This window comes from Hemibagrus wyckioides, linkage group LG07, assembly GCF_019097595.1.
Source record: "Hemibagrus wyckioides isolate EC202008001 linkage group LG07, SWU_Hwy_1.0, whole genome shotgun sequence".
NCBI lineage: Eukaryota > Metazoa > Chordata > Actinopteri > Siluriformes > Bagridae > Hemibagrus > Hemibagrus wyckioides.
In genome coordinates this window covers 7,472,135-7,760,492 of record NC_080716.1, presented here as the reverse complement: position 1 = coordinate 7,760,492, position 288,358 = coordinate 7,472,135, and the positions used below count along the sequence as shown (strand labels likewise).

Genomic DNA, 288,358 nt, shown 5'->3' with positions numbered 1-288,358 from the left:
AACCCCTCCTCTGTCTCCTCCACCTCCACACCCCCCCTTTCCCCTTTCTCCTGGTTGCCTGGGTGATGCCTAACAAAGCCATCATTTTACCAATTTCCACAGAAACAGGTGCTGGCACAATGGCCGCTTCCTTCGGCGCTGAAAGGAGAAGGTTAGAGAGGTTCATGGGAACCCGCGAGGACAATCTCGGGCCTGTCCAAGTGTCGTCCTTGGTCCGTGACATAAAAGAAGGCTAATTTGTTGTCGCTGTTTTCCCAGGAGGGGGGGAGGGAGGGAGATTTGGATGGGGGAAGGGGTTTGGTGTGTGTGTGTGTGTGTGTGAGTGCGGGGGATAAAGTTTACAAAAAACACATACACACACACAGAGCTTGTGATATGAACCTGAGCAGACCTACCAACAAGTGCGGCGTGTGTAGTGACGTGGGTTTGCGTGGGTGGTGTTTATGTGGGCGCGTCGTCGTGGGTCAGCATGAGATCAAAGCAGAGGCTATGTGGCCGTGTTGACATGTTTCGGCTCAGCTGCCCTCAAATGTGTACACACACGCCTCTGTGTTTGCATGCATGCATGTGGCCGTGAGGGAATATTTCAGCCTGGAGTTTACAGTCTAACCCCCACCACGTGCCCCCTCTCCAAAACAACACAAGACTGGTGCGCTGGCAGCACTACAAAGCCAGAGTGGGCATTGAGGAGGAGGCTTTCCACGCTCCCTGCCCGCTCGTGCTCGTTCAGTGGAGCACAAACCATTTTAAGGTTTTTGAAACTGTACAGTGACTCAAGCTCTTTTATATTTATATACAGTAAACTTAAATAAAGTTTTGCTTCTAAATGGGTCATCATCTCTTAAATAGTTTGCGTGCGGATTTATTTCTATAAATTACAGCACATATGGTTATCATCTGTCATTTATTTGATCCACTAAGTTTAATATAAACTAAAATGCTCTTACAGTTATTGAAACGAGTCTAGGGTTAGGGTTAGAGCATAAACCCAGGCAAGTCACAATAAAGTGGAAAATGTTTATTCCTGTGTGGAAATGAAATACTGATTGCTACTGAGGGTTCAGAGGCGATTTGAGCCGCAGGCATGGCGAGTTTGTTTCTCTCAATGGTGTGCTGCTGTTTCCCTTATGACTGCGTCTGAAATGGCTCCTATAGTGCAGCACGGGGGCCACCAACCGCAAACACACTCACACACTCCAACATTCCACAAAAGGGCTGAATAAGATATCTTTACAAGAGGCCCAGGAGCCAAGAGAGAGAGAGCGAGAGAGAGAGAGAGAGAGAGAGAGAGAAAGAGAGAACAGGCATGGCTGAGCTCGTAAACCGCTCTGTAAACATTCCATTGAAGGATGGAAGAATACAGGCCCATAAGAGTGTTATTCACATTCACACAGGCACGCCTGCACACACAGACACAACCACAAAGAAATGATACAGAGTACAACGAAAACAGAAAAGCCAGGCGAAATACGTGTCAGCAGTAATGTGTTTCATGCAGAGCAAACAACCAAGTATTAAAATACTCACTGCCAAGCTCTTTGCCCTCCTTTTCCATGGCTTGCTATAAAAATAGCTGATATTATTCCTGAAAATTGGTTTTAAAGGAACAAAGTTCCATGTATCACTCTAGTGTTCTTGGTTTGTCTCTTTTTCTGGGAGAACCCTGAAAGGTTCTATGTTGAATGTATTTATAATTCACATGGCATACAGTATGTTAACACGTCCTGTGAGTGATATTTACACTGCAATAAAATTAAGAGCATTAAGAAAATGACTTCACTGATGTTAGACAAGAGTGGTACTAAAGGTCAGGGTTGCTGAAAAACTGGGTGAGCCCTAGCATTCATGTAATTGATTATTAAATGAAATAACAATTAATAAAAGGGATAATTATTTCATATTTATTTATTTATTTGTATGCACCGATCAGGCATAACATTATGGCCTCTGACAGGTGAATTGAATAACACTGATAATCTCCTTATCATGGCACCTGTTAGTGGGTGGGATATATTAGGCAGCAAGTGACCTCAAAGTTGATGTGTTAGAAGAAGCATAAGGATTTGAGTGAGTTTGATGAAGGGCCAAATTGTGATGGCTAGACGACTGGATCACAGCATCTCCAAAACTGCAGCTCTTGTGGGGTGTTCCCGATCTGCAGTGGTCAGCATCTATCAAAAGTGGTCCAAGGAAGGAACAGTGGTGAACCGGTGACAGGGTCAAGGGCGGTCAAGGCTCACTGATGCACGCGGGGAGTGAAGGCTGGACCGTGTGATCCGATCCAACAGACGAGCTACTGTTGTTCAAATTGCTGAAGAAGTTAATGCTGGTTCTGATAGAAAGGTGTCAGAATACACAGTGCATGATGGGTCAGGGCTGTTTTAGCAGTAAAAGGAGGACCAACACAATATTAGGCGGGTGGTCATAATGTTATGCCTGGTCAGTGTATATATAAACTTATAAACCAAAAGAAGAACTGTTCTGATTATTAAGTTAAGAAGAATACTACCAAGACTATATATAAATATAATGTTACTTTGAATGATATCCATAATAAGCACATAATATGTCTATGAATTTTACTACCAGTAAAGTAACTGTTGGGTCACATGGTGGTGCAACAGGTACCAGAGTCCCTAGTTCAATCCAGAGCTTAGGTCTATGTCTATGTGTCTGTGAGGAGAGTCACATGTTCTCTCTGTGTCCGTGTGTCAGCCATGACATTAAAACCACTGACAGGTGAAGTGAATAACATTCATTATCTTGTTACAGTGGCAAAGCAGGAAACATGGGTAAGCATGAGGATCTTTTCTACTCTGACTAAAGCCAAAACAATAGCTAGACAGCTGGGTCAGACGATCTCCAAAACAGCAGGTCTTGTGGGGTGTTCCCGGTATGCAGCGGTTAGAGCCAAACAAAGGTGCTCTAAGCAAGGATAATGTGACAGAGCCATAGGGTCATATGCCTTAGTGGCTGGTGAATTTGCCTTGCACCTTTTGGTGGTTGATTCCTGACTCTGACCTGTGTGCATATTCTCCCTGTGCTTCGGGGGTCTATATATTATATTGCTGTATAATATTCATTTAATATTCATCACTTTTTCATGGTTAAAAGCCCTATACAAATAAAAATGAATTGGACTATGTGGTATATGACTATACCTCCCTCCGATCCACTAGCACTGCCCGACTGGTCCCACCATCTCTCAGGGCAAAAGGTAGGTATTCATCTAGACTCTTCTCTGTTCTGGCACCGAGGTGGTGGAATGAACTTCCCCTAGATGTCCGTACAGCAGAGTCTCTGACTGTCTTCAAATGACGTCTTAAGACCTACTTTTTCCTGAAGCACTTAAACTAGCTCTTATCGTTCCCTGTTTATGTATTAAATAAATAAAAACATCCAATTTTAGGCTAATGGTATCCTAAGTCTGTAACCTATTGAACCATTGTTAATGTTTTCAATGATAGAGACTTAAAGCACTTTTGTATGTTGCTCTGGATAAGAGAGTCTGCCAAATGCCAGAAATGTAAATGTAGATGTAAATGTGGTGGTGACTTGGCCAATGAAGTCTACAAACTGGTCTATGCACATTAATAATGGTCTCTGACTATGGGGAAACTTCATTAACATTCTGATGATATAAAATGCACTGATTAACAGTTATTGACAGTGATTAACCATTGCCTCTTGTTTTTACAGGTTTATAGCAGATACTTACATTTACATTTTACATTTCTGGCATTTGGCAGATGCTCTTATCCATAGTACAAGTGCACTTTGATGTCTCTATTAATAAATCCATTAACACCGGTTCAATAGGCCACAGACATAGAACAGCATCAGCCGAAAACCTGTGTTGGGAGTTGAGAACACTAAAGATAGTGTTCTTTTTCTATCAATATACAACAATACATAAGAGCTAGGTTAAGTGCTTCAGGACTAGGTAGGTCTTAAGGTAAGACAGTCAGTGGCTCGGCTGTTCGGACATCTAGGGGAAGTTCATTCCACCACCTTGGTGCCAGAACAGAGAAGAGTCTAGATGTATACCTACCTGAGAGATGGTGGGACCAGTTAAGCAGTGCTAGTAGGGAGCAAGGTGAAGTGTGGGGAGTAGTAAGAGGTAAGAGGGTGCTGGTCCATTCTTGACTTTGTAGGCAAGCGTCAGTGTTTTGAATTTGTTGAAATTGGTCACGCAGCTGCAGCTGCAAAAGACTTCATTTATACCAGAATGCTGCTGGATAATCCTACATGTTCACTTAATCATTACTGTCACAGCACTGTTTTAGTTTTACATCACTTTCCATCAATTGGTTTAACTCTGGTAGGCATCATCACAGTGTTCTACTGACCAGCATTTAAAATGGGACTAAGTATCATAATCATTTTTCAATAAAAGAGGTGCATTCATCAGCCACTTCCAAACGAACACTTGTACAAACACTCATTTAATTAATGATGCAATTAGTTGATCATGTGAAAGTAACACAATGTTTAAAGAACATCCACTGAGTGGCAGTTTAGCTGGCAGAAAACCCTTGAGAGCTGTCAGAGGCCAGAGTGGTTAGAGCGGACAGGAAAGCTACGGTACTGTAATTCAAGTAGCTACTTTTTATAACCACTGTAAACAGAAAAGCATCTCAGTAATGAGAACACGTAGAACCTTCAACTACAGATGACCAGGGGCAAATTGCACCAGTTTAATTATGAAAGATCATCACAGCAATCACAATGAGGGTAAAAGGTGCCACTGAAAGTTCTCAGGGACATTATTACAGCCAACAAATAGCTGTGGTATAGATTTGAAGCCTCTCCGCAACCACACAAGAAGAGTGAGAAGAGGCTAAGGAGGAGCTTCTTACCCCAAGCCATCAGAACCCTGATCATTACTCTAGCTCCTCAGATTAACACACAGCCACACAGAGCACCAGAAGATACCTATATGTCACATATGGGATATTTGCACATGCACTGGACACTTAGTGTATGAACATGTGTACATACTTATACACAGATATATATATATGCATATACAATTTATATACACAAATATATACAGATATGCTAATGCATGTGTCGTCTTGTATGCGTCCTTAACCTCTTTTATACCAGAGGTGTATGATTTTATCTGGAAAGGGCGTGTGTGTGGCGCAGGTTTTCATTCCAACTAAGCAGAAGCCACACCCGAGTCTATTGAAAGCCAAGATGAAGTGATTAAATAGGTGGAATCAGCCATGACTCCTGCTTAATTGGAATGAAAAGATTTTGTATAAGATTGACCATCCCTGCTTTATACATGCCTTATATGGTATATTGCCTGTACAGACTAGTTATTGTTGGAACCACCAAGAACCACCAAGCTCTGGATTACTGATTTCAGAACGTTCACTCAGATGATAAGGAACGTATAAAAAAGCCAGCAGTCACTCAAAAAGAATTGCAGGACAACCTGAAAGCAGCAGAGAACAATAATCAAGAACCATGCCACAATCATATCCATTCCTACACACTGAATCAAAAAGCTTTTGGAATAAAAGTCAAATCTATTTGGCAATCAGTCATGTCATGTTTGGAGAAAGAAGGGTTGCTGATATGATCTCAAGAACACCATACCTGCCATGAAGTACAGAGGTAGGGGTATAATTTGTGGCTGCTTTCCTGTAGAAAGTTCTAGGTCATCACACATCATTGAAGGAAACATGAATGTGAGCAACATACAGGCGGAATTTAATCTCATTGACCAAGAGAAAAATCTGGCATCTGAATTCTCCCACTGTGTGTCCAGTGATCTTAAGGCTGTGGCTTCGCCAGGACCACCATAAAGAGATTATTGAATGCGAGTGAGTAAATGTTTACCTTAGGAACATGTAAACAAATGACCAAATCCACATCTAAGACATTCAGTTCCAGTCAGTTACACAACCCCGCAGATGACACTTGTACACAGTATTGCACTGTAAATTTGCTAAATTAGCTCACAGGCATATACTTGCAGAGCTTTTCAATAGGGAAAGTGTGGGAAATGGTAGCTTAGTGGTTAAGGTTTTGGACTTCTATCCAATTGTGATTAATTATTTTTAAATTCTAGACACTTTAGACATCCTCTAAAGGTAATTTGCCTATTACCAAAACTGGCACATTGAAGATGATGTCAATGCTGACACACAGCTCTCTTACATCTTAAGAGCAAGGATGCTTGTATGTGACAATGCTATGTACTGAGTAATTCTCAGCATTCAACCCAAATTTAGAACTCCTGACTTTTATATTGGCACCCACCCTTGTCTTGTGTTTTGGAATTTCTAACAAGCAGACCTCACTCAGTCAGAATAAACAACCACACTGCCAGCATACAGACTAGGGACCCAACCCAAATGAGATTATTTATTTACATTTCTGCCATTAGACAGACCCCCTGGTCCAGAGCAACTTACATTTTTATCTCTCTCTTTTTTAATACAACTGAGCAACTGGGGGTTAAGGGCCTGGCTCAAAGGCCCAGCAGTGGCAGCTTGGTGGACCGGGGATTGTGGATTGTAAGGTTGTGGATTCGAATGCAAGTGGTCAATAGATTAAGGCAAGTTGCTGTAGTCCTCTTTAGGAGGGTGTGATGGTAGTTGTCTTGAGAAAGGTGGTCACTGAAAGTTGTTGTTCTAGGGACAGGTTGTGTATGTCTACAAAGACATCAGCCAGCTCAGAGGACACTGAAGTTTAGAGTATTATGAATATTATATCCATTAAAGAAGATTGAAAGCTTCTTGGGGAATAAAGGCTGTAGTGCTGGCTGATCTACAAAATAAATTGAGTAAAATGTGGTCTACAAATTAAAAGCAGAGCAGGCTCCAAAAAAAAAAAAAAAAAAGTTGGAAAAACATTGACACCAATTTCCTTTGGAAACAATAGCATAAATTTACAAGCATATGGCAAGTGAATAGAAATATATCAAATTGCAGAAGAGCCTAGAACAATACAACAAAACACTGATTTATGATGCATTACTGGATTTAATGTGAAACTATTTTTTTAAAAAAAGAACAAAAACAAGCAACATTAACAGAATATTATATCTTAATTCTTATCTAGAACGACTTATTATTCAATGTGTTTATTCCCAGCATTGCGGTGACTTGTTTATCTCGTTTATCAGCTATATAGCGGAAATATTTAACATTTTTAGTCACCCTTATTTTGAAATATAATATTTCCGGTGGCCATTTTGGAAATCCAGCGAATGAAGTGCAATTCACAAATTGAATCCCAAATTGCTAACAGCTCCCTACCTAGGTACACTACAACGAGTAGCAATTTAGCAACGTCTGTCTGCTACGTAGTGCACTATTTATCCTTTAATGGGCCGTTTGGCATGCTGTCGCACGCTTGTCGTCATTACGGTATTACTCGCTTCAGGTTTTGATCTAAATTCTCTCTCGAGAGACGACTTAAAGAGCACTCTGGACCGCTTGAATGGACAGATAAGGTAAAATAGATATATTTATTTCTAGAACATATCTGTGTACACCTCGCACTTTAGTTACAGTGGCCGCATAGGTGGTTGGTAATAGCCAGCTAGCAGTTAGCTGTACTGGCTACCTGGCATTAGCTTGCAACAAGCTCAGTAACTCAAACTCGTTGCAGTGTAAAAGACTAACACGTCTAAACATTCCGGTTATTTTATTTTACTGTTTATATATGTATCATGTGTGAAACACGTTTAGAGTTATTATTTCCATCCCTCAGTCTGACCAGCAGTGTTGTCAGATTTGAACTTGCCACCATTACTACCTTTTATAAACAGATCATTTGACTGCTAATTTATTTAACATCGATAAACGTTTTTGTCAAACGCATTGGAGCAGAAATTGTTCTACAGTTTGCTTTCCCCCCCCCCCTCCTGGACATTCCGACACAGATTGGTTCAGACCCCACACACACTAGCGCACTCCTCAGTGTGTAAGTATAGTGAAATGCCCGCAGCCTTCACACACACTGTGTAGTACACTAGGGTGGAAAAAGTCTCGCGCTGGGAGTTTTAGGTCTCGCGGAATTTCCTTGCTATTTTTAAGCGCGTGCACGATGACAGCTGTGATTGTGCTCGCGCAGCAGCTCCAATTAGACGCCTTTTAAATATAGTCCCTCATATTACATGCGTGTTAAATCTCCTGGTGCGACAAATGGATACTGGATACTGTCTGTGTAATGCAATTTAACATAAAATAATAATAGGCGTTTCTTTATCTGTTACAAGCTCTCCAGGTGGTATTGTAAAAAAAGAAAGAAAGAAAAGACACGCACAGGAAGTAGATGCATGCCCACAGATTTGGGGACTTGTTCATCTACAGCAGAGGTGTTAAATCTTATCGGCAGGTAAGGGCTGGTATGGGTGCAGGTTTTCATTCCAATCCAGCAGGAGCCACACCTGATAATCAACTGATCTTGGGTTTCAGTAGACTCACTCAGGTGTGGCTTCTGCTCGGTTGGAATGAAAACCTGCACCCACACCGACACCCCTGATCTACAGAGTTCATCCAACGACATGAGGAGCAGAGACACCACAAGTCTCAGTTGTCATGTTAGGTGTCGAGTGGTGGAAAAGGAAAAGAATCATCAGCATGGAGGGAAAACAGGCAAGGGACCAAATATGTCTGTACTCTCAGGGTGGGAGTGATGTTGGCTGGCCTCAAGTGGCTCAGAGCAAGCCCATGCCTGGCCTTCACCCTTCATGGTTAAGGCTCTGGGTTGCTGACCAGAAGATCGGGGTTCAAGCCCCAGCACCGGCAAGCTGCCATTGCTGGGCCCTTGAGCAAGGCCCCCAACCTACCCTGCTCCAGGGGTGCTGTATCATGGCTAACCCTGCTCTCTGACCCCAATCCCCAAGGTCAGGATGAGCGAAGAAAGAATTTCACTGTGCAGTATATGTGACAAATAAATACAACTTAACTTCATGAGTTACTAGGTGTTGTATAATATTATAGAAGTGACTGAAATGGATGGGTGGAAATTGTCTGTTGAAGCCGTTGTAATGTCTGCGTGATGTATGCCGAGGTCGTAATACTCACTGGATACATGCATCCTCCAAGCCAACTATCTGCATCCTTCTGTCCAGTTTTACAGGATGTGCGTGACTTTGGGCTGCTTTCCGATCATCCCGGTCTGGTCCTGTGCAAATTCTATTGGATCACCAGCCTCTGATCATATTACCCAGTATCAGAATCAGTACATGAGCTGTAATCAGATCATCCTGTCAGTTACAGATTGGCTTTTGTATACGATCTTTAACGATCCTTCCGGGAAATGCAGCTCATTGTTTGTCAATTGTGTAAAATCACATTCGGGGTTCGTCAAAACAGCCGTGCCGTAAATCAGGAGACCTGACACTTGCTCAGATGCTTTAGTTGATGCTTGCGCTGAAGTACGTGTTGACATTTTGTAATTGAAGCAGCTGTGCAGTGCATTTGGACCACACACACTCGCCTGTTGTTGGCTCCAGTCATGTTTGTACTCTCTGGAGAGATGATCTATGCAGTGAGTGTCATGACTCATACTTCTCAAAGTGTGCAGAGTGTGAGTAGAGTAGAATAAAACTAAAGACGGTGGGAGTTATCGGAATACAATCCTGATGCAAAGAAGTGACAAAGATGTAGAGAATAATAGTCCAGGACATGTACACAGTGATAATACAGGATATAATGTACTGATGGTATTTAAGGGAAACCTCCACATTAAATATGTTTGTATCAGTGCTATGAAAACAGGTTCACTGTCTCCTGAAAACAAAACAGCTTCAGTGAGGTGTATAGTTCTATGAATGACCTCAAACATTATGCTCAAAGACGCAGAAAACAACTCGGGTATTTGCCATACGAGATGCTGAGCCTGATGGTTTTATTGGTGCAGGAAAGTTCTGTTTGAGCAGAGTTTACAGCTCAGGACGTGAGCGAGCTGGACAGACCAAAGAGCTAAACACTGCTGTGTTTAAAGAGAAGAAGCGAGGGCTAAATCCCACTGGCATGTTAACCGTAAACCGCCGCCAGGAAGTTTGGCTCATTTCACCCAAAACCTATTCCGTAAATAGACTGACAAATCTTCATGCAAATGGCATTAAACAACATATAATCTCATTTAAAAATCATTTCAAAAATAAAGCAAGGGTTGTGAAACTTCCAGTTTTCTGGTAAAACTCAACCGTGTCTGTCTTTTGTCAGTTTTGGACAGAATTAAAAAATTTTTAGGGTTGTGCTGCACTGAAGTTTTGCTTATTTTCTGGATTACAGTAAGTCATACTATGTTCTAAACCACATCGGAAATTCTGCATGACTTAAGTGCTGGATTTGGTTTAAGGCAGATATTTCTGGAAATGATTCAGTTTGTGGGAGACTTCCTTTACGTCTTACTTATAGCACAAAGACTGAAGATGCAGGCAGACAGCGAACGCGTGTCAGTGTCTTGTACTGAAACTCGACACACACACAGGGAGCTCTGTGGATGAGCTGAACCCTTATGTCAGTCTTATATATAGGCTCTTATTAGCAAAGTAGTTTAGTGTTGTTCCTGGTCCGTATGCAGCGTATAAGATCAGAATAGTTCTGATTTTATGTGAGCGTTCTCATAAAGTTTAATCTGCCTTGCTGTTTATGCCTGTGTCTGGTTTTCTGAAGCGCTGTGTGAGATGTTGGGCTTCAAAGAGATGCTTCAAAGGTGTGTGTGTGTGTGTGAACTGTTTTGTAAAGCTTTTATGATTCTATTTTCCAGTCGTGAAGCTGCTGTTTTTTTCCCCCCTTGAGGTTTTACTCTCTGTTCATCCTCGACTCTTTATTCTGTCACCACTTGATATTTTTCTATCCAGAATCTCTGGTAAAATAAAATGCGGTTCGTGTTTTCTTTTTAAACCCATCGAAGCCAATTCATACTGAAAGTGTCTCAGAGAACCGCTATTCTTCTGCATAAATGAATACTGAAAGCAGCATGACTTTGTGAGACCCTAGTGCACATGAGTAAAGCAGAAAATCCAGAGGCACATTCTTATACATTATGAAACAAATTTAAACTCATGCTCGACATCGTTGCTGTAAGTGTAGCCTGTAGCTACAGAAACAAAAGACTTCATTCTAATGATATTATTCCCTCACCCTGTGTTTCCTGTAATGCTTTTAAGTGACCCTTCATCATTACATCCGGTTAACGGTGGGCTAACGGTGCATTAAACCTAACTCAGAATTAGGCTATGTAGTTTTGAGCTGTGATTAGCAATGATACGTTTATGACTTTCAAAACAGACTGTGTGCTTATTGATATCTCCAACTCGCATGTCTGTGTTGCCTTCTCTAAGGTAAATATTACTGTAATTGCATTTAACATACTGAAGTGACGTTTCATTTACTGCTAGCGGTGTGAGCAGCTGAAAGCTGAACTGATTGGCATGCCTGCATTTCGTGTGTCATGGAGAAAAGAACTAAATGACACTCTTCAGTACATTTCACTCCATATCCACAAGGAACTCGCATCCTCTCGTGCGGACTCGCCTCTTCAGCTCAGGGTTTAGGACCGGGGACAGAGATGACCATGTCTGGAGCTTTTCTGAGGATTTGGATATTTGTTTTGGAGCTTTGTCCTACTGAAAGATCCTGCTATGACCTAGTAGAGGTTTTAATACAAGTCCCCTGGTCATTCATAGAGTCCATGTATTCTGACGAGGTTCCCAGGCCTGTATTTCTGGGAAGTTTAAAAAACTTCTACCAATCTCAGCTCTTGTCACTGTCTTTGGGGGAAACTGGGGGCTTGTGCAGGGCTCTGAACTCTGAACAATGTAAAGTGTCGGCTGCTTGCAGCTTCTCAGACTCCTCTTCACCACCACCACTGCCAGTTCATCATCTGTGATGCTATCATCAGCTCTCCAAGGTCCTCATGGCTTAGCATACCCACCTGCCCATAACCAAAAAAATTATAATCTAAATTGGTGTAATACAACCTGAACTGCATAAACTGTTTTTAATAGTTGTGTTTGCACTTCAAGAGAAATGTGGGAGAGACCTTTTAATCTCTGATTCATCTCACACTGTTATGGGTGTGACATTTTTATCAAACTACTCAGGCTTCATTCCTGGCTACAATTACAGTGTATGTCTCTGTGTTTTGGGTTTTTTATTGAACTGATTGGTTGCGGAAACACCCTGCACCCTTGTTAGAAGAGACGGCTTCCAGCCAAATAAATTACGATCTCAAATGCCGTCAGCAAATATAATTAAGAGTTATAGAGTCAAAACCAGTTCACGTGCATGACTGGTTAGACATACAAACCATTAACTCTTCACTTCTTCTCCTTCCACCAAGCACATCTTTCAATGTACTTATACTAGCTCCGTCTGCAGGTCCAGATGTCTGGTGTTAGTGTTACAGCTTGATTGTCAGGATTCTTATTCTCCTTTTTTTGTTTTCAGTCAGCAGGTAGAAAACCTGTTGATTAATACAAATAATGTGCAAAGTCTGAAAGTCTTTGGAACCAAATTATGATGCCTGTGAGACCTGACTTGACCAGATAGGAAACAATTGAAGGTCAAGCAGCTTTTTACATTGCACAGGAGATAACAGTGAATTTGTGAAAATCATGTCTGAATCTTCTATTGATAATTCTGATATGTCTCTTTGTTTGTTAGAAGAATTTGGACGTTCTCAGCATGTTACCCAGACTTCTCATAAAAAGGCAGTACAGTAATCCCCCGTTTTATAAATGAAAATCTGTGATACCCGGTTTTATTGTTTAAGCCATAAATGACCCACCCACACTCTTTAAACACACACAGAAAACATTTGCAGCATATAGCGAGATGAATTTTGGGCAAATTCGTAGAAATATTACATTTACAGTGAGTACTTTATGTATGTATGTTCCTTGCCAGAAACCTTAGAAGGTGCAGAGACGTACTAGGGCTTGCAGAAAAACTGTAAAAATACAGCGTACACAGAACAAAACCAAACACTCGGGACAGTGACACGCGAAAGACTGGGATGCTGGAGTATTCTGCTTCCCTTTTCCTTTTTCCAATCGCACACACAGCCAGCAGCAGCCAATCAAACCATGATTAAATGAATGGGGCATTCTGATTGGCCGGACCCGTTCCTCCAGCTGTACTGTATTTTGATTTTCAGCATCCCCACACCGCGCTTTCCTAAACAACGCTACGCTGTACAGTATTTGATATATTATTAACATTTTACTTTATTTTAATTAATGTTATATTAATGTAATTAATGTAATATTTGTAACTATTTATGTAATAATGTAATATTTTGTAATTAATAATGATATTTTTATTAATAAATTACCTTATTTCAACATAAAAATAATTCACTATAAGGTTTGTGGATACCGCGTTATTCCCGGGAAAATCCGCAAAAAAAAAAAAAAGAGTTATGTTCCAAATATAAATCTGCGCTATACCGGGACCGCGATATATAGAGGGGGATTACTGTATCCTCAATCTCAGCCCTAAAACAGCATTATTACAGTCACTGATGGGGCTGTGTGACATGGTGATGCATATCAGAGGACGATAGGAAAATCTTTACATTGTCACAAGTCGCTAAAGCCACTACTAGCGGTGTGCTGTAACAAAAACAAGCATTGAGGAAGACAAAACACCTAGACCAGGAAGTTGTGCTTCTGCTGTTTGCGCGGGGTTTGGGTGTAACACTTTCAGACAGAAAACAGTCGTTTGTAAGCAATGCCACAAGTCAGTCACAGTTCTTTCATCAATTTTTAGAGAAAATGGATCTGAAATGTGAAATAGAAGTCCATATTGTGATGGAAGTCCTCCCACACACATTTTGTTTGCTCACGCATTGTTTTTAGATGTTGAAATGTCAAAGTTGTGTAGTCTTTAATATGGCGTGGATCCTCGGATCCACTATGAGTTATATTGTCTTTCAAGCTCTCGTGGAAACAACCTTGGGTGCCTATTTATTGTATTTTTGTTTTACTTATTAACGCTAATGAAGTGGATGTCACAGCAGCTAAAACTGTCTCTATATGCTATAATCACATCACCGCTACTGTGTAAGAGCAACGCTGATCCATTCGCAACTATAGGCCGATATCAACTGCTCTGCTTCTCAACTTACTTCAGACATCTGCAAAACACAGCTAATTACATGAAGTATTACATACTGTGGCTAGCTCTTACTACGACATGTACCAGTTTAATGTCAGAATTAATCACAGCAGTGAAGCAGCTCTTGTCAAAGGCATTACTGTGTACAGATTCTGTTTTAACGCCTTTATATGGGAGTGCTTAATGAACCATCAAGAGTGATGAGATCAGAAGCTGCAGTGGTTGATATTGTCACACGAGGTGGCAAGAGTTTGATTTTAATTGACTTGAAAAGACAGAATTGTCCTTTTGTGCATTAACAATTATAGAATTAGCCCCAAAGTGGACACAGTGGCTTATTGTTTAACATGTTTGCCCTGCACCTCTGGGGTAAGGGGCCCTGTATGAATGGGCGAGTGTGTGTGTGTGTGTGTGTGTGTGTGTGATCCACAAGTTTCTGTTTTACGTCTTGTGTTATTTAGTCTTTACGTGCCTCTGTTTGGCATTATCCTATGAAAGCATAAGTCTTTCATATACTGATGATACTCAGCTGTATCTGTCTGTAGTTGTCTGTCTTTCTCTTTCACACACTCTCATTTTCTCTCTTGCTTGTTGAGTGGCTTGAGAAAACACAACTGTTGGGAGAAGTCAGCATGTCTCAGCTTACCCAGCTCTGTTGTGTCTCCAATGGAGTGAACAGGTCTGAAACATGGGTGTAATTACCTAAAGTAGGTCAAATAAAGTTGGTTCTTATTATTAACAATAATTGATCACATATTTTGTCCAAAGCCATTTTGTAACCCATCTTTACCCAGGCTGCAAGTAATTCTGGCATTGACGAAGCATTATGCATTGGCATGAGAGTCATGTAAAACATCAGCTGATGAATGACAAGCAAGAAAAATGATTCCTTCCAGACATGTGATTATAATCTTTATTTATTCTGCAGTTCAGGCTTTTTAACTCAGGCTGCCTGTGACAAAAGTCTTCCATTCATTCAGCATTGCATTTCAATTCTGTACTTTTTTTGCCAGGAGTGTTTTTTTCCCTTTAAAGCGTACAGGCTTTCTATTTTGGACTGTCAGATTTTTATAACTGTATCACAATCCTGTGTTTTCTCTGCCTGGGCTTTTAACATCACAGGCTGTGATTGTAGTTTAAGGCACAAACCCAATAGGTCATCCCTAGAAATTTGTAAGTGTTTGCTCAATAAAAAAACCTAAAATGCAGGTCTCTGTCATCTGCTGGCAAGTAACAGCATGTCTCATTGTCTTGTCCTGACAATGATTACATTGGAGAGTCCAGTGGCTGGTGAGGCAAAAGCAGTTTGAGTGACAGGGGCATGGCAGCAGGAACAAAGGCAGAAGGAGTTGCGCTATAACTTTAGCCTGTTTTTTTCTGTTACTTGTTACTGATTTGTGTTTTGACTTTCAGGGGCACCGGCGGGATGGACATCACGAGCCGCTGCACCCTGGGCGACCCCAACAAGCTGCCGGAGGGCGTGCCGCAGCCAGCCCGCATGCCCTATGTGTCGGACAAGCACCCACGGCAGACTCTGGAGGTGATCAACTTGCTGCGTAAGCACCGTGAGCTGTGTGACGTCGTGCTGGTGGTCGGTGCCAAGAAGATCTATGCACACCGCGTCATTCTCTCAGCCTGCAGCCCCTACTTTAGGGCCATGTTTACTGGTGAGCTGGCCGAGAGTCGCCAGACCGAGGTGGTGATCCGTGACATCGACGAGCGCGCCATGGAGCTGCTTATCGACTTCGCCTACACCTCACAGGTCTGACATTTAGGTTGTAAAACATGAAAGTCTGGGGAATTAATATGAACGTGTCATTGCTTTTGAATCTTATTTCTTATGAATGATGAATTCAGTAGATAGGATTGATTTTCTTTTATTTGTCTGTGCTACATGTTGGCACTGATCATGTGTGAGAAACTAACTGCAGGTGTATTTGTGGCACTCAGGTGACCGTGGAGGAGGGGAATGTGCAGACGCTGCTGCCCGCTGCCTGCCTGCTGCAGCTGGCTGAAATCCAGGAGGCTTGCTGCGAGTTTCTCAAGCGCCAACTCGACCCGTCTAACTGCCTGGGCATCCGTGCTTTTGCTGACACGCATTCATGCCGAGAGTTGTTGAGAATTGCTGACAAGTTCACCCAGCACAACTTTCAGGAGGTAAAGGGCTTCCTTACAGCTCAGCGTATGAGTCCGTGAGAGAAAGTAGTGGAAGTAGTGATATAATAATAATAATAATAATAATATATGACATACCACAATAATTAGCATGGGTAGTGTGATTCTTTTTCTTATAATAATAATAATTATTATTATTATTATTATTATTATTATTAATGGTTCACAAAGGCACAACTAGTAGTCTAGCTGACTCACAACTCCAGGGTCTACAGTTCGAACCCGAGCTCAGGTTACTGTCTGTACAATTTCTGTGCTTCCCATGTTCATGTGGGTTTCCTCCCAAAACATTGCAGTATGAGGACTGGCTACTCATGACTAAATGACGGTGTGAATGTGTCTGTACATGGAACTGTGTGATAGATTACGGTCCCATTCTGGGTGCATTCCCACCTCACACCTAGTATTCTCATGATCCACTCTGGAGCCACCACAACCCTGAGCCATTACTGAAGGTGAATGAAGTGTTTTGAGAAAGTTGAGACATTTATGAAAGATTAGAATAAAACAAGAATGCCTGTCTCTTGGCCAAAGGTTTGTTAACTGTGTCACTAATCGTACCATTTTGATTAACAGTGGAGTGAAGGGAAAAGCCTAACTGAATCTGAGCTCAGGTTCGAACTGTATACCCTGGAGTTGTAAGTGACCAAGAGAGAAAGAAGCTAACAAGCCTGTTAATCATTACAGTGTCCAACTGCAGGAGATTCTGTAATGTTCTCAGTAATACTGATGCTGGAGAATTAAACCTGTGAAGAAAGTCTTTGTTACTTCAGGGTTGCGATTGTTGCTCAGTCTCAGGTTGAGTAAGATTGAGGGCGACATCCCTGTGCTAAATTTAGCGATGCTCCCTGGGAATAAACTATATTATGTGTCTCCCTTTTTTCCACGAGCGTCATGTTTAATAGACGAAGAATCAGACCCCTGTTTTATTTTTACTCCAAAGTTTTGATCCAAGCATTTGTTAAATCTATCAAGTAATAATTATCATTTAACTCTGAATAGCCTTTTAAACACACAAATTACCATTCCACTGCTCCTTTTCTGTTTTTCTTTCTCCATAATCAGCCTTTTTGTTATACTCTTCACTATAATCACCTAATAACTTGAGACTATGTGAATAAGACATTTCTTTCGGGTTGTTTTGCAATGTTTCATTGTTTGGTTAGCTAACTGAAACTCTTAAATAAGTTTAACGTAGATGTTAGCGTGCATCCAGCTGTGTTGAGGTTCTCATTTTGTTTTTGGATTTCTCCCTATAAACTGTTTTAGGTTCATGCAACAGCTCTGTTATAACAGGGTGTAGTCTACTTGCACTTGTAGTGCATGAGTTTTGGCTACGTGTTACTTGTTGGCTTACAAGTTGCACTGCAAACGAAACATTGGCATCTGTATATCCTCAGTGTTTATACTGAATTTATTGACATGATTATGGCAGAACTGGCGACCTACAGTGTTTACAATCACTGTCTCACTGTCATGCAGATTGCCCTGTTTTCAACGCCCTCCATTAGGTCTCGTTTCATTTTTTGCCTCAACAATATGGCCGTGAGTTTGTGAATTCAGTCCATTTGATTGGTTGTCAGTGGGTGGACAGAAATTGTCCACAAACAACAGAACTAAAACAAAACTGATTTATCCACATATTCGCTGGCTGACATGATGAGAGATTGTGATACATGTGGTTAATGTGTATACACACCTGAAGACTTGCTATGGCAAAAAACTTGATTACGACTTTTACCGCTGACTGATACAGAGCATTGATGCTACGTTCAAACAACTGCTACAAAACATTATGGAGGGAGAGCGTGTGTAAAATTCAGCATTGTGTTCTCTACTGATCATGTTCACTTTACTGTCTTGAATCTAAAGCGATTTGGTGCAGCGATGACCAATATGAAGTTACACTTTTATCAATTTTGTCACATCCACTTGTCGCTTATGCCTCTGGACGTCGTCAGCTCTCATTGAAAATGAATGATCTCCTGTCGTGTTGTGGCTGTGTTTGTGAACGGAGCAGTTTAAATCTGTTTATATACAGTGTAAGCCGTGTGTGTTACTATAGAAATGATAACACGTTGAAACCAGCATATTATTTATAAGCCTTGCAGTCTAAACGGCTGTTATTGAAATTAAGAGCTTCAGACCAGTCAGAACCAAGCATTTAACAAAGCTGTGGTGTTTTATCATTGCTTAGTTTAAGCGTATTGATCATGCCATAGAATGTTCTCCTCTATGTGATTCTCCTCCTTCTATTTCTATTACAGTGAAGCTGAATTATTGATCCCTCGATCATTCATCCCCTTTCTCAGCCTAGTGTTTTTGTTTTTTGATGCAGCAGAAATAAATTTCATATCACTTTGGCAGTTACTCACAGTTACTCAACAGGGTGATATGTTATTGTGGCATGATGGATTGATTCTCGGTCTGTTTTTCTTCAGGTCATGGAGAGTGAAGAGTTCATGCTGCTCCCAGCCAATCAGCTGATCGACATCATTTCGAGTGACGAGTTGAACGTGCGCAGCGAGGAGCAGGTGTTTAACGCCGTCATGGCCTGGGTTAAATACAGCATCCAAGAGCGGCGGCTTCAGCTGCCTCAGGTCAGCTGTTACACACATCTTACCCCTAGGCTGGATGTAGTACTGCTTAACACTGTACTTCAACACTCATATTTTCTTTCATAGTAAAGGTTATGCTGCTCTACTTTTTTTTTAATTCCATGTGGTGTAGTCTTAGCTATTTAGATAACCAATAAAAAAATGATAGTGCTTGCTAAAATTTTAACTAGCTAGCTGTTGAGTCTGAGGGTTAACTGTAACTCCCCCCCCCCCCCCAGGTCCTTCAGCATGTCCGCCTTCCTCTGCTGAGCCCCAAATTCCTCGTAGGAACGGTGGGCTCGGATCCACTAATTAAGAGTGATGAGGAGTGTAGGTGTGTATGTGCTCCATCAATCGTTCTGTTTACTGAAATGTTACATAGTCAAACTGCAATAATCAAAACCAGATAAAACCTATCTAGTAATCTGGATGGATGACCTTTTGCTTTTACATTGTAGTTTTGAAGCAACTCAGAGTAACTTTATTTCTTCTCAGGGACCTGGTGGATGAAGCGAAGAACTATCTTCTGCTTCCTCAGGAACGGCCGCTCATGCAAGGACCCCGGACCCGACCTCGCAAGCCCATTCGCTGTGGAGAGGTTTTGTTTGCCGGTAGGTGGATTGTAAATTAATGAGTGAAAAAGAATATTTCAGTTCTTAATACAGAGTGTAATTTGCAGCTGTGGGTGTATATGTGTGCTCAGTAGGGGGATGGTGCAGTGGCGATGCTATCTCAAGTGTCGAACGCTACGACCCTCAGACTAACGAGTGGCGCATGGTGGCGTCTATGAGCAAGCGGCGCTGCGGAGTCGGCGTCAGCGTCCTGGACGATCTGTTGTATGCTGTCGGTGGCCATGATGGCTCTTCTTACCTGAACAGTGTAGAGAGGTGAGCATTACATGTTTATTTACACAGATTATATGCATTGCAAAAGGTTCCTGCATTAACAGTTAAACGTACATAAAGACTTAGAGCAGTGCTTGTCCAAAACACATTCTCATGCTGGTGTGATAGCTCAGAAACACACAGACACATGAATAGCACAGAAATGAAAAGTACTGAAGTGATTTGAAGGAGATGTGAATACTTAACAGAGTTGGGAGTCTTTAACAGGGCTGTGAATATTTAAGCTCAACTTAACTTTGAAAGCTCAAAATTAAAGTTATCCTATCCCCAGCATGGGACACATTACATGATTATTGAAAGAGAAATGTAATAATCTGGCTGCTTGTGATTTTGGTGTTGTCTCTTTACACTTTTATTGTATTGTTGAATCGATAGTAAGTGTAATGTAAAGAGATTAATGTATTTGTAATGTAAAGCTCAGACGGCTGCAGCTTTAGTTATACTGCATGTCATAAAGAAACTATAACAATGCTGCCCTCTGGTGTTTCTTTTGAGGTATGACCCTAAGACTAACCAGTGGAGCAGTGATGTGGCGCCCACCAGCACATGCAGGACCAGTGTGGGAGTCGCTGTGTTAGGTGGTTACTTGTATGCGGTTGGTGGACAGGATGGAGTCTCGTGTCTCAACATAGTTGAAAGGTGATTAAAGCTAAAAAAATAATCACGGTGATTTGGACAAATATGCACGAATATAGTGTCTGACCTCTATCAGGAAAAGAAAATTCCAATATCATTTTTATTTTTGTCCTAATTGGGGTTTAGCTCTTATCAACTGCATGATGGGTATGAACAAAAGAACATATTCGTTATGAGACAACTTATGTGTGACTGAATAACATATAATGTCACAACAACTTGGAACAAGAAAACTGAAGGATAATCGAATGTTAGATTACATATGACTGCATTATTTAGGCTGCTGTGTTCTTTAGTTGCAGTATGTTTGTTGCATATGAGATGACTATTAATATGTTGTTTTTCTTTAAAGATATGACCCTAAAGAGAATAAGTGGACACGGGTAGCATCCATGAGTACACGGCGCTTGGGGGTAGCAGTAGCCGTTCTAGGAGGGTTCCTCTATGCAGTGGGAGGCTCAGACGGCACCTCCCCTTTAAATACAGGTAAGGATTTGTATTTCCAAGACTAGCATGTAATGATTATGTACCAGTCTCAAAATGACTTTGAGAACGGTAGTTATGTTACACATTTACTTCAGACCCAGAAGTCTACTTAGTGTTTGATTTAAATGCACTGTGACTAATTAACCTCTCCTCAGACTCTCATGGCATTTGATTGACACAAGCCTCATTGTGCCTTTTGACTCGTCTGATCACTCTGCTTTTACATCAGTGCTGAGATAATCTCTGAGGGTTTTCTTCTGGGCAGTATTTCTTACTTTTTTTGGATTATCCTTAAAAAAATACAACCATGTCTGCTGCCATTTCTACAGTGTCAGCCATAGTGAGTGTGTGTTCAGATGATCTGCAGCTGGCATTTATACTGTTTACAAACCGAATTTATTAGGCTTATGCATATTTCCCTATGTCAAGTAACTAAACTAACAACTTGATCAATGTACATCATTCACTGCTCAAGGAAAGCAGACTTGGCCAGTTAAAACCTTTTTACAGCCATGGATCTTAAACTGATGCCTTATTTACTTAACATGACCTCAGCATAGGCAATGCTATAAAGTAAATAAAACTTTTCACCATTGTCAAAGCTCATTACTTTTCTTCATTTTGGCTGCCAAATTCAACCACAGTGACAGCAGACTAATTGTACAGTATATGTTTGTTTTGCACACATATAACCAAATACAGGCAAGTCCCCAAGGTGCAGTTCTCTAGTACTCTCCCATTGGTGGATTTTTAATCCAGTGTTACAGCTTCAGGAAAAAAAAATGTAGGTTTAAAAGAAAATAAATAAAAATCCTGGTATGTTTTCTGTCATCTGCAGTAGAGAGGTATAACCCTCAGGAAAACCGCTGGCACACAGTATCACCAATGGGCACGCGGCGGAAACATCTGGGCTGCGCCGTCTACCAGGATATGATCTACTCAGTCGGAGGCCGGGACGACACCACAGAACTGAGCAGCGCTGAGAGATACAACCCGAGAACCAATCAGTGGTCTCCTGTGGTCGCCATGACGTCCAGACGGAGCGGGGTGAGCACTTCGTTGTTAATTCGCCTCAAGCTTAGGAACATAAATCTCCAGGGTTGATGTCAGATGTGTTTTTTGGCTTTCAGGTGGGTTTAGCTGTGGTGAATGGCCAGTTGATGGCAGTCGGTGGATTTGATGGCACTACTTACTTGAAGACGATAGAGGTCTATGATCCTGACGCTAACACATGGAGGTAATTAAATACACAGTGAATGTGGGTTCATGAAACTTTGTACCTTTTGCCATCAGAACCAGGCAGACCAGCACTTGATTATTGTGGCTTTTGACTAATCTGCACTTTTCCTCCTCTTTAGGCTATACGGTGGAATGAACTACAGGAGATTAGGAGGGGGGGTCGGCGTCATTAAAATGACTCACTGTGAATCCCATATATGGTAATAGCCTCATCCACCTCCTTATAAGATGCCTCACTTATAGCTTGTGTGCCTCTCATTGAGACATTAAGGAAAAAGAAAAGACTCCATTATTTAAGACTATTGCTTTACATCAGAAGCCAATGAGATCACGAAGGAGAGGATGAACATCTGTCGCTCTCATGAGCTGATCTGTGAAGACTTTCACATTCAGGACGGGATTTCATCGCTCCTTTCATAGGACCTGCTCATAGCCAAAGGCTAGCTTCCATCTGAGAGAGAGATAGAGAGAGCTGACTCTCACTTCAGCATTGCTCCTGTCAGACACAGGATAAAAAAAGAGTCACATTTAAAGATACACTTTCTGGAAGGATCTGTACTGCCGAGTATTTGTGTTTTTGGTTCTTTGGTAAGCTGATGCTGCATGAGGTGGTGTCACAGCTTCATGCTCATATGGACAGTAGCTTGTCTGAATGGTGTTTTAATCTTGATGAACTGGATGCACTGTGATTTTTTTTTTTTCCCCTTTTTTTTGTGCAGTTTCTTTCGTTTTTGTTTTTCTTCCACGGATTCAGCCAAGCATGTGTTTTTTTTTGTTTTGTTTTTTTCTCTTTGGTATAGTGGTGCTTTCTAAACCAGTAGAATATGGAATATGCTGCGAGCCTTTTTTGAAGTTGCAAATGAATGAAGGCGCATGCAAGTCATTTCTCATAAGCGGTTTCTACCATTTCAACACTTTTTTTTTTCTTGTTTATTTTATTATATGATGGATCAGTCTGTGCACTTTAATCAAAGACAAGTTCAGTTTGGTCACTGATCTGTTTTAAACACAGTGAGAATTATGCTGTTTTTTTTGTTTTGTTTTTTTTAAAGAATGTTGTTGGATTTATTATGCATTTACATTTTGAGTTTGTTACAGATGCTGGGTGATTTTTGTTTAGTTTTTTCAGAGATTATGAAAACAAACGGTTCCCAGTGTTGGTCTGCGCACATTGCATCAAAATGTTGATTTACTAAATAAAAGGGATGCATTTTGAGCTGTTACACAGTTTACATGAGTCTTGGCTGTTGGTCAAGATTATGTTAAAGGTTTTATCATGATGATTTAACATGTTTTTACCTCAAAGTGCTAGTTCCCACCCACAGCAGCTACCAAGCATTGAGGGTGAAGGACAATCCCATCTTCAAACCGTTAGCCAAGCTGCTTCACAGGTCATTGTAACACACTTGGAGAAAATGCTAAGTGACTTCTCCCATATACACGAGTTCACAGATGCCCACGCTTAGCTAGGGTCAGGGATTGACAGGAGCGAGATCAACACCACCACTTCTCCAGACTGCACCATGAATATTATTTACCCATTGCTTAGTTTTAAAACTCTTTTGGTAAAATACAGGACAATATAATACAAATCAACAAGACATTTTCATACAATATAAACAAATGAATTATTTTATCTTCAGAAGTCTGATATAAAATGAGTCAGGACAGTGTTGGATTGCAGTGAGATGTTTTTCCGTGTTGGGATAAACTTACACAGAATGTTAAAAGTTGAAGAGATAAAGCCTTTGGATTTTAGCTGCTTATCAACATGCACTTGAGAGAGTGGCAATGGGTTTGATATCAGCATTTATTTGGAAAATCTATTTACTTCGAATACAAATTTCTCAAATTCTATTTTTAGGCATCTATTAAAAAGAGTTAAGGAATGATTCGAGCTGGTGTGTATATATATATATATATTCCATTTATTTCAGGAAAAGAGCAGATGACAATAACAAAAGTAGACACAATGACTTAAGGTATCCATTAAAAGACATTTATAAAATAGTCTGCAATTTAGATTTCCTACAAATGATAGAATGAAATCGTGTCACTTTCTCTCACTGCAAATGGATTAAAGAGGAGTCGTCGTTTTGCCGGAGCCAGATGTGAGCAGGACGGAGATATTTACACACTATGATATGGACAGGGTACATTATACTACAAGTAATTTACACAAGGTGCAGATGTAAAAAGCAGAAAGTGGTAAATATCGCATAAAAAAAAAAAAAAAGCCTGGGCTATTTACAGACACGCTGTAAATTCATTTTGGAGAAATTTGATGTGCATGGACTGAAAAAAAAAAAATCACTAGGTAAAAACCAAAATCCATGTAAAGGCACACCTTTATGTCTGAAAGACATGTAAATAAATACAGCTTCAATATTTGTGCAAGATGGGAGAGACTGCTACACACGTATTTAGTAGAAAAAAACGCAGATATTTACAAATGAAACAGAAAGGGAGGAATTAAACCGGTGTTCTGTGGAGGGCGCACTCCGTCAGCAGGGTCAGTAAGGTGTCGATGTAGTCGCTGCTGCCGATCTGAAACAGAAACAGTGTCGGCATTCGTCACTCATAGGAAATCTTTCATTAGAAAGGGCTTTGAGGAAAGGGGATATTGCCTCGCAAATATGAACATAGAAATTCTTATAGCATTTGTTTGAGGATCACAAAGTTATCACATTTTAATGTTCCCTTCAGCATTTATTGCATTAGAAACAATACCAGTGATAAATACATTAAAAATGTTTCAAAGATATTTCTCAGCTTGAACCTAAACTATTTGGTTGAAAAATGACTATTTACTTTCTATTGTAAAATCCAATTAGATTTAAATTCCTATATAAATGTCCTCTTTAAGAATGATAGTTATTCAGGCAATAAAAAAAAACCCAAATACCATTAGAAAGAATCATCTAAAGATGAAACCATAAAGCTACACAGTAGTTTAATATGAAATAGTTTTGCTATCTATCCGCTGGCTTAGGCTAACCCTGATCCTGAACATTTGAGATTTCCTAAAATAACCCCCCCCCTTACTTCTGGCATGAAAATGCACACAAAACAAGTCACCATTGTCCACCATCATCAGTGGATTTCACTGGCCTTTCCAGTGGTAGATGTGATGAGGGCAGATTTGCATCATGACCATGCACCTGACAGATCTGCAGCAACTGAACATTATCTAAGTATTAGTATGGTAGATACCAGTCCATCAAATTTAACCTCTGTAGATGAAAGGTGCTTTAAAGCACATTGTGAATGGTTAGATCAATTGAAAACAATAGAACATCATTCATTTTCAATGAGAGCTGGTGACCTCCAGTGAGATGAGCAATATTAACTGTTGCCAATAGATGTAGGCGTGTCCAGCGATGTGACAAAGTTGAGAAAGGTTTAACTTTTATGCAAATAAGGAGTGATTGGCGTAGCATCTACCAATGAGAGTGAGGACTGTATATGTTTGATGCATATATTTTTATACACAAATCAGAATGTTTCATTTTAGCAGCAAGGAAGGTTATTTGTGGTCAAGTGGAAAGCCATTTGCATCACCCACTGAAAACATTATTGCTATGGCAATAAGTACAGTACAGTAGTCGCCTACAGGTGACTTGATAGTATAACGAGAAACTCAGTGCATGTGTGAACACTTTCAGAATCACTTTCATTCAGCACTGCTAAAGTAGTCACAAGATAACAGAATGAACATTTAGCAAATACACAATATAACCTGTAACAAAACCTGGTATGTAGAAACAAAACTGGTAACAGCAAAAGCATATTTATACCACAGTTCTTTTGATTTGTTTTCTATTACAGCAGCTCTGCCAACTATACACTAATCAGGCATAACATTATGACCACCTGCCTAATATTGTTTTGGTCCCCTTTTGCTGCCACAACTCCACTAGATCCCTGAAGGTGTGCTGTGGTATCTGGCACCAAGATGTTAGTAGATCCTTCAAGTCTTCCAAACTGCGAGGTGGGGCCTCCGTGGATCGGACTTGTTTGTTCAGCACATCCCACAAATACTAGATTGGATTGAGATTTGGAGGCCAAGTCAACACCTCAAACTCGTTGTTGTGGTCATCAAACCATTCCTGAATAATGTTTTTGCTTTGTGGCACGGTGCATTATCCTGCTGAAAGAGGCCACAGCCATCAGGGAATAACGTTTCCATTAAAAGGGTGTACATCTTCCCATAGTGCATCCTGGTGCCATATGTTTCCCTGGTAAGCGACGCACATGCACCCAGCCATCCGTGTGATGTGTATTCACTGTGCACTGTGTATTCGGACACCTTTCTATCAGAACCAGCATTAACTTCTTCAGAAATTCAAGCAACAGTAGCTCGTCTGTTGGATCGGATCACACGGGCCAGCCTTCACTCCCCATGTGCATCAATGAGCCTTGGACGCCCTGTCACCGGTTCACCACTGTTCCTTCCTCGGACCACTTTTGACCGGGAACACCCCACAAGAGCTACAGTTTTGGAGATGCTCTGATCCAGTCGTCTAGCCATCACAATTTGGCCCTTGTCAAACTCGCTCAAATCCTTACGCCTGCCCATTTTTCCTGCTTCTAACATCAACTTTGAGGACAAAATGTTCACGTGCCATTTAATAAATCCCACCCACTAACAGGTGCCATGATGAGGAGATCAGTGCTATTCACTTCACCTGTCACTGCTCATAAGGTTATGGATGATCGGTGTACAGTATAACAGTATATAAAGTAGCTGTTAATTAACAACAAAAGCATTTTGCAATGAGACTATTAACTTTTAGAGAAGGAGTCTCTAGTTTCAGTGAGATTTCTGAAACTGGAGTCTTCAGGATAAAGAGCGTTGTGGCTTCTCTGCAATATGCCAAGCTATTTATTTTTTCAGCTGTGTGTATATCTACTATAAAAAATGACAAGAGTCTAACACTATAAGGACAAATATAAATAGATTAAACGTATGTTTTTCTTAACATACTTTATATATAAATAAACTGGACTGTCAAATATATCGTGGTATAAAACATGTACTGGGATGTCTTCATGCAGAATTGCATCACATTACTACATCATTAATGAACACTGAGTATTTTATTCCTTATCTATTCATGTCCTTTCATGATCATCCTGATACCAAAGAGTTTTCTTGTTATTATCAGTAGGACTTATAATGACTTAGCTCACTGCTTTACCTATTACCTATACCACTTCATGTGCACATAAAGGAAGATATAACAGAAATAATATATTAACAGGATGTAAAGATGAAAAAGAATCAGATCAGATATAAGAATTCAGCTCTGTAGTATAAGAGTAAACAACATGGTGCCTACCTTGATTTTGCCCTCATGATGCGCTGAACCGAGGGAAGTGGCGACCTTCGTGAGTGTCCCAGCTGACAAGTAGATCTTAAAATGTCTGAAAAAGTGAGTCTCGAGTCCGTTCATAAACCGCTGCACCTCGTCAATGTGGATTCTGCCTTCTGCACTGTCCTCGGTGTGAATGCTATTCCACAGCTCCCAGGCATCCTGCGGGTTCACCGTGTACATGATATCCAGCGAGGGCTGCGTGGGCATGGTCCAGCTCAGCTTCAGAAACCTGATGTTGCTGGTGGGATGGCAGCCGGTCCACAGGGCAGCCAGCCAGTTCAGAGTGGTGGAGTTCAGAAACAGAGAGCCGAAATTACAGTCAAAGGTGCGCTCGAACCAGACCCTGACGAGAGACGTGAGGGATTCAGAGCCACTGCTGCAGAACAGAGGAAGGCTGACAAAATCAGGGGGCAGTGACCTCAGGTACTCGCCATCTCCGTTCACGCAGGTCAACCAGCCGCGCCACACTGGTTTTAGAGCGTCTGCCCCAAATGTTGGTTTGGAGTGAATCTGCAAAATAGAGATCAGCAGAACTAAAATTGAAATTTCATTAAAAATTTAAATACTTTTTCTATACTGACCCATTTCAGCCAACAGTTTGTAGACACCTGATCATCACATCCATAGCAGTATATTTCATATATGATATATTGATATGATTTATGATACAATTTCGTATGAATGTTGTAAGTCAGAAGTGATCCAAAGTGCTTTGTCCTCGTCTAAAACCACACTAAAATCATTGATCATATGGTCCATCACAAGCATCCAAACAGGATGAATGCAGCAAGTCAGAGCCATAGAGTGATGATTGGTATAGTGGGTGGAGCCATAGAGTGATGATTGGTATAGTGGGTGGAGCCATAGAGTGATGATTGGTATAGTGGGTGGAGCCATAGAGTGATGATTGGTATAGTGGGTGGAGCCATAGAGTGATGATTGGTATAGTGGGTGGAGCCATAGAGTGATGATTGGTATAGTGGGTGGAGCCATAGAGTGATGATTGGTATAGTGGGTGGAGCCATAGAGTGATGATTGGTATAGTGGGTGGAGCCATAGAGTGATGATTGGTATAGTGGGTGGAGCCATAGAGTGATGATTGGTATAGTGGGTGGAGCCATAGAGTGATGATTGGTATAGTGGGTGGAGCCATAGAGTGATGATTGGTATAGTGGGTGGAGCCATAGAGTGATGATTGGTATAGTGGGTGGAGCCATAGAGTGATGATTGGTATAGTGGGTGGAGCCATAGAGTGATGATTGGTATAGTGGGTGGAGCCATAGAGTGATGATTGGTATAGTGGGTGGAGCCATAGAGTGATGATTGGTATAGTGGGTGGAGCCATAGAGTGATGATTGGTATAGTGGGTGGAGCCATAGAGTGATGATTGGTATAGTGGGTGGAGCCATAGAGTGATGATTGGTATAGTGGGTGGAGCCATAGAGTGATGATTGGTATAGTGGGTGGAGCCATAGAGTGATGATTGGTATAGTGGGTGGAGCCATAGAGTGATGATTGGTATAGTGGGTGGAGCCATAGAGTGATGATTGGTATAGTGGGTGGAGCCATAGAGTGATGATTGGTATAGTGGGTGGAGCCATAGAGTGATGATTGGTATAGTGGGTGGAGCCATAGAGTGATGATTGGTATAGTGGGTGGAGCCATAGAGTGATGATTGGTATAGTGGGTGGAGCCATAGAGTGATGATTGGTATAGTGGGTGGAGCCATAGAGTGATGATTGGTATAGTGGGTGGAGCCATAGAGTGATGATTGGTATAGTGGGTGGAGCCATAGAGTGATGATTGGTATAGTGGGTGGAGCCATAGAGTGATGATTGGTATAGTGGGTGGAGCCATAGAGTGATGATTGGTATAGTGGGTGGAGCCATAGAGTGATGATTGGTATAGTGGGTGGAGCCATAGAGTGATGATTGGTATAGTGGGTGGAGCCATAGAGTGATGATTGGTATAGTGGGTGGAGCCATAGAGTGATGATTGGTATAGTGGGTGGAGCCATAGAGTGATGATTGGTATAGTGGGTGGAGCCATAGAGTGATGATTGTTATAGTGGGTGGAGCCATAGAGTGATGATTGTTATAGTGGGTCGAGCTATAGAGTGATGATTGTTATAGTGGGTGGAGCTATAGAGTGATGATCGTTATAGTGGGTAGAGCTATAGAGTGATGACAAAGTGGGTAGAGCTATAGAGTGATGATCGGTATAGTGGGTAGAGCTATAGAGTGATGATTGTTATAGTGGGTAGAGCTATAGAGTGATGATTGTTATAGTGGGTAGAGCTATAGAGTGATGATTGTTATAGTGGGTCGAGCTATAGAGTGATGATTGGTATAGTGGGTGGAGCTATAGAGTGATGATTGTTATAGTGGGTCGAGCTATAGAGTGATGATTGGTATAGTGGGTGGAGCTATAGAGTGATGATCGTTATAGTGGGTAGAGCTATAGAGTGATGACAAAGTGGGTAGAGCTATAGAGTGATGATCGGTATAGTGGGTAGAGCTATAGAGTGATTGTTATAGTGGGTAGAGCTATAGAGTGATTGTTATAGTGGGTAGAGCTATAGAGTGATTGTTATAGTGGGTAGAGCTATAGAGTGATTGTTATAGTGGGTAGAGCTATAGAGTGATGATTGTTATAGTGGGTAGAGCTATAGAGTGATTGTTATAGTGGGTAGAGCTATAGAGTGATGACAGTGGGTAGAGCTATAGAGTGATGATTGGTATAGTGGGTGGAGCTATAGAGTGATTGTTATAGTGGGTAGAGCTATAGAGTGATGACATAGTGGGTAGAGCTATAGAGTGATGATTGGTATAGTGGGTGGAGCTATAGAGTGATGATTGTTATAGTGGGTAGAGCTATAGAGTGATGATTGTTATAGTGGGTAGAGCTATAGAGTGATGACATAGTGGGTAGAGCTATAGAGTGATGATTGGTATAGTGGGTGGAGCTATAGAGTGATGATTGTTATAGTGGGTGGAGCTATAGAGTGATGATTGGTATAGTGGGTGGAGCTATAGAGTGATTGTTATAGTGGGTAGAGCTATAGAGTGATGACATAGTGGGTAGAGCTATAGAGTGATGATTGGTATAGTGGGTGGAGCTATAGAGTGATTGTTATAGTGGGTAGAGCTATAGAGTGATGACATAGTGGGTAGAGCTATAGAGTGATGATTGTTATAGTGGGTAGAGCTATAGAGTGATGATTGTTATAGTGGGTAGAGCTATAGAGTGATGATTGTTATAGTGGGTAGAGCTATAGAGTGATGATTGTTATAGTGGGTAGAGCTATAGAGTGATGATTGTTATAGTGGGTAGAGCTATAGAGTGATGATTGTTATAGTGGGTAGAGCTATAGAGTGATGACATAGTGGGTAGAGCTATAGAGTGATGATTGGTATAGTGGGTGGAGCTATAGAGTGATTGTTATAGTGGGTAGAGCTATAGAGTGATGACATAGTGGGTAGAGCTATAGAGTGATGATTGTTATAGTGGGTAGAGCTATAGAGTGATTGTTATAGTGGGTAGAGCTATAGAGTGATGATTGTTATAGTGGGTGGAGCTACAGAGTGATGACATAGTGGGTAGAGCTATAGAGTGATGATTGGTATAGTGGGTGGAGCTATAGAGTGATTGTTATAGTGGGTAGAGCTATAGAGTGATGACAGTGGGTAGAGCTATAGAGTGATGATTGTTATAGTGGGTAGAGCTATAGAGTGATTGGTATAGTGGGTGGAGCTATAGAGTGATTGTTATAGTGGGTAGAGCTATAGAGTGATGATTGTTATAGTGGGTGGAGCTATAGAGTGATGATTGTTATAGTGGGTGGAGCTATAGAGTGATGATTGTTATAGTGGGTGGAGCTATAGAGTGATGATTGTTATAGTGGGTGGAGCTATAGAGTGATGATTGTTATAGTGGGTGGAGCTATAGAGTGATGATTGTTATAGTGGGTGGAGCTATAGAGTGATTGTTATAGTGGGTAGAGCTATAGAGTGATTGTTATAGTGGGTAGAGCTATAGAGTGATGACAGTGGGTGGAGCTATAGAGTGATTGTTATAGTGGGTAGAGCTATAGAGTGATTGTTATAGTGGGTGGAGCTATAGAGTGATGATTGTTATAGTGGGTAGAGCTATAGAGTGATTGTTATAGTGGGTGGAGCTATAGAGTGATGATTGTTATAGTGGGTAGAGCTATAGAGTGATTGTTATAGTGGGTAGAGCTATAGAGTGATGACATAGTGGGTAGAGCTATAGAGTGATGATTGGTATAGTGGGTGGAGCTATAGAGTGATGATTGTTATAGTGGGTAGAGCTATAGAGTGATGATTGTTATAGTGGGTGGAGCTATAGAGTGATGATTGTTATAGTGGGTAGAGCTATAGAGTGATTGTTATAGTGGGTGGAGCTATAGAGTGATGACTTATAGTGGGTAGAGCTATAGAGTGATTGTTATAGTGGGTAGAGCTATAGAGTGATGATTGTTATAGTGGGTAGAGCTATAGAGTGATTGTTATAGTGGGTAGAGCTATAGAGTGATGACATAGTGGGTAGAGCTATAGAGTGATGACATAGTGGGTAGAGCTATAGAGTGATGATTGGTATAGTGGGTGGAGCTATAGAGTGATGATTGTTATAGTGGGTAGAGCTATAGAGTGATGATTGTTATAGTGGGTGGAGCTATAGAGTGATGATTGTTATAGTGGGTAGAGCTATAGAGTGATTGTTATAGTGGGTGGAGCTATAGAGTGATGATTGGTATAGTGGGTAGAGCTATAGAGTGATGACATAGTGGGTAGAGCTATAGAGTGATGATTGGTATAGTGGGTGGAGCTATAGAGTGATGATTGTTATAGTGGGTAGAGCTATAGAGTGATGATTGTTATAGTGGGTGGAGCTATAGAGTGATGATTGTTATAGTGGGTAGAGCTATAGAGTGATTGTTATAGTGGGTGGAGCTATAGAGTGATTGTTATAGTGGGTAGAGCTATAGAGTGATGATTGTTATAGTGGGTAGAGCTATAGAGTGATGATTGGTATAGTGGTTAGAGCTATAGAGTGATGACATAGTGGGTAGAGCTATAGAGTGATGACTTATAGTGGGTAGAGCTATAGAGTGATTGTTATAGTGGGTAGAGCTATAGAGTGATGATTGTTATAGTGGGTAGAGCTATAGAGTGATGATTGGTATAGTGGGTAGAGCTATAGAGTGATGACATAGTGGGTAGAGCTATAGAGTGATGATTGTTATAGTGGGTAGAGCTATAGAGTGATTGTTATAGTGGGTAGAGCTATAGAGTGATGACATAGTGGGTAGAGCTATAGAGTGATGATTGGTATAGTGGGTGGAGCTATAGAGTGATGATTGTTATAGTGGGTAGAGCTATAGAGTGATGATTGTTATAGTGGGTGGAGCTATAGAGTGATGATTGTTATAGTGGGTAGAGCTATAGAGTGATTGTTATAGTGGGTGGAGCTATAGAGTGATGACTTATAGTGGGTAGAGCTATAGAGTGATTGTTATAGTGGGTAGAGCTATAGAGTGATGATTGTTATAGTGGGTAGAGCTATAGAGTGATGATTGGTATAGTGGGTAGAGCTATAGAGTGATGACATAGTGGGTAGAGCTATAGAGTGATGATTGTTATAGTGGGTAGAGCTATAGAGTGATTGTTATAGTGGGTAGAGCTATAGAGTGATGACATAGTGGGTAGAGCTATAGAGTGATGATTGGTATAGTGGGTGGAGCTATAGAGTGATGATTGTTATAGTGGGTAGAGCTATAGAGTGATGACATAGTGGGTAGAGCTATAGAGTGATGATTGTTATAGTGGGTAGAGCTATAGAGTGATGACTTATAGTGGGTAGAGCTATAGAGTGATGATTGTTATAGTGGGTAGAGCTATAGAGTGATGATTGTTATAGTGGGTCGAGCTATAGAGTGATGACTTATAGTGGGTAGAGCTATAGAGTGATGACTTATAGTGGGTAGAGCTATAGAGTGATGACTTATAGTGGGTAGAGCTATAGAGTGATGACTTATAGTGGGTAGAGCTATAGAGTGATGACTTATAGTGGGTAGAGCTATAGAGTGATGACTTATAGTGGGTAGAGCTATAGAGTGATGATTGTTATAGTGGGTAGAGCTATAGAGTGATGACATAGTGGGTAGAGCTATAGAGTGATGATTGGTATAGTGGGTGGAGCTATAGAGTGATGATTGGTATAGTGGGTAGAGCTATAGAGTGATGACTTATAGTGGGTAGAGCTATAGAGTGATGACATAGTGGGTAGAGCTATAGAGTGATGATTGTTATAGTGGGTAGAGCTATAGAGTGATTGTTATAGTGGGTAGAGCTATAGAGTGATGACATAGTGGGTAGAGCTATAGAGTGATGATTGGTATAGTGGGTGGAGCTATAGAGTGATGATTGTTATAGTGGGTAGAGCTATAGAGTGATTGTTATAGTGGGTAGAGCTATAGAGTGATTGTTATAGTGGGTAGAGCTATAGAGTGATGACATAGTGGGTAGAGCTATAGAGTGATGACATAGTGGGTAGAGCTATAGAGTGATGACTTATAGTGGGTAGAGCTATAGAGTGATTGTTATAGTGGGTAGAGCTATAGAGTGATGATTGTTATAGTGGGTAGAGCTATAGAGTGATGATTGGTATAGTGGGTAGAGCTATAGAGTGATGACATAGTGGGTAGAGCTATAGAGTGATTGTTATAGTGGGTAGAGCTATAGAGTGATTGTTATAGTGGGTAGAGCTATAGAGTGATGACATAGTGGGTAGAGCTATAGAGTGATGATTGGTATAGTGGGTGGAGCTATAGAGTGATGACTTATAGTGGGTAGAGCTATAGAGTGATGATTGTTATAGTGGGTCGAGCTATAGAGTGATGACATAGTGGGTAGAGCGATGACATAGTGGGTAGAGCTATAGAGTGATGACATAGTGGGTAGAGCTATAGAGTGATGATTGGTATAGTGGGTGGAGCTATAGAGTGATGATTGTTATAGTGGGTAGAGCTATAGAGTGATGATTGTTATAGTGGGTAGAGCTATAGAGTGATTGTTATAGTGGGTAGAGCTATAGAGTGATGACATAGTGGGTAGAGCTATAGAGTGATGACTTATAGTGGGTAGAGCTATAGAGTGATTGTTATAGTGGGTAGAGCTATAGAGTGATGATTGTTATAGTGGGTAGAGCTATAGAGTGATGATTGGTATAGTGGGTAGAGCTATAGAGTGATTGTTATAGTGGGTAGAGCTATAGAGTGATGACATAGTGGGTAGAGCTATAGAGTGATGATTGGTATAGTGGGTGGAGCTATAGAGTGATGATTGTTATAGTGGGTAGAGCTATAGAGTGATGACTTATAGTGGGTAGAGCTATAGAGTGATTGTTATAGTGGGTAGAGCTATAGAGTGATGACTTATAGTGGGTAGAGCTATAGAGTGATGATTGTTATAGTGGGTAGAGCTATAGAGTGATGATTGTTATAGTGGGTCGAGCTATAGAGTGATGACATAGTGGGTAGAGCGATGACATAGTGGGTAGAGCTATAGAGTGATGATTGTTATAGTGGGTAGAGCTATAGAGTGATGATTGGTATAGTGGGTGGAGCTATAGAGTGATGATTGGTATAGTGGGTAGAGCTATAGAGTGATGACTTATAGTGGGTAGAGCTATAGAGTGATGACTTATAGTGGGTAGAGCTATAGAGTGATGACTTATAGTGGGTAGAGCTATAGAGTGATGACTTATAGTGGGTAGAGCTATAGAGTGATGACTTATAGTGGGTAGAGCTATAGAGTGATGACTTATAGTGGGTAGAGCTATAGAGTGATGATTGTTATAGTGGGTAGAGCTATAGAGTGATGACATAGTGGGTAGAGCTATAGAGTGATGACATAGTGGGTAGAGCTATAGAGTGATGATTGGTATAGTGGGTGGAGCTATAGAGTGATGATTGGTATAGTGGGTAGAGCTATAGAGTGATGACTTATAGTGGGTAGAGCTATAGAGTGATGACATAGTGGGTAGAGCTATAGAGTGATGATTGTTATAGTGGGTAGAGCTATAGAGTGATTGTTATAGTGGGTAGAGCTATAGAGTGATGACATAGTGGGTAGAGCTATAGAGTGATGACTTATAGTGGGTAGAGCTATAGAGTGATTGTTATAGTGGGTAGAGCTATAGAGTGATGATTGTTATAGTGGGTAGAGCTATAGAGTGATGATTGGTATAGTGGGTAGAGCTATAGAGTGATGACATAGTGGGTAGAGCTATAGAGTGATGATTGTTATAGTGGGTAGAGCTATAGAGTGATTGTTATAGTGGGTAGAGCTATAGAGTGATGACATAGTGGGTAGAGCTATAGAGTGATGATTGGTATAGTGGGTGGAGCTATAGAGTGATGATTGTTATAGTGGGTAGAGCTATAGAGTGATGACTTATAGTGGGTAGAGCTATAGAGTGATGATTGTTATAGTGGGTAGAGCTATAGAGTGATGACTTATAGTGGGTAGAGCTATAGAGTGATGATTGTTATAGTGGGTAGAGCTATAGAGTGATGATTGTTATAGTGGGTCGAGCTATAGAGTGATGACATAGTGGGTAGAGCGATGACATAGTGGGTAGAGCTATAGAGTGATGATTGTTATAGTGGGTAGAGCTATAGAGTGATGATTGGTATAGTGGGTGGAGCTATAGAGTGATGATTGGTATAGTGGGTAGAGCTATAGAGTGATGACATAGTGGGTAGAGCTATAGAGTGATGACTTATAGTGGGTAGAGCTATAGAGTGATGACATAGTGGGTAGAGCTATAGAGTGATGATTGTTATAGTGGGTAGAGCTATAGAGTGATGACATAGTGGGTAGAGCTATAGAGTGATGACAGTGGGTAGAGCTATAGAGTGATGATTGTTATAGTGGGTAGAGCTATAGAGTGATTGTTATAGTGGGTAGAGCTATAGAGTGATGACATAGTGGGTAGAGCTATAGAGTGATGATTGGTATAGTGGGTGGAGCTATAGAGTGATGATTGTTATAGTGGGTAGAGCTATAGAGTGATGACTTATAGTGGGTAGAGCTATAGAGTGATGATTGTTATAGTGGGTAGAGCTATAGAGTGATGACTTATAGTGGGTAGAGCTATAGAGTGATGATTGTTATAGTGGGTAGAGCTATAGAGTGATGACTTATAGTGGGTAGAGCTATAGAGTGATGACTTATAGTGGGTCGAGCTATAGAGTGATGACATAGTGGGTAGAGCGATGACATAGTGGGTAGAGCTATAGAGTGATGATTGGTATAGTGGGTAGAGCTATAGAGTGATGACTTATAGTGGGTAGAGCTATAGAGTGATGACATAGTGGGTAGAGCTATAGAGTGATGATTGTTATAGTGGGTAGAGCTATAGAGTGATGATTGGTATAGTGGGTGGAGCTATAGAGTGATGATTGTTATAGTGGGTAGAGCTATAGAGTGATGATTGGTATAGTGGGTAGAGCTATAGAGTGATGATTGGTATAGGGGTAGAGCTATAGAGTGATGATTGGTATAGGGGTAGAGCTATAGAGTGATGATTGGTATAGGGGTAGAGCTATAGAGTGATGACTTATAGTGGGTAGAGCTATAGAGTGATGACTTATAGTGGGTGGAGCTATAGAGTGATTGTTATAGTGGGTGGAGCTATAGAGTGATTGTTATAGTGGGTAGAGCTATAGAGTGATTGTTATAGTGGGTAGAGCTATAGAGTGATGACATAGTGGGTAGAGCTATAGAGTGATGACATAGTGGGTAGAGCTATAGAGTGATTGTTATAGTGGGTGGAGCTATAGAGTGATGATTGTTATAGTGGGTGGAGCTATAGAGTGATTGTTATAGTGGGTGGAGCTATAGAGTGATGATTGTTATAGTGGGTGGAGCTATAGAGTGATTGTTATAGTGGGTGGAGCTATAGAGTGATGATTGTTATAGTGGGTGGAGCTATAGAGTGATTGTTATAGTGGGTAGAGCTATAGAGTGATGACATAGTGGGTAGAGCTATAGAGTGATGATTGGTATAGTGGGTAGAGCTATAGAGTGATTGGTATAGTGGGTAGAGCTATAGAGTGATTGTTATAGTGGGTAGAGCTATAGAGTGATGATTGTTATAGTGGGTAGAGCTATAGAGTGATGATTGTTATAGTGGGTAGAGCTATAGAGTGATGATTGTTATAGTGGGTAGAGCTATAGAGTGATGATTGTTATAGTGGGTAGAGCTATAGAGTGATGACTTATAGTGGGTAGAGCTATAGAGTGATTGTTATAGTGGGTAGAGCTATAGAGTGATGATTGTTATAGTGGGTAGAGCTATAGAGTGATGATTGTTATAGTGGGTAGAGCTATAGAGTGATTGTTATAGTGGGTAGAGCTATAGAGTGATGATTGGTATAGTGGGTAGAGCTATAGAGTGATGATTGTTATAGTGGGTAGAGCTATAGAGTGATGATTGGTATAGTGGGTGGAGCCATAGAGTGATGATTGGTATAGTGGGTGGAGCCATAGAGTGATGATTGGTATAGTGGGTGGAGCCATAGAGTGATGATTGGTATAGTGGGTGGAGCCATAGAGTGATGATTGGTATAGTGGGTGGAGCCATAGAGTGATGATTGGTATAGTGGGTGGAGCCATAGAGTGATGATTGGTATAGTGGGTGGAGCCATAGAGTGATGATTGGTATAGTGGGTGGAGCCATAGAGTGATGATTGGTATAGTCGGTCGAGCTATAGAGTGATGACATAGTGGGTAGAGCTATAGAGTGATGATCGGTATAGTGGGTGGAGCTATAGAGTGATGATCGTTATAGTGGGTAGAGCTATAGAGTGATTGTTATAGTGGGTAGAGCTATAGAGTGATGATTGTTATAGTGGGTAGAGCTATAGAGTGATGATTGTTATAGTGGGTAGAGCTATAGAGTGATTGTTATAGTGGGTAGAGCTATAGAGTGATGATTGTTATAGTGGGTAGAGCTATAGAGTGATGATTGTTATAGTGGGTAGAGCTATAGAGTGATGATTGTTATAGTGGGTAGAGCTATAGAGTGATTGTTATAGTGGGTAGAGCTATAGAGTGATGATTGTTATAGTGGGTAGAGCTATAGAGTGATGATTGTTATAGTGGGTAGAGCTATAGAGTGATGATTGTTATAGTGGGTAGAGCTATAGAGTGATGATTGTTATAGTGGGTAGAGCTATAGAGTGATGATTGGTATAGTGGGTGGAGCTATAGAGTGATGATTGTTATAGTGGGTAGAGCTATAGAGTGATGATTGGTATAGTGGGTGGAGCTATAGAGTGATTGTTATAGTGGGTAGAGCTATAGAGTGATGACATAGTGGGTAGAGCTATAGAGTGATGATTGGTATAGTGGGTAGAGCTATAGAGTGATTGTTATAGTGGGTAGAGCTATAGAGTGATGATTGTTATAGTGGGTAGAGCTATAGAGTGATTGTTATAGTGGGTAGAGCTATAGAGTGATGATTGGTATAGTGGGTAGAGCTATAGAGTGATGATTGTTATAGTGGGTAGAGCTATAGAGTGATGATTGTTATAGTGGGTAGAGCTATAGAGTGATGATTGTTATAGTGGGTAGAGCTATAGAGTGATGACATAGTGGGTAGAGCTATAGAGTGATGATTGTTATAGTGGGTAGAGCTATAGAGTGATGATTGTTATAGTGGGTAGAGCTATAGAGTGATGATTGTTATAGTGGGTAGAGCTATAGAGTGATGACATAGTGGGTAGAGCTATAGAGTGATGATTGTTATAGTGGGTAGAGCTATAGAGTGATGATTGTTATAGTGGGTAGAGCTATAGAGTGATGATTGTTATAGTGGGTAGAGCTATAGAGTGATTGTTATAGTGGGTAGAGCTATAGAGTGATGATTGTTATAGTGGGTAGAGCTATAGAGTGATGATTGTTATAGTGGGTAGAGCTATAGAGTGATGATTGTTATAGTGGGTAGAGCTATAGAGTGATGATTGTTATAGTGGGTAGAGCTATAGAGTGATTGTTATAGTGGGTAGAGCTATAGAGTGATTGTTATAGTGGGTAGAGCTATAGAGTGATGATTGGTATAGTGGGTAGAGCTATAGAGTGATGATTGTTATAGTGGGTGGAGCTATAGAGTGATGATTGGTATAGTGGGTAGAGCTATAGAGTGATGATTGTTATAGTGGGTAGAGCTATAGAGTGATGACAAAGTGGGTAGAGCTATAGAGTGATGATTGTTATAGTGGGTAGAGCTATAGAGTGATTGTTATAGTGGGTAGAGCTATAGAGTGATGATTGTTATAGTGGGTAGAGCTATAGAGTGATGATTGTTATAGTGGGTAGAGCTATAGAGTGATGATTGGTATAGTGGGTAGAGCTATAGAGTGATGATTGTTATAGTGGGTAGAGCTATAGAGTGATGATTGTTATAGTGGGTAGAGCTATAGAGTGATGATTGTTATAGTGGGTAGAGCTATAGAGTGATGATTGTTATAGTGGGTAGAGCTATAGAGTGATGATTGGTATAGTGGGTAGAGCTATAGAGTGATGATTGTTATAGTGGGTAGAGCTATAGAGTGATGATTGTTATAGTGGGTAGAGCTATAGAGTGATGATTGTTATAGTGGGTAGAGCTATAGAGTGATGATTGTTATAGTGGGTAGAGCTATAGAGTGATGATTGTTATAGTGGGTAGAGCTATAGAGTGATGATTGGTATAGTGGGTGGAGCTATAGAGTGATGATTGGTATAGTGGGTGGAGCTATAGAGTGATGATTGGTATAGGGGTAGAGCTATAGAGTGATGATTGGTATAGTGGGTAGAGCTATAGAGTGATGATTGGTATAGTGGGTAGAGCTATAGAGTGATGATTGGTATAGTGGGTAGAGCTATAGAGTGATGATTGTTATAGTGGGTAGAGCTATAGAGTGATGATTGGTATAGTGGGTAGAGCTATAGAGTGATGATTGGTATAGTGGGTAGAGCTATAGAGTGATGATTGTTATAGTGGGTAGAGCTATAGAGTGATGATTGTTATAGTGGGTAGAGCTATAGAGTGATGATTGTTATAGTGGGTAGAGCTATAGAGTGATTGTTATAGTGGGTAGAGCTATAGAGTGATGATTGTTATAGTGGGTAGAGCTATAGAGTGATTGTTATAGTGGGTAGAGCTATAGAGTGATGATTGGTATAGTGGGTAGAGCTATAGAGTGATGATTGTTATAGTGGGTAGAGCTATAGAGTGATGACAAAGTGGGTAGAGCTATAGAGTGATGATTGTTATAGTGGGTAGAGCTATAGAGTGATTGTTATAGTGGGTAGAGCTATAGAGTGATGATTGGTATAGTGGGTAGAGCTATAGAGTGATGACAAAGTGGGTAGAGCTATAGAGTGATGATTGTTATAGTGGGTAGAGCTATAGAGTGATGATTGTTATAGTGGGTAGAGCTATAGAGTGATGACATAGTGGGTAGAGCTATAGAGTGATGATTGTTATAGTGGGTAGAGCTATAGAGTGATGATTGTTATAGTGGGTAGAGCTATAGAGTGATGACATAGTGGGTAGAGCTATAGAGTGATGATTGTTATAGTGGGTAGAGCTATAGAGTGATGATTGTTATAGTGGGTAGAGCTATAGAGTGATGATTGTTATAGTGGGTAGAGCTATAGAGTGATGACAGTGGGTAGAGCTATAGAGTGATGATTGGTATAGTGGGTAGAGCTATAGAGTGATGATTGTTATAGTGGGTAGAGCTATAGAGTGATGATTGTTATAGTGGGTAGAGCTATAGAGTGATGATTGTTATAGTGGGTAGAGCTATAGAGTGATGATTGTTATAGTGGGTGGAGCTATAGAGTGATGATTGTTATAGTGGGTAGAGCTATAGAGTGATGATTGTTATAGTGGGTGGAGCTATAGAGTGATGACATAGTGGGTAGAGCTATAGAGTGATGATTGTTATAGTGGGTGGAGCTATAGAGTGATGATTGGTATAGTGGGTGGAGCTATAGAGTGATGATTGGTATAGTGGGTGGAGCTATAGAGTGATGATTGTTATAGTGGGTGGAGCTATAGAGTGATGATTGTTATAGTGGGTGGAGCTATAGAGTGATGATTGTTATAGTGGGTGGAGCTATAGAGTGATGATTGTTATAGTGGGTGGAGCTATAGAGTGATGATTGTTATAGTGGGTAGAGCTATAGAGTGATGATTGTTATAGTGGGTGGAGCTATAGAGTGATGATTGGTATAGGGGTAGAGCTATAGAGTGATGACATAGTGGGTAGAGCTATAGAGTGATGATTGTTATAGTGGGTGGAGCTATAGAGTGATGATTGGTATAGTGGGTAGAGCTATAGAGTGATGATTGTTATAGTGGGTGGAGCTATAGAGTGATGATTGTTATAGTGGGTAGAGCTATAGAGTGATGATTGTTATAGTGGGTGGAGCTATAGAGTGATGATTGTTATAGTGGGTAGAGCTATAGAGTGATGATTGGTATAGGGGTAGAGCTATAGAGTGATGACATAGTGGGTAGAGCTATAGAGTGATGATTGTTATAGTGGGTGGAGCTATAGAGTGATGATTGGTATAGTGGGTAGAGCTATAGAGTGATGATTGTTATAGTGGGTAGAGCTATAGAGTGATGATTGGTATAGTGGGTAGAGCTATAGAGTGATGATTGGTATAGTGGGTAGAGCTATAGAGTGATGATTGTTATAGTGGGTAGAGCTATAGTGATATGGTGTTGTTAACCTAAACCTGTGGTTTGAATGACAGCTAGCAGTACTGTTATAGAAACAATCACATCATTCAGACCAATCAGTTACGAGAATTCAGCAGTGCTCTATGTATACAACACACACTGCATGAGTCAGAAAGGCACTGATATGGTGATGAGACCATGAGTACACAAACGTTTCATTAACATCCCTGTTTTTAATTCACCTGAATGAAAACGGTTTCTGCATCCTCCTCGGTTTCTGCCATTCCGTGGATGGTGGAGAGAGTCACCTTAAAGCCTGCCTCCAGCCCCACCTCAATGGCGACCCCTTGCTGCTTCTCAGCTAAGATGAAAGCTGTGAGGTGTTTAGAGTACAGTTTGAGCTGCGTGTGCTGGAATCGGTACAGCGGGGTGACGTACGCCAACTTCCACTCATGCTTCACCAGGAGGGCCAATTGCTCTGGGTCCACTTTACTCTGCAGAAAATGGAGGTTGAGACTTTGTTTTTATGATTCTATTTTATGATCAACACAAATGCTCATGATAATAAAAGCATAAAACAGGGGAGTAATTCCGCTTCACTTTGAGTTTATCATCAGGTAAACCATGCTCTTGTACTATTTAATTAACCAGGAAGGGTAAAGCATGAACACAAGCCAGGTATGAAACCATGGAATAAGTACAATCTACAAGGATGAGACAGATCATGTCTGAACAGAAGACAGTAGATTACTGGGAAAGACCCACAGATATCATGGAGGCAAGTGACTGTAAATATTATTACAGGCAAGTGACAAGTGTCACCATCAGGAAAAGCTTAAAGGAATAATAACATAAGCTGTGTAGAAATTAGCTTGAAATGGTACCAAAGCTCAAATGCTTCATTAGATGAGCAGCACAGTCACTATGGGGTGCAACAGTGATTAGAGAATGATCATGATTATTATTACGCTTGTGTTGTGCCTGGTGCACTGTATGCAAACCCTGTATGTGCCATTAGGAAGATAGATGAATAAATGCACACATGCATTGTTACAGTGTCATGGTTACTTCACCTTAGACTAGAAAGCACTACCAAGAACCCATTACACCTTTTACCCATTTTATATGTTTTGAATTCAGCAGGTATCAAGAACATGGCATTACTCACCAGTACTAAACAAATCAACTCTCGGATTTGGGACAGTGGTAGCTCAGTGGTTAAAAGGTTGGATTGGAAGGTTGCGCCTTTAAATCTCAGCACTGCCAAACTACTGCTGCTGGGCCCTTGAGCACAGCCCTTAAGCCCCAACTGCTCAGTTATGTAAATGAAAGAAATGTAATTTGCTCTGGACAAGTACTTGCCAAATACCAGAAATGTAAAATGGATAAACAGCGTAGTGTACTGTGCAGCACTGGATACCTACCTTCCTCACCTTTATAAAGGCACTGTGAACAATATTGCCAATACAAGACATTCTACAGTAAAACAATTCCATACATTTCTCTTTATATCTACAAAAGAATGACTAGGCTGGGTGATCTTTTTTTGAACAAAGATTTTGTAAAGATTTTGTAATAAATGATACCTTTGTCAACCTCATATATTGCACTAAAATCACACATCTACATTGCTGCTACTTTTGCATACTTCATACAGTGTTGCTATCTATCTATCTATCTATCTATCTATCTATCTATCTATCTATCTATCTATCTATCTATCTATCTATCTATCTATCTATCTATCCACTTGTTATAAGATACCACTGGTTTTACAGTTTCTCAAGTTTGTCAATCAAGTTTTGTATTGTCCATTTCTGCACAGTCTTCTGTCTTGCACTGTTTGCACTTTATGTAGTTAGGACAAACCCTCTCTCCCTAGCTCTGTGTTGCTTGTATGTTGTCTGTGTAGCACCAGGGTCCCGGAGCAACGTTGTCTCATTTCACTATGTACGGCGTCAGCTATATGTGGTAGAAATTACAATAAAGCTTCTTGATTTGACATATTTCCTATCTGTATGGTTCTGTATGCTGTCATCTTTTTATTACAATTATGTTATTAGCCTATTCATATACCTATTTGTTATTCTATAAATAATTGAACAGAACTGATTAGATTGTACTAAAAACTGTACACTACGCACCGTATACTCCGGTTTGCATAGGACTCTTCAATACACTCAGATTTGCAAAGGACTCAAACACAAAGTTTTTGCACATTACCTTATTATCTCTTATACCTTTAAATTTCTAGTATTTATTGCGCTAGGAAAACTAATCTGTACCCTAAAATTGTAGTATTTAGTATTTTTGCCATATTTTTATTTTATCTTTTTTAAATTATTATTATTACCTCTGCTTGTGGATAATACTGAAAGTTGTACATTTCCCAGTGGGATGAATGAATGAATAAACTATCCATCCATTTATATATCTATCCATCCATCCATCCATCGCTATCCATCCATCCCTCCATCTATATATCTATCCATCAATCCATCCATCTATATAATCTATATATCCATCCATCTATCTATGCATTTATCCATCCATCCATCCATCTAATGTGACATCATTTCTAAACCTTAACAGTCCTGAAGCACACAGATCCAAAGATGGGTTAGAAGAGGACATTAAGATTTCAGTGGCTCACAGTGATATTGCGGGATCTGGCAGCTCCTCTGCTGGTGGGGATCCTGGTACCGAGAGTGGTTAAATGACCTGGGGTTTGCCAGAACACAACCGGACTCTCCATACAGTTGCGTCCATAACTCTTCCGCCGTGTTAAGCGCGTGTGAGCGGGGGTGTTTACAGCACTGCAACAAAAACAAACATGTAGTCATGAACATGTTATTAACACGACACTGGGCGTGCTGCATATCCTCAACACAGTCCTCAAAACAAACACAACTGTTTACTGACAAAGAAAAGGACCTGATGCAACCTTCAAACCAGGGCCAAGTCCCAAACGTACTACGTTAGTGCACTTCGTAGACTGTAAACTCAGACCGTGTACACTCTCCCTAGTGCACTACTCTTATATATTCAGAGTATTTAGGATAAAGCCTTCACCGCTTAAACACCAGAGGAGAATCAGAACAAAACTAACACAAAGCTATAGTGTTAGCTCACAACACGAAGTCAAACGGCAATCTTATTCTAAAAGAAAATTAAATTCTTCGCGGTGTTTATAATCTCGTCTAACACAACTCTTCAAGACCGAAAACAAACCCTACCTGACTCGCCCCTCCATGGCTAACAGGCGCCAGTCAAGGCGGAAACGGATTTGAAAATCCCGCTATCCCTTCATGCAACGCGCTAGGAAAACTAATCGATCGCGGTTAATGTCTTCCGAATCAAGTTCCCTCAACGATAAGGAATTAAATAAAGCCTTAACCGATTAATAAATTTGACGTAAAACGATGCAATGCGTTACTATAAGTTTCCGAAATATCGGTGTCTCAGTCGTCTATCACAAGGATGAAAGATCGATTAGAAAGTTTGACTAGTCGGGTCTGAACCACATGACGCGCGTCCAAGTCTACGTATACTAGCGTACTAAGCAGTGTGCAGGAACAGTGTGCTAGAGGCAGTGGAGTATCCGTTTAGCATACTGTTTAGTAGGGTAGTATGCTGCCTCGGACGGCGCACCAGTACACACGCGTGTTTAGTGTAATGAACGTGAAGTGGGGTTTATTTTGAGTTTCTTTTGGCGCAGAATGACTCTTTTGAGAATCCATGACGGTTGGATATAAAAGTCCACAAATATGAATAAATCCAGATAAAGGATCACGTGAAATGGGGGAAAGGTGACCGTCACTGAGCTGGCACGCGCTGTATGAAACCTACAGGACATATTTAGTCATTTATTTAACTTATTTATTTCTTGACCAGATTAAACAGCGTATGGTTTTGCTCTGTAGGGAAGTAGGAGCTAAATGTTCCATTGACAAACAGGAATTGTAATATAATGGCACATAAACGCGCATCATTGTTATTTCTAAGGGCGGCTCGTCATGTTTCTCGCTGTTCACGGTACATGGTGTTCCCTGTAAACACACGCCACGTTAATGCTTCAAACTCCATCTTCACACACCTCCCGGCTACTTCCGGTCATTTCTTCAGCAGCACCACTTCAGGTAACATTCACAAAATATCAACGAACTTAACCCCAAGTTTGTTATTTCATAACTGACCAACGGAGTGAGGCCGAATCTTAAATGACCTCTTACTTTCAGTACGCGTGCACTCCGTAGGGTGCGAGATGATGGAGTGTATAAACTGTTCAGTACACTTTGTAGCAAATAACGCGCGATTTGGGATTGAACCTTAGTCACAATCACTGCTGTGTTTGTTGAAGGTCAGAGCAGTCTGTCCATCCGAAGTCACACCTGTGGAGAGCTGACCTGCAGTCACGTGGGACAGGAAGTTACGTTATGTGGCTGGGTTCAGTATTTGAGGTTTGATGTCTTGTTTATATTCATGTCCATATAACGTTTAGTAATGTCCAGCTAAATGGCCTTGTTTTTGAAATTCCAGACAGGATCTGTTTGTGATCTTGAGGGACTTCAGTGGTTTGGTTCAGGTTCTGATCCCACATGATGAGGTAGAGAAAGAAATAAACCTCTTTATTTAAGATCGAATGAATTGCATTGATGTCCTCATCATGAGCGCTAATTTGTGCTCTTGTCTTTAGTCTCACCGAGAACTGAAGGATGCCTTCAGTGGTTTAATGGTCGAGTCGGTGGTCAAGGTGACAGGAAGGGTCCGGCTTCGTCCAGAGGGCCAGAAGAATTTGGTATGTGTCATGGCTGAAAGGTGACGACTGAAAAGATAATCATGAGCAATTTGTTGAGCGTTGCCTTTACAATGAATTGTAACAATTATTCTGCAGAAGTGAAGAGTTTTATTGTACAGGACCTTTTTGTTCACATTGTGCATTGTTTCTCCTGAGTAATCAGCCCAAATTTCAGGAAATGAGGCTTACACTATAGATCCACCAGAACACATGTCTGAAAATAACTGAGAGTTGCATTTTAGGATGCAGGACAGTCAGTAAACACCATTATACAACACTTAGTTTCAGTCCACTAATTTAATTGGATGAGCAGCGTTCCAATAGTGCGTATATATTTAGTATAAGTGCACTGGGACTTGTTTCTAGCGGAAGGTTGTTACACTGAAAGAGTTGCTACAGTAGTGTTAGTGGCATCGTCAGTGGACGGAGCTAATAATACATTTTTCATGAATATAACCTTTCACTCATGCTTGGTTGCAGAAAAATAGTGGGAGTCTACAGTGATTTTAAGTGCATACCAGAATTTCTTTTCTAAAACAACTCAATCGGAAAAGTGCTCATAAACATTTTTATTGAATCTCTTTATTAATCACATACGTTAAACTTATTATACAACATTCTCCATCATCAGATTTTTCTGAGGTGGTCAACTTGACTTTACTACTGACTTACAGATAGGTTACTCCTTCCAAAAATGCAAAAATACTCCCTCTCAGAAATATTTGACGTTGTCTTTGTTAAACAAAAGCATGTTTTTAAGCACATTTTATTGTTATTATAGAAAAGAAAAAACAGGTTAGGACAACTATACATATTGGAACTTCTATCAGAGTTGCTGTTATGTAAGGAATAACACACAGCAGACGATGCCACTGTAATTCACCATTGATTACTATCGAACAACATAACGCTTATTAATACAATATAAAAGCAGTTTATACCTGAGAGAGCTGTCTCACTCACTGACTTACTCACTCACTCGCACGCAAATGATTTTATGGAGAAAACAGGAACCACGCCTGAGAGCACCTAAAACTGAGACGTCTTCCATAAATATGAAATAAATATCCTCTAAAAAAATAAATAAATAAAAAATCACCACATCAGTAATTTCTCAGAATGACAAAGGTAATAAAGGTAAAAAACAAATCCATTTATTATTAGTCTATTATTGGTTTCTATAGTAACAGCTCATACATATAGACGTGTATGTGCTGTTACTCTAGAAACAAAAACATATTAGAACGCGCGCAATAAAATGAACCTATCATTCAAGTTCCAGCCGAAACAACCCGTGAAATAATGCAGAGCTTGTGACCAGTCAGATTCGAGCATTGAGCCATGCTGTGGTGTAAAGGAAAATGAATCAGCACCTTCTGGTGTTCTGTTTCCCATTGTATGGCTTTATAAGGTGTTACTCTTCTCCTCTCTTTACACAGGGTCAGGATTTGATGTTGACGAAAATATTTTCAAGAATTACGCAGCACTATAGAGCTAATGAGCTATCCTAAAAAAAAAACCACCAGAAAGATTTGTTCAACATGACCTTAGCGCATTGAAGACCATGGGATAAAATGTTTGGGCGCTTCGCAAGTTGCTTCTGTCTAACGAATCGTGTTTCTGACAGAATCCACTTACTGTGGATTGAATCATTACTAATTTGAAGTAAAATGCTATGAATATTCATTCACAAATTGCAGTATCTGTCAGGAATTACCACATAATTGCACACTTATAGTACAGGAAAATATTTTCATAACAAATTAGCATAAAAGTCTCATTCGAGAACGCTTGTGTTGTTTGTGGTGTTGCCGCTTTCAGAACATGTCCACTGGAGAAATTGAAGTGTGTGCCGAGAGCCTGGAAGTGTTGAACACCTGCCGCAGACTGCCTTTCGAGATTAAAGACTTTGTCAAGGCAAGTTGTTTACTGCAAGGAAGCTCATTTCATGCATCATTTCTAAAAGCGTTCCATTATATTGTTTTGCGGTCACGGGGAGTTAGCATTTTGAGTTTTCCCATTAGGTTACCGTGGGCCTTTACTGCAGCGCATTCATTTCTGTCATTACATGTTATTTAAAGACAAACATTTTTAGCTTGTTCTCAGAGTTCCACACGGTATTTCTAACTAAATTTCTGGAGACAGATCGGCTTAAAGTCTCTCACTAAGCAAGTCATTTTTGCTACTGTGGCATTTAGCCTGGGGCTGGGAATCTGAGCAATGTTATCATGCTGTGGCTTTGTTACTGGTACATATCTCTGGTACGTAACAGCAGTGTATGTTTTGTTGTGGCAGAAATCAGAAGCTCTCCGGATGCAGTATCGCTATCTCGATCTTCGCTCATCTCAAATGCAGTACAACCTGAGACTGCGATCACGACTTGTGATGAAAATGAGAGAGTACCTGTGCAATTTGCATGGTAAAGCTATAACAAGAACTATATTCTCTTCAGCTCTGTTTGCGTCATAACAATTTATAATAGAATTGTCATTTCTTCAGGATTTGTGGACGTAGAGACCCCAACGCTGTTTAAACGGACCCCTGGGGTAGGTTTTCTTTCTTACTTTTGAAAAAGTAGAGCTACAGAACAAGACTTGCAGCATTCATTGCAGAGAACTGAACAATATTTCTCATTTGCTTGCACAAACAGCTATACTTTACCTCACTATTCAGCAAAAACAATGGGTCTTATTGTCACAATAATGTAATTTTACCTGCATTTCATGCAGAAGTAGGCATCAGTAGGCAGCAGATAAAGTCTGTCCAATTTGGACAATAGTGATGTGTCTCCTCTTCAGTTCATGTTCACATCAAACATCAGTATGAGAAAAAGGGGTGATCTATGAGACTTAGTAGCATAACAGCAGCAGAAGACTACATCAGGTTCCTCTCCTCTCAGCCGAGAACAAGAATCTGATGCTATCATGAGCAACTGTTGCTCACTCAATGTTTTTTGCAGCAGGCTGTGTAAACATTAGAGAGTGCTGTGTGTGAATATCTCTGGAGATCAGCCCAACCATGACAGCACCAAAGTCACAGAGATCAGACTGATGTTTGGTGTAAATATTAACTAAAACTCTTGACCTGTATCTGCATAATCTTATGCATTGTGATGCTGTGGTCATGACTGAGGCAAATTGGATAACTGCAAAAATAAATAATAAGTGTATAAATGTATAAAATAATAAAATGGATCATTTAAAAAAAATATTAATGATGAATGGAGGGAGTCTAAAGCATAACCACATGGATAATATCTAGTGAAAAGTATATAGCAGTGCACAGGTGAAGAGATGAGGTGCAGGACACCTTCATGACCAAAAAGTGTTTTATTAGGAGTGTTCTTCAGAATAAAAAAGCATGATAGCGGTCAAAACAGACAGGGCTACAAAGTACATGTACATGATTGTAATGCTTACAAGGAGGTAGAAGTTAAAATCAGGGCTCAGATACGTATAAACCCTGTATCTGAGCTGGTGAAAACCACAGACAGCACATTAGAGTGAAACGTACATAAAAACTGACCACATAAAAACCCACATATTAAGGTAAATATCAGTGTTGGATTTTGCCACGTGCAGAGTAGGACTGGTTGGTTGGGATTGCTCACTTTGTGATTGTGAGGCCTCTCCATTAAAAGCTGTAATATGTACACAGACAGTCTTGGACTTAGCATGTGTGAAAGTGCCAATAATTCAGTGGTTAAATTGAATTAAATGAAACAGATGTGATTAAACTCAAAGTATTTGGTTTAAGACCTGAAGCACTTTAATTGAAAACTGTGTTCATTTGTTTTTGTATTTACAATCCACTAATTACATTACATAGAGATGAGAGGAAAAGAACCAGCCAGATGACCATATGCAGTGCGTGCTTTAATCAGGCAGGTTTGCTTTGTTTGTGATTACTAATTAACTCTGATTAACAACAGGATAACCTTGGGAATGACATCATTAATCAGTTGCAGTACATCACCCAAGTGCTGCCACCTTTCACTGCTCAGATCAGCTTCATTATACTGCTGGAGCACTCCTACAGCTTCACCCTACCTTTTGGGTCGCTTCACTTATTAGTAGGCTTAAGGAATTCATCTGTAAATACAAAATTTACAAAAACCAAAATTTCACACAGAGTGGCTTTATATATTCTGCCCCCAAAAAGAAATGACTTAACACCTGACTCAAAAGCAAGGAACTAGGAAATAAAAGCACCCAAAAACAAACCACAGGTCAGAATGAAAACTTTACTTTTATATACACTACCAGTCAAAAGTTTGGACACACCTTCTAATTCAGTGTTTTTTGTTTAGGGATTTATTTTCTACATTCTAGAACAATACTGGAGATTTCAAAACTATGAAATAACGCACATGGACTTAAGTAATCCATATGTAATGACAACAAAACAGTCAGTAATATAGTAACAGTAACAGTCAGCCAAATAATCAGTTGTTATTTTAAGACACGAAGGTCAGATGTTCTGGAATAGTTCTTGCAAGAACAGTATTGTCAAGTGCATTTGCAAAACCCATCAAGCACCTTGATGAAACTGGCTCACATGAAGACCATCCCAGTAAAGCAAGACCAAAACTGACCTCTGCTGCAGAGGAGAAGTTCATTTAGAGTGACCAGCCTCAGAAATCACCAATTAACAGCACCTCAGATTAGAGTCGTTATGAAGGCTTTACAGAGCATCAGTAGCAGACATATCTCAATATCAACTGTTCAAACGAGATTATTGTGTATTTCGGCCGCCTTCAGCATTGTTTTACAATGTAGAAAGAAATCAACATCAGGAAAGACCATGGAATTAGAAGCTTTTGACTGGTAGTGTGTGTGTGTGTGTGTGTATATATATACACACACACACATGCATGTGCACACACACATCCCAAGAGGATATAAATACACAGAGTAATGAAGGGTAACAAGAAACAGGTGAGAACAATTAATAACCATGGTAACAAGGGCAACATGAGCAGGAAACGATGACCTTATAAGGAAAGTGAGCTAGAAAACAGTGTCAGAATCAGGGCAGACATGAAGCACAACTTCTTATATTTAGTCATACGATCTAAGTCAAAATATGAACACAAGAGATGATTTCATTATAGATCATAAAAGATCTATTTTTATGATCTATAACGTCATAATTTTTTAATAATATATATGATCTTTTTTTTTAACAATTTTTTTGTTAGTGTAAACTCTGTCCGTATTTTTGAGACTTTTTGTTGATTTCCTGTAATTATATTTCCATTAATTTTTACTTGTTTAGGGTGCCAAAGAGTTTGTGGTGCCATCTGGAGAACCGGGGATGTTCTACTCTCTCCCACAGAGCCCCCAGCAGTTCAAGCAGCTTCTGATGGTGGCAGGGCTGGATAGGTAAGAATACACATCATTCTGCTTCACTGGAGCTAAAAACTAATATAGCTTGCTAACTGATTTTTTATTTTTAGGAATGATGTACATGACAATGGACCAGGTCCTGAATTAATGAGGAGTTAATGCTGAAATCGCACACACATCAGTGTAACATAACAACAGACCGGGATGTGACCTTGAGCTCAGTTTAATATAGACCTGAACGAGGAGCAGTGTGCTATAACTACACAATTTCAAACTTGTTTTTTTCAGTATAAATACAAATTTATGAATAAATATTAATTTACAAACTATGTAATTTCATTTAAGGGCAATATTATATACCTAAATAAAGATTGGCTCATCATTGTAGAGTCCACAAAATACCACAGATGACATTGTGTATACACAGATAAGTTTATGAACTACACTTACTTGAAGTGAGCTGTAAGTGTGATGATGAGTGACCCTTTAAACACATTTTTACAGGAGAGAGAGCATCGAACCAAAAAATGGGTTATTTTTATTAGCCTACACCTTGCACACACATTAGGATTTGATGACCTTGATTTAATATCTCGTGGTCACTTTCACATTAAATGTGCACTTCACATTAAATGATGGTGCACTTCTGCCGCAAGTCCCAATAGCATTTCTCGAGAGTTTTTAATCAGTGCCTAAGCTTCACGCTTTCTGCTGCTGTCACTACACATTAGTAGGGTACTTCTAGTTCTTAGTGCAGAAAGAGGATGTGCTGTTTCATAGGCTGGCAGCTGAATAATAAGGATGAAATCCGTATTGTAATAAATCGGTTTATTAGACTCTATTAGATGTTAATTTGAATACTCGCTATCTTCCTGTTTATGTAGAATTAAATTAGTCTTTATTTTTAATTTGTCTCTTGCTTTAATATTGCCTCGTATTACATGCGACAGCAGAAACTGTTCTCCTCAGTCATATCACAAGCACAAATAATATTCTTTGTAGGTGTATTATGCTACTGGTTTATTGCCAATAAAGGCATATCGTCATATTGCCCGTACTTTGTAAAACAAGATTATATTATTCTTTAATCAGTTATTTTTTTTAATTCACTGAAAGCAAGTAGCAGGACTTTGCTAATTGATGACTGGTCACCGGAGTCTGTTGCCTTTTGAGTAGACTGTGAGACATCACTTTACAAATTAAATTGAAAAAAATGAAGCATTAGTATGCACACATGATGTTTAGACACACCGCAATTTACATAAATTTCCCAAATAGCCTTTAATTTAAAATAATGTATTCCAGACGAGTATCAGCTGAGGGAAAATAGTGTTGAAACATGGATGGAATTATTAAAAGTTGTAATTTGTAGACTGTATTTTTGCCTTCCTTCCTTCATTAAACAGTATTTCAGAGGTGAGGCACTCAAACAATGCTGCTTGTTAAATTCTCTTCACATTTAAAAGGAACAATCGGAAAAATCGGACTTTTTTGCGAGCCACATTTTTATTTGGCGTCACGCTCGAGTGTAATTGGATTTCTGGAATTGTAGTTTAACCAAATTCATATTCATGCATATTTCTCTTCATGATGTCAGACGAGCATGACGGCAGGTCGGGGTATAAGAGTATTTTCACCTGATGCGATGAAGAGGTAGCCTGCCTCTGTTCTTTGTTTAAAAGTTCTCCCATTTTTGTTGATGTTGTCTTCATTGGACTTTGGCCACTGAGATGTCTTAATTTTTTAAAAAACGTTTAAAAAAAATTATTGTCTGAAAATCGATGATTTGATAAAACTTGTGTAAATGTTAAAATTGTGTACATTTTCTTAAATAGTTGTTTTGTTTCAGTGTTCACTGATCATTAATTTTTAATATTAAAATAATAGTATTATTTCAAATATTTACACATACATCATTTACATGTATAAAATTGGGATAAAACATTTACTTAAACTTTATATTTTTTTTCTCTTCTCTTTTTCTATACTTCTGTAAAGCTGCTTTGAGGCAATGTCCATTGTTAAAAGCGCTATACAAATAAATTGAATTGAATTGAATTGTATACACTACCGCTCAAAAGTTTGGGATCACTTGCATATTCCAGCTACGGAGGAAGACTCCATCAGCCAGTCCATCTTATGGGAGATGCTCCATGAAGCATGGGGTGAAATCTCATCAGATTATCTGGAAAAATTGACAGCTAGAATGCCCAGGCTGTAATTACTGCAAAAGGTGTTTTTTTTTTTGATGAAGGCAAAGTGTGAAGAAAACATTCATCATTTCCATCAAAATCATTATTTCTAACTCTGACATGTCAGCATGTCCTGTTCTTTTGCTATATTTTCTATTCAGACTAATTTTGTGTGTCTCCTTGGAAAACAATACAATTTTTGAGTGATCCCAAACTTTTGAGCGGTAGTGTACGTTTATGGACACCTGACCATCACACCCATATGCACTTTCTGAACATCCCATTCGAGATGTAGTCGCCAGTTGCTGTGATTATAACCTCAACTCTACTAGGAAAGGTGGCTGAGGGAATTTGTCGATTCAGCATTAGTGAGGTCAGGCAGAGATGTTAGGTGAGGAGGTTTGGTGCACAGCATTCCAGTTCACCCCAACATGGGGTTAAGGTCAGGGCTCCGTACATGCCATCTGAGGTCTTCTACTCTAACCTTGGCAAACCATCATGAAAGTCACTTGGAATGCTGGAACTGATTTGAGCCTGTTAGTTAAAGGGGAAATTGTTATACTGCAGCATATAAAGACATCCGATACAAATGTGTACATCCAACGTTGTGTCTATGATTTTGGAAAGAAACAAACATTTTTAATCATATTTTTCTATCGTTTCATGTCTCATTGTCTCTGTGTGTGCTGTAATCTAAGGTACTTTCAGCTGGCACGCTGCTACAGAGACGAAGGCTCCAAACCTGACAGGCAGCCGGAATTCACACAGGTAATGACCCTTAAAATCCCAGGATTGGCTGTAGTACATGTGAGAATTGAATGTGGCTCTGAATGCCAGTGAATGCTGAGATGGGATGATTTGTCTTTCTCTGCCTCCCACACACTCTGCTAGCCGTGCTAATAGCCTAGAGGGGAAACTTAAAAAAAACAAGAATGGCTTATGCTTTGGTCATATCTTCTACTAATGTCCACACAAACACAGTCTTGTAACAAAAAAGTCTTCTCCACTTGCAGGTGGACATTGAGATGTCTTTTGTGAATGCGGTTGGAATCATGGCTCTGATTGAAGGCTTGTTGCAGTACTCCTGGCCAGAAGACAAAGCGACAATCAGCGCCCCCTTCCCCTGCATGACATATGAGGCAGCCATGAGAGATTATGGAGTGGACAAACCCGACACTAGATTTGGAATGAAGGTCAGTGTGTGGTTCTCGTTTTTATACTGGTATGACAAAATTTTCTGCAAGGATTTCTTTACTAACAAGGCTGCACTTTTTGCATGTATAGCTTGTGGATGTTAGCGAGACGTTCCAGCACACACAGATTGAGTTCGTCAGGGACGCCATCGTCCAACCAGGCGGCTGTGTCCAGGCCATCTGTGTTCCAGACGGAGCTGTAAGTAAGAGATATGAGCTCACTGTCTCTCTCTCTCTCAAACACAGTCATCATATAGTCAGACCTAATGAGTTCCTCACAGAATTATTTCTTTGTTAACTGTGGCAAAATATTTTAAGGTGCCTGGTATGGAAGGCCATCAATTTGCAGGAAAAGTGCAACATTAAGTCATTTATACAGATAACAATCCTGTTGAGAGTGAGATAAACTAGGACCATCCTGTTGAAGCTTTACAGGAAAAGTATAGTTGATAAACAGTGTACTCTACTCCTAGCCAGTATATTAAGCCAGGATGCTTTTTTAGACTTTAATAATTCACATTGTATAACTTCATTTAGATACTGTTGATTTAACGCCATACTCTGATTAGTGAATAAAATAACAATTAATTATTCATATGAATATCATTCATTTTAATAATTATAGTGAACAGTATTCTCCACACAGTCTAGATATAAACACTATAATCTAGATCAGGGATTCTTGAGCTGGGGGTCGCAACAGGGTCCCTGGGGGGTTATGAGACTTGCAGAAAAAGATAAACAGGAAAATACTTTCATGGGTATATACATGGCCTGCATAAGAGTACCACCTTCAGGCCATGGAATGTAGGCTAATGTTGATTATTCATTTCTGTTGGTTTAGCTAGTTCCTGCAGGTGGACCATTTGCTGTTAAACTTAAAGCACACAAAGCAAAGATAGATATATGAGCCAGATATAAGCATATGAATCAGAGCAGAAAAAAGAAAATGCGAAAATGTAGTTGTGGCGAAGTACTAAAGAAATCCTCGAACCCCACAGAATTGCTCTGCCACTTGTGCACAAGACACATCTTTGCTTCCTACACCTGTCATACTTTTAGAGGGAAATCTACAGGAGCCAAGAGGTCAGCAATCTACCTGCCAAAGCGCCACTACTGTGAATCAGAAGGCACTTTCATTATAACTTTCATAATAATTGGATTGCCAATACTGGGAACAACACTCTGTGTGCTTAAGAAATGATTTTGTTGTTATTTTCCTGCCTGAGCCACTGGTTATGAGCATTTTGGCCTGCTGCATATATATGTGGGTAGACATGAAATTGACCGGAACAAGTGTATGGAAATCTGCTCAAACCATCACAGTGGTCTGGTCATGAAGGTTGCTCCATTAGCTTTGTGGATACGATTCGCAATTGAGCTTGCCCAACTAAGATAACACTTCCCAACCTCAAATGGGTAATGGATGAAGCTGTTTGCACTGTCAGTTACATTAAGGTCAGTGCAACATGTGGGTGATTTTTTTCAAGGTTCTCTGTCAGGAGGTGGGAGCCAAGCATGATCATGAAGTTGCTGTACCACAGCGAGGTATTATGGCTGTCCAGGGGTAATGTACTGAATCACCTTTATTTGCTCTGATATGAGGCAAGGTCATTTTAATTGGATGAAAAGGCATTGCTAGCCACTAGCAGGTTGCACTGCTGGAATGTATATCTGATATTTTCAAACACTGTGATGACTTGAATGTGAGACGAAAATGATTAAAAATATTTCCCAGTGTTTTCTGCTTTTTCCGATCTACACCGAAAGGGTAAGACATGGAGAAGAAAATTTGGAAGGTTATACTTATATTGGTAATTTACTTATATTCTAAATTAGTAAATACATTCAAACATTATAGTTTTTTTATTTGAAAACAAAGCAAGGACAGTCGGAAACTTTTAAAGAGAAACAGACCTTGTCCTCCCAGAACGTCCCAGAATAATTGGTTTGAAATGACTAAAGACTTTGCAACACAGAATCATGCTATCTAATCCTCCAGATGTCCGAAGGGCATGAGGATGTGACCACTGCACACACAGGCACACTAGTATCTATTATAACCTTGGCTTAATAATACCTCACATTCACAAATACTTGTCTTTAAGTCTGTATTCAAATCAGTATCGCCCTATGATGTTAACATATTAATTACATTATCTTACATTACATTATCTTTTTATATAAACTTAGATTCAAAGTAATTTATCTCTTTTCTAATACAGTGTTCTTGTAGGAAATATTTGTATTAACCTGTAGGAGAAGACTTTACACTCGCACCTTATTTTAGGGAATAACCATATAAAACATGATATAATGTAAAAAATTAAAAAAAATTTTTAAAAAAAATTAAAGAAATTGCCCAGTTGTAACTGCTCAGCATTAAATCTTGCCATATGAATGCTGTAGAATTTAACTCGGCACTACCGAACCTGAGGCAGGGTTTAAAAATTCACCATGTTATTTGTATTCATGAAGTGTATAGCATAGAAGAGCAACTTCTATCAAGATAAATCCATGTTGTTTAGAAAAAAAAAATGCTGCCTCCATTCTAAATGATTCCCTGTTATTCATTAAATGCAACATGTGAGCTTTTTAGCAGTATTGACGCCATGTGTTCAAAGCAAATAAGTGACTGTATATGAGTAACGGGGAAGCACATTTCTTCCCATTGTCTTGAAGAGGGATTTCAAATCACTTTTTAATAGCTCTGTTTGACCAGGGTCAGTGTCATTTAATGGTAAAAAAAAAAAAAAAAAAGAAGAGCAGTAATAAGATATCAGTTTCTGATATCAGCTTCATTCATCTTTTAACATTATTCAGTCCTTCCTAATGTTTTCTTTAGAAGTCTGTTCATGTTTGGTTATATGTTCCACTATGTGAAAAAGAAATTCATTTGACCTTGCCATGTTCACATGCAGTTCTTCAGAATTCAGTGAAATTTCCGAGGTGCTCTAGCAGAGCATTTACAAATTTTGACCTTTTGCTATGTTGATACAGGAACCACTTTTAAACTAAGCCTTTCTGCTTATTTTTTTAAACTGGCAGAAAAGACAATTCACTGAAGGGGAAAGGGACATGAAAAATGGTAGCTGTTACTTTTGCTTTATGTAGATTATATCTAGGTGAACTTCAGGCTTTTAAGCTAATATTTAAAAAACAAAAAAAAAAAGAAAGAAAGAAAAGGCTGGACAGTGATCTTGCTGAAAAATAATTATAATTTATATAGTATAGATAATTATAAGGTAACACTAGATATATTAGACATACTCCTGTCAGAAACAACATACTGTAGACCTGTTCTATCCTGTAATCAGTTACATTAGTCTAAATGCTGTGGAAAAAGTCTAAAGTGAAAATGGATTAACTATATGCAAAACTACACAATGTTTTATTGTAATAGTAAAAGTATTATAATGCTGTAATAAAGAACTATTTTCAGAAACATTTTAGTATGATCAGGCAGGAATAATAAAGCAGGATTAGTGTCAACATTTAATATTGTTTTTTAGTATAGATGTATATTGTAAGGCTGCTATAATACTAATTTTTAATTTTAGTTAATACTGTAATATAGTATTCTTATACAATATATTAAAATACCATAAAATATAGTAAAGTTAAATTTACATATATATATATATATATATATATATATATATATATATATTTAATATATGTGTGTGTGTGTGTGCTTGTTTTTTTCCAGAAACACTTGAAGGGCAAGGACATGGAGTTTTTGAAACAAGTAGCCAGGACTCAGTTCAACCAAGTAAGACCCTTCAATTCGTATCTATCCCTCCCTTCATCCCTGCATCTATCTCACTTCTCTTTCTCTCTCTCTCTCTCTCTCTCTCTCTCTCTCTCTCTCCTTCGTCCTTCTCATCATTACAGAAACATCACTAGTAGTTATAATGCACACATCAGCCAAGATAAGGACTTGCTCTTATGAAATATTAATCTAAAAGTGATCCATGAGGCTGATATCATAGTAAAAGTGTTCCTACCTAGAGGCAAGGGTAGACCACACTGGAAGGGTATGTCTTGGCTGAATCTGGAGGCTCCTCACGCGTAGTTAGAAAGGGAATGATAAATGCACATGTTCTTTGGAGCTCTCCTGCATGCACTTGCAGTAACAAATGTGTATTAGTAATTTGTAATCTGCTGTGAATTGACCTGTTTGGCCCCACTTTATTTTAAGTGTCCCCTAATACTATGTACTTAATTAATTATCTAAAGCTTTACTTTTACCTGTACTTGTAATGTACTGAAAAAGAAATAATGAGTTGGTACTTAAATAAGGAAGAAAAAAACCCCCACAAAAATTGGCCCATTCTGTTAGAGGAAAACAACAACAGGATGGTCTGAATTTACAATTATCAACCTAGAGAGGATTTTTTTTTGCTGTAACACTCTTTATGTTTATGGCTCTTATTCCACAGCAGTCTGCCAGCGATTCTATTTATTTATTAAAGAAAGAAACATCATGCCTTCATCAGTTTAAGCTTTATTATTGTGGCACATTATTTCCCAAATTTATAGGTTTCTCCTGTTTTAAATGACATTGTAATGATTTTGGATTGTAGAATGAGTCCTCATTCAAAGTGGCTCAGAAATATTCACTCTGTCACCAGTCTTGCTGTGTGTATTATCACATTATCATCCTGATACACAGCACCACCTTCAGTGTAAAATGTTTGCGCCACTGGGTGCAGATGGTCCCTCAGAACGGTTCGGTAGTCCTTGACAGTGATGCACTCATCTAGCACAAATAGTGAGCCTGGGGAATGCCATGATATCACAGCTCAAAGCATCACTGATCCACCCTGTGCTTCATTCTGGACTGTCCGGATGGTAAGCTTCTTTGGCGCTTCTCCACAGCGTATCTCTCCTGGATGCAGGAAAGACATTGACTGGCATCATTGAAACCGATGTTTGGCATTGGCATGAGTGACCAAAGGTTTGGCATTCCCAACCGTGAATATTGACCATGTCAAGGTGTGCATTTTAATTCTGCAGTGAGTTGAGCAGCTGTGGTTTTAAGTTTTTTGGATACAATCCGGATTAGTACCCCTTTCAGACACCTTCCTCTTGCATTGACAGTTACTCCTGTTGGATGTGGTTCATTATTCCTGGTGGTATGCCAAAACTATTCTATATACTGTGGCTGTCAATACATCACAAATACTTGCTGTACTAGTCACAGATGCGCCAGCGAGACACAAACCATTGTTTCCCATTTTGTTGTGTGGATTGTAATATCTTATGTACTGCTGTGCCATTACTTAGAATATGAAATTGGTGAAGATTGGCCATCAGGCCACTCACAGGCATGAATCCTCCAAAAAAAAAAATGCGTCATAGAAATAATATTTTCAGAGCATCTACAGCTGCTTTTTTGCCATCTCACACCACAGCTTCTGTGAAGTTCATTGCTGAGTCACAGTAATTTGACAAACAGGAACTACAGAGTCTGTTTCATCTTACCCACACACTGTCACAGGTGTTTCTCTCTGCAGTCTGTCACATGATGTACTGTCACTTCTCATTTCTGTGGCTTACACAAACTTATCAAGTGCCTTTCATGCAGTAAACAAAAGCAGCCCATTTGTAAAAGACTGAGAAATGACTAGTTAGCGTTTAGTTTCCCCCCTAAAGTATTAAAAGGCAAAAAGCAAACAAAACTTTGCAGCATTCCAGCAGCACGGCTCAGCTCAGAGAGAGAGAGAAAACAGCATGTTACATCAGCATTTGCAAATAAGAGACAGGTGTGCCATGTTCATTTGCTCATTCCCACGCACTCCAGCTGTAGACCCCCCCTCCGCAAACCACACCTCCACCTGCTACAAAGACATTTTATTTTATCTTCATTTACTTTAACTCTTCATTTGTCATGAATTGTCTCGGGACCCAGAGTTTAAAACCGACAATTAACCTGAAAATCCGAAACAAATGCAACGATCTGACTGTGAGCCAGTTTGTAATGCTGTCCGAATTGATCTGTGACCAGTCGGAAGTCCTAGCGCATGATGGATTATCTAGTACACTAATGAAATCTCACAATGCACTCCAATAGGTTAGTGTCCTAAAGATTTGCCCTAGCAGGTGCAGTGTACCCATAATGCCTGTAATGATGTTTGCGGGAAATAGAAGGTAGGCTGGCATTTTGGACACAGTGATATTCTCTGGATGTTTTATTTTCGCTCCATAAAACCAGTAGAACAACTAATACGCTCTACTTCTGCACAGAAGTACCACAATACATAGTGATATTTCTGCTTCTGGCTTATGCCTTAACTTGCCCTTGTTTTAGTGAATAATCTCTAGATACTAGTCAGACCCTAGCTTACCTAATATTGTTCTTGTGGCTGATATGACAGAAGTAACAGTGCGTTCTAAAACTTGTACTGTCCTAACAAAATAAAGTTAATAAAATTATGAAGAACATGCAGTAAAATGGTCATATGAGGTTGAAACCGAAGGCCGCCGCCTTACTGTTTTACAAGTCCTCAGAGACCTGAGATGAATTAAATGAGATAAAAAATGGTATAAGGAGAAGTCTTAGTTAATTAAAAGTAAATCAAACCCAAAAGGGGCAAAAAGACTTGTCAGATTTATTGAATTTTTATGGTGTCTGGGAAAAGTAGATAAAAAATGAACAAGGGGAAATTTAAACTCACAAAAGCAAATACTCCTCTGGTCAGTCTGCAGGCCATCAGGCGGATGAGGAAAAACAGCATCTCAGAATGAAATGACTTTGAAAAATATACAAGTCACAAGCTCCTTTTGTGTGCGATTGCTCCCAGAAAAGGGAATTTTACATTATATAAGTCTATATTGCTTGCCAACTAATCATAATTTGCAATGGTTTGACATTAATTGTCTTCATGCTGTCTGACAAAATGAATGACCCAAGATGTCAAAACTTTGATGTCTAAAGTCATGATAAGTTTTAAAATAAAAATATGTCGGTTCTCCTAGCCATTGAGGCACCTTGGGTTGATGGACACACTTCTAATAACAAAGGCCTCAGAAATATGCTTTTATAGACCAAAAATGTACACTTTATACAGAAGTCACTTTAACACAGGAACACATACAGCTGCACATTCATGCAGTTATACAATCTGTGATCATGTGGCAGCAGACATAGCTTGAAGATTGCTCTCACATTCCTGTTCTGTTCTCTATGACTTCAGAAAGTTTTAATGAGATATATTGCAATAAAAAGTAAATACGCATACCAAAAATAACTAAACATACTGATATATGCACTCAGCCAAACTAAAGCTGATCCTGAGACTAGTGCTAGTTACTTTAAAAGATCTTCCAGAAATGCTGGTGAGCAGGTGGTAAATGCTGCTCTGTTCTCTTTATGTGCTTTGCTGTGTAGGAGGTGGACTGCATGCTGGTTAGGGCAGAGGGATCCATCAAATCTCCTCTCGGTCGCTTGATACTGGACACAACAAGGCTGCAGCTGCTGCTGAAGATGAGCGCCAACGCCGGAGACCTGCTCCTCATTGCTGCCGGAGCCCAGGAACGAGTGGTGTGTACTGCACACATGACTACACACACTCATCATGCAGCTATAATGACACCCTTTCATTTAGCTTCATTAGAGCATCCAAGTGCAGCTGCTCCGCTAGAAACGCCACACGGTAATTCAGTTCAACCTTAGAATATGACTGCAGCTTATTAATTATTTCTTTTAGTACAAAACAAAATCGGAAACGATTTCTCAATCATCGGTGTTTGTGTTAATTTCACTCTTTCAACTGATAGTTGGGGAGAAATGACTAATTGGAGATGTAACTGCAGCACTGGCATAAAATCATTAGTGATTATTTTGACATCACATGCATTAGGTTTGTCAATATTGTACCTATAGTGCGTAACAGTGCTTTTTAATGTTCTGTTAAATAATGTGCTGGTTTACAGCAGCATACTGCAGTATTGTTCCAATATTGTACTTCTCAAAGGAATAACAAAGTGAAAAATTAAATATTTTGTTTTATTATTGAATTTTCAGAAATCAGAATCACCTTTATTGCCAATGTGGGTTTCACATGCATATAGGAATTAATCTTGATGTGTTGGTGCATCGTAATATGAAGCAGGGGAGCATGAAAATAAAGAACCTATGAAAACTATGAGAATAAACATAAAACCATATAAAGAAATCTAAGAATTAGTAACTATATAATAGAGCAGAATGTACAGAAGTGGACCAGTGCAAACACTAAATTGCAAAAGTTCATGCAGTGCATGAGAAACTTCAACTGTACATTAGTGGACCAGTGCAAATGCTCTTAGTTTGAGGTAGGAAGGTAAGAAGGTGCAGTTGCAGAATTGCTGTCTGAGTTGTGTGCATTAATGTAATGTATATGAACGTGAATTTGGATCATACGTTAATGTCCAAGGAGGTGGATAAGAGACCATGGTGGCTTCTGGATATTGGTAATGAGGCCAGGTGCTGATGGAAAGAAACAGGTTTTTGTCTTGATGGACCGCTGCCTCCTGCTCAACTTTTGTTCTTTTTATTTGCACTTATTCAGATTTAGTATTAGTAAAATGTTCATATTTAGTAGGTTATTTCTGCTTCTTTTATAGCTTGACCTCATAAACGGACAGCAGACGGTATAAAGTCCTGACTTGTGGAAAGCAAATTTCACTGAACCCTGAAACAAAATCCTTCCCTGGAGGGGAAAAAGGCATCAAGTCAAAGTGGAACAGGGGATAAGATGGCAATTTACAGAAGGCACATACAAATAAGGCTTGTTGTATGGAATTCAATAGTTATCTTTGTCATCAGTCCTACATTCATACCAAAAACTATCCTGTGCCTCACATCGCTTAAATGTTAATTCTCTAGTGTTGAAATTCCTAAAGTGCTGAGGAAGCACAAATTAAAAAATGAGACATCTTGCTCATTTTGACCCCAAAACTCAGGATACCATCAGCTTAAAATTCTGTTGGGAGGAATTATAGCATTTAAAAAAAAAAAAAAAGAAATACATAAAACAAACAGGGAAAAGATAAGCACTAGTGCTTAGAAGAGGAAGGTCTTCACCTCATTTGTCATATTTCGTTCCTCACAGCGTCCACTTCTGGGGAAACTAAGATTGCAGTGTGCTGAGCTATTGGAGGGTCGTGGTGTGCCTGTACGTGACCCTTCAGTCTTTCATTTCCTGTGGGTGGTGGACTTTCCTCTCTTCTTACCTAAAGAGAATGAACCAGAGCAACTGGAATCTGCGCACCACCCCTTCACCGCACCCATGCCTGAGGATGCCCACCTGCTCTACACCCAGCCACATAAGGTTCACTGCACTTCCACACACATTTATTTCCTCTACTACAAACACAGCACTACACCAGAGAAGCCTGACAGCTATTATAAGAAGCATAAATATGAATATGTTTATATATAAATATTTGTGTTGTGTTTTATAATATTTCTGCAGTTAGTGCTGTATTTTTGTTCCTAATTTTACACTGTACTGAAATTACAGGATTAATCGGTTACAGTGAAAACACTGATAGTACATTTGTGATGCTGCAAAGAGACAAACTTGCACAGAGAGCCTTTGATTACATAAATCTAACCCCTAAGGCTCTGAATGACCACATTTGTCACTTTCCCCACGGGAGAAAAGAGAATGATTTAAACCAGCACCACTTTAGCACGGTTGCTGCCTGTGTGTGTGTTTATGGCTGATTTAATATTTGTGTCACCTCCTCCATTTGTGTTTTATCCACACTTCTCCATTAATGAAATCCATCCGTTTTACACGTCGGTCCTCAGGTACGTGGCCAACACTACGATTTGGTGCTGAACGGTTGCGAGATCGGTGGCGGCTCCATCCGCGTTCACAATGCTGCCCAACAGCTCTACATCCTGGAGAACATCCTCAAAGTAAAGTATTTGCAATTTAACAAAGTAGAAATATAAGTGCATTCTAGACTGTGAACATCTCTCGTGTGGTGAGCGAGTTTTTCTAGAGCAGTGCTTCATCACCTGTGCGCTTAACACTCCCGCAGCTTTCTACTGACTTGCACACAGTCGCTGTGGTAACGCTTGACTCTATTTAAAGCTGAAACAGGGGTTTAGAGCGTTGTAGAATGCAGTGTGACAGCTTAGTGCTTTTGTAGATGCATGCACAGTAGCTTGAGCTTTTCTTCCACATGACCTAGCTGCTTTTTGTTTTATTATTTTTTGAATTTTTTAATGTAGCTCATATAACAGTTTCACAACTCACCAATGTTATGTAATATTTATTTCCTTTAAGTCTGATTGATTGATGTATTACTTTCATTTGGTATTATTGTCATTATGCATATATAAGTAAGTGTTCACTAGAGCAAAATTTATTTTTTGGTTACCTCAACATACAATCTTTGGTCAATTTAATAGGAAAACCTGCACCCCTGCTCATTTATGCAATTAAGTAAGATGAAACAACGTGACACTGGACAGATCAGAAAAAGTAGCTTGTTGCCTTTGCCTTCTACTATTCAGTTTGGTTCACTCAGTGCCTGCTGCAGATTCTTCGAGTTGGCTGACAGGGTTGAAAACCTGATGTGATCTTCTGCTGTTGTAGCCCGTATTCCTCAGTATTTGGCATGTTGTGTATTCTGAGATGCTTTTCTGCTCACCACGATTGTAAAGAGTTGTTATATGAGTTGAGCAAGTCTGGTCATTCTCCTGCAACCTCTGTAGTCAACAAGGCTTTTTTGCTCAGAGGACAGCTGCTCACTGGATGTTTTTTTTCTTTTTCTCCCCCGCACCCTTTTGTGTAAAATATGAGATTGCTGTGAGTAAAAACCTCAAAAATCGAATTGGAATTCTCAAACCTGTGACATGCCAGGGTCAAGGTCACTGGCATCACACTTTTTCCCATTCTCATGTTTTGTGTGAAATTTAACTGAAGCTCTTGTGCTGTATCTGCATGACTGTATGCACTGTATTGAGCTGCTGCCACATGATTGGCTGATTTGGATAATTGCATGGTGTATAGGTCCTATTAAATTGGCTGGTGAGTGTAGGAAAATAAGATTGCAATGTACCCATTCAGGTGCAGTACAGAAATTATGGAACATTTCGAATTATTTGTAAATGCCCATGATTTGTAAATAACATGAAATCCAAGTGCTTATGTATTTTGTGGCTGTAGTCTAGTTGTAATGCAATATTAATAGACTGACTGTATAAACTGATTAAAGGATGTTCTTGCATTGTGACCACTGTGTTGCAGGAGGACCCGTCTCTCCTCTCTCACCTTTTGGAAGCACTGGACTCTGGGGCCCCTCCACACGGCGGGATTGCATTAGGTAAGCTCAAACCTTGACACCTGCTCCCCACCAAGATCCATCAGTTAGAAAAAAAAATAAGGTCATAGCAGAGCGGCTGTGAGTAAAAGATTTTTTCTGAAGTTATCTCCCAATATCAGCCGCAGTCATGCTCCAAGCTAAAATTGATTGTCTGACAGAGATTACTTGGCAGAACTGCAACTATTCTGAGGACTCGAAAGTCAATACAAAATTGTGTGTCCATTTGAGAATTATTTTTCCGTCCATGACTCAAAACACAAACTTTCAACTAGTGTTGAAAATACGATAATAAACTGTGAAAGTGATCTGGGCGTTTTCATAGCAGATTTACTATTTATTCTCCTCTTTTAGGTTTGGACCGGCTGGTGTCCATCATCGTAGGGGCTTCTAGTATCAGGGATGTCATCGCTTTCCCCAAGTCCTTCAAAGGTCATGACCTCATGAGCCAAGCCCCTAGTTTGGTGCCAGAGGAGGAGCTGAGGCCATACCACATCTCTGTGCTCTGGCCGAGTGCTAAAAATGGACAGGATGACAGACCCTGACTCTTTTATTGTATTTACAGTATTTTACTGTATATCGTTTTGCTGTATTTTCTTGCACCTTGACTCTCTTTGTGAAGGTGTCTAGGAACAGGAAACCGACATCTTTTCATGAAGAACTAGAGAGATGCAAACAAACCACTTTTTCTGTTAACCACTATATTCAGATTACTGTAATTTCTCCACTCAAATGAACATTAAAGGCATTTCATCTCCTTCATTCATATCATTTTTTTCCAAACCCGAAATGTATCGAGCTTCTGGATTCAGTGAGAGCATGCGAGACAGTCAGAAAGAGAAAGAAAACATTCCAGTAGGGGGTAGCGTTGGACCATCACGCTGCACTTCTTTTTCAGGTATCCTGAAGCAGAATGCATGCATATCTAACATTTCATGCTTTGGACTTCCCAATATAACTTCAGTTGTCTGCTGAGGGCTGATGCTTATCTACAGCAGCAGCATACTGATCTCCCACACTTGAGTCCACATATTCATTACACTGAGTGTTATTTTTGGGGTTAGACCTTGTATGCTGCCTGAAAACAGAGGTGAGGTGGGGCTACTGAATGCTGCCAATTCTCAGTTTAATGATGTATAGCCTCTGCCTTGCTGTGCTGTAGGCATACATTTTAGTGAAGAAACGACATGTTGCGATGTTGCGCTTGCCAACACTGACAGGCTTGTAAACAGATGTTCTCATTAATTCTCCAAACACACAGCTAAAGTGTGCAGCAGCTACCCGGTTTGGCACAGCGCATGAGTGAACTTTCTCCATCTTAACAGATAGGGAATCAGGCAGCTTTTAAGATATAAAAACTCCTTGATGAAGAATCTCAAATAAACAGAAACTGACAGCGAGGCACTGAGATCAATCTTGATTCACTCATAGTGCGTTCCAGGAGTGATCAAATAACTGCAGAACGGGAGCGTGACTCAAGTTCAGAGCTCCTTGTTCTCACACAACTGGTATCATCACCACCACCTTCAATTTCTTCACACTCTCAAACAGCCTAAATTAATCTCCTGTCAGAGCTCAAAGTACATAACAAACAAGAAAGGTCAAGCCAAAGACTGTGAAATTCCCCCCTCACATAAACCACTTTGAGTTAGCACACAGTGTGTGACTGTGCAGAGTAATTATAACTCGAAACCGGCTGAACCCATCTTTCTCAGGGCTTTATTTTTCATTTTGAAAGTCATTCACCTTCTTGTAATTTCTTGCGACTGTAAGCCAAAGTGGATGCGATGAGTAGGAAGGAGCCTTTAGGTACCTCAGTCATGCAGAGGAATAATGAGCTCACAGTTTGGTGTTCAGAGAACTCTGAACATTAACCTTTAATCAAAGGGATATTTATAGGGATTAGATTTTAATATTTGATCCAAATCTACGTATAACCTATGACTTTTTTATGTTTCTCACTGCGTTGCAAAGAATCAGGCAGTTCATGCCTGTATATTGTGTTTGAAATGGAAAAATACCCTGGACATCCATTATACATGTTCTGCCTGTGATTGGCTAAAATTACTTATGCTTCGACAAACCACTTTTCCTGTGGCATTTTTAAACATAGTCAAATGCATTCATCATCACCGTCTAAGTCCAGGCAGTGGACACCGAACATGAACAAGGAAGCAGAACTTCAGAGAATAAGGCTAATTATCTACCAGACCTACACAGAGGGACCCTGAATGCACACAATTAGCATCGTTAGAAAGTATTTTTCTTTCTACATTCAGAGACATTTTTAAAGAAATTGTGTAACATTAATCTCTGCAGACTGCAGAAGTGCATTGCTTGGTGTGCGTATGCACTGCAGAAAACTGTATACGGAAATGTAGTAAATAATTCAACATGTTGCATAAAAAATAGTCACTTGTCACAGTGAATAATAATAAAAAATAAATGGCATATTGAGAAGCAAGCTCTGGTATACCCATATAGTTACTTCAAAAATATTAAACATGCTGTTCTTAATGAGCTCTCTGTGTTTGATTTTTCATGAGTGTGGTGAAATCCTGATGTGGAGAACTCTCTAATAGTTACTGGGTGGTTTTCCCATGCAGAGTGACACTCGGTTTGGGACGAAACTCCAGTTAGAGCAGAAAAAATAAATGAGGATGTGGTGCCCAGGCAGGTTCCCCACTGATCTATCACAGTCTCGTTTTTTTAATTGCCAAAGCCATAGTAGAAAAAAAGGAGTTAAAAAGAAGACTCTACCTCCTCTACGAAACTTCAGAAGCACAGACTCTCAGCGTGTGAGGTTTATGTGCTGATGTGTCAATCAACCGCTTATGCTTACATGGAGCTTTTCAAGTTTATAAAGGCAACAGGGAGAATTATTTTAAAGGTACAGCATCTTGTCAAGCTATCCAGTCCTTATTGAAACTCATTCTGGCATGTTGGTGGATCCCCTGAGGCTTGTGGGAAGACGTGTTAACGACAGCGAATGAGCAGTGGTCCAGCATGGACTGTCACGAATCCACTTATTACTGCTTTCCTCATACATTGAGGAGACTTGAAGTTGCCACTGCATCAGTCTTTTTAATGTGGTTTAAAATGCTTATGTAAGATTCTGCCGTTGTTGCTTTCAAAGTTTTTATTAGCAATATATTTGATTAGGTAAGAGATTATTATGTGTAATATTTACTTTCTGTGCAGATTAACGGTTAATTAGTGGGACCAAGATTCTTAAAGGCCGATAGCAAATGGTGTTTTGCTTTGTGAACATTCTCTGCTAGAACACAATCTAGTGTGAAGGTAAAAGCACTAAATTTAGCAGAGTGCTGCAGTACTCACCCACTACTCAGGCAAGTGATGGGGAAGCTTTTGACAATGTGTGAAATATACCATCATCCCGTCGTGCCCTCTAGTAATCGTTGATTGCCCTTGCAGGGAGTAGTGCATGGTAACTTTATCACGGAAGCTTAATCCCATTTAATAGCCATCATGATAGATGGAAACTGTCTGCGTTTCCAGATACTGTAGTCGATCAGCTCAGGCTTAATGAGGGGACTTGTTTAGAACATAATGCAATGCAGTGTGGTAGAGTTTGACCTATATTGCAGAGTATCTCTTTTAGAACTTACCTTGGATAAAGCCACAGAAATTTGTCGTTTAGTTACTGTGCAGTGCACAAACCATTAAGGCACGAGTTACTCTGCATTATTTATTCAACTTTATTATTTATAAGATTTATAAGATGATGACAAAAAAAGTTGCTGAAGTAAAGCTGATGAGCCAGTATTTCAGTGTATGCAGTATTAATTACATCTGTTAAATCTTGCCAACAGACATTTCTCAGGCCAGGCATCACAAAAATGGCACACTAATGGAAGACACCTCTCAAATACTTCTCACCACCAACAGGCCAAGATTTAGTGTACTGTGATCTGAATAACATCAGAAGAAATTTGATGGGTTAAACTATTTGTCTGATACTGACTATTAATGTTTTAAAGGCTACACTGACTAAAGCAGACATTTTTGCTTGTCACATATCATGGAAATATTATTCTAGGGGTCACTATAACCCACTATTTCACATTTTAAACCACAGTGTGAGTATGAAACACCACAATTCCACAATTTTCCTCCACTATATATATATATTTTCCTCCACTATATATATATATATTTCTGTATTGGATTTCTGGAACCTTTTGAATGACCCTCTAGAGAAAATAAAAACTTTTCTCCAACCCTTAATAGAATCCTCGTGACATTTGTGTTATATCATCTACAGACGTTGAACCTGTCAGAAGAAAACTAATCTGCCAAACCGACAGTAATTCCAAATTGGAGGCTATTTGTGAAGTAATGCTTGGACCCTGATGATCACCGCTCGTGGCTATATTTGATGTATTCATTTCACATAACATCCTCGAAGGAATTGTGAAAAGATTGAGACTCGTATTGAATGGAATGGAGTAAACAGCTAAACAGAAACATGAAAATTGCCCTAATAAAGTTATTGCTATTAAATTCGCTGGTGCAAATTGGGTTTGATAGATGGAGGTAACAGTGTTAAAAAACGGTCCACTGTCTGTCAAAAAAAAGCAATGATGTGTATACATGAGCCTGGCTGCCTTGCATATAATAAAACTGATAGGGAAATTACACAATATTTGAGCAAAACCCTGTGTAGATGTGCCCAGAGGTGGACTTTGTTGATTCATTTCTACCTTCTCTTAATAAATGCTTACTGAAGCAGGGTCCAGAGTTTCCGTGGTTTTTAATGTGCTGATTGTCTCACTGAAATAACACTGCAGCCAGCTTAGGGTTTGGATACTTGACTGTCTGAGTTGTCCATTACCTTCACACAATATGAGCCTTAATAACTCATTAGAAAATAAGCAAATATTTTCAGTTTTGGTCTTATGATTGTTAGCTCACTTGCTGACTGCAGCAGATCCAGTCAACAGTGTCACGTGCATCGTGGTGTTGTGAAGATGACTAAATAACCCGTTAACAATGCTGAAAGTGAAGTGATTTTAACATGTGCTGTGGAAGTGTCACTCCGTGTCACTCCCATAATTCTATGCCAGAGTGTAAAATACCGCAGTCTTATTCCCCGCTCATGATAAAACACAGTTTAGCAGCTTTTCTGCATATTCTGAATATGTATGAGTGAAATAAATCAGGCCTATAGAATCATTCTGAGAAGTAAACTAGTTTATTTAAGACTTTGAAGTAGCTCATCACAGTAGATTCCACAGCATGTGGTTCGCATTTGGGAAAATTGAATACCTTTCATGAGTGGAAAATACTTCAAACTTCAAAAAGACTTCCTGAAAATATTTTGTTCTGGAACACCCGGATGTCTGAAAATGAATTATTATATTAAAAACTAACCACAGCACGGTGGTGCAGCGGCTAGTGTTTCCTCCTTACAGCTCCAGGATCCCTGGTTTGATCCAACGCTTAAGCTACTGTCGGATGTTCTCATTATGTCCCCGTGGGTTTCCTCCATGTTCTCTGGTTTCCAGAGGAAAAAATAAAAAACATGCGCGGAGAATTAGTTCCTTGAAATTTCCCCTAGACTTGAATGAGGGTGTACATAGTGCTCTGTGATAGACTGACGATCCATTCAGGGTGCATTAAAAGAATACATCAGCATGTTTCAAAATAATCTATCTACTGCATTTATAGCTTTATTTATTTATGGGTGAATAACCATAAAAAGACTTTCCGCCTGCTGAAAAAAGAATGAAAAACCTGTGTCATCAAAACTCACTCATAATGGTCTAAAGGCATATGCGCAATTTGTTCTTTACAGACAGGATGTATTTTTCCAAGGGAAGGATTTGTGGTTATAATGTACCATAGATATAATAGCTTTAAGAAGCATGCACTTACCTCAGAGCATAAGCTTGATTTGTGTAGAATTTATATTATTATCAATACTGTTTCTATTGCCACAACTGGCATTAGTGATCTGTTTAAGATAGTTATTATTAGAAGTAACCAACTACCTTTAAACAGGACTATTTTTACTCAGAGCATCGTCTAACAATTTTACAGATTGCAGTTAGAAGATATGCCGAAGAAATAAAATGCTTATTATATTCTGTACTGTTAACACTTCCCACCATCACCACACACTGAGACAACTCAGGGAGAATAAATGCACACTTCTCTGATTTACCCTCCTTCAGCTAAATAATTGACATAAATGCATATGATTGGATGCATCACAACAGAGGATCTGCTACAGAACTGGTTCATGTTTATAAAACGATAGCCAGGTTCTCTTCTTTATTTCATAGAATTCTGAGCTCTCTATAGTATTTTTGTTTCTCAAAAAATTTTGCTTGATCCACCGAAATACTTCCCTAAGTTATCATAGTAAATAAATAACTTATAAACAATTATAAATGATTCATAGCCGTCATTAAATAATTCACTTTGGGGAGAATAGTTAAATAATAAGCTAGGTATTTAAAGGGTTAAAAAAAGTGCTTCTGCTTCTGCTGCTTGTGCCACTTTGCTAATTACTCTTATTGTTACAAATGAGTGGAGCTCATCATTTTTGGCAGGGAAGATTGAGACATTTCTCCTTCCTCCTTCAATCTGTCAGGACATGTCGGGGCTTGAATAATAGATTGTCTGTCAGACCTCCTAATGTCATTTGCTGTCAATATTGGAGCAGCCTGCCTAACGGCGTATGCTAAGGGAATTGCTGCACAGTGTGTGCCTGCTGAAGGCAAAAATAAATGCTTTCTATTTGGCTAATTTTAGAGCAATGCTGAATAGACAGGAAAAGGAAAGGTGGTGGGTCTGGTCATAGAATCATTTGCTGATGAACTTTTTTTTTTAATGGTTTTGCTTTGCACTGGAAATGCGTTTTTTTTTTTCATCTTTTCATTGCTGATATGTAGGTCACAGCAGACATGCCAGTTTCCCATTTACCTAATATTTTATTCTCACAGGCCACTACAGTATTAACAACAACAACACCATGCTTCTCTTACTGGTATTAAGTCAAGTATAATTCCCTCTATTGAATATTATTTGAAGAGTGCTTTAAACCATGGACATCAGCTGCTGCACAGAAGTATGAGGAGTTCCTTTGATTAACTGGCTCATTGTTTGTTGTACTGGTTAGAACCTAATTCCACAAAAAAAAAAAGATTGATTCCAAAGAGCAGATTTTGCTCAGACTCTCTGACGCTCAGATATTTTTTTGGTTTTTGCACCAGTCTGTGTAAACTTTAGAGAGTGTTGTGTGTGAAAATCCCAGGAGATCAGCACAAATAGTCACACCAACCCATCTCAGCAACCATGGCACAGTTAAAGTCACACAGATCACACTTTCCCCCATTCTGAGGTTTGATGTGAACATTAATTTATGCTCTTGACTTGTATCTTTATGATTTTTTTGCATTGTGCACAAATGTACAGTTGTTCTTATTAAAGTGGACAGTGTCTGTGTGTATAAACTCTAAGTATTACTGTATTGCATTGCATTTTTAATGAAGGATGGCGATAATTCTAAAGGTGGTTTTAATATATTCAGGGAACAATAGATTTAGAAACCATACAGTGACAAATCTGATGGCATACGATGGTCATTCCCTTGAAAGACCTTTCAGTACCAAGGGATATTCCTCCTTGTTCATACACCGCTTATTTTTTTCCCCCAATTACTGCATGAATGCCTTGATGTTTCATGATGTTAATGGTTCTCACAGTGAAGCATAGTCTGGGATTTTAATGATGCTATAATGGTACAAATCACAACCCACACAAGCATACAATAATGTACATTATTAGATTTATTATAGAGTATAGACATGTTTGTCTACACTACTGAAGTAACCATTTTGTAAAAATCTGTTCTATCTATAGAACATTCAGCAATCAGAAATCTTTAAATGAAAACATGGATATGAAATGACATGTTTTACAAAGTTACATGTAGATGTGTTAAACTATAAAATATACAACCTTTTCTATCAGACATCCCAATTTTATGGTATAGTATAGGAACAAAAATAAATGAAATCAAACTTAATATTTTGTTACATACCCTTGGCTTGCAATAACTTCATCAAGCCTATGGCTTATTGTCATTATCAAACTGTTGCAGGATTGTACTGCAGTTTCTTTCAGTTGTGGTTTGTTTTTGGGGGGTTTTGCCCTCAGTCTATTTTTAGAAGTTGAAATGCTGCTCATTCGAGTTACAGTCTGATGATTGACCTGGTCAGTCTAAAACCTTCCACCCCCCCCCCCACACCCCCCAACTGATGTCTTTAGTTGTGTTGGCAGTGTTTTTTGGGTCATTGCCTTGATGAAGTTTCTTCCTAATTAGACTTGGATGCATTTCTTTGTAAACTGACAGACAGAATATTTCTGTTGACTTCTCATTTCATTCTGCTGCTTACATCATCAATAAAGATGAGCGAGTCTATTCCAGAAGCAGCCATACGAGACCAAGCCATGACACTACCTCCCCCATGTTTCACAGATGAGCTTATATGTTTTGGATCATGAACAAATCCTTTCTTCCTCCACACTTTGCCCAATGTTTGTGGAAAGCCTGTGATTTTTCCGTCTTTTTTCAGCTTCAAAGCTCACTGATCTTTACGGTGGTTTATCCTTTTTAACAGAAAAATGCAGTCTTCACAATGTGAAACCCGAAGTTTAGAGATATTTACTGTTTAAACAATCAATCTAACATGACACAACTGGCAATAAGAAACATCTCTTAATCACATGTTCCAATATATTTGCTCACATGAAAATTTGGCTGGTCTATAACACATCTACACATAAATGGCAAAGCTGAAATTCTAATATGTCTTCTCATGTTCATCTTTTGATCTCAAATCCAAATCTTCAGTCTGGACAAAAATATGAATTTGCTTTTCTGTCCCAGTAGTTTCAGTGAGGACTGTATTTACACAATGCTTAGGATTTGGTCACTATTTTGCTTTAATAACAGCATGTACTCAAGCTGGGATTGGGAGGGCAGTGGTGGCTCAGTGGTAGGTTTCTTGCCTGCTATGTGGAAGGTCTGGGTTTGATCCCCAGCCACTGGGTGCAGTACTGGTCCCAAGCCCAGATAAAAATGGGAGGGTTGCATCAGGAAGGGTATCCGGTGTAAAACCTGTGCCGAGTTGTTGTGTGGACACATGTAGGGAGCAGCTGAAAGAAACTCAAGCTGGGATAGACTCTACAAGTCATGATCCATATTAGATCAAATCCTTCAGATTATCAAAAGAGATAAGACTCAAGTTAAATTGCCACTAGCACATATTTGCCTAAATTTAAAATTGTGACTGAGAAATGTGTGAGAATTGAAGATGTGGTAGCTTAGTGGGTGGAATACCAATTGGAAGGTTGTGAGTTCAAATCCCAGGTCCACCAAGCTGCCACTGCTGAGCCCTTGAGGAAGGCCCTTAACTCTCAGTTGCTAAGTTGTATAAAATATAAACTGCACTGGATAAATGCCAGTAATGTAACGTGTTACTGTATATTTCTTTTCTTTATTTTTAATGATTTAGTACTTTATAATGTTCTGTTTACCTTCAGCTTTTAATGACACCTATGTTTTGAACCTGTTAAGATCTAAAAGCAGCCTTTTGAAAGAAAACCTGCTTTTGTTTTTCCTAATGCATGTCCAGAACCATTTAGCCTCAGTTTTGCAATCTGATTCCTGTTCTTTTATATATACTTTTTAATTGTCTGTGAGTCAGCCACTTTAGATATTATTGTGGAGGAAAATCTCTGTGCTCTCTTAACCATTGAGTACAATCGAAGAAATGAGTTCTGTGTTTCAGTTGCTGGAAAGCCCTGTGTCATTTCCACCCAGGCTGTTATGGGTGACTGAACGGAATGAGCCAAGAGGCATATTAAGATATAGGCTATGGAAAGGCCATAGCATATATCAATTTTCCCCACAAGCCTCATCTTCATACATGAATGACCTTTTCAAAATATATGCGGTCAGGCTAGCCTAGAGGAGGAGATGGATTTTTGTTTAACCAAATTGATTTCTGTCAGAGTTATAGATTGATTTTCAGCTTTTATGTCACCATAATTGGTGCCGCCAACCAATTATACATAGCACAGGCAATCTTCTCTGATTATTATTGTTTTGTACAGCAGGAATTAAGTCATTTTCCAGGTCAATATATTGAAGTACTTGCTATATAAGGTAGAACAGCACAAAACAGGGTATGCATATTATTTAGGGAATGTATATGTTCTTTTAGTGTGCTTGCTATATATATATATACTCTCTATATATGTATACAGATCATACTCTAATGCTGATTGCTTCCTGAATAACTAATTAATTGTCTCAAGCTGATTAAGCACACAGCTTTTTGGGTAACTTTTGCTTGGGTTTGTGTTGCTCCATCGTAGATGGCAGATGTTTAAATCGTCTATGCGTTCGTAACCAAGTATATATTTGTGCAGGGAAACACAAATACACACTTTACACACATCTTGGCACAAGGCAGCTTTATGGAAATCAGGATGCAGATTTAGATCCCTAATGAAAATTCCAGAGGTGACATTGTTGAGGAATATTCCTACGGCAAAATAATGAAGAAACCTTGGGAGGAATCAGACTCAAATGCAAAGCCATCCTCCTCTGGGAGACACCAGATAATGGGTTTAGTCTGCAGTATCCAGGTAAGATTATCCACTGAAGCAACAGTGATAGTGATCCTGACCCCTTCTGCTGTCTAGACCTGCCTGAGCCAACCTGATGCCCAACGTTTGGCTAGAGTCTCATCACTTTGAAACCACTCTCTGTGATTCCAGAAGGTTTTACATAGACATCCTTAAGATACATGAGATTACTGTTGATAGTACCACTTACTAATCATTAAGATAGCTTTGGACTGCAACTGATATAAACAGTTTCGCTATTACTCCCTGAGACGAAATGAGGAGGAAATCCTTGAGAGAACTCAGACTCAGAAGGGAACCCATCCTCATTTAGGGGACACTGGACAGTAAATAATGTAAATGCAAATAATGCCCTTTCTACAACTGTTCAATTCACAATACTTTTGTGCCTGGTTCCTCTCATGGTTTCTTCCTATTATGTGTTTGTGAATTTTTCTTTTGCAAAAATTGAATAAACCATCCCACACATTTAACTTAAAGTTTGCTTTTCTGAAAAAAAAAGGTTATGTAACTGATAAATGTGCCACCATCCAAATGGCACCCAGATAGGTGATGAGTCACAAGTGCAGATGCTACCAGCAGAATTAGAGCAGAGTAACAAGATGAATCAGACAGTTTTGGAAAGTCAGAGCTGCCACTGCAGAAGAAGTGTGTCAGGATCTGGTACTGGATTCACATCAGGCAGCAAGGATACACATTCAGCTCAGTGTGGAGAGAGAGAGAGAGAGAGAGAGAGAGAGAGATAACAGACCTGTGTGTGGTGGGATTGAGAAATCTTCTCATAAATACATGTGAAACATTTATCACCATGTCAGAAGATTCACATGACTTTGATCTCGAGCCAAATACATTTTCATATGCAGTCTTCAAAACAGAGGGCACTTGAGGGCATATGGAAGAGAAGCATGAAGTTTTAATGTCATGAGAGGGAATAGAAGAGGAATGTATGTGTAAATGTTCAGAGTGTCTAGCTTTTTTTTTTTTTTTTTTACATCTACAGAATGTGTAAAACTGATAAAATGATGTTATGGCAAAATGTTATATTAATACCTACAGATATAATGCTAAGCGTTTCGATGCCTTTTAATTCAGCACACTGAGGCTTTTAGAGATAACCGTAATGATGACGTACTGCCGATAGAGACAGGTGGCCTCAGCCTCTCAGTGCTGGAATATCATTCCAAATAAACTGCTGTTTCCTTCCTAGAGTGTGTCGAAGATCCGCAGCCTGTTGCGAATTTCAATCAGTCACAGGGGGCCAGCGGCAGGTTAGTGTTGTCCTCCACCGATTTCCCTAGCGCCATACATAATCCAGCCAATGCATTTTCATCAAAGCACCCTTTCTTTCTGAGCATGCACACGAACACAGAATCATTGATGAGTGCCACTGTTAGTGCGCTTGTTTTTCGCTTGGCACAAAACACTGCCTTGACAGGCAGCAGCATTTCGTTTTCTTGATACATCAGTATGCTTTCCTTCTTACGTGAGATGAGGGTAATGAACAGTTAATATTCCTGTCGTTCACTGACAGTGATTAACTAGAATTATTACTAAGAGCCCTCAGTGCCATATGCAAGACGCTCTTGTCGCACACAGTGATGGATGGTGGAATCATCAGAGGACCTGCAAAGCAACCTGAAACATCCTTTAGTGCAAATCCAGAAATGGCCTCTTGGGTTTTTTTCCTTACAAGTGGATGTATTTGAGGTAGAAAGGTTTCAGACACACACTCACTAATTCACTGAGCTCTACAACAGCCTGACAATTGCTGAATGAATGAATGAATGAATGAATGAATGAATGAATGAATGAATGAATGAATGAATAAATAAATAAATAAATAAATAAATAAATAAACAAACAAACAAACAAACAAACAAACAAACAAATTCATTTTAAAAATGTCAAGAAATGGCCCAGGGGACATGTTGAGATTCGGCTGAGCCATAAATCTGTCAATGTGGGCAGTCTGGTAGCCACTATGAGAGCCGCTAAAGCTGTCAGCCTTTATCTGGGTTCAGCAAGAGCTTGTAACTCAGTTCCTTCCTTTTGTCTCCTCAACTGACTCTAAAGCATTTTCAAACCACCAGCATAATTGTAGATGAACATGCCAATGCGGCCTTGTGAAAAAATTCAAGCCATTTCATTTCCCCCTGCCAAAATACTTCTCCTTCAGCTAAGTGTGTGAGAGGTGATAGGATGTGTGAATTGTCTTTTTGTCCTTTGGAAGACTGATTTACTCAGACTGCCAAGCGGAACTAAACGAAGCAATATCTATTCAAAGACAGAGGCACCATCTTAAGTCTTAGAGAAAAATGACTTTCACCGCCTGTCCTGTGCTGACCTCATATATTGATCAATAATGCTTTTGCATATTTTTTTTTTACTTTCCTGGGCTGTAATTACAAGACACTCTAATCCTTGTGCCATTTTCTCTGGGAGGTCTGACCTCTATCAGAGATAAAGAGATCATGTTCCTTTCCATTTGGCACTAATGCTCCTGAGCCTGGTCTAAACTCTCCCTTTTACCAATCTTTTGTCAGAGAATGAACCTTGACCTCCAGAGCATTCCATTTGAACGTGTTTCTCATGAGTGTGAGGAGTTGTGCCTGCTAAAGCGATGGATTCTCTATAGATAGTGCTATTGAGCTGACAGAGTACTGAGAGAAGCACACTAAAGAAGTGATTGGGATAGAAGCAATGACCCTTTCAATTTTGTTCTGCATTGTCAGGTGGGCTGAAGTCTGCTGCTGGGTGCAGTTTAGGCTTTGAATTTAATACAGATGTCTTTCGGAGTGCGTTCAATAAGCACACTCACACTTTATTAGAAACAAATGTACATTTATGAAAGTATCTAATTAGCCAATCATGTGGCAGAAATGCAATTATTTTATAATACAAATAAATGCCAGTGGCTTTAGGCAATGTTCACATCAACCATCAGAATGGGGAAATAATATGATCTCAGTGATTTTGATTATCCATGATTGTTGTCAGACTGGCTGGTTTAAATATTATCATAACTGTATAAATCATCAGGAAAAACAATCTCTAAAGTTTACTCATAATGGTGCAATAAAAAAAAATCCAATGAAGACAGTTCATCCATACAGATAGATGAGATGCCTTGATGGGAGAGGTCAATACAGAATGGCCAGACTGGTTTACGCTGACAGAAAGGCTACAAAAAACACAGATATCCACTCTGTATAATTGTGATGAGCAGAAAAGCATTGTACAACACATACGGTTTTGAATCTTGAGGTGAATGAGGTACAAAATGAAAGGCCACATCAGGCTCCAGAACTGTCAGCCAAGAACAGAAAGCTGAGGCTGCAGTGGGTACAGACTCACCAAAACCGAACAGTTGAAGACTGTAAAAATGTGGCCTGGTCCAATGAATCTTGATGTCAGCTGAGACTCACAGATGGTAGGATCAGAATTTGGCGCCAGCACTATGAATCCATGAAAGCAACCTGCCTTATGTATGGGAATGGGAATGTTTTCTTGGCACACATTGGGCGTGTTAATATCAATCAATCATCGTTTGAAAGTCACAGTGTATTTGAGTATTGCTGCTGACCGTGTGCATTGCTTCATGACCACGATTTACCATCTTCTAATAGCTACTTCCAGCATAATAATGCACCATGTCAAAATTCATCTCAAACTCATTTCCTGAACATGAAAATAAACTTTGAACAGAAGTTATAGAGGTTTTATACTCTATTCTGTTAAAAAAAGAAGAATTGATTCAGTTGTGGAGCATGGGATCCCAGTTGTACTTTCATTAATAGCTTATCTCTCTCTTAAACACACAGCGGCTGCAATGTCGGAGTTATGTTCCCACCAATTTTTTTTGTGCTCACTCGGGTTTGTCAAGGGTGAAATAGAGGAGGGTCCCAAGGTCCCCTTATACCTGTGCTACCTTCTGGAGCTCTCTTTTTAGTCAAGCTGTTATAGCCAGGCTTTCTCTGCTTTGTATGATAAAGTCTGCTTTGTGACCAAGTCTGCTGTAAACTACATAATACAATTTATATGACAAGTTATATTATTTAAATTAAAAGGTTGAACCAGAAGTGACACAAGGAAATGAGGTGGTGTTATAAATCATTACATTTCTCGGTATACTGTATTGTTCATTATGATTACAGCAGCAGTTTTTAAGAAGGCATAAATCAAATGACATCTTTACCTTTCCATGGATGTATCTTAAGGTACCTAGCTAGCTAACATCATTTTTTCTACTTGACCAGCTATGAGAAAATTAGCTATTAACATGGCAAACAACCTGCTGATGTACGAATGATCTGAAAGACCCACGTCATCCTTTATGAACAAATCTGATCTATATAAACATACTGTTCTGGAGTAAATTAGAAGACCACTGCAATATTATCAATTTGCAGTTATGTGTTTAAGTAAAATGTTTTATTCTATAAGTATCATGTTTTATTCTCTAAGCTACTCACAACATTTATCCCAAAATCCAATTAAACATTTTGGAATTTAGAGCATTTATTTGCAGAAAATGCTCACTGGTCAAAATAGCAAAAAAGATGCAGTGTTTCCAGACCTTAAATACCACAAAGAAAACAGTCTAATATTCATTCTTAAACCACACAATACTACTGTTTTAACTTAGGAAAACTTTTGCAAACTTATGCAATCTTGTTGTTTTGTGACTTTATGCCACTCCTGGTGTAAAAATCCAAGCAGCTCGGCTTTGATTGATGGCTTGTGGTAATCCATCTTCCTCTTGATCACATTCTAGAGGTTTTCAATGGGTTTCAGGTCTGGAGATTGGGTGGGTCATGACAGACTCTTGATGTGGTGGTCCTCCATCCACACCTTGATTGACCTTGCTGTGGCATGGAGTATTGTCCTGCTAGAAAAACCAATCCTCAGAGTTGGGGAACAATGCCAGAGCAGAAGGAAGCAAGTTTTCCTCCAGGACAACCTTGTACATGGCTTGATTCATGCACCCTTCACAAAGAATGTGCCCTGTTCCAGCCTTGTTGAAGCATCACCCAGATCATCAATGATCCTCCACCAAATCCTCCACAGTGTCTCATAGGCCTCTCCTGGTCTCAGTCTAACCATTAGACAACCAGGTGTTGGCAAAAGCTGAAAATTGGACTCATCAGAAAAAATGACCTTACTCCAGTCCTCTATAGTCCAATCATTACGGTCTTTGCAAACCTCAGGCTGGCTCTTCTTTGCTTCTCCTTGATGAAAGGCTTTTTTCTCACTTTTCATGACTTCATCCTTGCCTCAAGGAGCCTGTTTCAGACCTTTCACACCATGCACTTCACCCCAGCTGCCGTTTGCCATTCTTTTTGTAGGTCACTTGATGTCATCCTATGGTTGTTGAGTGACATTCGAATGAGTTGACGGTCATCCTGGTCAGTGGAGTGTTGTGTTTTCCCTCTGCCATTCTGGTTGTCTCCAATGTCTGCAGCTTGACCTTGTTCTTATGAACCGCTGTCTTTGAAATATTAAGGATGGAAGCAACCTGACGCTGTATCTCTGTGCCAGTAAAGCCAGAATTGAACCCTTTGAGTCTATTCCTGACTCAAAACTTTTCTTTTCAACTCTTTTGGCATGGTCAATAGTTATTATTTCACTCCTATTACTTTTGAGCTACCTACTAGCACTGTTTTTGTCATCCAGCTATTGGAAGAGGATAGTGATGCATTTAGATGCTGATTTAATAAACATTTAGATGGTGGTTTAATAAAATTTAATAAACATTTAGATGCTGATTTAATAAAAATTTGAAGTGGTCTCTTAATTTTGTTTTTCCAGAGCTGTATTTCACATGGTTTCTATGTGGTTTATGGTTAATTAGTTTATAGGCAATGTGGTGTCAGTGAGCTTGGCTTAAAAACAGACCTGGAACACATTAAAATGCAGCCCAACTTTATCCTGTTCTCAGTGAGTAGCTGTCATCAGCTCACAGCTTCACTATTTTTGGTGTCACTACATTTTTTTTTTATTATTTCAGATTGCATTTCAAATAACAATATTATCTGACTTTTCCGCCTCTTTAGTTTTGGATTCTGCCATATCTGCTCTTCCTGAGCAGTGAAGAGATTGGCGTATCTATAAAAAGACTGATAGGAATGATATATAACACAGCCAAAGAAATGCAGCATGGAGGTTTTTTTTTTTTCCCAGGTGCTTTATATCTCACAATACACTTCTTTTTATCATATCATTTTTTACCAGTGATGTATCACCGTATTCCTAAAGAAATTCCAACGTTATTTGTATAATAAAATATTAGCCAGTACATGTTTAAATGAAATTGAAACCCCAGCTATTGCCTTATTTATGACAGCAAACAACACTTTTTATGCCGAGCAGACATTTTATAATAGTGAATTACAAAGGTTTAGAATGAAGCTGATGGTAGGCGTTGCATTCTTATAGACAGGAAAAAGGGAAAGGGGAGAGACAAAAAAAGAGAGAGACCTAGAAAACAGGAACCTAGAGCCTAATGAGATGTAGTGTTTTTGCTGAATGGCTTGTCATTTTGATGGTTGTGAGGCTTATGTATTGCCACCATGTAGCTCCTACTAACACTACAGCACCTTCTCTATTGAGCTGGAAACGCTACACTAATTAATGAGGCTTTGAGTTTTATTGCATATGGACTGTGTACAACATTCACTATTTGTAATGACTATAAGAAATGATCCTATATCTTCTGGCAACTGTATCATACTGTAATGTCAGTATATGGAATTGAAGCAGACATAACTGTCGCAGTCCAAAAAGTCCTGTGCTGTTGATTCTTTTTAGCAAACCTTGAAATAGGTTGGGATGCTTCCAGTATATACAATACAGGCTGGTCATGTTAAATAAGAAAACATTATGTAACCCGAGCAATATCCCTGGATCAAAAACATTTCTAAGACATCGGTATTCGGTTGTAACTGAATTGAGTATGAAAACATTGGAAGCGTGACAAGATTTCAGAGTTCAGATACATCCACTAAATATTTCTCTATTTCTGGTCGAACCACTTCAGCTTCCCTGACCATACAACTGCCTGATTTATTTAGTGTTTTTTTTTGTTTTTTTTTAAATCATTTGACCTAGACCTTCAGTGTTTTGGGAAGAGACCAGAGCATGGATTAATTGGCTGCTACATTGCATTCTAATGAAGGATATATGTTCCTCTTCCAACAGAGGAACCCTGGCTTTAAGACATCTATGTGGTGCAACTGGAGTTTGGAAAATCTCAGCAGAAGGAAGCTGTTTGCTGAGATTAGTACAGTTTTAATGCCGTGTTTAGTTGGATGTATTAAAGAGCCCTAATATGTAGGCGACGCACTGACTTCCCATCCAAGGCGGGGGACACTGTTAATGTGATGCCAACACATCACAGGGCAGACACACACACACACACACACACATACACACACTGACAGAACATGCACAGAAATCAAACCCACTTACCCTGGAGGTGTAAGGCAAATATACTAATTACTAAGCCACTCTACCCCTATATATACATATGAACATGGATGTACAGTAAACATATGCTGATTCGCGACTGGAAAACAGACTTTAAATGTGACAGTAACTCTTTATTGCAAGTTTCTCTCTCACACACACACACACACACAAACCTAATGAAGAAGGACTGGAGGGGTTTTGAGGATGAAGAAAATTATTGTAAAATTAACAGCCACTGGAGGGATGAGAAAACAAAATTATTTCCTGCTCCAAAGTGCAGTATCATGTTTTTTTTTTTATTATTATTATTATTTACTGCTGTTTCCTTGCACTTTGTTGCCAAACTAATAAAAAATTATGCTTAAATGTAATGGAATTGGGAGAAGGGAAAGAGAGGGAAAAAAGAGTGAGGGTCTTAAGGGCAATGGCAAAAGGAGGAAGAGAGTAATGGGGTATGAACAGACTAATGAGTTATATATCTTAGAAGTGAGATAATGATCTATCTGCATGGACAAATCTCTCATTTAGGGAATTCCAATAGGTTCATTTTAGTTGCATTAAATACATTCAATAATTCTGCAGCATCAGTGCAGTTAATTAGAAAGTTGTAAAGGTGAGATTATTCATTCTAAATTGGAAAAGTATCGACAAAGCCATTAGTTACCTTTACACGTAAAAATGAGAGAAACACTGTGTATCTAGCTGCTTCTAGTGGAGTGAGTTTTAAAAACTGCAGCACATTTCTCACTAATGTACCTGTCTACCTTTAAATGAAATGGCTTGAAAAAATCAAAGGAAAGGACACCAATAAAACAATAATACCTTAAGTGTTATTCAGTGGTTAACACTCCTATGAGTATTTCTTATAAGTAGACTTACTTAGTAAGTCTTAGTAAGTGTACTCAGTGGTAGAGGCAGTGGTAGCTCAAGTGGGCTGCTGATCAGAAGGTCAGGGTTCAAGCACTGTTTGAGCCCCTGAGCAAGGCCCCAGAGGCGCTGCATCATGGCTGACCCTGCGCTCTGACCCCAACCTCCAACACCGGGATATGTGAAGAAAGAATTTCACTGTTCTGTAATGTATATGTGACAAAAATAAAGGCTTCTATCTCTTTAAACATGTTTTCTTATAATAGTTGCTTAAATTTAATTTGCTTCAACAAACAAGTAGTTAAATTTTTTAACAAGCTAAATAACCCTTTAGAATGTCAGACGGAAAGCTTTTTTTTTTGTTGTTGTTTGATAATCCTGCTACCTAAAAATATTTGCTCAAGTACAGGACATTAGTTTTAGTTTTAGACTGAACATCATGAACCCATCTCTGGGTTGTTGTTAATGGTTCATTTCGTCTGGAGTCATTATAATGTTTTGCAGCACATTTGTGTTTTTCCAACACAACAATATTATCTGGCTTTGCTAGCGGTTTAGTTTTGGATTCTTTCATATTTGCGTTTCTGAGCATTGAAGAGATTGGGATATCATTAACATGACTGATAGAAGTGATATAAAAACACAACCAAGGAGTGCAGCAAGGACCCGAGTTTTTAAGCGTACTTTCATCATATTGTTTCAACAATAATTCTTTACCACAATATTACTTGAGAATATGTTTTAATTTTAGACTGAACAATATTAACATTACGTTTTTCCTAAGGCTTCCTCAGTCCCGCTCTGGTTTGTTAAGGCTTCTTCAGTCCTGCTCTGGTTTGTTAATGGTTCTAGCATTTGAAACCTTTTCTGACTAAAGACATCTTCAGGATAGAAAAATTTTTCCAAAATCAGATGTGAGTCAGTTTATTTAGTACAGAACTGTCACAGGAAGAGATTTTGGACACAAGTATTCACTTAGATCATTTCTTGTCATAATGATTTATTCCTCTTTCTCATTAGTCTTCTAGTTTCTAATCCAACTGCAATGTGCTTCATGGATACAGCTTTAGCACAAGATTTAACACAAGATTAAACTGCATCAACACCTATACGAATTATTTCACTCTGATCCATGACTTGCAAACGTTTCTTCCTTTCTTTTCAATCGAGCTTTCTGCTAAGGCACCTATTAATGTGTGAGTGCCAAATGCACTTGCACTCGAATCTCCACTGGCACAGAAGAGAGCACTTGTGAGTAAGAGAGAGAGAGAGAGAGAGAGAGAGAGAGAGAGCAGTACAAAGTGAACACAAACTCATTAGGCGAGATATGTAGAAATGGCTTTAGAGATTGTCTCACACTCCTCTGCCTAATCTCAATCTTGTACACGACTATGAGAATGGCAGGAGTAGAAGAGGAAATAAAACGTCTGCCTGCAATTGAATGCTGAAGAGCGTCACCCCATTAAGTTTTGGCTGTTTACAGGCCAGCTGGGAGAGGAATATTTAGAGATCTGAGCTGGTGTTTGACTTTGGAAGAAGGGGAGAGAAGACGAGAGGGGGCGTAAATGCTACAGCCATTGTTGATGTAGTTGTTTCAAAAGGGTTGTGTGTGTGTGTGTGTGTGTGTGTGCGTGTGTATGTGTGTGCGTGTGCATGCATCCACTTGTGTTGTTTCCCTCCTCCTAGCCAAAGATGCAGCAATCCATCACAGCTGCTCTTTCTTATTGAAGTCTGTCCAGCCATTTGATGGAGCAAAGTTTGTGAAAATTAGTCACGTACTGCTTTCCAAAGAGAGAAATAAAAACAAAAGAATACTAACTGGGCCCTCTGCACCCTCTTTCTCTCCTCTCTTTCTCGCTCTGTTTCCTTCTACTCTGCTTAGCTGTGGCTGGAGTAATTGTCCCTGTGGTGGTATTTTCATCTATTTCTGTCCACCGCACATCATTCAGGTAGAAAGCGTCGGCCTGATCATGTGTGACATCTCGTTACGCTGAGAGAAACCGCCCAGGCCTAGACTGCCTGACTACATATTTAAGCTCGTGATATGTTCAAGAGATAATATATATTCATTAAAAGATCATTAAAGAACTATTAACACATGCACAGACAGATGAAAAAATTGCCAACGTTGCCCCATACAAATATTAAAAAAGTTCCCACAACACATTCATTCTAATTAAATTCATATTATCAGTTGTTGTGCATCTGTGTGATTATAGACCATTATAGTCTTTGTGTTGAGTGATGTTACTACTCTATCCCAGACAGTATTGTTGCTTCATTATGATCAAAATATGATAAACAAATGTGAGCATGATCTGGGGCTTCTCAGAGTCTGCTGTGAGGCAGCATACTGTTGCCTTGTAAAGTTAGTTTGTCAGTATGGCACAGCAGAAAATATCAAGGCTATAAAAACCTGTTGTAATCACGGCATGGCCTGTTAAATAACTGCTGTGACATCATTATTCTGCTAGAATTCTAAAAAACTGGCACATTTTGAAGCAGATTTCAGTAAACTCAACACCTGAAGACCTTCTCAGTAACCACTTCATCCTGGTCAGGGTTCTGGTGGATCAAGGGGAACACTGGGCATGTGGGGGAAATACACCCTGGAAGAGACACCAGTGCATCACTGTCTATTAAACACTCATTCACACACTCATTCATACCTATAGGTTAGAGTATTAGAGTAGGCAGTTCATTATACATATACATATATACATATATACTATATACATTACTGGGATGAGATTGGAGAACGCAAAGAAAAGATAATCAACACAGAAATAAGGGGAACATGTGAAACTTTGCTCAGGTTGGGAGTTTTTTCTTTTGTGTTTTGTGTAATTTATCTGCAGCATCACCTTCATCTTGGTCATAGTTGTAATGGACCTGGGGAATATCTCAAAATCACCAAGGGCATTGCAGGAGCACAGCCTAGATGGGACACCAGGGGCAATTTAGAATAGGCAATACAGCTAATGTCATACTATTTGGGAGATGGGAGGAATCTACTTTGGATTGAATTCTGGATTGAACCTCAGGCTGTGAAGCTGTGAGGCAGCAACACTGCCATCACCTTGGTGCTGATGTATTCCTGCATTTACATGAGCAAAAAGTAAAACTAAAGTAAAAAAGAAGTCTCAGTACCCGTCATTTACTGTAAGCTAAGCAGCATCACACCTTCACGTAATGTATATGAGAGATCATTTTTCTGTTTGGAACTGACATGGTTCATAAACATCCTCTAATGCCACTGAACTCCAATTACTCTTGGGACTGAGGTCTGTTTCACATGACTGCCTGGCATATTTCACCCTGCACCAATCTCCACTGGATAATTCAGATCCATTCAGCAAACCGTTATAGACATTATGCCTCGATTTAAACCTTGTTTAGGCTCCAGTTATCGATTTTCACTTAGACTTTTCTGAAAGCCATGATGCCACAAAGGGCTGCTGGTAGAAAATGGCAAATCAAATTTAATACACAAACACAGCAGGTAAAATGACCTTTATAAGAGGCTCCTAAGTAAGCCAAGGGGGATCCATCCATGTTATGTTAAACAGTGGTCCTGCTTGGAGCCCAGGAAGGATAAATTAGAACGGAGGGATGGATATCATTTATTGCACTCCACTGCACCAGGAGTAAAACTGACATCATTAATAATGGTGCTGCTTACACTCGATTCCAACCTCCTGAATTTAAACAGAAGTGAGCTATTGAAGCACCGGATCAGACTCTCGTTCCCCTCTGTCGCCCAGGGCCTAGCTAATATGCCGCAGTGCCTTTCATTATCTCACCACATCGTACCAGAGGTGCAGTGTTAATGAAAATTCTCTTAGGGTTACTGAACTAGCTGGACAAACTTGTATTACAGTGGTATACAGTCCCCTCTGTGAGTACTGGAACAGCAAGCCAATGCAAAGAACGCTTTGTTTGAATCCACCCATTTTTCAAATGATCAGAAATATTGGAACATAATATTGGAATTGTTTCCACACTTAATCAGTCTGAATGTCTATTCTTGGCTTTATCCTTCAGTTTCACCTGTGGAGACTGCAGTTATTGTTAAAAAGAATAAACCAAAGTGAAGACCAGAGAGCTGTCTATGGGAAAAAGGCAAGCAATTTTGAAGCTGAGAAAGAAGAAAAATTTATCAGAGCCAGTGCACAAGCACTGAGCACAGCCAATACAACAATTTGGAATGTCCTGAAAAAGAAAGAAACCACTGGTGTGCTAACAACCAGACATGGAACAGGTCACAGCCAAGAAAACAACAATAGTTGAAATTCTGTTCTATAGTTTCATCGCTTGCTCTCAAATCCAAATGTCTTCAGTGTATAGAGGAAACAAACAAAACAAAAGAAACAGAAGTACTGCCATTCAAGTAGTTTCAGAGGGGACTGTATGTGGGAATTTGGGTTTTGGCACAAACATCTAAGAAGAACCAAAAATATATTATGAAGATTATGCGAAAGTTCCGTTTAAGTGGTATTTTATGCCACTTTAAACATGACTTTGCGGTACTTTTAAAGTTATACCTTTCCAGCAGATTTAATATAAGTTAGACATATATATTGCATACATCAGAGTATGCAGCTTCAGAGTACCATGGCAAACATTAAGAACTTGATGTATGCTAAGTTGGTGAAAAATGTTCATTTCATTTCATTGCCTGTACCACGTATCCAATCTATACTGGGGTCACGGAGAGCCTGTGCCTCAGGAGTCATCAGGCATCAAGGCAGGATACACCCTGGACAGAGTGCCAACCCATCACAGGGCACACACACACTCATTCACGCACACAATCACACACCACGGGCAATTTTTGAGACTCCAATCAGCCGGAGGAAACCCACCAAGCACAGGGAGAACATGCAAACTCCACACACACAGTGAGCGGGAGCGAGACTGGAACCCAGCACGCTGGAGATGTAATAGCCATAAATAAAATAAACACTATTGATCTCACATCTGTAAATCAAATTCTTACTAAGATAAGGTTTTACAGAACAGATGTAAGCTCATTTCTGTCACTTCTTGTGAACATTGAGCAGGAGACTGGACTAGAGAGACTAGAGACATTGGGTCTCTGACATTTTCAACATTGACATTATAGATACTTTAGGAGGGCTCACTTGTTGGTAGAGCACATTTCAACTGGTCTGATTATGATGTTAAGTCAGTTTTTTACTGTTGGAAATTTTTTTTATGTTCTAGCATTGCTGCTAACATGAAATATAAAGTTAACTAATAGTAGGTTGTAGTGCTGGAGCACCAGCTAACTGACCAGTTTAGTTTGATCCTAGACATTAAGTGCAACAATCATGTGTTCTGATGTTTTTACTTGTTGGTGCAGTTGACCTCAAAGAAACAAAAAGCCAACAGTTGTTTATTGATGAGGAGAAAAAAGTAAAGATTTTTAATGCTCATTTGGTTTATCTGCATGAGATATGACTCTCGTTATTGTATATCAACCCACTCAAAACATTCTACCATCACTGAAATATGACCCTCAGCATCGATATTCAGCATCTGGTTTTATTTCAAATGTTTATGCTGTGACACAGATTTTTAATTGGGAGTTCAGTGGTGTTCAACTACCAGAAAATCCTTAGGGAACCCATTACATCAGACTCAAATACATTTTCAGACAAAAGGTTTTTTTTTTTTTTACAGCCTAAAACTATAAAACAACCTTCAAGGTTATTGTCCTTCTTCTTCTTCTCACCGATGAGAAAAGGCAAACACATAATGCAATATTATGACAAAAGTTTTAACGCCAATAATAAGCCATTATATTTTATTTTGCAACAATACATAAAATATAATGATGCATAACTATGTATAATGTTATATACTGAGCATGAGCTGGATATGTATTTGTTGTTCACGTCTGATCTGATTGTGATAATTTTTTTGTTTTCTTTTCAATAATTTCATTAAATAAAACTTCACTTTGTATATTCGTATTGTCTTGTACATCATTAAGTGCACTAATTGCTTACTTAGGCTCTTAATTTCAATCACTTTAACACAGAAACCACTACTTAACTGTTAATACGATGATGTTATGTATTGTGTCCAAATGACAAAATACTGTATCATTTGGTGCAGCTGACCCATCATTAGTGGAGTTCTGAATAAATGTTTGAAATTGCTTTAAATGACTTCATATTTTTATTGTGGAAAATGTTGCTTAATTTAAAAAGTGTTTCAGATAACTGACAAAAACTATGTGAAAACATGAGCAGTTTGTTATCAGTTTGTTAGACATCATTTGTTTTGCCTTTGTCCATTTTATCTTGGAACAAGCTGAAAGCACTTTCTGCAGCATGTAAACATAACAACACACAAAAACGCTGTCCCTTGTTAAATCTGCCTTCTTGCTTCATGTTGCCTTGTTTTCTAGATGATCCCATTAGCCAAATTAACACAAATCCTCCCCAAACAAGCAGCACTGTGCTTCATGTTTGATTATTTGACACTTCAATTTCGTGTGCAAAGAAAACCCACAAATGGACCAAAAGAAAAGATGAATTTGTCACGTTGTCAATAGAGTTTATTTCTACGTTCAGTCTTGGCCTAAAGTCTTTTAATAAATGTCTGTGTTCTTAATCATCAAACAGACATGGTGGTGAAATAAATTGTAATCTATTACACTGTTAATTATTTCATTACCATTACCATTTCATTATGGTTAGCAAAGCAAAATTAGTATGCAAATCTATTTGTGTCAGCGAGGGCCAATAAAACATCAAGACCTTCTTGGCAAAATTATGAAGACACTCAAGAAAAATTTTATTAGTTATTCCATTATTTCATCTTACAATTAATGAAGTCATCATCGTAATAAAAAAGAGGGCATTAAGTTTCAGCTAAGTTTCTTACTCAGAGGACTTGGTATCCTTAATTGATTTTCAGGTCTGATTAGATTCTCTTCATTGATTTTGCTGCCTCATTTATTTGAAGCTGATGGGAGAAATTATTTCTGGAACAGCGTACATTCAATTATTCGTGCCTTTATGATCAAGGAAAAAGGTTACCTGTATCTATTTTAGGGTATAGAAATGAAATGCATTTAAGCACTGATGTGTAGTTCACAGCAAGTTATAATTTGAAGTTCATCAAGAGCCCTCATTATAACCTGTTGTGATTCCTTTGGGCTCTAATGAATGTTTTGGTTTGATATATTATTAGGAACAGCTATATGCATGCTTATTCATGCAGTTATCCAATCAGCCAGTCATCTGGCAGCATCACAATGCATAAAATCATGCAGATACAGGTCAATAGCTTCAGTTAATGTTCACATCAAATAACAGATTGTAAATATCTCTGCGACTTTAACTGTGGCATGGTTGTCTGTGCCAGATGGGCTGCTTTGAGAATTTCAGAAACTGATGATCTCTTGGGATTTTTACACACAACAGTCTATTGAGTTTATACAGAATGTTGGTCAATTTTAAACTGGTTGGAGATGGCCTTATGACCCTTTCTAGATTGATGAGCAGCAACAATTGCTTCTCTGAGGTCATGTCTTATGGTCATAATTCTTGGAATAAAGTGACAGAAGTTCTCCTCTTATAAAACTATAAAACACTTCTTCATGACTTAACTAATCTTGTGCATTTCTTTAGACCAGTAAACCATTGTAGAAGTAGGAAGGGTGAACTGAAAGCTGTTTTATGTTTGGGGGAAAATGACTACATTTTGAATTCTATTTATTGTCAAATCTGTTTATTGCATTTTGTTTAATGGATCAATATTGTAACAATATTGAAGGCACACAGCTGTGTGTAACGTCTTTGTTTGCTGTAGTATTGATGTTTCCCATCCCAACCTTGTGGCTTCTCTGAAGACATGGTTTGCCAAATTTGGTGTAGAAGAACTCGAGTAGCCCGCAGGGCCTAACCTGATCAGTGCTCTTGAGGATGAGTATGCAGAAATTCCAAAAGCTAGTGAAAAGCTTTTTCAAAAGAGCCGAGGGAACAAAAGGAGGAGTGACTTCAGAGTGGAATGTTCAAAAAGTGAGTCAGGTGTCCACAAATTTTTGGCCATATAGGTCATACATGCATGTCCTTATTGTCCATAGTGTAAGATACTACTGTAAGACGTTTTACTGTCTATGGGAAAGCATTAGTGACACTATAATGTTTGGTAATTAACAGTTTATGTGCAGGTGACACGGTATTTTAAATATTTGGTAATATATTAGCAAACATTATTATCCAATTATGTATTAATTAAGCAATTAGACATTAAATATGTGTAGCAGCATGGGAAACCCCATTAGGTGTCACTGCAGCTGAAATCTGGAAACCTGCCAAAAATGATAAAAAATCAGAAGGGTTTCTCACACCAGTCATGAGGACTCACTGCCTTGATTCATGGGTTCATCTGTTCAAAACAAACCTGATCCAGCTCACAAATCGCTCCACAGCTCATTATGTTGAGGCCAGTGGTTCCTTGAGGATAAGGATAAAAAACACTGGTAAAAAAGCATCATTAAATTACTAATATTATACGATAATTCTTGCTGAGTTGATGATTAATTCATTATTAATAAGAAAACGTGTAGATATATATTTGCTTATTTCCAATTTATTACAGAACCTTAAATTAAAATATCACCAAAAGATTTTGAAGGAAATTGAAGCCGTGGTGAGTTAAAATCCAAGACATACCTCATTAGGCAGGCGAGTATTAGGCAGATGGCAATCTTGGCAAGTATACTCCTAGCTCCGATGGAGCACTCGAGCTATTGATTAACATGGCATGTGGCTCTCCACGTTCAATAAGCCCTACAAATGTGGCAGCACCAGAGCGGAGGTCCACAGTGTGAAAGTAGAGATATTAAAGCTGGAAGGCTGAAAATGAAGCAATGAGGCATAGACACATTACGGAGTCGAAGGAGATGTCTGCTGCCAGCACTGTGGGAGTTGCCGTGGCTACATGAATTACAGATCAAGGTCCCACTTGGCAGTGTTGCAAAGAAGGAGGTGGCATGGAATGGAAATTTCACTGAATAATGACTGCCCAAATCAGGACTTTAGGTATATCACACTGCCTGCCTACAAGTGCACACTTACAAAGAGGATGACAATAAATGATATATAACATACGCAGTGGCAGAGCTAGTCTGAAAGTATTAGGTTAGAGAAACTGATGAACTATCTTAATGGCGATCTCTATAGTATCTTGTATCTAGTTAGCTAAGCTGCACATTACTCTGTGCTTAGATCCATTTACGTTACCCTTTGAGAAATGTAGCTACACTATGTGCTATATTAACTAAGGAAAAGGAAGCTCTGTCTGAGAGAATCACACAAAATACAGCAGGAAACCTTCTCAAGTGTAATTGGAAGTGGAATCATGGCTAGATGACAAAACTAATCAAACTCTTTGGCCATTAATACCTTCAGTCCATTGGCTCTTGTGAAGACCCATGACATTTTGAGTTTAGTTAAAGTTAAAATCCAGTTCAATTTAGCTGAAACCATAGTTGCCTCCAAAATAAAATTGTTTTATTTCAATCTATTTCACATCATAGATTGATTGATTGATTGATTGATTGATTGATTGATTGATTGATTGATTGATTGACTGACTGACTGACTGACTGACTGATTGATTGATTGATTGATTGATTGTTTCATTCATTCATTTTAGGGGTGGGGGTAGCTCAAGTGGTAAATGTTCTGGGTCATTGACCGGAAGATTGGGGTTCAAGCCCCGCCAAGCTGCCACTGTTGGGCTCTTGAGCAAGGCCTTTAATCCCACCCTACTCCAGGGGCGCTGCATCATGGCTGACTGTGTGCTCTGACCCCAACCCCCAAAGATGGGATATGCAAAGAAAGTATTTCACTGTGCAGTAATGTATATGTGACAAATAAAGACAACTTAACTTAATCTCTGAATACTGAACAATATTCACATTTCTTATCCTAATTGCATAAAAATACAGTTCACACACACACACACACACACGTAGTAAGTATTGCCTCATTTCCTATTAGTAAATTTTGACTCCTACTCATGTTCTCCTTGTGTATACTGACTTGTATACAATGCCTTCTGGCCTTTCTGGCCTGGTTCTCAAACTTACCACTTCTCTACTTACCAGTAGAGAAGTGGTTTCTTCCAGTGGTTGCTTGTTTGTTTTTTGTTTTTTTGTTTGTTTTTTTGTACTCATGGTGCTCCCTAATGGCAGTGGCCTTTTTTTTTATCAGTATAATTCCACACTGAAACAACTGGTTTGAGGAACATGATAAAGAGTTCAAGGTGTTGACTTGGCCTCCAAATTATTTTAGATTTCAATCTGTTCGCGTATCTGTGGGATGTGTCTGACAAAAACTTACAGGACTTTTTGCTTACTTAATCTGCTGCTAACATTTTGGTATCAGATACCACAGCACACCTTCAGAGGTCTTGTGCAGTCCATGCTTTGACAGAGCTCTTTATTGGCAGCACAAGGGAGACCTACACTATATTAGGCAGGTGGTTTTAATGTTATGGCTGATAAGTTTAACAATGAACAATTGAGCCAGTCCATAAAATATATCATGCAACTGAAAACTGGTTTAAGAAATACATCTCTTAGTTATCTATAGTAAGTTAAGCTGAGTGTAGATTAAAATCCATCTCTTTCAGATTTCCTTATCATATACCTTTATTTACCTCATATCCTGTTGCAGTGATTTCAGACGTTGTGCTTGCAGAGAGGAGCTATAATGCATGAGTCTTGTCAGCCAAGAAGCAGCCCAGATGCCATTGTAGTGTATTTTCAATGAAAAGTAAATGGCAATATATTCTGTTTATTTAGCTGCTTTATTTCACTGGCTCACTGCTGTAGGGTGGGTTACAGAGTTTATCACAACACTGGAAGTGGAAGTCATTTCCACTGCTGACCTTACCTCTATAAAAATGATCCAAGGCTTTTTTTTTTTCTTTCTCTTGGACTACTCATACACTCCTGCAGTCTTTTGTCTTTTCTATACAACTCTCCAGGCTTTAAAATACATTTTACAAGTTCATCAAATTCGGCTTAGTTACTTAGGTTTTGACATCTAGCACAATTATATCAGCAAGCATCATTAAAATTCTAAAAACACTGTCTGATAATCATCCATCAATTAGACATGTTCATGCTTTTGTGAATTATTGAGAAAAAAAAACACGAGTGTTGGCAATTAAGCAACAGCCGATAATTTTTATGTGGCAATAATGGCTGAGCTTGCCCCCAGGCAGTGCAATTAAAAAGGTTATTGGAAAAATGAATAGAAAATTGAGCAGAGTCCATTTGTGCAGCCATGTACCACTGAACGCCTGAAAGAGAACGGATCAGTGTGGTCACATAACAGATTCAAGGTTCAGACTTTCTGAAGATCCATTTATTTTCTGTCTTGTCTATAACGCGCTAGTTTTTGACACACCTTTACTTTGTATTGGATTTCTAATATGTTTTGGGCCCTGTGCTTCAGCCCTGAGTAGGAACCGTGTTTCTTCTTGCAGTATGGTGTGACCTTTCCTATCCAAGCTGATGTGTGGAACGGTAAAGCCCATTGATCTTACGTGAACTGTGTGTGGATTGCTGCCTGCCTGCCATCACTTACAAATGACGAGTGATGCTCCAGCGACAGCTTTACTGCCCGAAGGGGTGTCTTTTTTTCACAGAGAAGAAAATGTGATGGTGACTGGATCAAGCTGCATAGTATTTTTTTTTTTTAAATCCATATTAAAATGGAGAATAGAGATAATAAATGACTAGATATATAGGCTAATGACTGGCCTTGGGGCTCAGTGCTGCTTTGTGTCATACATAACATACTATAGGAAAGATCATTGTATGAATTTTGTCTCAATCATCTATGGTGTGATGATACAAGAATACATTAAATTTATCACTGCTATTCAAGAGAGGGATTTTTTTTTTATTATTATATTCTGTAAGCAAGGAGAGAAGAGGGGTTTATTTTATAATCCGTTCTTACGTGTATTTTCCTCTCAAAGCTGCCTACCACAATGCGATTATGTATGAGTATGAGGACTGCTGAGATTGGGGATTTATAAAAACGATCATTTACTTGATCTACTAGAAATGAGTACTGTTTTTAATTGGATGCCACTCACAGTATGTAGTGAACTGGCTCTGCTACAGAAGGTGTGGTTTTACTGCTCTTCGTACGGTTTACTGCATAGTTCATCTTCCATGATGAAATGTTCTTCTTTACTGGAACTGCTTTCATAATGCAAAAACACCCTGAATTAGCACAATAACAGAGGCGGATTTGCTCAGACACAAATTCATCATTGTTATTTTTAAATACAATTTCAGCAGATTAAATTAGTTTCCAGTTTTAACCAAAGTGCTGAGATTTTTCTCTCCAATTAAACAAAGGGGCATCATATTGTAATAATCTTCTCTTTATAGTCAAACTACCTGCCAGATATGTGCTTGCCGACTTCAGGAGTTATGGCTTCATCTTGCTTTATTGGAACCTGATCTCTTCTGGGATTTTGTCCAAATAAATAGCTTTCATGACGGTTTTGTGTGTAAGTACTATAATTGTACACTTTGTGTTAACTATGTAGATTTGTGACTCCATTTAATCATATCTCATCTCACGGAATACCTCTTAATCTGAACTAAAAAAAAAATGCCGCTCAATTATCATCAATTTTATCACAACCTATTAACCAAACAGGTTTCATCGCTCATGATAGGCAGGTTGATTTAAAGCAGTTTCTAAGTGCTTTACTACTCCACTCCTTCTCTGAAAGGATTCAATCACATGAGTCTAAATTAATAACCCCAGCAGTAACTGGGTGGCACCACTAAATTAACTTTCAGGAACTATTAATTGAATGACAGTGATTATTGAGAGGTGTGTGAAAGTGGCTAAGGTAAAACTGCTTAAGGAAGATTTGGTGAAGAATTTACTGTTGCTTTTATTTTAACTAGATTCAAGCAAATTACTATTTAATTAGTTTTCAGCAACTTTTAGTTGAAAGAATGAAAGATACGGTCCAAAGGAGCACAGCAAAACAGTGTTTTTTGACACCTTTATTTCTTGCAGAACAAGGCCACTGAGATCTTGCTTGGTCTTTTTCCAAGGCCAAATTTATTTATAGTGAGTATAGTGAGTCAGTGATCACTGTGAGGGCAAGGACCTTGGATTCTGCATCCAGCCAGAAGTCAATTTCTTTTAGAGTCGCTTGCCCATTGGGATAAGCTGCCAGTGGCTGGATTGTAGCAGTTCTAGCTGCTGATACACTTCCTGTTGCTGTTCTCCTGGAACACATGGGCTGGTGTGAGTAGGACATATTCGCAAAGACATGTTTCCTTTTTTTTGGGGTTAATCTTATAAGCTTAGTTCTAATCCATAACAGGGGTCAGATCAGCAGCAGATAAAAGATAAAAATGACAAGCCTCTAGAGGACAGGAGCTGGAGAAACCATGGGACTGTAAGACATATTTTAGTGACAGCATGTCACGACCAGCTGAAATTGACTTAGATCCATGATGTCAAAGATGCATGAAGACAGGAACGCAATAGCATAAAGCAAATAATGTTTGTCATTTTAACATTTTACCGTAAGCTATGCTTTCAGCATGAGTCTCTTTTGAAGAGGTATTGGCAACCCAGTTTTCCAGACAACATCCAGACAACATTACTTAATGAGATAATAGAGATTAATCAGCAACATTCAGAGATATACTGTTTGTTGATGCAAGCAGGCATATAAACACACAATTAGAGATCCAAATCCCTACAGTTTCTCAGCAGTTTTAGTACTAAAGAGTTTCTCCTCCTGGTTGCTAAACCATTATCCAAGTACTCTAATAGGACTTTTTGATCTCTGTGCATTCTGTGTGGAATACTAAGTTACCCATCTGGCCAAAAGGAAATATCATTTCCATTTTATACTCATTTTGCATGGCTCTGTGCCTCTTGGCCAGTCAGTCTCAGCAGCATTCTGATTCAGTGTGAAATAGGCCTCTGACTTCAGGCCTCAGCTGGGTCAGTAATGAACTAAGAGATGAGAACGTAGGTCATACCACCATGGTAATTCCTATGGATTCATTGCGATTGCTGTAATAAGACACACACATTGCCACCTCATTCTTCACTTTTGCCAAGAATGAAGCCCTTAATTCTCCAATAGGACAAATCACTGAACACAGAAGGTGACATTTACTGACTCCTACGAATGTCTCTTTTAATAACCCTATATTGTTCTCGCTGCTTCTTATGTTTGTGAGTATTTGCAATTGCTCTCATAAGAGAGGGTGCAAGGAGTAAAAGCTTGTGTATTGTTTTTGGCAGGTGCCATTATTTGGAGCTGCATGTGTTCCAGTTCAAGTTTTGCCTGGAGCATGCCGTTTCCTGAGTCGTTTGTTGTTGCTGTAAACCATTTCAGTGTTATTGCTACGTTTATTCCGCACTCAACCTCTTGTCACAATGTTCAAGCCCGAAACCTCAGCACCTGGTGTTCATCTCCCTGTGTGTTTCCTCTCCTCTCATGCAAAAAACATTATTATTATTCAGTGTGTTCAAACTCATAGAATTTGAATGAGTACCGCATTCAAGGAGAGACACTGCGGAAGTTCCACTTTGTGTAAACAGTAACTAATGCTACTGGTTGCCAATCAGGGGCACCATCATTTACATACTGCTGAAGAACACAGTCATCCAGTGTGTTCGGCTAAGCAGAGCCCTTTGTTGCATGTTGCTGGCTTTTATTGTAAATCTTTTATACCATGTAAGTACGTTTTCTGTGTTTCAGTCCCATTACAGTTCTCTTTTTAGCTCAGTGGCTCTAGGGCTGTCCTGTTTATTCAGCCAATGAGCATAATTAATGCTTGCTTAATTCAGCATGCCATCAAGGCAGACGCCATTAGCTCTGATGTACAGTGTCTGGAGTGATGCTGTTCCTGTCACACCTCGTTCATTACCTCTGCAATTCCACATCCTTGTGTCCTTGAGAGGAAGGAGAGAAGAGGAGGCGAGAGGAAAGAGCTTTTAGTTCTGGCACAATAACTGAAAAGCAAACACTCCTCCCAGTCTATCCAGATTAGTGGATAACTAACTGTAAAGCCTTTGTGGGCTGGGAAGTGTTTGAGCTGAAATTGGAGGAAGATTTTATCTATGGCGATATGTTCAGAATGAATAAGTATCAGAGATGCCGAGGGATTGAGATGATGAAAACGGTACTGGGTGTGAGCATTATATTAAAGACAACCAATAGAAATCTATCTATCTATCTATCTATCTATCTATCTATCTATCTATCTATCTATCTATCTATCTATCTATCTATCTATCTATCTATCTATCTATCTATCTATCTATCTATCTATCTATCTATCTATCTATCTATCTATCTATCTATCTATCTATCTATCTATCTATCATGATTGACACCCTTCATGAAAACTGACCAAAAATAATTACACCAGCGGACACAGTGGCTTAGTAGTGAGCACATTTGCATAGCACCTCCAGGGTTCAGGGTTCAATTACTCACTCCATTTTGTGTGCACAGAGTTTGCATGTTCTCCCCGTGCTTTGTGAAGTTCCTCTGGGTACTTCGATTTCTTCACCTATTCAAAGATATGCATCGGTGGCTGATTGGAAACTCTGAATTGTCTGATGTTTTCTAGTGTGTGTGTGTGTTGTGGTGTATATAATTGTGCCCTGCAATGTACTGGCACCCATTCCTGGGTGTCCCCCACCTTGTGCCCTGACTCACCTGGAATTGGCTCCAGGCTCCCTGCAACCCTGTGTAGGATAAGTGCTACAGAAAATGGATGGAAGGATCACATGATAGTGATCAACAAGATTTTTTCTTTATTTTTACTTGACAGTGTGGTTCATTTTTGTCATTTTCAAGGTTCAGAATCAACATTATTTTACAAAAAAGCTGTTTGGAAGTGCTTATAAGAACAGCACATGCTGATGAGTGGCACAACAGACAAGCTTTCACCATATCTTCTGAAGTTCAAATTCTGATGATCCTGCCTCGGGGAGTCCAAGGGAGTGAAACTGTTAAAGTTTTCTGGATGGAAGGATTGGTATAATTTCTCTCTCCTCTGTCAGTCACAGTTACACACGTCACTTGTGCTCATGTGTGAGCTTAAGTATGTAGTGGATGTAGGTATGCCACACTGTGATGCAGCATGAGCAGCAGTTTATAAAGAGTGCAGTTGGGTTTTGCTTTTTTGGGCTCTCACAACCAGACTGTGCAACAGTTTCTTCCCTCAAGCTTTCAGGCTTCTTAACACCTAGAACTGAACTGACCGAACTCACACACGCTCAAACACTCATTCAACATACATCCATGTCTATAGCACCACCCGTATAAAAGTGTTTACGTGTTGTTTTTGCACATGCCTCTTTGTTTACAATCCTCTTATATTTGCACAATGTACTGTATAATATACAGAATGTATATTGGTCAGCACTATTTTGTGTATTTTGTGGATCTGTCCTCTAGTGTTTTGTTTTGTATTGTCTGTTTGCACTGTCTTTTGTCTTGCACTGCTTGCACTCGGTTGCACACGATACACTTTATGTGTCTAGGACAATTTACTTTAAGTCCTTAGCTCTCTGTTGTTTTCTGTAGCTCTATGTTGTTTTATGTAGCATCATGTACAGTCCTGTGGACTGTATCAGCTATATATGTGGTTGGAATGACAATAAAAATCTTCTTGACTTGACTTGACTTGGTTTGTTATGCTGAGGAAGGTATTTTTCTTTCATGGTTTGGGTTCCCTTCACCCCTTAGGAATGAAGTTCACTGCAAATCAATACAAGATTACTCTGACTAATCACCTTTATCTGATCATGAAAAATTCCTATTGTGATAGGAGTGGTTTCTTTCAGGATGACTCCACCTAGGACATAACTACTATAGGACATAACTCACTGTATGGTTTCTTGAAAATGATGAAAACGTGGTAAATATAATACTCTGGTCTTCACGGTCATTGGATCTTAATCCCCTTAAACACCCATGGTTCAGTTTGAAGTGACAGTGCTTTCCACCACCATCATCAAAACAATGATTGAGGGAATATCTTTAAGAAGAATGCTGCAGAGTCCTTCCAGAAAAATCTATGCCAGTGTAGGGAAACATTCTCATGGCTAAACATTTTATTGTTCATTTCCTTGAATTTGTCTCTACATATATAAATACACCATATTTTTCTGAACTGCATTTTAAATCAATATACTGGGAGTGAACACTAGAGAGCACTCTCTCTCCTCTACACTCCATCAATCTTGCTGCTGACATTCTTTGATTTCTGCCCACTTTCATGACAGGAACATATAGTTCTGCAGGCATTGCTGTTGAGATATGCCTGTGCAATGATATATTTGTTTGAAGAGTGTTGCACATCTAGACTGATGTGGGATGACAGACTCCACAACAGCTGGTTCACACTCCGGGAGTCGAAAGGAAATTACATTAGGCTTGTGAATTGGTGGAGATGGCTCATAATGCATCGAGCATAGAAGAAAAATACTTCCGCCACAGTGCTGTTTGCTGTTGCAGTATTAGTCATAGGCACATGCACAGCTGTTACAAGCTGCCTGCCAGCCTCTGCAATTTTGAAAATGCAAACACTCAAGAGAACAGTTGCTGGTGATGTTAAATAAAGATGAATAAATAAATATTTCAAAGTGTGCATTAATTTTCCACAAATGAATGAGCATCCCATTTGCAGACCCTTAAAATGTTTTCCATGGGTATATGTAGTTAAAACAGCAACAGCACTGAATTAGTATTCAAACTAGTATTGCAGACAGATGTTTAGCAACTGCAACAAATATTTCTAATTCCAAGATGCCTGTCAATGCCTAAATAGTGAGTGAACCCATCACTACAACAAGGGTTTTTGTGTAGTCTTCAAACCGACAGGCTGCTATGTCATGTAAAAGGTCATGTTTGCTAATAAAAAGCTGGCACTCTCAGTATGGTAGTGACATTTGGCACTGGCACTGCCAAGCACTCTGTGCCAGGACTGAAGGGAGACAAGCCACAGAAGCAAAGGGTACTCAGGTGGAAAGCTTGCCATCCACCATGGTGGCCTTTAAAATTTAACAGGTCCGGACATGAGTCCTGTGCTAATTGAATAGCCTTTTGTTATAACACGTTCTAAATCTTGAGCTAAGAGCCATATAAAGGGACATGGATGAAATGTTCCTGGATGGATATTAGACAGAATGTGTGAATGCATCATAAAATTGAATAGTATGACCTTAAAAGTCATGTTCCTCTAATTTCTCCAGCGAATATAACACATGCACAAAAAAAAAAAAAGATGTGGAACGGATATTCTAAATATGCAGGGCGGAAATGTATTGGAAATAGTCTTGAAGGAAATGTACTGAGGAACTAAGAAGCAATTTGAGAGGATTTGACAGGATTTAGGTGAGTTATCTTGGCTTTTAGAGAACTCTCTCCTTCATTCACTGCGCTGCCGCAGAGTGGGCTCGTCAGACATTCAAATCCGTGATACGATTTGCCAATCCATCTCCGCTTGTTAAGAGACAAGGGGTGGTAATTGAAACATTTTTCATGAGTTTTGCTTCGAAGAATAGAAAGACTGAGCCTCGGAGAGGGAAAAAGAGCCCATGCTTCAGAATTACTGAGTATGAAATATCACCTAGAAGCCATCAGATGACACATATTGTCTGCCTGTAACAACAGCCAGCTTTGAGAATAGCAACAAATGAATAGTGCACTTGAGGTTGACCTAAACCTACGCACATGTGTACAGCAGAACCAGTCCTGCTGTTTCTTCCGAGCAAAGAGCTAGCTATCAGGCAGCTGGCAAGTCCACTGCAGTAGCTATACTCCAGCTTTCACTCAAAGCCTTTCTCACATTGCTTACTCCATTGATTTCTCCCAGGACCATGGAGAATCATTGCATCCCTCGGCAAGAAGGCACTAGTAGTGTTAAAGCCTAGATTGAGATAAAGTTTGAATAAGGGGGTATTGAGTAGTTGCAAGTAGTTTGGTTTTAGCAGAGGTACACAATAAGTGTTTGGCTTCCTTTAGTAGTACAACTTTTTCTTGTGCACTATATATATATTTGTGGGGTATTCCCGGTCTGCAGTGGTCAGTATCTATCAAAAGGATAGGTGGTCACACACACACACACACACATATATATATATATATACACTATATTGCCAAAAGTATTCGCTCACCTGCCTTGACTCGCATATGAACTTAAGTGACATCCCATTCCTAATCCATAGGGTTCAATATGACGTCGGTCCACCCTTTGCAGCTATAACAGCTTCAACTCTTCTGGGAAGGCTGTCCACAAGGTTTAGGAGTGTGTTTATGGGAATTTTTGACCATTCTTCCAGAAGCGCATTTGTGAGGTCACACACTGATGTTGGACGAGAAGGCCTGGCTCTCAGTCTCTGCTCTAATTCATCCCAAAGGTGTTCTATCGGGTTGAGGTCAGGACTCTGTGCAGGCCAGTCAAGTTCATCCACACCAGACTCTGTCATCCATGTCTTTATGGACCTTGCTTTGTGCACTGGTGCACAGTCATGTCGGAAGAGGAAGGGGCCAGCTCCAAACTGTTCCCACAAAGTTGGGAGCATGGAATTGTCCAAAATGTCTTGGTATGCTGAAGCATTCAGAGTTCCTTTCACTGGAACTAAGGGGCCAAGCCCAGCTCCTGAAAAACAACCCCACACCATAATCCCCCCTCCACCAAACTTTACACTTGGCACAATGCAGTCAGACAAGTACCGTTCTCCTGGCAACCGCCAAACCCAGACTCGTCCATCAGATTGCCAGATGGAGAAGCGCGATTCGTCACTCCAGAGAACGCGTCTCCACTGCTCTAGAGTCCAGTGTCGGCGTGCTTTACACCACTGCATCCGACACTTTGCATTGCACTTGGTGCTGTATGGCTTGGATGCAGCTGCTCGGCCATGGAAACCCATTCCATGAAGCTCTCTGCGCACTGTTCTTGAGCTAATCTGAAGGCCACATGAAGTTTGGAGGTCTGTAGCGATTGACTGCAGAAAGTTGGCGACCTCTTCGCACTATGCGCCTCAGCATCCGCTGACCCCGCTCCGTCAGTTTACGTGGCCTACCACTTCGTGGCTGAGTTGCTGTCATTCCCAAACACTTCCACGTTCTTATAATACAGCTGACAGTTGACTGTGGAATATTTAGGAGCGAGGAAATTTCACGACTGGATTTGTTGCACAGGTGGCATCCTATCACAGTTCCACGCTGGAATTCACTGAGCTCCTGAGAGCGACCCATTCTTTCACAAATGTTTGTAAAAACAGTCTGCATGCCTAGGTGCTTGATTTTATACACCTGTGGCCATGGAAGTGATTGGAACACCTGATTCTGATTATTTGGATGGGTGAGCAAATACTTTTGGCAATATAGTGTATATATATATATATATATATATATATATATATATATGTATATATATATATATATATATATATAGGTAGGTACATGGTGGTGGAATGAACTTCCCCTAGCTGTCTAAACAACTGAGTCACTGACTGTCTTCAAACAACTGGTGAAGATCTAACTCTCATACTTATACTAGCCCTTATTTTTTTGCTGTTTGTTTTATGAGAGCAGAGTTTTGGACTGATGGAATCTTTAGTCTATGACCTAATGAACCAGTGTTGATGTATTCACTGATAGACACTTCAAGCACTTTTGTATGTCATATATATATATATATATATATATATATATATATATATATATATATATATATATATATATATATATACACACACATATATATACATATATATATGCATATATATATGCATATATACATATATACATATATACATATATATATATATATATATATATATGCTGGTAACAATAGTTCAGGGTTAGAGTGGAGGAGATCTAACAAAGGATTTATACAGTGTGGATAAAGAATTGAATGGACCTGGTGAAGCTTCTCCTTCCCTGCTAACCTATTTAATACTTTATGAGTTTTTTTGCTACCATTCCTAAAGCTCATAGCCTAACCCAAAACACAAGCCCACCATCTTGTATTCACATTCGATCCAGCACAAATGGTTACTTCAGACCTGTGAGTAACACTGATTTTACTTATTTCTGCTGAAATCCCAGCTGCAGCTACTGTAAATAGGATGCATTTAAAAATGTGATATAACATATCATGAGTTATAATAACAATAAAATCGTGTTATTTCATCATCATATCGAATTTAAGCCATGTTTCTCTTTTCATCTATAAATATACACTTGTAAGGGAATGGCAAAAATAAATATACACACCAATCTTCATGTTTGTTCCCTTTTTTTTAGCACATATATATTCACAAATTATTTCACAGATACAATTTGTGCAGATCTTGTGATTACAAAGTCTTGCCAACTACTTCGTGTAAAAGCTGGGCCTTGTAATATCTCTGACTTCTTTTCTCTGCCCTTGACCTTTGTCTGTGTTTTGAATTACTCTTTGGATTACTTTTTTGTTTTGGCTTCATTGTTTGTTTTTTTGTTATGACCCTTGCCTGATATTTGACATTGAACTTTTAATTTTGAATGATTAAAAATAAAACTCATGCATATATGAGATACTCGGACCTCTCCTGAGTTATGTCCATTACAGAGAGTTTGCGATTTCCAATCTAGAGCAGAGGCTTGGGTATATTTGAGATCCCTGGCCTGATCTGACACCTCATTTGTGCAGTAGAATTCCAACAACTGCCACAAGATGAAGGAATTTGTGGTGGAACCCCTGCTGGATGATGAATTACTGAAAACAGCCCAATCTTTCATCTTGGCCTAATCACCAGCATAGATTTTGTTTATCTTCCTTAAGTAGCATCTGTTCCCAATGACGCTCCTTAATGAAACCCGATTTGTGTCCATGTAATTGAGTAGAGTCTGTATCTCGCCCATTCCAACACATATATTATATAATGAGCAAGAAAAGAGTCTTTCTTTTCCCTCAGTCCTATTTTCTTTGGCATGCTTCCACTTCTGCATTTCCACTCTTGTTTTTCCATTTAGAAAGATTGTCTTAGTCCACCAAGTATCTTTCTAGTGAGATTGTGCTAATGAAGAGATACACCATCTGTCCATGAATAAAGGATAAACAGAATATTCTCAGATCTAATTTTACCCATGAATAGTTTGGTTTGAACTGTTACATATCTGTGCTCCATGAATGGCATGTGCTTATGTGCTGAGCTGTAGAGGAAGCGGTGCCCAGGTGCCAGCAAATAATTTGTATTTCAGGAAGGACTGACAAGACAATGACTCCTTTCCAAAAATGACATCTTCAGCGTCAGTTAAATCCTTTCAAATGTAATGTTACAGAAGAAATGAAGGATCACTATTTTGTTACAGATGACTGCTTACCACAGGAATTTTCACAGAAATCACAGGCTTGTGTTCCAGTTTAGCACTGCATACAGAAAAATGATGAAGCATATGGCAAGCAATAGAGTCAGGTTGTTATTAATAATGTTATATCTAACCAGAGCCTGAGGTTCACAACATACAGGGGTTAGGTAGAAAGGTACAAATGTATGTATACATGTATGATAGATAGATAGATAGATAGATAGATAGATAGATAGATAGATAGATAGATAGATAGATAGATAGATAGATAGATAGATAGACAGACAGACAAACAGACAGATAGACAGATAGATAGATAGATAGATAGATAGATAGATAGATAGATAGATAGATAGATAGATAGATAGATAGATAGATAGATAGGTAGATAGATAGATAGATAGATAGATGTCAACAATATTGCATTCGTTTGAGTGAGTTTGAGTGGGAATTGCCTAGGAACTTATCATGAACTTGGCATAAGAATTTCCTTCTTAGCACTGTTTGGACGTTTTTTTGTTTTTTTTTTCAAATAGCAATATAAGCACAAATTATTTACTGGTATGTCTATACTGTGCTGACCACATCACTTTGATTTGCTTGTGAAATTAAAATTTGTACAGGCCAGTTATTCATCAACGTCTGTTTTAATAAGCTTAGCCTTGCTGCGTTTTTATCTCACAAGATGATAGGAAGAAAATGCACAGATAGATCACAATGTGAAATCACTATGTTAAGCCTTTTTTTTAAGAGTCCAGTGAGTTTAAGTGAGAGGTACACAGATTATTTCCATTATTTTACATTTGTAGAAAGTAATAATATTGCTATCTAAAAGAAACCCAGTTTTTTTTGTTTTTGCTATACGTTTTTTCTATACTGATCAGAGGATGAATATGATCTAGATGTGTTATACAACTTGGGACATGCTAGAATTAGTGGAAGACCACCCAATCTTTAGGTGAGCAAAAGTAGAGGAATAAGTGGGAATAAGTCTAAAGGTAAATTAAAGCAAATGACACATAATATGTGATTATTTAGTTAGCTATTGTAAGCATATCCTTTGCATGAAATAACTGTATCAAGTCAGTGACATTGGGGAACTGTTGGTTTCTTCTTTTGTGATGCTTTACCTGGCATGTACCACAGCTTTTTCAGTTTTTGTTTGTTTGGGGGTCTCTCTCTATTCCTTGACAAAGTCCTTTGTTGTGTTGGCTTTGTGTTTTGGATCATTGTCTTGCTGCATGATGTAGTTCCTCCCAATTAGATTGTATGCATTTGTTCTGTAAATTGGTAGACAGAAAGTTTCTGTAGACTTAAAAAGCAGCCATGAAACCCATAATTTGTTTCACAGATGAGTTTGAATGTTTTGGATCATCCTTTCTTTCTCCACACTTTGGCCTTTCCATCACTTTGGTAGAGGTTCACCTTTGTTCCAGAACTTTTGTCTTCTACACAGCTCACTGGTCTCGATTTTGGTTTATACTTTTTAACAACAAATGCAGCCTTCACAGGCAAAACCCAAAGCACACACACCAAGAGTAACAATATTCACATCCATTAATTGTTTATTAATTAATGTAACACGTCAGTCACGTGTTCCAATATTTATGACAACCCGAAAAATTTGGGGGTTTAAACAAAAGCCAGCAAATTTTTTAAAACATTTAATATTTAGAAACTGAAAGCAGAAATTTGGATCTAACAATTCATCTTTTGATCCCAATCACAAATGTCTTCAGTGTATAGCAAAAACAAAGCAATTGGCCTTGTGGTTCCAATATGAAGGGGACTGTATTTTAGCAGTGTGTTACAAACCCCAAAGGGAAGTTCTGCATTCAGTTCAAGGTCATGCCTGGTTCAGTCTCTGAGGCTCTCGATGTGCAGTCTTCTTAAATCTTTATCTGCTCAAAAAGTGTCAATACCCCTGCAGCATTTGCAGAAAAAAATATAAAAGAAAAAAGAAGGGGAAAAAAAGAAAAATCTAGTACACATGGAACTGACCACAGGCCATTTTCTTGTAGTCACTAAACTTGCTTTTGATGGCTTGGCCTCACAAAGATGAGGATTGATAGCCGCAGTTGCCTGTCAGTAATTTGAACCTCAATCATGATTTTATGGTGTAGCCCATGTTCACCTGCAGAGACACAAAGCTGTAAACACTACAGAGAAAATGAAGAAACTTAAAATTCGGTCATGCTTTCAGTTTCAACGTCTACAATTTTCTTATATATAGTAAACAGTTGTGTTGGATGAAAGTATATTTATACTTACAGTTACAATTACAAATACAAATGGTTACATCATTAAATATAGTCAGTAGGGAATCTGTGAAAGAAATACAAATATATGATATTTTAGTACATTTAATACTATACACATATATATGAATGTGCTTGCTTTAAATAAGAAGCAAGACATGGGAAAATAATCAATAGCGGAATGGTGCCATGTGTCTAAACATGATGTGGAGCTATTGTTCCCAGATCAAATTTTTCTCATAACAGCATGTCCCAATGTCTTTCATTCCTCTTATAGCACAGAAATTTGGTAGAAAATGGTAACAACTGTATATTTATTAAAGAATGGTGATGTAAAATTTGATCCATTTATAGTTACATTTAAAGTTGCGGAAAATACTTCATTAGAGCTAAAACACTCATTCCCTCAGTATCCTTCACTTATTTCTATCTCTCTTGCAGAAGGCAAAAAAAAAAATTGTAGCTTGTCATGTTGTTGGGAAAACACCGAGCTGTCCATTCTGAAGACTTTCCCCTGATAGAAAAACAAACCAAACAGATTTATTTCTGGCTGTTCGAAGGTATGTCTAATCTTCCAGAGCTAACATATTAATGATATGGGCTACTTTCCGGAAATGATTCGACACCTTTTACCAATTAGTATCAAGCATTCAACAGTGCTGTGATATAAATAAAGTAATTGCATGAAGAACGTTATGAAGCTGCTGTTATAAGTATGACTCTACTTTAAAGTAAAACCACATACTGACTTGAAAGTACACTTTGAGTCATAAATTGTGCTATTTTTCCACAGCACACTAAAGCTGCCATGCTGGGAGGGTGGCGCCTCATCGTTTTGAGCTGCAGCTCATGTAATTTCATAGGACACTTGAATGCTCTGAATGACAGCAAAGAGAGGAAGGCGACTACACGTCCCAAACGCTTTAGCACTGCGCCATTCACTGCAACTTTCACAGACCTGACTTCAGAAGTCAAATCATCTTTATTTATAAAACAAATTTAATGGCAAATGATGAATAGTAAAAGTGCTATAGAGTTCAGTCCGAATTTAAATGACATGAAGTGGCTTTAATATATTTTCTTTGAATATAATTAAAATGCCAGATTAAAATATCCCCTAGGCATATTGTATACTAGAATAAAATGGTCTCGGATAAAGATAAGGAAATAAATTTCTTAACTATAGTTACCTATTTATACTCATACAGGACCTGCTAGTCAGAGTAAACTTGTACTCAACTTGTAATATATTCACACTTATTGTGTAATGGATTTCTACTAACTTACAACTATATCTCCTCACCTTTGGGTGATTTATTATGAGAAACGATATGATTATTGTTCTTACTTTGTGAAAGTTATTGGATCTGTGTGCAGTTTCTAGATTTCCAACTCTTATTCACAAACTGTTTCCAGCATGCATACATACAGTACAGCCACCTGCCTTAGAAATGTGAAGAGAAAACTGTGACAATCTGCTTTGACACCATAAAAAAAGATCCAACACAAATAAAGCTGTCTTTTTGTCAACAAGTACCAAAAACAACTCATTTTCAACAGCATTTAGATGAGTCAAAAGATGAATTACCAGCATCACTGCATCTATAAAGTGAATAAGAAAAAAAAACAGATGGTTTCGCAGTGACTTTAATTGTGGGTTGTGTCACTTCTGCTTTTGTTGATGAATTACTCTGTAGTCTGATTTATGTAAAGATTTTGGGAGAACTACCAGAACTAAAGGTTGCTTATATATATAGATACTACTCACAAAAAGTTAAGGATATTCGGCTTTCGGGTGAAATTTCAGGATGTACCTAAAATGCACTATAACCTTTACAGGTGAACTTAATTTGACCATCTCTACACTTTTGAATGCACATGTCCAACTGTTCAGTGTTTCAGTACTTTTTGCATAACTTGCTGTTGTCTAACAAGCTGCAAAATTCACAACTGGTGTTTGATCCATGAATCGACCAATACATTTTCTGGTTCAATTAGAATTGGTATTTAAACAGTCCTCTTCATCATGCTGTTCACATTTTGACATCATGAGACCAAGACCACACCTAACAATTGATCAACAGTACCTCACCATTGCGAGGCTTCAGACAGGATGTTCTCAGAGGGAAGTGGCCACTGAGCTTAGAGTGTCACAGAGTGTCATCAGCAGGTTGCGAAAGAGATACAGAGAGACTGGAAGATCACAGAAAGGCATAGAAGTGGACGTCCTTTGGCCACATCCCACATTGATGACCGCTTCATTGTGAACAGTGCCCTGCGGAACCGGATGATGAATGCCACTCAACGCCAGGCACATTTAAGGGAGGTGAGAGGCACCCAAGTGTCACGTGAGCCATTTGAAACCGTTTACATCAGCGTGGTCTGCGTGCTAGACGACCTGCAAGGGTACCTGACCACACCACCAGGCCAGGGAGCATTTACGCTGGACGAAGGACCAGTGGGCCTCAGTGCTGTTCTCTGATGAAAGTCGATTCACGTTGAGCAGAAATGATGGCCGCCAACGATGTTGGAGACGTCAAGGAGAGCGCTATGCATCAGCCACTGTTGTCATCAGATGAGCCTTTGGTGGTGGTGGTGTTACAGTCTGGGCAGGTGTGTCTACTCAATACAGAACTGCCCTACATCTTGTGAATGGTACAGTGACAAGCCAATACTACCTGAATAACATCATTAATCCAGTCATTGTGCCCCTGCATGAACAACACAGGCCTAATTTCATCTTCATGGACGACAATGCTCCAGCTCATCGAGGTCACATCATTATGGAACGGCTCCTGGAGGTTGGGGTACCTCAAATGGAGTGGCCTGCACTTTCTCCAGACCTGAATCCCATAGAAAACCTATGGGATCAGCTGAGTCGCTGTGTAGTGGCTCGTAACCCTGCACCCCAGGACCTCAATGACCTGAGGGCCGCCCATCAAGAAGAGTGAAGTGCCATGCCTCAGCAGACAATAAGTCGACTCGTGAACAGCATGAGACATCGTTGTTAAGCTGTAATTGATGGTCAAGGGCACATGAAAAATTATAGAGACATTGACATTTTTTGTTGTGGTATACCCACCACTGTTGTTGGCTTTTGTTTCAATAAATTGTTTGAGATGAGGAAATCACCACTGCATGCTTCTACTTAAATGCCCTACTTTCATGATATAATATCACTGTAGTGTGAACTTTTTACATTTTTCATAAATGTCCTTAATATCTGTAAATATCCTTAATTTTTTGTGAGTAGTGTATACTGTATATATATATATATATATATATATATATATATATATATATTAGGGCTGGGGAAGTTAACGTGTTATTATCGCGTTAACTCATTAACTCATTAACACAGACAATTATTTTATCGCGCGTTAACACAGTTTTTATAATTTTGAAAATAATTTAAAGGCAGAGAGAGAGAGAGAGAGAGAGAGCGTTAACTCGCATTAACTCATGACAATCATGCGATTAAATATTTTACATTGACAGCCCTAATATATATATACCAAATAAATTAAGTTTGTTGTGATGTTGATTATCTGTCAATCAGCTTAACTGAAGTAGCATTATTCCTAATATAAAATATGTTATTAACTAATGATGAATCTTCTATTTAGTCAGAATCACTTCAACTATTAAAGTGAAGGAAACTTAAAAGAAGGAGACTTAAATGGAAACTCATAATAGAATTCATTTCAATTCAATTTTTATTTATATAGCACTTTGAACAGTGGGCATTGTCTCAAAGCAGCTTTATAGAAATATAACAATTGAGAATTAAAATTACAAAGTTTATAATAAAGCTCAAATATTTATCCCTAATGAGCACGCCTTAGGCAATGGTGGAAAGGAATAAGAAAAAGTTACATAATTAAATAATGCAAGTATTAAATTCAATATGCACAGCCCTCTAGGGAACACATGCTCACTGAAATCCCTGTTCTTGGCTTCAACAGAGGTTGAACCAGATATGGTCTACTCATGTTGTAGCCTATCTACTTTGACATGTTATACAAATGTAAAGCATGGTTATTTCAGTTACTGTACACTTCCTGTCAGCTCAAACCAGCCTGGCCATCCTCCTCTGACCTGTCCCAACAGCAAGGCTTTTCTGCCCACACAGCTGCCGCTCACTGGATGTTTTTTTTTTTTTTGCTGTTGTTGTTCACATCATTCTGTGTAAACTCTAGAGACTGTTGTGTGTGAAAATACATTTGACCTTGTCATGTTTTCCCGGGTATAAATATAAGGTTACAGACATGTAAAATATCTTTGCCATCAATCACCATGGGAGAAAGACATTTCAACACAAAAGAGACAGAGACGGTATTATGTTAGCCGAGTGGTGTGACAGAAAAGTGTTTTCTCTATCATCTGGAGATCGTGAGTTTGAATCCTGGTGATGCCATAGTCATCCATGGCCGGGAGCCAAGAGAGCAAAACTGGCCATTCTCTCGCTCTCCCTTACTGATCACAAGACAGTGGGTGTCTGTGAGCTCATGCATGCAGAAGAGGGTGGATAGTGTTTTCCTTACTGTGTGTTTTGCCGCCCCCTGATGTTACATAAGCAAAGATGTGGCTGCCTGGCTTCAGGAGATTTGGAGGAAGCACACGATAGACTTCATGCTTCCTGCTTGCTAGCTGTCATGTGATGGAGGAGTGCTGCCTGATGGGTGGGACCTGGCCATGACTAAATTGGAGAGAAAATCAGGAAACAAAAGCCAGTTAAATATTTTTTAAACCCAGCCTGGACCATAATACTACAGTTTCTTAGAATCTATAAGGTACTGGATTCAGCTGTGTACTGTAATATTTTATCACAAAACCTGGTTGCTTCTGCCAGGAGGTTAAGCCTGGGAGCATTCAAAATGATGATGACAGCAAGCATACATTCAATTTAACACAGTCTCATGATTTGAACCTGTGGTCTGAATTGAAGCGAGAAGTCCATTTGAGCTTTCCTCAAAATAGAAAAGAATTTAAAACATGTTCAGCATGCAGGAGTAGACCAATATCCTTCTACAAGTGTCTCCAACCTTGTTAGGTATTACAGGAAGAGACTCAGTGCCATTAATCTCTTCAGGCAAGACTTCAAAAGATATGTGTAAGGGTCGCAACAGATTGGAAGCCAGTACTACATAAGAAAACAGCTTCTAGTTGGAATAAAAATGTGTTTTTTAAAAAGCATACAATGTCACTGTGTGTTTGAGGTTAAAAATAGCCCTTCCTGCATGCATTTCTTATTTTAATATTCATTTTTGCACATTTTTTTATGAAGAGTGCTAATAATTAAGGGGAACAGAATATGGAAAAGATTCATCAAAATGTACAAATAGATCATTATATTAAGTATTTAGAATATAGAAGTTATTAGTAAGTAATTCTGATATGTGCATATTTTACAGTGTATTAACAGCATATGGAGCATACGGTAAGTCTAACAGCAACTGCATTCAACCATGCAGCATAAGGCTTTGGTGATTAGCCACCATGTTGTGGTTCCTTCTGCTCTACTAAAGCACAAACAATATTTTTTAAAATGACACATCACCATTTTTTGTGCAAAGCAAATGTAACTGGCTCTGAGCCCACCTATGCACAACCTTACCCAGACTATTCCGGGAATCAATTAACCTCCTTATGTCCATCTCAGACACAGGTCTTATGCAGAGTTCTGCATTTTTAAGATAATGTTTTTTTTGGGTTTTTTTGCTGTTGTTGTTGTTGTTGTTGTTTACTGGGTGATATTTGCACACTGGGCCTCTGGTGGGGATGTCAGAATGCTGATATGCAACATCTTCAGCATGACAGGTGGCCTCCACCCACCTATACTAGTCAAAGCAGAGAACAGTTTGTCTCTACATGTACATCAGCCCAAATTTTATATTACACAGCTGTTTGTATAGGCTTAATGTGCAAACTGCTCTAGATGTAGATATATATATATATGTAGATATATATATATATATATATATATATATATATATATATATATATATATATATATATATATATATATAAACTCAGCATATTATGGCAGCGGTTCTGAAAATCTGTCATGTTTGGACATGCAGAGTCCACTTCATTTTGCCCACATTGACATCACACTGGTTTTTCAGTCAGATTCCTTTGATGTATCAAGCCACAATGTGTAAATATATCATTACCAGGCACCTTATTCTGCAGACATGGGCCAATACTTCAAATGCCAATCTGACAAAACAGACAAAACAGACACTTGCCATTATAAAAGTTTACACAGCTTTAGAATGAATTGTCTAAATGTTATGTGATTTAACTTTGCTCTTTTAAAGGCTACCCTATGACCCAAACACCTCGGTATTATTAGCATTAAGATGATATTTTTTAGTAGTCGTTGATGGCAGAATGGTGTCACAGCAGGTAAGGTGCAATACCCTTGGTTCAATTTTGACCTTGGGTTGACACTGATAAGGATTTTTGCATGTTCTTCACATGTCCATGTGAGTTTTCTCTGTATGTCCTCCACTTTCCTCCCCTACCTCAAAAAGCTTGCCAGTATGCAGATCCCAGGACAGACTCCAGACTAAATATAACCTGACTAAAGATACATGAATCAATGGATCCTGATATACTATAACATAATTTACCAGTACATTAATGGATACAAATCCAACAACCCAAGACCAAAATTAGGATTTTCATGTTAATCATAACCAATGCAAAAGTGACTGGAAACACATAAAAGTGACTCTGCAAAACAAGACAGGTATCAAAAAGAAGCGCCATTTTAATTTGAAGTATTTCTTAAGTAGGTGTCACATTACTGAAAAAAGACTTTGCTTTAGCCCATTATCATGATGTGCTATGCTCACTGTGACAGCTCGTAAAGCTGTTCTATTACTTGTGTATTCTACTCTCTCTGTCCCTGAAGATTCTCCTTTCTTTCCAAGCACATAATACTCTTATCCTGGTTATAATGTACCATGTCATCAACTGTCAGCATCAAGAATGATTATTTTTCTGCAAAAAGTATTTCATGTATTTTTTCAGAACTTTCTAAAGTCACAGAAATGAACACTTAAAGGAACTGCATGGCTAAAAATATCACCGAATGCTTAGTGGACCATCAACATCACATCCTTTTTTTTGTAAAGTAGAATACACAGTGTCCCGCTAAGGAATAGTTGTGAAGAGATATGAGGGAAACTGTGTTGACATACTTAAAGATTTTCTTATGATAACAGAGCAGTTGGAAAAAAAGCTAAACTGCCCTGGGAATAAGGCAATAGGTCAATACCATGTGTGATAGCAGTTGGTTTTTACCCTGAAGCAATTTACCCTGTCAGTTTTTATACTTTCCTCTCAGAGGAACAGCGCTGCACAGTGTATGCATATTTAGCAATTCCTTTAGATATATTTCAGTGAGTTCAATTTTACTGACTTGCCTCCTGCTAATATTCTGTCCCTGTCTTGCTTCAAGAACACCCTCATCCATAATTTAGCCTTGCTTTTGGTAAAAGTGAGCTTTGGATATTTTTGAGGAATAATGTAGATGATAAAATGGTCTTGTTTTAAGTTTGTATGTACTATTGATTTCATTTACATTACAAGTGTCAAGTCTGATCCACGAACAAATTCCCAAAATCATCAGCCAAACAATGAAGCGGATGATCCTCTACTGCGTTCCTCTCCCCAGACTTCTAATCATCACCACCTGTTTCCAATTAGCACACTTCCCATAAATAACGTGGACACGAGCGATGCTTTCAGTGAACATTTGCAAAGTCTTTCTCTTATCATTCTACTAGTGACATTATTAAGCCTTTTGTATGTCTTCACATCTTTCCCTTATTGGCCTGTTGTGTCTGTGTGGGAACTGATGAAACCATCTGGCCCTCAGTCACCTGGACAAAAAGGACATTCAAAGACTTCAGATCAACATTCAACATAGTCATTTCTCTGCACCTGATCAGAAATCTGAGCCTGCTGAGCCAGAAAAACTGACTGGAAGACATCAGTCAGTCCAGATCAGGATCTCCAACACCCCCACACTGAGCACCAAAGACCAACTTGAGTCAAATCATCAACTTCACCAATTCCGCAGATCCTACAGAAGCAATATTAAGCACATCCTGAGCAAATTGAGTGGTTTAGAAATTGCATGGAACACAAGACCCTGCAGAGTATAGTGAGGACAGCTGAGAAGATAATCGAGGTGTCTCTTCCCTCCATCATAGCTATTTATACCACACACTGCATCCACAAAGCCACCAGCAATATGGATGAGCTCATACACCTCTCACACAAACTCATTTCCTTTCTGCCAACTGGCAAAAGTTACCAAAACATTTGTTCCTCAAGCCATCAAGCAGCTCAATACCTAGAGACTGGACTGACAACAGCAGTATTTAACAAAGTCAACCACCATCATCATAAGTCTTGGACTTCATTCACTGCCTGGCAATGGTTTACTTCCTACATGGAGGTACAGTCAAATCAGGTAACCTGGATGGAATCCACATCTATTCCCTGAGGATGCTCCATGAGGGGCCCCCAAGGCTCAGTGCTTGGTCCTCTTCTGTTCTGCCTTCTTTCTTGATCTCTTGGTGAGGTCATATCTTCATGTGGGTTTTCAACTCCCTGATATCCGGATGACACTGAACTTATTTCCTTTCCACAATTAAACACACATGTGTCTCAGCTCAGATCTCAGCATGTCTGGCAGACATCTCATCATGGATAGCAGCTCATTAGCTGAAACCTAATCCCAGTGAAAGTAAACTGTTGTTCATCCGAGAAGATTCATCCCCACCTCAGGATCTTGTGTTATCCTTGGACAGCTTTCAGATCTCAGCATCTGCACAAAACCATGGACCTTATCCTTTCACATTACTCCCAGGTACTTGTTGAATCATTTCACATTCAACCAGGTCCTTATCCTTTCACATTGCTAAACTGACAGGATCATGCCAATATCCAGTTTACAACAAATCAGTAGAATTAATCCATTTCTATCCACTCAGTTGTCAGTCCCTTTAGTTTTCAGATTGAACTACTACAACTCACTCCTGGCAGGTCAGTGTCTGTGCGCCATTCAACCCCTCTGCCATTCAGCATCTGCAGCTCCATGACTTCTTTTCATTTCTTCCACAGTGACCCATTGCTACACTCCCTTCACTGTAGTGACCTGCATCAGATGTAACACAATGATGATTGCCTACAAAACCAAAACTGGATCAGCATCACCTACATTAGAGCATACCCTGTTCTGTACCACATTCCCTCTGGTCCTCCAGCACATGCTTGGTTGGACCAACAATCCTTCAGGGTACTTGGAAGACATGCATCAAGTCTCTTCTCTGTTTTGGCACATAGGTCCCTGGCAGTCTTCAAAATATGACTAATGACCTACCTCTTCATTAAGAACTTTAAGCACTATGTTTTATTAAAAACAATTCTTGTGTTGTCTGCTAACCTTCCCAACATAGACTGATAGTTCTCTAAAAATCTCGGATGAAAGAGACTTTAAAGCATATCTGTAGGTTGCCCTAGATAAGGTGGTCTGTCAAAGGCTATAAAGGTAAATGTAAGATGTAAACGTTCTATGAAAAGTTTGATAATCTTTGAATTATGGCATGATTTTGAATACAAGTTTAACCGACCTGATGATCTGTGTGTATAAAAATCAGGTAAGTGACTTTGATATTGTGCACTGAGTGCCCTTTAAAAAAGCGTGGAATACTCTTGCTTTTGATAGGTCTTGAAATGGAGGAAAGAAATACTTCATGCTGTGCTTTGTTGGGATGTTGATCACCAAAAGGAACTTTGATGTGGGAAGATGACTGAAGTAGTGGAGGTTTAGGGCAAGGCTGACATGGTTGGAATGAAAGCATGAAAAGATAAAAATGTCAACTCATGCCTTGTGTTCGTCTCAAACTGACAGTTAATCTGAATAACAAAAACTGGTGGCTACAAATTGCATGTCACATTTTACTGTCTCACTGAGATGTGTGACATAAAAGAGAATTTGAGATTTGAATTTCATAACCCACTGTCAGGGAATCCCAGTCTGGTCAAGATATTCTAGAAAATTCTCAAAGATTTGTTACAAAGTCTGCTTTCAATAGGCACATTGTCATGATACTGAATAAGAAAACATGTATATGTATACGCCTATGTAAATTAGGTGTAAGAGATAATATTTGAAATCTAATCACTTTTTACTCAGATGCTGATTGAGGGAAAGTAAATGAAGATTGAAGCAGATTAATTAAAATAAAATAAAATAAAAAATATTTAAAAAGAGCCAAAGAATACATATTTAAAAATGTTGATTGGTCTGTTGTTAACAACATCAGTGCTGTCAGTGTTATCCATTAACATTTTAGGCAGATAGTTTCCCTCCATGACATGACATTATGAAGGTTGATTAAGTGGCCATTACTGACATCTAAAATCCCAGAAGTAGAGGTTTATGAGTTAGGGAAAATGGACTAATGGAGCTACAGGAATCATTAATCATTTATACGATGATACACAATTGCAGATATTCAGGTAAACCTCTAATATATTATATTGGCAGTATATTGGCGATGTATGAAAAGTCTTAGTTGTTATCTAATTGTGATCACTGCAAATTTGTTTTAATTTAAAATGTGTCTTTCAGTCTCATAATTCTTCTTATAAATAAACTTTATAAAATAGCAATTATGTTTTGTTTTGTTTTTTACATGGGAGAATTCATCAAGCTTCAGCAGAGATGAAAAGTGTTGCTACAGAACAAGTTACTGGACTGGTCACAAAATATTTTGCAAAACAATATAATGTAATCCTGTAATAGCCCAAGGTTATGAAATTGCAATGTGTATACACATTGTAGGCTACTATTCTGTCATGAAATACTTCGGATGACGGTGGATGGGCCAAGCATTTATTACTATGCTTACATCGCACTTTAAATAAATGTAGTGTAAAGGTAAATTTCAGGGTAAGCACTGGTCAAAGTTCAGTCTTCCCCAAGCTCTTTAAGAAAAAATAAATAAAATTTATATTATATTCATAATGTCACATTTATGTACTTAATACAAAACACAAAATTTGGGTTCAAAAATTGGACTTAGAACAATCTTTCTCACAATAACACTAGCCTGTAGATATGGCTAGGTCCCAGATGAAATTTTGTAATGGCCTCATTATAATAATCATAAAATTCATTAAACATGGTGTCTACTGTGCACAGTGGACCTGTGTGGTTCAACAAGTACAGATAAGTTATTGGAGTAAAGCAATGATATCTCCTCTCTCTCAAATATTTATGACATTTAAACACACACAAGTGAGTCTGGTACAATCTCAGGGTAATCTGGGGGTGTTTCTTTTCTCTGTAGTTCTCTGCATGTTTAATAACCTAGGTGACAATGACATTTGACAGCACAAATATGAACTTTTCTGAATTAAACTTTTCTGTTATTTATTCTAACAAAGGAAAATATATTAACCTCAACTCTGAATATGACCCTGCAATAGCAGCAGCTCTGAGCAAATGTATGATCTCCATAAACTGTACGATGGACTATATTACATTAGATGGTATAGTTTGTCTTAGATTTCTGCCAGTGATTGAAGCAGCTACAAAACAGTAGCCAGAGTTATTTATTAATGAACCATGCATTTGCTATAGGTACCACAATATGAAGAGCATTTTGAAATGTGGCACATCACTCTGGGTTGCTGTACAGAATGTGTGATACAGTTATGTTACATTACAAGTAAGACATCATTCCCATTGCTCCTAACTCTAGTGGCCACTTGAATGCCATGGCTCGCGGACATAGATTTTTCGGGGGCAGGCCAACATTAATAATGATATCGCCTCAAACAAAATTAAGTTGAGAGGCTATCACACTTGAGGCTACTGTCTATTATATTTTTAGAGTAACCCCATAATAGGCAGCTCAGGCAATAGGCAGAGGCACCAACATACTGTCACTCAGCACACGGTCTAGCAGCTGCTTTTGAGCAGCTTTAGACACACATCATCTGTGTTTAAGGTAATATCATTAGCCAGTGCTGACAGAGGTTTCAGCAGAATTTCCAGTCCACCTACACCTCAAAAGCCACTTCTCTTAAACTTGTATAAAAAAAAAGGGGGGGGTTAAGAAAATGGAGATTTTTTTTTCTTACCTTTGAATAGGAAACATGTATTTCACACTAATTTCTGATAAACAGATATTATATATTCCATAATCCCCCTTTTCTGAGTTTTTGCAATAGAAATGATTCTGTGAATCATCAACACACTGTCTGTACTTTGCCATTTTATGGAAATTCCGATTTTTTGCTATGAAACAAGATCCTGGCAGCCGTCAGCTATTTTTTTTGATCTACCACAACCCTGTCATTGCCTGTCCGGTCTGCTCCTCCTGCTCAACTGATAACATTCACAGGCTTAGCATGGGGTGAAAAAAATATAATGATAATAATACTGACTCTGTCCACTATTGACACAATAAAAACAGTTTAAAATCTAACTAAAGCTAACTGCATCTGCTTGGTGATCATCTAGAAACATGAGTAATTCAAGGCCAAAATCAGCTTCTGTCAAATAACTACAATTTTTAGATTGTTGGTGACTCAAAAGAGGAAAGTCAACCTTTGAGTATTTCAGCGAGCTGCTGAAAATACTGAGTATACTGTTAACAGCACAGATATTATTATTTATATTATATGTTTTACAAAGTGTTAATTTACTACCTGTATGGCAGTTTTCACATGCTCAGTCTTAAAGTACACAGCAACTAAGGTTCACTGAGCATTGAATAAAAGAAGACATTGCCTGAGAGGCTATAGCACTGACCAACACTTTTTTTCTTAGCAGAGACATTTAAGGATCAATATAACTGGGCCTGCAACTCATCAGCTCAGCTTTGCAGACGGGGAAAGAACAGGCAGGATGAGATGGCAGTAAAGATGGACTCAAGCTGAAGTGCCCTGAAGCTCCTATAAATCCACTTGTGTAAGAGATGGAACAGGTTGGAGAGTTAAGGCTGAGCAGCTTCTCCATCACGCTGGCAAGGCATTGCACAGGGTTTTTTTTATCCTGTAAATTGTAGTACAACATCAATTCTGTGACTTGCTTGCTTTCCTTGCTTTCCTTAACTGGAAAAGGCAGGTGCACATTTTTATTCATTTGGGAGGCTTAAATGAGTCGTTGTGGCCAAACAGGAAGAGTCAGACTTCAGGAGGAGAGGTTTTTACCCCGCTAACATTGAACATTATCAGAATGTTTGAAAAAGCTTAGTTTGTAATGATAAAAAAATAAAACTTCTACAACATATGCTGTAATAAAATTATGGATCTGTTAGTGGTGATGTTGCTACAAATAAAAACGATGAAACAGGAGGATTTCTCACAATTGAATATTTCTATAGTGAATTGTCACTGTGCTGAGCAAAGTTTTCCATATATTTTTCCTTTCTTTTTTCTTCCGGTCTCTCCAACAATTGATTTTTTTGGGTCTACACAAAACAGGTCTTATTGATTGGATCTTGTATTTCCGACCCCTGTTTTCCTTTGTTTTGACCTTAACATGTTTAATTGACTCACATTTTGGAGATCCCTGTGATTGCTGCTTTGTGTTTTGAACCTTGCTTGAACCTTGGCTTATGATTCCTGGTTTGCCCTCAGTAAAGTTTATCCAGATTTCATATACTTATATCCTGCTTCAACAACCCACACATTACAGGAACATTTATAAACTTTCCTTGAAAACTGATAAAGGTTGTTTGTATTTGTAATTATGTCATATATGCCTTTAGAAGACAATTCTCTGTGTTTTACAAACATCTTATCGAGGGGGATTTAGAAACACACACTGATGAGATATTGGGTTGCTTACAAAGTTTTTCTTTTTTTTTCCCTCAAGCTATTTTTCCATTAAAGCAAATTGAAATTACGCAAAAGTAATTAACTTCATCTTTCTTTGCTTTCCTGTGGTTGAGTGCTTCTCTTCTTATATTTAATGATTAAATATGTCTACCTAAAGGTTTGAGCAGACACTTTGCTTTGAGCATTTTTTCAGATTTTTATTTTCATTCCCCCCAGCTATCCTGCTACATGGAGGATCTCTTTACAGTCCCTAAACCTTTGCATATTTTTTGACTTCAGTTATAAAGCATATTAAAGCAAATTCAGTTATTAATTATTAATGATTCATTAACTACAGGCAGATTACAGCCGAAACTAATATGTAGAGTAGGTATTCATGAGATCATCAGAAGTCTAGACTCTTTAATGGGTCTTGAGAGTTTATAAAAAAAAGAAGGTACAAGCAGGGGTCAGAGCTAAGCACCACACCAGTGGCCTGCCTAAATTAGCTGTGCCTCACCTGCTTCTGCTCTGGAGCGTCTGCCAAATACCAGAAATGCATCAGCCGCTGTCTTTGATGGGAACATCTTTTATGGTATGTGAATCTTTTTGCTAAAAACCAAATTCTCTATTTCATAATGACACTAAACATAATATTATATCTAGAACCTCATTGTTATATGAGTTAGAAATTAAGCTCTGGTTGAAATTTCTGGATCATGGATGCATCTTTTCTTTAAAAATGTAACTGCAACTGTGCAGACCCAGTGAGAGCTACTGTATCATAGTGATAATTGTGCTGAAAATGTCATGGCTCTTACAGTATGCTTCTTGTCTTACAGAATCTAAATGAAGAAGCAATAGCTCTAAATTAAAACAATAAAAAAGCAAAAATAAGTGGTCAAGCGATACATAGTACAATCTTAAGGTCAAAGGACCTTGAGAAAATGGTCCTCACCATAGCTTTTCAAATTTTGAGTTAAGCACCACTGACCATTTGCCCATTTCACCATCAATGTCTGCTATATTACATTGCATTATGTCAGAGGGACAGTCTCCAAGGAATAACAAAATGAAGATATCATGATTTTAGGTCAAGCAGTTGACGAGTTATGAGCACTTCGTTCTGATTATTTCATAGACAGAAATCTTTGCAGTGCTTGGAAACACTGAGATTATTCATTTCAATAAGGCTTATTGCTAGCTTAACAGTAGGATTTTGTCATAATTGGACTTTTTGTGTCTCGTTTCGACTTTTGTGTTCATGTACATACAGTGTTTCCTCTTTTTTTTTTTGCGTCTACAACGATTTCCAACAGTAAAAATTGACAAAAAATCCTATAGAAATTCATTACTGTAATACGTATACACACATTCTCCTACAGATAAAAAAGAAGTGAGACAGCTGTTAAAATAGCAGCTTCCACTGCTAGTGTGCTTTGTTTTAACATTTGTTTTAGCATTCTAGGTTTTTTTGTATGCTGTACACACATGGTAGGGCTCAACATTGATTTTTTTTTTTTTTTTGCAGTGGGTGTACCAGCTCACATTATATAAAAATGGGTTCAGTTTGATGAATGGATGTAAATTTTTTTACATGCATTTTTGTGCAGTTTTGAAATATGACCTCATTTTCTGTTCTACACATTGACTGCAAATTCATTCGCATATTTTGAGTGAATGGCTTGAAATATCAAAAGTCCATCTGACACCTTTTGTGCAGCTTGGTCTGAAGATGATCTGAGCCAAGGGTTTTGAGACTGGACAAAAACTGCAGGGTGTGAAAAGCAGGAGGATTTTTTTTTCAGTATATTCAAAATTGTTTATAAGGCTCTGAACATTTTCACCTAACCTTAAAAGGATGTAAAGAAAACAAGAATCATGAACTTGAAAAGCAACAGAGGAAAAAACACATTTTTCCTTATTATGGCAATACTCTGTGGGAGGGTGTTAAAAGAGATGTAACTTAATATGGTCTCTCTATAACTGATTCTTAACTGTTGGTGTCTGCCAAGTTTCATGTGAAAATGTCAAAGTATTACTTGGTATCCTAAGTCTATGATCTATTGAACCGGTGTTAATGTATTCATTCATAAAGACTTTAAAGCACATTTGTACGTCGCTCTGGATAAGAGAGTCTGCCAAATGCCAGAAATGTAAATGTAAATGTACTGAGATATAAACAAACCTCCTGTTTTGTGTTAATGTTAAACGAGAGACGATTTATTTTTTCACACTGACACGACTCAACATCATTTTAGAAATCACATTACACTAGAGTTATGAAGTAATTACAAATGGCTCCAAAGTAAATAGCAAAAACATAGGTTTCCTACTGCTCAAATGATGTAAACATGTCCCAATATGTATTCTCAAGTTTCATGCCGATCCATCAAGGTGTTGTCGAGATATGGCCTCATTTCCTGTTTGGCAGCTTTGCGGTAAAAATCATTTGCATGTTACAGACGAATACTCTTGAATAATAATAATAATAATAATAATAATAATAATAATAATAATAATAATAATAATGATAATAATAATAATAATAATAATAATAATAATAATAATAATAAACCCCTTCTGATAAGTTTTGCGAAGATTAGTCTGAATATTTTTGGAGTGAAGAAAAACTAAATAAAAATGTGGAAAGCAAACATATGTACAGGTTCATCAAAATGGTAGAAAATCCAATAATTTTTATAAATCCAATATAAAATCCAATATAATATATCCAGTGATGTCATATAGTCAGATGAAAGATTAATGTGGCAAAAGGAGTTTGTTCATATTTTATTAGGAAACGTGCATTAGAGGCATTGAAATGTGCCACATCGCCTCTTATTTACTATACAGTTCTAGTGGCTGTTATAGACTTCCAGCATAGAATAATAATAATAACAAAAAGAAGAACATGAACAAAAACAGTAGGGTTCCAGCAACTTTGGTGCTTGATCCCCAGTGATAGGACAAATATGAAACTCAAAAAGAATGGCAAAGAGCAAGGAGAAGAAAAGTAAAGGCAAGAAAAGAACAAAAAGCACATAGTTCACCAGGCTGTAAGGGGGAAAATAAGCTTCTTATAAGGAAGTAATATCTCAGAATTAAAAAAGGAAGGAAGGAAGGAAACAATCAAGGTAAAATAATTGAACTGTCACTTCTGTTTCTGTTTCTTAATATAGTTTTAGTGCATACAGAATAAACACATCAAATATGAATAGAAAAGAATCTATATTCATAAGCATAAACAAAGGTGTTTGGGGATCGTTGTTTTGTCTTCTCCCCAGATCCAGTTTCTTGGTCAGTGACATTCTCCAGTATTATCACTCCATTCATGTTTCTTTTGATGATATGTGATGTCCCAGTGCTGTTTGTAGAGAGACTCCCTTCCCTCTGTACATCTCTGTGAGTAAGGTGTTCTTTGGATCTTTGAGTAAAGATTTACGATGTTCCTTGGATCATAAGCACAAACTTTCTTTCTCTGAAAAATGACAAGCTGAATTTCTTCGACAGAGAGCTTGATTTTTGTTTCATCTGACCAGACTGTATTGTTCTAAAACAGTTCTGTTTGTCCAAAAGCTTTAAGATGTGCATGTCTGTGCTTCTCTGTTTTCAGCAGGACTTCAGCAGTGCAGTATATTTCTTATTCTTTGTGTAACTGTTGCTTTCAGTACAGTCTCTGTACAACTCTATTTGCGCTATAAGTGTATTCTCTGTTCCTGCTGCTTTCAGGTCATAATGCAACTCTTTCTGAGTGATTGCTGGCTTCTCTCTTATCTTCCTTATCATTAGTATGAGAGTGTGTTGTAAAATCCTGGATCCAGGATCTTTAAGATCTTTTCTGTGGCTCTGAAGATTTTCCCATTTTATTGTTGTTTAATGATGTTGTCCCTGAGAACAAGAAATCTTACAAGAAATCTTTCCAAACAGTGGCAACACCCAGTGAGAACAGTCCTTCACAATGAATCCAGTGAAAACTCTATACAGAGTATCTGGAGTGTCCTCAGTTTGATCCTGAACTCTGTATTCTGTCTACTTTAGAGGAGCTACTAATTTAGAAGATCAGAGTTTTATCATGTATCCATATGTATGAGGTGAAAAGACTAACCATTAAGTATTTTTGCATGGAACTGTGAGCAAAATGTAATTGCAATTTTAGCTAGCAAACATTTTCATGTTTAATGTTCAAGACCTAATATGAACTCATTAAACACCTGTCAATGATAATCATCTTGGTTTGGTGTATTATTTCCTAAACGCTCATCCCCTTCTATTTATGTATGAATGCCTGGAGGCTTACAAAACAAAATCTTAGATGCTCATATGCTTATGATGTATGACTTATCTAGTATCTAATGGTGACATTGTACGGCATCATGGTTATTAAACTCAATAATCTAAACATTAGAATTCTGAAGACTTATTTTGTTTAACCTAAGCACCAAAGGACAAAGATTAATATAAAATGTAATAAATAAATTCGGTTACCACAAAAATCCTGCAAGACAAAAAAATCTTTATGACTATTTGTTCCAATACTTTTGATGAGTTAAACTATTAGGTGCTCTGCCATGTTTAAGTTTAACACATCTAGATATAAACAGAAGAAAGCTGAAATTCTGATAGACTGTCTCATATTTTGAAACCCAATTGTCTTTAATGTATAGCAAAAACAAACAAAAAAATGTCCATGGGACTGTATTTATAACCAAAGCAGGAAATCAAAGATCACTGGTTCAACTTACTCAGATTTTGTGTGATGCAGGTTATTTAAAAAAAAAAAAAAAAAAAAAAGAATGTACAGTGGATTTGGAGACATCTGTGAATCATGTATTGTTCGAACTCACCTGCTGTGTTGAGGTCGCAGGGCAGATTGCAAAGATGCCCAGGCCAACAGACAGAGAAGCAGGTGGTCGGCTCCACGAAGGCTTGACATCTGATGATGCTGTTTTTCCACAGTATGTACTTACATAAAACAACTAATCCAAGAAAATTCCCACCGACAAGCCAACTGGTTTTTATATAACAGTAACTATTCACATTTAACCATTATCTAATCATCTTTAGGCTTTCAGTGACAAATCATTACCACATGCTCATTTAGAACTTTAGGCATTTCTGCATATCAGCATCAGAATATATTTGATTACAAATATGGAAGCAGGAAGCACTGAATATTCTCTATAAGTGCTTACTAAATCTCTTGTTTCTTTTCTCTCTCTCTCTCTCTCTCTCTCTCTCTCTCTCGTGCACCATCTGTCTCCTCCTTTCTCCCGCTTGAAGGCAGTCAGTTTCAGTGGAGGAAGCCAATACGCAGTCAATACACAATATAGTAAATACCCGAATCTCACTTTATACGGCTTCAACCATAATTTCCTATCTGAAATCCATTAGCTGCTCTTTAGGCTTAAATTAATCTTTCCTGCAAGCGCAGAAAAAAATAGTATGCATTCATTACAACCTTTTGACTGCTAAAAAGAGTCAATCTGGTTCAGAGAATATGGGTCTTTTTTCTTAGGAATCTTCTTTGTATGATGCTACAAAGATTTCAATTTAGCCGCAACAGGTCAGAGAGAGGATCTTAGTCAGTAACTAATGATCCTCAGGAGTCTTAGAAACTCAAAAATAACTGGACATTAGAGATATTAGTCTCGGAAAAAAGACAGAGCTTTGTCTATTTTTGAAAATTGTGATGGGCTGTTAAGCAGAGCAAGCCTATTACTGAGAGGCTGAGCAAAGTGTAGATTGATAGACAAGCTGCAGGGTAGACTGCAGTCTGGGAGAAAAGCTGAACATTTATATTATTATGTTCAGTCATGCTAAATTAAACCTGTGATAACTGTTGCACTCAACGTGAAGGATGAGTATTTTTTAACTGTTTTGTGGTATTTCTCTTATCTTCCGAGGCAAACTGTCAGTGTAATCGTCTTCTGTCTGATCCATATGAAGCTTCTTACTGTATATTTGTCAACAGTTTATATCAGGTGCTCAAAAGAAAGCACAATGCTCAGACAATTTATAAACACACACTTTTCACGAAGTGCATGCAGTATTTTTATTTTCATATGTGATATTTTTTTCAGTATCTCAATCAGTTTCACGTGACATTGTCACAAGTTCACGTGTGAAGTGTCAGGGTGTAACATGATTAAATCATATTTCTCATGTAATTATATATTGTTCACATAATCACGTGAAAACTTATGTATATATGTGGTATTGTGTGAATGAGTTTCCCATAAGGGCATGTGTGGCGCAGTCTTAAAAAACATCTACCTGCATTTTTATCTTTGATTGAATGTATTATTTCAACTGTTGCGTTATGGATTTTTTTCCCCATTTTGGTTAGATGCCAATTTCCCCCAACAGCTTGCCCATGTCATGTCATACAACAGCTAGCAGTCAGTGAGAGTGAAGGCGAAGGACATGTGAAGCCAGCTACCACATCGTGTCTTATGCTGCTGCTCATGCTGTGTCACAGGGCAGTGGAGCTCTACTGCCCTGTGAGGAAAGCACTATCTGCCCTTTTCCACACACATGAGCTCACAGACATCTGCAACTGGTTATTCTCTTTGATTGATAGGAAAGAGAGAGAGTACGCTATCCCTCCCACACAGAGATCATAGACAATTTTGCTTCTTTGGCTCCAGGCCATGGACGGCTGTGACATTGTCAGGATTCAGACTTGTGATCTCCCTGTAATAGTGTGAATAATTTTCTGTTGTGCCTCTCAGGATCCATTTTAACTGATTCTTTTGATGTATATTTAATAAATTATAGTTAAGGACATGCAGCACACAACTGGTCATATTTACCAAATATGACAGTGCATAAGAGTATTAAATGGTTTAAATACTAATAGGATTTCAAATCCAGCTAATGCAAAAAACATTACAGCTGCAGTGATAAGTGTCTTTGGATGCACTTTTGCCATTTAGAGTGTAGTCATGAGCATAAATAAAGTTAATGGACTGAAAAGCATAGTGAGGACAAAAAAAAACACACACACACACACACACACTTTGACCATGAAGCACCAGTGGACTAGTTGATTGCCGTAGCAATAAGCATTTCAATGACAATTGGAGTGATTAATTTCATCTGCGTCACCAGATGGTGAACGCAATAGCTACCATAATCACTCTCAGGATGCCACTTATGCCTTTAGTGAAACAGGAAATGTCAGCTATCCACTATAGTCAAAACGGAGTAATTTTTGCTGCTTTCTGATATCACAAACATAAAAAGGATCTTTTGACATTTTCTCATGAGCGCCTGTATAGACAGATGTATTAGATTTAATTGCAATTATTTGCTATAAAGCAGGTGGATGCAGTCTAGCCCAATTTGGTGTAAAAAAAACCCCACAACCCTGCCAATCTGTCCTCTGATTCTCAATAAAAAAGGGGGTAAATAGTATTTCAACAGAATTAAAAATGCATGGAGTTGTAAATGAGGACTTTATGAAGAGTAAGATTTGTTGAATGACTGATATAAATCTTGCCACTTCTGGTTACTCAGGATAAAAGCATCAGCCAAATGAAGTAAATGTAAACGGTTAAAGATCAGACATTTCTCCAATGACAGAGGGTTTTTTTTATGAGACCAGCATGAGACCAGAAAGGTCTTTTTAGATAATCATGACAGAATTAGCTTAATCACTGCTACAGACAGCCTATACACTGAATATAATAAAATAAAAATCTAATTAAATGGAAGAAAAAAAATCTGATAAAAGAAATTCACCACCTCCACCAGCTTGGGCTGTTGACAGGCAGGTTGGGTCAATGGATTCAGACTGTTGCAGAACACCCTATATTTTTCCAGCCTTTAACTGTCCAGTTTTAGTGAGCCTCTGCCTGAACGTGTATCTGCAGGATTTTATGTACTGTATTGCTGCCACAGGATTGGCTGGTTCTTGATTGCAAGAATGAGATGTACAGATGTTTCTTAAAAATTAGTGTATATTTTTATTTTCTTAAAGACAGGGTAAAACATGTTTCTGGGCAAATTTACTTAGTGAGACTAATCCCCATTTGCACATTTATTTTGGAATCAAAATGTTAATGAGTTGTCTTTACATATAGCAAGTAGCTTTTACTTAAATAAACAAATTGTTTTCATTTCAAGTTAGGAAAAGCAGCCAAGGAGTGATATGATATCTATTTATTTATTTTTATTTAAGTCTCAATAATAAAGATAAATAAGTGAATGATTGATGAAAGTAATAGTAAGTGTTTTGAGAAATAAATTGAATATTTTCATACAGGCATTTTAGAGGCACTGTGTATGATACAATACAGAAATGAATACTTCATAATTGCTAAACCCTCCAATTTATAGTAAACAATTATATCTCCTTAGCCAATTATAGTATATCATTTGTCTTATAGTGTATACATTACAATGGTTAAACATGAAGATGCTAAGTTCTTTTAAATATCTATTTAGAGAAAGACAGTCTACCAGCTCACTCGTACACATCAAATGTGTGTAATTTGGTAAAATACACAGCTGAAAATCATATATATGTCTCTGGAGATGCTAGTGAGCATCATGTATGTGTGTTTTATAGCTCTCTGACCCTCTTCTTACATCCACTAGAGTTGTAACGACTCATTAAATATAAGTATCTAATAAAATAGGTTGTTGAGTTATATTGTAAAGGATGCCGGTTCTATAACTGTCACAACTCATATCCATCTAACTATGTTTGTTAAAGATATTCTTCCATGACCCATCATTATTACCACGTATTTTCAGGATCCACTTTATGAGACCTAATGGCATCATAAAAAAGACAGATTGCACTGTTTTTCGTCAGTTTTCAGACAGGGTGTTCAAAACAAACCTGGTTTATTTGATATGTCTTAAACCTACATGAAAATTACCAACACAGAACATGAACACATCTCTCCAAACTCCCCCAAATCCCCACGTCCCGAACCCCCTGCCCGTATTCCGCCTCCCCCATTCCCAAGCTTGAGCGATGCAAAATGCAAAAGGCATGAAATTACAAATTATAAACCTACTAATACATCGTAGCTCCGTGTGACAGTCTTTAGGCAGGAATGTAAATAGGGCCTATAGTAATAAAAGTGAAATGTTGTGTGAAATACTGCCTCTGAGTGAAATTGAAGTGCCATTCCCATATGGAATTGAGTAGCTTTCTTGGCGAGAGTCAGTTACAACTAATTGACACCCACAGTTTGCTTTAAAAGAGCTGGGCCTGAGCATATGTTGGTAGTGGACACCAGAGAAAAATGAATGTAGCAGGACTGGCACAAGCTCCTTGAACTGATTATCTTAACGTTTGTTTCTCTCAAGACGAACAATATGAAAGGAGGAATTCTGAGAAATTACTTGTTACTTTTTTTTCTTACTAAAAGGCTTTGAATGGTGAAATATTTACTGCTTGTATTGTGTATTCAGGGAGGTTCTACATTTTTAAAAGGCTTTATCGTTTTGATAAAAGCTTAATGTTATCTCAGGCTTTCTTTTAATACAATCTCATCACAGAAGCATGAGCAGGCTGGTGGGGTTTCTTACACCGAGTGATTTGTGGTTGTTTACTCGAATATTCTTGGTTAGATATTTTCTACCTATAGATTTAATTACGTTTAATTATAATATGACTGAAATCTTTTAAGTAGGTTGCTTTTTCTTCAGTCAGAGCATTGTGCTTTTGTTTAAACACTGATTTGACCAGGAAAAATGAAACAAACAAGAAAATTAAATTTTATAAAAAGATGAAAAATCTGGATTTAATCTGAAAGATGACTATACGTCAGTTTTAAAAAACACAACGGTTAAAAACAGCCAATAATGTCAATTAAGACACATATACATATACAATATACATTGCCCTTAAGCATTTTGTAACAATAATAGAAGTGATTCTGACACCTTTTGTTGTCCAGACCAGCCTCTTCCATCCTGATGCTCTGCTTCTGGTTGGAGTCTCATCACTTGGTGGCCACTTGCCACTGTTGAGGATGACCCCACATGGACAGACTGATGATACATGATGCATAGGATTTTTGTGGAGGGTTCCATTAAGATAACTTTAGCACTGCAATTGCCACCAACAGTTTTGCTTTCCAAGTAAAGTCTCCCAGTGAACAACTGATAACTTAAACAAAACACGACTTGATGTTAAATCTAGAATGAATTTCCTACTTACACAAATGCTCTATTTAACAATATACTGCACACTTATAGACAGGAAATTATTTATAAGCTCATTATTTGGTGTGAGAATGAGGTTCCCTTTTGAATCTGGTTCCTCGCAATGTTTCTTCCTATCATCTTAGGGAGTTTATTCTTGCCACCATCACCTCTGGCTTGCCCAATGCAGATACATTTAATTTAAATCCTGAATTTATATATTTAACTAAAGCTGGCATCTATTGTTAAAAGCAGTTTTTATATAAAACTGAATTTAATTGAATAATTATCATTAGATCAGGTTATAAATGTTGAGATAATGCATCTTTCAGTGGAACTTGTAGCTTCAGTGGAATTTTTGCAATGCAATTTTCTCCTCTTTCACTCTTTCACAGGTAACACATACTATAGCTTTGCTTCTGATTAAGATTCATGTGAATAGGACACAAAGTTCGCTTCACAAATGCCTGCGTTTTTCAGAACTACAAATACCAGAAAATTGAACTGCCGAAAGTTCCATCAGAACATACTGGAATGTTTTTGCTTTACACTGAAGATATTAGGGTTTAAGATTGAAACTTGAATATGAGCTGAAAGAACAAAGTTTCAGCTTTCATTTCCTGATATTTACATCATGGTGTGTTAAACAACTTAGAACATGATATCTTTTATTTGTACCTACCCAGTATCTGTATCTTGCTGCCCAGGTGTTCCCTGATGGATTTATTGTTAATTAATATCAAGCTCTGAGTATCTTTAAAAAATTTTCCATCTTGAAGGACAGCCAAATACAGGATGTCCCAAAAGTCTCTATACATAGGGGACTGTGTGTGCCAGCATCAAGTTGTTTGGGCTTTCATCAGTGGGTGTTTGTAGACGCTCACTTCTCGGTTGGTTCGCAACTCTTCCAGTCTTTTTGAATTTGTTAATAAGTTTGGCAGCAGTGTGTGATGTTGTTGGCCATGTTTCCTTGCTTCCATGCTTCCCAATCCAGCCATGAGAATAATTTCAATATGCTCTCCTTTTGTCGAAGGCATTCTTAAAGGTTATCTAAATGAAATCTATAAAAATATCTAATAGAAACTAAGTATAAGATATTTTGTAAGACATTTTTTCAAAAGTTTTCATTTCCTCCAAGTATGGAGACTTTTGGGACACCCTGTATTCCCGATATTGGATGCATTTCTCACTCTCTCATCATGCTTTCTGCTTGGTGCTGGCCTACTTACCTCCTGTGGTGCTAATCGAACTGTATAATTACCCCACTTGAGCCCATGTGCCATGAATATCTTCAAGGTCTGGATAGCTTGGCAAAAGTCATGACATGCCATTTGTGGAGAGTAGTATAAAGTGGAATAAATTCTGCTGCCTGAAACATTAATACACAAAAATGTTGTAAGCTATATTGAACTTTTACACAACTCTTACAAAACAATGTTGTTACAAACAACCCCAAACATCTAGAAAAAGCACAATCTTAATGTATATTCCACAGTTATGTTGAGTATTTGTCATTTCAGTAGAAATTTCTCAATGTCTTCGCCTCAGAAATATCTTGATTGTTTTCCTTTAATAATGAAACTTGGCCATACAAATGTTGGCTTTTATCTGAAATGTGCTAGGACAGATAATACATTTGGATTTATTTTTATGAATCAGATATTCAGTCCATGTCTGAGTAGATAGAGCTTGCCAGGTTAGTGGTTACTGAAAAAAAGAGACCTCTATTCAGTATTCTGTGGTGAGGATAGGGATAAGTGACTGTCTGAAGACAGGCCCAAATAGAATGCTTAAATAGAAAAGCACACTAGCTAAATGTCCGCCATGTTCTGTCACTGTGCTTCTTGTAAAAGCTCTTCTATTGGAAGCCTCCTCCACAGGGATTGTGTATCCTCAATGTATTGACTGGCACTTAAAGATAGTTGGCTAGGATTAAGGCTGGGGAGTTTCTTAGGTATATGTGTTTTCTTTTATTTATTTTTATTGCAAATACTTCAAATAAATAAATAAATAAATAAATAGATAAATAAATAAATAAAGGATAACACATTTGCTTCAGACCTCCAGGGCTGGGAGGTTTAATTTGAGCTTTTGCTCTGTGTGGGTGGAGATTGCATGTTTTCCCTTAAATTTTATTATATCTAACAAACCAAATGTGTAGAATTATTATTAGTGGGCCAAACACCAGTGGGGCATATTCACTCTATCATAATTGTATGCTTTGTCCTTTTTCTTCTTCTATTATTATTATTATTATTATTATTATTATTATTATTATTATTATTATTATTATTATTGTTTTAGAAAAGACAATCTCTGGAATAAATAGTGTGGATGTGGGTGTGAATGTGTTTGTAAAGTTATAAGTGGTGATTTGTAACACACATTGTTCTTAAAACGAACTGATCTGCTCAGCTGTGTTTTTGTACAGAGTGAAAAGTTTTGAAACAAAAGTGCATTTGTAATGATTAATGTGTGTTTCCAAACTGAAATATCAAAGCGGTATTTAGCAGCTTTATGGTTGCAAGACTTTCCCTGAGTAGACTGTCCAAAATTAGGTTTTTCAATAACGTCTAGACCGCTGCCTTTGAACACATGCACACATGCCTTTAAACTCTCCAGAAATAGTCAGGGGACAGAAAAAAAGACAGGCGAAGCAGACAGAAGATTTTTATTTTATTTTATTTTATTTTATTTTATTTTATAAAGCATCATAAACATCTAACAGACATCATAAAGTGCCCTAGTTTTAATTATCATGTTTCTTAATTCAGTATCAGGATTTGTATATTAATTGAATAATTATTTTTTCCTCAAGTTGGTGTCATGTACTTTGCTATAAAGAAAATCTGCTCAGAGTATATAGGATAAGATGATAAAGCAGATCTACTACACTTCCATCTTCTTTTAAAAATGTGCTATATAAAAATATCTGTCCTAGAGATGAACTATGGTGTATACATATATATATATATATATATATATATATATATATATATATATATATATATATATATATACATATATATATATATATATATATATATATATATATATATATACACTATATTGCCAAAAGTATTCGCTCACCTGCCTTGACTCGCATATGAACTTAAGTGACATCCCATTCCTAATCCATAGGGTTCAATATGACGTCGGTCCACCCTTTGCAGCTATAACAGCTTCAACTCTTCTGGGAAGGCTGTCCACAAGGTTTAGGAGTGTGTTTATGGGAATTTTTGACCATTCTTCCAGAAGCGCATTTGTGAGGTCACACACTGATGTTGGACAAGAAGGCCTGGCTCTCAGTCTCCGCTCTAATTCATCCCAAAGGTGTTCTATCGGGTTGAGGTCAGGACTCTGTGCAGGCCAGTCAAGTTCATCCACACCAGACTCTGTCATCCATGTCTTTATGGACCTTGCTTTGTGCACTGGTGCACAGTCATGTTGGAAGAGGAAGGGGCCAGCTCCAAACTGTTCCCACAAAGTTGGGAGCATGGAATTGTCCAAAATGTCTTGGTATGCTGAAGCATTCAGAGTTCCTTTCACTGGAACTAAGGGGCCAAGCCCAGCTCCTGAAAAACAACCCCACACCATAATCCCCCCTCCACCAAACTTTACACTTGGCACAATGCAGTCAGACAAGTACCGTTCTCCTGGCAACCGCCAAACCCAGACTCGTCCATCAGATTGCCAGATGGAGAAGCGCGATTCGTCACTCCAGAGAACACGTCTCCACTGCTCTAGAGTCCAGTGGCAGCGTGCTTTACACCACTGCATCCGACGCTTTGCATTGCACTTGGTGCTGTATGGCTTGGATGCAGCTGCTCGGCCATGGAAACCCGTTCTATGAAGCTCTCTGCGCACTGTTCTTGAGCTAATCTGAAGGCCACATGAAGTTTGGAGGTCTGTAGCAATTGACTGCAGAAAGTTGGCGACCTCTTCGCACTATGCGCCTCAGCATCCGCTGACCCCGCTCCGTCAGTTTACGTGGCCTACCCCTTCGTGGCTGAGTTGCTGTCGTTCCCAAACACTTCCACGTTCTTATAATACAGCTGACAGTTGACTGTGGAATATTTAGGAGCGAGGAAATTTCACGACTGGATTTGTTGCACAGGTGGCATCCTATCACAGTTCCACGCTGGAATTCACTGAGCTCCTGAGAGCGACCCATTCTTTCACAAATGTTTGTAAAAACAGTCTGCATGCCTAGGTGCTTGATTTTATACACCTGTGGCCATGGAAGTGATTGGAACACCTGATTCTGATTATTTGGATGGGTGAGCGAATACTTTTGGCAATATAGTGTATATATACATATATATATATATATATATATATATATATATATATATATATATATATATATATATATATATATATATATATATTTCCAATAAATTATTTGTTAGAATGATATATTTTTTATAAATGGATTTATTAATATTGGAAAGATTTATTAATGGATTTATCACTTCTGGCCTGTTAAGTGTTGGACTCGATACTGCTCCCCACGCATGAAAACCTACATTTAAGGTCAGAATGATGTGTAAATGAGACATACCTTTTTTTTCGCAAATCCCACACAACTTTCTTTGTAGTATGTAAATCTCTAGTTATGTCTGAGGTCTGAAATCATTGTGCAACATTTCGGTATATCCTCAATTTAAATCCGCATTATGGATGTTACTCAGCTCTGAATACTGTTCACTGTGCCTAGACGTCATCTCAGTGCCTCTGACATTCTGTAAAGGCACACAAAGGACTTAATAACTATGCACACGTTTGATAGGATCTTAATTATAATGCCTATAATATATGCTAACACATGGGACTGCACAGTAGTGTGAAACTGTTGAATAGCTCCTGGCTCTGAACAGCCCATGTTTTGAATATTAGACATGTAAAATACATTTTTATTTTCCTACTAACTGTAGTAATTACCATGACACAAATTACGAAATATTTGAGCTTTAGATTTGGAAATGTCACACCTGCCAACTCATTTTGTACTTTGTATAACAGGAAGCATAAATTAATGAACTCTTCGGAGTAAACACATATTTAAATAAGGAAGTTGGCATTAGTCATGAACATCTTTATAAGAGCAGTCACTTTCTGCGGGTATTTCTTAGTTTCTCCAAAAATATGTATTTGGAACAAAACGTGCCGTAAGGCTATGTTCAGAATCGTAATTGTTCAAATGAAAATGCAATTACTTTACATGTGCTCAATTATTCAATATGCTATGGTTTATTATACAGCTAATTAGAAGTTTTAGACAACATGTTCTGACTTCTGCCACCTAATTGGGTACAATTTCCCACAATGCAGTGCTTTAGCGTAATATAGTGTCATTTACATAAACCAGCTTGCTTTTCCCAAACTCTGCTTTCCCCTAAAGAAGCAAGTGCATGATATGGTAGAGAAAGTAATACTTGGAATATTCTCTCTTTGACTCCTAGAGCATAACGGAGAGAAACGTGTTTAAAGTACAGATGCAGAAGACACAAAATAATTTTTTTCCCCTTTATGCAAAGAATAAAAGATGCAATTATACTCACACTTCAAATAATAGAGAATCAGTGGAAGAGGAAGTTTCCTTTCAGCTTTTCTATATTTCTTTTTGTTCATTTATCAAAAGGTTTCCTTTATAATTTATGTTTCTGGAGCCATGATTAGATAATCTGTTTTAAAACTGCATATTTATATAGCAGCTTATGGAACTTGTTACTTGGTTTAAGAGCCTAATGCTTAGATCTCAGCAGCAGGACAAATGAATATCCAAATATACAGTACAAACTGAAATATAATCATCCCAAAGTTTTGTATATTGGTAAGTGATGATTAAGATTTCTGACCCATAGATAACACACACTGAACATTTGCCCTGTTGAAGCCCTACCAAGTCTATAAAATCTATCACGAGCTTCGTGCCTTTCAGAACATGAGATTCTTGCTTGGTAGGTTTCAGGCCAAGTGACTGATAGGCTTGAAAATCTTCATTGTTGCTTTTGCTGAAATGTTAAGCTACAAAGAACTGAGATCAGATCTGCACAGAGATCTTGTTCACTTGTACCGCTTGTCATCACTGAGAACTGATCTACTCACAGCTTTAGATCTCCAAATAGTCCTGTCATGGCAACCACAGTAGCATGTTTGCATATTGTCTGTCTATGGGATTATTATTATTTTTATTTTTACTTTGATTTATAATTATGATTTCAATTGTGCTTCCCACATAGCATCATGCATATGTTTATTTCTTGTCAAGGTTTCCACACTCAAAGAGTGCTGAACATTTTCACTGAAACTGGCAATGCAGCACAACTGTGTGTTTTAAACACCACTCAGAAAACTTGCACACATTCATTAATCACACACTGAGAAGCGCACACAGAAAAGCCATTTCTCATTTAAACGTGTTGTAATGGAATGTAGTGCAGAGGTCATAGAGATGAGATTTTGTTTTTTTGGCTCATTTTCATTCTTTATATCCTAGTATCTAGAATAAAACTATATTACATAATAATAATAATACTATGGTATGTTATATGGTTACTATGATTTGGTTATAATTGTATTAAAACTGTTAACATCAGCATATTACAGATGTGCTGTGTTACAACTGTGCCAGTCTCAGATAAATATATGTTTGGTCAGAAAACCACAACTCTACAGGACAGTGCTTATGTTTTCTGGAAATTGTTATGTTGTGTAATTTTTACACTGTGGAAAAACCTCTCAGCTTGTTGTTATGCTATTAATGGTTATCAAGGGAATTATGGATTATGGAAAGTATTTCAAGAGATTTATTTTATGGTTACTTTGTAGTGGTATATAAATAAATAGCAAATGTATGTGTGCAATCTGCTGAACTTCATGTAGCTATGAGGGGCTTGTTTGAAGTGTTTGTGGTAATTATTCTCAGATCATGGCGAGTTTGGACCTCAAAGAGACTCTCCGAAGAATACCGAACTCACACACACACACACACACACTTAACTGTGTGAACTGATCTGTTCCAAACTCTAGACTCAACACATACATGTGTTATATAACTCCACCCATATTATAACTGTGTACATTCTGTATTTGCACATTATTCAGTTGCTGCTGTTGCTATTTTGCAAATTGTTTACAAGCATATATGTTTATAAGAACCCATTGTTTACAGTTCTCCGTTTTGCACATTTTTTGATGCTATTCTGTCTATATTGTGTATTCTGTGTATCTGTCATGTAATGTTTTTTTTTGTACTGTCTCTTTTCACTGCACTGTTTGCACAAGGTTGCACACGTTGCACATTATGTGGCTAGGACAACTAGCTTTGTGTTGTTTCGTAGCTATATGCTGTTGTTTTATGTAGCACCAGGGTCCTGGAGAAGCGTTGTCTCATTTTACTGTGTACTGCATTAGCTATATATGGTTGAAATGACAATAAAAGCTTGGCTTGACTTGACTTTTAAATATATGTTCAATTACATATAATATTTCTAAGTAAGTGTATAACATGGCCTTCAAACTAAATAATTCAAAAAATACTGTGCTTTGGCAATATGTGATTTCTGCTTCAGTGATTTTATTTCTTTGTTTGCTTTTCTATCATTTCTGAAGCCAACCTTGCATTGCCAAGCCACTTCAATAATATTGAAATATATCTACTTTTTGGAAATAAATTCCAAAGTAAAAAAAAGTTCATTCCAGCTCCACCTAGGATACCTAAAGATATTCCCAAGACAACTGTGAGAAATGACGTCTTCAGTATGTCCTAGCTCTGCTCTGTGTCCTTGTGTGCCCTAACCACCTTAACATTTTGAAATTCTTAATATTATATAAATGGAAATAATCTGTAGACATGATCAAAATGCATATATGTAAAAAAAAACATCACACTCACTTTAAACAAGCGTGCTAGGGTAGTAATAAGCCGGTATTCATATTATTTTTAGGTATTAGTACATCATTTTAAAACTATGATTTAGTTTCTCTTGATTTTAAACTTGTGGCCTTACACAAATGTAATACTTCGCTGTGGTTGTATTGTGGTTTTGTATCAAGTTGTCCACTATGCCAGACAAAAACAGCTGACCAAAATACATCTGAGTGGCTAATGGTCAGTTTCTTCTCAGTCCCCCAAAACAGGATAATGACACCAGCTGCGACTTCAACATGCAGAATTTACATGACTAACCTGGTTTAAAAATCAACATTCACAAATAAAGCTGCTATTATTTTATTTATTTATTTATTTATTTATTTATTTATTTATTTATTTATTTATTTATTTATTTAAGTCCACATTGTTGAGTGTGCAAGAATAGAGAATTAACAGCAAAAATGGTCACGTTCTAGTAACTTATAGACTGCACAGTAAGCATGTACACTTTTGTATAGGTTTCAAAAATCACATTACATCGCAATTTTCTGCAACTTTGCTTCTGAGCTTTGCAGTCAGTTTATTACACTGTGTCACAGGCCTCCAGTAGTGCAATGATGTAATGGCAGAGAAAAGAGGCATTGTGCTAAAAAATGAGATACTCTTAGTCATGGTTCTCCCACTATGATGATAGGACATGTTAATAGATTTATGCTGGAGTGTTTTACTCACACTGGGTATCATGTTCTTGAGATAAAACTATTGCAGCCACATGAAAAGAGCTCTCAACTATACGCTATCACCATGAATGTGGGATCTTTTGAAAAAGAAAAAAAAAACTGAGAAATCCCCTGTGTTCTGGAGAAAAGGTCTAGAGAACATGACAGAGAATTGACCTGGTATTTTATGAGGAGTGTGAATGAAGTATATCGCAAAATTGTTTGTGGTTTTATATGATGTTTTCCTGTGATGAACTGTGTACCTCATATACTGTATGTCTTCCTTGGTTAGCCATGATTCTCTCAGATCAATAGTTTAAAAAATGAATGCAGGAGACGTTTTCACAGAAAACATTCACGATCCCCAGTGGGGCTTTTTCAGGCAGTTTCTCACAATTCTTACTGCTTTATTGATTCATATTAAACATAAACATCCAATATGCAGCTATTTGGCGGAATGTCTTTTGCAGTGGATTTCTGAATATATAAATTATATACACAAGTCTATTGTAGTCCATTGTGGGAATATGCTGGGCATGAATTAGATTAGAACTTATGACTTTAATACCACATATAGTATGGAAAAATATGAATGGTTAAATTAAATAAACAAATGTTTTTCACATGGCTTTATTCACGTAAAATATGTTAAAAATCCCTTTTTCATGTTGCTAGTGAAACAATGCAAGTTATGCTTTCCCTCAGGCATATATATTTCCATGTGATGTGCTATATTTTCTTTGCTCAGCAAGCCCAAGATCAGTGCATTAGAAGTCGGCTAGTTCACATGGCTTTGTTTGAAATCAGATTTTCTGTTGTCCCTAAACAAGTACACACACTTATACATTTATTTCAGCACGTTCTTCATTTCATTTCATTTCAATTCAATTTCAATTCCATTTTATTTATATAGCATACTAATATGTTCAAAATAAATTCAGGATATAAATTTAAGACAATATTATGTAGAAACCTCGAAATGGAACCCATCTTCATCTTGTCACTTTTTTAACCTGAAAAAAATTGCTTATGTTACACATATGTGTAGGTTTAAATACTTATTACAATAAAAGAAATATTATATTTACACAAGTATTCATACCTTTTACTATGAAATATGAGCTCAAGAGCATCCTATTTCCACTGATCAACCGTGAACTGTTTCTACCCAGATTAGGAGATCAAATGAATTTGTGTTTGATTCGGTTGCTTGTAAATGATTTAGAAACGCACTTCTACTTAGAAATTTCTACTATATAAAGGTCTACATCTGATTGTGTATGTCAGAATGAGGCACAAGCCATGAGGTCAAAGTAAGTGTCTGTAGACCACAGAGACATCATCTGGAAGTACAGCAGCTTTAAGGAACACAAGATTTCTCAATCAATTCAATTACAGAGATATGGTGGAGGAAGCTGCTTGTCAGTGCTCAGGATTGAACCTGAGGCAAAGGTTCACTGTCCAAAATGTCAGTGATGAGAAACACACAGCTGTCTGTGAACATCCTTGAGTGACCCAGCAGGACCCTGCCAGAACCTTGAACTCGACTGTACATCTGTAAAAAAGCTTCAAAAGAGCAGTACAGTGATACTCACTTCTCTCTATCCAACCTGACAGATGGCTCTGAGCAGTGGTTCTGAGGAGAGAAATGAGAGAATCCAGCAGCTAAGCTTGAGCATCATAGCAAAGATAATTTGATGCTGTAATTACTGTTCTGTCTTTTGTAGATTAAAAATGAGTGAAATCTTTAACAGTTCTCTGGGGGTCTGTGCCTCAGATTCCTCTTCTTCACTGACAGGAATGGAACACAGTGGAGTTTTCTGCTGCTGTTGTCCATCCGCCTCAGTGGTGTGTGTATTCTGAGATCACCACAGTTGTATAGAGTGGTTGTATGAGTTACTTTAATCTACTGTATCTAAACCTATCCAGCCATACTACACTCTCAGTGACAAGGTGTCTCTACCTTCAGAACCGCTGCACATTGGATGTTGTTGTTGTGTGTGGAAATCTCAAAGGATCAGCAGTTTCTGAAATGTAAATGGAAATTGAATTGGAATTCTTTTTCAGTTCATCACAAAGGGTTTTTGGTACAAATGATATCATCAGTACATTCTCTTTTTGCTTTAATGACAGTTTGCACTGGAACTGACAGAGACTCCACAAGTTCGTGTAAAACCTGATAATCCATGTTAGATCAAATCCACTGCTGTTTCATCTGAACATATCTTTCAGGCAAAAGGAGGAGACTTATAGAAAATCTAACATGGGCAATATCACAAATCAAATTAAATAATGACCTAGAAATTACAAAGAGCTTGAAAACTGAATAATCAAGATGTTTTCCTTTTTTGTTTTATAATTTTCAAAATTCTAAAGCTGGCTGTTTATTTCCAGTGAAATTTTTTTTTTAATTTTCAATTTCCAATACTTTTGGACCTGTGTGTGTGTTCATACACATCTACTGTAGTATAATATATAATATATACATAAACACAGCATTATTCTCTGACTGTAAATAGATGGGCTGTTAGAAAATGTACAGTAAATGGAGCTCTGTTATAAGTGCTTTGTAATGACAATTTCCATTCCTGCAGAGTTTCCCTCTTTCATTGAGGTTGAGTGTACACAGCAAAACCATTCTCACACTTCTACAGAATGATAATGAATTAAATAAAGGGGTTCGGGATCAGTGAATCCAATCAATGAAGTTGAGAGGCAGAATAAATAGCTGCTCTGTAAAGGATATTAAACGGGTCCACTTGGGTCCTTGTAGGTCCTGGTAACCCAGGTCGAGAGATATTACCAGGATTGTCAGTGTTAGCGCTTGATACTAGCAAGACGTGTTTAGATAAAAGGACTTAAGGGACCAGGGGTGTGAGCTGGTAATAGGCTTATACCAAAGAAGAGAGTGATTACTATAGGAGGCAGGGGATGCAGGCAGGAAAGCAGGGGGTACATATTGGTCCGCTCTCACTCCTGCCCTTTTCATCCTTTTTAGCAGCCATCATCTCTCCCTGTGGGGCTTGTCAATTTCTCCAGGACTCATAATTGCTTCACTTGCTTTTGTACTATGAGGTTCCTGCTGCGTTATCAGAGGCTACAGCTGTAACGATGAGTGAGATTACATTATCGATTTCCATGTTGGTTACCACTTTTCTCTCAGACTCTGGCTCTCTATCAGTAAGCACGTTTGATATGTGCCGGTTACTTTCCCACATCGATGTGCTGTGAGCATCCCTCTGCAATGCAGGTGAGTGTTCACTGCAGTGAAAGAAACTGGATGTGATTCCTTCTGTGTGGATCGAACATGTACAATCGCCTGAATCTGAATCTATTGAAAGGACACTCTTCTACATCTTTCTGTGGAGAGACATTCCACAGGAGGAAGATATGAATTGCTCTTATCTGTAAGGTTTGTCACAAGACATTTATTATAACTAGCATGTAGTTTATATAATTAATGAGAAATATATTCTTTATGTATTGCTACTCTTCCTGAAGCTTGTATACGAATATGATTTCAAGTATTCCTCATGCAAACATTCAATTTTGAAACTTTTTCCATTTTCCCTTAAACAGCATTGGGCAGAACTAAATATTTGTTAAGTTATAGAAAGAATCCAGTGTTCTTTGCACAGTTGCACTATTGGGGGATGTCATGTCAGTGTTTTGGCTAATTGGATATTTCCCCTTCCAAATCTGCAAGTGTGCAAAAAATAGCTCCTTAAATAGCAAAATAATATCCTAACTGTATTTCTCCAGACTTTTCTGAGTGACTTGCCCTGACACCATATGCAGTGAAAATAATACTTAGTAAACAGTTTCCATCCACACAGGCAGCATTCTAATAGAGATTAGGCCACAGGACATACAATTTGCCTTCATTTCTATTCTGCTGAGCTCTGTTACCCCGACAACCATGCCCCCGCTGAGCTTGGAGAGATTCTCCCATGATCCAATTAAGGTACATGTCCTCACAACTACACTGTAAACCATGGCAGAGGCTAACTATAATTACCTCTGGGGAGGAGGGGCAAAACTCCAGTAGCCCCCTTTTGTCCTCAGCAGGCTAGGAGCAGACTCCTGTCAGTGGGGGTTCTGGTGGGTCATGGCATGCTGGCAGTCTGCTGTAAATGTTTAGAGACGAAGACTAACGTACACAGTTGGAGATACAGATCAACATAATGAGGCCCTGTGGTTTCTGTTCACATTTATGCAGATACATAGAGAAGGGTCGAAAAGTCTGAGACCGCACTGAAAATCTGGGATTTTTGAAATTAATATATTTATTTATTTATTTTGTTTTATTTTTTTTTTTAAATGCTAAAACAACCACAACAACAAGGGAAATGTACAACATTAAATATTTGAGATTTTGCACATTTTCTAAGTCAATATTTAAATTTAAGCAGATTTGGGATATTGACAGTGTTAACTCCTTTGTACAAAAGGTCATGATTTCCATCAGATTCATCCCTTTTGGTGAAGCACATGTTCATATGACACACTAATGGACTTGATCTAACATGACTCAACAGGATTTTCACAAACCTGTGGAGTCTTTGTGCACAAAAAAGGATACTAATTACTTCTGAAATTCATGTAAATAATATAATTTGTAATAAAAAACCTTTGTGTTAAAATGAAAATGAATGCCGAACAGAAGATTTTTCACTAGCCCTCTCAGACTTTAGCCCTGAAAGTCAGATTAATCCCTGAGTTACTAAGTTCAAATAGAATTGAGCTAATATATGTGTGGATTTGTGTGCGATTGCAGTTAGAGCCGTGTTGTGAATGAATTAGAAGAACATCACATTGAAATCTGCTAAACTTTTAGGTTAAAGGTGATGAATTGCAAAACTGTTCAGAACACAATATAAATGCAAAAACCAAGTGGTATTTATGAGTGTGCATTTTTTAATAAGATATTTTTAAGAAGAAAGCTTTTTCACTGTTTTTTGATTGCTGCTGGTCTGAACATTGAACAGGAAGCTTTATCAGGGGAGTATTACCGTAAGTACTCGAGATGTTCTCAATAATTGGAGATACAGGGATATCGTTTCAAGAAACCTTAATATCATGCTGTTTTTACTTTGTCTTCAAACGGCAGGGGAATAAAGCTTATGCAAATTGAACTCCTGCCCTTTGGATGTATTATTTTGTTTGCACAAACCATTCCAGGCTGCAGGAAATAACACTGCAGGTGAAAAAGTTGTAAATTATTTGTCTGAAAGACATATTAGTTAGTAAGTTTTAGCCTGTATGTTTTCTGCAAGTGTTAGTGCATGTTTCTACACAAGACTTTAGTAAATTTAGGGTCTGTACATTTTTACTTGACGCAATAATGCCACTTAGATCCATTTGCTAAGCTGTTTCTTAATTATAAGAATGGAATAGTCTAGGAGTAAGGGTAACCTAATAAAGCTGACTGATGCTTTGATTTAACAGTAACCGGTTTTCTTTTTTCTGTAAGTACTGTGGTAAATCACATAAATATTCATGTGGTCTCTAAGCCATGACCTTACCTGAAAAGCGGTCAGAAAGTGCTCTGAGTATAGAGCTCCAGGAAGATGGCCAGTGTGATAACTGTAAATCATTCAGTAGAGCTGGTATAAGGCAGATCATTCACCAGCACCTTTATCAAGTTTAGCACATTATTTTTTTCCAGTCACAACAGTATAGCAAAGCTGTAGGTATGTAAGTGGGCTCATACTACTTTGTTTTTGAAATGAATGCAGCTCACATAAAAATTTACATTCTTCAGATGTATGGCTCATGGGATCAGTGGCTTTGGATGTTATGTAACATCATAATAGTTCTAATAGTTCATTAATAGTTCCTCATTGGCCCTCGATTGCTGTTGTAGATAGGACATTATTTAGTTACATTTACATTATTTTCTGTTCAGCGTCACGCAAATGAGGATGAGGTTCCCTTCTGAGCCTGGTTCCTCTCTAGGTTTGTTCTTCATATCATCACAGGGAGTTTTTCCTTGCTCATTAGGGATAAAATAGGGATAAACAGTTTAATAATTTAATGTAATCATTTTTTTTCTTCTCCTTTCTCTGTTTCTCTACTTTTGTAAAGCTGCTTTGAGACCATGTCCATTGTAAAAGGCACTATACAAATAAATTGAAATGTAAATTGAAATGTACATAACTTCTAAAATGGTGTCTGGGAGTTCTGAAAAATAAAAGCAATCTTTCTTCCTTAAATCCAATCAATCTTCGTTATTCTTGAAATAATTTTCTCATTGCACATAATAATGGACATGGGTCTAATGAGCGTATTTTATGCATCTCATTATGCTGAAAAGTAGATTCAAAATTAATGACACAAAACCAATTTCAAAATATCTTGCCAGGGAATGTACTGAGCAATGTGTGTGTGTGTGTGTGTGTGAGAGAGAGAGAGAGAGAGAGAGAACTGGAAAATAATAACATAATAAAAGCAAGTTTAAGTCTGAGTGGTTTGTTTATTCTAAAGCTGTTAAATCTAAAGCTGTCATAGCTGTGCTTGTGTCTTTCAATAAATATAAAAGTCTACTTCCATTAGCTTTATGATTTAAACTGCTTCGGATTCTCTGCCACTGGCTCCAGTTTCCAATTCAGCTGCGTACAGTATATTCACCTACACCACTTTTTCTCCTTTCATTTAAAAAATTACTCATCAAGGCATATCCATGGGAAAAAAATCATTCAGGCCTATGAATATCTTTATATGCTAAGAGTTTATATGCTGCTGTGACCTTGGCAGAAGTAAATTAGATGATGCATTTCTTCAGGCTGAGGCTAAGTCCATTTCTTTGAGTGTGAACACAGCATTTTTCCCTTATGTTCCCTGCCTCTTTACCCAGTGATTGCCATTTACACTCTTTCTTAAATTAAATAATTTTAGTTTTTGGTACAGTAAATCGATTTGAAACCAAGCTATGGCAATGAAAGTAAAGTTAACTGAAAGTGGATAATCAGTCCGGTTGTTCAAATATTCTGGTATTTTATTTATTTATATATTTATTTATTTTATTATAATTTTTTAATGCGAAAAACATGACTGAACATATTCCAAAGCTTTAAAACTCACAAGAAAGTGGGCAGGAATTTTTATATGTATTTTTTATTAAAGAATTCATATCAAAGATGAATACATTTGATTTTTTTTTTGTTTTATTTAATCACAGCTTAGAGGTTTTCATTTTCTCACTTTAAAACTCATTATGCCCGTGTTCTGTAGCATACTTTTCTGTATAGACTATTTCTGTCCTGTATATAATTCTTTTTAAACCTGTCTGGTGTAAAACGACATCCGTTCAGTCTGTAGGTGATCTCAGACCTTTGACAGGCAGTGTATTGGGAATCTCAATGTGAAGGTAAGATACACAATCCTTTCCTCTATGTGCTGTCTTTTTAATCATAAATGTTCAATGTATTTCAAAGTTCATTTTATACAGCTCAGTTCATACCTGTACATTTCCTTTTTTTACCCCTTACAGCTGTCAGATCAAATCTTTAGGCTTTACTATCTATGCACAGAAATTTCAAAACTATTTTGCTCATTTTTTTTACAGAATGTGACAGCTTAAAAATGTGAGTGTTGGAGGATGCAATCATCCAATAATCATAAACTATAGGCTAATATGATAAAGGAATCTTAGATTAGCATAACCAGAAATTAATCACACTAAATAACCATACAAATGCACAGTGGTAGTATTTAGATCTCTGTGAGAGTCGTGTCTCAGTTCTGCATGATTCTGATCTTGGAAGGTTCTTGCATGATATCAGCATGAGTGAGTCGCTCTGACAGTTTGATGCCACAGTCTGACAGTTTGATGTCACGTTGTGTCACAGTATGTCACTCTGAAATGTATGTTTTGGAATGTAAATATACTCAAAGAAGGGAGCATGTTGACTTGGTGGCCAGTATATTTGCCTCGCACCTCCAGGTTCAAGAGTTTGAGTCCAGCCTCCGCCATATGTGTGTGTAGCCTGCATGTTATCCCCGTGTTATCTTGGGGTTTCGACTGGGTCCTCCAGGTTCCTGCCGCAGTCCTAAGACATTGTAGGCTAATTAGCATCTCTAAATTGTGTGAGTGTGTGTGTGATTGTGCTCTGAGATAGACTTGCATCCTGTCCAAGGTGTCCAAGTCTCCCAAAACAGGCTCCCCTGTGACCTAATAGGATAAGTGGTGTAGTGAATGAAAGGATGGATATATATATATATTTGATAAATTATTTGTTCCCCTGCTGATTTTGCCCACTGACAAAGATCAGTCTGTAATTTTAATGGTAGGTGTATTTGAACAGTGAGAGACAGAATAACAACAAAAAAAATCCAGAAAAACACATTTCAGAAAATTTCACACTACGCCGTGAAAGACTGAAATCCAGTAGCGCCCGCAAGGTCCCCCTGCTAAAGAAAGCACATGTACAGGCTCATCTGAAGTTTTCCAGTGAACATCTGAATGATTCAGAGGTCATGTGGTCAAATGAGACAAAAATCCAGCTCTTTGGCATCAACTCAACTCGCCATGTTTGGAGGAGGAGGAGTGCTGCCTATGACTCCAAGAAGACCATCCCCACCGTCAAACATGGAGGTGGACACATTATGCTTTGGGGGTGTTTTTCTGCTTAGGGGACAGGACAACTGCACCGCATCAAAGGGACGATGAACAGAGCCATGTACCGTCAAATCTTGAGTGAGAACCTCCTTCCCTCAGCCAGAGCATTGAAAATGGGTCGTGGATGCAAAGAGGAGTGGGCCCAAATTCGTTGAGATATGAGATGTGTGCAAACCTGGTGGCCAACTACAAGAAATGTCTGACGTCTGTGATTGCCAACAAGGGTCTGCCACCAAGTACTAAGTCATGTTTTGCAAAGGGGTCAAATACTTATTTCACTCAATAAAATGCAAATCAATGTATAACTTTTTTGAAATGTGTTTTTCTGGATGTTTTTGTTGTTATTCTGCCTCTCACTGTTCAGATAAACCTACCATTAAAATTACAGACTGATCATTTCTTTGTCAGTGGGCAAACTTAAAAAATCAGCAGGGGATGAAATAATTTTTTCCCTCACTGTATTTTTATAACACACAACATTGGGAAAGATCATCTCAAGGATTGGATTCTTTATGAATAGTTATGAATTCCTTTAAAGTAAGCAGTAAGAGGAGCAGATAAGTGTCTAATCAGCTTTATTTACAGAAGAGTACATTAAAATAACCGAAAAAACATTATTTTATTTATTCAACAACTGAAAATAGTGAATTAAAATGAAATAGTGTTTACTTTATATCCTGAGGGCATATTACAATTTCATAGCCTCTATCATTTTCAGTTTAAAATGGTCTCTTGCTTTTATTTTTATATTATGTTACAGTATATACATTATATTACTGTATTTGACTTATGAGGAAAAAATGTGATCTGCATTTTCAGTTCCTATTTTTTTTTTTTATCCCTTTATTTTTAAGGCTTAAAGACAAGTCTATATTACACAGGTAATTGTAATAATCTGAATAAGTAAAAAAATCTAATTAAGTAGCGATGTATAATGCAAATCTGTATGTGTGGAGCTTATTTTTCTGTAACATTTCAACTTGAGTCAAGTTCATGACTCTGAATAGAGTCGTCACTGCAGCTGTAGCATCACTGTGCAGTCCATAGTGCGAATGCTAATTCCCGTACCTATAGATCGTGCGGCTGTGAAATAAAGTTGTATATTTATTTTAGTTTTAGCGTGAGAATGTCTTGTATGTTTGTCTGTGCCAGTACAGCTTATACAGGCATGCTGGTTTATATTTGCTTTATATTTCTTTGTGCTGAGTTTTGTTGAAGCCTGCTGGGTTTTGTTATCCCTGTCAGGTTTTCCTTTGCCAAGCCATTTCTGTGACTAAACACAAGTCCTGTGTCTGTGCTCTAGATGTGAGTATGCCAGTAAAAAAATTTTAAAACTAGCTTCCTCGCTAGTTTATCTTCCTTTACTCCAATCTACATATTTTTGTCAAACACAGCTCATCAATCTATGCTATAGTAACAATTCTTTAATTTAATAATCATTAGATCAACACAAATTAATTGTGGTTAAATTATTATTATTATTTGACTTTTTTTTTACTTTTTTGTCTAAATTTGGTCTATTTCATTATCCACAGAAATAGATTTCCGAATATACATTACTGTTCTTGCATTAGGAATATTCTGTATAATCATATTAGTGTTTACAAAGTAGATTAAAGATGATTCCAAGACATTAATGGGAACTTTACATACCAACTTAAGGAAAAAGTTTAGAACAGCTGCTGCAACTCTATGGTAGGGGACCAACAAGCTCATTATGCTAGTAACAGCTCATTAAGTCCAGTCCAAGTTGTCTCTATAGGAGTTTATATCCTTTCACTGTGTGTATCCTAAAAAGCCGTCCACTTTATCTACCCCACACTACTTCTGTGTAAACAGCATATGTGCCAGCGGTTTTATAGACGTATAATGAAGTGTGATGTTTCGTTTAGTTGTTTTGATCTGTTGAGCTTATGGCACTTCTTACCTACTCTTTTCACTCTCAGAGTGCACTACATATTCATTTCAAGGCAGCTATTTTTATCATTTAAAAATCACATTAAAGCACTTCACCTTCTTAGTACTCCACTATCATTTCGTTTTTAATCAGTTTTCTGTTCAAGCTGCCAAAGGTGTGATTTGGGTTTGAAGTGTGCACAGTGAAACAGCTACCCTCAATTCCCTGCAGGCCTCCTCTTTCATCTGATCATATTCGAAAATGCAAATTTGCTGGAATTCTTTCATATTGAGGATGAACACTGTTATATATTTTTCACCTTTGATTAATATGGCTGTCAATTAGGTTTAATGAAGCTTGTCTGCAATCCACTCTGAATCACGCTGTCGTGTGTACTATAGATATCACCTTCTGTTCCCTGCGTGTTTCTAGCTCCCTGCTGAGGTGTGGGAGCTACCATGCTGTTCAGAAATGTTCTCCTTCCAAAACTCTATAATCTAATCTCGAGAGAGAGATGGGGTTTAATACTGGTGAGGATTTGTCAGAATTTCCACAAGCTTTCTCTCTATGTCTCAGTTGGAGACAAATACACACAAAGACACACAGCGAGCAAAAAGAACTGGGACAGGAAAATGAAGGTAAAATACAAACAGGCTAAGAGTTGATAAAGAAGGCAGAGAAAGTGAAAGATGGGATCTCTTTACATGGCCGCTCTGTATAATATGCAATCTAGCTGGGAAGCAGTCCATTAAGTATTAATAACTGGTTTATTGGGGACGCGTAGATCACTGAATCTTTTCAGCCTTACAGGAAATACTCCCCGTTCCTTTTAATGTATTCAATTAGAACTGGTGAAGGTCTGATCTTAAATCTGACAAGGAACAGCTTATAGGAGATGTACTGAATATAAATGCGTGGTGACTCAAATTCTTTTTGGAATTTTAAGTCCCTATTCTTCCTGTGTAGATATTTTACCTGATGTAAAGATGATGGTCTGTGTTCTCGGTATTTCATGCACTGCAGTTGTCCAAAAATACATGCAAATACATAAAGTCGTGAGGGAGTAGCTGCTCACCCTGGATTTTGTTCTACTAAATTTCCTGTAGAAAATGTATAGATTGTTCATGCAATAAACTGTTAAAGAAGTTGTAAAAAGACTAAAGAGGCAGCAATAAGAAAACCACTTTAACATACAGTAACGTGGAAAATTCATAGGAAAACTGGAAAAGCGTTAGGTGAATTTATCCATGATAAAAAGCTTCGCAAGGCACCACTTTTTTACACACACACACACATACACACACACACACACATTTGCAATTTAGAATAGCCATTCTGCTAAGCCGCCACTGTTTTTACAAAGTGGGAGGAAAACATATAAAACTCCTTACAGGCAGCTACTCAAGCTCAGGATCGAACCAGAAACCCTGGAACTGTGAGTTGGCAATGCTACCCATGACAACAGATTAGAGAGAAAAAAGGTTTATTTAGATTCACTATATGATCAAACAAGTTCATTCTGAATTCTGCTGAAAAAACAGAGGGAGGTGGCATTGTCATACAACGAGTAGCATTGTCACCTCACAGCTCCAGAATCCTGGGTTCAATCCTGAGCTTCCTTCCTTTCTTCCAGGTTCTTCTACTTTTTTTTCCTACCAATGTCCAAAAAAAACAACATGCAGACTAGTAAAATATGCTGGACTTCCATCTGAGGTGAATTCTCCCACTTTATGTCCAGTGTTCAGATACTGCTGGAGAAAGAATGAATAAAAATCCAAAGATTTCCTTTAAGGCCACTAACCCTGGATGCAATGAGCCCAAACAAAAACAAGACTGCCAGCACTACATGCCTGGGATTCTAATAACACATTCTGCATTATGCCTTAGAATATAAGATATAATAAAATAATATATTGAAATAACTATATTAAAATGTTTTTTCTGCATGTCAATCAATTCTATTGCTTCAGCCTTTATGAAACCTTTAGAAAGCAGGCTGAGACAATGGGTACATGGGCCACTTCAATGAACATGGCACATGCATGAAAAAACAAACTGACAAAGTAGAAATACAGAATAAATAAAAATTTGACACATCAGAAAACTTTTAGTGCAATAAAGAAAAATAGAAAAAAGTTACCTGGTTACATAAGAGTGCACACCTCTTATCTAATACTTTTTCTCTTAAACTAAAACTCAACCTAAAGAGTCTATACTACTCTAGATGCATCAAATTGTAAGAGTATCTCCTGTGTACAACCTTCTTGAGGTCACCCCACAGATATTTTTGTTGGGATCAGGTCTGGGCTCTGTCTAGCTCATTCAGTAACATTGATCTTCTCTTGGTTAAGCCATTCCATGGTTGATATGGATGTATACTTTGGGTCACTGTTGAGCAAAAGAATGAAATTTCTTTTTATTTTCAGTTTACTACCAGACGCCTAAAGATATTGCACTAAAATTGACATTGACTTTGATTGGTATTTGTAGATATTTATGATTTCATCCACCTTCAAAAAAGCCCCAAATCTGGCTGAAGTCAAGAAGCTCTAAGGCATGATGCTACCACCACCATGCTGCACTGAGGGTATGGGGCTCTGCTGGTTATGAGAAAACATATCTTTTGGTTTTGGGTGATTTAGTTTGGATGTTTTTTTTTGTGAGAAAGGGCTTCTGTGTAGTTTCCTGCCACACAGCCCAGACATGTGAAGAATATGAGAGATTGCTGTCACATGCAGAGAGTAATCAGTACATGTCAGAATTTCCTGCAGCTTCTTTAATGTTGCCGTAAGCCTCTTGGCAGCCTCCCTGATGTCAGGTCCATGCAGTCCATGAACACCATTTCTCAGAACTCCAGAGAAGTCTGGCCTCCAGACTCCCCACACTCACCCTTTATAATGAGAAATTTATTACCTTTATTACCTAAATAAATGTGATCATGTGATCATCTCCCACAGAGCAGTTGTACAAAAGTAGCTGTGTTGACAGTAGAGGTTACATGAATACTATGTTTTGCTAGTCCACAAATATTTCCAAAAAAATAATAATAAATTAATAAATAAAATAGTCAACTATTTGACTATATGGAATAAAAAAATCAATCTTGCACACACTTCTCCACTTCATGCAGAGTGAAATTAAAGTGTTGACAGTCCATTAAATCAAAAGAAATTTTAAACACAACTTTTCCCAGCATGATCTTGAGCTGTAGATTTGACTTCATTTAGTCTGAAATATATATAATATATTTAACCATGCTGTTTTGACTGCAGACTACATCCTTACCCTGCTGATGTTTCGACTCCCTTGTCGCCATAGTAGTGACTAGTGAATCTAGTAGTCGACTAGTTTATGTAGCTCTTCATATTGACAATGATTCTATCAACTGCTGCTTTATATAAAATGTTTACCCAAAAGGACATGGTCCTGTGGAAAGAATCAAATCCAGCATTATTGTTTTAAGCAAAGTGACTCGCTCGCTGCATAATAAACGACATCCTAGCGAGTGAAGGTTTAATATATTCAAATGAATCTAGTATTTCCTATTAGAACAACTAAATAACTTCAATAAAACACGTGCAGGATTATTAAGCCTATTTCTAACATTTATTTATTTAAGCCTTAAAATGGATTATATTGGAAATAGGTGCTTTAAATGGGCAAAAATATCTGCCAGTAGAACAAAACTACTTTATACATATTATATTTGCTTCATTGTAATGCAACAACATTAAATACTCGATCAGTTTCACAATTTGACAGATATTTTCACTTCCTAAGACACAGTGCTACTGCATAAGATTACCCTAAAGATGACTGAAAATGGTCTCACTTGGATAGCTTAAAGATTGCACTTACTTAAAGATTGCACAGTTAAAAGAGTGATAGTCTTTCCCCTTTCTTTCTATAACTTCACTTTATACTGTACTGTAGATTTACAGCTAAGAACTCTACTGAAATCATAGCAGATCCTGCTGCTCATACTGACCATCCTTCTAACACTGAAGTTGAAGAGGACTTTGTTCCTCTCAGGGTTTTTCTTTCTCATGTAACATTCTTTCTTCTTCTTTCCACTGTTTCCTCTTGCTTCATCTTTACAGATCAAAATCTACACTGATTTCAGAAAGGCTACTTTGTTAGACGGTCCATTGATACTTAAATAAAATTAAACTGAACTGAACTTTCTTTTTTCTCCTTCTTCTAAAAATTTTTTTAACCAAGCTAATTTAACCAGCTACAGCTTAACCTCCAACAATATCATGTCTTTTTTTTTTTTTTAACTTCAGAGCAAGTTAGATAACTTAGAGAGAGAGAGAGAGATAAAAAGAAAAAAAGAAAAACATTACAAAAAAGTGATATCAGAAACACCAGCAAGTTTTGTGAGGAAAAAGATTCTGGCAAGTATTGAAGCCTCCAAATTTGTCAGGTCATTCCCACCAGGCTTAAAAAAAAAATCATTAAATTACTGTAATTTTCATTTTATTATTCACAAGGGGTTTAAGATGTTTCGAAACAACCTAAAGTCAACATTTAAAGGTTAATCTAATTTAAATGAGACATTTTAGTTAATTGCTATACATATTGGTGCTTTTGTTTGCTAATCTTTTTTTAACGATCAACACTTCATTAGAACTGAAGAATTTAAGCAATATTAATAATAGCTATTAAATTGTTAAAAATTTAAGAATGTTAAGAATTGTTTACTGAATGTGAGAAGTAATTTCATTCCGCCTGTGAATTTTAACAGGATAGATTTTTACGTTGACAAATCTAGCTGGGATTTTCCCACAGAGATGAATCTAACATTTTAGTAGCTAGTAGATTCATATTTAGAATATGGTCATATCACCTCTGGCCTATTACTCCATAGTATTGCAGTTTACTACTGTCTTTTATCACTGAATAGTGCTATGTGAAACTACTCTAGTGTAATTTGCTGAATAACACTTGCAGATTATTTATTTGTCTGGGAGCGGGCCAGTTTTTTTCTGGTTTGTGCTCAATTTTTATTTGCATGGTCATAAATAAGGGCTCCTGTGCCGGTGTGGGTGGAGCAGCACAACAGGGGGTATGACACTCAAAATCTGCTGCTGTATAGATTTCCCAACCCACATTGGTCCAAAAACTGTGCTTGTGCTGTGCTTTGTCAAAAATCTATTTCCCTGTCTTCAAGCACAGGCCTAAGGTCCTTCCCTGTTTCTTACAACCCAGTTTAGTGCATGTACACTATAAATGCCAGCACTAACAAATATGTCAATATCAATAAGATATCTATGAAAGTAATTACCAGACTCACCAAATTAATTGCTTTTTGGAGATGAGAAATTTGTTTGATGAACATGCTATGTCTCAGATGTTCAACTGTTCAAGTGCATGAATAGTCAGAAAATATTTCTCATAAAAATTCTACTCTTGAGAGCCCAGTGATCCTGACCCCTGGACCTGCTTGATCCAGCCTAATGCCCTACGTCTGGTTGGAGACTTCATGTTAAAACTAGAATGATCTCCTGGTTTCATAATTGCACTTTCATATACACAGTTATAGAAAGGAGACTTTTTATAATCTCACTCTCCAATGTCACGCAGATGAGGATGGGTTCCTCTTACGGTTTCTTCCTCATATCAACTTAGAGTTTTTCTTTCCCTCCATCGCCTTTTGCCTGTTCGATAGGGGTACATTGGTACATTTATAAATTAAAAATGTATTTCATGAATTTACGTATTTCTCTAAAGCTGCTTTAGAGACAATACCCATTATTAAAAGTGCTATACAAATAAAACTGAATTACAAAAGCTATTAAACAATTGCATTATAGAAAAAGAATCAAAAGGTTGTTAAGACATATTTCATCCCAGATAAAAAGATATGTAATACATGACATTGTCCAGACACTGCAAGATGGATGGTCTTTGTAAATGTGTAATCCACATGTTGAACTGAGCGGGTGTGAATTGAATTGCTGGTTTAAAATAGACACGTGTCTGGTGTGTTAAGAGCGGCTAGAAACAGAAACATTTTTCATGGCATGATTTAGTCCTTCTGCGACTATAACTGTAGGAGTGTATCCAGAATCACAGCGTTTGTGACCATTACCATTACAGTATTAATGCAAAGCCTATAAACTGAATGACAATGTGGAAAACGTGTCTGATACAGTGTCTGCTTAGCTGCCTTGAAAAGCCTGTTTACCCACAAGGGAAACATCAGCTACTGTAACTATTAATAATCTAAACCAGAGTGAGCTAATTAGTTTCATCTCTTAGCCAGTGTATATGTAAAGATTATTAATGCTTGTTTTTAGAGCATGTCTTTAGCACCAATAATACTATAACAACTAATGCAAACAATGGCAAATATTGTTCTGACCTTTCTTATTAAGGATCAATAAAAAAATATTTGTATCCATTTCTGGATATTTTTTCCCCATTATTTTGCTCCCTAAAATAGCCACAGCAGGTAGAAGAGAACAGCTGGAGTGAGCAGACAGAGGGGCATTTTGCCTTAGAATACTGCACAGGGAAGCTGTGCAAAGAATATTAACTGGCTAAAAGCTGAGAAAAACAACAGGGCAATGAAACAGGATAAACAAAAATCAAAGTGCTGCCTGAAAGAGTCTCGAACAATGAACACACATTGCTGGGAACAGAAATATAGAGAGTTGTACAGCAGTGCTGCACTGCATGGCCAGTGTTAATGCAGTGCGAGTCTCTTGTTGCTGCTGTCTTTGAGGCTGAATTCCACCTACTCGCTCCATGAGGAATATTCACCGGTTCTGGCTTCACCCACATAAAAAAACACTGAATATTTACTGGGGGAAAAAAGCTTTGAGATATTTTAGGAAAAAAAAGAAATCTAACCTCTATTATTATTGTATTGTGTTTAGTATTAGATGTTCACTTTGCATGCAGTGGTGGGAATAGCAAGTCATTTGGCAATTCTCGATGTGATTCACACTGGAAATGTCTGCCTTTTACAATCTACCACAAGATCTGATTCAAGATATGGATTAGTGATATAATGCAATGCTACTGTCTAATCTGTTTATTGCTCCAAATATTTGTACTTGGAGACCCAGCAGACATATACTCTCCTGCGTACAGCTGGTGGTTTGCGTGGGCTATATGGAGCAGTGGATCTATAAATAAATCAGAACTTGTTTCCCTTACCCAATGGCTGATTTTTATTTATTTATTTATTGTATGCAATTCAAGGTTTTGGAAATGACCTTGGGGAGGGAATTTGCTGAAATCTGGCAGCCTACATCCTTTACATTCAAGAAAGTTAAAGATTTTTTCTGTCTGTTTGTTTGTTTGCTCATCCAGCCTTGATGCCCACACCTCATGTGTGTATACCAATGCCACCACTTCAATTTATACCAAAAGGCAAGGTAAATACCGTAAAGATTTGGATTTATAGCACATTACAGATCTTAAAAGCTGTGCATCAGCCTGTCTGCCTTAGAAATTATGATTTTCTAACCCGAGTTTAATCTCAAATCTCACCCAGTGGCCCTACAACATAATTACGTCTGTGTTCTTATGCAGAATCAAACACCAGGGAATCTACAAAATGAAGCATTTCAATGCCAGAAGCGCAGAGGGAATTTTACCCTCTTCTTCTTTAAGCTTCAAATGGACCGCAGCCATTACAGGGAGTTTGTCTTCATGTCTTCATAGCCTGGGGCAAAAGATGAGAATATCAAGGATGGGTTTTTTTTTTTTCTTTTTATTTCATTATTTTCTGATGGGCTCTGCATGTGTTTTGCACAGTGACTCACATCAGTTATACTGCACCTTTCCTTATCGCTTACTGTGCCTTCCTCTGTAGAGCTAAGACTTTCTTATATACATAATTAGAATTTAATTTCTTTGATTCATTGAGTTTGAGATGGGGAAAGTCCTTCATGAAGTGAACATAAACCATGACTCAGTCCGTTTTAATCCGTTCAATTGACGGTGCCGATGATCAATGAAAAACGTGGTTCACTCTTTAATAGGTTCGGCTGTAGACCAGTTGAAATCAAAGATTCAGGTGGCGCTTATTGATTTGGAACATCAGACCCATCAGATCTTATTTTCTCAAGTGGGAAACTGATTTGTTGACTGCTGCTTCTTTTCCCCTTCAACCCAATGAAACAGCTTCCTTGTGTGAAATAATTACAGCTCATTAAAGCTAGTGGTCAGATGATCAGTCACTGCTCCACTCTTCGCCTTCCTTCACTGATGTCCTTCAGCTTGCTAGGGCTCATCTGTCATTCTTTTATTCCACTGTCAGCTTATTGATTCACGTCTCGGTTGCATCCAAGGATGCCACTATGCCAATTCCTATTGCTTTTTTTCCCATCAGTGAATGCTTTTAAATGAACGCATAACTAACACAGAGCATTTAATCAGTTTTTACATTTTTGGACTACGCTGTTGTTAAACATCAGTCACTCTTCATAATTTATTCATTTGGTTTGAATAAAAGGAACAGTTTGAATAGAACATTTTTTTGCACTCTTTCTTATGCTTGTTAAAGCAGAAAGTTAAAATGGGTAGTGGTTACACAGGAACAACAATAATTAACATGCAGGCTTTTGTGTGGCTAATGTTTATGTTTTTGCCTTTTCTGGATAGAGACCATGTCAGCTTATCAACTCTGAGAATGTGCTATTTAAGATGTTATGTTGGGCTGCGCACAATGCATTACAGAAGCACAAACATGCGTGTATGTAGGATCATATTTCGTCATACACACATTTTGCACTTTATTAGGAACTCTATACTTGCACAGGGTAGACTCTCTCTTTGCTCTTGATGGCATGGATTCTACATTATATTGGAAACAATCCTTTGAGATTCTGGTCCATGCTGGAATGAAAGGATTGTGCAATTTCTGCAGATTTTTCAGGTGCGCTTTCATGCTGTGAATCTCCCCTTCTACCACATCCCAAAGGTGTTTTACCGGATTCAGTTCTGGTGAATGGGAAGAACAATGAACGTGGCATGCTGCATTATCATGCTGAAAGTATACTGTGGCCATGAAGCAATGCACACGGTCAGCAACAATACTCAAATAGACTGCAAGTGATGATTGGTTGGTATTATCGGGCCCAATGTTTGGAAGAACACACTCCTCACACCATTACATCACCTACACCAGCCTGAACTATTGACATAAGGGAGGTTGGGGGCATGGATTCATGCTGTTGATGCCGGATTCTGATCCTTCCATCGATGTGCCTCAGCAGATCTGGCTACATTTGGCTTCAACTGTCCAGTTTTGGTGAGTCTATTCCAACTGCACAAATGGAACCTAACATAGTGGAGCAAATGTCTTCTGCTGTTGCCTGATGCCTTCAGCTCACCCACCTCACTACAAAGTGGTTATCTGAGTTACTGTAGCCTTTCTGTCAGCTTGACCATTCTCTATTGCACTCTTTTATCAATAAGGAGTTTTTGTCTGCAGAACTGTGGCTGGATACTTTTTTCTATATTATACCAGTCTGAGTAAACAATAGAGACTGTTATGTCTGAAAATCCCAGAAGATCAACAGTTATAGAAAAACTCAAACCAGCATGTCTGGCACCAGCAATCATGCCACAGTCAAAATCAGTGAGTTTCCCCATTCTGATGATTCTTGATGTAATCACTCCCTCCTGAAGCTTCTCGTCCATATCTGCATGACTGAGAAGGTGTATAGGTGTTCAGTGAGTGTCCAATTTTCATTATGAGATTATTATATGAGAAATATAAAACCATTAAGCCTATTTCTAAGTCTATTTACTTATTTCAAGCTTAAAATGATCTTATCCTATTGGCAGACTTATTCTAGAATAAACACTTGAAATTAGCAGTTATCTACCAACAGACAAGCTTGAAAATGAGTAAGAGGAAATCCTAAATAAAAGATAGCAATGATTATAAAAGATGTTTTCACTTGCCAAGATTTTTCTTTTTTGTAATGCAGTCTTTCTCATCACCTTAGGTGAGTCACTTGTGGCATTTACGCATGAGTTTCACCGATTTCTTCACATTTTGTGGAAAATTAATCACAGATTAATCCAGTCTCCCAGCTCCATCTCCATTCTGCTGAGAATATTTTGTCTTTTATTGGGTCATATAAATATTTTAAAACTGTGGAGAATGTTAAAATATCTTCTCTGTTTTGATGCTGATGTGATGGCACACGGGTGTCACAGACATGTTGACAGCAGCTAAACAAATTGATTAGGCTTATATCTATTTGGCGTGGCACAACAATCAATCAACTCACACTTAGCTAGCAAGGTTTAGATGCATTTAGGCAGACTGATTGCATTTACCCCTGCATTTGTTAAGGTGGCTCATTACACATGAGTTTCACATGCAGAGCCCAAAGCAAGGCTATCCCAAATAAAACATTTTCATGTCATTTTGGCACATTTTCTCAGAATACCAGACAAAATATATTACTTTTATATTACAAAGTATATTACTTTTTTTCTCAGAATACCAGTCAAAGTATATTAAATTTTTTTCCATTTATTTTCCCCCCAGGATTTCAGCCACATCTTCATCCTACCAGTTTTCCCAGACTTAGGATTTATATATATCATAAGAAAATCTATTGTAAGAAACTATACAGCTGCCAAATCCACCCTGAGGCCTAAGTGTAACTTTTTTGTAACTTGCCAGTTGAGCTGATTCGTTTAAATTCTTTTAGATTTTTAGCATTAATCATTGCTAACTATGACTTCAGGTACTCAATGACAGCTAGTGTTAGCACAAAGTTTGAGCAATAAGATCATCTAGCTGAAGATCATCTGCTGTAAGTGTTATGTGGAAGTACAGTATCTAGCCAACTTGACTGCTACCTGACCATCACACCCTCATGTGCTTCTTCCCCAATCGGTTGCCAGAAAGCTGGACATACATGTTTTGATATGCTAAAGTTTTAAGATTTTCCTCCACTGGAGCCAAGAGGCCCAAACCTGTTCCAGCATGAGGTTTTCATTCATAACATGAGGTTTATAAATATATGGTTTGCCAAGGTTAGAGTGAAAGAGCTCTTACCTCATCACCTTTGATTAATGCAGTTGTGGCTGAATGAACACAAATTCCTACATACACACTCCAAAATATCATATAAATCCAGAGTGTAGCTGATTAGAGTAACAAAGGAGGACTAAATCTGGAATGGGAATGATGTTAAACAAGCACACATATGGGAATTTATGTTAAGTCTATAATGAATGCAGACATTACACCATGCTTATATTTCAAAGTTGCTCAAAGCTCCTATAGAAAGGATATTATTTATAATCCCTCTCTCCGGTGTCACACAGATGAGGGTGGCTTTCCTTTTGAGTCTGGTTCCTCTCAAGGTTTCTTCCTTTCTTTCAGGAAGTTTCTTTTTTTTTAAACCACCGTTGCTTCAGACTTTATATATAATTTATATATAAACTTTGGAAGTTTTATTCTGCATATCATATTTCTTTACAGCTGCTTTGAGACAATGTACATTGTTAAAATTGCTATACAAATAAGGCTGAATTGAATTGAATATGTTTGTGATATGTGTCCTTGTGCCATGCTTATTTTTGGGATTTATTTTTTTATTCTTTATTTTACTACCACATTCAACAGCCATAAACCATTTATTTCTTATGCCTCTTATGCTTCTGAAAAAGGTGTCCTTCATATTTTAACTTAACCTGCCGGACTGCTTATCAACAGCATGCTCCATAACGGTGAGAAATTTTCCAAACATGATGAGATTTTATTTTTATTCAGAAGTGTCGTTTCTTCAAAAAAAGATTGGAAACTAATATTACAGGATTGGATCTTGATGATACAGCACCCCAGTGTATAGAACAAGGCTGTGAGATGTTATCTTCATGCCTCAGAAGACAACTTGAATGGCTATTCATTTTTGCGATTTTCAGGAAGAAAAAATGTTATAACAAAAAGCCAGTAGAATGTAAAGAGGAACCCAAATAGTTGTTAAAATATTCCTGTTTTTGACAGCAAGAACCAACCAGTAAGAAAGGCGTTCTGTAGAACATTAGATTAATACATACCAGTGGACTGGATATAAAATGTAAGGCGTCTGATGATAGTATAAAAATGTTTCACACATATCCATAACAGTATATTTATTACAGACATTGCAGGGTAAAAGATTTCCATCACTTTTTATTATTTAATATAAGAACATTTACATCCTGTTAAAACACTGAGAGAAACAATCTGCTTTGATCAAATAGTAAGAGTAGAAAGTTCAGTGTTTCATTTCATGGCCGGTCTGTCTGGATCAGGGTATCTGCATCTAGTACATTATACATGGGAAAATGTACAAACCAAACTCATATCAGCAAAAGAATCCTGTCTGCTGGACTGCATGCTGATAACTCATGCTCTTCATCGAGCTATATCGTATCTGGATATTGAATGAATGGAGTGAGTATTTACATTCAGCACTTTGGTTCTGGACACTGACAGCTATTGGTAAGCGTTTATTCATTAATTCCCAGTGAGACAATACAGAGAGGTTGAAGGCATTTTTGATGAGACACTCTAAAGTTAAGTATAGTTTGTGATTTCTGTGTGTGTGTGTGTGTGTGTGTGTGTGTAGCTATGAAAGGATATGCAGGATATGAAATGAGGATATGGAAAAGGTCTGAAACCAAACTACAATCCAATAAAGGCCCAGTCGGGAAGTGCTGCAGTACAAGGCTAGTTTCTGACCAATCAGCAAGAGAAAGGCAAACTCTTCAAGTGTGTAAAGGTCCACCGACATAAAAGTCTTTAAAAAAAGGAACCTAACATGTTTAAACGGTGCTAAAAGTTGTTTAGGTCATGGCTATAAATAAGACACATCAATTTGAAGTGGTTCTGTTTTGTTTTGCACTGGCACTTTACATTAACACTGTTGACTAGCACCACAGACTCTGAACAAACATCCAGGTTTAAACTGGAAGCAGAGGAGAATAAACCCAGATTTCTCACGGGTCCAGTCCTGTTTAAATGTTGTTTTCATTTTAAATAGCTGTGTTCACTAATCAGCAGACCAGAGAGATTTAAATGAAATAAAATAAATGAAAGCCTGTGGAAACGCTTTCTCTTTTTGATGAGCCGCCTTCAGCAAAATCATTTACATAAATGTGTGTAAGTCACCACAATAAGTCTCAACTGAGCAGCCATGTTTACTAAACTAGACTTGCTAAATTATGCAGGGTTTTTTTTCCCAGTCGATGACCTGTGTTCTTAATAATAGCCATGTCAAATGTTTACACACCTCAAAACACACCAATAAATCCACACGTAGGCCCTAATCACATCACAGATTGCACTAAATTGCCCGGTTTCTCTACTAGTACGTTCCTGTGATTTTAATATTTCATTTTTAAGACAATGAAACAAAATAATAAGTAAAAGCAGTGGTAAATTTGCAGCATTTATGAATTTCCATGTTCTCTGAATAGGTAAATGTTCTGTTATAGGGTTCTACCAAGAATTTTTCTGGGTTTTCCCAGAAGGACAAATCAAGGGAGGCTTAAAGGTTCAAAACATTTTTTAAGTCTCTGCTGAGTGACTCGAGTTATACGGCACAATCCACCTGAAAGAAAAACGGAAGTCTGTCTGACTGACAGGGGAATAGTTACTACACCTTTAGGATGTAAATGAATAATAATCTCAACCTTACTGCCTGAATGCTACTTTTAAATTCAACAAAGCCTTGCTGCAATTTTCGGTGTGTTTAATCGTAAGAACTGTAAAATCGGCAATTGAAAGCTGTGAGGCTTAAACCCCATTTCTGCTAATGGTTTTTAAGTGAAGCCAGTTGCAGCCTGGGGAGCTACTTCTCAGAAATCCAGAATGACGACAACCTCCGTTAAAAAGAAAGACGTGATAAGACACTTCAGTTGTGACAGCTGGTGCTGCTAAGTACTAGGCCAAACTTGTGAGCAGTAGTGATAGACAGAACTTTTGTTAGGCAACACTGAAAGTAATTTTTTATTGCAGGAGATGTAGAACATGTTAAATTGTGCTCTCTCTCTCTCTCTCTCTCTCTCTCTCTCTCTCTTTCTCACTCTCTCTCTCTCTGTCTCTCACTCTCTCTCTTTCTCAGTCTCTCTCTCTCTCTCTCACTCTGTCTCTCTCTCACTCTGTCTCACTCTTTCTCTCTCTCTCTCTCTCTCTCTCTCTCTCTCTCTCTTAAATCATTTATTCAGCATGGTTATGGAAACCGGCATCTGAACTTTCTGAACACATGCAGGAAACTCATTTAAATTGAGATTAAGATGCTCAAACTCATACTGGACAATAGTTAATAAGAATTTCAAAAAATTCAATTCAAAATAATTTTGAAAAATGAACAAACAAGTAAATAAATGTCCACACAAACAAACAAAATGTTTATTCAATTAAAAAACAAACAAACAAACAAAAATCTGGTCTTGAGTGTTTATTAAAAAATTAAATTAAAAGTTAAATGAAAAATATATAAAATTAAAATAATAAAATAAAATGAAAATGAAAAAAAAAAAAAAATACTGACTACATAGCGCAAATCTTTAATGTCATTGATGATAAACGAAAAAATCCTGCTACTTGGCATTTTAATGAATTTAGATGAAAAATTTTTTAATAAACGGTTTTAATGCAGGGTTCCACATCAGAGCGCTCGAACCTGGGAGACAGTTTTCTGTTATGAATCAGGAATTTATGAGTAAAGCACTTAAGGGATCTCATACAGGTAATTCTGGCTGCTACAGTATGTATGTAGCTGGCATAATTAGATGAGACATGTTTCTCAGGAGGGAAAGTAAATGCAGGATCTAAATCCTGCACAATTATATATTTCATAAATTCAGTGCATAAACAACCTCATGCCCAAAGGCAATACAACCATCATAAATAATCAATCACATGAATATTCCCCACGTTTATTTCTCCATCAGAGAGCAGCCATAGTTACACAAGAACTTCATGATTAATCGCCGGCTCTCCCACACCTCGATGATTAGCTGAAGAACGAGCATGAAATAATAAATATGAACGGTGTATAGCCGCAGACTTCATCCTACACATAGATTTCTTTCCTACTCAGGCTGCTCAGTGACTTAGTTCTGACAGACAGAGATTTTGCAGGCCTTAGTGACAATCTAGCAAATTGCTTCCTCGCCTAATTAATGCTGCTATTTATATGACAAGAACATTTGTCTCATCCTAACATAAAGCTGGTAATTTCAGGCATTGATGAGAAGGACGTGCTGACAAGCTCAAGGTTTCCACAGCTCAAATCAAAACACTGTGGTGATGAACGTGGTCTTGCAAAATGAGCATTTGTCCACGCTAACAACATTCAGTGCTCTATTGTGCCACACGTGTGTTATGAAGGACATTAATGCAAAATGACCATAAAACACATTAAATAACCTCATGCTTGATCGCTTTTAGTTTAACAGACACGTCAAGGAATTTCAATGTATATGGCATGAGTCACTGAGAGGAGTTAATTAGTGGATGAGAAACTGCTGGAAATGTTATGACACAGGTATTAACGAAGGTTCTTTAACAGAGACTTTGTGGTTTTGTACAGAGCAGATACGTCTATTTCTCACACAGGATGTCAATAATATATATATTTTTTAAAACAGATTTTTAGATACTGTAATTAAAATCAGAGTTGGGGAAATAAAACATAGAAGAAAAGTGAACTCAGGCAAAAAGAAGCAACACATTTTTTTTCTTTTTTTCTTTTTTTCTTGAAATAACGACACAGCTGACCAAGTGTGCTTTAATATCCGAACACAAACTCCACTTCATAAGGCAACAGATACGTGTTTTTGTTGAGTAAGAAATGTTTTTGGTCTTTGCCTGTTCCAAAAAGTACAAATTCATTCAATTCATAAGAGTGATGAGGAGCCATTTATATTTAATAGAGCAATGTGCAGCTTTCACATCCTGAATGAGTATTAATGACAGAGCGATATTTACAAAGCTGCCCACAATGTAATGTTATTATAAGATCAACATCTGAAAGACTGAAACATTTATAAATAAGACAGTTTTGCCATGATGTTAATCTTTTTTTTTTTCTTTCTTTCTTTTTTTTTTGTCATATCTCTCAATATGAAGAATCTGTTAAGAGCATCTCAATCCAGTAATAAATACAGAGAAACATCTCTCAATAACAGGATTTAGGACGTCAGATAAAAATAGAAAAGTAAAGTAAACCTGTGTCTTGAAGCTATTACTGTATAACCAAATTTTTCACCATTAAATTTATACGAATGTCATCTTCATCAACTATGCCCTTTTTCAAATAGAGTAACCAAATGATACCGAACATCTCCGAACACATAGAAAAAGAGCAGACATGTCATGTTTTTACATTGTTCCACGGAAAAGGCCAGGATGCAGTTCTGTCGCTTCAAGCTTCACTCAAAAGCACAACTTGATTAAGTCTGTGTTAAATTTGCTTAACATTCAGATGTAGACGCACTCGCTATTCGTGTGTCAGTCACAACTTACAGTTAGTTCAGTTTTGCTGCTTAGATGTGGCAGGCTTAGAAAAACAAACCCACAAGAACATGGCCACTCATTTCCAAAATAATCTTTTTTACCGCTCTGCCCTGCCTTTTTCATTCACATTCTGACAAACACAAACACGCATAAGCAAGAGAGAATCACACAACTTAGAAGCATAGCTGGTCGTGTTCTTTTTCTCTCTTTCTCTTTCATATTCACACACACACACACACACACACACACACACACACACACACCCTGGCTGGAGAGTATTATCCAAGCTAGCTTCAAAAAAGATGTATAAACAAACTTACCATTCATGCCTTGATATTTCAGTCAACCACATTTCTGAATACAAAGATTCCATTTCATAAGGGCATCGCAGTCCTTTGTTAAATACAGTATATACAACTTTTCAATAGAAGATTTCAGAAGTCAGATAAAATAGTAGAGGAAAGTGCAGGAGAGAATCACGTGAGCTGGCTGCACAGCTGGCTGAATTCTCCCTCTTTCTCATTTGCAATTCACACACACACACACACAAACTCCCAGGCAGGAGAGAATTGTATGAGCTAGCTGCACAGCTGGGCGAGTTCAGGTTTGGAGGAACTGGGCAACTTGGCACCGAAGCTGTGAAGCGAGTCGCGGACACGCACCACCTCACTGGCTGAGAGCTTGAGTCGGTGGCGAAGCAGACAGGAGAAGAGGTCGAACGGACGCTCGGCAGGTGGCGTGAGCCGATTTACACGGTCGCGGATCTCCATCAGTGCCAGAAAAGCAGCGTCCTGTGTGCCCTGTGTGTACGGGTAGTCCAACTGTGAGATCAGCTCCTTGACACCATCAGCATTGAATTGCATGCTATAACCGAATACCCTCAGACTGTTGATCTTCATGTACCCCAGGTTAGCGGAGTCCATATCCAACGGCTCATAGAAGAGCGTCTCATTGACACCCGGGTCATCTGTGAGGATACGGCTGCGCAAGTAGACATGAACTGTCTCGAAGAAGGACTTCCATTTAGTGCCCAGCACCAGCGTCCAATTGTAGCATGGCAGTGGCGAGTCCAGTTTAGTTCGCTGCCAGTCAGGGAAGTCATTCTGCTTGACGGGCATGAACCAGCTCTCTGAATGGCTTCCCCCAAACGGGTTGACGTAGATGGCAGGCACAGGCTCCAGCGTGCTGTTTTGTGTGGTGCAGATCTGGAAAGAGATTCCCATGAGCATGTGCACCAGGTTGGACTTGTTCTTGTTGCTCTTGAGTGTAAGCAGCATGCGCTTGCGCCACGCTGGGTTGAACCAGCTTCCCAAGCGCACATCGTTGCTAATGTAGATTGCGCGCACTTCCAGGCGGCCATCCAGACGATGTAGAAGGTGGTGTACCTCTGCATCCACCATGTCCAGGTCAAAGTTCACATAGTGGTCCAGAGAGATGGCCACGGCTGGCCGACATGAACCCAGTTGCAGGAAGCTTCCAGGCATGCATGTGCCACAGCGGGTTACATTGTCCGGGGCACACAAGGAACACAGTGTGCCCTCACCCACCTGACATGGAACTGTACCCTGGCAGGAACTGCCCTGTTCTGTAGGACACAAGCAGTAATGCACTTCCTCTGAGAAGGAGCCCAGACCTCCATGCTCGTTGCAGTACAACAGAGACTGAACTCTGTTCAACCAGAAACCCAATGTCCTGCAGGAAAGAGGACAGCCATTAGCACAGAAACATTTGAAATAATTAGAAATGCATAATTGACTGCTTTGCTTAATGCAAGAAAATTACATAAGCTCTGTCATGGCATGAGAATAACATTTGGAAAACTGCCTGAAAGTTTATAGAGGATTAGCACTGGATATATTTTCATTCCACTGAATGACCTCAACCCTTCTCATGTCTGTTGATTGGTAGGATTATTAAACATGTGCCAGAGAACTGTCCTAATATTAACCCAAGAGAAAAAAGTAAAAAGTCAGGCAATAAGCTGTGTCTTAGATTCCTTTTCCATCATCCTATTTAGCTGGGGTCATATCACTTTGATTAATGCACTTGGCTTGGCAGATTCATCTATTACCTTCCAACATACTTGACTAAAATTGAGGAACACCAAGTTTCTCACACTCATAAATTAAAACCCTCTCTGTCCTCCAGTGGCTCCTCTGCCTGTCAGTCGTCATTGTCTGGATTGAGTGCCTTACATTAGTCCTACATACCTTTTATAACCCACTGCATAACCATGATGGCATTTTAAACAATCAGATATTTTAAAATATCAACCAGGTACTCAGATTTGAAGCACACTCAACCAGGAGCACAGGGTATATTCCTTGTCCATGTCCTTCCCTGAATACACTGGCTTTTAATATGACAAATGAGTGACAAAGGCAGACAAAAGCTTTCTGTTTGAGAATGTTTATATATAATGAAATCAGCTCAAGGGAACATTTGGCTAAGTGATATGTCATTTATTAGAACTGCCTCGGACCCAAAGCTGACTAAACTGATTTATACATATTCTCTACATACGCATATTGATTAGAATTCAGGGCGACACTTACGCCAAGGTTTTTTTTTTCTTTCACTGTCCGTGTCCATGGGAGCTGCATTTTATTAGAACGGTGCCTCAAAGTGGCATGTGGCTTGTCAGAGCAGAGTGAAAGTCTTCACAGTAGAGCACGTTAACTACGACCTGCCACTCTCTTCGAGCACTTCATTACAGTGCACACACACTAACCACACTGCACAAAAGGTCTTTTCAATCTGGCTTAGAGAAGCTAAACATCTCTGTCTGTTTCATCGTCTTTGTCTGTCTCATGTATCTCACATCTCTGTCGAGCTATTCTCGGGCCATCTTTTCTGCGTTCTCTGTGATTTCTGCTGTAGCTTCATACTATTACATCCCACACTGCAGCCCACACAGCATCAAACACCAAACACATTCCTTTTAACCTCAGTGGTCATTCATGTAAACATGTAGCTCTTATTTTTCTAATACATAGTCAATAGGAAGCATATAAAGCAGAGTAAAAATAAATGTATGGCATTAACTGGCATTATGCAATGTCTTCGGTAACAACTGTGCATTTCAGCATCAGTTTCTATCAACATTGTATTAACTGATCTTTTTTCCATTGATAAAACAAACAAGACAAATAATCAACAACCACATTAACCAATGTTCATGTCATCTATAAGCTAAATTAATGCCACAATAACCAACATCTTAATTAATGGTTATTATCAGTCGTTAACTGGCAAGTTACTAAGAGGTGAAGCTCCATTTTCTACACCTGGAGAGCAACTTATTAACAGCCAACATGCAGCAATTTTTTCATGCACTGAATAAACATTTAGTCTTTGCAAGTGTTTATTAACATGGCATTTGGTGTATTAGTGCTGCAGTTCACGGTTTGTTAAGTAAAGTAATGCTACTTAAGGGAATTTTAATATATAGAATTAATATTTATGTACTAGAATTAATATTTATGTATTAATTGTGGTTGTTGGTTTAATGTGCAACCGAATACTGAATATTACACACATGCATTTGGTAAAGATCACAAACTTCGCATGTTGTCATAAGGGGATTTTTAAAAAAATAAAGTATATACAACTTTTCAATACAAGATCTCAGAAGTCAGATAAAAGCTAAAGACCAAATACAAGGCCAGTGAGGCAGATTTGTCCTGCATGAACTTGAACTGCTCAGCATTTACAAACTATTCAGAATTCACACCAGATCCATACAGTGTATGCAAGCTTACATCTCACTGTGCTTAAATATAACTGACGAACAGTAGTAATTTTCTCCAGCTGAAGGCTAGTAACCATAAACTGCTGTATATATGTGCGCTTCACTTTCTACCACAGCTGGATTCACGGCATTCTGAAATGTGATATAAAATCAATGGTATATCGGTCTATATGTTGTTTGTCTGCACTGTCTTGTCTTGTCACCCTGTGCACTTCTGTTGTATGTCTAGTTTTACTAAAGATCGCACCTTAAGTATAGTTTAGCTTTATCTCTATGTTTAGCTCTATGTTTGTCTGCGTCACTGTACTTTGTCTTTGTTATGTGTAGCACCTTTGGTAGGAGGAACGTTGATTCATTTCACTGTGTACTGCATCAGCTATATATGGTTGAAGTGACAATAAAGCTTCTTTGACTTTGACTTTGAATACCTGTGTACTGTGCTTGATGTAAGTCAGACTCACATCTAAAAATGTTTCAGAAGCATGTTTGTGTGTTGTGCTGTTGTGAAGGTGTTCACTGAGATGGTGAAACATAAAAAAAAGACTTCTTATCCTGATCTGTACAGAAGTAGCAGTAGTGATAATACAAAAGTTTTATTTACCACAATCTTTTATCAAACAATATTTCCATGAATAAGAACAGTTGACTTCACTCCTAGACAGTGTTGAAATAGTTGCAGGAGACTGCACAAACCTTAAGACACTCCTCAGAATATATGTTTGAACCCCAAGGTACAGTTTCTCCTCGAGTCATGTCGGTATTTATAGCTGCCCATATAAAACAAATGCACATCTGGATGCAAAGCCATAATGTATTCCAGAAATAAGACCTCACTCTATCCCAGCAATAATTTATCATTACATTGTAATCATTTACATCCCTGCCATTCGAAACCAGTTCTTTGTCGACAACAAGAACAGCAATAGCACAATCACTGTGCTAAACACTTGCGAATTAGCATCAACAAACAGCCAGTCCTGGGTTGCATTTGAGGTGTTTACCAACATATATAGCAAGATATAGTCTCTGAACTCCACCACTGTTCCTTGTTGGAAAATGTCAGCAGTGAAACGACTGTCACCCAGCTGCTGCAAGTGCCTCAAAAGTCTGATATAAAGACAGATACTGTATCAAAGCCATCATCCTCTCTGAGCAAGCAGATATACAGATGACACAGATGGTCTTGACAGTGAGTCACATAGCCTAACATATTTGAAGCATCAAAACTTTTAGCTTTTTAATGTGTTTAATCTTTAATTTGTTCTTTATTTTCCCCGGAAGCCTGATGGTTTTAACAATGTTTTAAAATTTCATACTTAATACTAAAAATCATAGCAGTCTATGCCTGAATAACTTTACTCTGATCCTGGATTTCTTAACTAACAGATCTGAGACTGTCCAGTCCGAGAAAGATGTGAGATGGTTTTGAACACAAGCACTGCAGGGCTGTGACTTCAACACCTTTCTATTCTCTTTCTGTTTACACCTGACTGCATCCTGATCCACACTTCCAACACCCTAGCCAAATTCTCAGAGGACATCACCATAGTGGGACTGATATTAAATAACAACAGGCCTACAAAGCAACACCAAGCAGAGTGGTGTCTAGAAAACATCATGACCTTCAACACCAAAGAAAGTAGAGAAAGTGATCACTGTTGATTTCAGGAAGTCGAGGATCACCCCTGCCTTTACTTCTAGTTTCAAGCTCCTCTGGGTCTCCTTCACAAAGATCTGTTATGTTCTGGTTTCCACCTAGTGCAAAGGCATAACAGAGATCACTCTTCCTACGGAAATTTAAAAAAGCCAGAGTACATGTACACAGCGTAGTACATCAGCTGCACTGTGGCTGACCAAACAGACTTGTACAGAGTTGTGAAAACTGCCCAGGGACAAAGCTGCTGAACATGGATGACATCTAACTGTCTGTACAGGAAGACTAGCAGCATTTCAAGAGGCATAACCCATCCAGCACATTCTTCATTCTTATCCCTATTTGTTTGTGCACTCGATCTCTTTGTTCCTCTAAAATCTGGAAAGTGTTACAAGAATATTCCCACAAGAACACAACTGTATCATCCCAAGAGCTGTAAGTGCACTTACCCCTTACCCCAACCCCATCCTAAATCCTGCTCAGCGTGACTTCTTCTTAGAAGAACTCCTATTTCATCTTATCTATATGCTAAATTTAGAACATTCTATTAAGCAAGTACAGCATTTTAAAGGGAAAAGGCACATTACCTTTCTCTGGGCAGGCTGATCTTTGGCTGTTTGGGACAGCGCTTGCTGAGGGTGAAGAGTTTCCGCACTGTTTTGCTGGCTTTGCCAAAGATTAGTTTAGTGCTGGTCTCCAGCTGAGCATGGCGTCTCTGCAAGGCTGTGTCCAAACTCCAGAACTTCAGGATAGCCGTAGTATTCAGAAAGTGATCAGTGGGCAGCTTCTTTAGAAAGGTCTTAAACTCATCTGAAAAAAACACAAAAAACAAACAAGGACACAACTCATATTATAACAACCTATACACCATGTGGCAAATCTGAGGCATTCTGGACATGAAACACTGAACCTTGAGTGAAAATAACCAGCAGAAATTAGCTGATGTTACAAGTGAACCATAAGAGCTTTGATTCAGAGTAATTGGCTGTGAAACGTGGGTAGGGAGAAGTGACATTTTAGATAACAACCTGAACATCTCAAGGAAATGCACAGTTAGTGGCTCAAAAGGTGTGGAGGCTGAGTGAAAAAAAAGGAATGTTGTAGAAAAACAGCAATCAGCACTTAATTTCTCTGCTTGTGTCCCTTTTCTGAGTTTCCAAAGCAAATATAGATGTGAAGCATAATTGTTCCCTGGATGAAGTGCAATAGCAATAGCTGTGGAACATAGGCACCAGTCCGATTTGCTTGCTGTAAATGCTGAACAAGCAAGAACACCTCAGACTTCAGGGACAACATCAAACTGAAATTATCCTAATGCCCATTTTAACTTGGAGAAATGGTTGAGCTGACACTGGCAGTCTTTGGAAATAAAGACACTTGTGCAGATGTGGACAGTGAGAAATGAGCGACCTCCTGGGGATTTCTTCAGGCTATTGGACATGTAGCTTGGGTTCCACTGAACACCCTGCTGTCCCAGGCAATTATAATGTGCAATGATCCCGTGTAAGACGGCAAGCCCATAGGCTCCCACCAATAAGACCGAATCAGTGTTGGATAACATTGGGTTTGGCTCAGAGAGTCGTTTGAGCTCAGTTTACCCACTGCTCTACTCATCCATGACCAGCTGTGTTCTCTCTCTCTCTCTCTCGCTCTCTCTCTCAGTCTGTCTCAGACTCATCAATGTGACCTTCATAAGAATCAACTTTCTAATAATGATCTCTGTCACATTTTTTGTTCCATTTTAAACCCATTCTTGGTTTATTAGCATTGAACTGTCATCTCCCGCTCACTGCAAATTACTCTCATCATTTAAATATGCATATATATGTTAGTAGGAAACTATGTCAATTATCAAGTGACACTGTCTCATTCATCAATGTCTCACTTATAAGGCTTGCTACTTAATTTCCATAAAACCTAGTCGGAAGTGTTAATGTTAAAATGCACAGAAGCATACCTGTATAGAGATGTTTCCTAATGAAAGCTGTTTCATTGTGTTCAGTAAAAGAGAGCCCAGACCTGGCTGTCTGCTATGCTCAGCAATGAAACACAGCCATGAAAGCACACCTGTCTCTGCCTTTCTGTCTGTGTTTTTGACTTGATGTGGTCTGTGTTTTTCCTTTTGCTGCTCTGGCTGATAGATCTCATCTCTCACTTCTCTTCTCCTTAGTGACTTGTCCTCTCTTTCTTATCCTGCCCTCTTCTCCCCTTTATCTCTCTCTTTCCAGGTTGTCCTGCTGCTGAAGAAGGCTCATTAGTATTCGTGGCACACTTAGGGAATGTGCTCTGCCTATCCACCTCTTTTTCTGGCCGTTATAACTTCGTGTTTAAATTCATGAACGATCCAGCTCTTTTTTAAAATGGTACCAATAAATGAATCTGGCTATTTTCAATCACAGACACTGCATATAATATTTCAGCCTGGTAAATGAATAGTCCAAATGATCATAAACAGGAGAGGAAATAAGAACTACAGCAGTCTAATTATGTTCAATTAGATGCCAGACCATGGGCTTTGCAGTGCAGGGCTCCAAATTAGGAAACAACGGACATCTGTAAATGAGCTCTGGATGTTTTAGCACTACTGCCCTGAAGACAAAATTCTCTTTTTCCCCAAAGACCCACATAGTGCTGCTCATTATACAAGCCCAGTGCACACCTGCATCCGATATCTGAATAGTTGCCTAGTGTTCAAACCACCCTGTAGAAAAGTGCGGGCCACTCTCCCCTGTTGATGTGAGGGGTCAGTACAGAATTACACCTCTTTAATGAGGGGGTCAGTGGCCAATACACAGCAGCAATTAACCTGCCCTTTTTACAGGCTAGCACAAAAGGACAAAGAAAACAGGCCACTGAATGTATATTGTCTCTGAATGTAGAATGTTATTAAGCATTTTCTCATCTCTCATTTATTGAAAAATGCATCATTTCAAAATCACATATTACTCATAAGTAATGACTCCTCGATACACTGCAACACAAAATACAGAAATACGACTCTGAAAGCTGCAGAAACCCTGATCAAAAGATACAAAAGGAATGCCAAGAATCTGTAATCCAGCCATAGACAGCAATTCTGTCTGAACATAGCACTATAGTGGATCAGACAGTGTGGGAATAGTAGGAAGTGCTGTCAATACAGTGTGAGAAAAAATATCAGTGGTATAAAACATTCAGAGGGCAACTATAGAATCTCTGGAATGCCAAAGAATGCCAATTTTATGTGTTCTGATAGAGAAAAAAAAATGTTTTACTATAAATGTGATCCTGACAAGTTCTGCACTCTGGACCTGCCTGATCCATCCTGATGCTCTACTTCTGGTTGGAGTTTCATCACTTATTGGCTGTTTGCTGCTGCTGAGAATGAACACACATGAACAGACTAAAGATACATGGGACTGCTGAGGATGTTACCACTTAGAAACCATGAAGATGACTTTGGACCGCAATTGCCACAAACAATTTAGCACTCAAGTCTCTATCAGTGACCAGCTGATAACATTAACAAGACAGACTTATGTTATGTAAAGTAGAATGAATTGTACCTTTTTACAATATAGCACACAGTTTGAGATAGGAAATGAGTTATACTGGCACTATTCTGTGTCACCCAGATGAGGATGGATTCCATTTTGAGTCGTTTTGAGAAGTTTCTTTCAACGTTTCTTCCTAGTATCACCTCAGTGAGTTTTTCCTCACCTCTGGCTTGCTCATTATGGATAAATGTGTTTAGAATTTATATCCTAAAGCTATATACTTATATGTCCATAGTTAAAAGTACTATAGAAATAAAATAGTTGTAGTCCAAAAGAACACTTTAAATAACTCTGCAATATTTATTTTCTTGAGTTATTTGACTTTACTACCCCTTGTACAAAAGTCCTGGTTTATCTGTATAAATGTCTTCAGGACATGAATGATGTGTGAGCTATTTGACTAAAAGCCAGAACAACACTAAGTTTTCATATCAGACTGCAACTAGATAAACATATCTATATATAACTTTCCAATTTGAATTTTATTCTAATCTATTATAATCTGGTCATATGCTATTTCATCTGAGGCAAATAGGATTCTCAAGTTCATTATACCTGTAATGAACTGCTTTGCATCTAAATAGAGGTAAAACGTAATTATCATCACCAATGCCGTCTGGTTTAACATAAAAAATCAGGACTGGATGAAATTCCAGTCCGTCATCACCAAATAGCAGCGTGTGCTGAATAAAAATAAAATCTCATTAGATGTGTTTAGATCTTAATGAGATGAAACTGATTATGGATATGAAAATGGGGGCTGTTGGCCTTCTTCACGGTTTCTTTTTGCTTCTGACTGATCGGTGTTGTGTTGTGTAATTTATATTATATTAAGTCTTTTTCTTTTGTTCATGGAAAGATTTATATGCTACGTGTAGCAGGATGAGAGACATAGCCGCTGGCCTCTATATGTCTTTTTTTGTCTCTAATAGGAGTTTGAGTTTGGAGCTGCAGGAGTTGTTCAGCCCCCTGAGGAGACGGCATTAATCACAGATTGGTCAGGGGAATGGGAGGCTGCAAGCTGTAGAATTATGAGCTATCTGAAGAAGCTGGTGGCTGCCAGAGCTACGATTAGGCCATTTCCAGCCTCAGTTGGACAAAATTTTGCCTGGTCTTTCTTAAACACTATCAGCTCAATGGTGCAGGAGTTTCAATGCAGCACTATTCTGAGAAGTAAGTCACAAATAAATCTATGACAGGAAGATCACCCTGCCTAGATTTTTCTATCAGGAAACAAAATGATCGTGTAAGGTGTTTACATCAGTACACAGACGCCTGAACAATTAAAAACTGATGTGCATTTCAACTTCTCTCTTTTACGCAGAAATCTGGATCAGTGGTTGAACACTCTGAGGTCAGGCAATTCCTGAACACTGAACACTATTTTCCTTACTACATCATGCAGAATGATTTCCTCGAGTCTTCACCATAAAATCAGAGATAATTTTGGGCTGGAGAGATCTGAGGCTTGGATTTTCAGTTCCAGGCCATGATGAGACTGACATGAAACTTATTTTCTGATGTTCACCAAAATGTGATGCCTTTTTTTCCTGACAAGCTCAAGGAATTTTTCTCCATTAATCAGATGACTGGATTGGCAGACAGTTTGAGTTATCTGAGGCCAGGTGCTTAGCTGAATGCTAATGTAGATTTGACAGGTCTCTTCCTTGCAAAAATGCTGCAGAAAGATTTGTAGAGTCGGATATAATCTTAAAGCAGAGTGACTTGAACTGGGATGCACTGACGTTCATTGTCATACCGTTCTTCATTTCAAAGCAAGCTTGGCTTTACCATGGATCATGACCTGTTACTCATTTGAGTGCTAGGAATATCTATGGTCAGTGGTGAAGATACATTTTGCTGGTGTATGTTTGTTTAGACGGCAATGAATACGAAGCTGGGAAGCCACAGTGTTGCTCCTAATCTAAATAACTTCTTTGTATAAAGCACAGATGTTTATCAAGGAGATTTTCTGTTAATAATGGATGGAGAAAGTTCAATAAAACATACTATGAATGTACAAGTTCATATTTTTATTTTTAAGTGTTCCCCAGTAGTGATATGTGTGCTGCACAGGCTTTATGGAGAAGTGTCTATAAATAAATGTACATATTTTTTTTTTATAATTTTCAGCCAGCTGGTATCAAAATATGATTTTAATTTGGAACTTAATAAAGCAATGTTTAGGTTGGACTACTGGAGAAAAAAAAATACTAATAACACTACTAATAAAAACATTATCATTCAAAATAAATGATTAAGTATTTAATTTTATAGTATTATATATTATATGTATTAAGAGTATATAGTATTTGTATTCTGTTACATCTATGGTTTGTTCACAGGTCTTGGCACAAATCACAGGCACAAAATGCATCGATCTGTACCTATAATATAAATACGTAACAATTTGTTTATGAAAAAGACAATTTTACAAGACACTGCCACAAATCAACATGAAGATACCATTTGTGGCACCAGACTCAAAGGAAAGCCAGACTCTTAATGGTGATACTGGATTCTCAGGGCAATATCACTGTGAGAATCACTGCTTCGACATCTTGTGTCATTCATATGATTTCTCTTCTTACACAAAAACCTATACCATTGAATTCAGTTCAATTTATTTCTGTTATTAAAACCTCAAATTATCAAATCCCAAATTATAACCCAAAATTATTGCCCATGTTCCCTGTTATAGTAAGCGTATATACCAAACCATAAACAAATATCCCTGCTGTTGGAAGTGCCATGCCATCAGCTTGCTCCTTATTGCACTCTGGTGTGTTCTTCAACAAGGCCAAGAAGAGCTCTAAAGATCTCAGCCTCCAAAACATCATAACAGAGATTAACCTTGAGTAATACACATATTTCCTCATCTTTTTCCAGAAATTTCAAACTGTAATTTGTTGGTATAAATGCTTGCATTCAGACAGTCAGACACATTTTGTTTGATACTGATTATTTTCATAATCTTTTTTAATTTATATGCACACATTGTGTAGCATCTTTAAAGGGCTAATGCTGTCTACAGTGAAGAAAGGAGATTTCACAAATATGCAGCATCTAAGAAAAATATCTCTGGCAAAACAATGCAATCATTGGTTGCACATTACTAGCCATTAGGGTGATGCATGCGTTTATAATGGTCTGTTAAGTGCAGCATATCTGTGTGCCATGCTACAGGTTGTAAATGCACTGGGAGCAGCTCTGAACTTAAATGGGCCAACTGGATGAATGAGGTTGACTTAAATGAGGTTTACTTAAAATAAGCACAAGGTGGGTGGCTTGCAGGATCTCCATGGGTGTGGGATGCACAAATCTTTTCACATTGTTCAAACAAAAGACGATATGAATTCCTGTCAAAGAAAAATGAGGCTGTTCTTTGTGTGTTCACATATGGTGTTTTACAGGATATGAAGTAAACACACAAAATGATATGCCTGTAAATCCTGAGCAGCTTGGAGGGTGTTATATATCTACAACAGCGTGCTCGGGCTAATTTAATGTCCTTCTTCAATCATTCATAGACTTCTTTTAGGCCACAGCTGCCTCTGCCAATTTGAAATGTTTGAGGGAGTGTTCAGACTGATGTTCTACAACAGCACAATAACACTGCACTGACACAAGACCAGATCCAGATTATCTTTCACAATATTGTTTTCCAAAGTGATAAATTGGATTCCCTAAAAAAACCATACTCACCTTTATAAAAAATGCATAACTTCAATACGAAAATAGAAGGATTATTATTTTCCTCATGCAGGTTGTTACAATAGTATAGAGGACACATGCAGTAAAATGTCACAAGACCTGCAGTCTATTTAATTAAATGTTAGAGGTTCCTCTCTGTCATGCAGTGAGACCATGACAGAGTAAAGGAGTTAACAACTGCAAGTAATTCACTCATCTGTCCTGATCACCAGTGCACTGGACTACATTCACTTCAATTATTCAGTTTATTTACAATTTTAACAATGGACCTTGTCTCAAAGCAGCTTTATGGAAGTATAGAAAAAGGTTTAAAGTTTATCCCTAATGAGCAGGCCTGAGGCAACAGTGGTGAGGAAAAACTCCCTGAGATGATCCAAGGAGGAAACCTTGAGAAGAACCAGACTCAAAAGGAAACCCCATCCTCATTTATGTAGCTTACATCTTGTTTTCAGATATACTATCTCCACATTTCCAGCTATGAGCAGCTAATAAAGATAACCACATGACCCCTGTGAGAAGAAACCAATGCCTAGAACACTGGTCGTCATTTTAATTATATATATAAAAAAAGAAGCACTAAAGTCCAGATTTGGCATTTGATTGAATAATTGAATTATCTAGGGTTATGTATTGAACTTTTGGCACTTCCTGTTCAGTATTAGACAATAATTAAGCATCAAACACTACACATGTGCACCTTTCTGACTGAAAGACTCTTCTGGGGAGATGTAGATGCTCAGATCTCTTACTGCATGTGATTGACAACGCCAATGCATGTCAATGTGTAAATATTATGCTTAGAGATCCATTTTAAAAATTTATCAGCATCCAGCAGAAAATGCATCGATGCGTGGTTTGTAAGCAGAAAATAATTTCATAAAAAATGTATGTATGTTGTGCTCCAGCAGGCTGCTGTGATCAGGCCATTTGTCACCTAGTAGAAGATGGTCTGCGTGAGGCTTTAGTCATTCAATGAATCAATCAGCCAATGATGATGAAGATTCAAGAGAAGATAATCATATTTGTTAGCTCATATGCAGAATTGTACAATCCAGTCTTAGAAGTCAATAAGTCAGACTCAAGTTTCTTTAGTGCTTCAAATATCTGTAAATGTATGACTAGAACTATGCCCCCAGAAATGCTGCAAAACACTGAAAATGTAACCCCACAGCAATTTGCAGAAACTTCCTTTAGCTAAGTATGTTCCTCGTGAACATGTTTATGAACTCAAGTTCATAATTTATCTCAACTACCGGCCTGTGGATATTCTTGTCATGCTGAGTAAGACAGAGAAATGCTTTTCAGAATAGTATATTTCCAAATGAGAGAACTGTTCATTAGTTATATTTATCAGATTTTATTTTGTTTTTGGGTTCAGAATATTCACTGGAATAGAATCTTCTACGAAGCTGGGAAGCCACAGTGTTGCTCCTAATCTAAATAACTTCTTTGTATAAAGCACAGATGTTTATCAAGGAGATTTTCTGTTAATAATGGATGGAGAAAGTTCAATAAAACATACTATGAATGTACAAGTTCATATTTTTATTTTTAAGTGTTCCCCAGTAGAGATATGTGTGCTGCACAGGCTTTATGGAGAAGTGTCTATAAATAAATGTACATATTTTTTTTTTATAATTTTCAGCCAGCTGGTATCAAAATATGATTTTAATTTGGAACTTAATAAAGCAATGTTTAGGTTGGACTACTGGAGAAAAAAAAATACTAATAACACTACTAATAAAAACATTATCATTCAAAATAAATGATTAAGTATTTAATTTTATAGTATTATATATTATATGTATTAAGAGTATATAGTATTTGTATTCTGTTACATCTATGGTTTGTTCACAGGTCTTGGCACAAATCACAGGCACAAAATGCATCGATCTGTACCTATAATATAAATACGTAACAATTTGTTTATGAAAAAGACAATTTTACAAGACACTGCCACAAATCAACATGAAGATACCATTTGTGGCACCAGACTCAAAGGAAAGCCAGACTCTTAATGGTGATACTGGATTCTCAGGGCAATATCACTGTGAGAATCACTGCTTCGACATCTTGTGTCATTCATATGATTTCTCTTCTTACACAAAAACCTATACCATTGAATTCAGTTCAATTTATTTGTATAGCGCTTTTAACAATGGACATTGTCTCAAAGCAGCTTGAAAGAAAGTTAATATTTATCTCTAACATTTATCCCTAATGAGCAAGCCTCCGGTGACTGTGGCAAGGAAAGACTCCCTGAGACAATATGAGGAAGAAACCTTTAGGAACCAGACTTAGAAGGGAATCCATCCTCTTTTGGGTGACACTGGACAGTAAATAATGTAGAAGTAAATAATAAGTCAAGTGGAATTGTGCAACCGAGAGCTCCTGAGCGACTAATAGGTCAGCGTAATTCCATTACAGAGTTCATTATAAACTGAATACTAACTCCTTCCTGAAAGCATGAACACAACGCTATTCACTATTTGAATAAACAGGCCACAGAATGTTATAACAGTAACCAGTGATAAATTACAGGTATTACATTTTAAAACAAAACTTCTTTAAAACGATGTGAAATAATGTGTAGTCTTTGGTTTGTTGACTGTAGTTTGATTTCAGGAAAACTTTCTCTTCGACTTCAGCTTTCTCTTCGACTTCACTATTAGCTACTCATGCTGCTAATAAATCATCTGTCCAGAATAAAAGCTCAACTTTATCAGCTATATCTTGAAAATGCTTCAAGCAGAGAATAAGTCACAAATCTCTGAATTCACCTCCATTAAGGCGTTATTGCCAGCCATTAACATGTGCTTAAATTTGCATTTCCCTTTGAAGTTCCATTTCAGAGCGGCACATTAGAGTTTTGCCTTTTATCTGCAGCTCACCTGTTTAAATCAGTCAGTAATAACACACAGCGGACCTCTCCGAGTATCTTTATAGACAATCATGCACACAACATTAGAGGAAACCTCATGTATATGTCAGTTTTCACTTCTTCATATTGATCTTAGCAAATACATAATTCAGCAGGGCAGACGAATAGAAGTCTCCTTCCGGCGAGGCACAGTGATGCGCCAGCAATTACCAAATATCTCACATCAGTAAAAAGCCTTGGAGCAAACCCTAAATCACAGTGGGGAATAAGAAGGACTGTCCAAACTTCTCAGAGAAGAAACATATTCATGCTACGGAGTGACAGAAAAGATTGCTGTCTTTATCAAAGTAACTTTTACGTTGAAGCAGTGTACATGTAGAGAAACCCAGAGAGAGCGTGCTTACCCATCCGAGATCTGATCCGAGAACTGTTTCATTAAAAAAAAAAAGCCTCACATGTCATGTCCTAGCAGCTTTATTTCCAGATAGAGACATACAGCTTTAATTTAACTCAGGTTTTGTGTACTCAGTTGAATTCAGTCTGTTTCCACTGCAAGCACTGGCTGAGGTTATGTAAGTTAACATTTGGTAGCTGATATCTGAATACATTTCAAGTTGCTTGATAGTTCTTGTGTGAGTACTTGTTTAATTAATCATACAGAATTTATAATTATGTCAGCTGTATGGAGTCAGTAAATTTAATACTTTTTAATAATAAGTAACGAATTAATGCTGTGCTTTAAGAGACATGCCTTATTTAAGTTTTAGTTAAATTGATAAAACAGATCAAATGTTTTAAGAGTCATTGCATAACGAGTTTAAACCTCACTTATGAGATGATGAAAAGTATGCACCCTTTGTATGGTCAACCTTGGAGACCATAGTGGTGGTGTTGAACTACCCTGTTTTTTGTGCTCAGGTCTCCATCATTGAACATTTGAAGACTTCAGCAGGAAGGAATTAATGTTAAGCTGATGCCCTAGCTTATAAATTGCTTCCTGGTTATATAATCGCATTTGACTATATAGTGTACAGCTATAGAAAGAAAGTGATTCATAATCACACTCTCCGGTGTCACCCACTTGAGGATGGCTTCCCTTTTTAGTCTGGTTCCTTTCAAGGTTTCTTCCTCATATCATCTCAGGGAGTTTTTCCTTGCTACCGTTGCCGCTGGCATGCTCATTAGGGATAAACAATATAAGTTTAAACTTTATCATATTTTATTCTGTATTTTTTATATTCCTCTAAAGCTGCTTTGAGACAATGTCCATTGTTACAAATAAAACTGAATTGAATTGAAAACCAAAATCCATGTACAGACATACAGTATGAGAGTGTATGTAGGTCTTATAGCTACCTCACATGTGCAGATTCCACTCTTTATTTTGTAAATACTGTGTCCCAGTGCCATTAGTTATTTTGTCCACGGCCAAACGGGTCGTATTTGCTCGGCTCAGAGTGGTTTGTGACCTTGTCGTTTGTACTAACTCAGCCGCATCGACACTTGGTCTTGAAAGAGCAATATTTGACCCGACCAATCAGACATTTATTGAGTTTGTATATATTACCTGTGACACTGGTAACTCTGTGCTGGCTCTGAAATCCATATGCTAACTGAAAAACAGGCACCTCTTGTATCAACAAGAGAGATTCCTTTTGGATGGGGGATGATTTTGAAGAAATGAGATGGTTTCCCGTGTTGTTTACTCAATCTTTGTCCACTGTTGGTCGAGTACACAGCTACTGATATGAGCTTATATTTCAAAGCTCACTGCAGAGCCTGGGGTAATGAATGGCTGCTATTGATCGGGCATCTCGAGTGAGAACTTCTCTGACATGCCTGTGTCTCATACGCTTTGTAATTTACTGCACTGAAATGTGTTTTGATTTTGCTTTGTTCTGAATCATTGGGAGTGTCAAATGGTGGGAAAATGCTTTATAAGATGTTTGCCACATTATCTGGCATTTATTTGCTTAATTTTTTTTAAAAATATAGTAAACTATCAATGATAGATTTTATAGCATGAGAAGAAATTTAAAATTGAATGCACTGTAATTTAATACTGTTCTTAAGCAATATAAATACATCTACTAAATTACAGTGAATTTTTTAGATGTGTTTATGTTAAAATAAAGAAAATAAAAGCTATCCAACCCCTGAAACACTGTTATTATTTATTTTTTGCTGTATATACTTATTTAAAATAATAGGAATTTTGTATTTCAATATAAAAATAACCACTAAAATAAGTACAAAAGAATCTTTTCTCAGAACTACTGAAAGCAGACTTATTGGTGTCCCCTGGTGGTCCAGCAGCAGGATCCCTTGCTCTCATTGCCGTGGCATGCGTTTGATTCCTGGTCTGGGAACTAACCCAGTCACTTAGGGGTTAACTCTTAGTTCTGGTCCCAAGCCCAGATAAAATGACAGGGATGCATCAGGAAGGGCATAAAAGGGCATAAAACCTGTATTATGTGGACCATATGATCAGCTGTGGTGGCCTCAAACAGGGAGCAGCTGAAGGAACAACAACTAAAAGCAGAGTTTCTGTGATGTTAAGACAATTGTCATAAACACTTAGTGACAGTAGAGTATGTGTTGTACATGTGGTGCACGTATTGACAGTCATGATGACCAAAGGGGCACTGAAGTACATTTCCCATCAGCCCCAGCATGTCACATTGTCTATCACTTGCACCTGTGTCTCTTTTCACCCTGATCAGCATTGTTATATAAGTTTCAGTGCCTGACTGTTAAGCTTTTGTCACTGTCATGCTCATGTGTTGTCATATGTGCTATAGTCTGGATATTTTTGCATAGTTTCATCTGTTAAAAATTTTGGGCTCTTGTTTTCAATGTTTGGTTACCTGTCTGCATTTTATTTAGTATAAAGATCTGTACTTGTGTCCATTGACAATTCCTGACAATGCTCTGCCAAGCATCAAAGCTTGGTGTATCAACAAAACTTCAGACTTTATATAGTGGTGTCTCAAAATGGGCTATATTTAATACATATATATACACATACATATAGATCCTGTTGAAGCTTTGCACACTCCTGGCAACTTCTCAGTCAGATTCATGAGGACACTTCACCCAGGAGGCTCACAGATAGGCCGAGCTCCAAACTGTTTCTCCTAGATTCTAAATGAAAGCTACTTCTTTGGGGAAACAATTTCATTTCTCCACCAATATCTCCATCAATGAACATTTGTTGGCTTCGGTAGGAAAAAATTTATGTTAAAACTGTAATGAATTTAGAAATTACACTGATGTTCTTACTTATAAGTTGCTCAAAAGCTGCACTTGACTATACTTGGCTTGCTCATTACAGATAAATAAAGATTAAAAACTTTGTAAAAAAAAAATATTCTAATATTTATATTCCTGTAAAGCTGCTTTGAAAACAATATCCATTGCTAAAAACTGAATTGAAGTAAACTCTACTTATTAAAATACATTTTGATGCAGAATTTTATTTAGACAACTGCACTAACATTTGTCTTCGAACCATACATTTCAAAATGTTAAGAAATATGCTTCCGGTCAAAAGTGTGGACACATATTTCAATCGAGTGTATCCAGTCTTTTGGGTAGAAGTACTTATATTGTTGCTTGTAGCCTGTGCATGAGGGCATTTATTTTGTGGTATGTTGGTGTACTCACACGAAGCTGTGACCTGAAGCCGTCTGACCCAACTCAAATTACTGAGTTGGTGCATCTTGTACTCTGTGGGCATGTAGCAACATCCAAAAGCCCTTGTTCTAACTCACATTTGACAACAGAACGGAAGAGCTCAGCTATCTATAGCTCTGGGTGTCAGGTAGCCCCAAACTGACATGTTTAGAAAATGTGGTGACAATACCTGCTATGCTGAAAATACAACTTATATGCATTCCAGCTCAGTTTCAACTTATTTCCATTCTGTATATCACTTTGCTGGTTTATTGACAGCTGTTTGTCATTCCCAAAATAAACCGGCTGGTGAAGGACAAGGTCTCCTGTAGCAGTCACTGTTGTGTGTCTTCTGATTCTAAATGAGTAATGCCTCCCAGGTCCCAGATCATTTTCAGACACCATTTCAGCTCTGTGTAGTTATCATGAATATCATTGTAGTTATAAACTGCTTATTTTACACTTGTGATGGGGTAGTAGTTTAATGTAGTCATATGTACTGTTTCCCAGAATTGTTTATTCCATTTGATTGTGTGTGTGTGTGTGTGTGTGTGTGACCTTTTATGACTCATACTCGCTTTTTTGCTTATATAGTGGTTGCTTTACTAAGCCATATGGAAGAGTTACGTTCTAATCCCAGTCCAGCTGTGCACCTGACTACAGTGCATACACTGTAATGACAAGGGAGGTTTGAGGGGTATAATAATAAGGTGTCATCCTGCTCTCCACCAGGGCACCTTGGAGTGCACAGAGGTGCCATATAGAGTCCGGTGGTAGACTAAGACGAAGTGTTCTGTCCTTAAAAAGAGTCATTTTGTAGTTTTTAGATCCCAGTAGGCCTCTATTGAGAGTCAGGGATCGACAATCACAAGGACAATCATCCAATCCCAGCATTCCCAGACAAGAATGACATTTTACTCTTTGCCTGAATGTGTTTCATTCCATCTGCCTCTCAGTGATACTGAAAACTCCTCCAGTCAAAAAAACAACATGTATGTCCATATTTGAATTGAGAAGCTTGCTGATAAATGTTCCTGGCATTACTGAAGTTACCAAAATTATATGAGGGAACTTTCCTTTGAAGCAAACCTGCAGGGGGTCTGTGGAACAGTCTCAGTAGGAAATGACAGTGGTATTTGGCAAGTCAGGAAATGTGCATCATCATTTCAGAAGCGTGGGCTGAGATTGTATGCTTGGGAGGCGTTTACCCCTAATAGAAGACAGAAACTTACAGATTTGCCGGAGGATGTTAGATTGGTATTTGAGATATACGTAGGATGTACACTCTAAAAAAAAAGCCTTTAAAAGCCTAACATTCTGGACATATTCTGTTAAGCACATGATGTGCCGGCACAACACATTCAGCAAGAGCTCAGGGACGCTTTCCAGCAGCAAAGAGCAAAATCAACCAGCAATCACAAAAGCTTTGAAAGAACAGAAATAGACGGTAGTCTTATTATCCATTCCTAGCACATATACCACGTTTAAATAATTTAGAGATATAATTCTGACATTCTGTTGACAATAAACATGAAAATGGATTGAAGTTTTCAAAATAAAGAATGTGTTATTGAACTGCATATCCTGCCAGCACCTTTAATGGTCCAGAAAACCGAACTATTAAAACCTATTAATCACTTCAGCAAACAAGGGAAGGACAACCTTTTAATAATTCATTGAAGATGAAATTTCGCTTTTGTTTGAGCATTTGACGTGATTTATGCAGGAAAGCGATCATACTCTACAAAAGTGTCTTTTGTATAATCCCTGCTTAGAATTAAGCATTGCTGTGGCTGAATAAACACATTCACTCTTCTAGACTCTCTAAACCTGAAGTGAACAGGATTTGCAATTTTCAACAGGCACACGGTGAAAGTCAGGAGCGGCATTTACCATGCTTTCTTTTTCAGATGTAGTTGCAGTGCCATGAACTCTCCATTTCCTATTTTGCGTTGCCTTTTTTTTTGTTTTGTTTTGTTTTTTTTGCACTACCTAGCAATATGGTGTAAGAAAAATAAAAAAGGCATTTAATCACTGTGGCAGTGTGTAATACTGTTCAATTGTTTAGTGCTTTAATTTGATTTGCTTCAATACCGCTGAAAACAAAGCCTTAGTAATATTTTAATAGTGCAGGTGACTTTATTGCACTTGCCAAGGACAAGCAACAATGACTAAAATGTCCTCCAATATCATTCTTCTTATTAGCCTACATCTGCTCATCATAATTCCTCCTTATTACTTTATATTACCATTTTATCATCATTAGATCATTCTTTAACACCTAATTACCACTCCCCTTGTGTTATGCACTTACACCAAGCACAAGTGAAAAGTGACTTCCAGCCTTCTTGAAATTCCAGTAACGGAGAAGTGAAAGCCTTGTGTATTTGCATTTACAGGCAAGGACATTTGATCAGATTGGAGGTTCTTGACCTCTCTGAAAAAAAACCTGAAGCAGTGTGTAGGCTACTTGCATTCAGGGTTTGAGCATTGGTGATGCATTCTGCTTAGAAGTGTCATAATAAGCTCAAGAGTCTGTTTAAAGTGCTGGATTCTTCAGTGCAGTACAGTGCTAGTCGGTGCAGTGAGACAGAAACTTGTCCCTCACAACAACACATTAAATTGAGCATCCATCATAAGGTATTTAAGACAAACCCTTTTAAAAAAGCAGTTGAAGAAATATGAGCATTAATGTATTCCTGTGTATAGCATCTTCAGAAATTAACTATTTAACTAGCTTTCATTCCAGCTCAGTGTGATTTCAGGAGACAATGGTTTAAAAACAAATTAATATAGCATGACATTATATCATTTCACCCCATACAATGGTCTGTGGACATTACACACCGTATCAGCAAGCAGAACCCAAAACCACAGAGGATCGGAGAAGACTGTCAAAAAGCGGAGTGCCATTGTTCTTTGAATGAAATGGTTACGTTATTCTTAAACCTCAAATAATCATAATCATCATTATAAATAAATAAATAATAATAATAATAATCATAATAATAATAATAATAATAATTGTTATTATTATTATTATTATTATTATTATTATTATTGCCTTCATTGCACATGGGTTATAATGTACAAAAAAGACTACATTGCAGTAAACTGCGTGGATAATATTAGCTTGGGTGTTTATTTCTAGGAATGTTTATTAATGCTACTGTCTTACCCTCATAGCTGTGCATATATGATGAAGCATATAATGTGAAGCCTTTTCCAGATTACTAAAAGTGGCCTTTGCAAGTGCTTACGAAATCACTGACATTAATTCTCAAGAACTGTTACAGACCCCAAGTGTAAATACTGCTGCTGCGAGTGTAGTGGAAGAACTACTGAAGGACTGTACTAAAAAGAATCCAGAAGGGTTTATGTGCAAATATCCTATTGTACATGTATTCTATTGTTCTACTGAGAACAGCAGAATAAACAATTTGCATCTGAATGATAACAGTTCTGCTTCCTTATGTTTCAGGGTCGTTCTACTAGGGCACTTCCTTTCCAGAACTTGTTGACTTTTCCCGTGTTCTTGTTTCATAGTTGAAAAACAATAGCAGCATCCTCACTTCGTGACTGTGGCTGTGTGGCATGTAAGACGCCCCAGCTATGTCACACTTATCCTCTTTCCCATTTTCATCTTGCTGAGAAATGGAAAAAGCTCAGTCGAGATGCTAAAAGTGCTCTGTGTGAAAAATTGTTATGGAAAATTTTGTACCGTCAAGGAGAGCATGTTGACAATGATTAATCGATAGTCACCTCTGACTCAGAGAGACACAAATACTATAGTTTATATTGGCATGGTGCTGTGAATGCAAAGGAATTAATATACAAGTAACTTCTTGAAAAGTGTTGATTTTTTTTCTCTTTCTATCTCTTGTATTTTAGATCACAGTAGTGAGCTGTTCTTTCTTCCAATCCCCGAAGGAGTTGGAATGACAGATACGATGAATCCCCATATAGTTTAGGACCAGATCCTCTTTGACAAGTACTTATCTTGCTCTTGCTGTATCTGCAGTATATTGCTGATTCCGATGCAGGAAGTGCATCTCAAAAGCTATAGAACAAGTATGGTCTATTCAGCAACTTCCCCTGAACACAGAGGAGTGCAGCAGGGAGTGAGGCAGACGACTGATGTGACAGGGCCCATTAGGAAAAGAAAGGTGAGCTCCTCTATGACGTGATCAAAAGAAAGACAGCTACTCAGCCCAGTGGAGGGGAGAGAATGAGCGCCTATACTGTGTTGGAATGCAGAGTAGAGAAGCTAGCAGAGGGCATGAGCCAAATAGAAGAGCTGTTAGCTACAATGCAACAGCACAGTGAAATGCAGAGCTTGGTACAGCTGCCTGATGCAATTACTGCATCTCGTTGTCTAAGCTTGTTGTCTACAGCAAGTTTAGTTGAGTGCTGAGTGACTGACAGTGAAACATCCTGAAGGTCAGACTTTAACCTAACAACACAGTGCAGTACTACTTAATGTCATAAATGCTGGCATCAATGCCACCTCGGCAAAACTAAACCTGGAGCCTCCATTTAAGTGAATGGATCAAATGCCCAATCCATTTAATGCTCTATCATTCAAAGCAAGTGGTTTGTACTATAAAGAAGCTCAAATATGCAACTGAGAGCACAGGGAATCTGCACCCTTGTAAAATAGGACACATAATGGCTGCAATGACAAATCTTTTGACTGAAATCAATGCCATCAGTAGAGAGGTCAGTGGCTTCGTTAGTGGTTCAAACAGATAAAGCATTTGGCACACACTGTGTCAATGTGGTGCACAACCTAAATATGTGCAAATCTAACACCATGTCACATGTTCTTATTGCCCTAATGGAGCCAAAGCCCACACCAGGAGATTCAGTGGATAAAGAGATCTTACAGGCCACACTCCAAGCTGTAGGAGACAAACAATCCTGTGCAACTGCTCTATTGACACAAAGTAAAGGCAAGTTTAGCTAGCTCAACGTCCAAAATTTTGTGAAACACTTTTCGCTGCACAGGTACGGGAGGCACTGGATGTCTGAGTCTCCTACGTTAAAGTTTGCAGTATAAAAAAAAAATTGTTATGCAGCAGCTGATCAAGGCTCAAGTCAGGATAAAACTGACCAAAGCACCAAAAACATGGCATCATGTCTGAAAATCCAAAGTCAACATTGGGCTTTATTGTAACTCAGTTTACAATAAATGCTCTGCAAATAAAGCTATTAAGATTGATAACTTCAGATCAGAGTTACTGAGCACATTGTCCACATTGTATTATTTATAGTGTTTACAGTATACAAGTCAGAGTCCCTTGCCAGATTATTTTCAAGATTTTTTCTGGTTTTTAAAACAGCTGTCATTCCATATGCTGCTTATACCAGATGCATATTTCCACATCCCAATGGCTGTAGAACACATATGATTTTTCTGTTTGTAGATAGTAGAGTGACAGGCTAATTCAGAGTCATCCCCAGGGTGTTCCCAGGCTGCAATGCCAGAGTTTGTGTGCAATTCTTTATCTAGATGATTGGCTGCTATGCAGCAAGTGATGAGGCAGATGGAGCTCCTCAATAAATATGTTGAAGCTCTGTGGCTTAAAGACTTTTTGGCTGTGCAGACTGTGCAGTTCATTGACATGAACTTTACTCTCATGTCATTTCTTGCATGCTCATGAGACCTTTGAGATAAAAGGTGCAAGAAACTACCACATATCTTACATATGCAGATTTTCTGTGTTCAGTGCACAGTTTTGCTGTAGGATCCCACAAGCTGATGTTTTACAATAACATCAAAGGAAGCATAAACTTGCAAACAATGTTGAGGTGGGCAAGCAAGCTCGGGAAATGGGCTGACACACAACTGTCTTGGAGCTCAGCCACTGTAATCAGAAAGCAGATGCATCCTCTCACGGCAAGCCTGTATCTCAAAGAGGTGGTTTTGCTCATTTGGAATTATACGGCATGGAAGACAATCTATTTGCAAACAATCAGACAACTCACTGTCCAATGTGTTTCATGGAGTCAGGATGCATTCACACATGTCTGACCAGATTATATGCTTTTCCGCCATAGTAACTATTATGGACAACACTGAAGTGTATCTGAGAGACTATGCAGCTCCATTCTGGTGGAACAAGCTATAATTACTGAGGTTAGTGGGTCTAACCATCAAACCTGACCAGCTTCTCAAGAGACAAGGGTCACTATGAAACTGTAATGGTCACACAGTAGGTCTTGGTGCTAGGCAGTGTTCATATAAACCAAAAGAGTGAATGGATATAACATGGCTTTAACTTAAGGGGGTTGGAATGTTAGGTAATCCTGTTGGGGGTTACTGTTAAGATGGCTGGGGCAGGTAATCCTAAGCAATGTAAAGAAAAGCTGCACATGGCAATATAATCCAAAAACATTTACATTTCAATAAGATCCCTGAAATAAATTCATTATCAACAAAAGAATTATAGCAAGACAATGTAAAAATAATTGATGTCATTAATTTTAAAACATTCAGTGATAATTCCTGTTTCTGTATCCACAGCTATTTAAACAGCATTATTAATTGAGAGCACAAGGGAGCCTGATCTAAGAGTGTGGAACAGTGCTAGTGAGCATACTTGTTAGAGAGCATACACAAAGCTACCTGCAAGCATGAAGCAGTGAATCTATTGTGCAGAGAAGCTTTCATGCATGTGTGTATGTTCTTTATGCATGTACTCAGCAGTCACATACTCATGCTTTACGATTTCTAACTCACAGGGCTGCGGTATATGGTTGACTGAATTTTGAGACTTTAGAGATGGAAATAAGGCAACATGTTTTGTCTAGTTTTGTCACTTCTGAAGTTTTCCAGTGTCATTCCAGTGAGTCTCACTAGGTGACCAAAGAGTTATTAAAAACTATTAAGTCGCACATTACTCATGCAGATAGCATAAAGCCAATTGATCTTCCAATGTTCCAACTGATGCACTGATGAGGGCTGTGTTGGGATTTAATGCTCACCATGAAAAGTGGGTTTGGTGCATTATAGACATAATGGATGTCACAATAATTTGCTTAGTCATACATAATAGAAACAGCAGTGTCTCCCTGAAAAATTAATTTTGAGCTGCTATGATCTATGGCATTTGAAAAGTCTACTCTTCTGACATCATTTCAGTGCAGGGGAACTGGATAAGACTCAACATGAACAAATAGCTCTATCATAAAGCTACAAAGAAAAGTCCACACCTCTGTACTCTCTCATTTTCTCTGTCGAGTATCTGAGCTGTTGAAACGGCCAATGCATGCCCCAAATGTTACTGAATTTGTAGCTGAAGCCCAGTGTAAATGTTTGCTAATTATTTTATTGGGCACACAAAAATTGACCACAACCTTAAATCCATATAAAGTGATAAAGCCCAATGAAATGTCAAGCACTGTATATGCTTTTAAGAAATGTCTATGCTATTTCTCTATGGCCCTGATTTACTAAATGTTAGTATGTGCAAACATAACACCTTGATAACACCTGCAAAAAAAAATGAGACTTTGAAACTGGGTCTACAGAGAATTATGTCTTTTATATAAGGAAAATAACACTTCAATTGTGCAGGGTTCACTAAATGAATATGCAATTTCGGCTGGTGTTAATGCAAATAGATTAATTTAGCACCTGCAATGTGATCTATTATGTCTGAAAGTGATTCTGGGGCCAGCAATTGTGTGTGCAAATTATTTCAACCGAAGGGTGGATATTCAATTCATTTTCTTTAGTATCAGAAATCGCCATAGCTATCAAAATGTAATAGCACATGCAAGAACATTGTTTAAGTGTTTTCTTCACCTTTTTTTGTATGTGACCATTTAGGCAATTTGCTTCTGAAAGCCTTCACAAAACAACCACTAAGTGCAAGTGCAATTTATATCAGAGGGCACAAGCAAATAGGGAGTACATCACAGCTACGGTCTCAAAGTATAGAACCTTTACATCATTTAAACCAAACTTGAAATATTATTATATCCCTTGAGCATATTATACTCATACATTCTATGAAACTAGTCTGCTGTTGCTTGAAATGAGATGAAGGAAATTAATTCTTGCAAGAAACAATAGGTCTTGATTGTGTATGTGTCTTGGTATGTATGTGTCCTTTGTAGAATTAGCATCATCAATTTCTGGGAAAAAAAGATAAACTCGCTGTGTGTCAGCAATCTATCATTTTCAAATGACAAAGCCACTATATCTGAGGACAAGCTTTATTGAGTAATGGAGCTATAAATTTGAGCATTTTTGTTGACAGATCTCTTAAGGTGATGCAATCTGTGCCAGAACTGTGTGTTGGTTGTATCATGTAACAAACAACTCTCCTTTACTTGAAAGCAGGATTTTAATTACCATAATGGATCGGTTTAGAAAATTAGCATCCCGCATATCAGGGGTTGGAGAGGCAGGGGAGGGTGATTTTTATCCTGGAGAACACTTGTGCTTTTAAGGCTAAATTTATAGTTGTAAATGTAATCAATCATTAAAATAAGGAAGTGCTAAAATTACTTGGTGGCAAAATTGCAAAGGTGTAAATCTTAGCTGTGGGAAATGTGGCATGCTCAGCTATCACATTCAGTGCTGTCTTACTGTCCCACACGTCCAACGCTATGAATGAGGTATGATTTAACTTTGCATGCAATCTAAATGCAGCAGCTCTATGTGAGAGCTAGAAGTATGCATCAGTGATGGGATTCTACATGCCATTACCATTAACACTTCATATTAATCAGTCAATTAATCAACAAACACTCATAATGCCAGCATGTGAAATATCCGTCAGATATTATGATCTGATAGTATTAAAAATAATTATTTTCTTATAACAGTGCACTATTAATAGTACAGTATTTGTTTCTTTTACACTATGGCCACTTACAAGATTAAGTAAACATGAAATATGAATAATGTTCATTACTGGTGCTTGTTGCGCAGGGTAAGTAGACGATTGGTAAAAATGCTGAAATTTAATACTGAAGTAGGCAAATCATTTTTGCAATATTTTTTGTAGCATTTTCTAGCGGTGAGGTAGTGAAGGCAAGAGTGAAGCATAAATACAATCCTATTCAAAACTGTTATTTATGCTTGTTGTCATGGTTACTATTTCACACGCTTATATAAGCATCAAAATCAGATTCATTCAGAACTGTGATTAATTCTGACTGAACTGTGACTTATAATTCCTTACAAGAAATTAGTGGCCACCTACCAGCCAATCAAAACCAATTATTTCTCTAAACAAGCTGATGGTTTTCAGTGCTTTAACCTCTAGCATATCAAGAAGAGAATCGGCAATCTAGAAATTTATTTTTAGAGCTATCTTTTGATAATAGGAGTTGATTTCTCTGACAGAAAGTAAATAAAACTGTATAAAAAAGCTTTTCTCTCAAGCCCAGCACTCACCTGCTGAAAGTAGATATGCATTTGGAGGAATGCAGTGATGCACTTAAATGAATTTGGGCTACTTTCATTAATGGTCCATCACAGTGAAGAGAAGGCCTTTCAGACACCCTGGGCTTATCTCTCAGATTGGTTCACTGTTTGGATGAGGAAATGTTTGGGGGTGGGGAGAAGATATGCTGTGGCTCTTGTTTCTTTTTGCCTGTTCAACGTCACTCTTTCTATCTACCTCCTTTCCAGCCAACGACATTATCAGATCAATGAAGTCCAAACAGAACAGTGAAAACAAGTCAAAGGTTACAGTCATGGAGAAAAGAAATCCCTTCTTCAATACTGTTTTTATTTATCAGGACCTAAATAACAACTGTGTGGTCTTCACAGTCAAGTAAGCTCAGGTGACACGATGTAGTCATTCTTTCCCAAAGGTAACCCAACATTTAAAGACCGGGTGTTAAAGAAACTTGAAACTTCTTGAACCACTCTTCTTTGCAACATTGCTTCAGTTCATTGATGTGTGAAGGCATTCATTTATGCACAGCTCTCTTAAGATCCATCCACAGCATCTCAATGGGGCTGACGTCTGGACTTGGCCATTCCTTTTCCTTCCTAACCATTCAGATGTGTGTTTGCTGGTGTGTTAGGATGACTGTCATTTTGCTCATGTAGCTGGACAGATGACTGCAAGTTTCTCGGGACCTGTGGCTATAAAACAATCCCAAATCATCATGGCAGATGGGATGAGGTGTTTCTGTTAAAAGCTGTATTTAGTTTTTCACAAACATGGTGCTGTGCATCATGATCAAACATCTCCAACTTGGTCTCCTCAATCCAAATGATATTGTTCCAGAATTTAAGGGGCAATTTTGCAAACTGATTTCTGGCTATTTTCCTAGTAACTTGTTCATTCTTCTTCTGATGTACATAAATATTTCATATGCTCACACAGGCCTGTAGGTCACATGGTGTAGCTCTTGGGTTTTTGAACATTAAACAGTCTGACCTGACTGAATTTGCTGGGACGCCCACTCCTGGCAAGATTGGCAACAGTTTTGAAGGCTTTCCATTCGTAAATAATTCCTCTCACTGTAGAAGGGTGAATTTCAAATTGTTTGGAGATGGCTTTACAAACCTTTCCAGATTGATGAGCAGCAACAATTGCTTCTTGAGGTCATGGCTGAGCTCCTTTTTTCTTGCTATGATGCAGACACACACCTGAGTGCTCCAGAACAGCAAACTGCCCAAAGTTCTGCTTTTGTAAAGGCAGCCACACTTCTTACTGATGAGTAAGGCAGCCACACTCAATGATATTCCACCTGGTTTATTTTGGGGGGAAAATTTTGAGATCTGTTGTGTATTTTGTTGTCACCTGAGCATATTTGTTTGTTTATTGAATATTGGTCAAGACCAGAAAAAGTCTAATAGCCCCTGATAAATACAAATCTAAAATTGATAGGTGGGGTACTTACTTATTGCTGTGACTGTATTTAACAACTAACCTGAGACAGAAAATTAGCCTGTATGTGTTGACTTTAAACCTCCTGAAGGCTACATGGGATGTTTTAATAATTCAGACACTAATTGTAATAAGAAAACTTGTTAGTATTTTTTGTTGCTGAATACTTACGAGTTCACAGTGTCAGAATGGGAAGTAACACTAAAATAGCATGTACACTCTTCATTTATATTTGACTCACAGCAACTTATAAAGCATAACATATCATAATATATGATGTATTAGCATTATTTACTAAATTTAATAGTTCATTTGTAAATATATATAATAAATGATACTCTCACAACTGACATTGCGAAGCCCTGGTCTAAACTGTATTTTCTATTGTCTCTTGCTTATTTGCTAAATTTTATGGTAACATATGGCAGCCTACATAATAATAAGGTCTGGATTTTCTATCCCATGTTTAACTTTCTGCTTAAAGGAAAGTACTTGTTTATAAGAATTGTGGTCTAAGTAAAATTAATAAAAAAATACAGAAAAAAAAGAAAGAAAAAAGCTGACAGATGTTCCATTTACAAAATGTGAGATACCTGAAGAGGGAAAACTGAGAAAGAGGGATAGGAATGCAGCACCCATATCAATCATCTGTCACCATCAAACACTGCTGCAGAAGACTCGGCTTTGTCAAATGCACTTCTACCTCACAGCTAAAAAGACTTTGAGTGCTCTACTACAGTGACAGTGTTCTCCTCACTGTTTACAAAAAGCCTTGAAAGTCTTCCTGCGGCCATGTTTTACAAGCTTGGTCCCAGTTTCCCAAAAGCAAGGTAATGTTTGTGTCTCAGGTTAAGTGTGTTTCAAAGAATGGCTTGCTGTACTGTGATCTTTGTGCTACTAATTACTTCAGAGAAAATTCTAACACTAGCTTATTTTTAGCAGCAGACAGTGGAGCAGAATCCTTACCTGACTCAATAAACTCATTATTCAAGGTGATCCAGGCCTCCCTGCTCTTCCGAAGACTCTCTTCCATGGCTCTGATATCCAAGAAGGGGCAGTTGCAATCAGGGAACTTGGCAGAACATCGACACCAGCAGTCGTTGTTGCGGCACAAGAGCTCGCCCTCGGAATTACATGCCACATAGCTGAGTGCTGCCTCCACGAAGCGGTTGCGCAGGAAGTCAGGGAGAACATCCTGTAAACCTGTGTTTAAAGACACGGCTTTCTTAGCGCCACATAATACAGACAAAATATTTTAAACCTTTTAATATCCTCGTCAAGGACCATATGGCTACTACCATGCATAAAGTAGTGTTAGTGTTTCCACTTCAAAAATGTCGCTAATCCATTCTTCAAGTTACTTTCAGAATAGCAGGAAGTAATTAAGCAACGGCAAATATACAGACAAATAATTAAGCATGTCTTGTCGACTTTAAGAATACCAAACCTCATGAGAGCCATTATAATTGTCTAATAATAGTGACAACAGCTGTCTATTTGACAGCAAATGTGCTGGAACGGATGCTGAATGGTTGCTGAACATCATTTCCTTAAATGAAACCCAGAAGCTTTTCTTCTGATAATTGAAGTCTGAGAATTGTTATTAAGGCAACATAATATACACATGATTTAAACACATAAAGTAACTTGAGCCAAACTTCCACCCTAGTGAGACTAGCTTTAATTTTGGAAACCTACCACAAACCTGCCAACAGAACACAACGCTGACATGCCCTGAGAAGAAACGTGATATTTTTCTGCAGTGATCCAATGAATAAGTGACAAAAACCTTTGTTACAGAAACACAAAGCCACACAAATTAAATTTATGGAACATTTTTCCATTTTCTTCCTTACCCTTCTCCTTTCAACTTCCTTATACAATCCAAAATGTTTTGTTGTTGTTGTTGTTGTTGTTTTTTTTTTGCTTATTTTAAGGCCATGTTCAGAACAATGCAATAAGCCCAAGCTCATTCTCCTGCATTATCTTCTATAGATTGGGCAGGAAACAGAGAGCGGATGGAATGTAAAGTGGGTCAGAAGTCTGACTGTGTTTGCTTGCACATTTCTATTTAGGACAAAGGCCTGCCATGCCAGCTCTGTAATTGGGTAATGGGATGGATAAAGACTAACAATCTCTACGGCAAGGTCATTCATCCATATATCGCTGTCATGAAGCAGGGGTGCTCTGCAGACAGAGAATCAATGCGGCATTCTCTGACCATATCCTCTTTTGATCTTTTGATGGGAGGTGATGTGATTGTATTGATATTTATGCAGTCAAATTAATTAGTGATAATTTGCTGGGAAAAGCCCATCCTATACGACTCAATGGTGCCTACTGTGGTGGGTGGATTGTATATATAATATATTTTAAAAACAATTTTATTGTCGCTTTTGTTGTTGCTGGCAACAATGTAGACAATTAAGCATTCCTAATCAATATGTACTGACGAACACCCAGTACAATCATTCAATAATGAATACGTTCGCTATCCATCTGCTGGTGAGATCGATCCACATTTTACAGCCCAGCTGCGGGTGTTGAGCAACTGCTAATTATATTATCTGAGAAAAGCTCTTCTCAGCTTCACCAGATCTGACACCCATCAAGAGAGAATCAATTCCTTTTTCTCTCAGCTTTTCAAATTCTCTCTCCCGGTATGAATATTTATGAGACACGTTTCTCTAGTATTTATTCTCCGAATTGCAGGAAAACAAGAGGCGTAATTAGATGCAGTCTTCCTCTCAAGGCCTGGCTCATGGTGGGTGCAGAGCCAACAGTGTGGGGAGGCACACAAAAGACAGCGACTTGGATGGCTTTCATTCCGGATAAGGCTAAATAACAGCTCTTGTGCCCTCTCCTCCTCAATCTCAGCCTTTTCAGGGAGAGAAACAGAGTGATACGTTTTTGTTTTGTTTTTTTTCCCCCCACAAAGGCTTATCACAGTCTTCAGTAATGTGTACAGACTAAGTTATATCTATTGTGTCTAAAGTTCTGGTTATGGCTTTCCCCAAAGTCCACTTCTGTTATATCATAGAGATTGTGATATGACTATTTATGGTCAGGAAAATGCTAAAATAGTCTTCAAATAATAAAATTGTCTGAAGAAAACTCTTCTGAAATTTAAAGAAATGATGAACTGACAGAAATCAAGACCTCAGGCATTTCCATCCGGCCACTTTTCTCTCTCTCTGCTTTAGACATGCCCCTGCCTCAGCTTATTAAAGTAGTTACATGGCTTTTGTCAGTGGAGAGATTGCTTCAGGAGGTAACAGTATTAAGTGGGCTGACTTTTAAATGTCAGACTCAAGAAAGTGGCAAGTACTGGCACAGGCCACGTGTATAATTAGCACCGACACAGGCTTTCCTTTCGCTGCCATTACAATCTTTTCTTTTTTTGCGCTTTGGTCACTTTTGGTGACACATCTGTCATTGGTGTATGAGGGAAATTTAGGTTAGGGTAAATGCTTGTCTTTAGATAACCCTTCATCCATTCCAAAAAAAACCCTAGCTTGATATAAACCTCAGCTTTTTTCTCCTAAAGGTACATACTTTCCTGTCCTCTAGACAATTAAATGGAAAACAAACAGACATACATGCTGCAGTATAATTGAATTAAAGTCTAATTCATTAATGTGACACAAGACCTTTAAAATCCAACAAAATGAATTTAATCATTAAAATTGTAAATGTATCTGTGAATAAAAATAGACAATAAAATAAGCTGCAGTGTAGCCAGGAAAATATCCTGAAAAAATCATTTATATACTTTAAAAATTATTGTTTTTAAATAGGGAATAATTATATTTGTCATTTCTCAACAATTCTTTCAGCACTTTTTCTGTATTTGGTGGATTAAATAAAAAATCATACTGGGATTTAGTCAATAAGTATGAAATGAAAAACTTGAATGTCAAGTGGTTGATTCACTGTGAGTATGTATAAACTAATAATAAATTATTTGAACAGCAAGGGCATTGTTATTATAATTAGTATTATTTATTTTTTTGCTATACACTGAAGACATTTGTGAGATGTCACATGAGAGACGACAGATCAGAATTTCAGTTTTCATTTTCTGAAAGTTAAACTTAGCACAAGGTACCTTTGGTGGCAGACAACCCAATTTTTAGATGAGTATTAGAAACAGATATTCTTGAAGTAAATGGAAGTAAAGAACACTATATATAGGAAGTAAAGAACACTATACTATATATAGATATTTGGGTGCATATACTATGCCAGCAATGTATGGATGTAATAAATGAGGATATGAAGCTAGTGGGTGCAAGTATTGAGGATGCAGAGGATAGGGATAGGTGGAGAGAGATGATTCTCTGTGGCGACCCCTGAAGGGAAAAGCCAAAAGAAGAAGAAGAAGAAGAGGATACTATGCCGGCAATAACTGTATCACCAAACTGTTGCATTCTTCTTTTGTGTTGCTTTTCCAGACATGTACTGCAGCTTCTGTCAGTTTTGGGGGGTTTCTCCCTTCAGTCTCCTCCTCTGGAGGTGAAATGCTGCTCAGTTGGGTTACAGTCTAGTGATTAACTTGACCAGACTAAAACCTTACACTTTCTTCCAACAGTGTTTTTCAATTTTGATACCTTCGGCCCTGTGTGTTGTTTATGAGTTGAACCTGGTATTATCATTATTATTAGTAGTAATCGTGTTCAAATACATATTAACTATGTTTATATTGAAGTATCTGTGGTGTGCTAAGTGTTTCTGTTGTTAATTTGTTTAATTGGTTGATGATGTTGTTCCTGTTCCTGTTCCTGTGAAATGCTTGTTTGCACTTGTTTGCCGCACTGATGGAGGAGAATACTGCAGAAGAATATTGCTAGAGCATTTATACTGATAGTTCACAGAAAAGCTTCTTTTCCCACCATTTTTTTGAACCATGATGTTCAGTATATTCATAAGAAATCCCACATCAAAGTAGCAAAGACTGGGCACAAAGTTCAGGAATGCAAGACAAAAGGACTAAAGGACTAAAGCTCTGCTGCATTAGTCTGTTTGGACATAGAAGGTTAAATCCCACTCCACTACTATCAGCAGGTAACTAAACAGCATTGTGTGTAATCTAGAAAAACTTCAGTCAGTGAAAAAGTCAGAATTTCATTATAAGCAATGTAAAGCAATTACACATCATGTATCAATTACAAAATTTGGCAAATGATCGTTATTCAGGGTGAATTTTCTCATTAAACTGGACATTTTTTGTGTTTCTCTGGTTGCTGTTCCCTCTGTTCTTCTTACAGTCATCTTGCAATTGCTTCTAGTCAGGTATAGGATATTTCACTCAGCAGCTCTCCCATCTGTATAAGCTCTTCAAACTGCTAGAGGCTGAGATTATATTCTGCTTCTCTTGTCACCACTAAGTCGCTACAGAAGAAAGCATCTGCTCAATGATTAACTGTAATTAGATGTAATTTAAAAGTAAATGTAAAAGTAACTTTGTCTTTTGTTCCCTATCTAGGTACTCTCAGGCTCACAGCAATTTTAGCTTACTTCATCACTTCCATCCACATGTCATTTATTCAGAGTCATTTTTCAGACAGTCATGCACAATAAAGAAATCTTTAAAGAACATTACTTACACACCTCAATGCACTTCTCTGATCGTGCTGATTCTTAGCCAGTTAAACTGGTTATTTTAAATCGGAGAGACAGAAACATTAAAATAAACATTGAATCTTATACAAAACTCACTTGTTTGTAATAAGTGTGAATAGACTGGAAAACGATTTTGGTGAATTTTGGTGGCTGCACACTGGGAAAAAATGTTCTGTTATATCCAGGAATATTGCCCATCTTACTTCTTTAAAATTGCTTTAATAATCCGTGCGCAAACATTACTGCAAAACAAAAAATAATAGGATAGATGGATGGATTGAAGGAGGGATGAATGAATGGATGATGGATGAATGAACAGATAGATGGATGAATGAACGAACAGATGGATGGATGGATGGAAGGACAGATGGATGGATGGAAGGATGGATGGATGGACAAATTACTAAAAATGTTAAAGTCCAAAATGAAAATCTAAAATTGTAGCTGATGAATCCGGTAATAGAATTGTGTTTATTAATAACAGCGGTACGTGAATTCAGGTGAATATATAACAGAGAAAATGAAAATTAATCTTGTGTTTGAATAGAATGAAATATGTAATAATGGAATGAGTGCAAAATGGTATGGTGCAAAAAACAATAAACACTACATGTATTACGATGACATCATAGTATTGAATATCTTATAAACTTGGTAACAAATATGATATCTTTACATCTGCACATAAATGTTGTTCCTATTTGAGTTGAGTGTCCAAAAATGAAACTATTTTTTGTTACACAGTCATATTAAAGAAATTTATAGCCCAACTCCCAGTTACTCCCTAAATGTGATTGTGGCACATTGAAAACCAATACCCTATTTCCCAGTTTGCTTTTCAAGATGCTTGAATGCTTTTAAAAAAAATATTTATTTTCATGTCATATGCTCTCTGTTCAATCAATCTAAATAAAAGTGAAAGGATTACACTGGTCTCCTAGTGCACTGATAAAGCAGTACTGAGAGAACAATAATAAAGTACCCAATTAAACCAGGGTCCCTGAACACCTTTTGTCACTACAGCTCATGTTATTATTTATGTCCCACTTTCCCACTAACTCCCATGCCTGTCATTTCTAACACACAATCACAAAGCCAGGATAAGACCAAAGCCAGTGACACAGACTTGAACTGCTAACGTATTAATGATTTAGAGCCTCTGCTGGACTTTTTAAGATAATGGACTTTTTAACCATTATTTTACTACTTTACTTACTATACACTGTATTGCTTTCAATTGAATATTTAAAATGTATAAATATTTCTGTGGTTTTTATATTTTAAATTAAGCCGCTGTTGAAGTATCATGAATCTACCGAGCATTAAGCTACCTAATTGCTAAATGACTGCAGATCGGCTGCAAGCCAGTGCTACTCCATGCTATTCTCACATATGGCGTTATTACTGTCAAGAATATTACAGTTGTTACATCAATACTGCAGAACGAAAATCCTGTAAATAGTGTCATTTTACTCCATTAGGATGATGCTGACGACAGTTCTCATTAGAAGTATAAATACCCTAATGTTTGAGTGAATATTGCTTAATGAGAAAGAAAGAAAGAAAGAAAGAAAGAAAGAAAGAAAGAAAGAAAGAAAGAAAGAAAGAAAGAACACATAAAGGAAAGATTAATAATTTATTTATTTATTTAAGTCTTAAATTTCCAACTTTAAATGGCTGCAAATCCTGTGAAGGACTGTTCAAGGTCTTTGTTGTAAAGTTACAGCAGCTGTGATGGTATAATCACACAACTACACAGGTAAGCAAAAAAGTTGTCATACCTTTCAGATGGATTTTATTCTCCGGGCTGTGCACCAGCACTGAGCTGACAGAATCCAGGCTGTCGTAGTTACTGCATCCCAGAGGCCCTGTTCTGGTCTCTGTTACCTAGGAAACAAGGGGATATTTTACCGCCTTATTACCGCTGAAATCATGCACCTGTTTGTTGCTCTTTAATAGGAGAAGAGCAGTGAGCCACATGGCTGTTGTCAAAAACAGAGCAAAGTCATCTAGAATAAACAGGAAATCTCAATTCAGCATATTTCTACCCATTACAAATGGCCATTTCACCCGGCTTTCATTAAAATTGGCAAAAATAAGACCTGAAAACTTAATTAATGGAATATTAACATCTTTGTGCAAGTGTAACAGTATGGGCAGAGTCCTTATTAAACCGACTGCTCTCTCTCTCTCGCGCTCTCTCTCTCTCTCTCTCCCGCTCTCGCTCTCTCTGTCTTTCTGTGATTCTAATCCCTGGCTGAAATAAAGAGATAACACCATTTATCATTGTATCCTACTCCACATGCATGTCTTTTATTTTATCGGCTATGACAGGCAGGGCCTCCACCCAGAGAGAGGAAGAGAACAGAAGCACTCATAGACTGAAATTAAAGATGTAGGCACAGTGACTTCACAAAACATCATGCCAATCTTCTTCTTCATCTTCTTCTGCCAAGTACATTTAGAAATCTATTGGTGCAGTCATGCTTTTAGAGAATTCTCTCTAATATATTCTCAGAATCCTCATATCCTTTGCATTAAGAAATTAATTCATATGTTCATATTCAGTAAGCGCTTTATCCTCTGGGCTGTAATCGATCCCGAGCCTATCCTGAGAAGCACAAGGCAGGGGATATTACATCATAGTGCTAATACCCCAGTCTCCGCAGGCCTATTGGTATATACACTGTATTGGCAAAAGTTTTGGGACACCCCTCCAAATCACTGAATTTAGATGTTGCTTTTCAGGGGTTGGGCTTGGCTCCTTAGACCCAGTGAAGGGAACTCTTAATGCTTCAGCATACCAAGACATTTTGGACAATTTCATGCTCCCAACTTTGTGGGAACAGTTTGGGGATGCCCCCTTCCTGTTCCAACATGACTGCACACCAGTGCACAAATCAAGGTCCATAAAGACATAAATGAGAGAGTTTGGTGTGGAGGAACTTGACTGGCCTGCACAGAGTCCTGACCTCAACACCTTTGGGATGAATTAGAGTGGAGACTGCAAGTTAGACCTTCTCGTCCAACAGTGCCTGACCTCACAAATGTGCTTCTAGAGAGGAATGGTCTAAAATTCCCATAAACACACTACTAAAGCTTGTGGAAAGCCTTCCCAGAAGAGCTGAAGCTGTTATAGCTGCGAAGGGTGAGCCACCTCCATAATAAATTCATGTGCATGTAAAGGCAGACGTCCCAAAACTTTTGGCAATGTAGTGTATGTTTCATTCCAAAATACAGTGTGCAATGTATCCATCAGAAATAGGATTAAAGATGTCCTTCAAGATTTGGAATCAAAATAGATCTGAATCTGAAATAATTTAAAGCAATTTACAGAACTTAAAATTACATTGAAATTATCAACTTATACAGTGTACAAAAGTATCAGGAAAACCAATACTGTTAGGACATCAAATGCTCAAAAGCTTTATGCATCAAGTAAATGACAAATGATTATGTTGATATTTTTGCAGGAATACATCCACTGATCATGTAGATAAGTCTTGCATTTATTTTAACAAAGCAGAAATGAAACTCATTGTACCCAAAATTACAAATTATTAAATTTGTTCAAAGATTAGCAACCTAAAGAAAGTATAACACAGTCTCCGCATCTTAATACTACTGCGTGTGTGTGTGTTAAAAACTGCTCTTATTATCTCCTGCACCTGTTTAGAATCTCATTGGGATTCGTGTACAATATATACTTCTATGCTAATCTTCTGCATTCAAGATCCTTCACGGATATAATGAACATTTCCGAGCATTATTCTGGTTTCTAAGTTCACTCATGAGAAAGCCTTTACCTTACATGATTTATTAGAGCTTATCAACATTACAAAATACCTCCAGTCACCTCCTTAAAAATAAAGAGACATAGAAAATCTCAGTAATTATAACTAAAAGAAACTACAAGACAATAAAAAATAATATTTTCGGCATTTGTTATAACAATAAAAATTAAAAAAAAAAATATTGTTTGTCATTTTTTTGTATTAGTAATAAGATGAACTGCACTCACATTTAACCCAGTGCAGTTTCTCAGTCCTGAGAAAATTTAGCCTACACAAAATTAGGACCCTTTCTTGTTTGTAGCACTTTTGGCAAAGTCTGCAAAAAGAAGTCCCCACTACATTAAAAATAAATTAGATGCCAGAGTGAGAACTAGGAAGTGTTCGGAAAAAAGTATGAGCTTTCATTCAACTGAACAAATTAAACAAAGACTTGAGTCTTGTAAAGTAAGGAATGACCCCTACTTTGTCAAATACTGTCTAATTAAGAAATTGCCACGTGTAAGATTGTTAGGAATAGTTATGCAAACATATTACTTTTACACACACACACACACACACACACACACACACACACACAAAGCTTCTCCTCAGAGAGATATGACTCATATAACAATTATTGCTTCTGTTAGAATGATTAAAAATACAGTGGTGCCCAAACAGTTAGGAACAAAGAAGTAGCCACACTGCAGGTAAATAAAATGTCTCAGTGGGATTTCAGTTCAGTTCTAATTGATTTGTATAGCACCTTTAACAACAGATACAGCTTCAGACAGACGCAGCTTTACAGAAAACCGGATGTAGATCTACACTTAGATCGCTAATGAGCAAATGTACGCCAGAGGCAAGAGTGTCAAGAGATGACATGAAGAAAAAACCTTGAGAGGAACCCATTCTCTTTTGGGTGACAGGAGAGATTGTGAGATCTCTGCTGCTATAAATCATTACTAGCTATGTTTGTGAGTATTTTGTGAATGGGTCCTAGAATTAGGCAGTCTTTATGAATACAGAAGCAGATCTTGGGCATGGATGTACAGATTTTCCTCTGGAGAAGTTCTAAGCTGGGTTTTTAAGGAAGTACGATCTTCAAAGAGTCCATGCTTAATCATCTACAACAGTTGAAAGTAAGTCAAGGATTCATGCTGAGGATTTATGAGCAGCTACCAATTAAAGTGTATTCAGCAGTAACTGCTCCATCTTCTGAGATTCATGGCATTTAACAGGAATTATCTTGTGTTATGCTGCATCACACGGTCTATACCTTTCAGTCTTTCATTTATTATATGTGAGGTAAATGTGGTTGCCTGCAGTTCAAATGAACGCTATACAGAATAAAATGGATCATACAAATCTTTAGAAAGGTAAGATGCTTGAAGCAACTTAAGCTCAAATCCCAGGACTGCTATTTATAAAAACAATACATTCTTGGAGTGAGAAATTCTCCCACTGACCCTTCATGTCTATGACTGTCTTGTAATCGGACTACATTTCTTTGTATAAAATATCTACCTGTTCAACAGTATATAAGTGTGAGTCTTAACCCAAGACCTCATTTTCTATTGAACAGAATACCAATAGCACAAGGCTGGATATATACTTGAAGATACATAAAAAAAATAAATAAGAAAGAAAACAAATCCCTGAGAAATAAATTCTTGTAAATTATTTCAAATAGAAATTTTAAATTATGGTTTGAATAAAAGAGTACTGCTTTTTCATTTCAGACTAATTTTGCATCATCTCCCACTGAGCAATTAATAAAACTGCAATGCTATTCGTAATGTTAGAAAAATGAGATTTTTGCTTTGCTCAAAATAATCAGGAATGTATTGTAAGGTACCTCTCACAGTGGGGCAGCTGTAACACTACATCCTATATTTTAAACAAAAAAATGCCATGTCATGCTTCATGTCGTCATGCAGTTTAAAAGATATTCTTGTGAACTGATACAGCAAACGCTTCATATGAGTTTCATGAAGGGTTTCTGCAGTGTGTTGAATGATGCATGTGCTGAACTCTCAGTCCTTGCATCTCCACAGTGTATTGGTGTCCATGAAAACTTTTCGAATATTTTTTTCACATTCTACGGAGCAGATCAGCAAGGCTCCAGGAGTAAACATTTGATTTATTTCATTTCGGTGAAATTATCTGTTTGCAATTTTATTTTTCCTAAAATAATATTTATTTATTTATTTTTATTTATTTATTCAATTAATTTCGGTGAAATTATCTATTTGTAAAATTATACTTCTGTAATAAAATATTTAATTTATACAAATCAAGCATTTTCAGCTTTAACAGTAGAATGAGAAATACAACAAATAAAAATCTTAAAAAGTCGCTAAAGAAAGATCACTAACAGGGTAAGATATTCATAGATTTATAAAGAAAAAGATTGGAAAATTTTATTTATAGCTTAATTATAGAAAGATGGAGCCAAACACAGATATCATACTTGAAGATGCCATGATGTTTACCAATATGGCTGTCAATCTGCCTCAAAATTATGTAGAGAAATGCTTGTCCATGAACTTCCACATGTTTTTCCAAGAACACACCTTTGGAAGTTTGGACAAGTGGAGGCGACATTGATGAAAGAGGTGCTCTATTAAGCCCACAATATCAGTGTAGCCTACATTTAGAACCATTTTTTTTGTCTTTTAAAATTTGACCACTGCATATGAATATTAAACACAATGATATTGTGGCTCAACAGTTAATTTATCGGCCATGTCACTGACATTTCGTTTTAGTCATCATATTGTTAACAATTATTTTAAAAATCCTGTTCTTACATGATGTAAAGGCTGTAATTTTATAGCCAAAGCACTAAATGAGATAACTTTTCATTTTAGATCCTGAATTTACAGATTCCTATAAAGCTGCTTTGCATCTATGTCCATTGTTCAAAGCTCTATACTAGAAATATCAAACTGAATTGAATTAAATTGGTTCAATTCAGATACCAATTTCTTTTTTTAGATATAGAATTCATGGATGATACCGATTCTGTGAAATATTACACCACCTACTAGATAATCCTAAACTGATGCCTAGAAATCAGAGACAGCACTGTATTCATAGTAATAATACACCCTGCACTCTTCACAGCATAACTGGTGTCTCTGAGATCTAATGTGGTGGCTTAGAGATGTGGGAAAGAGAGAGTACTCCACGGTGAAACTTAAATAAGCCAGGTAGCTAAGTGAGATGGATGTCTAATGGACTGAATCAAGTCAGACAGGATGTTTGGGGAGTTTTAGGGAAAAAGGTAGCAGTAAATCTCCGCCACAAATATTACATTATTTTAATTTGTACAATACTGCACATTAGCTAGGTACAAGTTAACTTTGTACCACAACTTTATTGTAACTTTGTTGCTACAAATCTGCATGTAGCTAATGTGCAATATTATACAAATGAAAATAATATATTATGCACTGTGGTAATTTACTGTGATAATAAATGACTCTACTGTTGACATGATATAGACAGCTGCTTAAATCCTGTGCATATGTTCAGGAAACTATGTGTCTCAGAGACATTGCTGAAACAGTGCTTAAAACGATTAATCATGGCTAATAGTATACATTTTGCACTATAACGATGTTCATAAACTAAATCACCATTGCAGTTCTTCTATATTTAACTGCCCAGGACATCAGATAAACCTTGTTTAATCACATTTTATTGTCTACCAGCTGCTATAGTGAGAAGAAGGATTAATCAATCAGGGTCACATATTTTTCATGCTTCTGCTTGAAAGCTATTTGCTCGACTAGCTACGCTTGGAGCAAATTAAGGCAACCAGCAATGAAATATTAGAGGTCTACTGCAGGAAGAGATAAAGAAAGTTAGATCTGATTTTATAAAGCAAGGGATTTTTCCCCCCATATTATTAGAATATTATTACTAGCATGTCATTTTACTTAATGGAACTGTCCTAAAGGTAATTTATTTCTGATGTCTAGTAACGTTATTAATTTAGCAAGGTTGGCTGATGGTCTATCATGCCTTAAATAATAAAATGAAAAAAAAAAAAATTCTGAACATCACCACAGCTCCTTCTGCAATCCTCTGCAATATCTGAAAGATTCTTGATGTATCTTCAGGTGAGTGAGCTACTTTAGTGTTTCCCCAGTCTATAAAGCAGTGTACAATAAACATAGGAATTCGTAGAAAAACACATAATTCAGAAACATATATAGTGTATGTAATAACACAATAAATCCTTATGATTTTAATGAACAGTACAGTGAACATGAACAAAGCTCACTGCACAAGGTGTAACTACTCAAGTGTGGTCTGATGTGGTAATCTACCCTACACACTGTGCACAGGGAAACACACACACACACACACAGGCAATGTGACAGTGAACTGTGCTATCTGTTACATTAAGACACCATGCTCCATGAACTTCAAACAATACTTCTATATGGCCATGAACAGGAATAATAGTCATTATTATAACTAATTACTCAAATTAAGTCACTCTTTTAGCTTAAGATATCTTGACTGCCATAAGGCAAAGTAGGTTGGTTTGATACCTTATCTAGCTAGCAAAACTGCCAATTAAATATTCACTCATCCATTTTCTATAGCGCTTAGCCTACACAGGGTCAAGGGTAGGCTGGAATCTATCCCAGGGGACTCGAGGACACTCTGGACAGTGTGTCAGTCCATTGCAAAGCAAACACTCACACACTACGGATAATTCACATGTGTGTTTGAACATGTTTAGGGGAGGAAACCATAGTACTCCATCATACTGTAGTACTCATAGTAATCCCTGAAGCACAGGGAGAACATGCAAACTCCACTCACACACTGTGGAGGCGGGAGTCAAACCTTCAACCCCAGAGGTGCAGGCAAACATGCGAACCACTAAGCCACCATTATACACACAGCCACAAGGCATTCAAATACAGAAGAAAAACCTCAACTCATAGAAAATATGGTAAATGACCAGAAGTACATTTTAGGCAGATTTATTTTTGTTTTTAGGCAGATTTATTCCTTTAATACAATAGTTATAATGCCATGATTCATTTTGTGGCTGGTTGGTTTGGTTTGTATTTAAAACATTTTCTGTAATATAAATGGACACAGCAAACAGATTTCTCTGGTTCCAAGTCCTTTGAAAAAGTGGTGCTCAGTGTCTATCTCTATTCTTTCACTGTTTAGAAGGCTGGGGGAAAAAAAAAACAAACCTCCAAGCAAATACTTCAGTTTTAAATAAGGCCAAGCTAAGAGAAACAACATTATCTTTCCACATTCACACCATGAAACAGACTACTTTGTTAGAATTGTTATATTTACTGAATGAATAATGCTGTTATTTTCCTACATGTACTCTTTAAACAACCCTTTATATGAAAAACAACCCTGTAACTGAACAGTATAGTACTGTGGCAATATTTTCCTTTCCAGTTTTGCAGATTCTCACCAAATCCATCAGGCCCAGCTGCATGTTCAAAGGTAGTGTGAATACAGCATGTTCCCCCAGGAGCAATAAGCTGAGCTGGCTGTGGACTGAGTCACAGGCAAAATGCATATGGGAGAAGCTCATTTATCAAAACTGCCTGTGCTGAAGGGACGTTTAGCTAAGGACTTTGAGTACGCTGCATAAGCCTGAATTCCGATGTTTAGGAGTCTGCCAAGTGTGACAAGACTTTAAGCGCAGACTCTCTGCACTTCATTGGACCTGACAGCTGACATTATTTAGACACCATTGCCACTTCTCTTGGCAGCAGTAGCTATCTACAGCCATCTCCAGACAGATGAGGTGAAGGGTCTTCTTCCTCTCCTAGTTAAAATGATTGTGTTTGCTCTGGGGACCTGCTCATGATCGCCCAGTTTTCATGACAAGATGTAGTGAACTGGTCTGTGTTACAGCAGAGTGCTGCAATTGTAGAATGCGTTTGCTATTTTTGTGATTCTACCCATCGGGGAACAGGAGACTAAACAGATATGTAAAAAATGCCCTTGAGCATTTTCACAAAATCCATGGCTCTCATAATCTAACTCTTCAACTCGTGTATTTTTTCCACTACAACTTTTCCATGTTCCAGGTCAGAGCTCAGAAAGAATGTCAGCTATGTCCTATGCAGAGGTGACTATTAATAATATGTCATTTTGACAAATGAATATATTTGGAGGGTCCTTCATGTGTAATTGTATTATTAGGCCGACATTATTGAAGCAGAACCAGAAGCAGAACTACATGGCAAAAAGATGAATTATACTCAAATTGGAGCTCTTAACCCATTCTCCGTAATGACGACATGTACCGTGCAGACAGTTTCGACACCGCAGGTATTCATTTAATAATAATATGTAGCACTCGGATCTTTTAATTTCTTAAAACTATTCACCAGGCATCACAAGCATGCTCTTCACTCTGACATTTCTGAGTGAACAGAACAGAGTGAGAACTTTTTGCTTCTAGTAGCCTGGAGAATTGACTTCAGTATTTGCCTTTGATCCTGATTGCATATGTGACGCGTGCCTTGGTGTTGCGTTCTATATATATTTCACAATAGGTGCCCTATTATGTAGAGAGGCAAGGAAATCTCTAAAAGCAGTATCTGTGTGTGCCATCACACTCCTATTTTGGGGTAAGAGAGTGGGATTGATTGTTCTTTAAAGGATTATTGATGGGGCTGTTAAGACCCACTTTTGCTTTGGTGCCCAATTCATCAGCCTGATTTGCACAATGAGTAGTGATAAAAAAAAAAAGTGTTGCAGAGTAGACTAGATGGCCTTGTAACATCTCATTAGCTTCCCTGCCATAAACACATCAGGCAGGTGGTGCTGCTTCATGCCAGGATGATGACGTAAACAGGACATTTAGTCTGAGAACTTTGATTGTATGACCGCTTGTGAGCTCAAGATCCTTTTTTTTTTTTTAAAGATACACAAACAATTTTCTTCTTTCAACAGAGACTTTCTTTAACTTGCTGTTGATTGTACCAAGCTTCATTATTATACAGTACCACGTCTTAAAATACAGGTTAAGAGAATTTAATGCCTGGACCACTACTTTGACAAAGAAACCTACTGCTTATAACATATACAGTATATTGATCTATAACCACAGTCAGTATGTTCTGTAAGTTATATCTATCCACAAATACATGCACTATAAAAATTCCAGCATATTCTAGCAACATCACATGGCAAGATCGCTTAACAATACATCCAGAATTCTGCTCTAATGTGGACATTTATGAGACATGAGTCAGACTGAATAGATGAAAATATTCTCTTGTACCTTGATGGCTGAGGTGGCGATCTGTAGGTGGTGGAGCCTCCTGAGGGTGCTCTCTCTATCAGTGAAATAAGATGCAGCCAGCTGGTGCAGGATTTCCAGAGACACAGTCGAGCTGTTGCCGTTAACCTCAGACTTCTTGCTGAGCTTCTGTTTGTCCAGGAAGATGGTGAGAGACTCCTCGCCTTCAAAAGAGATCCACACAGAGCCCAGTGTGATATAGTAAAGCTGCAAGAGGCAGGAGGTTTCACTTTCACAAGACAATGTGAAGTGACAGTGTATCCTACTCTGGCTAGAAAAGTCGTTTTGGGAGCCGTGAGCTGTCCAATGCACCTCTATAAGATCCGAATGGAGGATAAGCAGCTCAAACTCAGACTGTCAGCACATTAAATATGGAATACAGCGCAGGAGAAGTTTCCAATTCAGTTTGCCAACATTTTGGTCTATTTTAGTTCCAATCCCAACTGCGCCAGGTAAAAAGCATCCTGCAGCCCTTGATCACCAGGCTCAGGTGTGCTGGCAGATGGAATCGAAGAAAGATGTGAAGTGGGTTTGGATGTTTTTTACAGCATAAGAAAAAAAAAACATAGGCTTTTTATTCTTATATAGTCGGGCTTGATTTTTATACATCCATTTTCCACAACTGTATATTGTTCATTTGACTAATTGTCCGCAGAATAAAAGGTTGAAAGGTATTAAACTGCATAATCAGTGCATAATCTATATTTATTTCAGATGATTTCCTATCACTCATATATTTTTAATGTTTTTATAACAAAGTTTTCTGTGTTTGTGTTCATTAAGCAAAAAGTACTAATATATTCATCTGCGTAAAAAACGACAGAATGGTAAAATTTAAGGTATAAGAAGATACAGTATATAAATACAAATCCTAAATGCATGGCTATCGACTGCAAAAGCCTTTTTTTTTTTACTGAATAATGGTGCTGTTTTTCTGTCATTATCCTGTATAAAATATGAATGTGAAATGTATGCTTGGAGCTAATTTTTGGATTTCTGGATGTTTTATTATTATTATTTATTTTTTTTTTTTACAAATATCATTATCATAGTTTTAATACGCATTTCATTACTATTGAGAAAAATTATTGAGAAAAGCCTAGCTCCATTTCTGCTCTCAGCACAGGAATACTTCCTCATATTTCCTGATTACCTTCAGAACATTTCTGTAAGACTGCTGCCACCACATTCCTGTGCAGCTCTCTGTTCTCAACATCCTCTCTACTTCCCAACACCTCGACTCAGCTCAGCAGATAATTAATAAGCCCTCTGTGAGATGTTTTTTTGAGGTGGTGTAAGGTGAGAAATCTTGAAACTGTGTAAGAAAGTGGACTCCTAGGACTGAGTTGAGAACTACAGCTTCTGAGGTTCATAGAGTGACCAATATCCAATATATAATTCCCTTTTTTTTGGACATTGTGGACCTTTGGACTACACATGGAAATGTACACCTGTTTGCATGTGTTATAGGTTTACATTTCCATAAACATTAACATTTTTGCTAAAATTCTTGAAAATTTAAACATTTTTAGAATTCAGTATGTTTTAAATCAACTCTACACATTCAGTTAATTTTTATATTATTTCATATTTTTTTAATTATTTTTTATAAGCTAGCTGGATGGATGGATGGATGGATGGATGGATGGATGGATGGATGGAAGGATGGATGGATGGATGGATGGATGGATGGATGGATGGATGGATGGATAGATAGATAGATAGATAGATAGATAGATAGATAGATAGATAGACAGCTGATAAGCAGCGTTTTAATTTAAAGCAAAATATTTCAAGATATTACTCAAGATATTAAGTGAAATACGTTCATGATTTACATCAGTAAGAGTTGGAAATATAGACTGGTGTAAAATGCACATGCAATGCATATGCCACAGGCATCAAATGTACCAACAATTTAAAAATGTATGCTACTAAGGATCGAGTTGACCGGTTATTACAATTATACAAAGAGAGCAGGAGTGTGTCTCCACTGATAAGAGTGTGCACAGAACGTTAGTTTTTGATTTAAGAATTATTGCATTGTAACAGATGAACATAAATTAAATTTAGCAGACACCATTAGCAGAACAGCCCACTTTGCCATTGACGAGTGCCTTTCTTTCTCTCAGAATGGAACATGAAGCACTGTGTCATTCGTATGCAGCGAGCGGTCCCGTCCCCGCTTCCACTCCTGCTTGACTGGTTAATTACCGGCATTCACTATAGCTTTGCCACTGCATTAGTCTCCCTTGTCACTGTAGCTTCATTGCACACACCTAGCAATAAGTGGCCTCATAATTAGCATCCACATCTTAAAAATGCAAGGATCAGTTAATATTACTGCTGTTAGAAACCAGGCTAAGGACCGATCTCTTCAGCCGAGTAATGAAATGTCAGGAAACGGGAGGTGTGTAGTTTCTTCTGCTGCTGAGTAAAGTGGCATCAAACATACCAGGAGGACGGTGGAAAAGGAACAGATAAATGTGGAGTCTCTGAAGAGGAATCAGCAAAATTTTATTCAAACAGATTAATTTCTGCTGTTTTAATTTCACACTGCACATACAAAATTGGGAAGATGTGCCCTAGCTCTCCTCTCTCTGTTCCTGTCTTCTGTTCTCTGTTTCTCCTAGCTCATTTTCTTCTTCCCTCTCTGTAACCTACCTCTCTCTACTCTCTCAATTTCTCCTGTTTCTGTTTCTCCTGTCTCTCTCTCCTCTCTCTCTTTCTCTCTTAGCTCTCTCTGCTCTGTCTCTCTGTCTTTCCTAACTCTCTCTCTCTCTCTCTCTCTCTCTCCTTCTCTCTTAGCTCTCTCTGCTCTGTCTCTCTGTCTCTCTCCCTCTCTGTTTCTCCTAGCTCTCTGTCTCTGTTTCTCCTAGCTCTCTCCTCTCTCTCTGCCCCCCCCTCTCTCCCTCTCTCTGTTTCTCCTAGCTCTTACCCCACTCTCTCTGTTTTTCCTAGCTCTCTCTGTCAATGTCAGTACACATCATATCTAACTGAATATTTATCTGTAAAGGCATGGCATCATCTCATAACTAACTCATAACTAAATAAAGAATCCATTTTGGTGTTTTGGGGAGAATCTACAGGCAAAAAATATAAATATATAAAGCTCAAGATACTCGTCTGTGGAAAAAAAGAGTCTCCTGTTGTAAGGTTCTACATGAAACTTTTAAAGCTTCATAAACTTTTTAATTAGGAAAAAAAATCCTTGTGGCTTTAGAATTAACCTGTCAATAAAATTTACCAATCATTTTTAATTTAAGACTTGATGTTTAGAGAGTAGAGATTACATGTAGCACAAACTGTTCTACTTTCTAATGGAGCAGAAGATCCTAACAGGGACAGATAGAAACTGCAGTAATACCTTTAATATTACTTATTGATTATCAAATAAAAATTTCACAAGAGTCTGTTACAGAATGGGGATCTATACATTTGAAGCAATTTCTCATAATGACAACTTACCCCCAAGCGTGGCAGATACTAAGAAGTGAGTGCCGTATTTCTTGATCAGGTTTTCATGGATCTGCTGGAGTGTCGGCCTCCTTCCAAGTAGCCTGAGGTTGCGTAGGAATTCAGGAGACAGAGGCAGTGGAGCCTTGAAGAAATCTCTCTTCTCTGTAGCCAACCTGTTCACTTTCCAGTGACTGAATTCCCTGCATGAGGGGCAAGCAAACAGGAAAAAAAAAACCATACAGGACTTAAATTCAGCTGTGTTAAGGATTGCGATTCAATTTGCATTCTGATTTTGGGGGAAAGCTGCCAAGTATTAGTGTAGTGTGTATGCGTGTAAATGTGTGAAAGCAAAAACGGGAATATCAGCAGAAAACAGGCCAACCTCATATAAATATGCATCAAAACATGAAGCTGAATATTGAGCCTTTGAATTTGAAGTGGGGTGAGCATGATACAGCTCTTCCAAAGCTTTACAATTTACAAGAATTACACTGATAGCAATTTTTACTCTCTGCATCTATACTTTCTCATTTGCATTTAGATTTTACTCTATCAGCATCTCCAGCTATAGACCTAAAACATGCTGCTTGCTGAAATTGATTCTAATATACAAAGTTTACAATGCAGCATCTGTAAGCAACATATTCTTCCTGAATTGCTTCCAGGAAGAAGGGATCTGCTCTACATACAGACTGCAAGATCAGCTGTCTCTAAAGTATTATCTCAAGAAATAGAACAGTGTATTTAGGGCTGTTCTTTCTGATCTCAAAGAGTTAATTAGCAAGCAAGCAAGCCTGCTAGCCATGCATAAGCTAATGATGATCGATGGTCTTAATTAAAGAGTTTTAGCACCAACTGATTGCACCTTGAGCTTGGCTTTTAGAGAGGAAGCATCATCATAAGTACCTGGGCAAAAAGGAACCTCAACAGTTTGATGCTGAAAACATTGATCCCAGATATAAAGTGCACTTTACTGTATATTTTACAGTAGAATACTAGTAGCCCTTGTAAAATGTGAATTAATAATAAATCACTGTGCAATGAAATAAGATTTGTTTACTGTATCCATTACTGGAATTATAATACTATACAATATACTTCTGTAAGGCAACAGGTGTTTATTGGCTACTCCTAAAGGTTTATAGGGCATTCACTTTAAATGACAGAAAATATGTACAGTTAAAATGAGCCAAAACGACAATTATTTTAATTTAATTTACATTCATGGTGTCTATAATTCTATAAATGGGCCTTTTGGATTTAGCTGACTTGTATTGGCTTCTACCAACATTAGCACAGAGTGCTGAATTCTCAAATCTGATTAGTCACGCAGTGTTGATTACATTTTTTACTTTTCTATAAGCACAGCTCTGACAGTAGTGCCGGCAAGGCAAATCACAGCTTCTGATACATTCATATCTATAGTGCCGACTCCTTTGCTGGAACTTGAACGGAGAATAAAAGTAAAAACATATAAGCATTGATCTGGCTAAGCTTTCTGTGAGGAAATGTTTATTTAACATTTAACAAAGGAGTCTTGGCTGACAGAACATTCAGCGAGAGGGCTTTGCACTTTATGGTTTCTCTGTAGCAAAATTTCTTATTTATTGTGTCTTGAATTTAAGACAAAGAAACAAAAGAGAGGCTGGCGAGGGGATGACTGCTTGTACAATGTAAGTGACATCAAGGAAATAACTCGCCTTACAGATGTTCCACATTGTTAAACGTAAAAAATAAATCACTCATACTCATATTTTGGTATTTAAACATCTTCTTCTTCTTCTTTTGGCTTTTCCCTTCAGGGGTGGCCACAGCGAATCATCTCTGTCCACCTATCCGTATCTTCTGCATCCTCAACACTTACACCCACTAGCTTCATATCCTCATTTATTACATCCATATACCTCCTCTTTGGCCTTCCTCTTTGCCTCCTGCCTGGCAGCTCCATGTCCAACATTCTCCTACCAATATACTCAATCTCCCTCCTCTGAACATGTCCAAACCATCTTAATCTGGCCTCTCTAACTTTGCCCCCCAAATGTCCAATATGAGCTGTCCCTCTGATCTAATCCTGTCCAACCATGTCACTCCCAAAGAGAACTTCAACATCTTCAGCTTCAGGAATAAAGGAACAAGAAATTAATCAACTTTGGAGTGGTAATGCTTCATACCAGCCTATCATTTATTATTTTCTTCCTGTTGATGCTGGAATAGGTGTTAGATTACACATTCCTGACTCCAGAGCAGCCTACAAACATGGCACAGAAAACTACAAAACCCAAATTCCCTTAAGTTCACATTCACCAGTCTACTGATTACACACCTGGACTCAATCACCTTCTGAACACACACAAGCAATGGTAAAGTATACACTCTGTGTCTTTTTTTATGTGCGACTCATTACAATGCCTTTGAATTACTGTTAGTCTTTCTGGATAGACCGTGTTTTCTTTCCCGTTTTTTTGATATCGCCTACTCTAGTTCATGCTGTTTGTTCATTGCCTGTTTTTGGATTACGCGTTTGTCTCATTTGCCTCGACAAGATCACTGTGTACCTGCACCTGTGTCCACAACCATCACACCCTTGTATGTTTTATTCCTTACCTCTAACCTGAATCTAAAACTAGAATATTATTAGAACAGGCAAGTGGGAGGACACTCAATGGTCCTTAGACACACCCTTAACTGAAAACAGGGCCTCCTACTGCTGTCTAGTATCCTTTTTTTAGCAAAGTCTGTGGTAATTCAAGGTGCCAAACTTAGCTTCATAAAAATATAGTTGACGTGAACATTTTGTGCGTGAATGACCTGAGACTGGAAGATCAACTGTGTAGTTAACTATAATGCGGTTGTTATTTTTCATAATGTCATAAACAAATGTGTTTTAAAAAGATTAAACTCATTTCTAGTTAATTTATGCCAACAACTAACTATCTATCTACTTAACTAACTTATGCCATTTGGCAGACGTCCTTATCCCAAAAGTCTTCCATTTAACTCTTTTTTTTAAATAAAACTGAGGGTTAAGCGCATTGCTTAAGGGCCTTGAAGCAGCTTGGTGGACCTGGGATTCAAACTCACAACCTTCTTATGACACCTTAACCAACCCACCTTCCAGTTCCCCAAAAACATGTTGTGCATGGTTCTGACTGAAGCAAAACACTAGGATTAGATGTTCTGCTAGATAAACATTTCAGTATGCACTGCATTTTCAATTCATTTACTGTAAATACTCTCAGTAAATACTAAGTAAATACTAAGTACTCTCTGTTAATACTACATATTTCTCCTCAGCGAATAGTGCTCCATAATAGAACATTGTAAGGAAATAAAACAGAACCGTTAAAATGCATTACAGCGTTATTCTAACGTCTAACACTGGTCGAAAAGTCAGTGTGCACTTTTAAATATCCCTCCTTTATGCAAACAAAATGGTATCACCTTGTCTTGAATATCGTACATATATGTAATAGGCTAGAATCACTAACCGGAGAAGATAGTAGGCTGTGACGTTTAGATTTTCAGTCTAGCACAGCAGTTATTTAAGGTATGATTCAGTGGTGTGCGACTGAAGATGCTCAAGCAGCAATTCAAAAATAACATTAAGCAGGCGGATTTTCACTTCTGATGCGTTTGTGTGCTGCTCACATCCACCTGAGAAATACAGAGAGAATGAGTTTGTAAGACAGAACTGCTGATCTGCAACATCGCACTCTGTCAGATAGAAACTGGGTCTTCAGGCTTGCGTGTGTTAAGCTGTCAGTCAAACACATAGCTATGTTTCCCTTCTTGAAAACATTGACTTCTTCTCAAAATCTACCAATTATTTAAAAATCACACAAAACAAGGATCCAGACCAACAAAAAGAAACATATAATTAGGGTTATTTTTCTACTAGCGTCTTGAACTCAGCTGTCATTACAACCATGTGCAAGTTCAGGTCAGGTTTATACTGTGAGCCGTCTTTATAGAGCAGCTGGGAATAACAAATAATTAGACGCTATTCCTCGTCTCCAGTGCATTCCCACAATGTTTGTGCTCAGCAAGAAAATACAGGGCCTAGTGACATCCTTGCCTTCTCAAAAAAACGTTCCCTCTAGCAGAATCTTCAATTCTCCAGCTGCAAAGTTGCAAGACTTCATAAGCATGTCTTTCTTTCTTTTACTGTAATTAGAATGTTTCTTCTAAATAGGATAAACTATTGTGCTGTGTGCCAAATGCTCAGAGCGTTCCTCCCATTGCCTTTGCATCAAGCTGAATAGCCGAGACTCCACGTCTTGACTGGAATTAAACTGAATCTCATTAATTGCTTGCTGGGAGTTTTTGGCGTTGAGTGACTTAATAAGATTTTCTGCTTTAGTACCTCTGTGGTGTGCAATGAGAAGAACATAATAAAACACAGATTCCTCAGACATGTGGTGAACATGCATCTTGACAGCTTTTTTTTATAAACATTTTCCATGTATGTATTAAACAACTATTTCTTTAAAGTCTGTGTATGTCTTAATGTCTTAGAGGCACACAAATGTCATTATGTCAGTGAACATGGCTCTAAATACAATTGTTTTTAAGGGGAATTAAAAATTATTATAGTCAGGGCGAATGCCATCACACTGGGGGGTGGGACTCTAAATTCCATCATGGGTGCAATGCTCCAACCTTCATCTTAATAATAGAGTTATTCTAAATCCCATCATGGACGAAGGGCATGGTTATAAATGCCATGATAGGGAGCTTGGTTCCAAACTCCATCCCAGTCAAGAGGTGTGGCTCTAAATACCTTCGTAGTTAGAAGGGTGTGGCTCTAAATACCTTCGTAGTTAGAAGGGTGTGGCTCTAAATACCATGATAGTTAAAAGGGTTTGGCTCTAAATACTTCCACAGACAAGAGGTGTGGCTCGATATACCATCATAGTTAAAAGGGTGTGGCTCAAAATACCATCATAATTAAAAGGGTGTGGCTCTAAATACTAGCACAGACAAGAGGTGTGGCTCTAAATACTATCATAGTTAAAAGGGTGTGGCTCAAAATACAATCACAGACAAGAGGTGTGGCTCGATATACCATCATAGTTAAAAGGGTGTGGCTCTAAATACCATCATAATTAAAAGGGTGTGGCTCTAAATACTAGCACAGAAAAGAGGTGTGGCGCTAAATACTATCATAGTTAAAAGGGTGTGGCTCTAAATACGATCAAAGACAAGAGGTGTGGCTCGATATACCATCATAGTTAAAAGGGTGTGGCTCTAAATACCATCATAATTAAAAGGGTGTGGCTCTAAATACTAGCACAGAAAAGAGGTGTGGCTCTAAATACTATCATAGTCAAGAGGTGTGGCTCTAAATACCACAACAGTTAAATGGGTGTGGCTCTAAATACCATCACAGTTAAAAGGGTGTGGCTCTAAATACTATCACAGACAAGAGGTGTGGCTCTCAATCTATCATAGTCAGGGATCGTGACTGTAAATTCCATCATAGTCCAGAGATGTGACTCCATCACAGACAAGGGTGTGGCTCTAAATCCATCATAGTCAAGGGGTGTGGCTCTAAATGGCATCAAATACATCATGGCTGTAAAAGCCCTTGCTTTTACAGACGTCTGCCTCTAGACAGGTAGCATGGCTCTAAATGCCATTGTAATAAGTGGTTGTGGCTCTAAATGCCAAACCAGTCAAGGGGCATGGTTATAAGTGGCATCTTAGTCATGAGGCATGGCTTTAAATAGTATACTAGGTGACATGATCCCGAACTCCATGATAGTCATCATAGTCAGGAGGCATGGCAGTAAAATCCATTACAGACAGGTTAAAAATTCTTTAAATTCCATTATGGACAAGGGGTGTGGCTCAAAATGAAATCAGAGTCAGAGGGCATGACTCCAAATGCCCTTATAACTCTAAACTCTGTCATAATCAGGGGGCATGACACTGCATTACATCATAATCAGGGCTTCTATCATAATCGCAAACTATATTTCATCACACTCAGGAGGCGTGACACTACATTTGATCATAATTGGGGGGCGTGACTCTAAAATCCATCATGATCAGGAGGTGTGATATCATAATAATGCTCTTGACTGTGAAGGAATTTAGAATCAATTTAGAGGGTGTGGTTCTAAACGCTACCACAGTCAGGGGGCATGGGGCTCTAAGTACCCTTATGTGTAGAGGGTGTGGATGTAAAATGTTGTGTGGGACTGTGGCTCTAAGCAACCATAGCAACCGTCTTCCCCGAGACACATCCAGCACAGTGCCAGTCTAGTGCAGTGACTGTGACTTTGATATTGAAAATCAAATGGTTTTGGCTGGATTTACTCCAGTGCTTAAAAAGGGGTAAAACGTCTAAAATGGAAGAAATGCAAGCATGAAGTAAAGACTCAAAATATTAGGAAAAGTGTGAATACAGCATGTGACAATTTTACTGCTGTTTGTTAAAATATTGCTGAAAGCAACTGAGAGGATTTTCTAGTGTGTAGACTTTAGTACTAACTAGATGTGGGCTGGAACAGAGCCTATGTTCTGGTCTGGTAATAATTTATAGAGACTTTCACTTTATTAGAAACAGTTATCTAAACATTATCTAATCAGTTATCTAATATATATATATATATATATATTGCAAAAGCACAATGCCAAAAATCATGTAGGTACAGTTCATCTTCACATCAAACAGCTGAGTTAGGACAAGGTGTGATCACTATGACTTTAACTGTGGCATGATTGTTGGTGCCAGATGGCGTGTTTGAGTATTTCAGAAACAGATGATCTCCTGGGATTTTTATACGCATCAGTCTCTAGAGTTTACACAGAATGGTGCAAAAACAAACAAGAAACATCCTGTAAGCAGAGGATCTACAGAGTGAAACACCTTGTTGATGAGAAGAGTCAAAGGAGAATGACCTGACCGGTCTGAGCTGACAGGAAGGATATAGTAACACAAATAATCCATCTGTGGTGAGCCGAAAAGCATCTTAGGACACACATCACAGCAGACCTTGGGGTGACTGAGATACAACAGCAGACGACCACATCAGGTTTCACTCGTGTCAGCCAAAAACAAGAATCTAACGGTAACATGAACACACACTCACCAAAACCAGACAGCTGAAGACTGGAAAAACATCAGGTGATTTTTTTCTAATCTTCAGTTGTCCAGTTTTTAGAGTTATTATATGAGTTATTGTATCATCCTTGGAAGCATTATCATTCATTTCGATATTTTATGTTTTTTATATGATTCTAAGCAAACATACATGTTATGTGTGAAATTCCCAGAAATGCTCTATTTCTGAAATGCTCAAATCTGACACAACCAAACAAACCATAATGAAAGTCATAGAGATCACACCATTTATCCATTTTGATGTTTGATGTGAATATTAACTGATGCTCTTGCTCTTTATCTGCAGGATTGGTTTTTTTTTTTTTTTTTGCATTACACTGCTGCCACATGATTGGCTGATAGGAAATCTGTGTGAATGTGCAGGTGTTATGGATGTTCCTAATAAACTGAATGGCGTTCCCTCTAATTCAGCGTGCTTTCACTTGTCGGCATATCAATACTTTAACTGACTGATGATGCAAAGCCCATAAATTTGTTACCCTTTTTAAATCACAGATTTAATCTCCTCGCCTGTGACAAAATCAATATGGTTCAATCAATGTATAGGTTGTAATATAGCCAGTTGATATACATGGGTATAATAAACTGTTTCATTTGTGTGTAAGGCTTTTTGTGTATTTGTTATGCTACCTCATATGAGCGAGTAAAACTCATTCATCACTACTATTTTATTGCAAACCGTTCTTATCCTGATCCAAATCTACTCCTAATGCTGTCATTTTCTGCTTTAGATATTTTGTATTTGGATCCAGTGGGGTTTTGCTTTTGAAAATAAAATAATAAGAGGCCATTTAAACAAGACAAATTTTACAGAAATACAGAAAAGCTGTAATGTCCTTATGCTCTAATGTCCTGTGCTTGTTTTTGACTGTAGCTTAAAATCATGTGGGTTATTTATTTTATTCATGCTATACAGAAATATTTTTACTGTAGCAATTCTACTGCAAACTCTTTCACGTTTATAGAGACATGCAGGCATACCCTGATATAATCACTCATTTCTCAGTTTATTGACTGAACCAATTTGTTACAGATATCATATTTCTTAACATCTCAGGCAATGTAAATGTAAATATATATATATATATATATATATATATATTCACCAACCATATAATTACTGAGCCTGCAGTCTTAGAAAAAATGTATATATATATATATATATATATATAAAGATCCTTTTAGGAAGCTACAAATCCCTTAAGGAAGCTATGTGTGTCTTATTCACAAAAGAGTGCACAAATGCTAGAAGCTCCCAGTTGTTTGTTTTGTTTTGGGTTTTTTTGGTTCATTACAAAGACACAAATTAATAATAGTTTAAGTTTATTAAGTAATATTTAAGAGAACACGATCTGCTGTGTTTATTCAAAATCATTGCGTACCACTAGAAACGGAAATGTCTGTAGGATCAGGAACTATAAGAGTAAGATTGAAAAACGTTCCTGTGTATCACTCCACCTCACAAAGCTATATTTAGCAGTTTTACTGACAAGGTGCTGGTGTGTAATCAACTATTCAGTGTGCTACCGCTTCAAAGGAGACAGTTTGCAAAGGGAAAAGTCAGGAAATACTGGTTATCTGTGTCAGGCGTTAGAATAATACGTGGCTAGTAATAATTAATCGATTAATTTATTCATTCATCAAATAATTATTTAAAATAATATTAGCTAGCACAGAGAGCACTGATGTCCGGTGCTACTGCATTCACTACCTCTTAAACATGAGAACGTGATTACGCAAGACACATCCATGAGGTACTTTACAGAAAAAAATGTATATTATTTAAAGAGGAAAAAACAATGTCCACAGCATATGTTGAGCAGACTGCTGCTGGAGTATTGTGAACACAGACTGTCTCACCTGGTTCAGTGTACTTTTTAAATAAACCTTTGTCCATATGCTTTCTGATTAGTTACCTCTTATCATGAATTAATGAATCTTTTTTTCTTTAAAAAAAAAAATAATTGTGGTGAAAGTCTGGCAAAAAAAAAGTGACATTTGGGAACTGCACAGACGTGATATTTGTTACAAGCTTCATCATATCTCTTCCAGGTGTACTATGTGTCTCGGTAAGACGAGTGTCTTGTCTTTCAGGTTCATCTCATTGCAGTGTGCCTTGGTTCGGCTCGGTGTGTCATTGGATGATTTGCTATTTGATCTCTGTTTGATGACTTGCCATGTACAGACCATTGCCTTTGTACCGTGCAGCCTGTCTTGTGCTGTATCTCAAAAATCACTCCATATTATTGTCTGTGTATGAAAAGCCTGTTCTCTGTGTTTTTTCTGCTGGGTCCTTTTGGATTTCAATTGCTTTGATTCTCTTTGTATATAGCCTGTATATAGCAGACAAACACTTGCCAACAGATACACTGTAAACAGCGGTAAATTATTCAGCCGAATCAGTAGTCTAGTACAGCCTCAAATTCTTCCCTCATGTTAAAATAGCAAACTCTTAAATATACTTAAAGTCTTAAAGTACATGAAAGATACACAAGAGGAAAAGACAGCTGCCTCTGATTTCACTGACGGATGTTAAAAGAGATATCGACTTGCTAAATTCCTGTTCCTGTAAGTAAAGCAAAACAGCAAAGCTGGCATGCTAACTAAACCCGTGACTCAATATTTTAACTAGCACAGACATCAGTGATGCCCAGCAGTGATTCCCAGCGCTACTGCATTGCCCATGCTGACCGTGGTACACTACAAAGAGTGAGGTGTTCAAGGTGTTGACTCGGCCTCTAAATTCCTCAGATCTCAATCCGATCGAGCTTCTGTAAGACGCGCATGTTGAGCAGACTGCTGTTGGACTATTTTGAACACAGTCTGTCTCACCAGGTTCAGTCTACTTTTTAAATAAGCCTTTGTAGTCGACATGCTTTCTGATGTGTCGCCTCTCATCTGTGTACTGCATCCATGCATCAGAAGCCAATTTAAATTTCATTCCCCTGCCTTCTGTTTAAAACAAGATTTGAGACTCAGTGTGAGTTGTTTTTGAAAGCAACACTGAGAAACTAAGTCTCGGCCCCTTTCGAAGCACTGCATTGTATTCTTAAAAAAAAAGACTAAGTACTCAATGCTAAATAAATAAGGAATGACAAAATCCTGCTTTCAGCAAAAATCCCAAGCAACGTAATAGCAAGAAAGGCAACTCAGCAAAACTCTGATACAAAGGAACACATCAATAGTGAATGTGAAATCTGATTTTAGATAGTAGAAGACTGAATACTGTTATCTCAATCATTCTTAGGAGAGACTGAAGTGGCAAATTGCATCAGGTTTTTACATAAGCACAACATACTCACACATACACACACACACACACACACAGCATTTTAAAATAAATCCTATTTTAATACATGCATCTCCGAGGTTGGCTGATGTTTCCATAATCTAAAATTCTGTCCTCTCATATTTTATAGAAAAAAGCTGCAGTCATCATGATTCACATTATCAAAGGTCTCCCAGTTCCCGTGCTATATCTCGTCAATTCCGTGCGACAGATTTGTATTTTCCTTTCCTTCCTGTCCATTACAGCTTAAGATATGGCAAGGTGTTATTTTCTTGCTGATGCACACTGCCCCTGGAAACCAGCTGTTACTAGGATACAATGTCCTCAGGGACTAAGTCTTGCTCCTGTAGGCCCCCGTCGGTTGTCATTGAAAGGACGGCGGCCCACAGGTAACGGCTCGTATGGGACTCCATCCATCTTCCGAAAGTTCTCCTAAGGGACTCTGTGGCGCCATGGCCTTTACTGATGTGCCTCATAACTATCCCATCTTACTTTTTCCCCATAAAAAGGCTTATTAAATAAAAAAAATAAAAATAAAAAAAAAATAATAAAAAAGGAAAGAACATGTTACAACAAAAATAAAAAGGGCCAACATTGTCTCTCTCCCTATTCACTATTCCTGTCATAAACATTCACTCCACACGCCACTGCAGCAGAGTCTCAGCTTGGTATTTTGGTGCCAGTCACGGTCCGGGAACGTTGCAGTTTACCGCACAAAAAAAACATACACTTCTGGTCAAATGTTAATTATTCCTGCTGTGAGACAACGCTGAAATTTACGGGACAAAATGAATGACACTATCAATTAAAAATGTACTTTTTTAGTAACATTCAAATAAACAAATAAAATAGTTAACAGCTGAAAAGAAGAAAACCTTACATTAACAAAAATATTACTTTATGAACCTGCTGCAATTAATATTTTATTTGGTGTTGTTTTAACTAGAATGAAATGGATTTTAAGAAGACTTTTCTGCTCATTTTGCAGCTGGACCAGGCTCCAGTGTCTCCATGACCTCATGTTTCTCGCTACCTCATTAGTCTCATCACAATCACCTGCTTTTAGCAGGAAACTTGTAAGAGTCCACTGTTTTGCTATTGTCTGTTTAGCTTCTATAGTATTGATTATACAGTGACTATTTGTAGGCAGGTCTCAGTATCAGCCACCTTGACTTATATAGAAAAACAGAAATTTGAGCTTTAGTATTGAGTAAAGTAGTATCTGAATAAGAGTAACTTTTGTTAATTCTGTACCTGAACAAAGGATCTGTCTGAGTTTTGGTTTCTCAGATTAAAAGTGATATTAATGAGTATTGAAATATACATGAAATTATAACGTTTACATTCTAATTATATATTAGATATATAATTCTAATTATATATATATATAATATACATTATAATTCCCGCCTTGTTTTTTTAACAGTGTAGCTGAAATTTACTAGAAAACAGCAAGTCCACAGCAGATGAATCAGAGGCTAGAAGTACACACAAATATATAATTTATATTTATTTAGAGATGCACTATTGAACAAAAAGGAGGTGTAGAAAAATACCTTACCTTACCTTAACATGATCTGTACTTATAAAATGTGTATGTCCTTCATGTGAATATTTTATATTTTTTCCCAGACACCGTGTCTGGCAGTATCTGTATTTGCAGTTCACACAAAGCTTTTACCAGGAAGAATCCCAGAATTTAGCATCTAAAGGAACCCATGCACTGCATATGTCTCTATTCCAATCTGAATGCAGCTAAATAACAAGAATTGACTTCTCCTGTGCTGGCATTCATTTAGCCCATTTTTCAAGAGAAAATTAAATATTAATTAGCATCAAGCATGCTGTCAGAGAGCAGACCACTGTGCAAAGGCAGCTGTTCCTCAGTTCGTGTCAGCGGGAGGTCATTTCTACAATATGCAAAAGTTCTGTTTTCATTGTTTCCAGTCACAGCATGTCTAAATTGAGTTAACCTCAGTCAGATGTTTTAGCTCAATCTGCCTGCCATCACAGCCTACTGGAGCTACAGATTCCTTCTTATCTTATTTAGAGATTTATCTCATAAAAACAATATATATTTGTTTTACATTTCTAATGTCTATTTAGTATTTATATCATAGTAAACAAATTAAATTAAATTAAATTAAATTAAATTTAATTTAATTTAATTTAATTTAATTTAATTTAATTTAATTTAATTTAATTTAATTTAATTTAATTTAATTTAATTTTTAAAAAATAAAATAAAATAAAATGTATTACTCTTAATGCTGTCCATAAAGTAGATATATACATGCTTTGAACAAATTGGGACAGAAAGTACAACTGTAAGCAAACTTCCTACTTTTTAACTTTTTAAATTGCATTAACTCTGAATAATATTCTGGCTTATTAGTACGCTAGTTGTATACAGTACTAAATAACTACTTTACTAGAAAGTGGCACTCTGACAATGCCATCCTGACGTGTTTGACTCTTCAAAATTTCCATTCTAGCAGTGATTTCTGCACAAAATATTAGTTTCATTGTTTCAGCTTGAAAAAGAAGACTGTCTTTGCTGTCTGTGGCGTTGCTGGAATCTCCTGAGCACATGCTCGAGCTAGCATTACATCACTCCTTTACAAAAAGCAAATCATTTCATCACTGTCTTTTCTCACTGTTATGCCAGTGATAGATAGATAGATAGATAGATAGATAGATAGATAGATAGATAGATAGATAGATAGATAGATAGATAGATAGATAGATAGATAGATAGATAGATAGATAGATTAAATAAATAAATAGATAAATAGAGTATTTGAACCCAGTAAATGTTTGAACCAAAAATCAAACATTTTTGGAAACCAGCACACAGATGCATGTATAAAGAATGGAGAGCCAATCAGATTATAACCTTCAAGATCCTAAAGACTGTAGCCAGAAAAGTCTACCCAAGTTTTAATTTGCTCAGTATCAAATTGATGAAGATTTTGAAGCTTAGCACACTCACATTTCATTTCAGAACCTTATTATTGTACCTTACTGTATATTAATACAGTCCAACCAGAATTTCAAGAGTTTGCAATTGCAGAGGAAGAGGAGGTCGACGAGGAGGACGACGAGAAGGAGGTCGAGGAGGAGGAGGAGGTCGAGGAGAAGGAGGAGGAGGAGGAGGAGGAGGAGAAGCTTGAAAATTTTCCACAGATTTGGGCAAAGATTTCTCATGTAACATTATCACAACATGCATTCAGCTAAAGCTTTCTTCACTGTGAGAAGGGAGTCACATACGTACAGCTATCATAGAAAGTAGTTACATGTGTTCACTGGTAGGAATTTAAAAGATGAATCCTTCACCAGTTTTCCGCAAAAATAGCACAAAAAACATTGAAAGTTGCATCAGAGATTTTTTGGGGAAAAAGCATTTTTGTTCGCAACAATCCTGAAGAATCCTTGAGAGACTACAAATGCATACCAAAGTAAAGTGAAAAGATGCTTTACTGATGAGTTGCACTTTTTTCAGACAAGTTAGTTTCAATAAGAAGCCGTATATTCACTTGAGACTCTTCAAATGTGCCTTAGAATATTTGTTTTTTATCCAAGTTTTGGACCATGGTGTTTGTTCAGATTAGGAAATCATGTGGATTCCTGTACCTGCCTTATGCTTGGACTGATTTTGTTCTAGTGAACTTTTATTTTTTTTTCTTTCTGCTTAAAAAATTTGTACTTATAAATATGAATAAAGAGCATTCAATTCACATTCAGCATTGAGAATCAAAAAAAAATTCTATAGGAGGCATAATGCAGGTGTTCTATCTCTGTCTCTCCAGCCGTGCATTTAGAAAGAGATCTGTTGTGTTATTTAAAGGTGAGGGCAGCTGGAACAGCAAATTGTGGGGTAAAAACTTCCAGGTTTGGCCCAGTCAGATGACTGATGTTTATGCACCTCCACTGAACCGCACAGCCCATGCACACACACTACCTTAGCAAGAACAAACGCACACTTTGGTCTTTAAGACAACCTGCAAGACAACCTTTCAAACAGCTCTGGCAAGACCCTTGTTTTGCTCTCTGCAAACCCATCACGCTTCAGCAGGGGTATTTTCTGTAGTTTTCTGCAGGCGAATGCTGAGGCGCGGATCAGAGTCAACCACACACAGGTATGGGGCAGAAGAGCCTGACTAAAAAAGCCAAAATCCACCCACGGAACTGCTGTCAGCTACAGCGAAGGAGGAAAAAAAACATTCACTGTTCTCTCATCATGAGTTAACATGGAACAGTGTGCCAATCAGTGCATCAGCCTTAAAAACAAATATTAAATAAAAATATCATCTGTGCTAAATAAATAGAAAGAAATGCAAGAGACAGAGTTGCTTCTGAATGTAAAAACTCTTCTAATGTAATAATATTGACTGACGGTGAAAGCAAAAAAAAAAAAAAAGATATAACATATACAGATTTTATGATATACAATTTTATGTAGTTGTGATCAGATCTTCCTCCAAATTCTAAAGCTAAAGAGAATCTAGTTAAGTGAATGATGCAGATTTCACGTTTATTTATAATTATTACTGGAGCTGGCATGGGATCCATGTGTTTGTGCAAAGATCCATTTTAGATCAAATTTATCAGAGTTTCATCTGAACATGCGATTCAATAGAAGTGATTAAGCGTGAACTGTCATTGTCACGGCCCGGGTTCGATTCCCGGGCAGGGCGCAAACCCAGCCATTGAAGAGTTAGCTCTCAGTGCCGGTCCCAAGCCCGGATAAAATGGGAGGGTTGTGTCAGGAAGGGCATTCGGTGTAAAACCTGTGCCAAATTGAAACATGTGGACCAAATGATCTGCTGTGGCGACCCCAAACAGGGAGCAGCTGAAAGAACATCAACATGAGGGCACTTATACAACGGGGCTGTCAGCTTCCTCTAAAACATACTTAAATTCATTCATTTATTCACACCATCATTACCAGTAGCAGACTATATGCTAATATTCCAGAAACCACAAAAGAAAACTGTGTCAGAAGATGGCACTGACAGAAAAATATAAATATTTAAATTAATAATTAAATAATTTAAAAAAATATTCCAAAAACCTACAAAAAGTTACACCTACACGGTCAAATGAATATACAGTATCTTACATACATCTTATTAGCTGACCAGCTGATGGTTAAGGGCCTTACACAGGGGCCCAGGGGTGGCAGATTGGCAGTGGTGGGATTTGAATGCACAACCTTCTGTTACCCGACGTTCTACCACTCCCAGCTAATGTATACTAGTTTTTGGAATATTACTACTTGAGATTCAGCCGAATTAAAAGGATGACCCTGATGATGCAGGTTGAAAAGTGTTTACTACTAACATGTGACATTACTTTCAGTAACTGACTAAATCCTAATCCTGCAAACTGACATTGAAGCCAATTGTTCCAGTAGCCAGTATAATGATTTATGAATCTTTGAACAAGTTTGAATAGATCTACACTTTATATTTGAGTTTATATATTGAGTTATATATCTGAGATTCACAGTTTGTGTTATACATTTGTAGTGTAACTAATATGTAACAGTATCATCAACACAGACCTGAAACAATAGATACTTTTGAATAGCTTTAAATATGAGTCTAATTATGTCGTTCCTTCTCTCATTGCCTTTTAGATGTGAGTTTCTTTATGTTTTCTCATGTTATGTCGATTGGGTTCTAGTCTCCTCCTGTAACATCACTGGTCTGTTATCTAATGTGTGCACCTGTTTGAAGATGATCCCTTAATTAGTTTGTCTATTTCTATCTCATTGTGTGTTAATCTCATTGCAGTCTCATCATGCACCCGGGTCATTAAGTCTAAGGCTTGTTTTCTGATTTTATGACTTCTTGGTTTTGATCTGTTTTTTGTTTTTTTGAATTGAGGAATGTTTTATTCTGTTTTGTTCTGTTGGTGTTGCCTTCTTGTGCTCTGAGCACAACTCCAAACTTTGAAAATGGTACTTAATAAAACATATGCTAAGTTTATGCACTTGTATCTCGCCTTCAGAAAAGTGTAGGTTCTGTGCTGCTCTATGTGTAATTCATAGAGTTTGACTTTGCAACAAGAGAAAAAGTCACTGTACAATGTGTGTTATGTATTAGATATATGTGATAGAAACCCTATTATATTTTAATATATACCCTACCGTTATATTAGGAACAATATTGAAAAAGAGTGGAATAAAGAACCAAAAACCAAGAAAGAATAGCTTTTATGCAACATTGTGTACACATCAGTGCACTGTGATAATTAAGACCAGAGATTTTGGTATACTGGACACCGTATTTCCTTAAACCCTAATTTCTGGCATATTAAAGACGCGTAAATCTGATCCAGTGAAACAGCGTTTTTAAACACCTTTTATAAATGATTACTGCGGCTTAAAACTTTCACAGAAGATATTGCTTCAGTAGTCAAGAATTTGTTCCCCAAATGTTTTAACATCTAGAGAATTAATTTTTTAGGTATTTTAGGATTTCTCTGAGTTCAGCAGAGCTGTGATGCAGATAATGCTCATAGAATTTAAATAAAATGATTTGCTGTCAATTTTGTTTTACTAATAAAACCCTGACACAAAATCAGCAATCCGATGTTGTGTCAAAATTAAGATTATATAACCATTATTTTTGCGTAGAGCACACACTAACGTTACTCACTATGCTGGTATGAAAGGCACAAAAATTTCAAGATTATATAAGCATTATTTTTGCATAGAGCACACAGACTAGCATGATTCACTCTGGTGCTGTGAAAACCCGTGAAAATAAATGTGAATGTCACTTGAGTTAGTCAGTGCAGAACATGAGGGAGAAGCTGTGTGAGGTCTGGCCCATTTATGTCATGTGTTTGCACCTATCTTTATATTTATATGGCACTTTTTATGACACGGATGCTGCAGCCTCAGAGAGATTTCACTCTATATGAATAGACGGGTCACAACAGGCTGTGGGGAATATTTTAGTGCCATGGTTTGGGTCACATGACCCGTTAGTCACTGTAATGAATATGCTATAATGAAACCTTTCTATACTGTTAGGAGAGCTCTGTCCCAGCATGACAATCACGCCATGAGAGCTCACTGAATGGAGTGTAAATCATATGCTCTGGCCCTCATGGTATCCAGATCTCAGCTCCTGTTAGTGGGAGATTTGGAAGCAGAGTGTACTACAGCACCATCATTAAAACACAAATTGAGTGAAAATATTTTGAAAGAATGGTTATCCTTCCAGTACAGCTTCAGAGACTTCTAGAAAATATGCCACGCTGCATTAAAGCTGTTCTAGTCGCTCATGGTGTCTAACGCCTGTCTATTTACCTCAGTGTAAGTTTTTCTCATCTGTCTGTTGCAGTTACACTTCATATAGTTTAGAATTTCTATTTATTTCAAACAAACCTCTGCAGAAATGTTTCTTCCCTGGCAAAAAAAAAAAAATCCAAATCAATTTTTAATTTCATTCTGTGTATTATACACATGCACAGGGGAAATATTGTGTCTCCAGGCCCATGATGCAACACATAAGTCAGTAAAGGGATTTCTTACATAGTCCTAAGTAATGCAAATATCAAGCCAGGCCGAGATTTGGAAAATCTCATTTCACTACCCCTGGAGAACGTGTTCACGAGGAATTATTAAATAACTCATAAAGCAGATTTTAGGGCTCGTTTTTTGTTCTGCATGACAAAAATTTTGTGCTGTTTTCTACATGAAAAACTTTTTTTGTCTTCCTGTTTCAAGCATGGCAGAACTAGACCTTACCTGTAGATCTTGTATCGTGTTGAGAAGCCCTGTTGAAAGCGCTCCTTGAATTCGGTGTACTCCGGGCAACGGTGGAAAGGACCCTTGTCAGACAGGAGCCAGTCAAGCTGAGCCACACTTGCCTTGCCAGGCAGAGAGGAGAAAGATAAAGGCTCAGGGCGCTCAGCTGAGGCCAGGAGCCAGCTCAGAGCACCCAGAGGTGCCCAGCGCCACACGAGCATCAAGAGGAACCATCTAACACCCAGAGCGCTCTGCCAACACGACGCCATCCTGCCCCCAGACGCCTGGGACCAGCATTCTTCTGCCAATCCCGCCTGACCTGGAACCATGGGACAGGAAACAGATCATGTCAGATGCATCACTGTCATTAAGAAGAACTGTTTTTTTTTTTTTTTCATTTTCATGATAAAATATTATTTTGAACTAAGACAAATGTTAAGCAGCAAAATATGTCAAGGTCTTTCTCTAATGAACCATCCATCCATTCTCTACACCATTTATCCTACTGGCTCCCAGGGAATCTGGAGTCTATCCCAGGAGACTCCAGACACAGGGTACATACTGCACAGGATGCCAGTCTATCACAGGGCACAATCACACACACACACTCACACACTCGCACACCCATTCACACACTACAGACAATTTAGAGACGTCAATCAGCCTGGCAATGTCATGTCTTTGGACTGAGGAGGAAGCTGGAGAACCAGGAGGAATGCAGACTCCACACACACACACACACACACACACATGGCAGGAACTCCCAACCCTGGAGGTGTGAGACAAACGTGCTACCCAACCAAGCTGCCCTGCACCCCATAATAAAACATCTGTTAAGAAATTACAGCGAACTTAGGGAAGGGTTCTGAATTCATCTTTCTGTGAGGATATGTCTTAGAGAGCAAGGTTTTTCTTTCACTGCAGACCTTTTCGGCATTCTTGTATAACTTTGTAATATGAATGTCTGTGTATTTTTTGAAGATGAGGATTTTTGCTGAAGAGTTTGTGAGCCAGAGTAAACACTCAATTATTCAATAGTTCACTGGAGGGAAAAAAAATAAACAAGTCCGAATGTCGAAGGGTCTATCGTGGGCCAAATATTAATAAGTGAGGGGAACATTGAGCAATGCAACATGGGATCTGGGAGAGAACTCACAACTGCACTGATGCACATATTATACTGGTAGTGGGGATGGGGGTATGGGGGGGGGGATCTGGGACCATCAATATTCCCTGACATTATTTCTTCATCTTTACCAAATTTACAACGAAAATTAATTTCACTGGGACCAGATGTGCGGCTGAATTCTTAATGATGTATGAACTACCTTGCTTTCATTTGGAAGTGGAGCAAGCCACTATTGTGGGTTTAGGGGGAAAAAAAGCAATTAGTGTGCAAGTGGCAAATCTGGATCCGAATCCAAGGCATGCTTTGTAACCCAGTAATAACCTTCCCTGTATAATGCACATGTCATTTGGTCTATTTCACAGAATAGTCTATCCCTGCACAATTCATGAGGCTGCCTGAAGCCAGTGGATTTCCTGAAATGATGTTTACATTCATGTAAGAACATCTTATTTCCACCCTCTCATTGGTAGTACTAATAGAGGAAATTTAAATACGCTCATTTCTCTGTAGAATATCCTTCTCCTCCCTTTTTTGTCCTCCACTCCCTCTCTTTCCTTTGTGCCCAGCAATCCTCTCACTAATCTAATTCCTCACTATTCCATTTCTCCTCCTGCTCCCCTTACATATTTCATTCCCAGCCTCCTTCAGACCTTTTCTATTCCTTTTATACTATTGTTTTGTTTTGTCCAATGCCTCCATGGTCCTGTAATAAAAGCACTGTTTCGACAGGTAGAATGAATGATCTCGTCTTTGTGGAGTAACAGTTGAAGAGTAAGCGCTAGTTACTTCACAATAAAGTGATTTAATGAGAAATACATTTACAGATTAGTTTCTGCTATACAGACTTACATCTCTGAAAAGAGCTTTTATGAAATGAAACTGTGTGGTGCGCATCGACAGTTTACACTAATATACACCAAGTGTCTTCAGTACACTGCCCTTAATGCAGACAGAGGAATAGCGAACACAGAGAAACTGAAGAGAGAAAGAGTGAAAGTGTGCTGTGTGTGTGTTTGAGAGACAGAGAGAGAGAGAGAGAGAGAGAGAAAGAGGGAGAGAGAGAGAGAGCACATGTGTTTGTGTGTGTGTGTTTGAGAGAGAGAGAGAGAGCACGTGTTTGTGTGTGTGTGTTTGTGTGTGTGTGTGTGTTTGAGAGAGAGAGAGCACGTGTTTGTGTGTGTGTGTGTGTGTGTTTGAGAGAGAGAGAGAGAGCACATGTGTTTGTGTGTTTGTGTGTGTGTTTGAGAGAGAGAGAGAGAGAGAGAGAGAGAGAGAGCACGTGTTTGTGTGTGTGTGTTTGAGAGAGAGCACATGTGTTTGTGTGTGTGTGTGTGTGTGTGTTTGTGTGTGTGTTTGAGAGAGAGAGAGAGAGAGAGAGAGCACATGTGTTTGTGTGTGTGTGTTTGAGAGAGAGCACATGTGTTTGTGTGTGTGTGTGTGTGTGTGTGTTTGTGTGTGTGTTTGAGAGAGAGAGAGAGAGAGAGAGAGCACGTGTGTGTGTTTGAGAGAGAGAGAGAGAGAGAGAGAGAGAGAGAGCACGTGTGTGTGTGTGTATGTGTATTTCAGAGAAAGAGAGAAGAGAAAGACAAAGAGAAAGAGTGTGTGTTTGTGTGTGAGTGTGTAAGAGAGAGAGAGAGAGAGAGAGAGAGAGAGAGAGAGCATGTGTGTGTGTGTTTCAGTGAAAGAGAGAAGAGAAAGACAAAGAGAAAGAGTGTGTGTGTTTGTGTGTGTGTGTGTGTGTGAGAGAGAGAGAGAGAGAGAGAGAGAGAGTCCATGATTAACTACATTACTGTGCTGATAACATTGATCAAATCCTGCAAGGCTGCTCCAGGTTCCCTAAATGCCACCCTATTTGTCAAACTAAAACAGAGCCACTGCTAACAAAGTGCCTTTCTCAGTCGTTAAGAGAAAGTGGCATTAATATCATTCCAACACCACTGCCTGATATGGTTCTAATTTACTAGTTTAAAGAGTGCTGATACACATTTATGATGCAAGGAAGCATATGTTTTTTGGATAAAAAAAAATTCCCACACATGCTGTATCTTTCGGATTTAATCACAACATGAAACTGATTTCAATTGCGCTTCAGGGATTTAGCACATTTAGCTGTCCAGAGTATATGGCATGTAGAGTTGTAGGAATGATGATTAGGAAGCTTTGGGACATTTTGGTAATGATTCTTAAACTTTCCAGCCAATGGATTTATCTCCAGTTACCGAAGAGATTAAAGCAGTGTAAAGCTTCTGTTCAGGCACAGTGCTTACTCTTACTCTATCATACTGCTAGTCTTTACAAGCTAATTAGTGCAACTTGACTGTAATTGTGGACGCGAGTCTCATCACATGAACCAGAGTTTGTTGATTGTTGCAGTTAAAAATCCTTGATTTTACTGTGACTTTTGTTCAGAATTTGAAAGGTATATTTTTTGTGCCTATTTTATGAGAAACTATTTGAATTGGTGAAATTGCACAGGATTCTTCTTTTCAGCTCCTTCCAGTGAAGAAACATATGTAATGACACTCTGTGAATGCTGTACTTATATTTAAATCATGTGAATGGTACAAGGCTTTGACTGAATGCATGTTGTGACATCACGCGACACGGTTTGGCCCAAATCCGCAGGAAATCTGCGATAATTTATAAGTTCCTCTGATTATCATGGAGTGGGTTTGATTTTGCGTTCATTTCTTTGACTGCAAAAATCACAAAACCCTGGAGGGACGGATGAGATCATTGGACTGGCTGGTGCCCAGTGATATTTGTATTTCATTTGCATAAAGTTCACAAATGTTTACATTTCTTTCCGCTCTCAGTGCCTGCTTTCCACCACTTTTGCTCCCACGATCCTCTGCACTGAATTTTCATCTGCCTCCATACAATATGAATGTGCTGCTACAATGTAGACACACTGTGATGCATGAAAAGTGAAGCAGAGAATGAGAGAGAAGCGATGACAGATCTATGAGATACACACATTAACGCTGTGCAGTGTGCATTCATACACACACAAACACACACACACACACCCACACATGCACATACCACATACCTCCAACAATCAAGCCAGCAGCCTAGGTGAATGTCTGACATTAATGAAGCATTAACATGCTTTAATCAGCACTAATGTATGAGAGGTAAAGTGGTGACTGCGGAAGCATTAAGTGTTCATCTGTAAGCAAACATTTCAATAATGGCCAAAGCAACAACTCATGTGCAACATCTCATGCTTTCCGCTACTCCCATCTGGCTGAGGATGAGTTCAGAGCTCTTCTTTTTTTCGCTGCTCATTATGCTGGAAAAGAAGCAAATTGCATTCAACTGCTGAGGAGCATAGAAGATAGTTACCTAACAGTTGCCAAACCGACTCTTTTCAAGCCAAATCCTCATTCTTTCTTTCTTTCGTTCTTTCCTTCCCTCTCTTCTCATCTATCTATCAATCTATCACACCCCCTTCCAATGACCTTACTTCCACTTTCTCCCTGCTGGCATTACTTTATCTCAGCTCTGCGTGTTGTCTGCCATCCCGAAAAGAAAAAAAGGCAAGACTGATGCTAATTCCACTGAGCGTTAACTAGGGTGCAAATCCAGGCGGCTTCCAAAATTCGTGCCATGAGCACTAATTGAGCGCTTTCCTTTATCTTTTGGAAGGGGAAGGAGTGAAGTGAAGTAATTTACGGACGTTTTTTTGGACTAGAATATCTTGGCGGAATTCTTCCAATCTTGCTTCAAATTTGCCTTTCAAATGAAGCCCCGTGCTTAAGCAGTGACATCTTAGACTGATGCTCTGGCTCATACCTCGCTGGCCTCTGGGGATCAGGACTAATTATAAAATACATAAAACATACTGAAAATGCCATTGAAACAATGGAAGAAGTGCTGAATTTAGCTGTGACATTTACATGCTCAACTTGCATAATTCAGGTGTCTTTATATTTACCCTTAGCACCCTGGAGGAAATCTGCGAGTAAGACTTTGAATTTATTAGTGCATAATTGGGACATGCCATGGTATGAGATGTTTCCAGACTACGCATATTGCGCTTGCCCCTTTTAAAAGGGCTTTAGAGGTGAGTTTAAACATCCAGCCAGCCAGGCTTCTGCAAGATGTTCACCTCACCTGAAGGCTTTAGTGGGGTATAATGGCACTGGAACTAATTGATCAGATAACGCTCATCAGGAGGTTTGAGGGATTGGTGGATGGCCTGTTTGCTCTGGTGCGCTGAAGGATTATCTTAGCGCTTAACGTGGTTCAGCGTCTCTGTAGTGTGGTGCATTCGTATCTAATTTTATCTTTAGTGATGTAGAATTAGCCATCTGGAGCAAATGCCATGTGGAGAAGAGAATCTGTGCAGAGTTGAGAAGTGAATTGTCAAGGACTTATCTGCCAGCATGTTTTTAACCTCCATGCTTGTGGGCAAATCTCTCACAGCATTTCCTGAGCACTCATATATTTCAAAGAGCCATTAATATGTTTACCTCCTGGAAAACTGCCGACGGATCATAATCCGGTCATCAATTGTGTTATTAATAGCTCATTAAATTAACACCCATCTCTGAGTCGGTGTGATTGATACTTCTGGTACATTCCTCAACAAAATGGTTTCTGTATTAAATCCGAAAAAGCAAAATGTATAAATACGTTACACTAACGGCATGCTTTCACATCCTGCCCAAGTTGTTTTTTTGGGGGGTTTCAACATCTCCCAGGAAAGGATGTGCAACACATCTTCTGGGTTTGGGATGTAGTAAATAAAACACATTTTAGTCTCAGAAGAGTTGAAGAAGATCGCAAAGCACATGGAGATGTTAATGAAAAAAATATCAAAGCTTCAGTTCAGAATAATGATGTTTCTTACTAGAACGTCTGAGCTTTTCCAAAATTGGCAAGGATTTAAAAAAAATATTTTTAAGCATGAAAAGAGTTTTGGCATTCATATAATGTGAACAAATATATTTTATGTATGTGTAAAATACTATATTAATAGTATAGTAGTATATTTTCACCCAAATGGGGATGAGTTTCCCTTCTTAGCCTGGTTCCTCTCAAGGTTTCTTCCTAATAACATCACAGCAAGATTTTCCTTGCCACCATCGCCACAGGCTTGCTCATTAGGGATAAAAGAGTAACTTAAATTTAAACTACATATATATATATATATATATATATATATATATACATATATATATATATATATATATATATATATATATATATATATATATATATATATATATAGTTTTAAAGCTGCTTTGAGACAATGTCCATTGTAAAAGGCGCTATACAAATAAATTAAACTGAAATGAATTAAAATATTATGCAATGATATAACCCTAGACAGACAAGGTCAGAGTAACAACCTCTAACAATGCAAGGTCATTCCTTCACCAGCATCTCTCTTTTCTCTTAAGTTTTATCTGACTGTTACTCAACACTGACACTGGAGACTCCTTCCAAGAATGCTAAATAACTATCTCTTCACTGAAAACTCAATATTTCATTACATTTAATCAGTTTAAGTGGAGCTTCTTGCATGCAAGTACCTGTGTACAGTATGTATTAGAACACATGCCTCAATATAAACCTCTTGCAGCCTGCTACTACTGTCAGAGCAGAGGTGGGTAGGAACCAATTACATTTACTTGAGTAAATTTTTTGGGTAATTGTACTTTTAGAGTATTTTTAAAGATGTGTACTTTTACTCTTACTCATTTTTACTACATTTGGTGGCGTTCCTCCGTTACTGTCAAATGTTAATAATTAATACAGTATGAGATTTTTATTAGTTTATATGGCTTGTTCGCAAGTGTCGCGAGACTTTGGAGAGGCTGCTTCGCGAGAGGCTGTCGCGGATGGAGCTGAAGCAGAGGAAGACGAGTGCGAGTTAACGGAGGCAGTTTAGTCCGTTTTCACTCCAAGATGTCAAAAAGAATAGTTTCATCATGCGATGCATGCTGTGTTCACCAAAACCACCTGACATCGCAGCGTACAAGAATTCCATCTCCAACCTGAAAAAACACGGAGCAGTAAGTGTCAAATTTAGGCATATTTGAACTCTATTAATGGTCATTTGGTAACTATGGGCACATTGACCTTATTTTAATAGCACATTTCTCACACTGTCCAAATGTTTTTCCTCACATGCCCTCTCGTGCAAGCAAGATCTTGTGAACCCTACAAACAACACAGCATACTGTGACGTCACGCATTTATACAGAAATACGGACACCTCAACAAAGTGTAGAACATACATAGAAAATAAAAATTTTATTCCTACCTATGAAGAATGCATGTACTTATAAAATGCATATATTATTATTTCATCAGAGGATTCACCAATCAGGTCAAGAAAACGAGGATCAGTCCACAGTAACATTCTGTAAAACTGATTGTTCAAGAAAGAACATATGACAAAATAAACACTCACATACTGAAGGGCAGACACACACAAACAAGTTCATACACAAACATAATACTCTCTAATAATAAAACACACTCTGCACACACACACCATCTCTTTTGTTCTCTGTTAGCTTGTTTAAATGCAGATGCTGACAAGTTTGTGTTGTGAATGTGAAAATAAAGACAGAGTTAATTGTTAGAAAAACACCGGGGTGTGTTTGAGATTTTATTGCAAATGACAGGTCATGTAATGTTAATGTACCCATCACTGGACTGAGATGTGGCCATCATTGGACTGAGATAGGCTACTTTACTTCAACCTATGTTTTATAAAACCAGAACAAAGAGACTTTTAAGGAGAGGTGTGAGGTGTGAAAGCGTCCCAAGTAGTTTGCTATTCTGTTTTTTCGCTCTGGTTTTTTGCTTTTTTACTCTTACTCAAGTAACTATTAAGATTTTTACTTTTACTTGAGTAAATATTTCTATAAGTACTTGTACTTTTACTTGAGTACAGATTTTGGATACTCTACCCACCTCTGTGTCAGAGCGAGTGTTAAAAGAAAAATAGTCAACACCATCTGACCAATCAGATCTGAGAATTCATCAGCGTCATGGTTCTTATTATTATTTGTGTTACCTTTTCAATTCAGGGCCACTAAATTGACAAAATAAACAAAATGACATATAATAAGAACTGCCATGAACAGTTTTCGGAGCTGCACGGATGTAAAAGTGAGCATTTAGGATGGTCTGAAAGATTTCATTTCATTTTGCTTGCCACAATGGAGTCAAAATATTATGCTCAAATGTCATGATTATACCTGATATAGCTACACTCAAGATAACAAGATAACATTCAAAATCATTTCCTCATTTCCACAAAAAAAAAAAAAAAACACTGATAAATGTAAATGATGGTATCATGGCAGATTCAGAATGAATGCTGTAGCTTCAGGTAAATCAGTGTCTAGATTAACTAAATTAAATCATTTTTACAGTATTTGTTTAACAGATATTGCTGCAATGCTGCCTAATGACAAGTTCAATTAATAATGAATAACAATTTAGGACTGCATCTAGGTTTGGCCGTTGGCCTTCGATGGTAATAGTAAAGGCTTCAGAGACTGATGCTGAGTCTGCTTCATTGCAGGCATTGCTAAATGGCGCAATAAGGGCGCGCTGAGGGCACTGATGAGCACTCATTTGAAGCCTAAAATGAGAAATGGAACACCCTACGGCCTTCTGTACCTATTTGGCAGACGCAAATGAAGACCGCGAGGCCACAAGTGCACCATTTGGGACAGGGCCATTATTTGCACCTGTGACAAAAATGAGCAAAGCTTAAGCAATTTAGTGACCAGCAATAGCAGTGAGGAATGATGGTATGCTTCCTTTACTTTAATCCCCCCACTGTGACACACTTTCGGTGTTTTTTCTTTTACATGTTTGTTCCTTCTCACAGTGCCTAAGACATTTGGTGAGTGTTGCTACCAGCAGTTTGATGTACGCAAAATTGTATTTTGTTTTATTTTAGGTTTAGACATGAGTTCTTCTGAGACTATACACGATACAATGCAGGAATACAATCTATACGCAAGCAATCTCCTATAGATTTCTTTATATTTAGCAAAAAGACATCTGATTTGTCAAATTCAAACCAAATCTGGCTCTGCTACTGAAACAATGACAACCAGCAGTACACTAAAGATGGGAATGCAACCTAGCATCCAGTATAGTACAGTTTGAGTGAGGTGAAGTAAACAATCGCTGCAGGTATGAACACAGGCTCGAAGCCAGGGCTATGTAGCACGTAGTATGGTATGAGTTATACTGTACTCAAATGATCGGTTTAGAAAGAAATCTGTCATAAAACGTTAGCAGTTTCTGTTCTGATCCCTGCTGTGGACGATGACAGTGATACCAGGAGCATTCCACCACAAATGATATTAAACTGGAAAATAAACTCATCAGCATATATTTTCCCACCACTTTGAGAGTAATTATGAATGTCAAACATCTGTTTGGATTTACGTTGATACTGTAGGCGTTGTTATAGCTGCGCCACTCTGACAACTCTTCTGACCAAATCTTATTTTAAGGAATGAAATGTAGAGTTGCTGGTTGTCTAAGCAGCACCACATTTCACACCTATTGCACAGAAGGAAGCAGGGAGAGGGTGGCCTGGGGGCGTGAGATTCTTTTGTTCTCGTAAGAAGAGATGCAGGAAAGAAGGAACGAATCTGATACTAAAACCTTGCATCACACTGTTACAGCACATGGACATGTCAGAGTGATAGAGACTGGAAGCAGCAAAGTAGAACACGAGACAGAGTCGGCTTCAGAGCCAAAGTTTTAATAAGGGCCAGCATTATACAGGGCCGGCCTCGCAGTGGGAATATTTTCTATACACTGGGGAGATAATTAAACATCATTTTCCAGCAAAAATATCTGGTATTGATTCATTTTTTTGAATATATATAATCATAAATATTTCTGTTTTAATGATCCGTTATAGGTTTACATCAAACAAATTGTTCATTTTCATTTCTACTGTTCTGAGCAAATTCCACAGGATCCGTAAGTTATATTAGATCACGCCTTATAAACAGAAACAGCATGATCCAATAAGTGAAATACAAAAGAGAAAAGAGACATTTTATTTAAAACATGTAAGCACGACTAGTTAACCAGCTAACCGAATTACAGAGGCGTGAACACACATTCGTGTGAAAATAATCACATAAAACCCATCCACACATATCTACTGGAGTTTGGGTGTGTGTGTAAGCATGATCATGAAAACTATGGCTTCCGTCTTGTTAGCAAGATAGAATATCAATAAATGTAATCAGCAAAGCATAATCCAGATGTTGCTGAATATTAACTAGGAGACGGTTATCTGTTGACGCTGACCTGTCTGGCATAGAATGAGGGATTCCCACAGTCCAGCTGCATTAAGCTGTGAGACAGATATCTCTCTATCAAGCTATAAATGATCTCTTAGTGCTCTTCCGTCCAGCTGTTCTAGCCGCTTGAACACATGGTGGGGAGGAATCTCTTAAACATTAACAATGCGATCGTTCTTACACAAGCGTACCGCAAGACAGCAAGTCTGCTTACTAACACAAACAAACATGCAATGAAACCTCAGTCTCCTCATTTTGATTGTTTAAAAAAATTAATTTATTACAAGCGTTCATTCCTAGCTTGGCAAACAGACATAAAGGCGCAGTAACCTTGCCTTCAACCCATCTGCTGCCACCATAATTGCACGAAAAAATAATAATGATAGTAATACATACACGGAGACTCATAAAAAGTGAAATGATGGGGAGGTTAGATTTCCTATCAAAGAACAAAAGCTAAGAACAGTCAGCTTTACTGGGTATTAAGGCAGCCGAACATCTTTTCCTTTCACATCTGTGTAGCCAACAGGGCACAAGGTTTTCCACTCAGTGTGAGTTTGGTACTGTACGATATTATCAGCTCCTTATTCAACTTTATTTTCTGTAATTCTGTCAGTCTGCTCGAGATGGCGTGTTTTGTTTAACAAGGTGTGTAATAACTGTAATTAAACTGCAGCATTGTTTCATTCACAGTCATGATTTGATGTTGATTCATTTTCTGTAACAAGATTAAATGAAACTGCAAATGGATTTTACAAAATGTATGGCATTAGAATATATTATATAATAAATAATTTAAAAAAAACATTAATGATGGCAAATTGCTGTGGTATGTTAGGAATAAAGCACTTTAGGATGTGATGATAGAGAAAAATAATCAGTTGTCTATCACACAACCTATATAACCGCATGCAGCACCTTTGTTCAGTTTGTTGCAATCAGGCAAACTGTTCTGCAGTCTGAAGACTAAAGCTGAGAGGATCAGGAGGAGCTTCTTCTCTCAGGCCATCAGACTCCTCAATACAGACATGTCCACCATACAGATCCCTCAGGATTTCTTAAGTGTTGTTTACTTCATTGAAATCCTGCACACTGGACTGTTACTACATGTAACTCAGCTGTGTGTTCAATACATCACTTTCCCTATTCTACATGTAACATAACTGCACATCATGCTACTACATGTAACATGTAACATATGGCACATCTATCTATCTATCTATCTATCTATCTATCTATTAATATGCACAGTACAGTAGGAGTGGCCTGTGTTTTCATGTTGCTGTAGATTATACAAATTAAGCTCAAGGAGTAAAAAGAAAAATATCTATCTATCTATCTATCTATCTATCTATCTATCTATCTATCTATCTATCTATCTATCTATCTATCTATCTATCTATCTATCTATCTATCTATCTATCTATCTAATTAACTATTTAATATGCACAGTACAGTAGGAGTGGCCTGTGTTCTCATGCTGCTGGAAGTAAATAGACAAATAAAATCTTAAATCTTGCTCCTTTAAACTAAACTTTAAAAAAGGCTTGTTCAAGATCGAAGGCCTAATCGGTGGTTGAACTAAAAAGAAACATTCTCATTTATACATCAACTAATGGAGTGATAATATGTGCAATACACTCAGTAGTGCCACTTAATGGTGTAAAGGCCATTTTTATATACAACTGAAATCCAAAATCTATCTATATTTTTTATGGAAATTGTGAGGCATAAAATCAATACTACGTATCATTCCATTAAGGAAAGAGAAGGAAGGACGAATGGATCCCAGAAAATGCTTATTTGATTCATGCTGCTTCATAAGTTATGTGGACTGGGAGCCAGGCTTTGTCAAACGCTGTGTAAACTCATTTGGTAATTGAGGAACAAGCTTGAGCCCTGTGCAAACACCACTCCCACACACCTACACAACACTCACACTTCTAATGAGGAATGAAGTTCTGAGACGTACAAACACACACACACACACACACACACACAGAAACATGGACATATCAGTCATACTGTATACATACTCAAACTAGATTTGTATACTTTTTATATATTTTCCCTTTTCCTACCTGTGCACTTAAATTTTATTTTTATTTTAATTCTATACTTTTGTGTCATAAAAATAGAATCAAATAGAGTAAAAACAGACTATATTCAGCCTTTTTAGACTATTTTTACTCTACTCTATTTTATTCTAAACAATTGTGTAAGTTTACTGAAATTTAAAGTTGGACACACACACATACACACACTTTCTGCCCCAGAAACTCACTCCACGCCTGTCACTATCTTGGCCTCGTATCAGTCTACAATCAAGAGCTAGCTGGTTTGGCATGTTTATCTGAGGACTTCATCTATCTGCCTCATAAGAGTAAAGATGTCAGCATGGGATGATGATGAATTTATGGGCAGTCACAGGAAAAAGTAAGTTATAATTGGGCATTTTCTTTTGCTTTTGCGTGCGCGCGTGTGTGTGTGTGTGTGTGTGTGTGACGTCAAGTCAAGAGGCTTTTAGTGTCATTTTTATTGTCTATCCCAGGAGACTCAGGGTACAAAAGAGACTCAGGGGACCCCCTGGACCATGTGCCAACCCATCAGAAAGCACACACACACACACACACACAAACCCCATTCACACACTACAAACTACTTATAGATGCCAGTCAGCCTACTTTGGGAAGTTGGACTTGGGAAGAAAACTGGAGTACCCTGAGGAAACCCCCAGTGCATGAGGAGATCATGCAAACCCGGCGCAACCCCAGGTGTGAGGCAAACGTGTTAAACACTAAGCCACTGTGTCCCAACAGCTAACATATTAACATATCTCTACCTCAATCCTCAATAAGGAGAAATCTTTCTACAGTTTTACTCACATTTATACAACAGTTAATTCTGCTTCACAAATATAAGAGGTCAAGCGGCCTTCCAAGGGAGCTTCTATAATTGTACTGGGACATGTAACTCTGTCTGTGTTCTCTATATAAAATTCTAGCATAGTTTGTTGAAGCCCTTCTAACACATACTAAAGGCTGTCAGTCTGTCTGTGTGTTGCATTGCTGCTAGTGATGAAGCACAAATAAACAACAAATCTAGTCATGCTGTTTCTAACATGTCTGAAATGAGTCACTCGGCCTGTGGCCTTCTGCTTACAGCCAAATTACGCTGAGTGTAAGAGCACTGCTGAATTATTACCATGCTGTCCTGTGTGTTCCCATAAACGCAGAATGCTTTGCTTCGATTTTTATTTTGTCTTATGGTTTGGTTTTGAGTTGTTCAAACAAAACTCCACGCACTTCACCAGCCTCAGCCGCAAAGTATTGAATTTTCCCTTCAGATTATTTCCCCTCTGCACACACTGCTTCTGACATCTGCTCTCAGATCCGTTTTCATCCACACAAGCTGTTGGCGCTGTGTGTACTCCTGACGTGTTGTGCCACAAATAAGCTTAACACCCTGCCCTGAAACTGCCACATCCACAGATTGACAAACACACACACGCACACACAGATTTATCTTCTTATCTTTATCTTCTGTCCAATGTGACTGAAAGCATGCTAACTATTTATCAAACCATTAATGTCTTTCTCAAATGAACAGACTGTTATTTATGCTACAATATCCACCTTATAACATTTTATTCAACTTATTTCAGTTTCTGTGCTTCTTGTGCGTTCCAGAAAAATCAGGACAGTTCAGCATCTACTGCAGAGGTGCATGCCTGTCAAGATAGCGTACTTCAAGCAGTATTTCATTAACATGCCTATATAGCATTTTCTTTTAATAACGATGAAGAATGAATATTTAAGTGCACACCCACACTGAACCCAGAACACACAATGCTTTTAAAATGAATGCAATTCATCTTTTTTTTTTTTTGCCTGAAAATCCTGCAGGATCCAAATCTCTGAAGCTGGCAAGCTTTCCAAAAATAAATATATAAATAAAATTAGCATGTTTGTATCCATATTCATTTAGGAAGCATTGTCTGCTGAATCTGAATAATGTATTTGGATTAAAGAGTGAGACAGCTACGTTAACTGATCCTGAATGTAGCATCTTGTAGAGTGTCACAAGACAAATGTAGAGCACTTTCATATTAAACACATGTATAAATTGGAAAAAAAAATTAGTTTGTTTTGTTTTACATAATTTTTGTTCTCTTAGCAGAAACAGTTAACCACACAAATATATCATGTCTGGGTTTTTTTTCCTATGATAATGACTAACATTTTTCTGCTCCTTACCAACCTTTTGTTCTCTAAACCTTGACTGCTTTAGAATTATAACGATGAGAGGAAGAGGAGGAGAGTGAAAGGGAAAGATGCACTGAAAGAAGGATCAATACCTGGTTGTAACACAAAGGCAGACCCTCAACATAACCCTGTACAACCTACACACACATACACACACACACACACAGAGAGGGTAGCTGGGAAAATCTAACTATTGACTCATGAAGTCCATCTGGTTAACAGTTTCCTGCCCGATTTTGCTAGCCAATGTTGATCTAGTCAATGTTGACACTATTTGAGGCAATTTGTTAAATATGTAACATAAAAATAATCCAAATGAAGTAGAACAAATATTTCCTTCGCTAGTGTTAGCATGTTACAGTTATCTTTGTGTGCAGAGCTTCATCCTACTCACACATTGACAGTGTACTTTAATCCTTTACACTGTTAATCAGCAGTTGCTTGGAATTTCTTTTAAGAACAAAATGTGATTGTTTTTCACATGTATCATGTATATTCTGCTCATTACGGCACGTCTTTCCCTCACATTGCTATCCTCCACAACACTTCAGTGAGCTTTGTGTAAGTATTCGGGATACCTCGGAGATTCAAGTGCTTACATGAATCATTTTTCCCCAGCAATCTCTGGCAGCATGCACAGAAGAGAAATAAATAATGTAAAGGAGGTGGCTGATTAAATATTGAACTTTTTATAGAAATAATGTGATTCTGCAAATGAAGAACTGTGAGCAAAAACTACAGTATGCGTAAACTGTTTAAAAAAAATCCTGATTCTTGACTTAAATCTAGGCTACATATAGGCTACAATCTTTGGCTGGATAGGAGAAGAAAATGCAGTGTTTTACTCTTTTAAATAATAATTTAAAGAGTAAGTATGACTTCTCTTTACAGTCAGGTGTGTCTCAGTGTGTTTGTACTGTCCTAATAATAGCTACTGGCAGACAAAGTGTGATTGCTCAGGTGTCTTTGGAAATGTGCTAATGAGTCAGGACAGATGTGGCACTCTGAAAAGCCTGGGCCACAGAGGTTCTCCAATAGTCTATAAATCCAGCTTGAGCTCCATTATTTCCCGGCACCCATGAAACATCTTAAAATCTTTCTAGGAAAGAATCTGACCTTTGAACCTATTCACTGAGGTTTTTTTTTTTTTAGTGATTTAGGTAAAACAGTACAGCAGCATCAATGCCAAGGTCAATACATCATCTGCAGATTCCAACTTCAGCTTAAATAAAACCTTAATATCACAGTAAAACCTTTTTACAGGTTTGACTTTTACTAGTAGAAGTAACTGCGGCGTTGCAATAAAAACAATGTCAGTGTGTTATCCGTGTGTCCATCTAGACGGAATATCATCATTTTCTTCCTATTTTTTTATTAAAACTGGCTTTATATTAATGAGAACAGAAGCTGGGACTCGACTTCTGTGACGCTTTACATGCAGTCCTTTGTGTAAAAAGCATGAGTGTAAAATAAATCTGTGACTTGAGTTAGTGGCTACAGGTTACTACTGAAAGGTTGTTTTTTCTATTCACTTTGAGAGACCTAAAGCCACTGAGTTGTACTGCTTGGTGGCTGAATCTAACATGCTCATTGTAGTGATAATGCTTTAATAAAGAGTTGTTGTGGCTAAGCTTTTTCACTTACTGTCTATTTGCTTTTAAACTGGAGTAATTACTTTTCTGTGACACCAACGCTGACCTCAAAACTTCTATCATCTTTCCACTTCTATGTGAACTCAGACCTGGTGTTTTCTTAGAGATTTCCATATTTGTTTTTTTTGCTTTTGCACTCTAGCTATGGTTCATGCTCAGTACTTCTATAATATATATATATATACACACAGCCATGCTATGCATTTATTCTATCAATGAAAATATGCTTTAGCTGTTATTTTGAAATTATGACAGGAAATCAATTAGATCATTAGTGGTAATATTTTATTTAGCAATTAGCTAGTTGTATAACAACTACAAACAATATCTAGTTACTTGTGCCCATTTTAATAGAGGTTTTAATGTACAACTATGTTACCAGAGTTTAGGGGAAGTGCAATTCCTAAATTTATCCATTTATTCATTTAGCATTTATCTGTTAGCTTTTATCACAGATTCACAGGAACCTTGGAACCTGGAAGAGGTGCCAAATCCATTGCAGGGCATAATCACTCACACATTCTCACTACATACAATGTAGAGATGTCAGTCAGCCTACAGTTTGCATGCGAACATGTGAACTCCACACAAAGGGTAGAGGTGGGAATCAAACCCCCAACCCCAGAGGTTCAAGGCAAACATCCTGTTCTTTGTATGCTTCCATCTTCCATGTTTAATCTTGTCTGCTAGAGAGTTGACCCTTTGCTGCAGATTACAGTGTGTTTTGGACTGCCCCAATTTATATGTCTTTGGTACATAAAAGGTCAGTATATAAATGAAAGTTTAGTGTACTTTTATACACATAGTAAATTCAACCTCCACTTGTCCCAGTAACTAATAGTGGGAGCATTAAGTCTGAACAACAGGGGCATCAGCTTCAAAGTTTACGGCAAGGATGCTGACTAGCACAGGATAAAACATTAATCCACACAGGAATAAAATGTTCAGTTCTATAATTCAGTCTTCTGTTACTCTGCTAAACTGATGACGTCTAAGACCCCCAAGAGTTTTACCTTTTACAGTCCTGTGGGTTGTTTGTCTGGTGTTTATGGTGAGGAATTACACTGGGGTATGGTGTAAGTCTGTGTTGCGTGTGTGTGTGTGTGTGTGATGTTAGTTTGTGCTATTTGTTTGGCCTTGAGCCTATGAGTTTATTCAACCGGCTGCTCTGCACAGTAATATAACACACAGGTAGTTCAAGGTTAAGCAGGCTGAGGTGCAGCACGAGTCAGTGAATAATAACCTCAAGCTTGTTAATAGGATGGCTGCTGGAGCTTTGGGCCCTTATTACTTTCCACAACCTGCCAGGAAGGAGGGAAAGAGGCATAAGGAACTCATCATATTCTCACTTCTATTTTGCTTGTTGTGCAATTTATTAAGTAATGCAGTCTAGTTGGACAAGTCCCTGAGCTGACTATGGATTATCCTCATAGGAAGTAGCCCAAAACTGTTATCACATTCATTCTGCTGCCAAATTGGGATATTTCAATAAGCATGCTCAGATAATGTGGGTATGAGAGTACAGGCTCTATTTTCATGATCCCAGTGAACACTTTTAAGGCTTAAAATTGTGGTAATGTATAATTTTGTTATCTTCATGACCAGCAGTGGAGGGACAACATAGGGCAAAGCTGAGCAAAATGTCCCAGAAGGAGGTGAAGGGGCTGGGTTTGAAAGGACATGTGATTAAAAGCTGTGGTTAGGTGTCCAGCTGAGACATCCAATTAAATCAGCTCCTTTCATTCCTGTTAAAAATTGAAGTTTTTGCATTGAGCACAGTAACATTTTAAGGCATAGCGTTAGATTTCACTTACAGATTCCAACAGAATCCATTAAGCTTCCATTAAGTGCTTTATCCTGGTCAGGGTTTCAGTGAGATTGTGTAAATATGTTTGCATGGGACCCTGCTATGGTCTGGTGTTTAATCCAGAGTCTGTTCCTTCCTGTCACCCAGTGTTCCCAGGGCAGGCTCAGGATGGAACTCTAGTCCATCACAAAGTACCATGCAAACACATTTACACAACCATTCACACCGAGGGGCTATTTACTTTAGTCAATCATCCTGACCGCATGGTTTGTTTTAGGAGGAAACCAACACAGATATAAGAAAAAGTCAGAAAATCACATGTGCTTAAGATCGAACTGTGGACGCTGGAGCGTGACAACACAACCTGCTGCCTATATTTTCTGTTTGCACTGTCATTGGATTTTATGTCAATACTTTATGTCAGGACACAGAAGCTGAGATGGATACAGGTGCAGGTTCGGAATTTTAATAAAGACATCTGCAGTGGTAAAGAATTTGTAAGCAAACTCAAGGTCAGCAAACAATGTGTGATCAGATTAGGTAAAGGCAAAACGAGAACAACCAGAAACCAGGAAACGGTTACAGTTATCAAGGTTTGGTAATGACTGGCAACAATGTTACAGACTGTATACTTTACAAAGTGTTCATGTTTAAAAGTTTGTTTTAAAGAGTGTCATGGTTAGTTGACTGTGAGCATGGCACAGTGTGTGTGTGTGTGTGTGTGAGCAAGCTGAATTCATATTCATTACGAATGACCACAGTCCACAAATCCAAAGAGTTAAATATACAGATATCTCACTTCAGCAAAGATTTAAAACGTTTTACAAAGAAAATCTGCAGAAGGTTAATTACAAATATTGACAAAATGACAGCGAGGACCAGTCTGAGAGAGTGGCGACGTGGTCAAGCTGCAGACGGAGAGGAGGCGAGTTCAACTGCCAGGTAACACGGGATGATGCTTACCTGCATGTAATTATGGCGAATTTATCTGTGTGTGGTTTGTTTGGAGGTTTTTGAGGCCATAAGCAAGTTGAACTGAACTCAGTGTTTGTGCATGTGTTTCTGTAAGTGAGAAAACGCTGAAAGGCACTCGTGGAACAAATTAAATATAAAAGAAGCATGAAGCCTTTGTAAAAACTTGCCTGTCTCCTGAGTCCTCCTTCCCACCCACAAATGCCAGGATTCTACACAGACCGTACATGAGAAGGCATAGCAAAAAGCATGTCTTGTTGCAGACACAAAATGTGCTGTAATGTTTCTCACATTAGTGTTTAATTTACTCAGGCAATAGCTCATTACGGAAACTGCACTTGGGACCGCCTGCTGCATGAGAGCTGCATGAAGTGCATATTTGCCATTAAAGGCAGCTGAAAATGATAGAAAAGGTCAACTATAAAGTACCGTTCATTACCAAAGAGATAAATGTTTTAATACTAAAGACTCTTGTGTTTGAACAAATAAACAGTGTAGAGAACAAGTCCAGAGAGCAGCTGATATGCCATTATAAATCCTCAATTTAGTTAACTCTAATAAAAAGACATTAAAAAAAGAAATAGTTACTTCTTTCTAAAAAGAAGTTACTCAGTACTGCATTTTTCTTGTGGCTTCTGTAACATTTATTAAATTTCATTAAATATTTCCTGTTGGAATTTTTTAAATTGCTATGGTAGATAAAAAATGATTGTAGGTGTTCATGAACAAAAAGGCTTTAACCAGGGTTGCCTGATCTGTGCAACATCAGCAGACAAACAGGACTGAGGCACAGAAGTCAGTAAATCATTCATGAAGATCCTGAAACATTCCTATAATATTACGTATGTCTCATAAATAAAGGACAATTCTATCAGTTTATCCCTTTAAGGAAATACGTCTGAAGGGAAATGTTAAGGGTCATGGCCACTCGTGTGTTGTGAGTACATGCTTGTGAAAGGTTAGGATCACTATAAAAGAAGATGAAGCCATGAAGGAGGATTTAGAGATAAGGACACTCTATACAGTATGATTATTTTGACACAATATGATCTAAACAACAAGTTCATAAGTAGAACCATTAGTTTGTGGTTTTAAAGTATTGGCATCCTGTTAACAACAGGGATCTTGAGGCTCTCAGTCCTTCATGCGGTTTTTTGATGAACATTTTAAGCATTATATTATCTTAGATTTGCACGTGTGGTCTGCATTGTTTAATTCAGTCCACAGATTTTCACTTAGCTTTATATCTGCAGACTGAGAGATGAAGCATCCTCTTCCTGGTGAATACCTGTCTCCTGAAACTATTATAGAATTGTTGTGATTGTGCTTAATTGGGTTCTTAACATCCATTACCTGCCTTCTGAAGATATTTTTTATGAAGGGTAACTATTTGTTGGTATTGCATATGAGAGATAAGACTATTAATTAAAGAAAGAAAGGGATTATTGTGAGAGAGTTGTTTGTTAGAGGAAAGTTAGATGTGTGCATGGAAAACTTACACAGCTATTTATAAAATTTATACAGCTATTTGATGGGACACTGGCTCAGGGGGCAGACCTGCCATAGCTCTAGCATCCCTAGTTTGATCCTGAGCTGGGGTTACTGGCTGTTTAGAGTTGTAAATGTTCTCCTCATGCTCCTATAGCTTTCCAAAATATGTCTGATAATTTTTGTAGCAATTTTCACTGAAAAAACAAAGGTTTAGTTCAATTGTCTCAATTGTTGTGGTATTGTCCAAGAAGGACATTAAGGTCGTTTTTAATATCTCCAGATATATGAAAGTTGTTTTATTTTTTTTTTTAGTCTGGAAGGAGTCCAGAGATTAAACAGAACCATGACACAGCATCAGGTATGGAATCTAGCCGCACTCGGTGCTGCATGACGAGTAAGAAGATTGGTCCAAATTGCCATCATCCTCATTTTTTTTTTTTTTTTTTTTTTACTTTTGTGATGCTGGGAAAATTGTTATTACAGTTACTGATATATAAAACGTGACTTTCATAGAACTGGAGCACTGTAATTAGCTCACCTTTGTGCCTCTCACACTGCTTTCTCTACACCCACAGTCAGAGATTTCACATTTTCAAATGTTCTTTTAGTGTTGCTCCATGATTTAAAAAAAGGGGACTTATAGAAACCTTCACCAGCAGCCTTACAAAGTGGTGTTATCTCAATGTGCATATACACCGACCAGGCATAACATTATGACCACCTGCCTAATATTGTGTTAGTCCCCCTTTTTGCTGCTAAAACAGCCCATCATGCACTGTGTACTCTGACACCTTTCTATCAGAACCAGCATTAACATCTTCAGCAATTTGAGCAACAGTAGCTCGTCTGTTGGACTGGACCACAAGGGCCAGCCTTCACTCCTCACGTGCATCAGTGAACCTTGGCCGCCCATGACCCTGTCGCCGGTTCATCACTGTTCCTTCCTTGGACCACTGTTGATAGATACTGACCACTGCAGACCGGGAACAGCCCACAAGAGCTGCAGTTTTGGAGATGCTCTGATCCAGTGGTCTAGCCACCACAATTTGGCCCTTCATCAAACTCACTCAAATCCTTACGCTTGTCCATTTTTCCTGCTTCTAACACATCAACTTTGAGGACAAAATGTTCACTTGCTGTCTAATATATCCCACCCACTAACAGGTGCCATGATGAGGAGATCATCAGTGTTATTCACTTCACCTCTCACTGCTAATAATGTTATTTTTGGATCTTGGAGAAAAGTGTTGTTTAATGTAAAATTAGGATAGATTTCACAGTGATAATCATGATGTGGGTCTGAAACACAGATCTGGCAACTTTGCTCTCTGTTAAGACAAATGGCAAAAGAATTTAAAAAGAAAATCTGTGATGATGAAATAAAGATGATAATTATAAACCTGGAAGCAAAGTGAAGTTTGTCATTAGGAATGACCACAATTTGATGTAGGGGATGCGCTATATGATCTGCTTTGTTTAGTTAATATATAGTGTGTGTTAATATACAATAAATATATTGAAATTTTTGGTGCAAATCGTCATGTATTTGGATTGATAAATACGCAGCGGGGTCCAAAATATGGAGATTATTTTATTATTATTATTATTATTATTATTATTATTATTATTATTATTATTATTATTATTATTATTTTTATTATTTAAAATTCAAAAATAAACATAAAGAATACATTTTTTATATAAATATATAAATAATTGCAATATGAAATTTACAAATAATGTAAAATAGAAGCATTTTCATTAAAGCTTTCAGACTTTTGAACCACATTGCCATATTTTTCTTCTTATCAGAAATCAGAAATCCTTTGTTTGTATTATTTAATTAAATAAAGAAAATATTTATATTTTTATTAAAAGTAAACACATAGAATTTGTCCAGCACTGAAAGCTGAACACATGCACAGGAGGGTGGGATATTATGCTATATTATTTTTTGCACAGAGGCAGTGTTTAGGCCTATCATTAGATGCTTTATCTTTACCATCACACATAACTCCAGCATGCAGTCTGTTCCCAATGCTGCCATTTTCTCAGGATGAATGAATAAGATAACCCGAGCCAGCTTGACACAGGATTAATGAGCAAATACATCCGAGAATTTCCCACTGATGGAGCAAAAAACGTTTTCCTTTTCCATTCTTTCATTTACAGATCATTTAATGTCAACATGAGTGCAATGAGATTGTTCGAACATATTTAATAACTTGCTATTTGCACAGAAAGGTTTAGATCTTGAGTGTTAGCACATGTAAGCAGAGGTATACGGTATACGGTACATTAAAGCAGGCATCTACATGAAAATAAATCACAGCTAGAGAAGGAAAGAAGGAAACAGCTGTAGTGTTTAAGTGTCGGGGGAGCGAACTAGAAGAATCCGCAGGGCAACATCACTATGTCAACACCACTCATGCACCAATCTATGACCTGCGCAAATTCTCCTGAGGGAACTGCAACCAAAACAAAAGCAAGTGTGAGCGTCTGTGTGCTTTCTTTCACTCTTTCTGAGGTGACCGTGTGTCACCATGCTGATAGCAAAACTCAAAGAGTTGCTCATTTACTTGTTTGTGTACAAGTTTGTTCAGTCGAAGCCCAACACAAAACACTGTTTCCATTCTGCTAATTAACGTGTTAGTCTTTTCTAAGCAATTAAAAAGATCTTCCTGATGGCAGGTAGGAGTTTTAGTAATAAACAGAAAACATGAAGCAGCTATTAAAATTATCTTGCGGGTTTCTATTCACAGAGACCAACTGGTTTGTCTTTTCTTCATGTGTTTTTTTTTTACATAATTCTTCACCTTCATCACAGATATTGATTTATGCCGATAATGCACTTTTTGTTTTTCTCCTGTTATGCTTTTACTAAACATTTAAAAGAAGTAATTTGGAAGTCAACAGAACATAAGCACATAATTTGCCAAAGCACTTAAGAGGTCGCTCTCTTTCATGACAAAGCGAATGCTCTCTGCTTTTCATTTATGATTTATTTGACGTGTTTGCACACTCTACACACGGCCGTTTCTATAATCTTCAAAAGACACCGACATCTATCCTTTATATATAAAGGTACCACGCTTTCAAGTCTGCCCACATGAAAAGCCTCCTTTATGCTGCCAATTTTATGTAAGCTTTAAGTTAAAAATACACAACACATTATAAAGGCCATGCACCATATCTCGGTATCCCAAGCATGTATAGGAGAAATTGGATGCAGATGTTAAATATCATAGGCACATGTTAAAATGCATTCAGATTTTGGGAGGTTTGGCAACGTTTTTTGGTTGCACGAGTTCAGTGCAGGCCATTTTCACTCCTCTCCACAGTGAAAGGCTGTGAGCCGTGCACTTTCTCTCTCTACATGCTAATGAGGCCATGGATTTAATGCACATGGATTGTTTCACACTTCACTGTGTGTGTGTGTGTGTGTGTGTGTGGTGTCCTATTCCCTTTTAATGGATAAACATACTAATAGAACCCTTGTGCACCAAAACAGGCAATATCATAGTGCATGAAATCAGACATGTAGACTAAACTAAACCTATTGCAACATGTAATAAGCAGGAAATTAGAGAACCATATTCTGTACAGTGTCTTTAGTGAGATAGTAGATATCCGTGAAATACAGTCTTATTCATTTGTAAAAGGGGAGCATGGTGGCTTGGTGACACCGCCAGGGTTTGGGGTTCAATTCCCGCCTTTGGCGTGTGTGTGTGTGTTGTGCCCTGCAATAGACTGGCACTGACTGTGCCCAGAGTCTCCTGGGATAAACTCCAGGTTCCCCACAACTCAGTAGGATAAGTGGCGTAGAGAAAGGATGGATGGATGGATGGAGATCCATCCAGTTACAGAAATTCTTTGCATACTGGAGTCTGGAGAGCTGCAGCAGCATGACTGAATGTCAACAATAGTAGACTATGAATTTGTAACCATTAGTGATTAGTTCGTAGCTGTAAACAATGCACACTGATTGGAAGTGGATATGATTTGTAACACAGTCCTGCATGACATGATCATGTTATGACTATCACCAGATGACTGTGCAGACATCTGAGACAACAGCAACAAGAGGGGAATAAAAAGTCTGAATTTTAAACTTCTCTTAAATGCATGCGAGTGCATTTTTCATATACATACTGCAAAAGCTGGTTTCCCCTATGGTTTCTGGGTTAGGGGGAAAAATGTCTATTTTACAATTTATGTCTAATCTAACTGCAGGGTTGAATATATTACATATTAATATATCACCAAATATATTGCCTACTAATACAAATATTACCTCATCTTGGCAATCTTTAGCATTAATGCTAAATGACCTGAAGAATAAATCAAATTTCCATTGGGAACTTTTCATTTGGAACAAAATGGAGTTGTGTGCTGCCAACAAGCTGGCAGTTGACTATGGCACTCATTTGTAGATGGCTATTTGCACTAATATAGCAGGGTCATTAAGGAGCACTTTAGGTAGGAATGCTGACACAACCTAACTGCATTGGAGACTTCCTGGCTTGCAGCTTGAAGCCGGACAGTCATTATTCACCAATGCATCCTGTCCATAACACTCTAAGCAGCACAAGATCCTGTTGTGTTAATGGCACGAGCTTGCTCTCCTTTGCATCATCTTGCCATTTTTATATAACCTCACCGACTTGCTGGAATCACATTACCTCAACTCCGTTCCGCATGTTCTTGTGTGTTTTATATTAAAAGCAGTTGGATTGGAACTTTTACAAACAGCACGGTGAGCAACCAGGAGACAAAAAGTTCATTAAAACTGCATGAATAACTTTTTTCTAAATATGACACGTTATTCTGCATTCTGTTGAGCTGGCGTGGTTGCTGCTGAGGTGATCGCTGGAGTTGGAGCTCCGTTGGCATGCTGGCATCTTTTCCATGCATTCAAGTTGGCACTTGTTCTACTGGCTCTCAGATACACATTTCATCAGCTCCTCCTAGGCTGCCATGTCCCACACAACAACTGGTAGATCAAGCCAAGGCAACCAGACGCTTCCGGGATAAGCTGCAATATCCATCAACAAACTCTTCACTGCCATCAATCTCTGTCTCTCAGTATCTCCCTACCCAAGATTATGGATCGCGTTTAGGAAAAAACATAAAAATGCTCAGTGGGGAGGGACAGGATGGAGTCAAGGCAAGGCTGTGACATGGTCAGTGAGGCGCCAGAGCAGGACTGATTTTAGTGTTTTCAGTAAGGCTATATGAAGGATCTGGCCCAGACAGACAGCAACGGTGTGCTTGATTGGCTGAAGCACTGTGGGAGTTCCAGAGGCAACCTGGTGAATTTACAAGGCATAAATGGTGTATTGAAGTGAGAGGCTTTAATTATGCAGGGTGAAAGAGCGTGTTCAGCAGTGATCAGGTAAAGTGAATCGACTCAGCGTGGGGCGGGGGAGTGATGCTGCTGACAGAGTACCGCAGAGCAACGGAGAGGTTCATACATCAATATCAGGCCACTTCATCAGTCTCTCTCACTTAGCCAAACACTAAACCCATCCATGCATCTACACCTGGGACTCTGATGGACTGATGGGCCAGGCAAGTTTGTGTTTATGTGCGTTTTTAGATTTGTGTGTGAGACACCATATCCCGTGTGGAATGTCCATAAGGGACTGCTGGACCCAGTGCTATTTGTTAGCACGCAATGATTTTTGTTAGGAGCCGTGAGAAGCTGATGAAAGGAAAGTGGTGTCATGGGCGGCTGGTCTCCAACTGGAAAACTCTAACAGAATTTACTGAAGGACAATGAACCTCGAAAACGAGAATTCAATTGAATTTTATTTCTTATGTATGACATTGTCTCAAAGCAGCCTGACAGAAATGTAAAAATTCTGAATAAAAATAGCAAAGTTTAAAATTAAAATATATATTTATCCCTAATGAACAAGCCTGAGGCAATTGAGGAAAGGAAAAACTCCCTGAGACGATATGAGGAAGACACCTTGAGAGGAACCAGACTCAAAAGGGAAAAACACTGTAGAGTGTGATTAAAAATCATTTCCTTTCTACAACTGTATTAAATTGTCAAGTGCAATTGTGTAACCAGGAGCTTTAAAGCTATACAGAAGTATAAGCATCAGCCTAATTTCTGAACTCATTATAGATTTAACATAAATTCTTTCCTGCTGAAGCCATCAAGTGTTCAATGACAGATACCCAAGTGTACAACTGACCGTGGCAGCAGCAGTTCAAAGCCACTGTCATGGTCTCCAAATGGTTCTACCCAAGGCAACTCTAATGATTTTTTTTTTTTTTATGATGAATCATTTTTTTATTGTTTGAATGAGAACAGAGTACTCACCAGCACTTCACTCTAGCACAGACTTTGAGTGTATTTGATAGCAGAGAGTGCTCCCAAATACAAAATTATCTCAAAGTATCTGCTAATGAACCCATAGTTAAAAGCATGTGAAAAATTTAAAATTATTTAAAGTTTAAAGTTATTTTATTCTAGTAAATTATAAAAATGGTGGAAACTGATGTGAAAATGTTCCTACATACACAAACTGGTTTGCTCAAGCATAATCAACATAAAACTTTATTCAAGCCTAGTGTAACTTAGCTTCTCAATTCTTTAAGTCTGCATATCAAACGATATATTCAACATATAAAGTTGCTTATTCATCATAAAATACTGCTTATATTACAAAAGGTGCAATAAAGGTTTAAACTTAATCAAGTTCTCACTCCCTCTTCCTGAAAAAAGGCAATCAGACAAAGCTATTGGGATAAAAATAAAAAAAACACTTCTGCTAAGCTTGCTGTTTTTCACAAGCCAACCTGCTTGTATACAAGTATACTACCATACTAGCATATTAGGACCTACATTTGAGCAGCAAGCAGGACCTGACAAATTCCCCCAAATCTGTATTTTGGCATTTGGGGGCACTTCCTGATAAATTATGATACTGAAGGCCAGTGAAAGGTGAACTGAAACATTCCAGTGTGCCGAATCTGTCAAATGGTGTACAATCCACCAGCGCTCATTTCACAAACATACAGCTCATAAAGAGACCTCATTTTAATACTGAAGTGTTAATGATCATTTTCGGTGAGAGAAAAAAGGATATAGTCAATTTTTTTATCTCCATTGCTCTCGGAGGTGGTGTACATGTTTAAGTGTTAAACAGATATAATAATAATAATAATAATATAATAATAATATATTGAAATCATGGATATAAATATTAATCCTAAACCAAAGGCTTTACCGGGGTTCAGCTTTATTAATCTCCTCTAAATATTCGATCATACAATTTAATCATTGTAATTTAGCAGCACGTGCTTTGGCATTGATTAAAATTCAATTAAAATATTTTGTGATCACATTTATATGCATTGCATGTTTATAATTACTTCAATACAAGTATATGCGCACTGTATTTAATAATCTAATGACTGAAAACAGTATGAAAGTTGAACAAATTGTACAATTCCTTGTAAGAGCTTGATGTATGCAAAAAGGTTATACACCTGCCACAGGTCACTTTCCGGTGTATAATATTTTCAGTCTGCAAAGTTGTATTATAGTATATTGAAAACATACTATCTCTTTTCCCTGTAAGCTTCTGACCACTCGCTCCCACCCACATGAAATGGAGCGGAAACCGCCCACTGCCTGACTTTATTTCAGTCCCAGTGTGCACCTTTTCATTCTCATACATCCTCACGGTCCTGATGTGTTCGTAAGACAGAAATCCTGAATAATAATTTCAGTATTCGAATACCGTGGACTAAAATAGCTCTGCAGATATTCAAATCCCCTTTTCACACCAATACAGATAAAAAGCTTCATGATTACAAGTTCCCCCAAGCCTATAAATCTTTATGTAGTGTGTCAACCAACATGGCATCTTTTTATTCACACAAAATCACTCTTTTGTGTTACACACAATCTGTGTGAGATTGGCTTTGCACATCATACATCACGTTATTCTGCCTTTCATAGTGGCGTACGCATCACATTAACCCTGTCACTAAATATATCTCCAAAAGTTGTCTCAAAAACTCATTTGTTCCTGATTAAAGCTACATTGTTCAGAAAATCACCGTAACCAGCTCACACAAAGGAGCGGCTTCGCTATCGCTGCAAGCAGAACAAAAGCAAGGCATTCCATGTTATTACCCACATTAATAAAAGAAAGATATAGTATTATGCCCTCTCTTATCTAGAGGAAAAGTGGGATCTCAGTGACCTTTCTCTCTCTACTAATCTCAAACAACGGTGTGACCTTTCCAAGGTTTGTGTTTAAAATTTCACAGTGATGAATGACGTTCATCTCCATTTCCCACTGAAGCTCCAGAAAAACAGCCAGAACTTTCTGAAGGGTCTGAAAATAATGCGCTAAGAAGGAATACCAGTGTTAGGGAAAGTAGTACATAAAGGTCAATGTTTTGGCATTTGTTTAATCATCGTCTATGTGGAAAAAAGAACAAAAAAGTCTAATAATTATATTTTTACGATTTTCTTTCTTCTATGGGAATAATGATCATGGTTAAAGTTGTGGTAAAGATGATCATCATCCAGGGTGAATATGGAGCATAGGCAGCTCTGACCATATCACTACTCATGTGTTTAGCTGCGGATGCTGTAATTATGCACAGTGAGAGTCAAATGTCAGTGTTTTTATTTATACTTGCTGCTCTTCCACTCTGTGAACATTCTGGCCTATTAGAAAGTCTTTAGCACAATTGGAAGATAATATTTCATCTAATGTCAGACACCATTAGCATTAAAAATGACATTAGTTACCATCAAATTTTCTGTCAAGGCAGAACTGACATCAGATCTGAGGGCAAGGGCAGACCTCAGCAAACCTGAGGGGTTAGAAAGTGTGTGTGTGTGTGTGTCTGTTTTAATACTTTTCTATCGTAATGGGGACCAAATATCAGTCAGTTTTGACCTTGTGAGGTCAATTGGCTTCCACACAGGGAAAGCGATTTTTATTTGTTTGCTCCTTTGCTTGTTTGTTTGTTTGGCAGCATTTATTTAAAAATAAACAAATAAATAAAAGAGCCAAAAGGGTTCAACCCCAGGGACAAGGATGTGCTGTATGACAGTCATGGGTGTAGATTTGGTCTGAACACTGAAGTGTGAATGGGTATGCTTCCTGATAATGTTTAATTACATGTTTTTTGTTCAGTTGGAAAAATCAGCTTTGCTATAGCTGCAGAATCATTACCTAACTTTCCTCTGCTTATCTATCTTTCTGTCCTATCTTTCCTTTCTATCGAAGCTTCACGTCACCTCAGAATTAGATACCCGACAACAGAGTGATCTAAAATAGCACTGGGCCATCTTTCTACTGAAGACAGAGCAACGTGTTGTGTTGTGAGAAAATAGTTGGGCGATACTTGTGCAATGGAAGGGGACTTTTAGTATTTTTTATATGATTTATTATGACAAACTCATATTTGAGTGTAAAATGAAAGAAAATAATAAGGAAAATATAAATGAAAAAGGATGCATGATCATTAGTTAGTCACGTATTGAGATTTGCTAAAGCAGCTAGGTAGAACCTTGCAAACAGTGTTTAAGCTCAGAGAATAATCAGGTACAGTCAATGAACATGGGACTGAATGACCTCTGTTTATAAATCAATTAAATCTTAATGTGTTGGAATAATAAAAGTAAAAAAATTAAAATGTACGCATTGTGCTGCAAATGGAAGTAAGAGATTAGAGTACAGTTTTGCTAACTGAAATGTTTAAATTCTCATAACTCAAAGCAACCTTAAGTCGAAAAATGCTGTCCATTCTCTGCACTGTCCACTATGAGATCTACTCTTGAGAAGACTTGTTTAACAGCTGACTGTTTTAAAGGCTGAAAGCAAAAGTGGCAGTGGATTGGAGTGTCTGTAGCAAGGACCAATTCTATAAAGATGTATGACACACCAGTTGCCAAAGCCATTTAATCTTGTTCACATTCTAGTTAATGCCGCCTGGGCTGATTTACGCTTGTAGCTATTGCAGAAGAGGAACTATGAGTCATTTAGCTGTGAGACTTACACGCAGGCAAAAAAATGAAGACACATTCTTTACAACAACCAAAAAAAAAAGCAGACTTCTGCCGAATGAGTCAGTTCTCATATAGACCATTACTGTCCGACTGCCAGAGTGAAATATGTGTAGAGAGAGACGGGTCCTGTACTCATACACCCAATCGCCCAATGACCAGTCCTTGGCCTTCTTGCTCACTGAGCTCTAATTCTCCGCAGCAATGTCCTCTTCAATCAATGGCAGTCTGAATTGAGTTGAACATGAATCTATACACAGAGGTGACTGATATCTTTTAAGAAATATCCCTGAAAGCATAACGGGTATAAAAAAAAAAAATCACCCAATGTAATGTCAATTTTCTTTTTCCAAAATAGCTCAAACCTTTCATTTGTAGAAGCTCTTTACTCAGGGTTGCATACAGAATTTAAACTTTGTCCTGGGTGATATTCAGTGTAAAAGCTTGAGGATCAGGGCAGTGGAAATTTGCTGTAATAAGACTGTGTGCAGCCTTGAGATTTCAACCAGAATTTAGCTACTATAATAGACAGGCGTAGGTGCTGCAAAGAGTAAAAGAATTCTTTTAATAATCAGAGGGACAGGATAAGTCCAGACTGACAGACTTGTAATCAGTGAAGAGTTTCCATTCCAGCCGACTTAGAATTACATGAACATCACTCATTTGACTGCATTTTGTGTTCAAGATGGTTGCAGCTCAGCAGTTACACTAGATGTTACATCTGCTGCCTGATGAGATGCCTGCACTCTGATCCATCCTAATGCTCTGCTTCTGCTTGAAGAACTCCTTCACCTGAAAATCACTGGCTGTTGCTGAGTACAGCCCCATGAGTCTAGTCTAAAGTTTGCTGTGATATTGCTGTGGATGGCAGTGCAGGGATACCCTAAAGATGACTGTGGATGTTTTCACTTAGAATTACACATGGATTCAAAAACACCAATGGCATTGAAAATGATCCTGTTGGTTGTACTGATGATCCTTTAACACGTTAAGCGCTACCATGCTTGGCCATTTAATATAATGAGCATGGGATTCTTCCTCAGGTTGTCTCAGGGGGTTTTTCCTTGCCACTGTCAACTCTTATTTGCTTACTGCTGTATATCCAGATTTTTGCTTTGCTTTGTGACAATGCCCAATGTTAATGGCGCTATATAAATGAAACTGAATTGAATTGAGAAGTCGGTGTCACTCAGTGTTCCAGAAGGAAGGTCATGGAAATCTCAGTTCAGAAAAAAAGGTAATGATTAAAGCTGTCCTGAGGAAGTAGGTCTGGAGGTAATTAACATTTATTAATTAATAGCGAGTCTATGAGGGAATTTTGCGGGAATTTCCTAAACTTCCTTGTCTCTTTTAATCCATGTCTAGGTGATTAATTCAACATATGATCATATAAACATGATATGCCTCTTAAAAGTGCATTTTTAATAGATTCAAAAAAGTAACATGCCTGCAATATTTTTTCACTATTCCCACTGGGGGGAAGAAACTGACAAAACCACACCTCCCACCTATAGGTGACCTTCGGGGTTAATAAATGCTGCCTATGTACATTTTATCTGTATATACATTATATATATATATATATATATATATATATATATATGTGTGTGTGTGTGTGTGTGTGTGTGTGTGTGTGTGTGTGTGTGTATGTATGTATGTTTGTATATGTGAATATATGTTAATATATGTTACTTATACACATTGCTTGGTCTTTTTCCATCTCCAGCTGTCCAGATAAGCAAACCAGCCCATGTGGCAGCAACAACCATGCCATGGTCAACATCACTGAAATAACATTTTTCGTCATTCGGATGTTGGATGTGAACTGAAGACCTGTATCTGCATGAGTCTGTGGATTGTGCAGCTGCCACATGATTGGCTTTTTGGACAACTGAATGAATGAGCAGGTATGCAGGTGTTCCTGATAGAGTGGACATTATGTACATGTTTATTAATACGTCTCAAAAATACAAAGCACCATTAATGGTTGCGATGCCTATAATTTCTGCTTTTTGAGACTTTTCGGTATAAATACAGCTGCATGGTGAATCAATGTGCTTTATTAATCTTATTAAATACAATCAGGTGGCATGCATATACTGTATATCAGACATTTGTCAAAAAATGGCATGGAACACCATATGGTTAATTCTTCTTACTGAACCTGGAACACTCTGATTCAACAGAGAAGCATATAACAAATAAGTAATATAATATACATAAATAAATACTATATAATAAATAAATGGTTATTTGAGCTTACATACTGAGCTTAAGTTACTGTCTGTGCAAAACATTTGTAGTTGAATTTTTTTTCCTGTATTCTTGTGGGTATGTTCCAGGATTGGGTGTGATTGGGTGTGCATGGTGCCTTCTGATAGACTGCCATCCTATCCAGGGTGTATTCCCATGCCCACTGATCCTCTGCTAGGCTCCGAATACACTGTACAATCCTGACCAGCATAAGTGTTTTCATTTATTTGTTTTATTCTTCAATAACACCGACATACTGGTTAATCTGGAGCTCATCATGAGGTATAAATACACTCAAGTGACATCAGACCAGGGCACCTTGGACACACACATTCACACACAGGCCAATTTAATATAGATAGTACATCGGTGGCATGTTTGCAAGGACAGATGAAACCCATTCAGACCCTAAAAGTACATAAAATAACTTTAAATAGTAACCCTGCACTAAGGAAGCCTGAAGGTGGAAATGCTTCACACTGTACCACCATGCACCTACATAATGTGCTGATGAGATTAAAAAAAAAGGTAGAAGTAATACCTCTGATTATTGTTATGTAAATATTAATTATGTGTGAAATACAATGTAAATATAGTGTGAATAAGGGGAAATATGGAGCTAATAAATTTGCCACATTACAGGTGAAAGAGAGAGAGAGATACTACATGATAAGACATATAGCATAACTGTAAATATGTCTAATATCTTCCATATTTATTGGTTATATCCATCACACCCAAACATATAAATAAACTGTGTCTATAAATACCTCCATAATCTTGCAAATCTTTGAGAAATCCTGGAAAACAATTTTCTAAAATAAGAAATATGTCAAAACATCTTCGGGGATTAATTAACTCACTTCCCCAGACTTTAATCAAATGCCAAATTCTTAGATACATCTATTGACCTTTATTTCCTTAAGGACACACCACTCGTAAGAGTAGAAATGAAGTAGAAATGAATGATGTAAAAAGATGTAGTCACAAATAATGCAGGGCCTGACATTTCAGGATCTCCTTTGCGTCATTTTACAGAAATCTGATACAACAAACCATAATGTGCCTGTCATGTTTGCCCTTTTTAAAATCCAGACCACAGACAGAAAGGGCGGGGGCAATTGCTAATTAGGATAAGGAGTGTATTGTATGATCAGCTGTCACCGTATACAAGCTGTCGGACTAGATACTGCTAAAATCTGACCGGTCAGAAGGTGACTAACTTCCTGTAACTACTCAACTATGATGTAGTGTCCACTGCAGGAAAAATTACAGATATTTCTTATATATCATTATTATTATTATTATTATTATTATTATTATTATTATTAGCATACATTATTGTGTCTGTAGTAACAGCTCATTCCCAGGAGCTCGGATGTTGGAGCGCATATAACCCTAATAATAAACGATTTCTATTTAACATATATATAACAGAATTCAGTCAGTGTCAGCGCTTTGAGGTAAAACTATAAGTTTTCCAAAATGAGAAAGTTTCTCTGTAGGTACTTTGTAGAGAACTTTAAGGTGCTTTAAGGTTTCTCTGTTATGTGACACAATGCATTTTTCTAATTATGAGCTTAAGACAGAAGAGAAAGTGCTTAGCTTCTGGGTCCTTCTAGGTTATATTCTCCCACACAGACCTCTTAAGATAAAAGCATCTGACAACTGAAAATATATCATGGAAATGTATGTTCTGTAACATTAAATCCTTGTGTCTACACTCCACTTTATTTGATTTCATGTATTTCCATTTACCTTTGTGTGGCAGTCTGTGTTTGGAAGTTAATCGAACGGTTCACTTCAGTTTAATCCCAGACATTCTTTTCTTTCTTTTCTTCTTTTTTCACAAGACCTTTATGAGAATTGCTGTTTTTTTTACTCAAAGATAGAGAAATTTTATACCCAGATACAGACACGGAAGTTTAGAGAGGTTGCCAAAATCCACTCTTTCTGAAATGATGGTTTGTATGTTATTATTCCAATCCTAAATAGTTACATAAGTATGGATTTATAGATTTTACGATTGCACATATAAATGCATGCTTCTTATCACAAGAACTGCAAATTTATAACAGTGCAATAATCATATGCAGAAATGCTTTAGCCAGTTGATTGGTTATAAGTTTCGTGGTCATTGGTGGCTCAGTGGTAGGTTTCTCATGTGGAAGGCCGGGGTTCGATTCCCAGCCAGTGCCCAAACACCAGCCACTGGATGCAGTGCTGGTCCCAAGCCCGGATAAAAATGGGAGGGTTGCATCAGGAAGGGCATCCGGCGTAAAAACCTTTGCCAAGTTTTTGTGCAGACCAGTTGGTCCTCATGCACAAGGGAGCAGCCGAAAGATCAACAACAACAACATTGGTTATAAGTTTCATAGTGCGAAAAGTAAAAAAAGGCATAACTCAAAGGAATGGGAACTGGCTAATCATATCCCTTCATGTTCTCTCACTATCATACAAAAGAATGGGGGAAAACCTGGCAGAGTAATATGCTATTTTCCTCTGTGTGCTGCAAAGTATAGCTATCAGTCACTTCTGCTGATTATCCAACTGTTAATGAACTGAAAAATAAAACAAATTGGTAAATTGACCAAAAAAAATTCACATGTAGGCAGAATGAAAGTGTGCCAATGTAATGTTATACTTTATATAGCTTGGTAAGGCTGTTGGAGGCAGAGGAATGTCTGTTTTTTGTGGTTGATCACATACAGGTTCACTAATTATACAGGACAGTCATGAATAAACACATTTCTATTGCATGTGCTGTACACTGAAAAAAAACAAAGCCTACTAAATTGTAGCACTGTTTATCATCTTTTTTCTTATGTGGCATAGCTAGGCCCAGTATTACTTGGAACAGAATTACTGGAGAAAATTTTTGGTAAAGGTGGAGAAAAATGTAATGAAAAATGTCAACATAATCACATATTTCTCATATCCCATATTTATGGAAGCCCGTTTCTGCCATGGAGCAAAAAAAAGGTAACTGTGACTTTATTTCTCAGAATTCTGATTTTCTTTCTTGCAGTTTAAACATCCACTTGACACAGTACTGAAATGTTTCTTCTTCAGATAACGAGCACATGTTAGCGCATGTGTAGTTTTCCTTGTCTTTACTACCTGATGAGTGTTGTTCTTACAGAGCCTATTTCCAGAGAATGGTTGATGCTTTGTTGGTGCAGTCTTACTCTTAACTAAAATGCCAAATATAATCTATACTGTTTTCCATTATACAGGCCTACAGTTATACAGCCCTACCATTATACAGGCCTACAGTTATACAGCCCTACCATTATACAGGCCTACAGTTATACAGCCCTACCATTATACAGGCCTACAGTTATACAGCCCTACCATTATACAGGCCTACAGTTATACAGACCTACCATTATACAGGCCTACAGTTATACAGGCCTACATTTATACAGCCCTACCATTATACAGGCCTACAGTTATACAGGCCTACAGTTATACAGCCCTATCATTATACAGACCTACCATTATACAGGCCTACAGTTATACAGACCTACCATTATACAGGCCTACCATTCAATGACACAAAATAGCAGGGACAATGATCAAGCAATGTGACAAAGAAAATGCACAGTGAGAATTAAAGTTAGAGATGTTCTCTCAAAATTACAAGAAAAAAGTCTGAATCCTGAGACGTTAATGTGGCAATTCTGAGAAAAAAAGTCACAAGTTCCTTTTTTATTTATTTTTTTCAATGTGGTAGAAATGGGCTACCCTAAATATTAAATCCAATCATTTATTTGTATAAATATAAAAAGTAAAATTCTTTATAAAAATAAATAATTCATTTACTCATTCATTCTTTCATTCTTGTAAAAAAAAAAGAAATCATGGGACAGGGATAGCCTGATGTTAAACGCTTGATTCTGTGAGCACCAGTTTTGTATTAATTTGGATGTATGCTTTTGACCCTTACTCCATATGACCACAGTCAATGGTCAGCTTCATGGCAGACGCAGCCAGATTTAATTCTAAATCTCCTGGACCTTCATAAAGTCCATGATGCCATGTATCCCAGCAAGGTTTCCATAGCCCTTTGGGGGGAAACATTCTAAAAGGGAAAACTACCACACTGCATTTTTCTAGCATGCATTAAACCTAATTCATTTGCTATGTAGGTTGTGTTTCAGGGGGGCACAGTGGCTTAGGGGTCACAACATTTACTGTACCTTGCAACTCCAGAGTTGGGGTTCCAAATCCTCTGGGTACATTGGTTTCCTCACTCAGTCCAAAGACACGTGTTATAGTCTGACTGACATTTCTAAATTGTCTGCAGTTTGCGCAGTGGTGTGTGAGTGTGTGCCCTGCATTGTTTGGTACTCTGTCTAGGGTGTACCCCACTTTGTGCCCCGAGTCCCCTGAGATCCGAGGCCCTGTGTAGGAAACAGGAAACAGATGGTTGGATGGAGATGATGCTTCTAGATTTGGAGACTTGCTCAGCTCAGATGCTACTCTCTTCTGCAGTCCTCCCTGTGATCCCTGGAAAATATTTGCCTGTCTAACCATCTTCCTCACTGTGCGTGGGGGCAAAATGCACTTTCATTCTCCTCTAGACAAGTTCATTACAACTGCAGTAGTTTTAAACATCTTAATTACTACCTTCACAGTGGATATGGGCATTTCCAGGCCTGTGCTATTGTTGGTAGCCAGTGCCTGATTTATGAAGGTCAACACGCTGTTGTCTCCTTTCATTTTTCTATTCTCTTGGCGAATGACTAAGGGAATTTGTCCTGTTTCACCCCATATTTATACCCCAGTGTAGCAGGAAGTCATGGATAGCAACCTTTTTTCTTTTACTTTAATTAAAAAGTGAAAATATAAATGGGAACAAGCTTGTCACAGATCCACTCAGTGCATGCCACATTTCCCAGCACAATGTGCACTGCTTGTTACTTTCTTTGTTCTCACATCCTGGTCGTGTCTCTACCCGTTTTATCATTTGCGTGTCTCTTTTCCAGTTTAGTCACCAGATTAGTTTTCCTATTTAAAACATTCTGTGTGTGTCATTGCATTCTCTCATTCAGTTCTTGTGTATAGAAATGTGAGAAATGGTTTGTCCTGTTACTGTCTTCCTGTAAGTACAGTTTTGGCCTTATTTCTGTTTATAATTGTCATCATAAGGGTTTGTCCCTTTTCTTCATTATCTGCCTATGTTTTAACTATTGCTACAGACTTTGATGGTGATTATTGGCTTTTCTATGACAAACACCATTTTACTTGTATTTACAAGAATTTAAGAACAAAGAATGTGGGATGCCAATAATTGTGGCACAAAACAAACAAACTAACTAACAAATAGATAAATAGATTTATTTATCTAATCAATAAACCTAATAAAAAAAAAACAGAGTGTATAACTGTCAGTAGCTACAGCAAAAATAATAAACATCCAGTATCTATAACCTTCAGACTGCAGAAAAAGGAAGCACTATCTATGTGTTTGCCCATATACCACTCTATAGTGAGCAATCATCTGCAGTGGAGGTGGCAACCCTGTCACCATGTGTAATGGCTTCCATCTCAAGTTGTGTGAAGTGTGTAAAGGCCACCCAGTGCCCAGGAGCCAATTAAAATCCAGGGAAAAGGCCCTGCTGCTTGACTTGATTGGTGTAGACCCCTCTTGATATCGGCTGCTCATCGCGTTGCGTTTGCTCGGGGCCTTTGATCCCAGCCTCCAGTCAAATGAATCATTTCCCCTCGGCCTCGTGACCGCAGCTGGCAAGGAAGCGTCATGCTACGATGTGTAACACACCATCAGCGAGTGAAAATGGCATCACATACCTGATATCACACTGTCATATCTGTACCGGAAAAGAAGCTTAACACGGAACTCGCCTGCTTTGAAGAGGCATGCTTCAGCAATTACAGTAACAAAGCGGAGCGGAAACATATTTTGTAGTACGTTAACAAACAGCATGGGCAGCACGGATGATAAGCACGTAACTATATCACAGTTTCTGGTATTATGATCACACCGGCTTACAACTTCACATTGTTTGAAAAGGTGTTAAGAGCATTGTTAAGAGAACTGCTTCTCAGGTGATTCTCAGAGAATTTTGTTACACCTGAAAATCGGCATTCACTTAAGACTTCTATCTGTACCACTATAAGAATTTAATGTTATAAAGGCTAATGTAAGATAATTGCTATATAATTAATGTTGCTTAGTTTTATATTATTTGCTTAACACACTATACACTGTAGTCATACTGGCTGGAGAATACAGCACAGCTTTGGACAGGTTTTGGACCAAACCAAATACATGAAAAAATACAGAAGCTGATCTTTTTTTTTAGAAAAATAATAATAATAGTAAATAAAAATGAAACATAAAGTAAATGTGCATGGTTTGGGAACTCTAGTTTTGTAAACATAAGCCAGTGTTCTGTAGCAGATCCTCTGATGAGGCTTAACTGATCACATGCATTTATGTAAATTAATCAGCTGAAGGAAGCTCATCAAACAAGAAATTAGATTCAGGGCCAGAGACAATAGCCCAGAAAAGTGGAGTTTTATTTCACAAAATTTTCGAAGATTTTCTTTTGTACTGTTTACCCCTTTCAGTGCGATTAGTGAGCTGACAACGTGGCAAGTTGTATGTATATCGTATACATCTGTATAACTGCTGTATAAATCAGTAATGATTAAGCATCAGAGGCTTTTACTGATCAGTCCTGGAACTCTGTATGCAAGGAGATTTATTTATTTATTTGTTTGTTTGTTTGTTTGTTTGTTTGTTACCCATTATAGTTGAATATTTATAAAACAAAAATATGTGATGATGGAACGCCACTTTAATACGTCAGTATGGACATACAGATATATATTTGTCACAATTTATAAGGAATATACCTGTTGCATATATGTTATTTTACATATGTTCTACAGATGATGTGGAGTATATACACTACTGAGTTAAGGATATTCGGCTTTCGGGTGAAATTTCAGGATGCACCTAAAATGCACTATAACCTTTACAGGTGAACTTAATTTGACCATCTCTACACTTTTGAATGCACATGTCCAACTGTTCAGTGTTTCAGTACTTTTTGCATAACTTGCTGTTGTCTAACAAGCTGCAAAATTCACAACTGGTGTTTGATCCATGAATCGACCAATACATTTTCTGGTTCAATTAGAATTGGTATTTAAACAGTCCTCTTCATCATGCTGTTCACATTTTGACATCATGAGACCAAGACCACACCTAACAATTGATCAACAGTACCTCACCATTGCAAGGCTTCAGACAGGATGTTCTCAGAGGGAAGTGGCCACTGAGCTTAGAGTGTCACAGAGTGTCATCAGCAGGTTGCGACAGAGATACTGAGAGCCTGGAAGAGTCACAGAAAGGCATAGAAGTGGACGTCCTTTGGGCCAGGGAGCATTTACGCTGGACGAGGGACCAGTGGGCCTCAGCGCTGTTCTGTGATGAAAGTCAATTCATGTTGAGTAGAAATGATGGCCACCAACGATGTTGGAGATGTCAAGGAGAGCGCTATGCATCAGCCACTGTTGTGGTGGTGTTACAGTCTGGGCAGGTGTGTCTACTCAATACAGAACTGCCCTACATCTTGTGAATGATACAGTGACAAGATGCTAATACTACCTGAATAACATCATTAATCCAGTCATTGTGCCCCTGCATGAGCAACACAGGCCTAATTTCATCTTCATGGATGACAATGCTCCAGATCATCGAGGTCACATCATTAGGGAACGGCTCCTGGAGGCTGGGGTACCTCAAATGGAGTGGCCTGCACTTTCTCCAGACCTGAATCCCATAGAAAACCTATGGGATCAGCTGAGTCGCCATGTAGAGGCTCGTAACCCTGCACCCCAGGACCTCAATGACCTGAGGGCCGCCCTTCAAAAAGAGTGAAGTTCCATGCCTCAGCAGACAATAAGTCGACTCGTGAACAGTATGAGACGTCGTTGTCAAGCTGTAATTGATGGTCAAGGGCACATGACAAATTATTGAGACATTGACATTTTTTGTTGTGGTATACCCACCACTGTTGTTGGCTTTTGTTTCAATAAATTGTTTGAGATGAGGAAATCACCACTGCATGCTTCTACTTAAATGCCCTACTTTCATGATATAATATCACTGTAGCGTGAACTTTTTACATTTTCCATAAATTTCACCCAAAAGCTAAATATCCTTAACTTTTTGTGAGTAGTGTATGTATGACTGGAGAGTGGATGATGAAGGTTTTGGGTTAAATAATTGTACTGTTCTCAGTTCAGTCAGCATGTCACACTGCAGTTCCCTCTGCACTCACCACACAGCCTTTTATTATGAAGCATGACTAAAATACTAGCTTTAACCCAGAGGTCAAATTCTTTATCATTCCTGAAAGCAATGGCCTCTTGGGATGTGTAGAGTGCAGTAGAGCTTATTCAGTACGAAGAATGGCTAAATTTTGATTTGTGTTAATTGCCAGTGAAAATTATATATACAGTATATTTAATGTCTTTTCAATAAATGTAGGACTACACACAAAGAGAAAGATGTATGTACAGTCCATGTTGATATTTTTCTTCTTTTTACCTCAGATTTCATTGATTGTCCTCTATTGTAGGTTTATACAAAAATAAGTATGTGTATTATATTAAATTATAGTGCAATACATACATGCATCGCAGTATACAGCCTCCACAATACTTATTTTATAGACTATATTATATGGTTCATTTAAATTTCAATATAAATAAATGTGTACATGATTTTACTGTGCTGTAAATAAAAAGTGGCAATAATCATCAGTTTATTGAAAAAATGAAAAATGTATTAACAATATATCACACAGTATAATTATGTAGCTTATTGCTTTTACAGCTGCCCACAAATGATCAGACTGTATGTGGTGATTATTATTATTATTGGATTTTATAATATCGTGATTATAATTAAGGCTTTATTCATGTGGTAAAAGGTCCTGGCTTTTGATAGAGGTTCTCATGGATAAGATGTATTCAAGAAGACAGTTTATGAATTGTGACATATATACGTGAACTGAGTTCAGTCATAATTAATGAAGTTGGAATGCAGGGGTTAGGAGTGAGCGAGATCAGCCGAGCTGGGCTAGAATTACTCCTTGTCAAGTACATCAGCATCAAGTACAGCTGAATAGAGTAGTTAATTGATGTGTATTTTTTTATTATAGTGCATTTATTCAGGTTTGGACAAGGAATTATTCAATCCATTTAAATGAACAGTCCCCTCTATTAAGTGAATAGGAACCCCCCCTTCTTCAAATTAGATTGTAGGCTACTCAAGCTTATCTAATGAATGGCTTAATACACTATACGATAACCAAGACGAAGCCTTTAATTTAATCTTCCTGTGCAGTAATTTGGCTCTCGCTTGGTAGACAAACAGCTCACACTAATTGATCTTAATTTATTTCCTTCTTTCTAGAGCAAGTGGAAGTGGCCGTTATGAAAAGCAAATAAAAATTCTATTAGACACATGTAGCCGGTAATGACCCTTTGCACACCTACTGGGCATATAAATGGGCTTACCAAGGAAAGCAGCGTTTGCCTCCCAAAAAAATTTTTTAATTCACTTTAATTTAATATTTAATTAGTGTTCTTTTACATCCTACTTTTGGAATTGGAATTTATTCTAAATACACGTCTATTCTCTGTCAGTATCTGCAGCATATTCATTTTTATTACTTATTAGTAATTACTTCATTTACACAATGAATTCATAATTCAGACATTAATTCGTAATACAGAATTATAGCTGAGGAATAAGGAGCTACCAGACTAGTTCTTATATGTGTTAATATTATCCTGTTTTCCCAATCTGATTCACTTGGCTTACTTGGTAATTTACTTAGCTGCTTGAAGATTTAATCGATAATGTTAGCTCTTAACTTCTAAGAAAGTACTAAAAAAATATATGCTAGAGTGCTTTTGTAAAATTCTTAGGGGGCCTATGCCCCAGGAGTGATCAAATTCTAGAAACCTTCAGCAAATTAACAATTTTCTCAGGTGTTATTAAACGGTGTAAGAATGTTAGATACCTATGAACACTCAGCTCTTCTGTGTCAGTCCCATTGCCTTATGGGATAGCGCATTGTCCATTGTTTCCACACTGCAGAATCTCAGCAGAAGCAGTAGTCCATGCAGGTATGTCTCACCTACTGCTTTACTACTGAATACTAAAAATTTGAACATACTACAGATTTGGTGTACTGCTTATTGCCTACTATATAGAAGTGTAGTAGTAATATTTGGACATAGATACAGTACTTTTTTCTCTTTATTCTGTTTTGTTTTTCATTTCGTTTGACAGAATTTTAAACAGATTATTTCTACCCCTTTTGCCAGTGACTGTTTTTTTTAGATTGATTGAAACCCACACACTCTGGCCGAGGCTCACTCAAGTAAGTTCAGAGCAGTTCACACTGATGACCATTTCTCTACGAACATCTTTTATCTAATTAAGCATGCAAATAGTCCAAACAAATCCTTTCTTTGAGCTATAAAGCAAGAGCATTGAGTAAGACTCAAAGAAGGAATTAATTTTTTGTCTTTAGATGTTTTTTTAACATCGAATATGCATAATTCACCCAAGGGTTCTAAGTGTATGTGAGCATTGATATCTCTGTCATTTAGTTTGCACATAATCCTCAACCCCTCGAGCTTGTCACTTACAATATCAGTCACAAGATCAGTAGGTGTGTTCAACTTCACACATCCATGCCTTGGTGCCACACATGCCTCTTCTTTTTTTTGTTCTTGAGGTGGTTACAGCAGCACACCACCATGACGTATGTCATAATAATCTCATGTGAGCAAGGCAGAAGTAGTTTTCAAAGCTAGGTGCTGCAGCTGCTCTCCAGCGACTGGATGAGCTCCGCTCCTTATATCTCAGGTTATATCTCATGCCATGTTTATTCAAATAAAATGAATAAGAAGCACAGACTCAGATGTATTGGGAATGTGTTTCAGGTTAACAGCTACCTTATGTGCCAAGCAGATGCCTCTGTGGTCGCAACATTTCAGTTTTGGTACCGATTTTTTTTGCTGTTCCACTTATTTCTTGTTCAACCCACAGCCTGATTTATTATTCTATTATTCATTCATTTTTATGAGCCAGTGCAGATACTGCAATTAGAACCAATACATGCGCAAAATCTGGCTCATGCCTGCAGCCAGTAGCAGCACACAGCGATCGTCTTTCCCTCTCCATCACCTGACAGGAACTGACCCCTCAATCCACCCCCTGTACCTCTGACCAGCTTAGCAAGGGTGTGTGGGTGCTTGTGAGTAGGTGGGTTCAGACGGTATTTTAGATAGTGTTTGTGTCATCATGTGACCAGTGATCATGTGTCAAAGTCAGCTGAGGATCATGGGAATTGCATTCTGCAACATCAGGACATTTTGGTCCTTTTCACTGTAATGAATTTTCCATAGAGTGCAAATATGGAATACAATTATTTCATATAACTCAGCATTCTACACACCCTGTGCTTATTGTCTGTAATCATATAGTTTCTCGTTTCTGGGCATGCAGTCCAGATCTCTGGCCACATTCATGATACAATAAATTCCTTTTTTTTTTATTGTCACTTAATGACCTGGATGCCATGACTGAAAGGAATGATATAATCTACGTGGCACAGGTTCACTAGAGTCACTAATAAAAAACATCTATAATTTTATTAAGCAATAGTCCATGCTTCTTCCATATCTTCCTAATAACCGGGAGTGTGCAGTATTACATAGTTACATATTTCACGTATTATTCACCAGGTAAAAATTCAGTGTTGTATTATTTACAGTGGGCCCTTCTATAAATCCTGTTTCCGTCTCTGCTGGGATCTACTGTTCCTGGTCAATATTTCATTTCTAACTTCACAGAGCAACACCTGGACACACAATGACATACACACAAGCCCTCGGCAGCATGCCCTCAGGTGCAGGAAGGACCGTCCTGTGTTCCTCCATGCACTTCTGCATTCACTTTCATACAGGTTTGAATCTCAGAGCTGAATCTCATTCAGTTGTGTCAGGAGTTCCCAGCCCAAATGTGAGAATACGCAGCATATCATCTTACGTGGACTGAATCTCCTCTGGCAGTAGTGTTGGAAATCAATTGCACATTTGGATGGCAAGTAGATCTCACTGTAGAGCTCTCTCCGATATCCAGATCGATACATGAAACAGATAATCATTCGGCCATGTTTAGCTATCCTATCCGGGAAGCTCTCCTTATCGTTTTTCATGTGGGCTTGCTGTGGTATACGGTCTCTGTGAAAGGCCCGAGAATAATAATGTACTGCTGCTGCTGCATGGTAATGCACGCGTCATCGTTTGTCCTTTGCGCCCTCTGTAGGCTAAAGAAGGAAGTGCAACAAAGCTGGCCGGGATCTGCACGTATAAAAGTGTGATAGATGTATTCATTTAGGCTAGATATAAACAGTTTATGCATGAGGGTGTGAAAAGTAACCTTGATCCCATATGAGATTAGAGATTGCTCCCTTTTCTCATCTACTTATATACATTACACAATGTGTTTGCGTCTGCTCGCAGAGATTTTATTACTGTTTGACCACAGAGACAAATCCTGATGTGGCAGGTTTGGGAGCCATGGCAAGCACCATTTCACCAAGAAGCTGCTTTATAAAAATGAATCACATTGAAACCTACTGTTTAATCGCAGCGAGAAAGAGCAAAGGAGAGAACAGTGAGCAGCTTATGCAATCCCACGCCGGATTAAATAATAAGCAAGCCGCTTTATTTTTGCAGAGGAGATTAAAGAGCTTTAAACACCCGCTCCTCTTCCGATTGAAATGTCAATCTGTTCCTTGTCTGTCTCAGCCAGAACTGAGGAAAGAAGATTAATATACATGTGTGATCCTACAGAGTGCTTGCTTTAACCCCTCCTATGGTGCTGCAATGCCTGTGGCCTTGGATGAATAAAAGAAAAAAACAAGGGGCGAGGAGACAAGAGAAGAGACACATCCACACATTGCTCCTTCTCTCCTTCCTGGCAAAGCCTGGGCTTTTGTCCAAGCCTCACCACAAGGATATTTTACCCTGAGAGCTTGAGGATCTGTGGGGCAGTTTTGCAGTGCCTGTGCTCAAGTGCCCTCAACTATATAGGTTCCAAAATGAAAGCAGGAAGCAAAAAGCGTGTAGAAAGCCAAGCCAGAGGCTCTCCTTGTGTTGAGAGCAACCCTCAAAGCAAGGAGAATTACCCCTCAGAGGCGAGTTCTCAATTTAGCCTAAGGATGCCTTAGCGGTTGAAACCAAATCTATCTTAATGAGACTCTGGCAAAAAAAGAAAATGCCCTCTAGACCCTTGACACGGTAGTCATGAAAACTGATCAGACAAGCATTGGTGTTAGCAACATAAACACATTCTGTCACACCACTGTACAAATGACAATTTTACATGCCCAATTAAACTCTGTATGAACTGTGACTGACTGACCCTCATCTGATTCAAGTGGGCACAAAGAGTGAAGGAGCATACCTTTGCAATCTTGTGAGGATGGCAGATTGAAAATGCACATACACGCTACTGTCACGAACATCTGAACAACTAGAAACAAACCAATCACCACAGTCTGTGATGGATTTCTGAGCAAAGCGCCTGAACAACTTTATCCCTTCACTAAATATTATGGGAGAAAACAGCACTGAAGAGCAGACAAAGACACCACAGCACCAAACACAAACAGCAAACATGTTGCAAACTTTAATCAGCTCCTGGAGATCCTGCTAATATAGAGCTGAATCGTATGCAATGTTCATGCGTCAGAGCTTCATATTTAAAGCTGACACCTTCATGTAATCAAGTGCAATGATCAGGAATCTGCGATCGGGTTAATGGGAATGTGTTTAGGCTTGAGATCCAAGATCTAGGTCAGCGGTCACCAACTCTGCTTCAGGAGATCTTCCCTCCTGGTGATAAACAGACAGATGGCTTGAGATAGCCAAGCTCTCCAGCGTTGACTTCATATTTCTACACACCAAAATCTTTATTATAATTAGCTGAATTAGAAAAATTTAAAATTGTATATATATGGGGTGTGAAGATGTAGGGCAGGAATGTCTAACCCCATTATTGTAGATCTATCATCCTGTAGCATTTATTTGCAGATATATCCTGTCTAAATGGTATGTTAAATGAAAGCAATAAAAAAAAAAAAAATTTGGTGGTAGATATACAGAACTAAGGATTTCGATCCATAATTCATGCCAATCTATAAGCAGTTAGCGATCATCAAGCAGGTTCCTAGAGAGTTCCGAGCCTAATCCATTTGATCTCATTCAGCTAATCATGAGGTGTAATGATTATCTAGAGCAGGTGTGTGTGGTCATAAACTCTGGGAAAAGCTTGATGATCGCTGATCTAGAGAATCCGTGTTTATTAGAAGCATGCATACCCAAACTGCACTCCTGTCTCTGCTCTGCGCCTTTTCCTTCAGCCTGGAATGGCAGGTAGAGATCTTGCCCCACTCCTGGATTAAGTAGGCTAGTTTAACGGGATGGATGCTGTCTTCTTCAGCAGCTCCTCATCAGCATCCTCTACGGGCTGAGAAAAAGGTCAGCTGCAGAAAAGGTAATCCGGTCATGATCATGACAAGCTGCGCTCCTCGTATTGCGCAATAGCGAGACGCGGTCCTTAAAGCCGTCACCCTCACGTGCAGTTACACTGGCCGCTTTAACGGGCTGCTGTTTACTTTAAATCTTTAAAGTTTTCCTTAGAGGAGCGCCTAGATCGCACGCGGGGATAAAAACACAGATCCGCACGAGAGCTGGCGGAAAAAATAATAAATCCATTGGGAGCATGGCTCTCCTCGGCGCGCGAGCGTTATCCAGCTTTCAGAGAGCTGCCTCCTGCTGAGGAAAAGCTGTGATTTTTTTCCCTCATGCCCCAGTCAGTGTCACATCGGATAGAGGAAAAGGCTCAGTGCTTCCCGTGCGTCAATCCTACACGCTGTATAAAAAGCTTACAGCCTACAGTCCATCCCCGCACGAGCTCCACAAGCGCGCGCAGCTCCGAGAGCGGGAAAGCAACTCTTTCTTTTCAAAGCGCTCCGTCCGAGCCAGAGATGGAGCCCCGCCCACTGTGCTGTGATTGGTCGAGCAGAATGATGGGTGGGGTAATACGAAGAGAGATGGAGAGAGAGAGGAGCAGTGTTAAAGCCCTGAAGCCAAGGCTGCCTAATGAAAGTGAGAAACAGTTTTCTCCCAAACGCTTTAGTCAGATTTTGTAGGCTGAACAATTGCCTGGCAAATAGGAATTCATACTGAAAATGTTATATTGATGTAGCCAAAGGTCATGTAGGGGTCGTAACCAAGATCAGATTTCTACTGGGGCCCCTGCTGAAAAGTCCTAAATGGCCCTAATAACATACTATCATACTATGCACTTACGCTTACGCTATGCACTATGTACCCTAGGGTCTAGTGTATGGACTTTAGAAAAGGTAGTATCCTGTCAAATGGAACACTAATGGTTTTTACTAACCAGAAGCATAAGCTATTTTCATGGTTCATTTCCAAATGAAGGAAATCAAACGCATGTAATGCATGGCCGCCAGCTTTAAGAGAACACAGTGGATTTTAGCCCACAACTAATTTTCAATACATTTACAGTGCAGTTCGGGGGCAGGATATCTTGTCCGCTCTATAAAGTGTCCAATATTCCACATTTTTTTCCATTGAATTTCTTTGGTTGAATAATCATCATTCAGGTACTTGAACAAGTGCATGACTTCTTGTTGGAATTTTCTGTGTGAACACTCTACTCACACTATTTACAATACTAAATGACATAAAGTAGTGCAGAACTATGCTATCCAGGCTGAGATGGTAGACTATTGATTAGTACATGCATGCAGTTCTCTAATCACTTTACTCTCGTGTTAATTTCTTAAAAAAGATCTAGTTGCATAAACTGTTTCCTTTCTGCCAGCTAGTCAAGATGGCTTAGCAGGTTGACCTGTGTTTAAGGTAGCTGGTAACTGGTCAGTCTACAAAAAAAAGCTGGATTTTCTATCAAGGAGTTCACACAACATGAATGTAATTCACTTTATAGTTAATAAATCTGCTGAACGTGGTCCTCAATGATTAATTTCTAATCACTGTTTTGTTCTGCTTCTATTCTTCTATAAACACTAGTTTATGATTTATTGTTCATTTTGGTTTGTTCCACACAAACAATATTTTTACATTCCTGCTCCAGTGCTTCATGCCCCCTTCTTTAGTAGGAAATTGTTTAGAAACTAAAATGGCTACTGATGTCCTTTTCATATGAAAGTCTACTCTGTGTATTTAGTGTTTAGTGTTAGACTTTTTAATACTGTATAATAATAATTATACAGTATTAAAAAGTATTATATAAAGAATAATTATTCTGTTAAATATCACATTTTCATTCTACAAACCAAAATGTCCTTCTATGTGCATGCTGGTCTCCTTTTCCATCTTCCTTCTCCTTCCTGATTAGTGAAAAAGTATATATTAAAATGTCATG

At 38.1% G+C, this 288,358-nt stretch overlaps 4 protein-coding genes across 4 annotated transcripts; 2 read left to right on the top strand and 2 right to left on the bottom strand.

Moving 5' to 3' along the window:
• Window positions 1-7,330: 7,330 nt before the first annotated feature.
• Window positions 7,331-23,381, top strand: klhl20 (kelch-like family member 20). Its single transcript, XM_058395734.1, has 12 exons — window positions 7,331-7,474; window positions 15,516-15,864; window positions 16,053-16,259; window positions 18,719-18,877; window positions 19,114-19,208; window positions 19,370-19,485; window positions 19,578-19,761; window positions 20,275-20,418; window positions 20,768-20,901; window positions 21,740-21,948; window positions 22,032-22,138; window positions 22,260-23,381. The coding sequence occupies exons 1-12, from the start codon at window positions 7,347-7,349 to the stop codon at window positions 22,342-22,344; spliced, it is 1,917 nt and encodes a 638-aa protein (XP_058251717.1). The 5' UTR covers window positions 7,331-7,346; the 3' UTR covers window positions 22,345-23,381.
• Window positions 23,382-24,041: 660 nt separating this feature from the next.
• cenpl (centromere protein L) lies at window positions 24,042-45,637 on the bottom strand. Its single transcript, XM_058395735.1, has 5 exons — window positions 45,524-45,637; window positions 44,941-45,103; window positions 42,530-42,781; window positions 27,483-28,028; window positions 24,042-24,687 (listed from the first exon to the last, which is right to left on the bottom strand). Exons 1-5 carry the CDS (start codon window positions 45,538-45,540, stop codon window positions 24,613-24,615), a joined length of 1,053 nt encoding a protein of 350 aa, XP_058251718.1. The 5' UTR covers window positions 45,541-45,637; the 3' UTR covers window positions 24,042-24,612.
• Window positions 45,638-45,896: 259 nt separating this feature from the next.
• On the top strand, window positions 45,897-67,905 carry dars2 (aspartyl-tRNA synthetase 2, mitochondrial). Its single transcript, XM_058395373.1, has 17 exons — window positions 45,897-46,426; window positions 46,648-46,747; window positions 46,827-46,893; window positions 46,984-47,085; window positions 48,907-49,002; window positions 49,381-49,504; window positions 49,585-49,631; window positions 52,363-52,469; window positions 55,324-55,393; window positions 55,639-55,818; window positions 55,910-56,017; window positions 59,528-59,590; window positions 63,212-63,364; window positions 64,917-65,135; window positions 65,621-65,731; window positions 67,071-67,146; window positions 67,498-67,905. Exons 1-17 carry the CDS (start codon window positions 46,258-46,260, stop codon window positions 67,686-67,688), a joined length of 1,983 nt encoding a protein of 660 aa, XP_058251356.1. The 5' UTR covers window positions 45,897-46,257; the 3' UTR covers window positions 67,689-67,905.
• A 97,924-nt stretch (window positions 67,906-165,829) lies between these two features.
• On the bottom strand, window positions 165,830-286,882 carry brinp2 (bone morphogenetic protein/retinoic acid inducible neural-specific 2). The gene is made up of 8 exons (XM_058395996.1): window positions 286,263-286,882; window positions 238,891-239,209; window positions 220,717-220,907; window positions 217,231-217,412; window positions 207,945-208,050; window positions 201,508-201,744; window positions 176,461-176,683; window positions 165,830-172,160 (listed from the first exon to the last, which is right to left on the bottom strand). Exons 2-8 carry the CDS (start codon window positions 239,157-239,159, stop codon window positions 171,047-171,049), a joined length of 2,322 nt encoding a protein of 773 aa, XP_058251979.1. The 5' UTR covers window positions 239,160-239,209; window positions 286,263-286,882; the 3' UTR covers window positions 165,830-171,046.
• Between the last annotated feature and the right edge of the window lie 1,476 nt (window positions 286,883-288,358).

Coding starts and splice junctions, on each gene's coding strand:
- dars2 (XM_058395373.1), top strand. CDS start 46,258: ATGGCACATAAACGCGCATCATTGTTATTTCTAAGGGCGGCTCGTCAT. Junction 49,003..49,380: donor AGATTAAAGACTTTGTCAAG/GCAAGTTGTTTA, acceptor TTGTTGTGGCAG/AAATCAGAAGCTCTCCGGAT. Junction 63,365..64,916: donor CCGGAGCCCAGGAACGAGTG/GTGTGTACTGCA, acceptor CGTTCCTCACAG/CGTCCACTTCTGGGGAAACT.
- cenpl (XM_058395735.1), bottom strand. Junction 28,029..42,529: donor CAGAAACCGTTTTCATTCAG/GTGAATTAAAAA, acceptor TCTATTTTGCAG/ATTCACTCCAAACCAACATT. Junction 24,688..27,482: donor ATCATGAGGGCAAAATCAAG/GTAGGCACCATG, acceptor TTTCTGTTTCAG/ATCGGCAGCAGCGACTACAT.
- brinp2 (XM_058395996.1), bottom strand. CDS start 239,159: ATGGCGTCGTGTTGGCAGAGCGCTCTGGGTGTTAGATGGTTCCTCTTG. Junction 208,051..217,230: donor TCGCCACCTCAGCCATCAAG/GTACAAGAGAAT, acceptor CTTGTTTCCTAG/GTAACAGAGACCAGAACAGG. Junction 201,745..207,944: donor GAATAAAATCCATCTGAAAG/GTATGACAACTT, acceptor CTTTAAACACAG/GTTTACAGGATGTTCTCCCT.
- klhl20 (XM_058395734.1), top strand. CDS start 7,347: ATGGGCCGTTTGGCATGCTGTCGCACGCTTGTCGTCATTACGGTATTA. Junction 15,865..16,052: donor ACTTCGCCTACACCTCACAG/GTCTGACATTTA, acceptor TGTGGCACTCAG/GTGACCGTGGAGGAGGGGAA. Junction 20,902..21,739: donor CACCTCCCCTTTAAATACAG/GTAAGGATTTGT, acceptor TGTCATCTGCAG/TAGAGAGGTATAACCCTCAG.